Raw genomic sequence first — 288,358 nt, forward strand, 5'->3', positions numbered from 1 at the left:
AAGCTCCTACATCCAAAGCCTCCAAGAAAAATATGAATTGGTCTCAGGACATGGGAGAATTCAAAAAGGATTTTGAAAACCAAGTAAGAGGGAAGAAAAATGAGACTGATGGAAGAAAATCATGAAAAGGGGCAGTTAGGTGGCACAGTGGATAGAGCACCGGCCCTGGAGTCAGGAGTTCAGATCAAACACTAGACACTTATTAGCTGCGTGACCCTGGACAAGTCATTTAACCCCAACTGCCTAAAAAAAAGAAAGAAAATCATGAAAAACAAGTCAAGAGTTTGGTGAAGGAGACACAAAAAAATACTGAAGAAAATAGCACCTTAAAAATAGACTAGGCCAAATGTTAAAAGAGGTATAAAAAGGCAGTGAGGAGAAGGCCTTAAAAAACAGAACTGGCCAAATAGAAAAGGAGGTCCAAAAGCTCATTAAAAAAATAATTCCTGCTCAGATTCCTAAAATCTAGCCACTGCTGGGATTCTCATAATCTAGCCGCTGCTTACCCATGTTCAGACTCCTGAAGAGTCTGCCCAATATGATGGGTGTTCTAATAAACTTGTCTTCGGCTGAAAGAAGGCTTGGGTGGAATTCTTTTGGACAGGACCCGTTTGTTGTGATTTGGGGGTCCCAGGACCCCCTGGACCCTAAACCGCATCATTTTGGTGGCCATATGGGGAAACTGCCCCACCCCAAGTTTTTCTCTAGCCAAGACTGGAAGGTATGTAAGCCTCCCCTCACTCCTTTCTTGCTCTGCAGTTAGGGTTGCTCTCCAAGCACCAAGCTTGAAGGTGCTTTTCAGGCAAACAGTTATGAGGCTGTCTCTAACTCGACCTGACACTCTCAGGCTTTTGGTCCACTGGGTTGGTTCAAGGTCATGGACATCTTCCACAGCATAGAGGACAAGGACAGAAGCCCTATCTGGCAGTGTATGCTCAATTCTGTTAATTCCCTTGGCACTAGGGAATTGGGGAAAACTGCAGTTGCTTTTTGGTTCCCTGTGGCTTACTTACTCCCTTCCCTCTACATCCCTGAATCCTCCTTCATAGAGGTTACAGGGAAAGTTAGAACAGCTAAAAATATCTTGGCAGATTCTGGAGGTTTTGTGATTGATCATTAAAGGAGTTTTGAAATACCTGTACAACCTGGTCACTCCCTTCCCTTGAGTCAAGAGGGTGTCTGTTAACCCCTCTCATAGGAGAAGAGAGTTTCACCCTTTACTCCTCACCTTTGATTTTGCCCTGCCTCACCTGGGAAAGGAAGGAGGGGGGAGGGGCAGCAGCTACACTGTGGGCCCCCCTGGCAATGGCCTTGGGTCCTAGAGCAACCTTTGCCTGGAAGCATCACCCAAGTTCAGCACATCCTGCTCAAGGTAAAGCAGCTAGCCTCCAAACTTGGGTAAGCACGCTCTTCTTAAAGTTTTAGTTTTAACTGTTAGTGATGAGATGTTGATTCTCTGTGTAAAGTAACTTGGAAACGCATTTGACAAAACTGAAGTCACCTGATTGGTAAATGGGTTTGTTTCAAGTTTCAATTTGGTGAACTTTTTGTATCAGTTATGTCAAGCAACTTTTCATAATTTGGTTACTGCTAAAATAATTTAGCTATTGTTGGTTATTGTTTTAATGTGTAAACTAGACAAAAAGTTTGTTTGGGTTATGTATGGCTTGCTGAGAACTTGCAAGTGTATAGAAATCTCTAATGATTGGCTTTTTACACCGGGAAAAATTTAAGTTTGAGATGTAAATCCTGGAAAAGTATACCTAAGCTGTGATTAGTAAAACTTGCCGTTTGAGGTAAAAGCTCATAGGATTTTATTTTGAGTTGTTTGATGGGTCATAATCCATCAAAAATCAATAATCCACCATCTGAGAGAAATGCCACAAGCTACTCAGAGAAGGTGATACTGGTGGGAACTCAGCATTGGGAAAAGCTGAGAGGACAATTTTAGCCTTAGTCTAAGATGGGATCCTCCTGGCTCAGTTTCTCCATTACATTCCTTTGAAAGGGAATGTTACCCACCTGGCTATTCCTGAGTCTGGCTGTGAGGTAGATTTCATACTACGTAGTTGGAAAACTGAATTATCTGAATCCAAACAGAGCTAAGGATGTTTTATCCTCTCAAAGTTGGGCCCTAAATCTATTCCCTGTTTTATATCTGGGCCCTGCAGTCTTTTCTGTCAGATTTGTGTCTTCCAGACTACAGGCCATTCACCTACAGTTGGTAGCAAACAGCAAGTACCAACCAATGTCCTCACATAGTTCCCTGAATGCAGCCTGTGCTAGGTTCCAGTCAACTTCTTTGGGACCCCCTCCAGGCAGGGACAGCTCTACCCCCCTTGCCAGCAGGAAGCAGTTTCAGAAGCCAAGACCTTCACCCCTTACTCCAAAAGAATTTGGGTCCCATTTGTTTGGGGGGGAATGATGGGGTTGGGATCTAGACCCCAAAAAGGGAAAACCCTGCACTTTCCCAGATGGCTAAATCTCTGGTGTTAGCCTGAGGCTATAATCCCATCAACTGGCCTTTCATTGTGGCTACACCCAATCTCCCAATTCTGTTAACCTAGCCTGGCCTTCCTTTGTCTTACCTTCCTATGTAGGGCCCCTGGCCATTTCCCACCCTTAATCCTAGCTAGGCTCCATTCTCCCTTGGCCATGAAGTCCAGGACCCAGGAATTCTGTTCACCCCAGTTTACTGGCCACTCCTAGGTCCCTCCCACAGTCTTTCTGTATATAAGGTCCACTTTGTCTCCATTAAGATGCTGGGATTCTTATAATCTAGCCACTGCTTACCCATGTTCAGACTTCTTAAGAGTCTGCCCAATATGGTGGATGTTCTAATAAACCTTGTCTTTGGCTGAAAAAAAAATTCCTTTAAAATTAGAATGGAAGGGGGCAGCTAGGTGGTGCAGTGGATACAGCACCAGCCCTGGAGTCAGGAGGACCTGAGTCAAATCCAGCTTCAGACACATGATACTCAATAGCTGCGTGACTCTGGGTAAGTCACTTCACCCCTATTGCCTTGCAAAAAAAAATTAAAAGAGAGCAAATGGAAGCTAATGACTTCATGAGAAATCAAGAAACAATAAAACAAAACCAAAAGAATGAATGAAGATAATGTGAAATATCTCTTTGAAAAAACAACTGACCTGGAAAATAGATCCAGGAGAGAGAATTTAAAAATTATTGGACTACTTGAAAGCCATGATCAAAAGAAAAAAAGAGCCTAGATATCATCTTTCAGGAAATTATCAAGGAAAACTGCGATGATATTCTAGAACCCAACGGTAAAATAGAACTTAAAAGAATTCACCAATCAACTCCTAAAAGAGATCCCAAAATGAAAACTGCCAGGAATATTATAGCCAACTTCCAGACTTCTCAAGTCAAGGAGAAAATATTGCAAGTAGCCAGAAAGAAACAATTCAAGTATAGTGGAGCCACAGTCAGAATAACACAAGATTTAGCAACTTCTACATTAAAGCAGGCTTGCAATATGATATTCTGGAGGGCAAAGAAGCTTGGATTATAATGAAGAATCACCTACCCAGCAAAACTGAGTGTAATCCTTCAGGAGAAAAAAAGGATATTCAGTGACATAGAGGACTTTCAAGCAGTCTTTATTAAAAGACCAGAGCTGAATAGAAGATTTGACTTTCAAATACAAGACTCAAGAGAAGCATAAAAAGGTAAACAGGAAAGAAATATCATAAGGGACATTCCTACATGGGAAGATGATATTTGTAACTCATAAGAACTTTCTCATTATTAGGGCAATTAGGAGTATATATAGACAGAAGGCACAGATGTGAGTTGAATATGAAGGGATGATATCTAAAAATGAAATTAAGGGGTGACAGAGGAATGTACTGGGACAAAGAGAAAGGGAGAGGTAGAATGGGGTGAATTATCTCACATAAAAGAGGCAAGAAAAAGCTTTTATAGTGGAGGGGAAAGGGGGAGGAAGTGAGGGGAAGTGAGTGAACCTTACTCTCCTCAGAATTGGCTCAAAGAGTGAATAACATACACACTTAATTGGGTATAGAAATCTATCTTACCCTACAAGAAAGTAGGAGGGGGAAGGGATAAGAGAAGGTGGGGAGGTGATAGAAGGGAGGGCAGATTGGGGGGAGGGGATAGTCAGAAGCAAAACACTTTCAAGGAGGGATAGGGTAAAAGAGGAGAGAAAATAGAATAAATGGGGGGATAGGATAGAGGGAAATACAGTTAGCAATAAACTGTGAAAAAATTTTTGAAACAAGTTTCTCTGATAAAGGCCTCTTTTCTCAAACATACAGAGAACTGAGTCAAATTTACAAAAATAAGAGTCATTCCCCAATTGATAAATAATCAAAAGATATGATCAGTTTTCAGATGAAGTAATCAAAATTATCTATAGCCATATGAAAAAATACTCTAACCCACTATTGATTGGAGAAATGTAAATTAAAACAATTCTGAAGTACTACCTCATACCTATTAGATTGGCTAACAGGTCAAGAAAGGTAAATGACAAATGTTGGAGGGGATGTGGGAAAAATGAGACATTAATCACTGTTGGTAAAGTTGTGAAATGATTCAACCATTCTGTAGAGCAGTTTGGAACTATACCCAAAGAGCTAAAAAACCATGTATACCCTTTGACCTAACAATATCACTGCTATCTCTTTATCCCAAAAGAGATTAAAACCAAATAGGAAAAAGACCTATATGTACCAAAAAACTTTATAGCAGCTTTTTTCTGAGGGTAAAGAACTAGAAATTGAGCAAATGCTCGTCAATTGGGAAATGGCTGAACAAGTTGTGGTATGTGATTATGATGGAATACTATAGTGCTGTAAGAAATGATAAGCAGGATGCTCTCAGAAAAACCTGGAAAGATTTGCATGGGCTGATGCAAAGTGAAATGTACTGTATGCAAAGTAACAGCAATAGTGTAAGATGATCAGCTGTGAACAACTTAGCTATTCTCAGCAATATAACAATCTAAGACAACTCTGAAGGATTTATGATGAAAAATACTGTCCATCCCCAGAGACAGAATTGATGGTATCTGAATACAGATTGAAGCACACTTTTTTTCTTTAACTTTATTTTTCTTGAGTTTTTTTTGTCTATGTTTTCTTTCACAACATGACTATTATGGATATGTTTTGCATGATTACACATGTATAACCTGTATCAAATTGCTTGCCTTCTCAATGGGGTGGGGTGGAGAGGGAGGAAGAGAGGGAATTGGGAGCTCAAAGTTTTAAAAAATGAATGTTAAAAATTATCTTTACATGTAATTGGGGAAAAAATAAAATATTAAATAATTTTTTAAAAAATAAAATAAAATTTACGCTCAAAAACAAACACAAGGATCTCTCTCTCTCTCTCTCTCTCTCTCTCTCTCACACACACACACACACACACACACACACACACACAAAACCCCTAGATTAGCTGGTCTCTGATGTTCCTTCCATCTGAAACTCATTCTATGAAAGCCTTGGCACCAGACATTTACAGTTGACAAAGCCAAATATCATGGCTGAGAGACAGAGAGGAAGCAAGGATACAGGCTAGGTGGACAACAAAAATGTAGGAGTATGCCTGGGACCATATTGTCATTAACTCAGGTCCCAGCTGGACATAGATAGATTGGGTCTATATATTTATCCTTGCCACAGGGATAGTCCACCTTTCTCAGCTTCCTAAAAAATTTTATTGTAGAATAAGAACACTGTGCAATTCCATTGCTAGGACCCTCATTCAGGATTTTCTTTCCTTCCTTCCTTCTTCCTTCCTTCCTTCCTTCCTTCCTTCCTTCCTTCCTTCTTTCCTTCCTTGCTTCCTTCCTTCCCTCCTTCTCTACTTCCTTTTCCCTCTCTTTTCTCTCTCCCTCCCATTTCCCTTACTTCTCTCCCTCCTTCCTCCTTCCTTCTTTCTTTCCTTCCACCCTCTCTTCCTCCTCATTTCCTTTTTTCCTCCCTTCCCTACCCCCTTAATTCCTTCCCTCCTACCTTCCATTCAATTTTTTTTATTCTGAATTCAAACACCAAATAAAATGGGCATTCCCCAAAACACAGTAAAACATATAAAAGGATTATATATGAAATTGTGAGTTTATTGCCCTATAGCTTGCTTTTCTTTTAAAATTTGTACTAAATTCAACTTGCAACTTTCAAGGCTATCCTGCTTGTCTATGACTCTTTCATGACCTTCCTTCTGTTATTTTCTGTGGATTAAAAAAAGATGCTGCAATGACTCCTTTTCTTTCTTTCTTTTTTATCACTTTTCCCTATCTCCTCTTTCCCACACAGTTCCTCAATTAGAAAAAAAAATGGAAGAACAAAGCCCCTGTAATAACTATACTTAGTCAAGAAAAACACTGGCCATGTCTAAAAAATATGTCATTCTGCATCTTAAGTTCATCATCTCTTTTTTTAGAAGGTGAGTTGCATGCTTCATCATTGGTCTTCTAGAGTCTTGGTTGGTAGGACCTTTTTTCTTAACTGACCCTTTTTCCCTCCAGGTATGAAAAATTCACACATATCCTCACCTCAGTACTGGCACAAGGTAATATGTCCTTGTGTTTATGGGAAATTAAAGATAAGCCAGGACAAGGCAGAAATGAAGATATTAGTGTGGGTCTATCTGTGAATGCTAAAAAGAAGTTGATAAACTGGTGTAAAGTGATCAGGTTTTTAGGGATGATGGCCCATAATGAGAATTTCCATCATACTAAGCTAACTAGGCTCTCAATAGATGACATAGAGTCAAGTCTACTTTTGTCTCTACTATTGAGGGAAAACAAACAGGGAAGAATATGGCGCCCTTTCAGCTTCAGGGTCAAGTACAGATTTGACCAGGCTCTATTTAGGTCTTTTCATACATCTTTACCTACACATTCAAAAACTGATCATGTGCTTCCCTTGTCTCTCTGTCAGCCCTGCTGACAGAATCCTCTTTGGGCTGCCACCTGTCAATTCGGATGGATATTATTTTTCCTTTCTTTTCTAAACTAAAGGGTAAGCAATCTACCATATTCACATCATTCTTTTCTCTTTTTTTCACTTTCTTCTTCCTTTCCTCCTTCACTTCTCTTCTTCTACCCATTCTCCTTTATTATTTCTTCTTTAACTCACCTTGCCCCCCTCCCCTTTTTCCCCTTATGCTTCTGTTTTAGGCTTGCCTGTAGGCTTACAAGGCATGATTTAGTTCTTCTAATGAGGTAATGCATCCGTAGCACTTTGCAAAAGCTCAAGTAATTTTTAAGTGACAATTATTATTGTTGTCAATAATAAGTAAGGCAAAAGACATCAGCTGACCTTTCTTCTGGAGCAGAGATTCTTAACTTGGAGTTCATGGATTGATTTCAGGGGTCTGTTGGAGAAAAATACATCTTTATTTTCAATAATCTCTAATTGAATTTTTGCATTTCCTTCAAGGGGTCTATATGCTTGACCAGAATGCCAAAGGGGTCTATGACATAAAAAAAAGGTTAAGGACCTGTGGTCCTTTATAAAATAATTTCTCAAAACAAATCTATACATTTCTGCCTCTAATAGCTAGCTGCTTCTTTTAATGACCAAGTGAAAAAGGTTTTTACTACAGCCCCAGCAAAACTTCAAAGAGCTGGTTAATGGAGAGATCATGGAGAAATGGAGTGAGGAGGAGGTGGTGGCAATATTGACTTTCTATTACCTCAAGGCCTTTTATGTTTTCATGAGTCACAGTGATGTCTGAATATACAGTAAGTAATGTCATATAGATAAGAGGCCCTTTCAGGAAAGAGGACTGACACATAGGGCAATGTCTTCGTTTTTCAAATGACACAAATTAATTTTCAAATGTTCCAAGTCCCATAATACCAAACTGCCTTTTCATGAATGCTTTTATCATCTAGGCTTATTTGTACTTTGGGGGAAACATGATGTTTCTGGATCATTTACACTTAACTCATCAAAATATCATGTTTTCTCAATATTGAAGGAACCCTTGGGGGTTTTGAACAAACCTTTTAAAAAGTTCCACTTCCACACACTTGTAAACAGAAAATCATAACTTGTGAAGAGTACACAAACTTGAGCCTCCCTCAAAGTTGAAATTTGACTTTTTAGTCTAAACACAAACGTGGTTGAAAGTAGTGACTTAACTTGGTAAAGGACATTCTTTCCCCCATAATTCCAAAATGTGTGTCCAGTCCTCAAACATGTTTGGATTTTTTTAATACAAAATTTGCTCTTACTACTTTCATCTCAAGGTCTATGTATTGTAGCATATTAATGTGAGTCCTTAATTCTGCTTATATGCTTTTAGAACAAGGGGTTACCTTGATGGCTAAAAGGATCTCACTTTAAAGGAGACTATCTGAAGCATGAGACCAGAGCATGCATAACCCTATAATAATACTATTTGCTCCCATGCTGCTTCTCCAACATTTTGCCTTTAGTTTCTCACTGTGGTTTAACCTGTGCATCTGCCTGTCCTCATTCTTTCCACCATTTGAATAATACCTCCTGATTGTTTTTATAACCCTTTCAATTATACTAAGATATTTTCATTTGCCAAATACTTTGAGAACACTAATTTGCAAAATGCCAGCAGACTTCTTCAATGTTGTAAATCTAATCATTACTTTTTTTCAGTCTAGTAGGTAGAGTACTATTGTTGGGGTCCAGAAACCCTGGGTTCAAATCCTGTCACTCTCATGTAAAAGTTGAGTGCCTAGGGACAAGTCTAATCATTTTGCTAGGTCTCATTTTACTCATCTATAAAATGAGAATAGTAATACTTATAATACTAACCTCACATGATTGTTTTGAGGCTCAAATAAGGTAAAATAAGTAAAGTATTTGGCAAACGTTAAGGCACTATATAGATGTGCATGCTAGATATGGTTCATCCCTTCAAATTTCATTAGTTCTACTTTTTAAAAATACTTTTATTGATATCTTGGGGTTGTTTTTAACATTACTATAATTTCCCCAGTATCTCTCTTCCCTTCCCTCTCCCAGAGAGGCATTTCATATAACAAATAGTGCTTTTTAAAGACAAAAAGAAAAACTAGAGGAAAAATCAGCATAGCATAAGTACATTGAAAAAGTCTGAAAATATGGGCAATGTACATCTGTGGAACCCTCACTTTGTCAAAGGGGTGGGGTGGGGATGGCTTTTCATGTCTCTTCTTTCAAACCAGACTTGATCTTTATAATTTTGCTGCATTCACTTTTGAATTTGTTTTGTGTATGGTTGTTCTTTCTACTTACATTGCTGTAGTTGTTATGTATAATGTTTTCTTGGCTCTGCTTATTTCACTCTGTATCAGGTCATGTAGATCTTTCCCCGTTTCTCTGTATTTATCACATTTGTCATTCTTTACCATAGAGTAATATTCCATTACATTTATGTATTGTAGTTTGTTTAATCATTCCCCAACTGATGGACATCAATTTTGTTTCCAATGCTTTGCTTCTAACTCTACTTTGAAATGCTGCTCCTACTTAATTCATTACAATTGAATATGATTCAAAAAGTTTAACCAATCACTTGGACAATGTTTTGCACAGAAATATAAAAATCCTCCATTGACATCTTTTCTTCAGCCCTCTTCACCTTCCCCACTGTCTCCCAGGGACATAAAACATAATTAGAAATAGAAAGAGCCCTTACCACATCTGCAAACCTTGAGAAATTTCCCCAATTGTAACAGTCTTTGGCCTTCTGTCTTTGACTCATTTCATCCAATGTGATGTTTAATTTAAGTGGGATTCTTCTGAGCATCTGTATTGAAATAGGGATTGTGATTCTCATCAAGATTTTGAATCCAACTTCCTTTCTTCGTCTGAGCCATTGGTATCCAGTTCTGCTAATTTCCTCTGACCTAAGTAGTGACATATTCAGAAGAGCATCTTCGGTTAGTCCCAGAGTCTTGGAAGAACTTGAGAATTCCTCAGAGTTTAGCCCTTCACCTCACTAGTCAGCTTTTTCTGACAGGTGTGTTTAGTATGGAGAAACAAATTATGAAAGGTTCTTTTTAAGAATCCTGCCTTTTGGTTGGAATTGTTTAAGCTAACCAACATAGGACTTATTTTGCAGTTAATCCCCAATCATCCTTTCTTGTTCCATTTATACACAAACTCCATGGTCTCATTTCCAAGCATCCTAGAGTCTGCTGTGCATATGGCTCTCTATCTGCCCTGACGATTTTCTCTTGGGCTCTGCTGCTCATTAATTACTGCTCCCCACTTCCCCTCCACTGCAGACTTAAAAGTCAAGATTTTCACTCTAGCTACTCCAAGTCATTAGTATGAAAAAAATGTAGTTGTTTACTTGGGGTACAGTGATGGTTTGAACACTGCCATTTTATATTTAGGTTGGGCAACTCATCAAGAACCTTTTCTTATCCTTAACCCTGAAGGCAGCTGGATTCAAATAATCGCTCCGCCACCGGGTGACCTTGGTCAAGTAATTTCATGTCTCTGGGACTCAGTTTCCTCATCTGTAGAATGAGGGGGCTGGACTAGATGACCTTTAAATCAGATCTGGCCTAAAGATACTTGTCTAAGGTGCTACTTTTCGACTGACTTGAAACATTTTGAAATACTCCAATAGTTAGTCCCTTTCTCTAAGTTTCCAAATAAATTATCAACCATCATAAAAGCATTAATCAATTTTTTTAACTGGCCAATGTGGGACTCATTAAAATACAAGTCTATTGATTGAGCTTGGTGTATTTCTCCCCAACCTTCAAAAATGTCAACTAATTAAACACATCCTCCTGGAAAATGCAGCCTGAGATTAGAAACTAACAAACATTTTGATTTAATCCAGGCTTTGCCTCTTATTAGTAATGTGACCACAGACAATTAATTTCCCTACACTAAGCCTCAGTTTCTTTTTCTGCAAAATAGAGATAATAAGACCTGCCACGCCCATCTTGTGGATTTTGCTGTTAGGCTCAAATGAGAAAATGTTTCTAAGAAAGCTTTAAGAACTATAAAACACTAATTAATGCTTTAACATAAGGCATTGCTTTAATTATCATTATTCCATGGTTTAACCATCCATAACAGAAAAACTAGAAAGGCTTATCTCAGAACACGAGATATATCTGAGCCAAGAGCCCATTGTGATCATAGATTAGAACTGGAACAGACTTTAGAGATCATCTGATTCAACCCCGCATTTTACAGATGAGGAAACTGAGGCCTAGAGGGGTACAGTAATTTGATTAAGGTCATATGAGTAATAAAGAACAGAGGTGATATTTTTAATCTAGTTTTTATGACTCTAAATCCAAGATGACTCTCAAAAAGATATATAGATATGTATGATATGTTAATACATACAAGTCTTATGCAGTAGAGATCAACAATTTCTGAGCTTGAATTGCAGCTGAGAAATTGTTTATTACTTTCTATAACCCCAAACTTCTGGCTACAACAAAAGTCCATCTCCTGATACCAGTTTTTTCCCAATTATGCTATTAAACTATGAATCATGGACTACAAGGATCTGGACTTCAGTTTTCTCACCTGGATCATGAAGATTAGTTGACCTCTAAAGTTATTTCCATCTCTAAATTCCATAATCCTGTAAATCAAAATTCTAAGTACAAAGTAATGGAAAGTTACCTGTTACCATTTTGGGAGATGCAAGAAAAAAAATTTAAGAGATAATCATGGACATAAATGTCTAGAAAAGGAAGTGGTCCAGTCACATAGTGACTGACAACAAATGGATATCCCTAGTACTAACTGGTATATCAGAAATCTTAAAATGGTTAGAGGAAAACTTCCAATATGTATCATGGAGCCTCTTTAGAGGATTTGTGGAAAGGCATGGAATTGCACAGGATGATAAGGTGTGGAGGATATTTTGTCCATATCTATGGAGAGAGGGAAGAAATGAAGAAAGGCAATCATATATCCATGAAGTTGTATGTTTAAAAACCCTTTCTGTAGGAAATTAATAAAATCCCTTTAGAAATGAATAAGGGGCTTTTTTTTAACCAATGAAAATAGGATCCTATGATATCCCACAGGGTCTACTAGAGTTCTGTGAGGGTAATAGCAGGCATATTAATAAAGGAGGAAAGCAGAAGATGTAATTTATTTAAAATTGTGTAAGGCCTTTAATAAGCACTACACCAAAAGCTATCTTTTTTTTTTTAATGGAATGAGCATGAGATTGGAGTTATTGTTTATTCATGGAGAGCAAATATATGTCTCCAATAAAATAAATAAAATGGCTAACATTTATATAGCAACTTAAGGTTTGCAGAGTGCTTGACAGACATTTTCTCCACCAATCCTCATAATAACCCTGTGAGGCAGGTACTTCATTATACCCATTTTACAGGTGAGGAAACTGAGACAAATATAATTCAGTCAGTCAGTAAACATTTATTGATCACCTACTATGTTCCAGGTACTATATGAAGGGCTAGGGACATAAAGAAAGGCAAAAGACAGGTTAAGTGACTTGCCCACAAGTCAGATAGCTAGTAAGGTTCTGAAGCCAAATTTGAACACAAGTCTACCTGACTCCAGTTCCAGTATTCTATCCACTGTCACCTAGCTACCTCAGTAAAGTAATATAAGTACTAGAGCTCCTAAAGATTCAGTGTTAATCTTTGACAGGTCTATAAACAATATGGAAGACTTTCCAAGTAACAGTAGCTTTCCTAGGTACTAAAAAGTCAAGTCAGTGGTGACTCGGAAGGGTTTGGTCATTTCTTCCTTTGCTTTGACTTCTTTCCAGTATAACCAGGAATCTCACTACCTTAATATGAGCCTCATATGCTAGTCTGCCTCTTCTTATCTTCAACTCTGTCTCCCAACCCTGTGCCCTGGAGTTTTGGTGTTCTAAATCCCCTTATGCAGACAGATGGTCCCTCCAATTACAGTTTATTGTTGTGTCTACTGTCCTTTGCTCAGGCTGAGGAATGTCCTTGATAAAATAAGTCTTAAACTCCAGGGCTTCATCTTCCACCTGTCTGACTATGGTAACAAAGTTCAGGAATGTCTTTTGAGGCTCTACTCTTGGACAAGAAGAAGGGAGAAAAAATTGAAGATTATCCAAATGAGAAGAAGAGCTGTGGGTCTCTAGCATCCTCCCTTCTCCACCCCTCAAGTGCCTTTTCTTCCACCAGCAAGAGTCAGACTTGGCTTTCTGGCTATAATCCACATTTCTTGTTTATTTTCTCCTCAATGTTAAGTCTCAGTGATAGCTTTTCTGACCTTATAATGGGTTGATAGGTGATAATTGTATCTATGGAGAACTTATATAACCAGCTAAAATTAATTTACATCTCAGAGGGACTTCCAGACTGTTACTTGGAGATAGTGTAGTATGTGGTAGAAAGAGTACAGGGCTCAGAGAAAATATAGCTAGCTGGCTTTGAATCTGACCTTTGAGAGAAACTAGCAGTCAAATCATTAGCAAATCAAATAGATTTAAGTTTCAGTTTCCTCATCTTTACACTGACGATAATGATGGTCATAGGATGAGCCCAACAACAGGGTTGTTTTAAGATTCAGGTTGAATTGGAAAAGGGAAAATGTTTTCTAGTTTAAGTGGGGAGGGGAGAATGGAGTCCACAATGTCTAGACCAGTGAGCTTAAAGTTACTTACCCTCTGTTTAAGTCACTTACCCTCTATTTGCCTGTTTCCTCATCTGTAAAATGGGGATAATAATAGCACCTATCTCCCAGGGTTGTTGTGAGGATCAAATGAGATAATATTTATAAAGTGTTTTATAAACCTTAAAGTACTATATAAATGCTAGCTACTATTATTATTCTATTCCTGGAAAAAATTCTAGAACATATTATTCATGAGTGTCTAGAAAAGGAATTAATGATCACAGAGAAGTGACATGGCTTCATCAAGAATTGATCATGTCAAATTAACCTTATTTTTTTCCCACATGATTTACCTAGAATATTGCAAAGCAATTTATGAAGTATTTCATGCTATTCTTGTGCAAAAGATGGGGGAGATATAGGCTGGATAATGACACAATTAAATAGATCTGTAACCTGTTGAATATCCATGACCAAAGAGCAGTCATCAGTGGTTTACTGTTGGTTTGGAAGATCTCTAGCCTAGTGCTTCAGGGATCTGCACTTGTCGCTGGACAGTTTAACATATTTTTTAATCAGTAATTTGGATAAAAACATAGATGTAATGTTTGCCAAATTTGCAGATAACCCAAAGGGAGGAGAAATAGCCAACTTACTGGATAGCTGAATGGTTGAGTCAGGCTGCAAAAAGATCTTGACAATTTAAACAAAACCTGCACAACTTGACAGTAGGTAGGGGCCAAAATTAAAATAGGCTAAACTTTCTTCTTCTGGACACAGATAGGTTTTTAGCAGCTCACTTTCCAAAGACTAATGATGGTTGGTGGCCATGGGTCACATGACAAACAGGAAAGCGTGCACAGTGGCAGGTTGCCCAAAATCCTTTGGTGGGCTACACAGGTGGACCATATGTTGTGCAGGCCTGGTTTAGCTCCTTGGGTCAAATAGAATATGAAGTTTAGGAAGTGAAGTATGACTTCTGTCTGAAGAAACTCTTGCTTCAGATGATGATGGCTGCTGGTTGTCTCCCCTTACTCTTGACACCCATCTCCTCCCCAGAAGATTAAAGGATCTTTCACACTTCATAAAGAATGTAAAGCATGCAATAGAAAGAGGAGATCCAATATAGTCCTAATGTTGAACTACAAAGAAGTCATTTTAAAAGCTTGCTCTAAGTTTTATGAGAAACACGATGGTGACCTGTAGAAGAAGATGCCAAGATGGCACCTGACCGTCAGTAACCAGTTCATAAGGTATCTATCAGGGGTTTATTTTTGCACATGTTTAAAGGCACTCCAAAGAGTTTATGAAGCCACTGAGTGGTCCTTATAATGGGATCAGCTAGCAGGTATACAAAGCTGGAAGCTGTTTAATTGCTGAGGATGGGGAAGTATGGCAGGGTAGGTATATCCAGAAAAAAAAAAATCAGTCACAGAAGATTGGGTGGAAGGAAAAGAGGTTTCATACTTCCTCATGAGCAGCCTATCTATTTGAAAACATAAGTTAACGTATATATTAATGAATAATCCTTTGTGTCAAATAAAGTTAGACTATAAGCTAGAATCCTGTGGAAATGAAGACAAGTAATTTGATAAACTGTGAGATATTATTGGAAATATCTACAGCCTAAACCGAAAACTAGGGAAGGCAACCAAATAGTACTCTGGTCTGAACATGCTCAGATGGATAGGAATAGGGACCAGACCTGCTATTTCATTTGCATAGGTAACTTCCTAGGTAAGAAAACACCCTCAACAAATGTTGGTTAGCACCTTTTCTGCAACTTATAGTCTAGAGACTCTACAGAGTTGAAAGTGGTTTGCCCAGAGAACCCTGATATTCCAGAGGTGAGATTTGAACGCAGACCTTGCTGGCTTCTAGCCCAGCTTTCTTTCCATTATACCACACTGCCTTTCACTCTCAGTCAGGTGGAAGGAAATTGCTCCAGGATGGAACTTCGGAGCTGTACATGGATACACAGTGGAAGTGAGCTACACGGTTTGATTTATACTGAGGTTGTACACTCCAAGTAGTAATTCCTACCCAGCCTAGGAGGCTCATGAGGCTCTAATTGACCCCTATAAGTTGGTACATTTTCTTTACATGCCTTTGCAATAGGGATAATTATAAGGCCTTATACTTAGCTTCCAAAATTTGGTTTAAAAGGATAATATGAGGGAGACATACCTAGATAGTTATCAGCTCAAACCTCACTTTCTGCAGGAGGTTTTTCTCACTCTCCCTCTTACTTCCTACAGCTAATACCCTCCCTCTGAGAATACTTCCCATTTACTAAATAGACATACATATATTACATATATATAAAATATATATAGATATGTTCATATAATGTATATATAGATATGTTCATATAATGTATATATAGATATGTGCATGTATCACGCATATAATGTATATAGATTATACATATATGTATTACATTATATTATACATATATATACCTATATTACATATATAATATATATACACATATATTACATATGTATTTATCTATGTCTTTTATGTACTTTTTTTTGTATGTTGTCTCTCCCATTAGGATGTGAGATCCTTGAAGGCAGAGGCCTTGTTTTTCCTTTTCTTTAAATCCCTAGCACTTAGCACAATGCCTGGCTTAAGGAATGCTTCTAATAAATACATGTTGACTGACTGATCTGAGAAATATATGAGGCTTTTAGTTGACCATATGATGAAGTGACCACATGTCATGGCAGCCAAGAAAGCTAGTGGACTCAGGCTGCATTAAGGAAGTTGGCATAGTTCCTAGGAATATGGAATAAGTGTTGCTGTGGAGTATTGGGTTGACTTCTGGGTACAAAGTGGGCAGTATTAAGAAAAGGACAACCAGGACAGTGAAGGACTTTTGAATTCCTAGTCTAGGGGACCAGTTGGTGAAACTGGGGATAATTAGATGGCAAAAGAGAAGAACTGAGGGTTACATGAAAATATTTGAAGTGTGCTCATGTGGAAGAAGGAGTAAGTATGCTCTGTTTGGCCTGAGAGGGCAGAAAATGAGCAGTGAGTAGAATTGTTGAGAAGGCCATTTTAGCTCACCATCAGTAGAAAGATCCTACCAATCAGAGCTGTACAGAAGTAGAATGGATTGCCTCAAGAGCTAGTGGATTTCCCTGCATTGGAGATCTTCAAATAAAAGGTTGGATGACCACTTGTCAGGTATGTATCAGAGAGAAGTATTACTTTTTTTCCAAAATCGGTTCACATGGACGCTGATGGCCCTTCCAACTTAGACATTTTGTGAAAGTTCTGTAATGAATAAGATGTTTAGTAAATCTCAAAACCAACATAAACATCAGCTATTATTATTCATCACTAAATAAATTTAAAATGTCCTGCCTCCATTTCTGGTAGGAAAGTCATGTTAGGTTATCTATATACATTCATGCAAGCATAAACATATGGAAACATATTTATGCATATTTAATATGTGACGCATCTGGGATTTCATCTTTGAGGAGAACTTCAAGTATGGGAATTCCTTCCACCTTATGAATAGATAGATGGATAAAAAAATTAAGTGGTTACGATGTGCCTAGTACTGTGTTAGGCTTTGTTATTGTTGTTGTTCAATTGTTTCAATTGGGTCTGACTCTTCGTGAACCCATTTGGAATTTTCTTGGCAGAGATACTGGAGTGGTTTGATATGTCCTCCTCTAGCTCATTTTTACAGCTGAGTAACTGTGGTAAACAGGGTTAAGTGACTTGCCCAAGGTCATATGGCTACTAAGTGTCTGGTTTCACATTTGAACTCGGGTCTTCCTGATTCTAGGCCCAGTGCTCTATTCACTGAGGATGCAATACAAATACAAGCAAGAAACACATTGCCTGCAGTCAGGAAACTTGCATTCTAGTAAAGAAAGACAACATATATAGGAGATATACCTGGCACATACTAAGCATTAAATTGACACTGAAGGTCAAAAATGCTTAATGTAATCATATTCTCATTCAACCACAAGAATGGTTTTTTAAAACTCTGTACATGTAACAATAAAAAGTGGTCTGAAAATGCATTCATTCATTCAGCCACTGAGGGAAGAAGGAAAGGAAATAAGCATTTATAGAGCAGCTACTCTGTGCCAGGCACTGTGCTAAGCACTTTTATAAGTATTTCATTTGATCCTCACAACAACCCTATGAGGTAGCTTCTGTTTTTATCCCCATTTTACAGTTGAGGAAACAGAGGTTAAGTGATTTGTTCTGGGTCACACAGCTATTAAGTGTCTGAAGATGGGTTTGAACTCAGTGCATCCTGATTCTAGACTCAGTACTCTATCCACTGAGCTACCAGCTGTGGAAAGAGCTTTGGATCTTGAGTCAGAAGACCTGCGTTAAAGTCCTAGTGACCTTGGGTAAATCATTTCATTTCTCTGGGTCTCAACTTCTTCACCAATAAAACGCAGAAGTTGGATTAGGTGGTTTTCAATATCCTGTCCCTCTTTAACACTCTGATTCAGTAAACATGTATTTCCTTTTCAAGGCATTGTGCTGCCAGCTGAATTCAGTCAGAGGGCCCAGGTGGGACCAGACGATCTCTGAGATTCTTCCCAGTTCTAAAGCTATGATCCTATGATCAGCACCAGTGCCAACCCCTGGGGCTAATCTAGTTTGCAGAATTTAAGCCTCTTAATTGGCTGTCAGTTATTTACTTCTGTCTTCCATTCTTTCCTGACTTCCTCTTAATCGGCTTTTGATGAGTCACTTTAAGTCATCTCCACCCCCGGGTCTTATCTCTTTTAGCTCTCTTTACCTTTGTAAAATCAAATGATACAAAAAACCAAGCAAACAAACAAATAATTGATACTCCTAAACTACAGTACAGTTTGTCTCATATAAACATAGTTATGACGGAATTCACTATTACCATTTTACCTTTAAAATATCAGGAAGGGTTCTTTCTTTAGTCCATAGTCAGTGAATTTCATTTGTGCTTAATCCATTTGAGACATATTGGAACATGTGTAAAAGCAGCTCAGCTGTTGTCTTGATGACTAATGTTTATTTTCTGGGATCTTGACAAAGGCAGCATTCGCCGTGGAACTGGTAACCCAATCCCTGGCACTGGCTTGTTCAAGTGTTGATAGATAGCTTCTCTGACTAAAGGCAGGAGAGACAGGCAACTTTCCACCCATTTAGCACTATCAATGGAATCTGAGATCGGTGCTTTCGATAGACTATCCTAGCTGGGACTTCAGGCACTGAAACATTTCACAAGTAACAGAGTCAAAGAATTTTAGAGTAGGAAGGGAGATTAGACCCACCCCTCATTTTGTTGACCCCATTTAGGGTTTTTTGGGAAAAGATATGAAGTGGTTTGCCATTTCCTTCTCCAGCTTATTTTACAGACGAGGCAAACTGAGGCAAACAAGGTTAAGTTACTTTCCTAGGGTTAAGTGACACAGCTAGTGAGTGTCTGAGGCCACATTTGAACTCAGGTTTTCTGGATTCTAAGCCCACTGCTCTATCCACTGCACCATCTGAGGTCCATAGAAATGGATTTCAGGGGGAAAAAAAGTGACTGGATTGTCATCCACCTAGTTCCTGGCAATGCCTAGAATCTTTGGTTCGCTGTGCAGAGTACTTGCTTATATACCAAGTAACCTCTCTCACTTCCGTTAGAAATATACAAGTATCTAGCTGGAGTTTCTGCTTTCTGATCTCAAAAAGTCTGGTTTGCAGGTTCCCAGGAGAAAGTGTTAAGTTTCAAGTGATGAAAAAAAACCAAAGGACCTACCTTCACCATTTGATTTTTATGACAGCTACTGGCAAATTTCCTATCGTATCTAAGAAGCTTGTAATCAAGAAGGGTTGGAGAGAGGATAAGATAAGTATAGTGGAAAAAAAAGCAAGAATGTGATAAATGACATGAGACAGGTACATTTGTAATCAGGCTCTCAAGCCCAATTGCTAAGACTCTCCTCACTGGTGGAGACTGATTACTCAGTGCTGAGGGGTAATCAGGCTCTTCCAATGAGGAGAGTCTTAGCACCTGGGTTTTGACCCCCTTGATTGCTCGTGCAAAGTACTTATGAAGGTTCAGAGGAGGAGCTATCACATCACATTGGGGAATGGGATCCCAAAAAGTTTTCTATACAAAGTTTCTTTACAGAATCACAGCATCATAGAGCCATAAGGAACCTCAGGGGTGATCTAGTCCAACCTGTACTTGTTCAAGAATCATCTCTGCAACATATCCGATAAGTGGTCCATCCAACCTCTGCTTAAATTCCCCCAAAAAGGAAAAATCTACTGATTCCTGAGACATCCCTATGTTACTTTTGGATAGCTTTAACCTGTCAGTTATTGTGCAGCAGTACATATGATAGATAGATTTTATCTTCTCCTTTCTTGAAAGGGTGGAAAACAGGAAGTAGAAAAGCATCCATGGTTTTTAGACTCTCTGATCACTGGAATTGATTTTAGTTTGCATTAAGGTCTGTGTTAGACATTCAGATTGATCTGTTCCCTTTTGCAGTGAGACTATTAATAGATTTCTTTGCCTCAAGAATAAGGGAGGAGTCTTATTCACCTTTGCAATTTCCAGTGTATCTTGTGGGACCTTGTACACTGTCTATGCTCAGTAACTATCTGATGAACAAATGAATGAATATGTGGACACTTTCACTATAGTTGCTTTATCACAACTCCACCTCTCCCCCATACATGTACTTCCGCCATGCTGCCTAACTTTCTGTGGTCTTCCACTTCACATTGGTCAAGTAGCCCTTTTACTTAATTGAAGATCAATGCAATTCTCCCCTATTTTATTTTCTGTATTCCCTGATTAAGGAAGGATGAACATACTACCTCTCTGAAGCATGATTGCTATTCCAGCAGTCAGCCATGTTTAAATATGATTGGGTCTCCCTATTTCATCCAAGCTGAAAGTACGGTCCAGGAGTGAGGAACCTGTGGCCTTGAGGCCATAGGTGACCCTCTAGGTCCTCAAGTGCAGCCCTTTGACAGAATCCAAACTTCACAGAACAAATCCTCTGAATAAAAGGATTTGTTCTATAAAAGTTGGACTTGGTTAAAAAGGGAACCCAAGGACCTAGAAGGCCTCGAGGCTGCAGGTTCTGCACCCCTCATCTAGCACTACTCACTGGCCTGATACCACTGCTGTTGAGTGTGGAAAACTCGATCTGCTCCATATCTATCCTTGGACAGTTCTCAACTCTAGCCAGCCTGCTGGCCTCCCACTCCCAGAAGCTCACCATGTTGGTACCAGACTTAGTGCAGACACTCCATCAGCTTTAGTCCTATTCTAACTCAAAACTCCTGAGCTCAAGTGACCAACAAGGGATCTACCCATCAAGGGATCCTTCCCAGTAGCATGAGCTGATCATATGTGATGATAATTTTAAAATAAAAAGGGGAAGATATGTGCTTCAATTACTTTATTATTAAAGACAGAAAGGATAGAGAACAAGTTTTTAAAGTTCATTTCTTGGGGAACTTTGCATATGGTGGATATTCCTGATTTTAAAAATCAGTCCAAGTTAAAAAAAAAAGTTTATTGAGTAACTACTATATGCAAAGCAGTAATACAAAGTTTAGATCCAATGAATAAACCCTAAAATGTTTTAGAAACATAGCCAGTGGAGTTGTTGCAATTACACAACAATAAGTACAATGGGGAGTTGAGGCAATCATTCAAATATATGAGGCCAAGGGCAGCAAGGTGGTGCAGTGGGTAGAGCACTGGCCCTGAAGTCAGGAGGACCTGAGTTCAAATACGGCCTCAGACCAAAAACTTAACATTTACTGCCTGTGTGACCTTGGGCAAGTCACTTAACCCCAATTGCCTACAAATAAAAAAAATTAGAATTAAAAAAAAATGAGACCAGAAAACCCACTGTTGAAGAAGAAAAGTTCCTTGGGCCTAAAAAAGTGTCCATCTCAGTTATTTAAGTTGTCTAGATAATTGTGGAGCTCTCTTTTACTTAGCCTGTTTGGATAGACATAGCTTCTAAGATTCATCCTTCTCACTATGTACTTTTTGATTTAACTAAAGTATTATTTTCTCTTAATTCCCTAAAGTGAATTTGAAGGACTGAAAAGAATGGCATTCATGAGGGGCCCACACTTCTGAAACAACCCTTTTCTGAGACACGAATACATAAATTATCTTTAATTGTGATTTTACATAGTTCTTTGTATGCACGTGTGTTACAATCATATAAAGAGTGGGTACACGTGGAGGGGGTGTGGGTCATTTGGTGAGGTAAGAGACAATATTTGCCTATAATTTTTACGCCAAAGGACTAGGTATTTAGTACATTTCCAAATAGATTTGCTCAATGTCACAGTCATCCAAATTTGTTTTTCAGTGTCTACTTGAAATATTCTGTTTTCACCTTTTGAGGGTTTAGACAACTGGTTGGATACTTACGGCTTTGGAAAAACCAAGGATAGAACTAAGCTTGTCAATCGAGTTGACCCAATTAGATTCCTCTATCAGGGGTGGGGAGCCTACAGCCTCAAGGCCACATGTAGCCTTCTAGGTCCTTGGGTTTGGCCTTTCAACTGAGTCCAAGTTTTACAGAACAAATCTTTTTATTAAGGGGATTGGTTCTGTGAAGTTTGGATTCAGTCAAAGGGCCGCACTTGAGGACCTAGAGGGCCACCTGCACCCTCAACACCACAAGTTCCCCACCCCTGTGTGAGTCTACATTTTCACATACAGATTAAAAGCATGTATTTAAACTGAAATAAAAGCATTGGTCTTTTTACTCTTGTCTCAATTATGGCAGAAGCAAGTAATATTTCTAGAAAGGCAGCTAGAAAGTGAAGGGAATTTATTTTCCCTTTCATCTATGAAAATAAATGAAGGAAAGAAAGGACTTGGGGCAGCTAGGTGGCGCAGTGGATAGAGCACCGGCGCTAAAGTCAGGAGGACCTGAGTTCAAAGACGGCCTCAGACCAAACACTTGACACTTACTAGCTGGGTGGCCTTGGGCAAGTCACTTAACCCCAATTGCCCTTAAAAAAAAAGAAAGAGAGGACTGGTACTTGTTTTTCTTTCCTTATACTCCTCAGTTTCTAGTCTCATAAAGATAAAGTCAGAAGAGCTAATGCTTCAACTAGTTGAGTACTGGGGGAAGGGACTAGCTTGACTGAGTCCATGTGACCCATTGCACAATTTAACAGCCTTTTCTTGGATATTTCTTCCTTTCTTAAAGAAGAAGCTGAATTAGTTTGAATCTTTTGGAGGAGTGGAGAATACCCTGTAGTCCCTCAAAATCCTCCACTATCCTTTAACTGGTGCTTGAAATTTCACTGGTTTGAGATTATCCCCTTTAATTTAAAGCTTTGGTCCATGTTAAGCTCTTTTTAGTCATGTCTTAATGAGAAGGAAGGCAAATATGACTGAGGAAGCTTTGATAGGAAGGTAGGAATACCGAGTATGAAAGGGCTAGGTATAGCAGCACCTGACTACAGTCTCTGCTGCTGCTGGGGAGGCTGGTAGATGGAAGAGGGTAGATTGCTGAAGTTAATCAAATGTCTACACTAAGTTCAGCATTAGTATGGTGAGCCCCTGGGAATGGACGGCCTCTCAGCTTCCTAAATAGCATGAACTGGCCCCAGTAGGAAAAATAGGGCAGGTCAAAGTTTCTGTGGCAATCAGTAGGGGGATAAGGCCAGTGAGTAGCCTTTTCATATCAAGCCTGGGAGACATGAGGAGATCCAGAGGGGAAAAAGAGAGAGACAGAGAGAGACAGAGACAGAGAGACAGAGAGAGAGAGAGAGGGAGAGAGAGAGAGAATTGGGTATCAAAGGACGGGTGAAGAACAGAGATACTCAGTTCAATATGAAAATGAGTTTGAATTTCCTCAGCTTATGAAAGGGAGAAAGAGAAAGGTAACTTGGACTCTGTATGTCTCCCTGCAAAAAGCCAGCATGGACTTCAAAATTTGCCACCAGGAGAATGAGCCACACCTAAGTACCTGAGCAGGGTGCAGGTATTGGAGTGACATAATCATTTTGCTCTCCCACTTTAGAATGGAGCAAACCATCATGGATAAGATTAACCCTGCTTGTTTAGAAAGGGTTGGGGCACACACCCATTTATTGAAGAGTACATTTTGGGGGACTTTGAGGTTCTGAATGTTTTATAGACATCCAAATTCCAGTGGAATAGGATGTGACCAAAGACCAGAGGTAGATGTAGAGGAAGGAGATGGTCACAAGAAAAGGGCTACAGATCTGAAGCTGGGCAGACCTAGATGTTATAAATATCTCAGTTTGGGCAGCCCACAAAAACTGTTAGGAACTGCAAAGAACATGTAGTCACACACCATCCACATAGAAATTTGAAGGTTTTCTCCACAGAAATTTAGAATGCTTAAAGCAGATATGGCCTATATCATTCCTGTGGCCTATCCTAAAGGTCTAAGTTTTATACTTGAGTGGTATACTCTTTAAACTTGGAGAGAGCTGAGATAATAAAGAGTGAAGTGTCTTTTCTGCTATATAGCAAGTTAATGAGAGAGCTAAAAATGGACCCAGTAAAAATTGAGGAGGTAACTCAGGATGAATTTTTTTTTCACCTCATTATCCTGGTAAGGAGGAGAAAGTGATTTTTGGATTGGATTAGATCAGATTAATTTATTCATCAACCATAATTAAGCACCTATTGTATATAGAACCTTATGTTAGGTAAGAAATGTACAAAGAAAGATATGTGTCTCTGCCCAGACACAATTCACAGTTTAATAAAGGATGATAAATACAGACACGAATATATAATAACTAGGATGCATAATAACATATGAGAACCTCAAAACAGAAGCACAAAGTGCAAAGTCCAAGGAAGGAAAAATCATTTATTTTCTACTAGGAAATTTAGGGAAGGCTTTCTGGAAGAAGTTGTATTTCATAGACTCGCAGAATCTCAGAGCTGGAAAGGACTTCAGAAGCCATCCCGTCTAATATGTATCTTAATAAGAATCCTATATACAACTGGTAAGTGGCAATTCAGGCTTTGCCTGATGGGAAAGTGGCTACCTCCCAGTGTCAATATGTTCCATTTCTGGGTAGCTCAAATTGTTTACAATGAAGTCTAAATTTTTTCCTTTGCAATTTCTACCCATTATTTCTGGTTCTGCCTACAGAAGACAAGCAGAACAAGACGAATCCCCCCTCCATGCTCGTCAAATATTTGAAAACAGCTCTCATATAAGGCTTCCCTTCTCTAGGTTAAACATACCCATTTCCTTCAACTTATCCTCATATATCATAATATTGAGGGCCTTCAACCATTCTGATCACTGTCTTCTAAATTTTCAAAGGGATCAATATCCTTGTTAAAACACTGGTCCAAAACTAAACAGTATTACAGATGTGGTCTAACAAAGCAGAGTATAGCAAGATAAATATTACCTCTCTCTCTCTCTTTAAAAAAAATATGCATTTTTAAAATTAACAAGCATTTATTTTATCTCTTTCCCATCCCCTTTTTGTTCACAAAGAAGGTCTTGTAACAAATATTCAGTCAAGCAAAACAAATTCTTACATTGACCACATCTGAAAAAGTAGGTCTGGTTCTGCATATTAAGTCCATAATCTCTCTGTCCCAAAGTAGGTAGCATGCTTCATCCTATAGTCCTCTAAAATTATGGTGGACGTTGCTTTGATCAGAGTTCTCACTGTACCTCTCTTCATTCATTTTAAAATCGCATTAGCTTTTTTTTGGCTGTAGTATCGTACTGCCAACTCGTGTTGAATTCAATTGAACATCGAAAATCCACTGAAAACCAAAATCTTTTTTCAGATGAATAACTGTCTGATCATACCTTATGTTCATGAAGCTGAATAAGATCATAAGAAATGCATTTTAGCCCAAGTGTAAGAACTTATTTGTCTCTATTAATTTTCACCCTATTCAATTCAGCCCAGAGTCTTAGCCTGTGAAGATCTCTTTAGATCCCAGCTCTGTCATATGTCATGCTAGCTAACTGTCCTAGGTTTGCGCCATCTTAATTTGAATTGGATAGCATGAAAATGAAATTCTACTGTTGACTAAGGTCCATTTCCACCCTAAGTCTGCAAGGTAGAGAACTTCTCAGGATACATTTTGACACCCAAAACAGCTAAAGTAAAAGAGATGCCTGGGATCTTTCCCCACATACTTTTTTTTTAAAGGAAACATTTGAAAGGGCTGAAATTTTCCAGAGCTGTTTGTTCATAGAGATGTCATAACCGTTGGCTGTTTATGCAGTTTTTCATTTCTGTTTATCGTTCCGGGAAGTAGAGAAGGACTGTTTATATAGAGGCTATATTACAGGATTGGCCCTGCCATGAAGGAGGGGCTGTTCAGGAAATGAGGAGCTGTTTTACCTCGGACACCAAATGCTATATTTATATTAACAGATTCTGGGAATCTTAATGGAAATTCAATTTGATGGCAACACAGTGCAATGGAAAGAACACTGAATGTGGAGGTCTTGGGTTTGAATCCCAGTTCTGCTGTTATAATGAAAAAAGTACCAAACAGAGAGTCAAAAGACCTTGGTTCAGATACTAGCTCTACCATGACCTACCTGTATAAACTAGTGCATGTCACTATATCTCTCTGGGCTTCAATTTCCTCATCTGTATAGTGAGGAGGGTTGGACTAGATCGCTAAGATTCCTTCCCCCTTTGATTCCACGGCCCTATGACAACTCTCTAGGTATCATTTTCCTTAAATGTAAAAAGAAGAAACTGGATTAGGTCAACTCTAAGGTTTCTCTAAGTTCTATGATCTCATAAAGCTCCCATCACCAATACCACTCACACCTACTGGTTCCCTCCTCCAGAGACATATGGACTCATATTGCTTACTTATAAAGCTGACTGAGTCCTATTGTTTTCAGTCATTCATAGAGTCATAGCATTTTAGAACTAGAAACTGATCTATAGATAGATCATTGAATCCATATGCCTCATTTTACAGAAAAGAAAGGCGAGACCCAGAAAGTGCTCTGCCCTAGGTTCCACTACTAGTTCATGATGAAATCAGAATACAGACCTAGAACACACATCTCCTGATATGCTGTCTTTCTGGTCTATCAACCTGGCTCTCTTGCTTTGAACTCCTCAATAACTCATATTTATATAATAATTTAAGTTTCATAGAGCCCTTTCCCACCAACAACCCTATGAGTTGAGTTATGTAAGTAGAACAGAAAGAAAGCCAGAAAAAATTTTAGACAAGCAGGAGAGCTTTGGAAGTCACATGTTGAATTTATTATATATTTTAAAAGAAAAGCAAATTGTACATAATAGAGTCACCGTTTCATGTATAAGTCTTCATCTGTTCCACTGGGTAAATGGAAGTGATCATTGTACTTGGGGTTTAAGTTCAGAATTTAAAAAAAAATTAACAACAAAATATAAATATATTGTAAGCTTCACGAAGAATCTCACCTTTGTTCTTACCATCACCACCACCAAAAACATTACTTTATTCACGTGCATATATTTTGCATATACTTCTTTGTGTACATGCTGTTTCTCCTTTGATTGAGTGAAAGTTCCTTGAGGACAATGAATGTTTAGTTTTTGTTTTTGCACAATGCCTGGCACATAGCAGGTGCTTAATAAATATTAATTAATATGTATTATAGTCCCAGAACCTAGTACCTAGTCCCAGTACCTATAACATAGTAAATAATAAATATTTGATGGATTGACAACACTGACTGGTCAGTGCTATAAAAATTATTGAACTCATTGTGCAAATGATCATAACCTATCTTTTAGAGGAGTGATATCACACTCATCTCTGCCAGGAAAACCCTCCAGTACTCCCAGAGCCAGATTAGAATGCAACTGGGACATATTTAACAAAATGAATAGAAATACAATCCAACATAATGTTAATTTGTGGTTTTCTAAGTTAAGCTACAGGATTCATTTCTATTTGAGCTTGATACCACTGTTTTAGGATACAATGTCCTCTAACCCAGATAGATATGATTATCTTAACCAGACTTTCGAGCAAACCCTTTTTTCTTCATCACTCCACCAATAAGAGAAGGAAAATTACTTGTGTCTTATGACCACATTAAAAGGAGCACTCCTTAACTCTTAGGTGTATTGTATTAATGAGGCAGTGAATTGTAGTAGAAAGAACTCTGAATTTTAATGAGGGAACTTGGGTTCAAATACCAGATCTGACACTTACTACCTGTGTGACCCTAGACAAGAGGCTTAACCTCTATCTGGCCCCCTTTCCTCATCTTCCAGAATGAAGAGGTTTCTGGGGCGTGGTAAAGAAAATCCAGAGTACAACTTGGAGAGAAATGAGACAGGGCTGGCTTGGGCACCCTCCTTAAATAGAGTTTCTGGGAGGAGCCATCCAATCAGAGAGAGAGGCCAGAGGGATGGAGGGTACTTACAACGTGTGAATTCAAGGCCTGGAATGAGCTTCCAAGATGAAAAGGTTTCTCAGGCATGGCACAAAAAGTCCAGAGTGCAGTCTAGAGAGGAATGAAGGGAAAATTTCCCTGGCAAAAAACCTATTACTTTTGCCCTCCTCCATGAGGGCATGAAATTTTCCACTCCATAACACTGTTGGTTAGCAACAGTGTTAGATGTGGTATGAGTTAATGATAATCCAGGGGACTTAAGGACCAGATCATCTTACTGAACTCAGCCAGTGCCTTAATGTATAATCTTAAAGAAGTCCAAAGTCGTTTAGCCTCCCTTTTTCTCTTATGTTCTTTCAAAAATTGGGGGAAATTATACCTTTGATTGGGTCTAGAAGGTTGGATTGAGAAGTAGAACTCAGCTCCATCACTAATTTATGTGAGTTTTAGAAATGTATTCAAATTTGTCTCTGCATAAAATGGGCAAAAATTACATGCTTTTTGGAAAGGCATGAAAATTCTTGTTAGAAACATGTAAAGTGGTACTATTATAGTAGTTGTGATGCATGTAGTCATAAAGTGACTATTCCACGCCTAGTGTCTTCATCCCATGCTTTCATTCTCCTATCTTCTGAAAGAAGTGTCCTGAAATGCTCTATGTGAATATACTTCTCTAAATTAAATAATCAAGGTTGTTTATGGTTAGCTATTGGGGTCAAATACTTACTTCAGCATTTCCAGGTCCTGAACTAAACTATTTTTTAGATGACAGACTAGCAGTTGGTTCTCTACTGTTCTCAATTCAATTCACCAAGCATTTAAGTTCCTGCTAAGGACAAGGCAATGCGCTACTCCCAATATAAAAGGTGATGTATTGAAGTAGCCTTACAAGAGAAGCCTACTTACATTGACCATCATCTTTCCATTTTTCTTTCAGTCACCTTTAATTTTAATTCTTCTGAAATTATAGCATCCCATGATTCTCAGACATATATTACTGGGAATTTTTTTTTTGTCTAAATCCTTGGAGTCAGAAAGACTTGAGTTTGAATTCTTCCTCAGACATTCATTATCTGTGTTACCCTGGACAAGTCACAACCTCTCTGTGCTTCAGTTTCCTCACCTAGAAAATGAGGGAATTGGGAGCTGATAATCCCTGAGTATCCTCCCAGCTCTAGGGCCATGATTCTATGAAGTTTTTTTAGGACCCTCTAGAGCAGACGTGTCAAACTCAAATAATCCATGCATCAATGTATTGATTCAAAAAGCCACATATTAGTATCAATGTTCTATTGTATTTTTACTTATCTCATTAAATATTTCCCAATTATGTTTTAATTTGGTTCAGGCAGGACTCCCATGTTGCAGGCCATAGTGTGTTTAATACCTTTATTATATAGCATGTTTTCAGTTGCTAAAACTTGAAAGAATCCAGTCTTCCCTCCATAACACCATGAGACATCAAACATGAAACATCAAATGATCACCAGAAGTCCCTCTTTAAATAATATCTGGACTCAGGTAATGTCTTGCAGTAAATTAAATTGTATTGTGCTAAGTCAGGATTAGTCTGGCCCTGAGGTCGATGTAGTAGGCACTTATCTATTGATTGAGAGGCACCCCATAAGCATTTACTGATGGTATTCCACCAGTCCCACCACATGCTCATTTTTGTTTTCTCCTTCCTTTCTCTCTTTCTCCTTCCATTCCTTTCTCTAAAATCCTTTCTCTCTCCCTCTCCTTTCCTTCCTTTTCACGTACATCCATCATAGGTTTAACAGTGATACACAAGATTTGTAGATTGTTTCACTATAGTGTTGGTACTCAGGATCAAGAGCTTTCTGACCCTGGGACTCATTCTTTCCAAGCAATACCAAGTCAAAGCATAACTCCATAGGAAACACTGAACGCTTTCATCTACTATTCATGAATCTTGGTTTTAACGCTATTTCAACATACTTATATAATTGAAGCAGAAAAGTGAGCATGCCTTCCCTTCAATCTCCATTGTCCCAAAGTGTCTACCAGACCACATGTGGCCCGCCAGAAGCAGCTAAGGTCCCACCTATCACTAGAGGTTCTTCTGTTTGCCTCCATTATACTTGCAAACAACTGACTAAGGAGGAATTCTTTTTTAAAAGATCACATATTGTGTAAGTGTTGCAACTTCACAAATTCAGTCCTCTTCATTCTTTAGGCATATCCACAAGATAAGGTTTTTACCTATTAGGTTTTCTCTTACTCAATGCTTGAGAGAAAAATCATTCATGGCTCCAGAAATCACTAGAATTGCTTAGAAACATATTGGCTTGCACACGATGAGCTCAGAAGTTACAAACATGCTTGTTGTTCATTTTTTCTGCCCCTCCCCCTGGGCTATCCAAGGGTATGATGCCAAGATTCTCACGCGGGGAATCTTCCCATGAAGATTAAAGAAAGGCTTGTAGGAGAGTAGTTTCAAGAACGGAACTTGAAAGCTCACCACTAGATGATGGAAGAACCCTCACCTATTCCACAAGTGTTTTATGGTCACTGAGTCAAAGGTACTTCCAGTTCCAAGCTACCTCTAAAGGGTCGACTTCTGAAGCTGTCTTTAGCCCTCCAAACCTGTAATATGTTCCTGACACACTACAGTTGTGGCAATCTAACAGTCTGTCATAGGCTTGATAACGCTGAAATTCCCCCCCCCCAACATCCCCCCACTTTGCTTGCTGAGATATTTACATCGGTCTAGTATGTCCTTGGAGTGAACAGACCAAAAGGGGAGCCTGGCATCCCCCTTTCAATAGAAGGCTTGTGCTGCCTTAATTCGGATGCCTTAAAAGGCTTCCAGAGCAGAGGTGCTTCAGTTCTTATCTCCTGTGGAAGGCTGTTTCTTTGGTGATACTGTATTTATAGCTCTCTCTGGCAAGAGAAGACCTGTCTAATTACTAAAGACATAGTTAGGAGTAATCCAATGAAGCAGTAAACCCCTGCACTGGCCGCTGTCCTCTCATTTCAGGCAAGGGAGCCGACAGAAAGGAGCTGCCACTGGGTTGTAGCCGAGGTAAGGACAAAATGACTCGATCCACAGTAATTCTCTTTCCCCCTCCTTCTTCTCCTGCTCCTGGGCTGCCAGTAAGATAACAAATACTTAATGTAAGAAAGCTTTGCTGTTTGGGGAGGAGAGAGCTTTAAAAACTGTTAGTTTTCCCTCCACCGTTTCTGCTTACATAATTTCTCTTCTTGATGCCAATCTGGGGCTGCCATCCAGGTGTCAAACGGCTGGGCTCATTATGCAGTGTTATCCCTGACACCAGAAAAACCCTGTCCCTCTGCGGATTCTTCCGAAAGAATAGTGCATTTTTCCTTCCGTGTGGACTGTCCTTCTTCCTATTTGGATAGAAAATTGCATGGAAAAGGCCTTGGTTATTTTTTTGCTTCTTATACACTGAATATTTGGAAACTGGAAAATTCCAAAATAATAAACAACAACGGAAAAAACATGGACGAAAATCTCCACATTGCCTTTTAGGCTTTGCTCTGTGGCAGCATTTCCTGATGGCCTGCGGGTGCCTCTGGGTGAAAGGCAAATCACTGATGAGACTGATTACACACTGGGAAAGTATGTTTAAACAAAACGACTTGTTATGGCTTATGGTATGAAAGTACAAATAGCTGTTGTGGGCTTTCCAGAAGAAAATGCAGTCACGCTTTTGCAGTAGACTCTAGCCTGATGTGCCTAGGACTGAGTCATGAATGCTAGAGCCCAGCCAACAGCTTGGCACCCTGCATTGGTTGCTTAGTTACCTCTCCTCAGAAGCCAGGCAAGTGCTATTTCCTACCTCAAGTCTATGAAAGAAAGCTGTTTGTGGAATCCCTTTATGATGCTAGTATTAGGGGCCAAGTCTAATCCCTGCTTTATAAAGCTAGTCATATTTCATAAAGTTTTAAATACTTGTAGTTGTGTTTAAGAAATGTTGAGTGAGGGAGGGTTGACTAGTGGTAGATCCAAGTCCTTGTAATACGTACTTGCTCCATAATGGGTCTCGTGGTCAGATACAATAAACAAGAGCTTATGGTAAATAAGATTTGTTGTTCTTCAGTTGTTCAGTTGTGTTCAACTCTCTGTGACCCCACGGACCATAGTACACCAGGCCCTTCTATCCTCAACTCTCTCTCAAAGTCTGTCCGAGTTCATGTTCACTGTTTCCATGACACTATCCATCCATATCATCTTCTGCCATCCCCTTTTCCTTTGCCTTCAATCTTTCCCAACATCAGAGTCTTTTCCGGTGAATCCCATCTTCTAACTATGTGGCCAAACTATTTAAACTTCAGCTTCAGTATTTGACCTTCCAGTGAATAGCATGAATTAATTTCTTTAAGTACTGACTGATTTGATCTCTTTGATGTCCAAGGGACTGTCAAAAGTCTTCTCCAACAATCACAATTTGAAAGCATAGGTTCTGCGGTTCTCAGATAACTCACAGGCATACATTGCTACTGGAAAAACCATAGCTTTGGCTATATGGACCTTTGTCAGCAAGGTGGTGTCTCTGCTTTTTAGTATGCTGTCCAGATTTGTCATAGCTTTCCTTCCAAGGAGTGTCTTTTAATTTCATGGCTGCAGTTATCCTCTGCAGTGATATTTGAGCCCAAGAATATAAAATCTGGTACTGCTTCTATTTCTTTTCCCTTTATTTGCCAGAAGTGATGGGACCAGTTGCCAATATCTTAGTTTTTTTGATGTTAAGCTTCAAGCCAGCTTTTCCACGCTCCTCTTTCATCCTAATCAAGAGTCTTAATTCCTCTTCACTTTCTGCCATCAGAATGGTATCATTTACATATCTGAGATACCTTGACTCCAGCTTGTGATTCAATCAGGCTGGCATTTAGCACAAACATATATCTATAAAAACATGCATGTAAGTATAATACAGTGTGTTCCAAAAGTCTTCGTGCAGTTTTCAGCTCATCAACACTTAAACTGCACTAAGACTTTTTTAAAGCTTAAACTTAAACTTTTGTAGTTTAAGCATTGATGAGCCGAAAACTGCACTAAAAATTTTGGGACATATAATAAAAATTATTTACAATATACACATATACTACATTATGGTAATATAGTACACTTTATATGTACACATATGCATTATAGTACATGTATATGGCCAGACTAGACCATATGTAATTTATAAATTACATGTATACTTGTGACAAATCTAGCCTATGCATATTTGAATTTCACAAAAATTAAGCATAGAAAGTTAAATTGTATTCAGTGTATTTTAGGGTTACTTCTTACTTCAATGAGTCTGTGATCTTGTCAATATGCATATCATGACCCATCCATGTCCTCCCATCCTGCACAATTATGTCCATATGTTTTGGCCAATCATATACAGAGGATTTCCTTTGGTTCTCTTAATATTTGATGACTACCATCGTAGCACTCACAGTCTCCATCAGTCATTCCTCTTTCTTGTCAGGTAGTATAGTGGGTAAGAGTGCTGGACTAAGAATCCTTGAGGACTAGAGTTCACCTTCCACCTCAGATACTTCCTAGCTTCTTTGGCAAGTAACTTCATCTCAGCCTCAATTTCCTCCTCTATAAAATAAGGATAATAATAGCACCAACTTCATATGGTCATTGTGAGGATCACAATGTAACAGCACTTTTAAGCCTGAAAATGCTATATAAATACTAGCTATTATTATTATTATTATTATTATTATCATCATCATCACCAAATGGCCTGGCCACCCCTTTTTCTGTCATATATATTATTAGTGATATCATTTATGCTACAGTTAATTCTTGAAATATACTGAACTGAGCATTTACAAGTTTACATTGACCATTGTTTTTCCATTGTTCTTTTGGTCACTTTAAATTTTAATTTAATTTCTTTAAATTTAATTTCTTCTGAAATTATAGCATTCCATAATTCTCAGACATACACCATTACTGGGAGATATTGAGGGGTCTGAGTCTGTGATGTGGGAACTCCCAACACAGAAATTCCCTCTACCATCTTTTTCACTCTCTCACCCCACATCAGTCACACAACCTAACCTATAAGTCAAGGAGCAATTGTTTTGATGTGGTTATCTGGCACATAAAGTTGTTCTTTTTAGGTAGACTAAGTCACAGAGTGACAAGAGATGGCACAGGAGCTCAGGAAGCAAGTACACATCTGGTTGGATTGGTGGAAGACAGTGTGCCCTTAAGTACAGAACTAACTCGGTATGAATATGACCTCAATTGTTTTGATAGCACTGAACAGTCATTAGGACAGTCAACTATAATGCAATCATTTATTAAATGCCTATTACATGCCAGGCAGTTGGGAAGGTAGGTGGCACAGTGGAAAGAGCAACAAGCCTGGAGTCAGAAGGACCTGAGTACAAATCCAACCTTAGCCAACTACTAGCTCTGTGACCCTTGGCAAGTCACTTAACTCTGTTTGCCCCAGTTTCCTCATCTGTAAAACGAACTGGAGGAGGAAATGGCAAATCACTCTAGTATCTTTGCCAAGAAAACCCATAATAGAGTCACAAAGAATCAAACACTACTGAACTACAACAAAATGTGTCAGGCACTCATCCAGGCACTGGATACACAAATATAAATGCAGACCAGCAAATGTTGTGCAACTTACCATCTTAGAGAGCTGCCTGGGGCACTGAGAAATTAGATGACTTGTCCAGGTTCACAGAACCAATTACTGTCAGAGGCAAGACTTAGATCCAGGTCTTCTTAACTTTAGAGACTGACTCTCCATCCACTATGGCGGTAATAAAAAGAAGTATTTTTGCACAAGTGAGCAGCCTGGAAACATTGAAAGGGCTGCATAGTTTTCCAACCCAATCTTCCTGACTGCCCTCATTTCACAGCCCAGATCTCTAATTTGCACTGCCTGAGAAAGTTTATTTGTACATATATACTTGTGTGTATACATAATATATGTGTATGTATATGCATACATGCATGTTTGTATATGTATACAGTATGAGTGCATATGTATATATTCTAAGTATGGCTATATATGTATATGTATATACACATGTATGTGTATATATGCATATATACACATATATACTCATAGTAATTCATTGAGCTGCCAGTCCAACTAAGTGTCATAGTATTTTTATTAATTACATACTTTTCATTTTAATTTTTTACAAATTGTTATTCAATAGAATATTAACTGGAGCCCCCCTTTCTCAAACCATTCTGAATGAGAGTTCACTAACCCTGATGTAGAATCTCAAATTCAAAATCAAGTTAGCTCATTGATAACAATAATATTAATTTAGCACTTTCAGATTTTCAAAGCACTTTACACGTTATCTCATTTGATCCTCACTTAATGAGCAAAAATAAAATTGTGCCAGAGTACTTTGAAGCTACTTCTACCCTAGCAAAATTATCAGCTAAAAAATGAAAAATTTAGTTTAGTGATTTTCAGATTACTCTTTATGTCACTAAGCATCTAATTTTATTGATTTTGTTTTCTACCCAGGTTAATTTGGCTTCTTGTTATTGTACTCTCAAAGGTCCTTAAATCATGCTTGGAAAATTAAAAGCAACAATAACATATGCTTTGAAGAATTTGGTATTTAACAGATGTATTTTATAAATGTCATGCTATTTTTTAAAATGCTATCTTGTGAAAACAAATTTTTTTTCTAACACAAAGAGAATTTTTAGAACCTAAGGCTGTTAACTTCTTCTAAACTAGAAAGATCATTTTTAAGTTTGGGGAGTGAAAATGGAGAAAGAACAAAAACTCCTTTTTGTTCATTTTAATAGCAATTTTTTCCTCTGGTTAATAACTGATGCTGAAAAATGGTCAAATGAAATCAGAACAAGTTAATGTCATCATCAAGCCATTTGAATAATTCACATAAACTATGGTTATGTGTTTCTAACATATTTATGTGTATTTAGGAAAATATCTAGGAAAAGGAGAACTAAAATGATATTAAGAATATAGCTAAGGGAAAAATATAAGAATTGCATTTTGGTTTGCAAACATTTTGTTATTAGCATTGTGACATCTAATCAGAATGAGAGAAGGTAGAAATATCTGAACTAGCTATGGGGAGCCATTTGTTTTCACGGGGCTCGGTCCCAGGCTGATATATCTAGAACAATTTCAATAATGTCAATCTGTGGTTTAGTACAAACACAAAATGAAGGATGACAAGATACTGAGTTAGTCTATTTCTTCTAAGAGACCAGCTTCATGTTTCCCAGAGCTCAGTTCTGGAAGAAATGTTGAAATCAGTATTATTGCCGTTAGCTCTGAATCTACCAAAGCAGTTGAAAAATCATAATTCATTATCTTAAAGTAGAGAATGGCTTGTTATAAGATTCACTGGACATGCTTCTTCCAGTCATCCAGCCTGAGTTCAATAATGCTTCTTTTCAAGAAGGAATCAAATAGAAACTACCTTACTTTACTTATCTTAAATAAATGTTCAGTTTGTAAGCAACAGAATGAGAATGATCATTGTCTTAGCTCAGGAAAAGCCATTTTTGTTGTTCATTAATTCAGTTAAATTCAAACATTTATGGAGCACATATTTATTTGCAATTCCTTATGCCAAATACCAGGGATAAAAAAGAAAAACAAGATAAAGTTCTTATCTCCAAAGAAATGATAACCTAATAGAGAGGGTGTAAGACATGTCCAAAACCAACTATAATATAAATTATAACATAAGTGTTGTGTCCATGAAGTTGGTGTATTTATTTTACCTAAATAACATTTAAGTTATATTACATTTTCCAATTTTATTGTTGTTCAGTCGCTTCAGTCATGACTGACTCTTTGTGATCCCATCTGGGATTTTCTTGGCAAAGATACTGGAGTGGCTTGCCGTTTCCTTCTCCAGCTCATTTTACAGATTGGAAACTGAGGCAAACAAGGTTAGATGACTTTCTCAAGGTCACACAGCAATTAAGGCCAGATTTGACTCACAAAGATGAGTCTTCCTGATTCCAGGTCCACCACTCTATCCACTGTGCCACATAACTATAACATAAATTAGATCATAAGTGCTGTGCCTTTGAAGTTGATTTTTTTTTACCTAAATGACATTTAGGTTATGTTACATTTTTCCCTATTAAATTTCCTCAAATTAGAATTGATTTTCATCCTAGCCTATTGACTTGGAATGTAACTCTAATATCTGATCTATCATCTCTGCTTCATGTCATCTGTCAATTTTATAAATATGCCATTCATAAAAAAAAAATTAAACAGCACGGGGCCAACGATATAACCTTGGGGATACTGTTTTAAAGATATCCCTCCAGTTTGACATAGAACCCATTATTAATGCATTAAACCAGTTCCAAATTCACCTAATTATGCAGTATCATCTAGATACATCTTTCCATTTCATCCATAATAATAGCTAGAGAGATTTTGTCAAAAATTTTGCTTATTTTGGATAGTCTATTTCTGTGGCATTCCCACATCTTCTAATCAGTACCCCTGTCAAAAAATGAAATGAGGTAAGGCCGACAAAATTTGCTTTTGTTTATGCCAGGTTGAATGAAATTTTTAAAAGTCTATTAGTGACAACCACTTCCCTTTCTAAGTGCTCAAACACTACTTATCAAAATAAGTGTTCTAGACTTTTGCCAGAAATCAAAGTTCGTCAGACTATAGTGTGCCTACTCCACCCTCTTCCCTTTTCTGAATATCAGGTCCACACTTATTCACCTGTCTCCTGTCCTGTAGCACCCTCTCTAGTTCTCCAGTCTTTGCAAGACACATGAGAACAATTCAGTTATCACATCTGCCAGGTCTTTTGGCACCCTCAGTCATAGTTCAGCTGGCCCTAGTAGCTTAAGCTGTATAGCTAGGTGCTCTCTTATAAATCAATCAAACAATCTTTTATTTAAGTTCCAACTCTGTGCCTGAGAGTGTGCTAGGCACTAGGAATTCAAAGACAAAATTGAAACAATCCCTGCTCTCAAGAAGCTTTATATTCTTTGGATATGATAGACCTCTGGAGAAAACTGAATGGGAATAGAAAGGAGTATACCTCTTTCTCAGCTGTCCATAGCACTTTCACAAAAATTTATCATGTATCAGGGCAAAAAACTTCACAAATAAATGCAGAGAAAAAAAGAACCTTATATTTTAATGGTGGAGACAACATGTATATGGGTACAAACCTACAAATCAAATGCAAGTTAACCTTGGAGAAGAAAACATTAGCAGCTGGGAACCAGGGAAGGACTCTCCTAGAATTGTTTTTTTAAATTTTCATTTATTGGTGTTGTTTTTAAAGACTGAATCTCCCTGTCTCACCCACACTAGGAGTTTAGAGACTACTCATAGGTCTGATATTACTACTGATCCCCACAGAAGCTTTAATCTGCTGTGTTTTTAACCTGGGCCAGTTCACTCTTCTGTCATCAACTTGGTGGCCCACAACTCCCACAGGATCATCATATTGATGCCAAACTTAAATCAGACACCAGATAGGTTTAGCCCACTGAAGCTTAGAAATCCCAAGCACAAGCAATACACCAGCCTCAACATCCCTCCTAGCTGGAATTACAGGTGTTAGCCACCACACATGGCTTGGGAAGCAATTTTTAGCCATGTTTGTTTTATCCTGTTCAATATGAAGATAATTTCCCTTGGCAGAAAAAAAAAACACTCAAACTAGAAGCAAAATTAGAACTTAGTAGTTCTAACTTTTCTTCTTTGTCCATTATCATCATCCCTGATCATTGAGCCTACTCCTTCTTTGTTCATGTTTTTGCCTTTAACAATTGAAAAGTCCTTATTTTTGCTTCATTTTGATTCATCACCTACCTTAGCCATTTTGAACTTCAACTAACTTACCACTGCTCTTAAAGAACCATGCAACCCATTTGTATTTGTCCTGCATTCTTGCCCTTGCTTTCATCTTCTATAAATGTCTTTTAAAATTTCAAGTTAGTTACTAAATTTCCTCTTCATCCAAATTGGTCTTCTTCCCTTCTTCTTCTTCTTTATAATAACACCTTCTTCCATCATAAGGCATCTTCTCTTCTTCCTCATAAAAATAATCTACGATTATAGCATATCTGCGATTACTGGGCATATCAGCTAATAAGAAATAGATATTATTTTATGATTATAATATATGCAATATTAGAATATATTATACAATGTATATATTAGAATATATTATAATATACATATTATAATTTTATATGTACTGTATACACATGATAGAGCTTTTAAAAAATTTAATATTCTGTTTTTCCCTAGTTACATGTAAAAATAAATCTTAACATTTGTTTTTAAAACTTTGAGTTCCAAATTCTCTCCCTTCCTCCTTCCCTCTTCCTCACTGAGAAGTCAAGCAATTCGATGTAGGTTGTACATGTGTAGTCATGCAAAATATATTCATAATAGTCATATTCTGAAAGAGAACATAGACACATAAAAAAACCTCAAGAAAAATAAAGAAAGTAAAAGAAAAAAGTGTGCTTCAATCTGTATTCAGACACCATCAGGTCTTTGTCTGGTGATGGATAGCATTTTTCATCATAAGTCCTTCAGAGTTGTCTTGGATCACTGTATTGCTGAGAAAAACGAAATCATTTGCAGCTGATTACAAGATAGGTCTTCTTGAGAGGAAATGTGGTATCATGCAGTGGTTCCCAAACTTTTTGGTCTCAGGATCCCTTTACACTCTTAAAAATTACTGAGGACCCCCTAAAAGCTTTTGTTTATTTGGGTCTCTTTACCGTTTTAGAAATTAAAACATCTCCACATCCAGAGAAAGAATTATGGAATTTGAATGCAGACCAAAGCATTTGCTCTTTTTTCCCTTCTATTTTGTTTTGTTTCCTCTTTCTTGTGGTTCCTCCTATTGGTTCTAATTCTTCCTTATAACATGACTAATGTGAAAATATGTTTAATAGAAATGTATATGTAGAGCCTGTATCAGATTGAACGCCATCTTGGGGAAGGAGTGGGGAGGGAGTGTGAGGAAAATTTAAAACTCAGAAGCATATGGAAGTGATTGTTGAAAACTAAAAATAAATTAATGAAAAATAAAATAAAATAAATTAAAACATCTTAGTATTATTATAAAAAGCTTTCCTCTTGCAAACCCCCTGAGAGGGTTCCTGGACCACACTTTGAAAGCACTGGCATAGTGGAGAAAGGCAACAAGACATGAGTTCAAGTACTGCCTCTAAGACTAGCTATATGACTCTGGGCATGTCACTTTATTTCTCAATGTCACAGGCAACTCTTTAAAACTATATATTATAGATCAAAACATTCCTCAGACTCATAAAATCACAGGTTCAGGTAAAACAAAGATAAAGAACATCTAGGACGTCTCTTTTCTGTCCTGGGAGATTTCACTCCCACTGCAGAACATTTTTTTAAATTTAAAGACCATTCAACATGAATCTTTTAAATTTCCTTTGAGAGAATCTCTCCTACTGTCCATTGAACCTTTTTAGAATCAGCACTTAGCATGGTGCCTGGCACATAGTAAGCACTTAATAAATGTTTATTGCTTGACTACTTATTCATTTACCAGAAACTGTGAAACAATCTTTCAGTTGGATCCAATTTGGAGAAAGGAAAAACCAGCTCAGAGAATAGTTTTCTTATTTCAAAATCCCAAATGCAATTACATGAAATTGTGGACAACAGCAACCTACTTTTAGCCATCTCCCCCTTCGACTAAAGGACAAAAATATAATAAAACATCTCACATTAGTTATATTCAGTATAAAGTAAAAATAAAATGCCTTGATGTATTGTATTCACAAAAAAAAAAGCTAAGGAATTATTTGGAAAGTTTCAAAAACCGAACTGATAGATGGAGTTCAAACTATTTAATATAGTTTATCTAGGCTCCTAGGAACGACCATTTAAAGCTAATAAGGATGGTGGAGGCCACCCAATGTAATCTTCTCATTTTACAATTCAGAAGACAGATCTGAAGAAACATGCGTAAGTCAAGGTCACACAGGTAGTATGTGGTAGAGTGAAGTTTTGAACCTGGATCCTTTGACTCTAGTATTACTTTCTGTTACACTATCCAGGGGTGGGGAATCCTCAGCCTCAAGGCCACATGTGGCCCTTTAGGTCTCCAAGTGTGGCCCTTTGACTGAATCCAAACTTCACAGAAGAAATCCCCTTAATAAAAGGATTTGTTCTGTAAAACTTGGACTCAGTCGAAAGGCCATATCTGAGGACCTAGAAGGCCACATGTGGCCTGGAAGCTGCAGGTTCCCCACCCCTGAGACTATACCGTCTCTCCCTCTGTATATTCTTTCCTCTCTAGGTTTTCAAGAAACTTTCTCCTAGTTCAATTCATTCATCTCAATAAATGCTTATTACCCACCTAATATGTGCCAGACACTGTGCTAAGTGCTGGATACAAATTTTAAAAAAAGGAAGCCGGTTCCTGCCCTCAAGGAGCTTACAATCTAATGGGGGAATTTTGTTGTTGTTCAATTATTTCAGTCATGTCTGACTCTCTGTGACCCCATTTGGGGTTTTCTTGACAAAGATACTAGAGTAGTTTGCCATTTCCTCCTGTAGCTCATTTTACAGATGAGGAAAACGAGGCAAACAGGGTTAAATGACTTACCCAGGGTCACACAGCTAGTAAGAGATAGCATTTGAACTCACATCTTCCTGACTCCAGGTCTGGAGCTCTATCCATAGTGACACCTAGCTTCCCTTCTAATGGGGGAAGATAATACACAAAAGGAAGTGGAAAAGGATTTCGAAACACCAGGGAGGACCCAGCTTGGGGCATTTTGTTCCATTAAATAGAAACCAATTGGGAAGAGTTTAGTACTCTACCACCCAACCCTCCAATCAGAGGGGAGCTCTCCGCCTACCATCTCACCTTCCCTTCTCTTTGTATATGATTTCCAGCTTCATAAAACCTGATCTAATCTCTGGCTGAGTTCTAGTTCCACATCACCAGTTGCCTTTTAGACATCTCCAAGTAGATGTCCTTTAGATATCTCTAACTCAACATGTCCAAACAGAACTCATCTTTTTCTCCAAACCTCTGTTCCCCGATTTTCTTCCTGGTAAGGAAAAAGAACCAATCCCCCTTTCACCCTGGCTCAAAATTTTAGTGCCTTCCTTGACTCCTCATTCTCACTCATTTCACATACCCAATCTGTTGTGAAATTGTGTCACTTTTATCTTCATAACATCTCTCATATGCATTCCCTTATTTCCATCCACAGTCATCATTCTTATACTGGCTTTCATCACTTCCTGCCAAAATTATTGCGATAACTTCTTAATTGGTCTCTCTGCCTCAGGCCTCTCCCCCAATTTAACTACGAAAGTGATTTTCTTAAAGCATAAAATGACAGTGTTATTCCCTTCAAGGTGAATGTTACCCATACGATAGATTCCATTGGCTCCCTAATATCTTCCGGATCATATACAAATTTCGATGGCATTTAGAGCCCTCATAATCTGGATCCTCTCTGCCTTTCCAGCCAACTTATATTTTACTTTCCCTCTATGTACTCTATAATCCAGCGATATGGACCATTCTTCACGCATGGCACTCTATCTCTTGACTCAGAGCATTTTCTCTAACTCTCCTATGCCTGGAACGTTCTCCCTCTTTGTCTCACTCTTATTTTCCCTGTCTTCCTTCAAAATTCAGCTGGAAGCCTACCACCCCTGTCCTATCCTTCCTCCCATATTACCTTCCATTTAGAGTGCATGTATCTTTTATGTACAGAGTATTTTCCTGTTGACTCCCTCAGTAGAATGTAAGCTCCTTGAGGGCAGGGACTGCTTTTGCTTTTGTATTCTCAGCACTTAGCACTGTGCCTACTTCATTTGCAAGTCATCCCATCACCTTCTTGATGTCAGGACGAAAAACAACAACAGCAACAACAACAGCGTCTGTGAAGGATGGATTGAGAAAACAGTCCCAGAACTACCCAGTGGGAAAATGGTTACAATGATATAGAACGAGTTTCTGAATACTGCCCCTACTTAAAAAAAATCACCATCCTTTTCCGATTTATGGTTAATAAACTGTACTTGAGAGGGCTCTTGGCCAAAGCTCTTTAGGCTTACGTTTGGTAGTTATGTTGGCATTTCATAAGAAGCAATGAGTACCATATATGAAAGTAAAAATAGCTTGAAGCGAATAGCTAGTGATCAGAATGGAGAGTGTGTTAATGATGTTTTAGGAGAGCTTAAATGCATCTTAGTCCTTTTCAAAGCCTTTATTCCAACGACATAGACTTTAACACTCTGAAAGTCCATCACCCCAATTTATTTAATACCATATCTTATTTTTTAAAAAAGGATAATGAAATGGAGTGAGTCAAATGTTAATACAAAGCCTCAGGATGAAAAGGACATCATGGAGGGGAGAAAGGTTAGGGGCAGGGAAGGAAATGAATATTTATTCAGCACCTACTATGTGCCAGGAACTGTGCTAAGTAAGTGCTTTACGATTATCTCATTTTACCCTCACAATAACCCAGTGAAATCAGTGCTATTATTTTCCCCATTTTACAGTTGAGGAAACTGAAGTAGACAGGTTAAGTGACTTGCATAAGGTCATACATCTAGTAAGTGTCTGAAGCTCGATTTGAATTTCAGGTCTTCTTGACTCCAGGATCTATCTACTGCACCACCTTATTGGCTCAAGGGGCTAATTTAACATGTACTTAGCTATTGAATTGTTATTTTGTAACAGCACGTATATTACATTACTGTGATTATAAGTATAAATTAAAATTTTGAGAGGCAATAGGGCCTAATTTGATAGGCCTTAGAGCTGAGCTAGTCTTAGTCAGAAAGACCGTGGATTCAAGTTTTGCCTCTAACATACTATCTGTGTGACCCTGGGCAAGTCACTTAACTTCTCAGGGCCCTCAGACAATTCTCTATGACCACAAGATTCAGAGTAGGTGCCAATCTCGGAGTTCCTTTCATTGATAGAACCACAAGTCTTATAAAAATAAAATTTATCAAAATGTCACTGCTAATTTAATAGAGCTACATTTTTTAGAAAATATATTAATAATTAACAATGGTGATATACTTACATAAGTATACATATATATACACACATATATACATACTTAAATATATACACATACTTAAAATAACATTTCTAAATGTATAAAATCAAATAGAAAAGATTGAAAAGGAAATCAATTATACTGAGATGTAATTGTCAAAACACAGATTTTTTTTAAAAAGTTAACAGACCCCAGGTTAAGAACGCCTGATTTAAAAAAACAGTGTTCTGAGAAAGGGTCCATAAACTTCACCAGACTGCCAAAAGAGGTCCATGACACTGAAAAAGTTAAGAACTCCCATTTTAGAATTTCTTGACAATGAGAACTATTTCTTGCTGTGATTTAGAAATGTGCAATGCGAAGTATAGAGAAGAATTGTGTAAGCGTAAGGAGTTCTTAGACATTTGAGGAAAAAAATGGTAAAATTATTATGTCATTTCTCACTCTTCCCCATCCTCCCCACCACCACATTCCCCTTACAATTCTTGGCTACCAGTTTTAGTTCCTGTTCCCTGCAAATTTAACCCATAGTGTAATACTCACCTGCACCATCATGTGTGTGTGTCTGTGTGTGTGTGTGTGTGTGTGTGTGTGTGTGTCTGTGTATGTCTGTGCCATATGTGTGGGCAGATGTGCGAATATTTCCTTACTATCACACTGATCAGAAGAGCAGGTAAAAAATACTTGAGTAATGGGGCAGCTAGGTGGTGCAGTGGATAGAGCACCAGCCCTGAAGTCAGGAGGACCTGAATTCAAATCTGGCCTCAAACCAAACACTTGACACTTACCAGCTATGTGACCCTGGGCAAGTCACTTAACCCCAATTGCATAAAAATAAAAATAAAAATGAAAATAAATACTTGAGTAAGAAATAGTTGGTAACTTCAGGGGGATTTCTATGAAGAGATGCAGAACAGGAAGTCTGAGGCCTCTGAAACCCCATCAGCCAGACTCTTCCCATAATTTGGAAAAAAGGAAATGATGTGGGGGTGCTGGGAGTAAGAGAAAGGCAGTGGTCTCCCCAACATCAAAGGCTGCTTATTACATATAGCTAGAGGGAAGGAAAGAGAGGTGAAGCTTAGTGGAGATCAGAAAGGAGTAGACCCTGGCAGGATGTCTGGGAGAGGAGATAAAGAAAGCGGTAAAGGAATTTTAATCAATACACATGATGGTTCCCTTTTTTAACCATGCATTTTTCATTCAGTTGGATTACGTTTGAATTGTTATAGCTCTATGTTTCTTGATGAAAATAAATTATGTTTTAATTTATTGGAAATTTCACACACACATACAATACATGCCCCACTTTGGGAGGGAGGGACAGAGTATTGGGGGGAGGTGGAGAAGAAAAGATTTAGTGTGGATCACTAGACTGATGTGGCCTTGCTTTTCCAGAAAAGTTTATTAACTGTATACTGTATAAAGTGCTAGACTGAGAGTCAGGAAGACCTGAGTTCAATTACTGTCTTAGACATCCATAGTAGCTGCATAAAGCTGGGCAAGTCACTTAACTGCTCAGACTCAGTTCCCTCATTAGTAGAATGATGGCAACCTAACTCATAAAGCACTAACTCATGAAGTTGTTCTAAAGATCAAATGCCTTGCAAACTTTCAAGAGCCATAGAAATGTTATCGATTATTATTAGCAGCAGCATCATTGTTATCATCTCCTGGCTAGGAAGCACACAGTATTTTTATAGGGGCCTGGAACATTTTGCAATCTTCAGTTATTATGCCAGTTCAGCTGTCACTGAAAGTTGTTCTCTCCTGAAGTGAAATTTAATGACAGTTTGATGCCTTAGAGGAGAATGTGTGTGCCTTTTACCCTACAGAATTTGCTCCAGATATAAGGACACAAAGATCAACATCCTTCCCATTGTAGAAAGTTCTATGGATTTTTTTTTTCAGTGACTAAATACTAAAAAGGAACAGCATTGTCTGGTTAGTTTCTAAAAATACTGGGCTGCAAGTCAGAACCTTTCCTGACATTGTTGAAGATTTTTCACTGAGATTCAAGAAACTTCCTTTCTTTGTACCTCAGTTTCCCTTCCTAGAAAACAAAGATCATTACATTTGTAAAGAGACATTGTGATGCTTCACATATAATAGCTGACATTTTGATAGACGTGTGCAAATTAAGATTTGATTGTATATATTATTTAATTCGAGCCTCACAACTTGTTGGGGAACTCTTGGTAAAGAAACACTCTACTGATACATTTTTTATTGATAAGTCATTTGTTTCAGGTGTGTCCAGCTCTTTGTGACTCTATACGGGATTTTCTTGGCCAAGATATTGGAATGGTTTGCCATTTCCTCTTCCAGCTCATTTTACAGATAAGGAAACTGAGGCAAACATGGCCAAGTTACTTACCCAGGGTCACACAGCTAGTGTTAGGGCAGATTTGAACTCAGGTCCTTCTGTCTCCAGGTCTGGCACTCTATCCACTGTACCACCTAACTGCCCTCTACCAATACATAAGAGCACCTATGCTACAAACTTATAGTCTAAGAGAGTTGTCTGATGCCCTGAGAGGTTAATTAGAACGTGTAGCCAGAATTGGTCAGAGATAATGTTTGAACCCAGGTCTTCCTGATTCTCAGAGGTTCTTAATCCACTAGAACATGTAATTTCATGAAATGAATATTACAGGAATTATTTTGCTCTTCTCCTGGGTACATTTTCTTCTCTGGGTTTTCATGACATCATTCTCTCTCGGTCCTCCTCCTACCTGCCTGACCGCTCCTTCCCAGTCTCCTTTGCTGACTCATCATTCACATCATATCCTCTAACCGTTCTCTTTCTGTGACCTCATGAGGTCACAGAAATGATCAACTCTATGTAAATTACTCCATGTCTATGTATCCAGCCCATCTCTCTCCTGAGCTTCAATTGCAATACCATGGGGTGTTCAGGCAGAACAAACACCTCTGGTGTGAGGGCTTGCCAAGCCTTTTTCAGGGCTGTTCATCCACCTTTGGTGTCCCCCTATTCCCCAACCTCTTATCTGTGGCTCCAAAAAACTGTGACATGGGCAGCAGCCGCATCCTGGTAAAACCATCTCAGCAGAAGGAGGTTGAGGATAACTGATAGGCCTCAAGCCTGTGAAGACTTTTGGTGGAATGGGTGGATGAGAACAATTCATTCCACTGGCCATGAAGTCAACTGAAGAGGGCATTGTGGAGCACGTAGAGCTTGGTCAGATGTTGAAGATGCCAAGGTCATCCACTGCATCCCAAGCCATTGCCAGTCTTCCTGACTGTTGTCTTGCCACTTGACTTTGATGACTTGGGAAGAGAGAGTGAGGCTGAGGACTTAGTGCAACTCTGCCTCACTTAAATCCAGTTTCTGGGAAGGTCAAGACATCACTCATGATGTCATTGGTCCCCCTTGAAAACAAAGGGCAAACAACAGACATTTCAAATGGGATGTTCCAGACACATCTTAAACTCAACAGTTCCCTGGAAGAACTCAATATCTTCCCCTCTTCAACTCACTCCTTTCTAAACTTCCCTACTTCTGTTGAAGACACCCTCATTCCTCTAGTCTCCCAAGTTTGTAACCTCAACATTATTCTCGACTTCTCAGCTTCACTCTCCCCACATATAAGTTGACAAATCTGATTTCTACCTCCACAGTATCTTTAAAATTTGCATCCTTCACTGCACTTGTATAGCTCACATCTTAATTTAGGCCCTCATCGCACCTCCCCTAGCATAGACTATTACTGCTGACTCCTAATTGATCTCTACCTCATCTTTCCCAGTCAGTTGACTTTGTTAGCCAAAGATCTGACCATGTCATTCCCCTACTGAATAAACTCCAATGGCTCCCTCCTACCTTTAAAATAACATATAAATGCCTCTTTTTGACTTCAAAAGCCCTTTAAAATCTGGCCTGAATCTGCTTTTTCAAACTCATCATATATTACTTCCTTTTCTGTATTCTATGATCACACCAACTGACTTTCTATTTTCTTCGCATACTTGCAAACCATTTCCCATATCTCTACCTTTGAACTGGCCGTACCTCATGCCTAGAAAGCACTGCCTCCTTATCTCTGTCCCATAGAATCCCTCTCTTCCTTCAAGAACAGCATAAGGGTCACCTTTCTTTATTCCCCCCTCCCAACTGCTAAAGTCCTTCTATATTACCTTGTACTTCACTGTCTTGTATTTCTGCATGTATTTCTATATGCCTCCCCAGGTAGAATGTAAGCTCCTTGAGGAGAAGGACGATTTCATGCTTATTAATATAGGGTGTTCTAAAAGTCTTAGTGTAGTTTTACATAACTAAGCATAAAACTGCTGTAAGGCTTTTGGGACCCCCAGCATTTGTATGGCAAGTCCTAAAATAGTGCCTGGCATAGAATAGGAACTTAATAAATTTTTTCGGATTAGTTGACTGATCTTTTTTTTCCCAGTGGAGAAACCAAAGCTTGGGTGATTAAGTGACTAGCCATAGTTATACAGCTGGCTAATAAATGTCTGAAGTTGGATTTCAATCCTGATCTCTTGGCTCTAAATCCCACCTACTATTCTCTTCTCCACATGGTCCTTAAAGTGTTTTGCTAATTTTTTAAAGAAGTTATTGGAAATCCATTAAACTGACTGGCAATTTTTAATCAAAATCACACAAAAACATTTTCTATTCACTAGAGCTAGGTGGTGCAACAGATAGTGCTGAACTTGACTCATCTTTCTGAGTTTAATTCTGGCCTCACACACTACTGTATGACCCTGGGCAAGTCACTTAACCCTGTTTGCCTCAGTTGCCTCTTCTGCAAAATGACCGGGAGAAGAGAATGGCAAACCATTCCAGTATCTTTGATATGAAAATCCCAAATAGGGTCACAATCCCAGAGGGTCAACTGAAAATGACTGAACAACAACAAACATTCACTAGATACCCTATTGTAACTGTGGTATAGTGAAGAGAATTTTAGATTTAAAGGCAGAAGACCAGGGTTTGAATCCCAATTCTAATACCTCCTAACTGACCCTGGAAAAGTCACATAACCTCTTTGAATCTCATTTGTAAATGAAGATAAAAATAATTGCTTTATCTATCTTACAATGCTATTGTGAGACTCAAATGAAGTTATATATATGTAATTTTTTTTTGTGGCTAGGCAATGGGGTTAAGTGACTTGCCAGGGTCACATAGCTAGTAAGTGTTATGTGTCTGAGGCCAGATTTGAACTCAGGTCCTCCTGAATCCAGGGCCAGTGCTCTATCCACTGTGCCACCAGCTGCCCGAGGTAATGTATTTTTTTTAATGTTGTTAAAGCACAAAAAATCCATCAATTTTGATTCTTTGGGTCCCCAATGTCTGTTTATCACATTTTGCTTCCATTCACCATTATCCAGAATTAGCACTCTCCTGCGTCATCACCCCCTTCACCAATTCTTACAGAGCAATAACATTATAATACATTCTCATATAATTTGTTCAGTTATTCTCCACTTTGATGGACATTCACTTTGTTTCCAGTTTTTTGTTATAACAGAAAGTGCTGCTGTGAATATTGTTGTGCATATGGGTCCTTCCCCTCTGTCTTTGATCTCTGGGGTATGTGCCTAGTAGTAACATCTCTGAGTCAAGACCTTTCTCAACCAAGTTAAGACACTTTTTGGGTGTAGCTCCAAATTGCTTTCCAGAATACTTAGAGCAATTCACAACTCCCCCTATAGTGCATTACTCTACCAGTTTCTTCAACAATTTTTATTTTTGTTTTGTCTCATCTTTGCCAAACTGATAGATGTGCCATTATTTTCTTATGGGTGTAAGATAGACTCCCTAAGAGCTATTTTAATTTTCATTCCTCTCATTATTAGTAATGTGGAATATTTTGGTTGTTTTTAAGAATGCTTTCATTTTTCCTTTGGGGAATTGCCTGTTCATATCCTTTGACTATCTATTTGGAGAATGTCTCTTATTTTTACATATTTGTAATATTCCATACCAAGCCTACTTCCCCAACTCCCACTCCAATTGGGACCCCAGAGGGCAGCTGGCTATTTCTCCATCAGAAACCTAAGGAAAACCATAAGGGCCTAGGTTTTCTAGAACCATTTTCACCAGTCCCTACTAATCTGTTGCCCATTGCTTGTCAGCCAGCAGTTTCAATTAGCTTTTAGTAATAGTAATTAACTAAGGTAAGAACGGTCAATATATCTGAGGAATTAGAAGAGGTTAAATGATTATATGCTTAAGTTTTAATAGAGGGTAAAGAGACATGTATCCTTTTAGAACTCCAATGTCTTTGAGAAGTTGCAAATGGAGTTAAATAAGTAAAACAGAGGGCTTAACATGGTTTTGTTCTGTTTTGAAGGTCTTAAGAGAGGAAAGAAAAGGAAGGGGGAAAAGAGTACATATGGGAAGAAATGGAAAAGGGGAGTGATTATCATAATTGGGGTGAGCAAGACAAAAAATATACAAGCATGGGGGGAGAATGAGGGGATCTGGGTATCATACACACCTCACTCTTCTCTGAAACTGACAAAGGAGAGTTGAAACACCCAGAGACAAGAGTTTATTGCTAAAAGAAACAAATGAAACATTAAAATGGAATAGATTAGAGCCAAGATAGGGAAAGGGAAAAGGCACATTTAGTGAAAAGGTAGAATTGGAGAGGGAATAGTCATAAGTAAAACAAACTTCAACTTTGTAGGGGGTCAAAAATGAGAAGGGAAAGAGAGACACAGAGAGAGAAGAAGAAGAAGATGGAGGAGGAGGAGGAGGAGAAGAAAAGGAAGGAAGGAAGGACACTAGTGATTGAGGTCTGGGCAAGAGGAAGAGAGGAGGGCAGTGGTATGAGCACAGATTACTTCAAAATATTAATTGATGACATCCTTACTACCACTTTGTTCTCTGTAAAGAAGGTCTAGGGGGAGGGCTGAGAGAAGAAAAAGTATAAGAAAATGATAAGAGATACATAATTAATAATCATAACCATGAATGTAAATGGAAAAACTAATCAACAAAATAGAAAAGGGTAGTAGAACGGATTAGAAAGAGGAATCCATCAATGTGTTTACATAAGGATTCATATAAGTTAAACATAAGGATTCACAAAGATAAAACAAGGGCCTAGAGCAAAACTTAATATACTTCAGGAAAATTTTAAAAATAAGGGGTAGCACTGCTAGGTCTATAACCCAAAGACATCCAAAAAAAGAGGAAAGGACTTACTTGTACAAAGATATTTATCGCAGCTCTTTTTAGGGTGGCTAAGAATTGGACATCAAAGGGATGCCCATCAATTGGGGAATGGCTGAACAAGCTGTGGTATATGATTGTAATGGCATATTATTATACTATAAGCAAATATGAGCAGACATATTTCAGAAAAACCTGGAAAGACTTTCATGAACTGATGCAAAGTGAAATGAACAGAACCAGGAGTACATTGTACACTGTAACAGCAATATTGTTTGATAAGAATTGTGAATGACTTGTCTATTTTCAGCAATACAATCATCTAAGACAATCCCAAAGGACTAATGATAAAGCATACTATCAGCCTCCAGAGAAAGAACTGATATTGATTGAATTCAGACTGAAGCATGATATTTTTCACTTTCTTTCTTTCTTTTTTTCTTTTATTCAAGTCTTCTTGTACAAAATGATTAATACGGAAATATTTTACGTAACTACGTATGTATAACCTATTTCTGATTGCATACCATCTTAGGGAGGAGGGAGGTGAGGGAGGGGTAGAATTTGGAACTCAAAACTTTAAATAAAAATGTTTAAAAATTGGGGGGGAAATAAATAAAATTATTTTTTTATAAAGGGGTAGCAATCATGATCTCAGACAAGGTAACAATAAAAAATTTATACAGCTAAAGAGATAAAAAGGGAAACTACATAATGTTAAAGACATCATAAACAAATAATATCAGTACATATTTATTTACCAATGGTTTTGCATATAAATATTAAAATGAAAATTTAATCAAATTACAGAGAAAATGAGACAACGCGACTATCATAGGACTTCATTGTATCTTTTTTGGACCTAGACAAATAAAACAATTAAATATTTGAATAGAATTTTAGAAAAGTTAAATATGATAGATCTCTGACAATTACCAAGTTAGAATAGAAAGAAGTTTACTTTTTTTCATCTGTGAATAACACCTTGATAGAAATTGATAGTGTGTGAGGGCATAAAAAATTCATTAACAAATAAGAAAAAGCAGAAATATTACACTAATCTTTTACTGACTACAAGTGGATGACTATTTACAAAAGTATAAAATGCTCAGACTAACAGAATAAGAAATTTAAAAATTTAGTAACCCAATCTCAGAAAGTGAACTTGAACAAGCCATAATTCAACTCCCAAAAAAAAAGATAAAATAGAGAACTAGATGGATTTATAAATGAATTCTATCAAATATTCTAAGAATAATTAATTCTAACATAACATAGGCTTTGCAAAACTAGGAAAAGAAACTATAGGGACTATTTGCTGTTACAGAGAACTTCCGGGTAAGCAAACTCATTCCACCAATTCACTTTTCTGCAGCCTAAAATTTTAGAGAGTTTCCTAGAGAGCTGAGAGGTTAACTAATTTGCTTAAGGTCACATATTAAATCTGTGTGAGATTTGAGACTTGAACCTAGGTCTTCATGGTTCTGAAGCCAGCTCTCTCTCTTTCCAATTTTCTTTGATGCCTCTTAAAAAAGAAGGAATCCCACCACATTCCTTTTATAATACAAATATGGTCTTGATAATTAAACCAGAAAAAAAAGCAAAGAAAAATATAGATCAGCATCCTCAATGAATTTTAATGTAAGAATATTGAATAAAGTGTTAGCAAAGAGAGTACAACAATATATTTAAAATGTTATACGCTATTAATCAGGTTATATGTATACCAGGCATGTAGAGGTGGTCCAAAATTTGGAAAGCTATAAACACAATAGGCCATATTAATAACAAATCCAAAAAAATCACATAATATATCAATAGATACAGAAAAGGGTTTTGATAATATAAAATACCCATTTCTGTCAAAAACACTAAAAAAAACCACAGGACTGAGTCTTTTCTTAATATGGCAAATGGCTTAAAACCAAAAGTCTACATTATCTGTAATACAGAAAGATTTCATTTCAATAAGATCAGGGTAAAGCATGGGTGTTCATTCTCACCACTATTATTTGATATAGTTCTAGAAATGCTAAATATACAAATAAGACAAGAAAAAGAAATTGGGGGAATAAACATAGCAAAAAGGAAACAAATTATCACTTTTTGCAAATGATGTAATGATCTAACTTAAAGATTCCTGGAAAATCAACTAGGATTCATTGAAACAACTAATGATAGCTAGTATTTAGTGTTTCTAGGTTTGCAAAGCATTTGATCTTCACAACAAACCTGAGAGGTAGATGCTATTATTATCCCCATTTTACATTGGAGGAAACTGAGGCATACAGAGGTTAAGTGACTTGCCCAGGGTCACACAGCTAGTAAGTATCTGAAGGAGCATTTGAACTCAGGTCTTCCTGACTCAAGGTCCAGAGCTCTATCCACTGTACCACCTAGCAAACTAACAGAATATAATATAAACTTACACAAATCATCCTCTTTTTTACATATTCAGAACAAAATCTACAAAGAAGAGATAATTCTATTCAAGGAAAGAGAAATTCTATTAAAATAATTAAAGAATGTGTAAAATGTTTGGGATTCCACCTACCAAATGCCCTCAGGATTTATATAAATCCAACTACAAAACAAACAAAAATAAAAACCAAAACCTGTTTGCTGTTCTGTCTTCAGACTATTTACGTCAGGGCCAGGCTTTGTGTGCTTCTGATGGGAATATAGGGTCTGGTCCTGCTGCTGCTTCTTGGGGCATTGAGTGTTGTATTATTCCAGGATCTCTGGGACAGCTCAGGCTGGGCATCTGCAGGCTTTCAGTGATCCCAAAGTGGTCTGATCCAGGGCAAAGTCTAATGGTTGTTTCCCTGGCCTGAACTCTGCTATTTCCTCTCCAGGATTTGGTTCTGAGCAACAAGCCTATGGGCTTGCCCTGTTTAGAGTTTCATTCGACTGGTTTTGGATTGACTGACTCAGCCATGGTCAGCCAAGTGGAATAGTTTGCTGGTTCAGAGTGACAGAACTCTAGGCTTTACTTTGATTGCTAGGATTCCTGCCCTGGTCATTCCTCTATAGATTTCAGACTAGGCTGGAACCTAGAAATGAGAACCTGTTCCACTCCATCAGACAGTAGTAGCCACATAGCAGCTAATTGATTGTGAGCTTGCTTCTTGCCCAGAATACAGCCTAGGGTCCTCAACAGCTTCTCACCCTGGAATGCCATCTCTATATAAATGTCCCCTTCTCAGTCTACCCTGGATCTGACTTGGAACTGGTCTGAGAGCGACAGAACTGCTCTCTGGCATCTGTTTCTTCACCCTACATAAGTAGAGACCCTTCTATGCTGGCCTGATGAACAGTCTCTCCCTTCACTGGAATGCTCTGCTCAGCTATTCTTGGCTGGATTTTACCTGAAGACCTCCCTGTCTGTCTCTCTAAGCTGACCTGGACTGGAAATATGACCCCATGCCTCCCTTTTGTTTACAATGTACATAATGAAAAAAAAAAGAAAAGAAAAAAAAAACAATGTACATAATGTTTCCTCCTAGTAGAATGTAAACTCCTTAAGTGCCTAGCACTGGGCCTTACAAAGTAGGTGTTTAATCTGTGCTTGCTGATCATTGGTTCTTTGAGGAAAGATTATTTTTTTACTTTTTTCCTCATATCCCCAACCTTTAGAAGAGTGCATGATTCATAGTACTCACTTAATGAATCTTTCTTGAATTGAGTTAAATATTCTTTGCATTCCTGTGTGTTCCTTGGGCTCCCTTTAAATCTCATAAGAATTCAATTTAAGACGGGAACATGTTGGGTTTGTAAAAGTAGGAAGGAAAACTAGATCCACAATGAACCCCAGTTGTGTTGAGGGAGAGGGGGACTTTAGAACCTTAAGATGAAGGTGTTTTGTGTACCAGACACATGGCAAATAACTTATTAGGTCATGTTGCCAGTCCGCCCACACAAGCATTTTATAGGGATGCCTTAAAATTTCTTGAAAGGTCAACTTCATGCCAAAATGAACGTTGATGTTGGCAGCAGTCAGAGATGCCAGCAACTTTTGAAGTTGATTTAACATGTACTGTATGACTTCCTAAAATAACTAGGCATGTCTGAAACCCTTTGCTTATATAAATGTTAGAAACCATTGTTCCTCAGTTTCTATGGGTTGGTTTTGAGGCCCTGTTAATCCTTATCTGAAAGGATTAAGCATTTTGGGATCTCACCCTTAATCTGTTAGCTTTTCTCCACCTGTCTGGACCATTCTGGTCCCCAGAATAGTAGAAATACATGCAGATACAAGAAAACTTGCATACCACACACTTCCCACTTGTTTCCCATGCCAAGAAATCCTTCCGGCATGAGTAAGAGAATTTGGAGGGCTGATTTTGGAGGATAGAACCAAACTAAGTTATATAGATGACATCTTTTTGGAAACCAACAATTAAAAGCAGAAACCACAGTTCGTTTTTTTAAACTTTTTTTTAAACATAAATAAAGAGCTCACCAAAATTCAGAATAATTTCTTCTGAGTCCCTATGACTGCATGAGGTGCCAAATGAAAATAAGAGACGGGCCCTGAATTTGGGAAACTCACTTTCTAAAATGGAAGACAGCACAGGAGATATACCCACCCATCTTTACTCTCTCCTATGCTTCTGGGAATGATTAACAATTCATCCACCTACAAATAAGGGAAAGAGATAGATCCCTTGTCCAGAAATGTATATATTGTATGAATCATAATAATAGCTTGCATTTATATAGCATTTAAGGTTTGCAAAACACTTTAAATTTATACCATCTTCCTTTGAGCCTGCTATGAGGTACGTGCTGTTAAAATACCCAATTTATGGATGGGGAAAATGAAGACAAGAAAGCTTACATGAGTTGCCACGGGATCACACCGCCTCGTACATGTCTGAGGCAGGATTTGAATTAATATTTTCCTGGCTTTAAGTCCGGTAGTCTATTCACTATGTCACCTAACTATCATATAACTGAATAATCAGAGTTGATGCTTTATGCTATCGGGAGCCTCATAGGGAAAAAAGTCGACCAAGTATATGTGAGTTAATATTGGATACTAAGCTAAGCAGGCAGCCAGGTGGTACAGTAGCACACTGGCCATGAAATCATGAAGATCTGAGTTCCAATATGGCATCAAACATTTATTAGTTGTCTGACCCTGGGCAAATCGCTAAATCTCTGTCTGCCTTAGTCTCCTTAGCTGTAAAGTGAGGGTCTTAATAGCACCTTAATAGGATTGTTGTGAGGATCAAACGAGACAATTGTAAAGTGTAGGTGCCAATAGCAGGTGTTTAATAAATGTTTATTTCCTCTGGTCCTCTCTCTAAGTGGGGGAGCAATATCATGAGGAACACTGAACACTTAAGGCTGATTCACCCCAGAGCAGGCTTCCAAGGAACTTTACCCTTCCTCATGATGACTCATTACTTTGGTTTGATTATCTTATCGGTGTAAGGGAGACAGTTTGGTCAGTCAATAAATATTTATTAAGAGCCTGCTATATGTCAGGCACAGTGTTAAGCACTGGGGACATAAAAAGAGGCAAAAGACAGTCTCTGTCTTCAAAGAACTCACAGTCTAATGGGGAAGAGAGGCAACATGCAGACAAATATATACAAAGTATATATATACTATATATAGGAGAAATATATACATATGCAAATATATACTATATATAGGAGAAATAGGAAATGATCAATAGAGGCAAGGCACTGGAATTAAGAGGGGTTATGGAAGGTTTTCTGTAGAAGGTGGGATTTTTAGATAGAACTTAAAGAAACCCTGGAAAGGCAGTAGGCAGAGAGATGTGTGTGTGTGTGTGTGTGTGTGTGTGTGTGTGTGTGTGTGTGTGTGTGTGAGAGAGAGAGAGAGAGAGAGAGAGAGAGAGAGAGACAGAGACAGAGAGACAGAGAGAGAGACAGAGAGAGAGAGACAGAGAGAGAGAGACAGAGAGAGACAGAGAGAGAGAGACAGAGAGAGAAATAGAGAGAGAGAGAGAATTCTAGGCACAGGGGTGAGCCAGAGAAAATTCTCAGAGCTGAAGGATGGAGTATGTGGTTCATGGAACTGCACGGAGGCCAGTGTCACTACACTGAAGCATAAAAGATGGAAAATAAGATGTGAGAAAACTGGAAAGATAGGAAGGGTTTATGAAGAAGTTTGAATGCCAAAAAAAGGATTTAGTATTTCATGACACTTAAAATATTTGAGACATAGTTTCTGGGTAATCATTTTATTAATAATGCTAGAATTTTATTAATGAGAGAGATCAGTAGCACTCTCAAATGCCAAAGACCCCTTATGGTGGTGAGCTCACAATTTATATGCCCTTGGAAGAGTGGGTGTTCCTGAGAGTGGCAATCAACTCTAATTGGTTAACAATTAATGAGAAAATAAATATAATGACGTAGTCTCATTAGAGTAAGGGTCTGGGGATGGGGTGGGGGGAGATACCAGACTTGAATTACCCAAGTTTCAGTCAAAGAGGTTTCTCAATAGACATATCAAAGAGGGAATCCACTTCTACCCAAAGAGCCGTCTAATCAAACAGAATAAACAGGAATTCACCAATTCTCTCAGCCTGGTTGGATAAGTTTTCCCCAAAATTTCCTACAATGGTTCATTCCTGGATAAGGAAATGGAAAACCCTTTCATCCTAATTCAATAATTAGTTATTAGTATAAGAAAGACATAATCATTTCTTTTCATTTGATTCTGAAGGCAATAAAGAGCTCCTGTAGTTTATTGAGTAGAGGGTGACATGGTTGAACCTGCATTTTAGGACAACCAGTTTGGTGGCTGAATGGAGTGGGGAGACTTGAGGCAGGTAGACCCACCAGCAGGCTATTGTAATAATCCAGGCTCGAGATGATGACAGCTCGCACTACAATGAAGTGTTAGAGGAGAGAAGGGCATGTGAGACACGTTGCAAAAGCGAAATCAACACACCTTGGCAACAGATTGGGTAAGAGAAATGGATATGAGAGGATGACACTTAGGTTGTAAGCCTGAGCAACTAGGAAGATGGTGCTGCCCTAGACAGTAACAGGGAAGGTAGGAGGCAGGGACAGTTTAGTAAGTGGAGGCTTTACACTTAATATTTGGTATGGAAAGAGACATATCAAAAAATGAAAAAAGGGGAAAATTCAGATAAACTAAAGAATAATAATGTAGATAGAGACTTTTGAAACTTTGTAAGTAGCAACAAACCAACCACTTTCAGGCTGATTTTAGCCAATCATCAAGCAATCAATTAGATGGCCAAACAGCATGAATGATTTGGTGATCAAGACTGAAATGACTGCATTATACTTCTGAGATTTGGCTCATTATTTAATTGTTATAGTGGTTTTTTTAAAAAATCACCCCCCTCCCAAAGTGGGGGAGGCAATGATTTAATGCTCTGTACCAACTGGAAGCAGCTAAGTGGCTCACTGGGTAAACACTGGGCCTAGAGTCAGAAAGACTGAGTTCAAATGTGGCCTCAGACACTTACTGGCTGTGTGACCCTGAGCAAGTCACTTATTTGCCTTAATCTACTGGAGAAGGAACGGCAAATCACTCCAGTTTCTTTGCCGAGAAAACCTTATGGACAGTATTGGTGTGCTATGGTCCATGTTGTCATGAAGAGTCAGAAATGACTGAACAACAACAAAAACCAAGTTCACTTTGAAGAAGGAGCTAAGTAAGTTATTGATTGGAGGAGGAAATGTTTTGGAAGAAGGGAGAGGCAGATGGCATGAAGCAAAATAAAACTAAACAAAAAAGACCAAGCGAAGAATTATTGTCTGGGTGAGAATTGTTTAATTTCAACATCCATTCATAATGAGTAATCGTTTTGTGAATATGGGGATCTTGATTGTGGTCCTTTGAAGGATAGGCGATTTCATTGGTATGGGTACTTTCTCCACTTGCGAGGTTTGAAAACCCTCCATACCTTCTCATCTTGTACAATTCTTTTCTATGTTTACCATAAATTCTCCATAGCTGATGTGGATTGACCTAATACAATGGAATCCATCTTTGTGTCGTTTTGTTATCTCAAAGATACCAGCAAAAACTCAAATTGTGCCTCTGTTGTTTTTCACTTAACGACCTGCTTACTTCTTTTTCAAATTATCTGTATAAAGGCATATGTGTATGTACATATGAATGTATGTATGTATTTATGCTCATTAAAGTCTTCAATAACACTTCTTAAACTTCCATTGTCTTTGCTGCTCACACAACATCCCCACCTTCTTCTTCTGACCTTATACAGCATTTTGCTTTGTAACTGATATACTCATAACAAAATATGATGATGCCCTTAGTCGATTATAAATTCTTTGAGGGCAGAGACCTTGTTTTATTTAAACATTGTATTTTCCCCAGTGCTCTGTGGTTACGTGCTTTGTTGCTATTGATGTTGCTTCCAATGTCCCTTGTTTTCATTTTGCTCTAATTTTAATTCTTTCTGAAATTGAGGTATTCCAGAATCTGCAAGCATCCTAGCATCTCTGTAAGAATATTGATGTTGAAGTAATGGGGTTTTGCAACAGAAAATAGTTTAGGATTAGAGAAAGTACTATGCAATTTCCCTAAAGCAATCTAGCCTAGTCTCCTATCTCTGCTCAGTTCTGGCCCCAGAATGGAGTCATAACTCATGAGATAGAAAATGACAAGAGATGTTCGCTAATGGAAATCACACCTTTTTATCCTGTGTGATTTGCATCTGTATTTTCCAAATGGGGGGTAGGGTGAGATGCGGAATGTGGGGTGGGTAATCCACCAAATGTGCTGAAGACCCAGACTCTAGTAACAATAGAATGAGAGCTACCCTTCTCCTAGTTTACAAGCAATTATTTTATCTTTGCACACATGCAAACCTACCTTATTTAGTTAGTTTTCAGTATTAGGACTGAGTATATGAATCAGTTCCCCCATAAATTCCTTATTCTTGGTGGGTTTTTAAACATATACATGAAATTAATGGCAGTTTACTCAATGGATTTCTCATTTCCTTTGTTACTGTGCAGCTTCCTTGTGACCTCTGGTTTTTCTCCTTTCCTGACTAATTACTGCTCTTTGGTTTTCTTTCCTTTGTCATTTGTGTACGGGTCTATCTGTCACTAGGCTGTTCTTTAGAAAACTCTCTGTAGGTGTTTTCAAAAATGATGAAAGGGAAAAAATGTATTTAATTTCTAAAAAAACAAAATTGTGAGATGAGAAAAATTAATTAAAATTTTATATCAGTAACTTCTTTACCCTTAGCCCCATAGAAGTAAAGGGATATAAGTGTTTAACATTGCATATATTCCCAAACTATTTTGATATATTCGTTTTGCTGAAGTGATTTTCTTTTCTTTTTTTTTTTATTCTTAGCTATGAGAGATTGCTATCTAGGAGGGACACAGAGGGAAATGTAGATGTTGTAAAAATAAGTGTAAGTAATTTTTTAAGTGTAAGTAATAAGTCAGACAAATTGACAAGTACTTATTAAGCATCTACTATGTGCTAGGCACTAGGTATTATGGCTATGAAAGTCATTTAGATAGAAAGAACCCCTGCATAAAATTTAGCCAGATTTGTTTCCTCATAACATATCTAGTTTATGCCTAATCAACAGATGATCTAGATCCAATCTTCCTAATTTGCTAGTAAAATTCCTTGTAACTTTAATTCATCTAGACTAGAGTAATTATATCAGTCTTTGCTAAGTTTCCTGCTAAGACAGGGAATACAAATCAACAGGGATAATTGTTCATAATAATTCTTAAAAGCCTAGAAAAGAAACAAGTCTAAGATGACATTCTGTCACCTATTTGAGAGTTTCTCTTTCATTTTTAAATATTTCACCAGATCTATGATCTCAACAATGGGGGTGAGCTCTACACCAGTGCAAACTGTATCCCCTTCCCTACCTTCTCATCCTGTATGATTCTTGTCCACATTGTTCTCCTGTAAATCCTCCAATAGGAGGGAGAAGTGGCATCTGCCCAATTTCCTAATGTCCTTGGTCCTAGTCCTAAGAAAGATGAGGTTGTCCATCTGTTATCTCCCCACTCCCCACCACCACCATTACATGACTGGCTCATTCCCTTTTCATACATTACTTTAACAGTATTTCTTACACTGCTTTGTCCATGTGATTCTTCATTGGTAATGTGCCATATGCTATTTATGGACATCATGTGTTTCTCCATTGCCCTTTGGGGTAAAATTTTAAATGGAGTTTAAAAATTCATATTAGAGTAAGCTATTTCGAGGTAGCTGTAGACCAAGGGTTCTTAACCTGGGGTCCACAGACACCCCCCAAGTAGTTTGTGGATAGTTTTCAGGAGATTAGTAAACTTGGATGAGGAAAAAAAAAATATCTTTATTTCAATATAATTGGCTTTCTTTGTATTCATATGCATTTTATTTAATGCACTTTAAAACATTATTCTGAGAAGGGATCCATAAGCCTCATCAGACTGCCAAAAGAGTCCATGATACCCACCCCTCCCAGAAAAAAGACTTAGAATTCATGATTTAAATCATCAAAAGGCAAGTCTTATCATTCAAAGCAAACTGACAAGCCCAGGATAGTAATCATCAGGGATGGATTGTTACAACAGCAGCACGAATAGGATACTTCCAGATCTCTGACGCTAACACTAATGGTCAGATTGAGTACAGTGATTTGTAATCACCAGAATCTTCTGGTCAGCCTGGCTCTGTTACTAAACATGTAAATCCATTCTAAGTATCCTAAGCATGGTCCAAGGAGTTAATAATTTGCTGCCATCTTTCTTGATTGGAGAAAAGGCGAGGATAGATTTTTTAAAAAATTATTATTTCTTGCCTCTGTCACTTTCCCCAACAAAATCTACTATGAAACCAGAGGCAAATGTGGGATAGGGATTAGACAGCCTGTTATTTGATTGGTAAATAGAATTCCTCGGTGAGAAAATTCCACATACCAACGCAGGTTGACAATGTCCCTGAAATTTACAGTCTTAGAGACTTGCCTATGAGAGTGAAAAACAATATTAGGGCATATGTCACTTTTAGGTTCAAGTTAAACTCTTTTTTTTTTTTTTGGCTTTTAGGCAATTGGGGTTAAGTGACTTGCCCAAGGTCACACATGTCAAGTGTTTGGTCTGAGGCCAGATTTGAACTCAGGTCCTCCTGACTTCAGGGCTGGTGCTCTATCCACTGCACCACCTAGCTGCCCCAAGTTAAACTCTTAATTTTCTATTTCTTAATGGGAAAGGAGTCACCTAAACTATATATCCAAGGCTTACACCTTCCCAGAAAATACCGGTTACACAAGGAACACACATAACAAATAACAAATAAATCTATTTATCTAAGTCGATAGCAAAACATAAATCAGAGAAAGTATGCAGGAGAGTATATACAAGACAATTCAGGTTGAAAGAGTTCTCCCATTGGTAGTGAGATATATCAATTCAACCAAGACAGAGATAGTGAAGAGAGAGCTCCAGATCTTACCCAAGAGAGGAATCTTCCCAAATCTCTAGTGTAGCATGCTGGAAATAGGGACATGATAGACATTGCCAGTCTTTCTCTCCTTGGAATGGAAAGTCCCTCAACTGATGCCACTCAGCAATTTTTTTTGTAATTTACTGTCTTAAAGACTTAACCTTGGTCCACTGAGAGGCAATGTAGTGTAGTAGATAGTGGTGCTGACCTTGGAGCCAGGAAGACCTGAATTCAAAAGTCCTGCTTGTTTTACCTAGCTTTGTGACCCAGAGTCAGTCATTTAAACTCTCATGAGAAACTAAGCATATATTCACTACACACCACTTAAAGAATGAATATTAGCATCCTTCAGACCTCAAAGCAACTGTCTTTCACTGGATTTTCTTCTTGATTATTGATTATGGCCCAGTTGAGACGTGTTGGATATGAAGTCTCAGAAGTAACTACTCCCAAGCCAAAGAAAGTTGGAGGGTAACTTGTGTGGCCTCAGAGACAAGGCAGAATCATGTTTCCAAGAACTTCCAGATGTTTCGTTACTTTGTCCTCTGAGGGTTGATTGTAAGACACTTTAATTATGGATAATATTATCTGCAAGTTTCAAGATTCACAGCCATATAGTTCACTGGGAGAAAATTTTTGTTAAAAAGATTGGATTTTGCACCTAAAAGCAGCCTAAGACTATGAAAAGAAGACTTCCCAAATTCAATCCAAGCCCTTTTCTTCTATTCAATTCTGGACTCATCTCATTGTGTGGGACAGGCATTGCAGATGTACCAACTCGATGTTTTGGGAGCTAGAATGAACCAGAGAAACTATCTAGTCTAATTCCTTCATTTAATAGATAAGGAAATAGATAAAGACATTAGGTGACTTGCCCATGGTCACACAGTCACTATCAGTGGTAGATGTGGATCCAAATCTTTTAGACTCCACCTGTACTTTATCTACTAAGCCATACTACCTCCAGTTGGACTGGCTAGCCAATTTCATATTGTAGTCTGCACGATGATCATTTCCCATCCATTTAGTTTTTCCTGTGTGGTTTGGTAGGTGATCTCTTTGAGGAATCATGGAGCTCATAAGAAACAGTGTAATTTTTTTTTAAACTAAAACTGTCATTTCTTCAATGTAAGAAGTTCTCAGTCAGGGACTCCTATCAATCAATGTAGATCAACACTTTCTAACTTATAATATTAGAGAGTTAGCTAGTATCCTGGAAGGCTGAATAACTTGTCTAAGATCACATATCCAATAACCAGTATCAGACCTAATCCCCTCATTTTACAGATAAAAAAACTGAAACCTGGTAAAGTTAAATGACTTGCCCATGGTCATCTAGCAATATAGTATCAGAAGCAGGGCTTGAACTCAACGTCTTCCTAACCCTGAGGCCCAGTAATACTGTTGGCTTCGGGAAGTCAAAATAATATATTTGATTTACAATAGGATCAGCTAGAAAATTCACTTACAGGGATACCTTTCCTGTTTGGCCTCGTAGAGGGTAACATCTATATCAGTGGTAAATACCTTTGAACATCATATCTAGATTGATAGATAGATAGATAGATAGATAGATAGATAGATAGATAGATAGATAGAAATATTTAAACACACACACACATATATATGTATATGTATTTTATTCAGTCATTTTTCGGTCATGTACAACTCTTCATGACCCCATTTCTTGGCAAAGATACTAGAATAATTTGCCATTTCCTTCTCCAGCTCATTTTACAGATGAGGAAACTGAGGCAAGCAGTGTTAACTTGCCCAGAGTCACATAGCTAGTAAGTGTCTGAGGGCAGATTTGAACTCAGGTCTTCCTGACTCCAGAGCCAGCATTCTATTCACTATACTACCTAGTTGCCCCTTATATATGTGTGTGGGGGGGTGTGAATGTGGGTATGTATGGGTGTGTGTGTGTGTGTGTGTGTGTGTGTGTGTGTGTGTGTGTGTATAAGAGGGACAGAGAGAGAAAGAGAGATGATAGGTAGATAGATAGAGGACAACTAGGTGGCACAGTGGATGGCGCACCAGGCCTGAAGCCAGGATGCCTCCTCTTCCTGAGTTCGACAAAAGAGAGATCCTTCTTTAGGGTTATCTCTGTGGTTACATTTGTCAAGGTATCTTGAATGATCTTAATACATGTATGAGACTCCCTGTTGAAATATTCTTTAAAGCTGATATTTTACTCATTGAAATGCTTTTTTAAAACAATAATAGCTAACACTTATATAGTCCTTTAAAGTTAGCAAAGCACTTTACATGTATTGTCTCATTTGGTCCGCACAACAATCTTGTTATGTAGATGCTATCATCATCCCCATCTTACAAAAGTGGAAAATGAGGATGGAAATAGTTAAGTGATTTGCCCATTGTCATATAGCTGGTAAATATCTGAGGTAGGATTTTGACTCAGGTCTTCCTAACTCCAATTCCAATAGTTCATCTACTATACCACCCTAGCTATGTCTATCAAAAACCAATAAACATAGCAGAACCTTGTATCTCCCACATTTCTCATATTCCCAGAAACAGTATATACTATAGCCCAACAGAAAGGTTTGTTACTAGCAGGTTAGCAACTGAGTGATGAATTCTTTGACTACAGCAACCTATGAACCAGATTTCTTTTAAATTTTAAGCCTAGGGGGCAGTTAGGTGGCGCAGTGAATAGAGAACCAGCCCTGAGGTAAGGAGGACCTGAGTTCAAATCCTACCTCAGACCAAACACTGGATACTTATTAACTGTGTGACCATGGGCAAGTCACTTAACCCCAATTGCCTATAAATAAATATCATCTCTATCTGATGATTTACCAATCAACATACTCAGTCTCATTAATTGACTATTGGGCATTTCAAATTGGATGTCGTGGAAATATCTCAAATTCAGTATGCCCCAAACTGAACTCATTAGCTGTCCTCCCAAATCTTCCTCTTCCAAATTAATCTAGTTCTGTTGAGAGAGACACCACCCTTCCAAGTTCATAACCTTGGCATTATCCTCAATTCCTTAGCCTTGCTCAGTCCCAAATGTTGTCAAATCTTGCTGATTCTACTTTTAAAATATCTCTTGAATCCAACCCCTTATTTCTGCTTTCACAACTACTACCTTAGTTAAGAACTTCAGCTATTGCCTAGGTTATTGCAACAGCCTTCTAATTTGGTCTTTGTGTCTCTCCCCTCTCTTGTTCATCTTTTTTTTTTTTTGGTGAGGCAACTGGGATTAAGTGACTTGCCTAGGGTCACTCAGCTAGGGACGAGTATCTGAGGCCAGATTTGAACTCAGGTCCTACTGACTCCAGGGCGGGTGCTCTACCCACTGTGCCACCTAACTACCCAGCTCTGCAGTTCATCGTGATCAATGTTACCAGAGCGATTTTCCTTAAATGCATAAGGAATTTAGGTATGACCATTTTGCTCCCGTATTCAATAGACACCAGTGGCTTCCTATCACCTCAAGGATAAAATATAAACTCCTCTGTTTAGCCCTTCACAACCTGGCTACAACCTGTACATTACTTCCCTTCCTATACTCTACAATCTAGAAATATTGGCTTTCTCTGTGCTACATACATGCTGTGTTCCATATTTCATGTCAATGCCTTTGCAATGTCTTAGTTGTCTGCCTAATTTTCTTCATGACCTTGGAACCAGTGGCTTCATCTCTCTGGGATTCAGTGTCTTCTGAAAAATCAAAAGGTTAAACTAGTTCACCTGGAAGGCTCCTTCCACCTCTAGAATTCAGTGAATTTCTGAGTCTCTTTTGTTAGTTCAGTAACGTCTGCATAAGATGACATTTGAAGGTACATTCAGCTCATAATTACACATGATAATAAGAGCAATGATTCATAACTAAAAACAGTAGCAGCTTCAGCAGCTGTGGTGATGTGAGTTGGGGGAAGGGAAGAAAGTGAAGAGCTTTGTTGCTATGTTGTTTTTTAACGAGTTTGTTTTTAGCAGCTGGAGTAGATAGATGCTTCTTTGGATTTCTGTTTTGATTGGGATAACATAATGCCACCTTAACATTTGCATATTTTTGTTTTGTTTTTACTTTCCAAGTATTTCATATCTACCATCTCATTTTGTCCTCGAATACTATAAGGTAGGTAGTGTGTATGGTTTTATTCTCACTTTACAGCTGAAGAGACTGAAGTGCCGAAGGGTTGTGCCTTACAGTTATGCAGCAAGGCAATGTGATATGATGAAAAGACCATCAACTTTAGAGCTGTGAAGGTCAAGGTCCAAGACCAAATTCTACCAACTGTGACTTACTGTATAACTTTGATCAAATAATTTTGCCTCTTAGTTTGTTCATCTATATAATGAGATAAGTTAGTTATAAACATATATACATACCTGTGTGTATGTTTGTGGGTATATATGTATGCTACATATATATACTTATATGTGTATATGCATATGCTACATATGTGCATATATACACACACATACGTGTGTGTCCTAAAAAACAAATAATGAAATATACTTCTCATCTCTCAGCAACAAAGTAGGGGACTATGATGGCAGAAGAGTATTAAATTGTGAGATAGTCACCACATCAACTGTTTTTTCTTAACCCTTTACTACAATGGAGGGTTCAATTCCTGGTGAGAAAGAGTACAGTATATTCAGAAATAAGAATAGCTAGCATTTATATAGAGCTCTAAGTTGGCAAAGCACTTATATCACCTCTTCTGATCTTCATAAGAACTCTCTGAAAAAGGTATCATTTTTATCTCCATTTTATAGTTGAGGAAACTGAAGCAAACAGAGGTTAAGAGACTTGCCCGGGGTCCCACAGCTAGTAAATGTCTGAGGCAAGATTCAAGCTCAGGCCTTCCTGATTCAAGGTCCAATGATCTATCTAATATGTCACTTAGCTGCCTATGGTATAAAAACTGAAGGCAATAATAAAACTTTTTTTTAATGAGGGGGAGAAACTTTAACATTCTATGAATCTAAATTAGTGACCTAATATGGACTAAAACCTTGACTCTTGATCCCATATAGTTTTTGTTTGTTTGCTATATTTTCTACCATATCATTCGGCCTCTATCAAAATTAGCTTGTAATACCTGAACAAAAAAGAAATAGTCCCAAAGACTAGTCATAGCAGAATGAAACCAACCTGGGATTACAAATTTTGCAGCAGTTGTCCTCAAGATAAACAAGTCACTAGCGGATAACTGAAAGTTATGCACTTTGAAATAAACATTCTTAGAAATAGCTGATCCTGGGTGAAACTCTTCAGTTTCAGTGAAGCAATGGAGTGATTGTTAGAGACCATATGTGAAAGCTATTCAAGCATGTTAAGAAAGCAAACAATGTTGAATCAGAATAAGATTTCACCAGGTTTATACCAGTCTTAGGAATTTACTCTGCCCTCCCCATCCCACCCAATGCAACTTTTAAAATGGACTTCAGAATAGATGATAAAAGGAAAAAGAATCCTTTTAATATTGTCTCCACTCAAGCAACTTCCAAGTCAATATGAATGAACAGATTATTGCAAATAAGAGCTGAAATTTGAGGTGCAGTAAAGCATAGAAACAAGAAAGTTTTTAAAAACTGTTTTTTTCCCCTTGACCTCATAGGCAGTCAACTAGTATTTAGTAAGCCCCTATTGTGTGCCAGGTGCTCACTGTGCTTAGTGCTGGGGATTCAAAGAAAGGCAAGAGACAGTGCCTGCTCTCAATATTAGGAAGACAGAATATCTAAAAAATTCCACCAACATGTAATGATAACTAACTGCCATGTGAGCCCTATTGGGCTGAAATGTTGGGTTTGCAAGATTCCATACAATTGGTCATTATCCCCAAATAGCAGCTTTCTTTAACGGCCTATTGAGACTGTCATGGAAACTTGTATTAAGGACAACCAAGTAAGACTGGAATTATTTTGACAATATGATGGCAAACTCTTCAGGACCGTATAGTTATTTGTGGATTTGGCCAGAACACTGGAATGTTTTGAGACTTTAAACATTGACAATTTGTATTCATTTAATCTTTTTTTTTCTTTTTCCTCAGAGAAAGAAATTGGATATGGAAAGTTTGAATCTAAGAAAGAAACCAAATTTTTCTCTTTCCATCTAAAACAAGAAGAGGATAGGAAATATTGGCCTTTTGTTTATTTGAGAGTTATTAAGGCTGGCTTCATGGTGGGCTGAGCATTTCCGCTGAGCAAACAGAGGCAGACTTGCAAACTATGCTTGTTTCAATACAAAGAAAATAACAGGAACAGGCCCTGTTAAAAAATGGCTGAGCTGAGGTGACTCACGTTTCCTGGGTGGTCAGACCTGTGGGTCACACATTTCAATGTGCCATTGCATTCATGTAGGTACCAGGCACTCACACAAACAACCACAAGGTCATTTTAGAATATAAAAGATGAAGTTTCCTATACCCTAATTTTTCTTCTAAAAATAAGGGGTTTTTTCCTCTCCCCAAACTGTATTATTCTGGAGTTTAAATTCTCTAGTAACTCTATGATAATAATCAGGGCATGCAGAGTCTTTGAGTGATCTGCATTCTAATGTGGTACAGTAGAAATAGTAGTAATTCTTTCCTTAGAAAATCTAGGTTCAAATCTTCCCTCTAAAGTTTGCTACCTGTATGAACTTAGGCTAATCACTTAACCTCTCTGGGACTCAGTTTACTCATCTGTAAAATGAGAGGATTGTACTAGATTGCCTCTTAAGGACTCTTCATATCTAGATCTATGATACTGTGCATTTCCATTTCCCTTCTGCCGACCACAGACATGACAATCATACATGCCCAGGGAGAAATCAGAAATAGTAAGCATCAGCAAAGGTACTACTAGTTTACAAACTTCTTAAGGGCAAGAACTATATCTTGCTCATTTTTGTATCTCCCCCAAGCAGTTTACATCTAAGCATAAGTTATGTAGAAAGTTAATGTAGAAAGAATCCATACCATACATACATTCATGTGCCTATAGAAGGAAGAATAGGGACAACAGTGAAAATAAGAGTTAAGCCATAGTTTAAAGAAAGAGTCTCTTTAATCTTGAACTTTGATGCCAAAGACATTCACATAGAACACACTCATCCTAGGCTGCTACTCAGCCCCACTGCTACCCTGAGAAACCTGGAGTTATCTTCCATTCCTTACTCCCATCCTCCACTCCCAGCCACAAGTTCCTGACATTCTCTCTTAGGACCCCTTCTCTCCAGATACATTCTTTGTGCTGAGTAGTACTCACAATGCAGGAGAATTTTAGTGTTGAGTCACTACACAGGACCCTTCACCCGATTCCTTTGGGACTTAAATGATATCCTAAGACCAGACCAGATACAAAGATATTCATAGATTAGATCTTTCCCTGTCCTTCCTATCCTGGCCCATTCATTTGTTCCTCTTATTTCTCTCTTACTTTTTCACTCTTTTTCTCCCCCTTCTTGTTCTTTCATTCCCATTAACCTTTCTAGGTACAACAATAACACCCAGGGAATTAGATGAGTGATTTGTGCTGGTTCTTTCCTGGTGCATAAATGATACATTTAGAGATCAAGACTATAGTAGATACTGAGGGAAAAAATAGAGGAAGGAAAATATCTTTAAATTATTTCTTTCATTTTTCCTTCCTTCCTTTGTTTCTTCTTATCTTCCTCCCTTCTTCTGTGTTTCCTTCTTTCTTTCCTTTCTCTTTCTTTTTCTTTCTTTCTCTTTTCCTTCTCTTTGCCCCTGAAGAGCTTACAGTCAAGTCAGAGGATACTGCAAATTGGGGGAGGCAGTAGGGAGAATCAGGTAGGGTTTCATGTAGAAGATGGTACTTCAGCTAAATAGGATTCTAAGAGGCAGAGGTGAAGAGAAATTGAAATCCAGGTATGGAGGACAGCCAGCATGGGAGCATGGAGATAAGAAATGGAGAGCCACGTATAAGCAACAGGAAGGCCAGTTTTGTTCAACCATAGGGTGTGAAGAGAAGCAATGTGTATTAAGCCTGTCAAGATAGGTTGGGATCAGATTGTAAAATGATTTAAGTACCCAATAGAGAAGTTCATGTTTGATCCTCAAAGGCATAGAGGGCCCATCTTCTTAACATAAATATTCTCCTGGTGATGTTATATGGTTGCAAATCTTAGCACACCACAATCTCCAAGAATCAAAGTTGTGATGCAAAGGGCAAGGGAGAGATGGTTGGCACACACAAGTAGGCTTCGGTGTATTTTCAATGATGGCTTATTCATAATTAGTAACATAAGAGATGTTATTCCAGAAAAGTATAATAGGAATAGAGGATGATGAACCATGTATGTCATGAGCCATAAGGCACACTGTGGGTATAGCCCAAGTAGTGTACTGCTACCAAGAAAATGGAAAAAGATACTGAAAGACCTCCAGCATGCTAGGTAGATTACAGAAGTACAACACTCTCACTTTAAAGATGAGAAAAATAGAGGCCCAGGGAAATGAAGTGACTTGTCCAAAATCACAGAGGTGGTAGGTATCAGAGGCAGTAATTTCTGTGGAACATCTTTTGAACTTTGGTGGATGAGGATAAGCTTAACACAGGCTGTGAAGGTGGAGAAGGTCTATGATCTACATCAATAGAGATAATATTCATATCAATGATGTCACAGATTTGTTGAAATGTAATTCAAATGCTAAAGTGTAAACATTGTTTGATCAGAGTTGGATAAGTCACATGAGCTCTCTGGGCCTCAGCTTCCTTGTCTGTAAAATAGGTATGATATAATACTGGAGATGGAAATGGCAAACCATTCCAGTATCTTTTCCAAGAAAATTCCAAATGGGGTCATGAAGAATCGGACTGAAATGATTGAACAATATCTATACTTCAGAGAGTTGCTGTGAGCAAATTTCTTTGCAAAACTTGAGGCAATACAGAAATGTGAAGGGAGGAGGGACAAGGAGGAAGTCATTGTGTAAAATTGGTATTGATATTTTGTTGACTCATTCTGACTGGTAAATGTGAGATGATCTAGCATCTTTCCTTTTCTCAAAGAAGGTCAGAATTCATCTGCAGGCATACCACTGGATCATAGATTTAACGCTAGAAGGGACCTTAGAGGTTACCAGGGTGAACTACCCCATTTTACAGATGAAAGAACTGAGGCATTGAGAAACTAAGTGATTTGCCCCAGGACCCACAGATAGGAGGTGTCTGAGGCAGGTTTTTCTGACTATATAAGTCCAGTACATTATACCATACTTCCTCTCAAACTATTAACCCCTTTCTGGCTGTGGTCAGTCAAACTGTGGATCTAGTCACACTAGGCGTAGGAGAATGGGTCCATCTGTCTGCGTGGACTACCTATTAAAAAACCACTTGTGTTCTTATGTGCCTTTGTGAAAAAAAAAAGAAGCTATCTTCCCTTTGAGAGAATTCTTTGTGAATTATTTCATTATAGTGTTTTTAAAAAAGACAGCCCATCTGACTTTTCTTTTTATCCCTAAGTTTTGCTAATAGAGGCTTCCCCTCACTTGAGGAAACTGAAAGGCTAATTGCAGTGAGGATTCAGAGTTTCTGATTCCTGTCTATATTTAGTCCATCGCCAACCCTACCCCACTCCCAGGGAATTGTCCACTTCATAATGTGTCACTAGTAAATTATTGAGTCCAGAGTTTGAGTCACTGTGCTGTTTTACTTCAGTAATAGCCTTTCCCATTCTTTTCTCAAAGTCCTTCAATGTGCCCAGATGAGCGTTATGTTGTACACCTGGCTTTGTTGTGGATTTCCGTATGATTTTTAGTTGACTGCCTGTGGGAGGCAACAGGGCATAGTAGAAAGAATGCTGGCTCTGAGGCCTGAGTTCAGATTCCAGCTCCAACACTTAACCTACCTCTGTGACCATACTCAAGTCATGTCACCCCTCTAGCCCTCAAGTTTCTGGTCTATTAAATGGATGTAGTAATCTGTTTGGTATAAAGTACAAATTGATGACCAGCCAGTCAGAATGAAAATGTTACAGTAGAAAGAGCACTGACTGTGGAGTAAGAAGACTCTGAAGGACTATGTGAACTTGGGTAAGTCACTTAATCTCTTCAAGACTTACTTAGCTGACCCGAAAATGAGGGGCTCCATTCTGGGTAATCGCTTGATCGTGTGGAGACACCTTTGGGTGAATTCTGAGCTCAACAGAAAATAGCTGACCATCTCTTTTACAGAATTATAAAATATAAAGATGACCTTAGGGATAATTTAATCAAGTCCCCTCCCCTAGCAGCTAAAGAAACATGGAGGCTCAGAAAGGTCAGGTATTTGCCTAGGCACACATGGGCAGTAACTGGCAGAAGAGGGATTTGAATCTGGTCCTCTGCCTCCAAATTCAGTGTTATCTCCCTTTGTCTACCTCCAGAGCATTTATTGTGATGAACTTAGTCCAGTCTCTGAATGGTACTATTGCCTTACATATTTCACATTAAAAGCACCCAATGCAGGTTATCAGCTAATCTCCTTTGGCCTGGATCCACACAGTTCACAACTTCAACCTTCTTTACACACTGAAGAAGAAACAGTTGCAATCCCAGAGCTCTTTTCAGCAGCTTTCAGTGCGGCCTCCCTTCCACCCACCAACCCTCCAAACTCCTTTCCCTGGGGGTTAGACTATGTTGACTTTTTTCGATTAATGGATCTGAACCAGTAGAGAGTGTAGTCCTTTGTTATCTGCAGGGTTTTCATTTATCATCTCATATTTTGATTTGTTCCAGTGGAAAGGAAACTAAGGGCTGATCTTTTGCTTTCTTTTCTCAGGGAAAAAAAGAGAGACTTTGCATTTTCATTTCGTTTTGGTCCCCATTAGACTCTGAGCTCCTTGAGAACAGGGACCGGCTTTTTGGTTGTTGTTGGAGTTGTTATTGTTTCCGTTTAGCACAGTGCCTGGCACATTGCTTAATGAATGCTAGCTGATTGACTGACAGACCTACTCGTTTCTTTTATTAATTGAAAGGTGTGCTGAAAGGAAGTGCCAAGCATGCAAATGCCTTGCTTTCACTGTTCCTGCTCTTCAAATGCCCAGTCTTTATTCCTCGCTCTCACTGTTATTCCCTCCCTTCCAAAGTCTGTGTGCTTCCCCACCTCATTTGTAAACAGAAGGTGAATGTTTAGCTGACAGAATTATCCGCGTGTGACCAGATTCTGATAACTCCTAGAGCAGCAGGAGCAGCAGCCCTGGCCTTGGCACTCTACCCCAGGTGAGGAGCCCTGAAATGCTGGTGTCAGCCTTACTGTAAAACTCTCCTTCCTGTAAGTTGATACGGCTGGGTTTTTCATCAAGATGTTTTCCATGGAAGACATCACTGGGTTAAAAGGGAAAGAAAACTTGATGAAAAGAGGTAGTTGAAAGGGGGTGGGAGTGGAGGTGGCAGGAGATGAGAGGAGGGAGGATGGAGGAGGAGTGAGAGGCCGGCTGGAGCAAGAGAGCCTGACAAAGAGTGTTTGGGAGGAAAAGAAAACACACACACACGCACGCACACGCACTACAGACTAGAGAAAGTGTTGAATGCCAGCTGCTGGGAGCCTTAAAGAGTGAGTGTCTCCGATGCTTTTGTCTCCTTATATGGTAAAATGATACGGTGGGGGTTTCGCTAGGCTGCAAAGGCAGGCAGCTTGGATCCACACAGCCCTGGCCGCCCAGCCGAAAGCCGCGGAGCCGCCTCCGCTCCCCTTGCGCGGCGGCGGGATCCCGGACGGTGGGCTCCAGCGCGCCCGCTCAGTACGCAGGCCATTGTGCTCCTTCCCAGGCTGCCCATGGATGTGACTCCCCATCCCTGGTCCAGCGAGTCCCACTAACGCGGCAGTGGCTGCTCAGTAAGTAGACCTCGCCTCCCTCCTTCCCTTCCTCCCTCCCTCCCTCCCTGGCTCGCTCCCCCACCCGGCTTCAGTCTGATTCCAGATCTCTCCAAAAGAGAAGCAAAGGTTGGAGGTATGGCTGGAGGTGTGTTGCTTGAATAACAAAGGCTGCGGGGAGAGAAGTCTGTTCTGCAGAGGAAGAACAAAAACGCTGGGAATTTGGAGGGGGATTGTGAGTCTGGGAAGAATCCTGGCTTAGCCCTCTCCTCCGCCTCACCTTACCAAAAGGGTGGTGAGGAAGGGCAGGAGAAAGGGTTCCTTGGGTAGATGAATCCCTTTAGATCCCCACTAGATGACAGAAAGGTACTGTGTCATGTATGTAGTGAACATTTGAACAAAACTCTGTTATGTGTGATAATGATGGTCTAATGCCTTGGCGTCTGGCTTAGGAGAGCCCAAGTTTCAATGTTCCTCTCACATCCCTGTGCATATTTAAAGCTTCCAAACTCAACAAAAGAGTGGCTTATTTTTGTGCTCCAACGGGTAGTGCCTGAGAACGGAGGAGGATATCTAGGTCCATCAGCTTTTGTATATCAGGAGTATTTTATTGTAAATAGAAGAAAAAAAAGACAGTTTAAGATAGAAAAGTTCTCTTTCTTGTGGGGAAAGGAATTGCAAAACCTACAAATCAAGAATCTTTCTTTGTTCTCAATTCAAATTAAAAAAATTCTTAAGCTGTATTCTATTAATAGCTATCTTTGGTTACCCTGTGATCATTGGAAGAAAGGAAAATGAAAATCATTGACTTGCATGCTTTTTCCCTGCTTTTGCTTAATAAGACAAATCTAGTTTGTTTGAATTTACTCCTTACTGCAATAACGTAAAGCACGTGTGTTTTTGTTTAGGTGTCCAATTAAACCACTTATTTGGAAGTAATAGTAATTTGGGATTATATTAAAATGAATATAGTAGTGACAATATGTAGAGAAACATGTCCCAAACCCAGCTGCTGAAGTCTAATTCATCTCAATGTAATGGTGCCAATGCTGCTCGTGTGTATTTCTATCTAGAAACAGAAAAGAGTTGAGTGTTCTGATCAGTGAGCTAAAAATGTATTTTGTTCAGACATTAATCGGATAGAATATACACATGTGACACCTCTGTTTTAACTATTAGTAAAGTGAAAAATGTCCTTGTTTTCCAAATAGAACCTTTACATGAACTTTTTAAAAATGTTGGTAGAGACTTCAGCCAGTTTGGATTTTGCAATATGCATTTCATTCCTATATCAAATTTCAAATGTATATGTTTTGGGTACCTAGAAATGTCAAGGAAGTTTTCTGCATGGCCAAAGACATCCACATATTTTTATCAATCCTTTACACTTTTTTTTTCAAAGCAACTCCATGACTGGAAGTAGTCAAGGGTGATAACACACCTGTTGCTTAGAAATCATTAGAGCAATTTTGTTAAATATGAAGAAGAGCTTCCTGAGAGTGAGGGTCATTCAGAAAAATAAAGTCAATAAAAGAGATGTGGGAAAGAGGTCTTTGTAAATAAGAAAGATGGTTATTTATCTAGGGTAGTGTTAGACCTAAGAGGCAAGAGAATAAATTAAACTGATTTTTTTCTCCTGTGATTCTCAATACTTTTGCTTGAGTCTACCTTGTCTTTTCATCTGTAAATTCCTTGCAGACTGTTACTGTTCTTTGTAATTCCATTATACTAGAGTTTAGACCAGAGTCTAATCTGGATCCTGTGTAGATTAGTTAACCCGATTTTTCTTCCCTCTCTTCATGTCTACTCCATATTGGGAGTTGGAGACGAAAGTTGGTGTTTTTGACTTTTCTTGCCTGGGTCATCCAGCCATGAGAAGCTATGTATATGTTTTCTTTGCCATTTATTAGGCTGCAAGTTCATTGCCTCTAATACTGCATCTTATTCATCTTTGTACACACTCATAGCCCCTAGTGTAGGCCCTCATACATAGTAACCACTCAATAATTATTTGTTTAATAAAATTTTTCCAATAGAATATCCCTCTGTAGTTTTATCAAATAGGAGCCTTTTCAGTGATGCTAAACTTACCATTTAAAAGACAGAACTAAACTTAAAAACAAAAAAAACCCTTATTTTTCTGAGTATATCAACACCACTTGAAAATATATTTTATAAGCGTGATTAAAAAAAATTTGGAATAATCCACACGTATTATGTCTGTAACAGGCTAGTTCAGTTGATGAACATGTAATACAATGGAACACAGACTCCTTAATATCAGGGTTTTTTTTTTCATTTTTCTTCTTTTATCCTGAGGTCCTTGCTTATAGTTGGCACTTAATAAATGTTGAATTTTTTTTAAAGCTACATACAACCCTATACCTTTTAATGCCATGCAGCCACCAAAGAGTATGTCCAGAATTTTGGAAGAGACAGTGACAATTCTCTGACCATTAGCCCACCATGCTCATGTTCAGTGTCCTTACATCATTTCTAGTTTTGTGCCTCAAAACTCATCTTCTTCATTAGTGCAAGTCAGTCCTAACTCACCTGGAAAAATATATTGTGGGGTAGAATTTGGCTACCAAGAGTACCTTGATAGACCTAATAAGTAACATTTGCAAAAAGTTTATAGACAGCAATGGTTTATATGCCTGTAGAGAAGGGAGCACGTAAGACCTGATGGGAATGTAAGCAGAAATAGACTGCAAGAGACAACTAAATAGCAATCGTCTCAATTTTTACTCAAATCATTTAAATAAATGAATGGTGTTGTCACAGTGAAGGATAGAAACAACAGTAGACCTGGGAGAAGGGAAGAGAAAATTTTTGATGGGCTGAAGCAATGAGAAAGAGAACCTAAATTAATAGCATTCATGTGTAAGGTGATCAAGAAAAGTTAAAGAATTTATAGCTAATAGAATACAGAAAAGGATGTTGGGCTAGAGAAGAATGGTGGTGTTAGAGAGTTAGGACAAAATAAGAATACGAAATTAAAGATGAACTTGAGAGATAAGTTTGAAGAAGGGAAAAAAAAATTTAGTCTTCCTTCTCCTGATAGTGGACAGCCCACAATCCATATAGGCAGAAACATTCATTCAACAATTATTTCTTAAGCAACTGTTATATGCTAGGCGGCACAGTAGAGAGAGTGCCGGGCCTGAAGTCAGACTCATCTTCCTAAATTCAAATCTGGCCTCAGACGCTTAACTAGCTGTGTGACTTTGGACAAGTCACTTACCTCTGTTTGCCTGTTTCCTCATCTGTAAAATGAATCAGAGAAGGACCAAGAAAACCCCAAATGGGGTCAAAAAGGGTCAGACACAACTGACACAAATGAACAACAACAATTATATGCTAGGTTTGGAGATTATAAAGATCAGAAAAGAAACAGCCCTGCTTTCAAGGAGCTTATAGTCTAATAGGGGAAAACAGCATATAATAGATAAATATAAAATGTGTTCAAAGTAGGTATGAAGTGATTCAAGGACAGGGAGGAGAGTTGGTGAAAGAAAATACTAGCCATCGGAGGAGGGCGAAGATCATGGTAGGCTTCTGCCAGGGGGAAGGACATGTAACACTGATATAGATGGAAAAGCAAGGTTTTACACACACATACACACACACACACACACACACACACACACACACACACATCAGCCTAAGCCACTGAAATGGATGCCATTCCTCAAAAAAAGAACAAAATGGGGAGAAATATGTGTGTATAGGCATAGATAAATATATACACATAATGTATGTGTGTGTGTATATATGTTATATGTGTTTATAGGCATCTATATATAATTTTGGTGAAATCCTAAATCCTGGTGAAACAAAAAAAAACCCATAGAGCTGAGAGGGATCGCAGAAATCAACTGAACCCAATTCTTCTCTGAAACATGATTGCTTGCTACACCATCACAACTGACAGCTATTTGAGGCAGCTCAGTCTAGTATTGGACATCTTTAACTATTAAGAAGTTTGTCCTTATATTGAGCTAAAATAGCTTCCCCTGTAAATTCCACTAGTTCTGGATGAAAGCAGAAAAAGTCTAGTCCCTCTTCCACATGACCAAATACCAAATATTTTTAGGCAGTGATCACCCTCAAGTCTTGTCCTTTTTTCCATGCTAAATGTCCCCAATTTCTTCAGTGAGTCCTCACATGGCATTATTTTGAGTTCATTTTTAGTTCAGAGGAGCACACAGAGGAAAAACTGTAAATCAAATGAGAACTGAAGATAAGACCTGAAGGTCCTGAAGATCAAGGACCAGGGTTAGGAAAGAGGCCTTTGGTTTTATTATAGACCTTCCTTTGCAAGACTAATGGCTGATGAAGAAACAAAGTATAAATAAATTTCCTGGATGTATCCAAAAATCAGTGGGAAAGCTGGAAAATAGTATCCTGTTTCATGAATCACAGACCCTACCTAAAGAAGTATCTGGTACTGGTGATTCTAGGCACTAGGGTTATAGCCAACCTTCACTTACTGATCTGGGGTGTTTGAGGATGAAGTACTAGCTAGTATTCATCATGGGCTTTCAGTTCTAAAGAGAATGATTCTGCAGCACAAAATAGATACAGAACTATACACAATTGATACAGAATGATTGAATTATTATTCACTTTGTCAGAAATGAATAATTTGGCATTTCTTCTTTTCTCACATCCTTTCATTTCTAAGTCAATATTTGAAGAATATTTAAGAAGTGATCTGTTTTTGTTTAGTTAAGTATTGTTCATATGAAACATTTCTTAGGAATATTTTTTAAAAGTTTTGTACTTAACATTTTTGTTTTGTTTTCTTTTTGGTGAGGCAGTCGGGGTTAAGTGACTTGCACAGGGTCACACAGCTATGTGTCAAGTGTCTGAGGCCGGATTTGAACTCAGATCCTTCTAACTCCAAGGCCTGAGCTTTATCCACTGTGCTACCTAGCTTTCCCCTTACTTAACATTTTTGAAAGCTAACAGTTTACCTAGAAACACTGTTCACTTTTTCCTTGTGTCATTGATAAGGAGGTAATATGATGTAAAAGAAAGAAAGAAAGCTAGATTTGGGGTCAGGAGACCTGTTGTAGTAGACAAGTATGCCGTTTGTCTATCTGTCTTTCCTTCCGATGTGGGGAAAACCTCCAAACTTTCTTTTCTCTCTTCAAAGCTCTAATCTCTTCTCTACATCCTTTCTCACAGCAGATGTCTTCATCTCCTATAAAAAGACGCCAAACATACTGAGCTTCCTCTTTATACTCCATACCTCAGAACCCCATGACATCTTTACTCCTTTCCCTGTGGAAGAAAGAGGTGACTTTTTTTCTCCTTGCCTACAGTACTTGGGGCCTCCTCCTTATCCCTACCTATCTCCTCTAAGCGTCGGTTTCACTGATTATTTTTACTTTCTCTCTTCTCTCTCTCTTCCTGTCTACTGACTGTCTCCAGTGCCTATAAATGTGTTTGGATCTAACACATTCTTAAACAAAATAAGATGAACAAAAACTCACTTGATTCTTGAATTTAATGCTTTTTTTTCTGAATTCATAGATCTTTCCCCCCTCAATATTAAAAAAAAAATGACCAAGTGCTATTCATTCTACTTCCTGCATTTAGTGACAAGTGCTTCTCCAAATAATTTCTTTTGGTGGTAAGAAGGTAATCACACTAGGGAAGAAAAAGGAAATAATTCACTCTAAAAATACTTACCTGTCCAAATGAAATTAATTGAAGGACATTCTTTCCAAATGGCCAGGTCCCTAGGATATCTGGAAATCTCCAAGTGTATCAAATCAACAGGGAAGGGAGGGTTTAAGATGTAGCAGCTTCAGAATGGCTTCCCAGCTTTCTCTTTTGTATATCAGAGTGTTGTCACCTCTGGTCGGTGTTAATTTTCTTCAGATCCTAGGGATTCTAAGGCAGTGGTTGATGGGTAGTAAAAAGTGTTGTTTGAAAGGTCAAAGGAGGGAGAAAAGGAAGGCAGGGAGAGTGTTTGACTCACCTCAACTAACTTTGGGCCTGTTCTTATTGACATGGCAGCTTTGACTCTCGTGGCCTTGGTTGTATTCTTCAAAATATTCCCAGAGACCAGAGGTTTATTCTTTAGCAAAGTGTCCATGGGCTATATGGTAAAAGGCCAAAGATGCCATTACATTTATTTATGGTTTAATTCTCCGATTTAACCTAACTCTCCTGAGACACTGTCCAGACTCTAGTGAATGTTGTCAGTGTGATGAACAGATAAGTATTCACTTAGGCCCTTAAGTTCAGTATTCCATATGCTGAGGTGTTTTGCATTTATAAGATAGACTAGCAGGCAAATATAAAATGTGTATGTATTTCCCATTAAGTGCATACATTTTCTAGTAAGCAGTGTCAATCTATTTATATCCACAAAGAAGGAATGGCACTTGTAATTACAAAAATCTTAAAATAGGAAATATATTTTAGTGGGAAAGGTGACAGCACCAACAAGCCAAGCATATGAAATGAATTGCCGTGATTATAGTTTAATTAGACCTGATGCAACCTTGCTATTTCTTCAAGCTAATTTCTTATATCTCCCCTACTTTTCACTGCCAAAATCCTAGAAAGAGTTGTCTTTACTTCCTTGCCTTCCCTTCCTCACCATCCACTCACTTCTTAATTCATTGCAATCTGGAGTCCTTCCCCCGTTATCTGACCAAGAATGCTTTCTCCAAGATCTACTATTGGACATCTTTAACTGTTAAGAAGTTTGTCTTTATACTGAGCTGTATCTTCCCCTGTAAATTCCGCTAGTTCTGGATGAAAGCAGAAAAAGTCTGGTCCCTCTTCCACATGACCAGATACAAGATATTTGTAGGCAGTGATCACCTTCAAGTCTTGTCTTTTTTTTTTTTTTTGATGCTTTTTTAACTGCTAAATCAATTCTGTCTTCTCAGTTCTCATCTTTTTTTACCTCACGGCAACTGTCAATACTGCTAACCACCCCACTCCTGGACACTCTCTTTGCTTGGCTTCTGTGACCCTATTTTGTGATTCTTCACCTGTCTTAAAAGTGATTCAGCCAAGGAGACAGGAAAAAGAGTAATCATATATCACCTGCTCCTTTAGTGTGGGTATATAACCCACGGCTATAACCCATCGGTATAACCCATCTCTCTGTATACTTTCTATTTGGAAATTTTAGCAGCTTCCATGAGCTCCAGTATCATTTCTAGGTAGGTGACTTACAAATCTTTTACTCAGCCCTAACCTCTCTCATGAACTCTAGTTGTAAATATATTAACAACTATCTCCTAAAGACCTCCTTCAGAGTAATCTCATGCTCAGCGTATCCAAAACATAACTTATCTTCTCCTCTATATACTACTTGAGAGATTGTTCTATTTTTGTCTTTGTATTTCCAGTGCCTAGTGCAGAGTCTTGCACAGAACAGGTGCTTAATCATTGTTTATTAAATTAAATTGGGCTGATATGGAGTTATGCAGGAATTTTATGCTCATGGAAATAGCTATGGGAATATTAACTTCCAGCGCTACCCTGGAAATCCCCAAATGAAGTTTCCCCTACCCAATATCTCTACTATTGTTACTTCCATGGAAGAAAATTCCTTGACCCAAATTTCAGTGTTTTAAAGATAATCTCTGTGTCTTTGAATGTGCTTAGATTGTGTGTCTGTGCAGAAAGCCTGGGCTGTTTGATGTTATCTACAGCTGTAGTGCTTAAAATAAGGGAAGCTGGAGAGTATTCTTCAGGGAATTTCAAAGGAATGTTCTTTCTTTCTTTCTTTCTTTCTTTCTTTCTTTCTTTCTTTCTTTCTTTCTCTCTCTCTCTCTCTCTTTCTCTCTTTCTTTCTTTCTTTCTCAATCAGACCTAAGTGACTTGCCCAGAGTCACACAACTAGTAAGTGTCTGAAGCCAGATTGGCACACAGGTCCTACTGACTCTAGGTCCCATGCTTTATCGACTGTGCCACCTAGCTGCCCTAAAGGAATGTTCTTGATGACAGCCACTTGCCCCAGACTTGTCCTAGACCCCCTCCAGACCGTGCAGCTGGTACGTACCTGGGTGCACCATTTGGAGAGATGTTTTCTTGCCCCTGTGGAAAACCATGAAGCTTCATCAAACTTACTATCACTTAGATGGAGGACAGCAAGGGAAATTAGTCTCAGTATGTTATATTCCATTCTTTAAATTAGGAGTGTTTAATGCCAGCCTTCTTGTCAGGAATACCTGCCTGGGACCACTAAGAGGTTAAATGTCATAAGGCCACATTGCCAGGATATGCCAGAGCTGAAACTTGAACCAAGATGTTCCTGACATCATGTGGTTAGTCTGTGGTGGAAAAAGTGACCTTGGATCCTCAAAGGCCATAATGTTTAGAGTGCACATTATGGAATTCTGGTCTGGAAAGGCCCATGGATGAAGTGAAACTAAATTCCAAGATCGTCTAAGCATTGACAAATGATGAATGATGAGTGATGACTATTTTTGGCCATAGGTACTAAGGAGGGAAAAAGCTATAGTATGCACTGGTAGAAATAGTGCCCACAGGGATAAAATCTCATCCTAAAAGAATTGAAGGAAGTGGCTCATGTAAAACAAATTTACATTTTGGTGATTCATTCAACAACTATTTATTAGATACAAAAGCTCTGTGTGGCACTAAGGGAAATATAAAATAATTTATACCTTCTTGGAATTCCCTGATGATACTTATTTACAAAAAAATATTGCTCATGTCCATTGATTTGCGGGGGAATGGGTGGGGATGAGAGTAAAAATAATAGTCCACTTCTTGACACATAAATAGGAGAGTAGAAGAAGAGAGAAAAGCTTCTTAAAAGAGTCAACATAATTTCCATTAGTGACTCATTTGCTGTATCCAGCTGCACCCATAAATAGGGATATTTAAGTGTTTTCTTAAGGAATGAATCCTGTTACATATAAATTGGTAGGGAACATTCCAAGCTTTGGCAAAGGGGCATTGGGCTCTTAAGAGGCTAGCCTAATATGGATGGCTATGAGGATGCAATGAGGAACTGACAGCGTAAACTAGGTGGTTATGATTGCTTAATGGGGCGTCTACTTACCCTAATGGAGAAGGAAATGGCAAATCACTCCAGTATCTTTGCTAAGAAAACTCCAAATGGGGTCACAAAGAGTCCGACTGACCAATCAAACAAGAACAAACTTACCCTGAATCTCATGCTTGTCTGATCTCCACCAGGCTCCTGGTCATGTAGTGAGTAGCGAGAGTAACATAGTAGGATTCTGGCGCAAGGTAGCCCAAATTTAATAGGAAACAAATCTGATTAGTTCCAATCTGTCAGGGGACTAGCAAATTATAGATAGTTGAGAAACCCCGCTCAGAAAACATCATCATAAATACCTGATTATGACATTCACAAAATAATAGATTTAGAGTTGAAAGTCATTTAGTCTAAGTCCCTCATTTTGTATATGAAGAAACTGAGACCCAATGACGCATGCTACCTAGATGACCTTCCAGCTATAAATTAGTGATCCAGATTGCAAAACTAGTATCGGAACCCAGGGCCTCTGACACACGTTCTGTCCAACCACAAGCTAAAAGCCAGTAAGACACCAATGACCTGAATATGTCTCAGAGATTCTAATCAGAGAAATATCATATCCAGGTGTTAGGCAGGATACCTAGGGCTAAGTTTATAGATCAGGGCCCAAAATCCATAAAGAACCCGTGAAAATATCAGATAGGATTCACTTCACCCAATCAGGATGAGGCGGCCTCATTTTAGGAAACCCAGGGCCCCACTGGCCTTGGCCAGACCTTTATTTGAAATGACAGCAGAGATAAATTACCCAGGAGGCATGCAAGGTTCATGCTTCGGTGCCCTCAATAATAATAGCTAACATTTATATAGCACCTACTACGTGCCTCACATTGGGCAAAGTGCTATACAATTATTATCTCATTTGATCCTCACAGCCCTGAGAGGCAGGTGTTATTATTATCCTCATTTTACAAATTAGGAAACTGAGGCAAGCAGCGATTAAGTGACTTTCCCAGGGTCACACAGCTAGTATGTATACGAGGCTGGATTTGAACTCTGGTCTTTCCTACTCCGGGCCTGGTGGTCTATTCACTGTACCACCTATTTGCCCCAAAGGAGTTTAAACCTTTCATGTCCAGTGCTGTAACATGTGCATCATACCACCGTCACGCAGCTGTTGCTCTCTGTCACTTATTTCCAGTTAGAGCAGAATACAGGTAAGTTTTATGTATTTATATCAAACAGTACTGTATTCAAGCAATAATTCCTCCTTATAGCACACATCATGTTAAATATGTGAGCCAGCCTCAGAGCCAAAAAGACCTCTATTTAAGATCTGCCTCTGACACATACAGACAGACTGTGTGACCCTAGACAATTCATTTAACCTCTGGGTGCTATAGGAGCAAGATGATCAGTCTCTCAGACCGTCAGTGAAGAGAAAGTGCCGAGGTTCCTCACTGTTAGTTCCCTTTTGTTGCTGTTCAGTCATGTCTGACTCTTTGTGGCCTCATTCGGGGTTTTCTTTTCTTTTTTCCCCCTGAGGCAATCAGGGTAAAGTGACTTGCTCAGGGTCACACAGCTAGTAAGTATCCAGATTTGAACTCAGGTCCTCCTGACTCCAGGACTGGCACTCTATCCACTGTGCCACCCCTAGCTGCCCTACCCCTAATTAAATCACAGGTTTAATCCCTCTCCCTATCACTAATATTAAAGAGATTATGAATCTCTTCATGATTAAGTGATCCAAAAAACAAGAAACTATCCATAACATTGTAAGAGGGTTATTGCTTTTGAAATGCACATTTGAGAATACAGGCAGAACTCACATCTAGCTCATGATTCTATAGAATTTGAAATACGTACTGACCATTATTTGGTGATGAGTAAAGTGGGTCAATAATAACAAACATCTGTATTATGATGTTTTATTTCACTTAATTATCAGCTTTTCTCAAATTCATTTGACAGTGGAAAGGGCTGGCCCTCGGTTCAAATTCTATCTCTGATTCTTCCTGCATGTGTGACTTTAGACAAGTCATTTAACCTCTCTAGGCCTCAGTTTCCTCATCTGTAGTGTGAGAATGGACTAGATAATATCTAAGCTGTCTTCTTGCCTAAACTGATTATCTTGTGACTTTATTTTTCGAAGCTTCATTCAATCTATAGTAGTTTTTTTTTAATTTTCTTTTTGTTTCAGACTTTACAAGGCCTTGTTTATGTTCTTAAAACAAATATAGAGCAATAACAATGGTTTATTTTGTGCTTAAATAGAAAATACAAATGAAAATGTTAAAAAATATAACTTGGAAATGAGTTTATGCTGTAGGACTTTTCCCACTTTAAAAATATTATAATATTTCTTCAAAAATGATGTATGATTTGATATGATACCAAACTGTACCAAACATTCAAAGGAAATTCTCTGTAAGACTATGAATTGCAAAAAAAAAGAAGTGACCAATCTGAATTGGTAGTTTTCTTAATGGGAATTCTCTGTAAAGATGAAACCATAAAAAATATTTGTTTATTAAATAATAGATATCTGATATTTATATTGCTCTATATACCATGCTAAGTGTTTTACAATTATTATCTCATTTGATCTCCACAAGAACCCCAAGAAGTAGGTATTATTATCTTGTTTTTATAGATGATGAAACTGAAGCAAACAGGTTAAGTGACTTGACCAGGGTCTGAAGTCAGATTTGAATTCAGGTCTTCCTTACTCTAGGCCTGGCACTGACCTAGCTGCCTGGATATTTGTGTTTTTTAATGTTACAAACCATGAGAAAAGGTGCCCAAAGTCTTGGTGAATTAGATAGGCAGGGATTGTTTCATTTTTGCCTTTGAATTTCCAGCATCTGATGTAATGCCTGGAATATAGTAGATGTTTAATAAATACTTGATAAGGATGACCAAAAGATTTTAATCCAGCATTGAATGAAAATGGGAAGTGTTTCACAGCTCTTCTCCCTCTATAATATCATTTGAAGTGGGTCCCTGGATCCCATTCTAAACAGGAACTACAGGTATGAATTTCCTGTTTTTCTCTCCTTCTTTGCCCTGAAATTCTTGCTCTTCTCTCCCTCTTTTCTCCCTTTTACTTACTTAACTCTCAATCTTTCTTCTTTACTTCCCCTCTCCCTTCTCTTTTCCTTCTCTCCCATAATTTTGTGGTTTTTGAGTCTCCAACATCTTAAGTGTCTTGTTGGCCTGCAGATTATCTAACCCAATACTGAAAGATGTGTGTGTTCAGTAGAATTCCCTGTTCAGAGGACTGTTTACTGGAATAGGAATTGGAGGACCTGAGTTCTTCTAGTCTTGACTGTTGCTAACTAGATTCATTTGTCCAGTTTCATTCAGCCAATGAAAATAAGTTAAATCTACAAATATATTTACGTTTTATTTGGAGAGGTAGAGGGAAAGAAAAGAGAAGCAACTGATTAGCTTCCACATACCCAAGGGTGTTGGTCCATATGGTTGGTAGCTGCCTAAGGTTTGAATTACATGTAGAACAAGTTCTGGAGGCTACACTTAACCCACTTCTTGCTGACTTTCTGGATTTTTTGAGCTGGGTGGGTAGCTGGGACTCTGTATTATTGTTTAGCAACTTCATTGGATGAGTCCCCAATAGAAACAGCGAAACGCAGTCTTGAAGTACAGGATGGAAGGTGAGTAGGATGCCCTGCCCACCCTGGTTGTTCAGAAGTATTCTAACAGCTCTGGGAAATGACATCATGGCATAATTGAATCTGTCCAATCTGGGAATTTGTACCTTGGATCAGAGTCAATGAAATAACATTGCAACAGTCACACCTCAAGCTTGTATGATACCTGTCTCTTTGTAGCTTCAAGTCTTCATTCCTTAATCCTTTTCACATTCCTCTGAGCTAAGTAATAGGCAGTAAAGATGAAAGTGGTTGGCCTTCCATGGTACCACATAGGGTCACTTCAAAACGGGCATGAAAACTTGAGTATCCTATTTAAATGAGAGCAAACTACTCTGAAGTACATTATACTGCAGGGAAAAGGAAGATTCACTGAGACTAGTTTTGTCTCATACATCAATTTCTAAGTCTTATCTTCTAAGATGATCTAAGGGAAATAAGAAGTTGGGGGAGGTGGAAACGGTACAAGGCTCAAAGTAAACAAAAGCCTGTGTAAGACAGGGTTTTTATAACTTAAATCCATGGATCATTAGGGGTGTGGGTAGGGATAAGAAAAATATTTCTCTTCTGTTTAGTATCACTTTGAAAAGAAAAGAATGAGTTTTAAACTGTTGAGAAGTAGAGGAAGGAATTCTTAGGTCTCCTGTTGGTCTGTAGACTATCTAACCCAATACTGGAAAATGTGTGTGTTCAATAGAATTCTGTTAAAATAGAAAACCCTTACTTAAAAAAGAAAACAGAAAACCCTCTTCAAGGGAAAGTTTACTGGAATAGGAATCAGAGGACATGAGTTCTTCTAATTTACTAAGTCTACTACTAACCAGATTTCATCCAACTGACTTTGGGCAGAGAGTGGCATATATAGAGAATAGCAATAAGGCCAATTTGGCTAGAACACAGGCTTGGTGAAAAAGCATACTATACAATAATCAGGAGCTTTAGTAAAAAGGACTTTGGATGCCATGCATCTAAGGTCTCTGTATCTTATCCAAAAGCAACAAGGAGTTACTGGAGTAACCTCCCTTGACTGTTTCCCAAGCCAGATGTATGGTTTTAGCCAAGTCATAACTTCCCTGAGGCCCATAAAAATCTCTGTAAAATTAATGTAAAAGTACATGTCCTGCATATCTCACATGGTCATTGTAAGGATTAAGTGAAATGTAAAGAACACATTATAGTAATGTATAATGGTGATACTATTGTTAAACTACTGAATAATGACTTTAGCAAGTAATACACATCTTAACATGTAGTTCATCAGTGATGGTGACCATTTGCTTCAAAGCCCGATATATTTAATATTTAACTGTGTGGGTGTAGTGGCTAGAGAATTGGCTTTGAAGTCAGGAAAATTTGGGTTAAAGACCTGCCTGTGATATGTACTGGCGATGTAACTTTGAGTGAGACCTTAATCTTTTAATGCTTTGGTAAAGGAAGTTTCCTCATCTGAGAGTCCTCTCTGCTAATGAAATAACAGGTTTAACATTTACCCTTATTTAACTACAAATCCTTAGCGGGCCTCAAGTTACTGTTGCTTCTTAGGGAAGACAGAGCAAAATGGACGATGTATACACACACACATATACACACACATACACATATTTATTGTTGTTCAGTTGTTTTCAGTCATGTCCTATTCTTCATGACCCATTTGGGATTTTCTTGGCAGAGATACTGGAGTGATTTGCCGTTTCCTTCTCCAATTCATTTTACAGAGGAGGTAACTAAGGCAAAGAAGGTTAAGTGACTTGCCCAGGGACACACAACTAGTTAAGTGCGTGAGACCATATTTGATCTAAGGAAGATGAGTCTTCCTGACTCCGGACCAAACTGATGGGAAATAGTGCAGGAGTTTGCAGGTTCACTCTTCTGACCGTACAGGGTATCACATAGACCAGTGTCCTATGGCAGGCATATCAAACTAATGGATCTCACTTATACTTTTACTTCAGTATTTAAATTTATGAGCTCATCACTATGGATACTCCATCCACCTATGTGGATCACAGCCCTTCTATACCTTCTCATCCTATGTGATTTTTGACTATGTCCTTATATAAATCTTCTGTAGTAGGACTGAATGCAATGAAAGCACTCCTCTTGTGCTTAAGTGAAATTTTATGAATGATGCAACAACAATCACACTATCCATTTGTTGTCACTTCCTCCTACAGTGTGATAGACCCATCTTCTCAAATCATATGCAGTATGAAGGAGGTGATCAGGACAGCCCTGATCAACTGATTTCCCTTGGATCTGTTGATGCAGTTAGAAAAACATCAGGGTCGAGGGGCAGCTAGGTGGTGCAGTGGATAGAGCACCGGCCCTGAAATCAGAAGGGCCTGAGTTCAAATGCAGCCTCAGACCAAACACTTGACACTTACTAGATGTGTGTCCCTGGGCAAGTCACTTAACCCCAATTGCCTAAAAAAAAAAAATCAGGATCAGCTAAGAAAGACAACAGGGTGTTCTGGCCCTAAAGTGCAGAAAGGTGTCTACATTGTCTACTCTGTTCCCTGTTTAAGTAGTGTGAAGAAATTCTTTAGTCAAGCTTTATGGAATTAGAGGGATCAGTCAGAGTTCCCAGAGGCCTTTTAAAAAACCGAGACACACTTTCTAAGAAGATGGTTAATGCAGGAGGCAGCTATGAGGAATGTGAACTCTGATGGGTAAGAAGAGGGTCAGTTCTGTGAACCTTAATGAACTTCTTAGAGAAGCCATAGTGGGTGGCAGCATAAGGGAAAGCCATTGAAGCCATCTTGCCAAAGCACAAAGAATAGATGGTTATATCAAATGCTTTGTGGAGGATCAAGATTGAGAAGCCAAAATGGTCTGATGGAGGTCACGTATGACCCAAGGACAGCATGAACACAAGCGTATAAACATGGTAGTTTCAGACTGGTGAGATGCATAAAACCCAAACCACAACATTTTCCTTCTTTCCACAAAAGATATATATATATGGAGGGGGAACCTATTTCTCATTTACTTCCTGACCATTCACTTCCTGTTTCCATCATTCCCTTCTAGGCTCTTCGATCTGTATCTGTGTATGTTTTTCCCCTAAATGTTTACTTTGATTTATAAGCCATTTTAGCAATGATAATTGTGTCTGGCCAGCAAACTCAATCTATTTGCTATAGTTATTGAATAAATTATGAAAGAAAGAAAGGATTCTCAAAAAGAGAGAGAGGAAGAATCAATTATGGAAGAAGCATTTGGCCCTTGAGAGGAAATTATTCTCACCTCTGTGCCACTCATCCAGTAGAAGGAACGGCACCCAGGGGAAGACACAAGAGAAAACCACTAAAAGAGGAAGGACTTTGGGAGCCTGCATGGCCAGAAGTGTGATTTGCCAGGACCACATATGTTCCCTATGTGTATACCTCTGTACTAGTATACTGTATGAGCCAAATCCTTCTCACTACACACACACACACACACACACACACACACACACACGTATTTGTTGTTGTTCAGTTGTTTTCTATCATAGCTGACTCTTCGTGACCCCATTCGGAGTTTTCTTGGCAGAGATACTGGGGTAGTTTGCTATTTCCTTGTCCAGTTCATTTTACAGATGAGGAAACTGAGACAGACAGGGTTAAATTACTTGCTCAGGGTCACACAGCTAGTAAGTATCTGAACTCAGGAAGATGAGTCTTCCGGATTCCAGGCCTGGCACTATATCCACCGAGTCACTTAGCTGTCCCTCCCACGCACATACACATAGGAGGGTACTTACCAGGTTCATGGGGAGAATGTTTTATAGTTTCTGTATTTATGATGTTAATTTGGTAAATAACTTTGCTTTGACCCAACTGTGTCTACTAGTTTACTAAAAAGGTAAGCACATGGTGAGGAGTATAGTTTTAGTACTATGGACCCAAAATGTGCCTTGAACATGGGAATAGTTACCTCCCCTATGGACCTAATCTATGAATTCAAGTTGGGGGTTAGCCTGTTGGAAATGTAGCACATATGGATCCTTAACACCATTACTACTTGTCCTTTTAATGTCTAGAATTAGTGGTAAAGGATAGAGGAAATTGGTATAAAAAGTTAGAGATCTTCCCAGGACGAGTAAGTCAGTCAACATGCATTTTTTTTATGTAGCGAGAGTGGCTTCACCTATACAGGGCAAGGTCCACCTGTGATGAAGGCTCTCGTCATGTGGTTTGAAGGGAGGCAGAACAGACATCTCTAGCCTCTTCCACCTTCTCCCGTCCTTCTCCATGGGAACCAGGAAGGGAAGCAGGAGGTTAGGACAAGAGGCCACTCTGCTCTCCTGAGAGAGAGGGAATAGCAGGCTAGAAGTATAACTCGCCACTCCCTCAAATATTGCTCTTCTAGGGGATATGATTGGGTTTGCTCTATCTTCTGATTGCTTTGTCATTATTATTTGGGGGGCAAGGAGAACCATAAGCTCTACAGCCAAGGCTTGACCTCTTTCCCACCAAATACTAGTTCCACAATGAAGACGAATAGAGAATAGCAAAGAAACCCATTTATCCTAATCTTCACAAAACAGAAATCAGACAAGGTATACCAGAAGGAGAATATATGGCAGATAATACAGCATGAAGGAGCTTTCCCTCTGGGAGCTAGATAACTCAGCTCAAACAATAGAGTCCTTGATCTTTCCCAAGGGGAAACTTCCCAAAGTATCTAGAGTAGCAAGCTCCAGAGTCTATGCCTTCAGCAACCTGAAGTGGGGTTGGTTTCTTCCATCTTCTCTCTCTCAAAGCTGGAAGCCAGTAGCATCTGAAACAACTAAAAGCTTAAAGCTGACCTGAAATTTGGAGAGACTTGAAGGGAACTGGCCTTTGGGGAGTCTCAAAACAGACTGGAAGAGACCAGAGCTCTTCTATTTTCACCAGTTCTACCCCTCTCCTCGTGTAGGGTAAGACATTCATCTCCAGCAATGAAGAGAGAGCCCCATACCAATGGGTTTGGAGACAGGGATAACAATTAAGCACTTACTTTGTGCCAGGCACTGGGCTAACTTCTAGGGATGTGAATAACAGCAAAAAGCATAGCCTCTACCCTCGAGGAGCTCACTTTCTAATGGGAAAATCAACATACCAATGACCATGTACATACAAGATATGTACACTGTAAACTGAAGGTAATCTTGAAGGAAAGATACCAAAAATGGGAGGGATGGAGAAAGGCCTGTAGCAGAAGATAAGGTTTGAGATAAGTTTTGAAGCAGGTCATAGAAACCGGTAGACAGAAGTGATATGTGAGTGTAGCCAATAGAAAGGCAAGAGTTGGGAGATAGAATGGCTTGTGAGATGAACCACAAAAAGACCAGCATTGTTGACTTGTAGAGCGCACATACGTTAAAAAGTAAGGTGTAAGAAGACTGGAAAAATAGGAAAAGGCCAGGTTGTAAAGGGCTTGAAAAGTGAGAGGATTTTATATTTGATCTTGGAGGTAATGAAGAGCCACTGGAGCTTATTGAGGCAGGGGATGGGGTGAGGGGAGCAGGATGGAGACTATAACATGGTCAAACCTGTGTTTCAGAAAAGTCACTTTGTCAGTTGAGTGAAGGATGGATTGGAGTAAGGAGAGACATGAGGCTGGAAGACCATCCAGAAGGCTAATGTAGTAGTCTAGGTGTGAAGTGATGAACTTTTTGAGTAGAGAAGGGTATGCATACGAGAGATATAGCAAAGGTAGGACCAATAAAACAACCAACAGATGGGATATGCGGGGGGTTTAAGTGAGGAGTCAAAAATAACTATAAAAAAGTCTTCCTTGGTTTAACTGTCCCAGATTTCATCTTCTTGGAATTTCTCCCAATTTTTTCTATACAGTGCCTACCATGTGCCAGGTAGAGTGCTAAGAATTTTACAAATACCTCATTTGGTCATCACAACAACCCTGTGTGGTACTACTATTATCTCCATTTTATAGTTGAGGAAACTGAGGCAGAGAGACAGAGGTTAAGTGACTTGCCCAGGGTCACACACTAGTACATGTCTGAGGATTTGAACTTAAATATTCCTGACTCCAGACCCAGCACTCCTAAGTTTCCCAGCTGCTTCAGCTAGGAGAAGAAGACAAGATTAGCAGGATAGTGTAGAACGTAATTTGAGATTTCAGAGCCAGAAGGAATTCTGGGCATCATCTAATGACAACTTTCCCATTTCACAGATGAAAAAATTGAGGCCCAGAGGTGAGGCTCACAGAGCTGGTAAATTACAGAGCTGAGATTTCCCTCCCTATCTTTTGACTCCAAGTCCAATTAAGATTTAACTGTGTGACACTCGTCTGTCATGTGTTCATACCTATATACCCGAGTAGTGAGATACAACAGAAGGACCCTTGATTCAGAGTCAGGAGAGTTGGGATGGGGAGGTTGGGTTCTAATTGCAACTCTGATTCTTAGCTGCGCAACTATGCAACTCTGAACCTTGGTTCATCTGCAAGATGAAGATGATGGGGGGCAGCTAGGTGGCACAGTGGCTAGAGCACTGGCTCTGGAGTCAGGAAGACCTGAGTTTAAATCCAGCCTCAGACACATAATATGTCCTAGCTGTGTGACTCTGGGCAAGTCACTTAACCCCAACTGCCTCACCAAAAAAAAAAAGAAGAAGATGAAGATGATGATACATGTTGTACCTGAACTAAGAAAATGTATGGGAAGCATTTTGTAAAACATAAAGCAGTATGTAATATCAGCTGGGATTTTGTTTTCCAGTGCCTTGTTCATAGCTACATGCTTAGTAAATGTTTGGTTAATTGTGTACTGTGATCACTAGTTTGCCAGAAAAAAAAAATCCTCCTGCTAAAGGAAATAGAAAAGGTACTATGTTAGAGGCTTAATCACCTATATTAATAGCAGACTTTTCAATTCAGTAATTTTGCTGATGTAGAGTATTCATCCCCCTTCTTAGGTGAAGGCACATGATTCATTTCAACCAAAGTTTATTAAACTCTCCTATATCTACGGCAATGTTTTGGGTACAGTTGATACCAAGGCAAAAAAACCAAAACAAACAAACAAAAAATGAAACCCATAGCTACTGCCTTCAAGGAGGTTGCATTTCTGCTGGATACACCAACTACTACTACCACTTTTCACTTATTCTAGTTTGCGCACCATTCTCTTTTCAGGTTCAGTGGATATTTGTGTGAGCTCTATCTACCCTTCTCGTCTCCTTTCGCTGCTTCCATTTCTGAACAAACCACCATCCTCTCATTTAAGCAAGCAAAAAAACCCCATATACCTGTATGTACATATACATATACATATACATATACATATACATATACATATACATATACATATACATATACATATACATATACATATACATATACACATACACATACACATACATACATATACATATGCATTCATATACACATACACATATATGCATACATATATATGTGTGTATATGTTTATGTGTATATGTGTGTGTATATATGCATGTGTGTGTATATATATGTGTGTATGTGTGTGTATGTGTGTGTGTGTGTGTGTGTGTGTGTGTGTGTGTGTGTGTGTATGTATTTGTATCCCTTCTTACCTCCAGTTAATTTGGAGTCTTCCATTGAAAGAAATGCATATTGGAAAAGCTGTTGTTAGCTGTTAGAAAAAAATACCTGATTGGTGTTGACGTTGCCAATAACTGTTGACTTAGAGGAACGTATTAAATCTCTTGCCAGCATAACCACTACAGGGCAAGATGGCAAAGGTACAAAGGATCTTTGCACAATAGGCTTCAGAAGAACAACTTAAATGCTTAAGATTCACATTGATACTATCCCAAGAATGTTCAAAACAATGTTTTCTTTGACTTCAAGACGAAAGATTAAGTGGGGTGGACAGTACCCTATGTGTCTAACTATATGCCTAGATTCCTTCAAAAAACAGTATCCTATAAATTCAAAAATGAATACACAAAAAGAAGATGGCAGTTTCTTTGCTTATAGCTATTCAAGCTTCAAGCACACAATAGCACCAAGTCAGTCCTTCTATTCTATAGGCTGTCACCACAAGCAATGCAGGTATTTTTAAGTTGACTTTAATTGTGTCTTTCTTGTAATTTCAATAACTTTTTAAGTAAAACAAAAGTCAATTATTGGGTATCCTTTAGAACTTTACTCAGCTATATGGAACAAATCAATATACTTATGATGGTTTTTTTGCCTCAAACCCAGAATCAAGGCTTCAGTAATCATAAATAGAAATGTTACCATTTTCCTTTAATGTACCCATTCATGACCATTTTCCATTTACAGAGTGCTGTTCATTCAAGGAATCTTAACATACAGCTGGTCATATGTGCCAATGTCCAACCTATCTAATCTTTCTTCCCTTTTGCTTTTAGTAAATTAACCATTCCTCTTAACTTGTAAAAGAAAAAGAAACACACATGTGCATGTGTACTCCTGAAAAAAGTAAATTGTACCAAGTTTTATTAGTACAATGGAAAAAAATTTCCCTGCCAAGTAGCACCAGTCATGATGCAATAAAATAATTGGAAGGAGCTCCGGACTATGAGTCAGGAAACCTGGGTTCAATTCCTGGTTCTGCCATTTAATTACTTGTGGGAATTTGGGCAAGGTGCAGGGCCTCCATTCCTCATCCATATATGTCAGATTAGATGACCTCTCAATTCCCTTCCAGCTCTAATTCTGTAATTCTATGATTCCCATATCTTCTCCTCAATAGTTGTGCAACTTTATGTAAATTACTTCACGTTTTCATCTCTAAAATAAAATCACCGAACTAGGTAATGTCCTAGGTTCGTTCTAGCTCCAGCAATCCATAAATCTTGACTTAGTACCCATAAATTTATGGAAAAATCCTAACAGGTCTGTATGAGATAGTCTATGAGGAACAGTGAAAAACATTCCCCACCCCTGCTTCCAATCACCCCACCTCCACAGTAGTCAGGCACAGCATACACTCATTCTGGAAAAATTCATCATGACTGTCTTATTGCCAAAGCACGGAGACTCATACTTGCTTCTCTTTGAAATGAGCCCCGTATTGCCCGTCAGTACTACTGCTTGAGGTCACTGCTTTTGAAATTGGACAATCGTCTTAGTGTTTTTGAAGAGAGCCCTTTTCCTTCATCCTGCTCCAGTAATGCCCATGCAGCTGAATTGGGGTTTTTTAAATTGGGGATAAATGAAGCACTTGGGTCATTTCTCTTTTGTTCATATATTTCCCAATGCAACCTCGCAGTCGAGGATACTGTGCCCATTTTCCCTCAGATTGACTGTACCCTGATGCTCTGGCCCACCTCCTACCGCTGCTGTTTCTTAACATTTAAACTTGTGAATCATGAAAAGAAGCTCATGGAAAATCTTTTAATAGAAACGAACATATTGTTTTAAGTTCCTGCCTATCTATTTCAGGGGAAGGGGGAAGGGAAAGAATTGATTTATGATGATATTACATATTTAAAATACATATAAAAAGCAAGAGAGGGGGCAGCTAGGTGGTACAGTGGGATAGAGCTCGTGCTTTGCAGTCAGGAAGACCTGAGTTCAAATCTGCCCTCAGACACTTGACATTTACTAGCTGTGTGATCCTGGCCAAGTCACTTAACCCCGATTGCCTCACAAAAAAAAAAAAAGCAAGAGAGGTTAAAGAACTATGGTCCAGAGTTTCACTTTTCTGCCAAATTGATAAGGTTTTATACAGCATTGAGAAAAAAAATAGAATTTAGATTAGAATTTGTGGAGAAACTCATGCCACTAAGGGAAAAATAAAAAGGTTTTTTCCCCTTGCACATTAATTTAGTAAATAAAAGATTGATGTTACTTCAACTAGCCAATGTGAAATTATTCACCAAGTGGAAATAGAATATCACTTGACTGAACCTGATAGCAGTGTCACTCTGCTTGATTCCTGAGTGTGCCTAGTGACAAAGAAGCATTAATGGAGCTTTGAATTTTTTTCCTTTTCACAGGTTGCTGGAAACAAAGGTGTCAAAATGACCGAGCGTTTTGATTGCCACCACTGCAATGAATCCCTGTTTGGAAAGAAATACATCCTGAGAGAAGAGGATCCCTACTGTGTGAAGTGCTTTGAGAGCCTGTACTCCAACACTTGTGAGGAGTGCAAGAAACCCATTGGCTGTGACTGCAAGGTACCTTAGGCTGATGTCTTATTTTGAATAGCCCCTGTCAGGCTGAATTGAACAAATGAGTTCCTTGGGCCAATCGCTGGGGAATGTTGTTTGCTATTATGTTCTGCGTGTGTCAGAATTGTCTCTCTAGCCAGACTGTAAGATTATGGAGGGCAAGATCACCTCATATTTCTTCTCTGTTCTCCACAGCACCTAACTTGGTGTTGGGTACATAGAAAGCATAGAAATCGTGGAGCTTGAAGAGGCTTTAATGATCGTCCAGCCTAAATCCCTCATTTTACAGATAGGGAAACTGAGGCCCAGAGAGTTGCTCAAGATCATAATGGTAGTAAGCAGCGGGAACATACAAATTTGACCCTGTTCCTTAAAATTCTTCTGACTGGGAATACTTATAATCCAATTTGAACTTTCCAGGGTTATAACCCAAGTAAAACTGGCTCTAACTAAATTTATGGGATTTCGTATGGCTTCTATTAATCCTGCTGCTCTTCTGTATGACTAAAAACTTTAGGGGAGTGCCATCATGTGTCCCCTAAAGTTATAAATAACAGATTTAACGATGGGCAGAGGGAAAGATATCAATAATGAGATAATCCAAATATTTTTCAGCTTTTGTGTTAGCTTCATTTATCAAGTTATCCCTAGGAAAGGCAATTCTAACAGGATTGTCTCATTGCCTTCTGCTGCTAAATGTTAGATGACAAGTGAGCAATAATCCCTCTCTTCCCTCCCCCCTACTCCCATGCACAGGAAGTCTTGTGAAGAAAATGAGATGAAGAATGTGCAACATGGCCTTTTTATGTCTCATGAAACCAAACTACAGCAATGTATTTTTTGGATATAGCACAGGAGTGAGATGCCAAATGTAAAAGAAACAAAACTGAACAGTAGTATTATGTAAACTTTGAAAGGGTCAGAGGTTTAGAGATAGCAAAAATTAGTTGACCTAGCTCATCTAAAAAGTGATTTCTCTTCTGTCAATCAACTGACATCTCTCCCTGAGGCTTAATGAGAGTTATTGTACCCTTTCTCAATAAATCAGTCGACAGGTGGGTTATTAAATGGCTGTTTAGTGCAAGGCACTATGCTAGGCATTGAGAATACAAGTACAAAGAACAGCTGCCCCTGCCCTCAGTGAGCTTACATTCTAATGGAAGACAACCAGTACATCTAAAAATATACACAGCATAAATATATGCTAAATCAATAAAAACATATCCAAAGAAGCCAAATATGGTGGCTTTTGGGGATTAGTACTAGCAGTTGGGGGATCACAAAAGATTTCATGCAGAAGATGGTATCTGAGCAATCTTAAAGGAAGGAGGAAGTGGATTCCTGACATTTAGGACAGCCACTACCAAAGCATGTTCACACTTGTAAAAGTCCAGTGCTCTTCCTTCCTCCCAGCAATGTCACTACTTTTCTGGAGTGTATTTTCTCTGCACATGGCATGGAACCTTTATCCTTCTCTATTGAGTTCACAATGTGGAAATTTCAGGGTTTTTTAAATGTGTATTTGGATTAAAGTAAGGGCTAAAACTCCAGTAAAATTGCCTAAGACAACTCAAATGCATGAGAAGTTCATCAGTTTGAAAGCCCGGCTCTTTAGAGATAAGAATTATATATACTTGAGGGCTACTCTCCCTTGGCCACTGAATACATGAAAAAGCTGAAATAACTTTCCTTTTCTTGGGAATATTATTTAGTTAAAAGTCTCTTTAAACCAGTAATCCTTCAAGAAATGTTTTATGTGTTAATGATCAAAAATCCCACCAAATTGGGCCAAAATCAACAAGCCTTTACCAAAGTCAGGAATTAAGCAGCCTGAACTTTTCAACTTGATTTAGAGCTCTTAGAAATGTGGTATTATTATTCAATGTGATTTTATGTATTTTAAAGCAAAAAAAAAATCAATGGGGCTAGACCACCCATTTTGGGGAATTTTTAATATTGAAGATGTTTGGGGGAGGATATTTTTAGATGTTTAAAAGTGAATAAAATTCATTGGCAGGGAGGGGAGGGGGTGTAGAATGTAGTCTTAGAGAAAAATGATCTGGTTTTTTTCAGGAAGTGAAGCAAAAACTCCTGGCAGGACACCCAGCAGAGCAATTGAACTGATAAATCTGGTTTTCAGTTCTATTTTCTTAAACTAATAAGACAGCCCACAGGTCTCTTTCCATCACCCCTAGCAGCGCATGCATACAATTTTTTTAAAAAATCAATAAGTCTGAGAGAATGAAGCTAATTTTGATGTATGGACTTGAGTATGGGTCAGTTAAGTCTACTAGCACTTATTATGCCCCTACTATTTGTTGGTCATTGTGCTAAGCACTGAGGATACAAAAAGAGGCAAAAGACAGTCCATGGTCGCAAGGAGGTTATATAGTCTAACAGGGGAAACAATACGAAAACTACTATATGTGAACCAGACATATAAAGGATAAATTAGGAGTAGTCTCTGAGGGAGGGCACTAAGATTGAGGAGGATCAGGAAAGATTTATTGCAGAAGAGGGGATTTTAAATGAGGTTTGAAAGAAGCCAGAGAAACTAGGAACATAGATAAGGAGGGAGAGTGTTTCAGGCATGAGGGACAGCCAGGAAAGTACTTGAAATTGAGAGATGGAGTATAGTGGTCAAGGAACAGCGAGGAAGCCAGTGCCACTAGAAGAATAAGTAGGAAGGGGGCAGCTAGGTGGCACAGTGGATAGAGCACTGGTCCTGGAGTTAGGAGGACATGAGTTCAAATCCAGCCTCAGACACATGATACTTACTAGCTGTGTGACCCTGGGCAAGTCACTTAACCCTGATTGCCTTGCCAAAAAAAGAATAAGTAGAAAGAAATAAAGTATAAGAAGATTGGAAAGGTAAGAAAGGGCCAGTTAATACAAAGTTTTAAGGGTCAGAGAGTTCTATTTGATCCTGGAGGTTATGGAGAGCCACTGGAATTTATTGAATGGAGTGGGATGATATGGTCAGACTTGTGTTTTAGGAAGATAAATTTGATAGCTAAGTGAAGGGTAGATTGCAGTGAGGAGAGACTTGACATAGGGAGAGCAGTCAGCAGGCTATTGCAATAATCTGAGCATGCGGTAATGACCACCAGGATGCTGGCAGTGTCAGAGGAGAGATGGAGTGTAGATGAGAGGCGTTATGAAAGCATAAATGACAGGGTTTGTCACCTGATTGGATATGGGAGGGTAAAAGAGAGTGAAGAGTCAAGGATTACATCTAGAATATGAGAAAGGGTGATGGGGAAGATGTTGGCACCCTTTATCGTAATAGGAAAGTTAGGAGGGAGAAGGAGCTTGGGGTAGGGGAAGATAAGTTTAGTGTTGGACACATTGAATTTGAAAGATTAGTTAGAGATGTCTTAGAAGTAATTGGAGATGCAAGACTGGAGCTCAGGAGAGAGGTTAGAGCTGAGAATTACCTGCACTGAGATGATAACTGAATCCGTGGGAGGTGATGATACCACTAAGTTATGAAGATAAAAATGGCAATATTTGACCAATGATTGAACATGGAGGCTGAGAGAAAGGAAGAATGACTTCTAGGCCATGAACCTGGGTGACTTGGAGGCTTCTGATACTCTCTATAGTAATAGGGAAGTTAGGAAGAAGGGAGGCTGGAGGGAAACAATCATAAGTTCAGTTTTAGATATATTGAATTAAGATGTTTGTAGGACATTCAGTTCAATATGTCTGATAGGTAATTGGAGGTGCAGGGCTGGAGAGGGAGAGACTTTAGAACTTGTGTGCCTTATCCTTATTCCTGTATGCTTAACATACATCTCTGTGAGTTCCTTAAGCATCTTCTATATTACCATAATGTACATTATATTACTTTAATTAATTCAAATTAGTATAATTAAGCATTATATTAATTACATATATTAATAGAGAGGTACTGCAGTGTAATGAATAAAGAATAGATCTTGGATTCAGGAAGACCTGTGCTCAAATTCTGCCTCAAATACATGCTGGATGCAAATCATTTTACCTCTCAAGGGCCCAGGCAACTAAGATTTTAAGTTGCAGAGACAGTGCCAGCCTTTGGTGATGGAAGACATTGCCTCCTCAGGAGATCCCTGTAACAATGAAATCACAGGTCTTGCCCTGTGCTCAACTCAGAGAAAATATAGAAATGCTCTTAAAGGAAAGATCTCTTGTTTTTCTGGACTGGGGCAGGCAGTAGTGGTGATAAGGACGTTGTCATTTCCCCCCAGAAATATGCACTCTGTGGGGCTTTGTTGCCACTAGTAACATGGCTCTCATTGACTGGCTGACAGCTAATTTCATTGGATACTTCCACAGGAGAAAAGCTGGGGAATGAAAGAATGGGACTGAAGCAGGCAGTTTACAAACATCTCTTAGAGGGGTGGAAATAAATATTTATGTAGAGCCTATTGTGTGCCAGGTATTGTGCTAAGCACTTTTTTTTACAAATATTTTGCAAATATTCTCTCATTTGATCCTTGGAGGTAGGTACTATTATCATCCCTATTTTACAGTTGGGGAAACTGAGGCAAACAGAGGTTTAAGAGACTTGCCTAGGATCACACAGCTAGTAAGTAGGAGGCCAGATTTGATCTCAAATCCATCCTGACTTCACGTCTAGCACTCTGTCCACTGCATCACCAGCTGGCTATGCTTACCATGGCATTTTTGTGGTTGTGTGGTTTGTCCTTCATTCTCAAAGAGGACCATGACATCAGGTTGATGATGACATGATTTGCAATTGACTTTGATTTGGGTGAGGAAGAGCTGTACAAAGTCATCAGCATGGCATACAAAGAAAGGCAAACACCTTTTTTTAATGAAGAAGCTGACATTTTAATGGAGGAGACACTATGTCAATAACTAGGTGTTATTGTTCAGGCCTGTCCAACTCTTCATGACACCATACGGGATTTTCTAGGCAAAGATACTGGATTGGTTTAACCATTTCCTTCCCCAGTGGATTAAGGCAAACAGAGGTTAAATGACTTACCCAGAGTCACACAGCTAGTGCATGTCTGAGGTCTAATTTGAATTCGGGTCTTCCTGACGCCATGCTCAGCGCTTCATCGAGAATAACTAGGTGTTGTTGTTTGTCCTTCAGTTTCAAAGAGAACCAGTGACATCACGGGTGATGTCTTGACTTGCACCTGAATTGGATTTCAGTGAGGTAAAGTTGAACAGTCATCAGCCTCACTCTGTCTTCCTGAGTCATGGAAGTCCAGTGGCAATACAAAAGTCAGGACAGCTGGCAATGGTCAAGGATACGACAGATGACCGTGGCATCTTTGTGTCTGAGCAAGCTCTAAGTGCTCCACGGTCCCTGTTTCAACTATTTCATGGCCATTGGAACAAATTGTTCTCACCTCCACCAAACAGTCTTCACGTGCTTAGGTAAACATCCCCCTAACTCACCAAAACGTTTGAGACCTGTGGGTTACCTTCAACCCTGGTTTAGCTCATCTGTCAAGGTGCTTTTACCAGAGTGTGGCCGCTGTGCATTCTGATGAGAGCTGAGTGAAGCTGGACGCCAAAGGTGAGTGAGTAGCCCTTGAAAGGCCTTGGCAGCCCTCACAGCCCACATCTGAGGGGCATCTCCATGGAGATTGAGGACATATGTTGGATGGTATCTGGCTAAAAGGGCAGCTAGGTGGTGCAGTAGATACAGCTCTGGGCCTGGAATCGGGAAGATTTATCTTCCCGAGTTGAAATCCAGCCTGACACTTACTAGCTGTGTGACCCTGAACAAGTCACTTAACTCTGCCTCGGTTTCCTCATCTTTCAAGAAAACCTTAAATGGGGTCACGAAGAGTCAGACACAACTGAAACAATTGAACAGCAACATCTGGCTGAAAGGACAAAATTGCTGAATGTATCTTAGAGCTGCTTCTAAGATGACTGGCTGTCTCGTACTGAGGGACAGACACAGAGAGGCCATCTCTCGGTGCTCTACCAGTTTTTTCTGACTCACTTGGACTTCGTCTCACACTCAGAAGACAGATCAGTGAGCAGCAGAGCAGACTTGGTCCTTGAGGGGCTTAGGGGAAGGGGGAAGGAAGCATTCATGCTCAATTAGCTCTACCCAGGAACTATGAAAGGTAGCCCTGGGGCAGAATGTAGGAATTGCCTATGTTTGTCTATGACTCAAGAGAAAAAATTGTGAGTGGGCTTTCCCAGCTCAAGAAATGGTATCAGTCTACAGAAGCAGACATGCATATACTGCATCTGCTGGGGAGTAAGCCCAGGTTTGGGCACTGTCTCGTGGGGGTGACCTCAAAATCAAGAGTTTCAAAGCTTGAGAGCTCAGAGATTGGACCTTCTAGAGAGAAGGGGCTTTCCTGCTGCAGTGTGCTCCTTGGAAAAAGAGAAGGAAAACCCACCTAGTTGTTGGGCATTATCCTGCTTGGAAAGTAAAGGCAGTAGATACTATGATTTTGTTGTTTAGTCATTTTTCAGTCATGTCCATGGGATCTTTGTGACTCTATTTGAGGTTTTCTTAGCAAAGATACTGGAGTGACTTGTCATTTCCTTCTCCAGCTCATTTTATGGATGAAGAAACTGAGACAAAGAGGGTTAAGTGACTTGCTCTGGGTCACACAGCCAGCAAGGGTCTAATGGGTGCGAACTCAGGTCTTCCTGGCTCCAGAGCAGCATTCTATTCACTGTGCCACCTAGCTGCCCTAATGAACTATTCTGATAGGGAACGTCTAATGGCAAAGGCAAACTTCTTGTTTAGCAGCCCCAAACTGTTTTCCTCCTTCTGATTAGAGTCCAAACAGTGTGATGCCAGCCAACTGTGAGGAAATGTGTAAGACCCTGTAGGAAGACTAGGTATCAACCAGAATGTCAACGAATTGCTGTGAAGATAAAGTCTAGTTTAATCCCTTTCTAAGGTGAGCTGACAGGCCGATTGTTTCTTGTGTTTCTGAATCTGATCCTTGGCTCCTATGAGACCTTTGCATCTTCAGCATCTTCTGTAGGATGAGGTTAAGATTCTGGTACCCACGTGCCTTTGAGTGCTTGTATAGGATTGGTTACTCACCAATGGAAAAATCTAGAAATGAGCTCTAGCACAAGTGTAGTAGGAGGTTTTCCTGGTGGGAAGCAATGAGCCAAGGGCAGATCACGACTCTTTTGGAGGCCGGCTCTCAGGATGGAACCTGGTCAATTCAAGCCTGGAATCTTGGGAGAGTCCAGGAACATGGATTTCCATTAGTTTAATGTTTATAAAAGTATTGATGGGTGAATAAAAAAAAAACTTTCAAAGTCCTGTAGCTGAAGACAATCTCAAAACAATGAAAGCACCTGCAGCCTCACAACCAATACACATCTTTCTTTTTAGATTGACTCTTACTTGTCATGAGATAGGGACTAGGCCTGTGATTTTTATTAGCATGGAGAACTCCCAGATGACGAAACTACCTTTTCCAATGCAGGTCACCACCACCTTTTCTGAGAGTTGTGGTCTTAGAGAATTGCCTGGAGGTCTAAGAGGTTAAGTTTAAAAACCATACCTCTTTTCCAGAACAATAGAAATGGGTAAAACTCTCTCTGCATTCTCAACATTGAAGCCGCTATGTGGCACAACACTGGAGAAGGCATTGGACCTAGAATCAGAAACACCTAAGTTTGAATCCTGCCTCGAAAACTTCCTAGTTGTGACCCTGGGAAAGTTATTTAACTTCTATCTGCCTGTTTCCTCATCTATAAAATGGAGATAATAATTGCACCTACCTCTCAGGGTTGCTGTGGGGATCAAATGAGGAAATATGTGTAAAGCATTTTGTAAACTTTAAAGAGCTACATAAAAGCTAGTTATAATAATAGTTATTATTATTACTGTTATCATTGTTAATTTCCCCACTGCTGTTTCCTCTAGGAATACCTTTTTTGCTAACTCCCACTCCCACATTCTTAATTAACAATCTAGCACTTCTGCTAATTTGGTGAAGGTATTTCTACATTCTTTTTTTTTTTTTTTGCTTTTAGGCAACTGGGGTTAAGTGACTTGCCCAGGGTCACACAGCTAGTAAGTGTTAAGTGTTTGGTCTGAGGTTGGATTTGAACTCAGGTCCTCCTGACTCCAGGGCCGGTGCTCTATCCACTGTGCCACCCAGCTGCCCCTTATTTCTACATTCTTAAAAGATAATAATTGGTGGGGGGCAGCAGGTGGTGCAGTGGATAGAACACTGGCCCTGGAGTCAGGAGGACCTGAGTTCAAATTTGGCCTCAGACACTTACTAGAAAAAAAAAAAAGACACTTACTAGCTAGCTGTGTGATCCTGGGCAAGTCACTTAACCCCTATTGCCTCTAAAAAAATTAAAATTAAAAAAAATAAAAGGAAAAGATAAAAATGAGTCTCTTTAAGAATTTACTAGTAACATTTGGATACCCAGGATATAACTAGCACCAGAAATACAGTAAACATATTTGTATCTTTCCTTAAAAAAGAATAAGTTATGAAAAAGAGAAGAAAAATGTTAAAGCAGCATTCAATATTTGGAAACGAAAGAGATTGGGTGGTAGAAGGGAGAGATCTGATCGGAGGCAGAATATTGGGTCTCAAATACTAATCCTATCTCCCTGAGGCTTAAATTTTCTCATCTATGAAATGGGGTTGGGCTAGCTTGGGGGGGGGTGGAGAGGGGAGGTGGACAAATTGAGCTGTTAACAAGTTGATCCTGTTTAACTCTTTTTGTCTAAGTGAAATTATGGCATAAAATCATCTTCAGTTTACACCAGAGTCCAGTTAATCCTAAGTCATTAGCTTTGTTGACTGGATCAGCTATTCTCAGAAACAAGAGTACTGCACATCAAATTCAAGTTAGAAGCATTTCCTATGTCTTGAAATATGTCTGAAATGAAAAATTCTGAAATTTTTTTTGGGGGGAGGATTTGGTCCCAATCTTGTTATATTATTAGCATTCTTCTCTTAATTTAAAAGATTTCTATGGGTACCAGATTTGTCTTAGTATTTTTCTAGTGGGCTAAGAGGTTTTAAAAATATCCTTTTATGGATATATGTCTGTCTATCTATCTGTCTATCTATCTGTCTGTCTATCTACACATACACACATATATAGCATACATACATATATACTTACACACATATATATATACATATATATCTAGGATAGTTTAAGTTCCTTGAAGATAAATAAATGACTATAAAATTCAGAGATATTTAGGTACCTCTGTTGGGGGTAATAATAGCACCAATTTCATGGCATCAATGTCAAGATAAAATATGATAACATATATAAAGCACTTTGCAGACCTGAAAGATCTGTATAAATGCTAAATATTGTTAGTCAGGTGGATAGGTGACATACTGAGTAGGGTGTTAAACTTGGAGTCAGGAAGACCTGAGTTCAAATACTGCCTTCAACATGCAATAGCCATGTGACCCTGGACAAGTCACTTAACCTTTCTCACACTAACTTTCTCATTTGTAAAATAAGGTTAATAATAGCACCTAACCCAGGGGTTTTTTGAGGCTCAGATGAGATAACATCTAAAATGCCCCTAAAGCGTTATACAAATGCTAGCTGTTATAATTGTAAAAGCTTAAAGCTATAAGGATTATATCTTCTGGTAAATTTAGTCTAGTGTGTAGCATGGGAGTGTTTGGTGAATAGAGAAAGGGCCCAGGTAAATGAGGAAACTCTCTCCATGCAGGCTGACACCTTTTCTGCAATTTACAGATTTAGAGGAGGGGCTCTTAACCTTTTTTCTGTCATGGACCCCTTTAGCAATCTAGTGAAGTTAGTGGACCCTCTCAGAATAATGTGTTTAAATTCATAAAATACAAGAAAACCAAGGGTTATTGAGAATGAAATATATTTATGCATACGTACATACATATACTTGTACGCACATATACACATACATATAAATACACACATATAAAACACATGGGCGTATTTTTTACCACTCATGTTCTCTGGCAAAAGATCTTCTAAAATCTATCTGTAGACTCAGGTTAAGAACACCAAATATGGGGCAGCTAGGTGCCCAGTGGATAAAGCACCAGCCCTGGAGTCAGGAGGACCTGAGTTCAAATTTGACCTCTGACACTTACTATCTGGGTGACCCTGGACAAGTAACCCCAATTTCCTCGAAAGAAAAAGAAAAAAAATTACCAATCATACCAAAATACCTAGAACACTGAGAAATTAAATGACTTGCCCAGGTTAACACTGCTAATATATATGTTAGAAGTAAGACTTGAACCCAGGTCTTAATGTCTCTAAGGCCAGCTCTTTATCTTCTGTGCTATGCTGACTCTCTTGTATTAAGTTAATTTAAGTAAAGCAGTAGTGAAATCTCAGGTCAGTTATTGAAAAATCCATACTGTAGGCAGCAGAAAGGGAGTTTGGGAAAGAGTCTTTCACTGATTAATAGTAAGATTATTTTTACCTAGCAAATGCCTGCCTATATATCATTTTAATTTTTAGCTTCTTTAGCTTCATTATTTTTAGATGTACTTGGGGCATCACAGAGGTAACATCTTGCTTCTTATGTTGAAATTATGATCCATCAGTGTCACCAGCTCTAGCTCAATGGTATTCCAGTAGGAAGCAGCTCAGATAGATGTATTACTTTACATAGTCTTTTAGATACAGCTAGGCGGTGCTAGATGTTACAAAGGATCAACCCCTGGGCCTGGAGTCAGGAAATCCTCGGTTCAATCTAAGCCCTTAGACACTTAGTAGCTGTGTGACCCTGGACAAGTTACTTAACTTTGTTTGCCTCAGTTTCCTCATCTATAAAATGGGGATTATACTTTGTATATAACCCTACCTTGTAGGGTTAGTGTGAAGTAATTTGTAAAGCATTTAACAAACTGCACAACGTATAGTAAGTACCATACAAATGTTTATTCTATTCCTTTTCTTCCTTTCTAATGACAGTACAAATTTAGAATCATTTAAGAATAGGAAAATATGGGTTGTTTTGAATAAATAAGATAGGGTTTTTTTCATGTTTAGCTCTGAAAGATGTTTATCATATGTGGACTACCTTAAATTTTATGTAATAAGCCCTCTTTTTTTTTACCAAACTTTCAAAAAAAATATTAAACTCTCCTCCCTACTCCATGTTTCTTATAATGCAATTTATTCATTAATTATCTTAGTTCAAATTTTATTCCATTAAAATTAAGGACTTCATATAATTTTTACAACACAAATTGAAAGGTCATAATAAAAATAACATAACTGATATTTATTAAATTCTTCACTGATCATATTTTTACAGAAGCTTTTTAACTTTAAGATAGGAGTTGAACCCATGACTTAATTAGCATAGGGAAGAACTTCCTCTGTCAATGTAGCTTAGCGTCTTCTCCATAATGTATGTTGCTGTTCAGTTGTTTTCAGTCATGTCTGATTTTTTTTTTTTAATTTAAGGTTACTTTTTATTTACAATTTCTGGGAAAATGTACACTTTTTACATGGGCTACTTGTGCAAAATTACTTGAACAGACTAAGCTGCACAAAAGATGACAATGGACATAAACAGAACATTTATAAGCTGTGTCCCACACTGTCCTAATAAAGGTATCATTTCTCACAAAGTCCAGACAGCCTTAGCCTGAAGGGTTTTTGGACTATGAACCAAAAAGAGGAGGCTGTCGTGAATCTGAAGGGGCTAAAGCATACTTACTGCTTGATACGGAGCTCTGGATTGGGCAAGTGTGAAGAAGCAAGATGCTTTTTGCCAAGAGGTGCTTCATTCTTTGGATAATTTAAACTCAGAAGAGAGAGAGAAAACTGTAGGGACAGCTTCGATCCTCCAAAGTCAGTAATGGATCTCTTGTTCTCACCAATATAAAAACCAGAGTAGGAGTTTCTTTACCTCCCGACCTCAAAACCGACAGATCTTCCCTTCAATGTCATACCTAGTTACTGGACCACAGTTATAGCTCTAGTTAATACCTGAAAATGTGAGTGGGTGGGGTTTTTCTTATTTAAGCAATGCTTCTATTTAACAATATTTTTCCTTCCTGTCATTAACGTACCATCTCCCAGGAATAGCCCAGACCAACTTTATAAATGGATTACTTTACATGGAATCAAGTTTTCCCAAGTGGGAAAACTCTAGGTAGAGTAAATGCTTCAAACTCATGCTCCCAAGACCAGCCTGGACTAATTTTCCATCATTTAATCAATTGAGTTGTTGTTTTTTTTTTAATGTGCATGTGTGCATAGAAATATGTTATGAAGCTACATAAGTAAGTACCCCTGTGTATAACCATTATTTTAAACACTTAGTGGAAAGTACAGTTAATGTACGATACCATCCTAAAATTGGAGATGAAGTACCACAGAAAAGGTATTCAGTATTAGTAATTCTTTTACAAGTAACCCAAGTACAATACATTTGACTTTGTAGTAGGTGTTCTCAGATGTCAGAAGGGGAGGGAGGACAGAAAGCTTCAGCAAGGAAGGGTGGCAACAGCGTAACAGCTGTTTTGTTTTCAACAAAATAAATGTAATGATGCTAATGGGAAAAGAAGGCAAGGGACAAACAGAATTTTTTCCTTATGACCAGACTGTTCGTTTGTATCGTCCTGGATCAACAATCACGCCAGCTCTGTTCTGCTATTGCCGAAACTCGCTTTTCAGATTCTCGCTTGTTCTGCTGGTATAGCTGAGCAGCCTGGCTGTTTGCTGGACTGTTGGGATTAGGCTCATCCAATAAAGACTGTATGGATGTCAAAATGGAGGAAACATCATAGGTTGGACTCCAGCGATTTTGAAGTATATCCAGGCATATACTACCATCTGCATAGACATTTGGATGAAACATTTTAGAGACAAATCTTACTGTAGGTGGTTTGTTTGGATATTCTTCTGTGAATTCTATTGTAAGTTTAAATGTGCCATCTTCAAACGGGGTCCCCCTCGGGCCCGAAAATGACCGCGTTCCACACCATAATGTTGTTCTCCGACCGGTCTCCGCTGACCCCGGCAAGGGGGGTCCTCTTGCAGCCTCTTGAAGTCCCGCATGAGGCGCCGCCGAGCCGGGGCGGACACGTCGCGGACTGCTGCGGGCTCAGGGGTGGGGCATAGACCAGCTGCCGGGCAGCAGCAGGAGGAGGAGGAGGAGGAGGAGGCAGTGGCTAGAGGAGGAGGAGGAGGGGTAGGGGGAGGAGCATGTCTGATTCTTTGTGACCCCATTTGGGGTCTTCTTGGCAAAGACACTGGAGTGGTTTGCCATTTTCTTCTTCAGCTCATTTTACAGATGAGGAAACTGAGGCAAACAGGGTTAAATGACTTGTTCAGGGTCACAGCTAGTAAGTGTCTGAGACCAGATTTGAACTCAAAAAGCTGAGTCTCTCTGAATCCAGGCCCCACTCTATTCACTGTATCACCTAGTTGCCCTTTCGCGCTGTATAATCTTAGACAATTTTGAGAGCACTGACAGGGTAAGTGATTTGCTTAGGGTCACTTAGTAAATTTCAGAGGCAGGATTTGCACCCAAATCTTTTTGGCTCCAGGGCCAGATCTCTATCCAACACCTAGTACTGCCACTTTAACTTTATGTAGTCAAAATTATTTTTATTATTTTATTATCTATTTTTCATCTCTGTTCATCGTTTGGTAAGAATTCTCTCTTTTGCTATAGTTGTGAAAAGTACTTCATCTCATTCTCTTGTAATTTGTTTTTGGTGTGACCCTTTATGATCAGATCATATGCATTTTAGTCATACTGTGGTATATGTTACAAGATATTATTCTAAATCTAACTTTTGCCAAACCCCTTTCCAATTTTCCCAACTGTCCTTGTTAAATCACTTCCCCTAGTAATTTATGTGAGGTTTATTAGATACTGGACTGTGGTTTTAGCTTGCTTCTATTCCTCAATTATCAAGTCTCTTCTCACCTGCTTTTCTGTTTGTATAACCAACACAAAATACTTTTTGATGATTACTGCTTTCCAATTTAGTTTGAAGTTAGGTAAGAGCGGTGGATAGAGCACTAGGCTTAGAATCAGGAAGACTCATCTTTGTGAGTTCAAATCTGGCCTCAGACCCTTATTAGCTATGTGACGCTGGGTAAGTCACTGTTTGCCTCAGTTTCCTCATCTGTAAAATGAACTGGAAAAGGAAATGGTAAACCACTCCAGTATCTTTGCCAAGAAAAAGCAAAAGAGGGTCACAAAGAGTCAGACGTGACTGAACAACAATAATACTTTTGTAAATATATTCACATTCTCTTACGATTCTAGATCTTTTGTTCTTCCAAATTAATTTTGCTAATTTGTATACTCTAAAAAAAAAAGTAACCTATCAGCAATTTGATTGATATATTACTAAATCTGTAAATTGATGTAGGTAGCATTGTTATTTTATTATTAGTAGGCCCCAACCGTGAGTAATGAGGTTTTTTGTTATTTAAGCCTTCCTTTATTCCTCTCAAAGAGTTTTATGGTTATATTTATATAATCTTGTGTGTTTTTCAATTGGGCAACTCCCTACCATTTTTTTCAATTTATAGTTTGGTTTTTTTGAATGGAATTTCTCTTACTTCTCCCTGGGTATTGTTAGTAACTGTGTACAAATGCTGATTTTTTTTATGGCTTTATTTTGTAGCCTATGATCTTACTGCAGTTAATTATCAATAAACCAGCATTTAAGTACCTACTATGTATCAGAAACTGTGCCAGCCTCTGGGGCTACACAGAATTAAATAATCTACTTACTTAGATTAATTTACCTTAGATTCTATTGGGGAGGAAAGGGTGGGACAATATATAAATATAAAATAAATATAAGGTAGTTATGAAGGGAGAGCACAAGGATTGGAGAATGGGAAATCGGATGGGGAGATGGAAGGAGAAAGGCTTGATGTAGAAGGTGATAGATGAACTTTGTCTTGAAGGAAGAAAAGGGTTTTATGAGGCAGAAGTGTGGGGGGAGTGTAGAGGCACTGGGTCAGGGGAGGGGCCCTATGCAAAGACACGAAGGTGGGAAGAGTGTTGCATGTGAAGAACAGAGAAAAGGATTGTTTGGCTGGATCAGAGTGCAGGAGAGAAGTAATGTAAAATGAGGCTGGAAGATAAGATGAGGCCTGGTATCAGGGGGTTCAATATTAGCTATCAGAGGTCTCTGCGGTTCAGCCCTCTAGGCAGGAAGATAGAGAGAATCATTTTTGAGCATCTGCCCTGTGACAAGCTGATTACAAGTCACATCATCTGAAGAAATCTGGCATAGATTACTGGGAAACAACAACAGGAACAGTTTGAATCTTAGAAGAGCTTAATTTCCAGATTTTTTTTAAACAACAGAGAGCATGTTTTGGTAGAAACAACAGTGAAAGGGTTATCAGAGGCTCACAGACTATCAGACCATCACTATTGGAAGTAATTTCAGAGGTTATCTAATTCAACACATTCTTAAACAGGAACCCTGGTCATCCATTCTTTGCATGGAGACCTGCAGGGTGGGCAAACATAATACTTCTCAAGTCAGACCATGCCACTTCTGGATAATTCAAAGTTTGTTGTCGTTGTTCAGTCATTTCCAACTCTTCATGACCCCATTTGGGGTTTTCTTCTTAAAGATACTGGAGCGATTTGCTATTTCCTTCTTCAGCTCATATTACAGATAAGGAAATGAGACAAACAGAGTTAAGTGACTTGCCCAGAGTCACACAGCTAGTGTCTGAGGGTGGATTTGAACTCAGGAAGACTAGACTTCCTGATTCCAGGCCCTGCATTTTATCCTCTGCACCACCTAGCTGTCCTAGGGATTCCTTATATCAAGAGTAAAGCTACGTTTTTGCAATGTCTACCCAATGTTGCAAAGAGCTGAGTAACACAGACCTCCCCTTTCAGATACTCAAAGATGGCCATCATTCTCTCCTCCCCCAAGTCTTCTCTTCTACAGGTTAAATATCCCCAGTTTTATCTCATATGACATACCCCCAAAAAACATGACCCTCGTGGGTGCCTTTTTCTGGATGCTTATCAATATCCTTTTTAAAATGTGATATCCAACAAGTGAACTGAATACAATCCTCTAATTACAGTCTGACCAGGAGAGAGTGTAACATGATGATCTTCTCCCTAGTATGAAGCAGTATAATTCTCTTTAATAAAAATTAAGATCACATTAATGTTTTGGCTGCCATCTTGCATTATTGATTTCTTGGGCTCATAGAGTTCTAATCACCAATCCCCAAAATCTTTTTCAGATGAATTTCTGTCTAGCTACCAGACCTTCATTTTATATTGTGAAATTAACTTTTTGAATACAGATGTAAGATTTAACTCTTACTTTAATATTCTGCTGGATCTGTGACCTTGTACTCTGTCCAAAGAGGTAGATTCAGGGGCAGCTAGGTGGCACAGTGGATAGGGCACTGGCCCTGAGGTCAGGAGGACCTGAGTTCAAATCTGGCCTCAGACCAAACACTTGACACTTACTAGCTGTGTGACCCTGGGCAAGTCACTTAACCCCAATTGGCTAAAAACAAACAAACAAAAAAAAGAGGTAGACACAACCCATCAACACCTTCTCTTCCTGAGCAGGAGCTGTCTGTGACCTCCTGTAAATCCTCCACTGGAAGGTCTGTCTCTCTTGATCTATTCTAAGATCCATTCTAGCTCTTAAAAACTAGGGTACATTGATATTATGAATGTGAGCAGAAGGTCAGTAGCAGACGTGTTTGAGGTTGAAGGTGAAATCAGAGTAGGAACTGATGTCATAGTAGACTATGAGTATGAGTCAAAACGATGGTAGAGCCAGTGCGTTGGTTGTAATTCATCCTCATTCTTTGACTAGCCTATCTCCTTTTCAGTTCATTCATTTTGTCGCATGCCTTACTTGATTTTTAATTATCATCAAAAAATTATCTCGGCTGTTATATCTCTTAAAGGAGTCTTGTGTGACTTTAGGATATGCATGGGAGAAACCTTGTTGGAAGAGGGAAAAGACAGTATTTTGCTCTCCCAAATTAAGTGCTTGGTATTTCAGTTATTTTAAATACCTGTCCCTCACAACTGTGTCTCCTTCATAACACATAACACATAACACTGGTCTACTCTAGTGTTATTTTCATCTTTCTTTTCTTTAGCACCATTTCTCCTTTTTCGAACAACATTTCAGGGACTGTAGTATGGGATCCAAATTCAGTGGTTACACAGTAGATAACCCTATATTTATTTAGCCCTGTTAAATTTCACCTTATTTAATCTAATTGGCCTAGCATTAAGGTCTGTAGTGTTCTTTTGGCTCCTGACCACGTGACCCAAAATGTAAGCTATCACTTCTAGAGTTGTGTCATCTGTAAATTAGATAATTATATCATCTATCATTTATCTATGCCATTGATAAAAATGTTAAACAGCATAAGGCCTGTTCCAGATCTTTGGAAACCCTCCGTTAGAGACTTCCTTTCAAGTTACATCAAACCATTAATAACAAGCCTTTGGATCTGGCCAAATCGTTTTTTAAGCCATTTATCCTATGTCTGTCTTTCTCAGAAGAATGGGAAGTCTCTGTTAAATGCCTTGCTAAGGTTTAAGCAAGTTATAACTACAGCATTTTCTGATTGAATAATCCTTTGAACAAAAGAAGTGAGATTAGTTTAACATGATTTGTTCTTGATGAAGCCCTATTGACTGGAGCTTCGTGATCAATGCTTCCTTTCTTAGAAGTTCCTTAACCATTCCATGCACGCGTTCAGAATTTTTGCCTGGAATTTAAATCATGCTCATTGGTCTTGAATCCTAAGTCTAGATTCAAATCTTGGCCATATTACTTACTAGCTGAGCAGCTTTCATCAAGTTGTTTAAACCCTCTGAGTCTTATTGTTCTTATATGTGCAGTGGAGATGGTGATACTGGTCCAATTTACTCCCATGAGGTTGTTATGGAGATTCAATGTAATGATGTATTTTAAAGCACTCAGTATATTGTTATTATTCAGTTGTTTCAGTTGTGTCCAACTCTCTGTGACTCAATTTGGGGCTTTCTTGGCAAAGATACTGGAGTGGTTTGCCATTTCCTTCTCCAGCTCATTTTGCAGATGAGGAAACTGAGACAAACAGGGTTAAGTGACTTACCCAGGGTCAGATAGCTACTAAGTGTCTGAGGTGGCATTTGAACTAGGTCTTCTTGACTCCAGGCCCGGCACTCTGTCCTCTGTGCCACCTAGCTGCCTGGGAATGATAATACTGCTTCAGGTACTCTGTAAGGTTGTTATGGAGATTCAATTTAATGATGTATCTTAAAGAAGCACTTAGTAGATAGTAAAATTCTATAGAAATGTAAGAACCACGGGGCAGCTAGGGGGCACAGTGGACAGAGCACCAGCTCTGAAGTCAGGAGGACCTGAGCTCAAACCCAGCCTCAGACCAAACACTTGAAGCTTACTAGCTGTGTGACCCTAGGCAAGTCACTTAACCCCAATTGCCTAAAAGCAAAAAAAAAAAGAAAGAAAGAAAGAAAAAAAGAAAAGACAGAAAGAAAGTAAGAAATGTAAGACCCATTAAGTGATTTTTCTTTGGGCACTCAAAACAGGCCTATTCAATTCATCTTCTCCATGTATGTAAGCATTCACCCCAAACTGCTCCTTTAGTGGTTACTGGGTTCAAAATAAGCAAGACAGGATACCATGATGAAGTCCTTATGGTTTTCAGCTTTCATGATGTTTTGCTTGGAGGTTCTTTCTCAAAAATTTTTGAAGTTCAGCCTAAAAAGGCAAAATCCCTTGAACTTCTGTTTGTTTTTCTTTTTTTCCCCATACTAATAACTTGTATCCCAGGTCTCTGCATGAGGTTTACCCTCTGAGCTGAGTAGCTAATATGTATAAACAAACCATCATCAAAAGATGAAAATCATTAACATTTCTTCCCCTTTTCCCCCCTGCTCCTGGGTTTCTCATCTCATGCTAGGAGATGAGTCACTGGATGTGGAAAGCATTTTGCTATTTTTCCACCATGGGGAGGGCAATTCTTTATCAGGTGACATGATGAGCACAGAAGAAACAGTTGACTGACTGAAGAGAAATTTTCCACTTGGTCTACTTTAATCAAGATCTCAAATCCTGTTTTTTGGTCAGAGGAGGCAAGGTGGTACAGTGGAAAGAACCTCTGGACTTGGGACCAGGGGATCTGAGTGGGAATGCCCTTTCTGGCACTGTTACTGCCTGTGTGACTTTGGGCAAGTCACTAATCCTCTCTGGGCTTCAGTTCCTTTCATCTGTCAAATGAAAGGGATGGAGTAGATGACCTTTAAGGTCACTTTAAACTTTTGATCCATTCTTTGAAGATATTTTGTTAGGCTTCTCAAATGACCAAAGAAAGCCAAGAAAGAAAAATGAAACATAGTGGTTTAGTTTTAATGATAGCAGCCATATGCATAAAGCTAAAAGAACTTTAGTATCATCCGATTCAGCACCTCTCCTCTCACTCCACATTTTGCAGCTTGAGGAAATTGGGACCACTAAGCTTCATTGATTAAGTAGCAGAGAATTTGACCTAGGTCTCTACCTCTTAATCCTGTGCTTTTTCCACTAACAGTAATAACAGCTAGGATTTAAATAGCACTTTAAATTTACCAATATTCTTGTGATGACCCTGGGAGGTAGATGCAATTATTATCCTCATTTTACTGAGAAGGAAATTGAGGCAGACAGAGGTTATGTAACTTGCCCAGGGTCACATAGCTAATAAGTGTCTGAGGCAGGATTTGAACTCAAGATCTTCGTGAATTCCAAGTTCACTGCACCATTTAAGTTCCCCATTTGTTGCTGTTGTTCAGTCATTTCAGTTCTTTCTGACACTTCATGACCCAGTTTGGCAAAGATATTGGAGTGGTTTGCCATTTCCTTCTCTAGCTCATTTTACAGATGAGGAAACTGAGGCAAACAGGGTTAAGTAACTTGCCTAGGGTCACACAGCTGTAAATATCTGAGGCCGGATTTGAATTAGGGGCTTCCTGACTCCAAGTCCAGAGTTCTATCCACTGTGCAACCAGGTTCCCCATTACACTGATATTAATGTAATGAAATGAAAGAATAAGGAAAGGCTATCAAGTAAGAATGCCAGACTTGAACTGGCAATTGGGGGAAATTAAATTAGCAATGCAAGCAGCAGAACTATAATTAAGAGCCTTTTTACTTGAGGCAAAAAACAGTTGAGCAGAGCAAGACAGCAGTAGCACAGAGAGAGGGCAGTCCAGTGGTGAAGTGGGGTGGGGTCAGAAGAACAGAGAACAGTCTGCAAAAACCCATTCCTAGGTCCCTAAGGAGTCTGAGGGGTAAAGGCTTCTGACAACCCCCCGGGAAAGTGGGGAAAAGCACATGCCCTAATATTGGTCTCCTGATGTAAAGCCTCTATCACCATGCCATTCTTATGAATCCGGTAGCATATATAATCATGGACTTCATCTATAGACATACTGCCACAGAAAGATGGAAGCTTGGGTCCCTTCTGCATGGCTAGCCCCAGAATGTAGTATTTCACAATTGGCACATAGTAATTAGAAAATAGTACTAGAAGAAAGGAAGAGAACATGGCATGTTCAACTTGAATAAATAACAAATATGACAGCTAGATGGGGGTGCATTAGAAGTACAGCAAGAGTATTGAAGAGCAGAGAGATAAACACAGTTAATTTGCCTGGTATCTAAAAGCTGATTGAACACGTGCTATCAGAGAGGACAGAGAAAAGGAGGGAAGAGTATGTAATTCTACTGTGTCTCTGATCTGTTAACATCTTTTTCTTTTTTTTTAATGGCTTAAGAGAAGGAACTAGAAAAAGCAGAGAGATCAAGAAAGGACCAAATGGGCATGTTCCATTTTATTACACTTTCTTGTTACAATAAACTACAGCTGTTTTGTAGCTCATTTCCCCAAAATTCATTCATACTCAGAAGTCTATACCTACAGAATACATGCCAGTTAGTTTTTGGTTTGTTTTTTTTCCCCTCACATCATGAGTCTGAATCAGATTTTGATTGCTTCCTAAAGAAATCTACCTAGGGAAAGAGTGAATAATTGAACACTATTTGTGTGTATGTGGGAGGGGAAGTGTTGCAACAGAAAACAACCCACATACCAATCTCATCCAGAAATCAAATAGCAAACTTGGAAGGTGAGGAGGATTGTAGGTGAGACCAGGGGAGAAGACAAGGAAAAAATAGCAACAAATATGTATATGTTTTTCATGTCATGGAAGATAATAATAAAGATAGCCTATCATTCCATTTTCCAGAACACCAGTGTCAGAGATTTAAACAAACAAAAACAACTCTTCCCAATTGGGTCTAACTTGCATTTTTCTATTAAAAGATAGGAAAAAAAAAGATTGCTCCCCTGAGACTGATTGTTTTTTTTTCAACTTCCTTTGTTGGGGTGGGGAGATGAATTGAATGAATTGTTGTAAAATGTGATACAGAAAGGTTTAAGATTTGGGTTGCTTCAGAACTTTGAAATAGTACAAAAAAGAGTTCATTATACAAAACCATTATGGAAAAAGAAAAGAGAAATATGAATATCAGGACATGCTGATAATATACAGATAAAGGAAAATACCTGTGAGAGTTTCTTTCTAAACACTTAGGATAGATGAGGACAGGACCCAAGCTACCCGAAACCTCTTCTGAGTAGAGAGATGCCAGTTGATGTGTTATGACCAGTGACTGAAATGCTGAAGGAGTTTGTATTCATCTCCATTTGGTAAAAAACAAATAAACAAAAAAAAAACACATTGCATCATAATGTTCCAAATTTCTAGCCCACCTTGTTCTTTCCCTTCTTTTTTGTTTGTGGTAAAAGGATCAAGGGGCAGGTGCTTCATTGTGTTTTCTTCCTAGTTATCATGGTATGTGGTACTCTTATTGATCTCAGAGAAACCCAGGGCATGCAGGGGATAACTGTGATCTGGACAAGAAGATACATCAAGCAATAAACATTTATTAAATGTTTTTTATTTGCCAGGAATCATGCTAGGTGCTGGACTTGAAAATACAAAACAATCCCTGCCTTCAAGGAGCTTAAATTCTTAGAGGTGGTACACTATGTTCACAGATAAAAAAGATAAAGGATACATACAATATAAAAGCAAAGTGATTTGGAGGTGGGGCATCAACAACTATGGGGATATACCAGAAAGGTCTCCTGAAGGCTGTTGTTCGTCCTTCATTCTGGATGAGGATCAATGACGTCTCTTGCAGGAGGTCACTCTGGAGCTGAGCCTTGAAGGGATTTAGGGGTCCCAAGAGGTGGAGGTGAGAAGGGGCAAGTGTTCCAGGCACAAGGCATAGGCTGTGTGCAAAGGTACAGAGAGACATCGTGAAAACAAGTGCCTACAAAAATGCTCTGGCACAGGTTTATGGTCATGTTATCAAACATCTTCCAGCTATTGGGTAAAAGAGTTTTCCAGCCAAAGTGGGAAGAAGGAAAATGTGAAAATCAAGACCAGAATTAGGTTTATCCTTTCAGATATACATAATTGTTGGGTAATGGATTTATTCCTTTGATTTTTTTTTTGGTACAGACCCATGATTTTGTTGCTTTAATGAATATTTGGCAGGAAAACAATGCAGCCTGATAGGCATCTGTCATTTATAGTAGTAGAATTACTTGGAGGCACTGAAAAGTGATTTGCTAAGGGTCACTAGTATCATAGCTAGTATGTATCAAAGGTAATATTTGAATCCAGGTCTTGATTCCAAGCACACCACACTTCATAGGCATCTAGAAAAGGGATAGAGGTGAAGAGACAGTACCTGTGATTTCACTGGTATAGAGAACTTCTGATTCTCCCTGAAACTTCATCTGTAGATGTGGATTTGTACCTGCTTTTTAATTTGGAGTCTTAGAGAGTTACCTGACAGCACTGAGAGATTTAGTGTCTTGCCCGCAGTAATACAGACTCTGTGTAAGAAACTAGACTTGGTCCAGTGCCTGCCGGATTCAGAGGCCAACTCTTTATCTAGGACCCTACACTGCTACAGCATGTAAATGCATCAATTATTTGCAAAGTGTCAACATTTTTCAAATTGCTTCAACTAAACCAAATTGTAAGTGAAAAACAAGCCAGTTGACTTTAGCTTAGTTTACCTTGATCAAAAGATCTGTCATTTCTTTGGTACGGTGCTCCCAGGACCATGCCTACCTAGACAGAAAGTCTTCATGAGTTTTTAGGACTGAAAAAAAGTCGTAACCTGATGGGCCTCTGATTTGGGCTGTAGGTCAGAAAATTGCATTTATGGATTTGGTTCAGTTTACATCTCAGCAAGATAGTTCTGTTCTGTTTTGGAGTCCATAGCCTCATCCAAATTTGTGTTCTGGTCACCAAGTCAATACAGTTCAACATTTTACACTCTAGCACCCCCCCCCCGCAATTCATAGGTCTAGAGCTGGAAGGGACCTCAGGGACCAACTAATCCATTCCCTTCATTTTACATTTGGGGAAACTGAGGCTGAGGGAAGCTAAGTAGTGTCAGGGGGTAATTTAAGTTCTCTTAATTCAGAGCCAGCCCCCTTTTTCTGCCATATAGACACCTTCCACTTCTGAGAAAGGTAGAGAAAGTGGGTTGCTTTGGAGCATCTTTTTGCACATGGCTGTTTCTCAACATGCTTCCTCTTAACAATTTTCAGTAACAGAAATACCTTGAGAAAGATATTTTTGACAGGCAGCTTTAATTGCATAGTTCTACTGCCTAATAGCCTAGGAAACAAAGCATCATGAGGAGAACTTGTCTCTAATTCATAATTCTGTCTTTTCTTCAATAATAAATAGTTTCTGGTCAGTTGTGAATAAAAACCCAAAGGAAAAATAATGTAAAAATAACAGTCATAAGAAGAAGATAGGACACAATTGGATCTACCTTTTGGGTTTTGCATTAGGTCTTTCGAGACACTGGCATGTAATTTAGTAAATTACCTTGCTTTTTGGCCCCAAAGAGCCTTAATGATCCTCCCAAATATGAAAAATGCATTCTTAATTGTCAGTCAGCGTCGGGGGTGTTATCCAGCATGAAGACTGATGTTTACTGAAAAAATGAGGCTCCTAAGTGAAATGCTGCCTGTTTTTCTACAGCATCACAAAAATCCAACTGAGATGCTTTTTGATTTTTTAATTTTAATTTATTTTTTCAGTTAGCAAGAATTTATTTTCTCTCCTTCCCCACCCATACCCATTTAGAAAAATGAAAAGTAAAGCAAACCCGTTGTAATAAATAAGCATAGTCAAGAAAAACAAATTCCTGTATTGAAGTGTCAAAAAATGTATGTCTCATTCTGCATCTTGAATCTCATTACTTCTCTGTCAGCAGGTGATAAGCATCCTTCATCATTGATCCCCTGGAATGGTGGCTGGTCACTGTATTGGACGGAGTTAAGGTGCTATTTTAAATCGACATAAAAATGAACAATTTTACTCTCTCTTCAGCAGGCAGGCAGGGCAAGATTCAAAACAACATCAGTGTCTGTCCTGATACTGGACATTTGATTGTTTTACATTGCAGGTTTGCATCATAAACCCCGGTTAGGAATTGTGCCCAAATGTCTTTAGGGTTCCTTGACTCTTAATTCTGCTAAATACTCACCATTTTCTTGGTGGTTTGGAATTCTGCAGGATCTTTCCTACAAGGATCGGCACTGGCACGAGAGCTGCTTTCACTGCTTCCAATGCAAGAACTCTCTGGTGGACAAGCCTTTCGCTGCCAAAGATGAGCATCTCCTTTGTACTGAGTGTTACTCCAATGAGTACTCTTCCAAATGCTTGGAGTGCAAGAAGACAATCATGCCAGGTCAGGACATGTTGCTTTCTGTTTCAGAAAAGAGATTAAATATAAAGGGATTAAATGAATGGTTCTACTAATCCTGGCATTTTGCCATTATGTGAAAGTAGCCTTGATCTGCCATTTGCATAGCCTTTGGTCCAGGGCTATGTGCTGATTGACTAGTTACACCCTTTTGCTTACAGTTTTTGATTACAGAGAAGTAGTTAAAACACCCAGAAAACCCAGGTGGGGTTTACTGGATCATGCTTTTTAGGAACAGTACCTTTATTTAATGGATGTATGCTTTTGCATGTATCTAAAGGAATGATCATTCAAGGAACTAACTGTTGAGCACAAGCCATCTCATTGCATCTTCATCATTAACGTGCAAGTTGTTTTCTCTCTTTTATCCTCCACTAACGATTGAATTTTGAAGATGAAATTATGTTTATTGATGGGAAAGAAAATAGCTTGAGAGTAGTCAGGTAAGAAGAGACTGACAGAATGGGATGGAGGTGGGCAGGGGGAGGTAATACTTTTTGCCCCCAAATCATTGCTACTGAGTGAGAACCAGATTCAAAGCCAAGAAGAGTGGTTTCAAGTATTACCCCTGATGCACATACTAGCTTCATGACTGAACAAGGCACTTAACATCTCAGTGCACTAGGCAAGTCTCTAAGACTGTAAATTGGAGAGAGGATGCCAATGTGAATTGGTAGAGGAAGTTTACTCCCCTGGGAGTTTGCCATATAAATGAAATTGCAGTCCCTATCACCACTTCTATATAACTTATACCAAAATAGTCTAGATTTTCAGACTTATATTAAAAATCAGAGCAAATTTTGTAAACCTTAGGGCCATGAGGAGGCTTGAGAAATCATCTCATCTGTCCTCCTGCTTTGGTCAGCAGACGTCAAAATCAAGATAAAAATAGACCAAAAATGATTGGGGAACCCCTGAATTATTAGACCATTAGCTTCCCATGAAGCTGGACTTTGGCTCTTTGCTGAGGATAGCCCAGGGAACTACTGTTTGGGTCCCATTGACTAGGGGGTTGAGCTAAAGATGACTCATAACTGAGCATGGAGGGGTTGGGATCAGAGAAGACAGATGAGTGCTAAAGTAACCTTTCCTCCCCACTTTGCTCTACAAGAACAAGGAGAAAGCCCCTCTATGGGAGAGAAAACTTGCCTAAATGGAGAGGGAGGGCAGAATCATTTCCACATGTCTTGTAGACTCTGTTCAGGGAGAACATTTCTTCAATAAAAGTCTCTGACCCTCTGACACTTGATCACATATTGTTGACCCAACTCCTCATACCCCAAGGCACTGATGAACCCATCAGGAGTTTCCTGTGAATGTCCCTGAGCAAGCAGTCAAGATGAAATCCAGTTCCATGAGAATTCACCAATTCAGAGATTCCCCAATCTCTTCTTATAACAGGCAGTAATCTTCCTATTTCAAACAACCTTGAGAAATTCTGCAACCTCTCTTTAAAACTCAGTCCAAAATTTAACAACTTATTACTGTCATATAATTCTCATTATCCTACTCTGAGACCCTGTTTCAAAAGTTTAAAGCAACTTCCTCTTAATATGAGAAACCAAAGACAGAAAAAATGATTTCTATTACCCATAGTATGAAAAACCTAGGTTTTCTTTTTTGGTAATTGGGGTTAAGTGACTTGCCCAGGGTCATACAGCTAATAAGTGTCAAGTGTTTGGTCTGAGGCCAGATTTGAACTCAGGTCCTCCTGACTTCAGGGCTGGTGCCCTTTCTACTGTGCCACCTAGCTGCCCTGGTTTTCTTTTTTCTAAAGGACAGAGAGGAAGGCAGATCTCTTCCTGGCTTGTACAAACTGTTAAAAGGAGGGAAGTCCTATTTGGAAGCCAATCTCGTAACGGTATTCCCCTATACTAGCATTCATTTGGTTCTAATCTTTTAAAAAATAGTTTTTTCAGACTAAATCAAACAGGTTTCCATGTGGAAGAGATTTGCTTTCAAACACTCATCTAACAAATAAGTGTTTTCCAGTATTTCCCAAATATAGCCAGGTAGAGCCAGAATGTCTGTATCATATTTGTAGAAATATTTGAGGTTTTGCAAGCAGTTATGGTTAGAGTTTAGTATGCTATCAAAATAGAAGTCACAGCATTTATGTATTTTCAGGCTGTTTCCAAAATGAAACCTTTTACTTACAAATTCAGTTCAAGGTTATGTGAATTTTGATTCAGTTTTTCCATTTCCTGACAGCAAAAAGGGGAATTAAAGATTGCTAGGAACCCCTTAATTAAGATTTCTTGGCATATTTACTTTAATTCTAATCCAATATTTCCTGAACTTGATCATCATTATCAGTACCATTAAAAATTGATAAACATTTGAGGAATGCTTACTAGGGCAAGGCACCATGCTGGATGCTAGGAATACAAAGAAGCCTATGAGACAGGAGCCCCTGCCATCAAGGAATATTTAATCATCTAGTTTCCCTTAGTTGTTAGTGCTATCTCCCACCCATTCAAATTTGTGCACGTTATATCCCCATGTTATATCCCCCTCAACCCTCCCTAAAAGAATGTAAAAATCCCTTGGGAGAAAGAAAAGTGGATCAGTCATGGGTTTTTTTTCCCTTCCAGCTATGTCCAACTCTTCATGAACTCATTTGGGGTTTTCTTGGCAGAGATACAGGAGTGGTTTGCCATTTCTCTTCTCCAGTTTATTTTACAGATGAGACAATTGAGGCAAGCAGGGTTAAGTGACTTGCCCAAAGTTATACAGCTGGTATCAGAGGCCAGATTTGAACTCAAGAAGATGAGTCTTCCTGACTTCAGGCCTGGCACTCTAGCCTCTGTGTCACCTAGCAGTTCAAGATAGCCACTAAGGAAAGATGACTCTTTTGCTATTTCTTTTGTCTTTGTAGCCCTAGCACATGGTAGGTACTTTATAAAATGTTTGTTGGGTTAGACTAGACTGAGAGTTGCAGAGCAGGTGCTTTTTTTGCACTGGCAGAAAGAGTTCTTTATCCAGAGCTCCTATACCAATGAAATCATAGGCTTGGTAATAATAATAATAATAATAATAATAATAACAACAACAACACTATGTCATGAGGGATAAAACAATAATTACCTTAGAATCAGGAAGATGTGGCTTAGAGTCTTAAAATCTAGCCAATAGCCAACTAACATTCAGACTCCTTAAATCTGGCCAGTATGACAGACGTTCTAATAAATCTTGTCTTTGGCTGAAAGAAGGCTTGGATGGAATTCTTTTGGAAAGGATCCGCATGTTGTGATATTGGGGTCCCAGCACCCCTAAACCCCTAAGACTCAACATTTTTGGTGGTCCATACAGGAAAACTGCCTAACCCCAAGTTCTTCTCCAGACAAGACTAGAAGGTATATAAGCCTCCCTGCCCCCTCCCGCCTTTCTTGCTCTGCAGTTGGGGTTGCTCTCCAAGCACCAAGGCCTGGAGGTACTTTTCAGGCAGACAGTTAAGAGGCTGTCTTGTACTCAGCCTGACCCTCTCAGGCTCTCGGTCCACTGGGTCAGTTCAAGGCCATGGACCTGGGTACACCTTCCACAGCATAGAGAACAGGCATGGACGCCCTGTCTGGAAGTGTATGCCCAATCCTGTCAGTTCTCTCGGCACTAGGGAATTGGAGAAAACTGCAGTTGCTTTTTGGTTCCCTGAGGCTTACTTACTCCCCTCTACACCTCTGAATACATCATGGAGTTACAGGGGAAAGTTAGAACAGCTAAAAATATTTTGGCAGATTCTGGAGGTTTTATGATTGATCATTAAGGAGTTTTAAAACTCCTCCTTATAACCCTGGTCACTTCCTTCTCTCACTCCCTTCCCTTGAGTCAAGAGGGTATCTGCTAACCTCTCTCATAGGAGAAGAGAGTTTCACCCTTTACCCCTCACCTTTGATTTCACCCTCCCCCATTGGGAAAGGAAGGAGCAGGGAGAGGCAGCAGCTAACCCCCGGCAATGGCCTTGGGCCCTAGGGCAACCTTTGCCTGGAAGCATCACCCCAGTTCAGCACATCTTGCTCAAGGTGAAGAAGCTGGCCTCTGAACTTGGTCCGACTTAGTCTGAGGGAGGGCAGCAAAGGGGGCTGAGATGGCAGGAATGTCTGCTGCCAGCTGGTTCAGCACTTGGAGCACCTGACATTGGAGAAGCTGAAGAAATTCAAGCTGTACCTGGTGGACAAGCTCCCTCAGGGCTCTCTGGAGGGGACCAATTGCACAAAAATGGCTGATCTCTTGGTTCTCTTGGGGAGCAAAAGGCCTGGGAGCTGGCTCTGAATGTCTAGAAGAAGATGGGCCTGAGGGAGCTGTGGGAGCAAGTCTCAAAGGAGGACCTTGGACTAGTTCCTGCTCCAGTTCTCCCAACCTCCTCAGGCCAAGTCTTTTCACTTAGACTATTTTTTTGACATTGGCATTAACCCTGCTTCTGATTCCAATGTTATCATCTGCTCCTGGTCCCCCAGTTACTGTGTTTGTGATGTACCTGATGGTATTTGGCAAGATCTCTTCTCTGTGGTCAACAAGAGTCAGAACCTGAAAGAGCTCAAGCTGTGCTGAGCTCCAGTTGGTGACCCATGCTTGGACAACTTTTGCATGGGACTAAGAAATCCAAACTGGAAACTAGAAAAACCGATTGGTGCTGTGCTGCAGCAGGGGGAAGTCTGCCGCTGTAGGACGTCTGCGTATTCTGGGCTGTGCTTGAACAGGAGATCTGGCTGCTGGAGATGCCTGTCCTTCTGAAGCTACATCAGAGCATGGGGCAGTCTAGCCACTGGAAGACACCTGCCTACCTGAGGCTGCACTGAAGCACAGGATCTGCTGGTTCTCTTGGCTATGCTAAGGAATGGCTGTAGGAGTGGGAGATGAGGAGACATACGTAAAAATGAAAGTGTTGTAAAAACAAGGGCTACCAGTGGAAGTTATTTCAAAATTAAAAAAATCATGTTGGAAAACTTTAAGGTAACTTATACATGTTGTCAGTATCTCTTCTCTATTCCCAGTTTGAAAAGTCTGCATTTTTTTTGTATTTTATTTCATGATGGTGGCAAGAAGCTGCCATGTGAGACCTTGGGAAAAAAGAACTGTCAGCTACAGACACTAAGAATAACTCGGTCTCAAAGAGTTGGTTTTTGTTTTCTGGATTTTTTTCTCTGCTTTCCTTAAGAATAAAGGTCCGAAAAATTTGAACCTAAACTTTACTTGGCTTGAGAAGGGTGAAATGAACCTTCTGTGCAACGTCTTGGCAAAACAGGGTTGTGAACTAGACATTCAGTTTGATGTCTTGTCATTTTACCCTTACGTGTCTCCAGAATCTCTTCTCTGCTCTCAGCAATGACACCCTGAAAAAAAATCTAGATTTGACTGGAAATTCCTTGGAGAAGAATGAATTAAAAGTTCTGTGTGAGGCCTTTGGAAACTGAAACTGCAAGTTAGAGAAACTGAAGCTGTCTGTCTGTAATGTGACTGCAGCATGTCTTCAGGATCTCCTGTCTGCCCTCCGTAGCAATGAGAACCCAAAAACCTTGGACCTGAGTTTCAATTTATTTGGTGATAAAGAAATGAAGCTGCTGTGTGAGGCCTTGGAAAAGCAGGATTGGAAACTACAAATGCTAACCCTCTCACAACATGGCTTAAGTGAAGAATCAGAGACAGCATTGACCAACCTAAAAGCAAGGAAATCTTTTCTCATCATTATAGAAAAATATGAAGATGCTACAGGAATATTCTTTGACTGGGATACTGAAGATACAGTGTAACCCTTGATCTGCCCCCTTACTGGGTGACTTTGAACAAGTCACTTTTCCTTTATAAGCATCAATTTTCTTATCCATTGTGAAGGCAATTATGATTTTTCATATTAATCGATGGGATTTATGTAATGAATATACGAAAAGATTAGATTCTCAAATTGCCTCTTCTGGCTTGAGAGTCAGACTGATAATGCAGCTTGGAATGATCAATCAAAGCCTTGACTACACTCTCACGATCACTGCATTCTTGTTGCCTGTGTGCGGTAAGTGGAGCAAATCAACAGTTGTAGAACTTGTTCCTGTCACAGAACTCTGGTCCTGTGACCTACTAAGTAATGACTCCCAAGGAACTGAAACAATAATGTTCCCACAGGACTCCAGGACCCCTGTATTATGGACTTGTGGGCTTGTAGTGGGAAACCACTCTGGCCCTGGGAAATGAGCTTTTGTAATCCACCTCCCCCCATCCGTCCCCACCTGTGATTTATGTATATAATCTCTGCCTTCACCAGAGAAAGATGGAATTCTGATGAAGAGAATTCTTGATTTGCAAATCTATTCCTTATAATGAAATTAATTAATTAAACTGCTACTTGATTTACTGGCAAAAAAAAAGAATCAGAAAGATGTGAGATCAGATTCTATATCTGACACACATTAGCCATGTGACCATGGGTAAGTCTTTTAAACTTTCAGAGCCTCATTTGGCTTTTTAAGATTAAAGTTATAGAGGAATTGTTGATCTATATTAGTGGAGGGAGTTTCCACACCAAGAGATTCCCCAGACCCCCCCACCAAAAAAAATAAACCCACATCTGGACCAAAAGCAATTAAGACTGCAAAATGGCATATGCTAAACACCAAATAAATGATGTAAGAGTTTAGAGGAGGGAGAAATCACTGTGAACTAGAATGTTCTGAAGGGTGCCAGTAAATATTTAACAAGTTCTTCCCCTGCAAAAAAAAAGTACATACAGTTTTAACTTTAGTCTGAATTGTTAACATTTTCTCCATCACTTTGTTAAATCTGGACAATCAACAAAACAGTTAAGTCAAGCCCTTATTTATGTTGTTTGTCACTTTCTAAGGTATAAATACACTGAAAATTTGACTGTTGGGATTTCATCAGAATCGTTTGAGCTGACTCTGGCTTCCCCTGCATGGAGGTGAAGGATGCCCCAAAGATGACCTCATTTTGAGACTGGATAACTGGGAGAATAAAATATTTCATTCAATGCCTGATACAATGTTTCTTACATAGTAGGCATTTGGCAAATGTTTTGGGGACAGATCAATGAAGAAAAGAACTTTTGTGTAAGGAAATGGTAAAATTTAAGGCAAGAAAGTGAAGTGAGTAGGATCAGGAAAACATTAGACACAATATCAGCAATATTGTACCAACTATAAATGACTTAGCTATTCTCAGCAATACAATGACCCAAGACACGAGGAAAAACTCACAAGGAAAATTGCTACTCGCATCCAGAGGAGAACTAATGGAGTCTGAACGCAGATCAAAGCATACTATTTTCACTTTCTTTGTTTTTTTCACACTTTTTTTTATCTGTTTCTTCTTTCATTACATGACTAATATAGAAATATGTTTTACATGATTGCACATATATAACCTATATCAACTTACTTACCATCTTAGGGTGAGGGGGAAGTGAAAAAAGGAGGGAGAAAATTTGGAACTCAAAATTTTCAAATGAATGTCAAAATTTGTCTTGACATGTAATTAAAATTTAAGGCAAGAGAGGTAAACTGAGGCCAGATTACAGAGGACTACTCTGGGAAGACTGGATTTTATTTTGTAGGTAGTAGGAAGCCACTGAAGGTGTGACTGAAAGACAAGAATGACATCTACAAAAATTATTCTGGTAGTGGTATCTAGAATAGATGAAAGGTTATGATGCTGAAGACAGGGAGCCCTCTTTTGAAACTATCACAGTAGTATAAAATGAGGTAATAATGAGGGCCTGAGTTGAGATAATGGGAGTGGAAATAGGAAAAACATCACCAAACTGAGGAGAAAATGTAAAGGAACTACCTCAAGGTTTGCTAGGTATGGTGATGGAGGATGGGAAAATCAGGGATAATTTCAAGGTATAGGGAAGCCTGGATGTCTAGATGAATGCTGGTATTTGTAACAGAAATAGGAAGTCTGGAGAAGCTGCTGTTTTAAGGGAGAAAGATCGTTTTGTTTTTAGACAAGTTGAGTTTGACATGATGGCAAGATGTCTAAATGGGAATGCACAAGAAGCAAGTTAAAATGTCACACTCAAAGACAAGAAAGATGAAGGCCAAAGATACAATTTTGGGAGTTGTCCATATCTACAGAGGTGATGGCTGCAGCTGTTAGAATGGATAAAATCTCAAGGGAAAAGGATGTAAGTGAGAGTTCTTTGTTTAGTGGTGACAGTATATGGTACCTTCCACAAGATAGAGAGAAAAGATCTTTCCTCCCTGAAGTTATTACTACTCAACTTCATGACTGTTTTCCAAAGGTTTAAAAATGCTTTCCTCAGAACAGTCCTGAGTCAGAAAGTACGAGTGATATCCCTGTTTTACAAATAAGGAAATAGAGGCTGAGAGAGGAGATATAACTTAACTACAGTCACAGAGCTAGCCAATGTCAGAGCTGGGTTTCAAGCCTGAGTCCCTCCTGAGTTAGAGTAGAAGGTTCCTTTCCATTAGACCACACCTCTTCTATAATTCATATTGAGGGAAATAGTTCTTACACAAGCCCAGAATGCATCTGAATGTTTAAATCATAGAACTTGAGAACTGAATAGGTCTTAATTATTATTTTGTCTAATACCTTTATTTTAAGATAAACTGATGCTTTTGACTTGATTTTCACAGAAGAGGAAACTGAGGCCCAGAATGTTGAAGTGATATAGTGGGATAGTGGCAGAACCAGGGCTAGGTCACAGATCCTCTGACTCCCAGTTGATTGCTCTGGAATATGATTTCAGGCCCCTTGAAGTCCTTTGGTGATCCATTAGATTTACAAGGGTGGGGGAACCTGCAGCCTTGAGGCCCCACATGGCCCCCCCTAGGTCCTCAAATGAGACCCTTTGGCTATTTGGATTCAGTCATGTATATAAAATGGAGGCATATACATATAAAAGAGGCAAAATATTCGTTAAGGATCTGGGCAGAAGTGCTGACCTCCCCCCTGTACCATAAATGAGAATCAGCTGCAAAGTCATTATTTACATAGGGTAAATGTATACAACATAAACTCTGCTTCCATCAATTCTTTTGGAATCCAGATGCACTCTCTTTATAGAGGGCATAGCACAATGGATGGAGGGCTCGTCTTTGAGTCAGAAAGGCCTGGATTCAAATCTTTGTTCAGACAACACTAGTTTGTCACCCTGAGCAAGTAAGTGATTTAACCTCTCAATGACTCAGGCAATTTTTTAGAACTGTGAAGTACAGAATAGTTGCTGATCTGCCTTGGTATTGTTTCCACACTGGGACTTCCATATTCTCATGAAAACACGGGTGGACACAAGAAAAAGAGAAACAAAACAAAACTCATTATTTGTATTACAATACCAATAACACAGGAAAGATGTCACTAAATGGCTCTATTATACTAGACAAGTCAGTTCAGTCCCTTCAGTCTCAGATTTCTCATCTGTAAAATGAGACAAGAGGGAAAAACAAGGAAGGGTAGATGGTATGATAACAGGGAGATGATATAGAAGATATATATGTGTGTATCTGTGCGTGTGTATGTATGTATATGTATATATGTATGTGTGTATATATACCCATGCGTGCACACACACACACACACACACATGCACACAAACAATATGATATAGGAGAGACTGTGTAATTACTCACCTCCTAGTTTGTTTCTGTTTTCTCTCTTACCACAGAGAATAATCTTCAGTCTGGGAAGAATAGACGCAAAATTTTTAAGAGGAGTATGAAACAAGATATGTCCTACAATCTCCTTATTTATCAGCTCTCGGTGAATTTATCACCTTAGCTTGAAGGCACAGTGGTATAGAGGATAGAATACTAGACCAGGAGTCAGCAGGACTTGGGTTCAAATACCATTTCTGATACTGTGTGACCATTAGCAAGTCATTTTATCTCTCTGGGCCTCAGTTTCATCATTTGTAAAATGAGAGAGTTGGTCTAGATGGCCTCCAAGATCCCTTCCTGTATCTGTCTAAGATCCTGGGGCCTCTTCCAAAAGATTTGCATCAGATTACTGAAAGACCTTAGAAATGTCCTTAGGAGCCACTGTCAGTGACCTTAGAGGCCAGGGAGAATGGGAAAATGTAGCAGGCCTGGAGACAGACAAATAAAGTGCTAGCTTTCTAAAAGGGAGGAAAGGTAGATCCTTCAAATTATGCCCCAATGAACTTGACTTTGTTTCCTGGCAAAACTCTAGAGTATGTTATTAAAGGTGTATGAGCCCTATTAGGGGAAGCTGAGGCGGAGGCCAGTGGATTGCTTGAATTTGGGAGTTTTGAGTTACAGTATGGCTAAAGCTGAGCAGATGGTTACACTAAGTTTGTTAGCAATATGGTGAGACCCCAAGAGCAGGGAAGCATTAAGCTGGCTAAGGAAGGGCAATCAGGCCCACATTGGAAATGGAGCAGGTCAGAACTTCCATGCAGATTAACAGCAGTCGGGGAAAGCCCATGAATAGTTTCTGAACTTTTAGATTGGGTGAGATTGAGAGACTCCCAAAACAACAAATAAACAAAAAGATTTGTTAACATTAGGAAGAAAGAATAATTTTTATAAAGAACATCCCGTACCAAAATATCTTTATTTTTCTTTTTGGCAGCCTTACTAGACTTGTAGATGAGGGGAATGCCCTCTATATAATATACTTATATTTCAACATGACATTTGACAAAATCTTTCATGATATTCCTGGAGGACAAAGGTAGAAAGAGATGGGCAGGTTACATTTATAGCTAGGTAGATTCAGCACTAGTTAAAAACCGGATGAAAAGAATGTTGATCAATGGATTGATGTCAGCCTGGAGAGTAGCTAGTGGAGTGCCCCCAAGGATTTCTCTTTGGCCCTGTTTTGTTCAGTGTATGTTGTCTGTAACTTGGATAAAGGCATATATGGCCTATTTGTGAGTCACATGAACTGGGAAGGATGGCTAATATATTGGATGAAAGAATTAGAACCAAAAAAAAAAAACCTGAACAAACTAGAATCATCATTCCAAATCTAATAAAACACCATTTAATAGACATAAGTGTAAAGTCCTTGACTTGGGTTCAAAAAAATTAACCACATGAATATTTTATGGGGAAAACATAGCTGTAAAGCAGATCATGGAAAAAACTTTAGGATTTTAGTGAATTTCAAGCTCAAATGAGTTCACAGTGTGGTGTGGCAGCCCTAAAATTAAAAGGGCTCTTGGCCTGGATTAACAGAAGTATAGTTTCAACAATTATAGAAGTAATAGTCTCACCATACTCTATTCTGATCAGATCATATTTTTTATGTTCAATAAGTGTTAGTCTAGTAGTATGGTGTTCAATTTAAGGTCGTTTATTTTATTTTATTTTATTTTATTTTTATTTTCACATTAGGCATGTTGTTAGGAAGAATTAGAACCAATAGGAGGAACCACAAGAAAGAGGAAACAAAACAAAACAGAAGAAAAAAAAAGAGCGAATAGTGTGCCTCAATCTGCATTCTAACTCCATAGTCCTTTCTCTGGATTAGTATTTTCCATCATGAGATTTTTTGAGATGTCTTAGATCATTGCATTGCTGAAAAGAGCTAAATCTGTCAAAGTTTGTCATCACACAACGTGGCTGTTACTGTGTCCTGATTCTCCTCATTTTCTCAGCATCAGTCTGTACAAGTCTTTCCAGGTTTTTCTGAAGTCTGCTTGCTCATCAATTTTTGTAGCACAGGAGTATTTCATTACATTCATATACCACAACTTGTTCAGTCATTCCCCAATTGATGGGCATCCCCTCAATTTCCAATTCTTGGACACCACAAAAAAGAGCTGCTATAAATATTTTTGTGCATGTGGATCCTTTTCCTGTTTTTATGATCTCTTTGGGATATAGCCCTAGAAATTCTATTGCTGGGTCAAAGGCTATGCACATTTTATAGTCCTTTGGGCACAGTTTAAGTCCTTTATTTTAAGAAGGATAATGACAAGCTGGAGCGCAGAAGACAGATGTGTCCTTACCTTTGACTTTTCTGTTATTCTCTAATCGACATTTTGTTTTGTTTACACTTGCCTGGTTGTCTCAGTTATTAGTACACTGAGGAGAAAATGATGGGGTTGTAGAAATGATTTTTTTCCAGTGACTACCTGTAATTGGAGTGGTAAGTGAAGTCATGCCTGCGACCTGAACTCTTAACATGAGTAATGATGTTAAACAAAATTTCAAAATTAGGAGGTTCAGGTTCAGTCATGTCCAACTCTTTGTGACCCCATTTGGGGTTTTCTTGGCAAAGATACTGGAGTGGTTTGCCATTTTCTTCTCCAGCTCATTTTACAGAGGAGGAAATTGAGGCAAACGGTGTTGAATGACTTGCCCAGGGTCAAAGAGCTAGCAAGTGTCTGAGGCCAGATTTGAACTCAGGACAATGAGTCTTCCTGACTCCAGGCCCAGCACTCTAACTGCCCCTCAGAGATAATCAACTTGTTTGATTCCTGTGACTTCTATCTCTGCTCTGACAACCTCCCAAAAGGATGGTCATGCAGATCTCACCATTTCCCAAAACTGTTTTACCTTCATGATGATGAACTCCCACATCTTCTGTGAGCATTCTTACTATGACTTCCAAACCTTCCATCCCTCTGTTTACCCAGTGAGTCATTTCTGTTCTGGGCTTTTCTTCACCACATTGACCCTATAGCTAACTAGTTTAGACTTTGAATCTCTCATGTTTTTGCCCATCATTCATTCCTTCCCTATCAATTCTCACCCCTATCATATCCCTTCTTCTTTCCTACTCCTGAACTGCTCAACACTGATAGTCAAAGTCAGGCACTATGTCTGTTATAAATATATATTACTTAAGCTCAACTGGGCCCTCATTACTGTATGGCAAGCTTTTTACTTACTCTTCACTGATTGTCTATTATGTGTGTTCCCTGCAATACCATGATGACTGAGAAATTTCTCAAAAATTTCTCTCTCCTCAAGTCCCCAGTGCCTGGTATCGTTCCTTGTAAACACTAAATAAATGAAGAATTGAACTGAATGCCACCCCAACCATTTTCTCATAGCAGATGACCTTACCTCCTACTTTACTGAAAAAAATTAGACCACTTATAATGAATTTCCTACTTCTCCCTTGCTCTATATCTTTAAATCATTCTATATCTTCCACTGTCCTTCTTTCTCCAGGATCTAAGAAAAGAGGTGACCTTTCTCCTTTCCAAGACTACATCATCTTCTTGTGCCCAACCTTTTCCAACTTTTCCAAGAGTTCATCTTATGAACATTCTTTCTCCCTTTTATCTTTATTGTTTCCCTTTCAAGTGACTTCTTCTCTATTGATTATATGTATGTTGAGGTCTCTTTGTACTTAGAAAATCTTCATTTGACCCTGCCAATCCCTCAAGCTATCAAGCATTTGTCTCACCTTCCTTTCATGGCCAAATTCTTCTAGTCATTTATATTTATTGACTCTCTTTCTCACCATCCACTTACTTCTCAATCTCTTACCATCTTGCTTCTGACTCCATTACTACTGAAACTACTCTTTCCAAGGTTACCAAAGATCTCTAGATGCTAGACCCAATGGTCTTTTCTCAGCCCTCATCTTCCTTAACTTTTCTGCATCTTCTGACACTGTTAACTATTTTCTCTTCCCTTCCATTCCATGACACTATTCTCTTCCAGTTCTCCTCTTAGCTATCTAACTGTTCATTCCCAGGTTCCATTGCTGGTTAATGATTTATCACCAAACTGATACACAAAAGTGTTCATTAGAGCTCCTTCCATGAACCTTTGCTCTTCTTTCTCTATGTCGTCTCTTCATGATGTCATTGGCTCCCATGGGTTCATTCTTCCTTTCTACACAAATTATTCTCAAAGCTACCTCTAATTTTTCTTGTGAATTCCAGTCCTGCAGCACTAATTACCTGATGATGAAAATATCTTGCATTTATATAGCACCCTCAATTTGTAAAGCATTTTACATTATCTCATTTATTATTTATATTATCTCATTTCATCTTCACAAAAATTCTATGAGGCAGTTGCCATTATTTCCCCCATTTTATTGATAAGAAACCTGAAGCTGAGAGAGTTTAATTGATTTGTCTAGGGTGATATAGCTAGTAAATGTCCAAGACAGGATTTGAACTCAAGTCTTCCTGATGCCAAATCCACTGTGCCACCTAGCTGCCTATGCACATTCCCACCAGAATGTCCAATCAGCATCTTAAACTCTACCTCCACAAAATAGACTCAACATCTGTCCCATTATGTGCTTCTCTCCTAAACCTCCTTATTTCTATTGAGGCTACCACCATCCTTCCAGTCACCCAGGATGACAACGTTGGAGTCAAATGAAATATCTCTAAAGTGCTTTGTAAATCTAAAGAGCTATATAAAATATTAACTGTTGTTTGTTGTTGTTTTTATTCTAAGAGGCTTCGCACTCCCTCACTTTGATATCTTTTGCAAAATCCTGACGGTTGTGTTCTCCTGATGTGTGTTGTATTGTCTCCTCTCCACTCACTGCACCCACCACCCTGATTCATGCCGTTATCATGTCTCCCCTAGACTACTGGCATAGCCCCTTGATTGGTGTCCCTGACTGTGGTTATTCCCCATACAGTTATCAAAATCACATCTTAAGGCACAGGTCTGACTGTGGCACTCCTTTGCTCAAAGCTTCCCTGTTGCCTCTACGAACATACAAACATACAAACCCCTCAGCTTGGCATTTAAGGCTCTCCCCAATCTGGCCCTAACCTACCTTTCCAGTTTTATTTAACATTGCTTCCCTTTATATACCTCCATTCTAGCCACACTTGGTACTCTATCCTTGGTCAATCTCACCAGTTATTCCTTCCCCTTGCCTAGAATGAATGCTGTCTCTCTGTCTCTCTCTATCTCTGTCTTTCTCTGTCTCTGCCTCTCTGTCTCTCTCTCTCTCTCTCTCCATCTCCATCTCTCCCTTCCTCTCTCTCCCTCCCTCCCTTCCTTCCTCTCCTCCTCTCCCCTCCCCCTTCCCTCTTTCCTCTCCCCCTCTCTTTCCTTTTCCCTCCATCCTACTCCCTCCCTCTCCAATCTCCCCCTCCTTCTATCCCTTGTACTCTTACTCTCACTCTCTCATCTTCCTCCCCCCTGCCCTTTAAGTCTCAACTACAGGACCACCTCCTCCATGGAGCCTTCAGTGGTCAGTCCTCACTTCCTCTCCAACTTAGCATATGTGAATATATTTGTGTGCCTGCAATATCAGTGCAGCATAATACAAGTTCCTTTAGGGCAGTAACTGTTTATAATTTTGTCTCTGTATCTCCAGTGCCTCTGTGCTCACCCATAATTGGCACTTAACAAATTTGTTAAATTAAATTCTAAGGGGAAGCAAATTCTAAGGGTTACAGGATTATTATTTTTTTCCTTCTTCACAGAGGAAAGCTCAGTAGGATGAAGGTTTGTAAGGACAGAAGAAACACAAAAGGCAAGACTGAGTATGTCTCACTAATAGATTGAAAAGCCAGGAGACGTTCATGAATTTTTACTGAAGTGTTCATTTTTACGATGAAGTCCGACCTTTAGGATAGTGTTTTTGAAGTCAGGAAATTAACATAACTTGTCATTGTGATCATTTCTATTCAAAAACTGATAAACCATCATCTTCTAAACATAAAGCCTTTCCTGGTTCCACCTAACTTCTAAAGCCCTTCCTCCTTAACTACTTTGCCTTTAGCTACCTTGTATTTGGGGCAGCTAGATGGCACCATAGCGCACAGAGTGCTGGGCCTGGAGTCAGGAAGACTCATCTTGCTGAGTTCAGATCAGGCTGTGTGACCCTGGGCAAGTCACTTAACCCTGTTTGCCTCAGTTTCCTCTCTGTAAAAATGATCTGGAGAAGGAAATGGCAAACCACTCCAGTATCTTTGCCAAGAAAACCCCAAATGGGGTCACAAAGAGTTGGAACATGACTGAACAACAAGAAACTTTGTATACATTATATATACATGTTATAGATGTGTATAGAGTATATGTATGTATGTATAATTTATAGAGAAAGAAAAAAACAACCCACTGCTGGGCCCAGAGGACTAGTGTATTATATCCTGTCTCTCTCCACACAAGGGCTTCTCTCCTCCAAATCCAAATATAAGACAAACCAGCAGACCAGGTTCAGTCCTTGGGGAGACTAGGCTATAAAAGTTAAATATTGGTCTTTCTTGAATTCTCTTAAGTCTTTATACCTCTACCCAGGGGAGGATCACTTACAATTTACATTGGCTCACATCTAGGGTCTCCCCAAAAGGAGAAGTAGAAAGTTATTCAATGCACAATGTAGTGCAAGCATAGGACAGCTATTTATTTTCTCTACAGTAAAAAAAAAAATTCTTAACACACACAAAACCCACTCGTAGGCACTGACAGAAAGGTAAACAATCAGCAGTAATGTATAACTACTGTTACTCTCTCCTGGGAATTTGAGACTTCAGTGTATTTCACATCTCAGCTTTGCACTGTCCAAAAACAATTCCCTCCAATTCCATGTCTTCTAGCAAACCAAACCAGGCATTGAATGGGCTCATTCTTATGGTCATCTGGAAGTTGCCGAGGGAGCTCTAATGCACATTGCATGAAATGACTCCTTTAAGTCCCATACCCATGCATGCTCCCTGAGGTGAAACCCCTACTATGTATGAATATAATGCCGACCCCCAAATAGCATATAAGCTCCTTGAAGGGAAAGGCTGGGGGTTTTTTTTGTCTTTGTGTCTTCATTTCCTAGCATACAGTAGGTATTTAATAAATGTTTGTTGATTGATTGATCCTACTCATTCATGGGTTAAGTTTTTACAAGTGGTACAGTTTTCTCTGCAATTTATAGTCATAGAGAACGGCTAGGGCACTGAGATACTTGTCCAGGGTCACATAGACAGTATGTATCAGAGGTAGATTTGGAATCTGGGTTCTCCTATCTCTGAAGTTAACTCTATCCACTGTACCATATTGCCTGTCTGATATAATTAAGAGAAAATGAGAATGTGGGACTTTTATTAAAACCACACATCTAGAATTTACACAAATCTAAATTTTCACCTACCAAATGGTATGTCCATGTTTCCAGATACCTGTCACAAGAAACATTCAGGACTTCTAACCAGGCTTAAGGAGAAGCTTTGGAAATAATTCTTCATAGAATTTTCTGGAGTTGCTTCCTGATATATTAACTGCTTACTTGTCCCAGCTCTCTTTTTCTGAAAATAGTAACTTCTCACACTTTACGCTAGCAGAGGGAGTGAATAGATTACAAACGTGTTACAGCTTCCTCTGCACAGGTATCAGTATAAGACAGTTATTCTAGAACCTATCAAGAATTCTGTTTTATCATCTTGCTTGGTGCCAATTTAGGATCCTACTCTACATTTGTGTTACTAGGGGGTATTTAATTTTCAAAAAGAAAATGGCAAGGGCATATTGAGAAATGATATGTGTGATGTTTTCACACATTGTACGTGATATGCATGTGATATCTTTACATGTAACATTTATACAGGACTAATGACATATTACATGATTGTATTATGCATATGTCATATCATATATTTATAGCTGGAAGGATCTTAGAGGTCACTCATTCATTTCATAGATAAATTTCAGTTCCAGAAAATATGCCTATATTAAGTACCTACTATGTGCAAGGCACTGTGCTAGGTGCTTGGGACAGAAAAACAAAAATGAAGCCTCCTGGCTTCAAGGAGCTTGTCTAAAAACAGAATTTGAGAGAATTCTACTAAAAACAGAATTTGAGAGAAGCTAAGTGATTTGCCTAAAGTTACACAGGTATTAAGTGGTAGAGTAAAGATTAGAACCCAGATCATGTATTCTTTCTCTTGCATATTTTTAAGTCATATTTTATTGATGTCCTTTTTTAAAAATCACATTTATCTACAAATTTGTGCCTTCCCATTTCCTTGTTCAATGAACCATCTCTTATAATAAAATTTAAAAAAGAAAGAAATGGAAAAACAAAACAATTCAGGAAAACTAATCAACATGTCAACTGTGTCTAGAAGCCTATGTGTTATTCCATACCTGTAGCCCCTTAGTTCTGCAAGCCCCCTGCTTGATGCCTTTTTCTTTTAGAGTAGAGGTTTTTAACCATTTTTATGCCATGGATTGCCTTGGTAGTCTGGTGAAACCTCTAGACCCCATCTCAGCACAATGTTTTTAAATGCATAAAATAAAATACATAAGATTACAAAAGACACAGTTACTAAGAGCTTCTTGTTTTGAAGTATCTGATGCATAGAAATCTAAACTATGAACAGATATCAAAACTTGGATTATATAGCTAATTTTGTAGAGTGATGATATCAAATTCAAATAAAAACAGGCCACTAAAATGTTCGTAAGGATCCCTGCAGTGGCATATTGACTTAAACTTAGAAATCCACAATGTAATGTTAATACATTACATTCTTTTGTGTTTTTATTTTATTAAATATTTTCCAATTACATTTTAATATGGTTGGACTACTCTCTGGAGTGTTGTGGGCAGCAATGCGGCCTATGGCCTGTGTTTGGAACCTATGAGACTAGTTTATCAATATAGCTGTCTTCTCTTTCCTCAGATACACTCATAGAAAACTGCACTCCCTAGAAAGTAGCAGGGATACATTTATTGACAGCTCACGTTGTTACAACAGAACACATAAGTACTGTTGAATATGTGGTCCCTGCATCAGTGAATCTTCCACTGTAAAGACCTCAGTAGTCCAAGCTGATATAACTAAGAGAAAATGAGAATGTGGGTCTTTTATTAAAATCACAGATCTAGAATTTACACAAATCTAAATTTCCACCTACCAAATGGTGTGTCTGTGTTTCCAGATACCTCTTGCAAGAAATGCTTCTCAGTGTTCCAACCTGTGCATTGTGAAAAAAAATAATAATTTTGTCTTTGGTTCTTGTCCTTGGCAGGTACCCGCAAGATGGAGTACAGGGGCAATAGTTGGCATGAGACCTGCTTCATCTGTCATCGCTGCCAGCAACCAATTGGAACCAAGAGCTTCATTCCTAAGGATGATCAAAACTTCTGTGTGCCCTGCTATGAGAAGCAATTTGCTATGCAGTGTGTTCAGTGCAAGAAGGTACCTTTTACTCTCCCAATGACATTTCACAATCTTGTCAGTTTGCTCTTGTGGCTTCTTCCTGGGATTCTGGACTTCCCTGTGTGATTTTGGCCTTTAACACCATATATATAGCATGACTACCATGCCCTGACTTCCTTCTCCATTCCATAATATTGCTACTTCATTAGATTCACCCTCACTTAAAGTTCTTTAGCACTCTGGTGTATCATGAGGTTAAAAATCTTTTATCTCTGCCTCCTTCTAGAAGACTTCCAAATATTTTTTCACATAGGAAAATATTAATTTTTGAACTTTATTTTTGTCATTAGTCTTCTTTGCTGTGCTGCTATGTGTTTTTTTCATATACTGCTCTTCTGCAATATAAAGAAAGGGTGCAGGGGCAGCTAGGTGGCACAGTGAATAGAGCTCCAGCCTTGGAGTCAGGAGGACCTGAGTTCAAATCTAGCCTCAGACACATAACACTTACTAGCTGTGTGACCCTGGGCACTTAACTCTGACAGCCTCACCAAAAAAAAAAAAATGGGGGGCGCTCATGCTATCATTTGCCTTCTTGAGGAGAGTGTACACTATTTACTATCCACCTCCAGTTTCAATTACCTTTTGATATTGGTTAGATCCTTCTTTGGCTCAAATTTCATAGATTTTTAGAGCTGGAAGGAGTCTTAAGAAACATAATGTAATAATGTACGTGATGTAAAGTGTTTTGCAAACCTTAGCACACTAAATAAATGCTAGGTGGTGGTAATAGTGGTAATAGTGGTAGTAGTAGTAGTATTGTCATGATAGCCTTTAAATCAAGAGACTTGGGTTTGAGTTTCACTGCTGGCACTTAAAGTTATGTGATCGTTGGAAAGTCATTTTATCTTAAGTTTCCTTATCTGGAAAATGGGGTTTGTTGTTTTTCAGTCATTTCAGTCATGTCTAATTTTTTGTGACCCCATCTGGGGTTTTCTTGTCAAAAAATACTAAAGTGGTTTGCTATTTCCTCATCCAGATTATTTTGCAGATGAAGAAACTGAGGCAAATAGGGTTAAGTGACCTGCCCAGGGCCACACAGCTAGTAAGTATCTGAGGCCAGATTTGAACTCAGGAAAATGAGTCTTCCTGACTCCAGGCCCAGCATTCTATCTACTGTACCACCTAGAAAATGGTGTACCTGTTAGCTATTATCTAGTCCAAGTTGCATACTTTTGAGAAGAAAAAACTGAGGCCCAATCACATAGCAGCAGAGCCAATGGAAAGAACACTGAATTTGGAGTCTAAAAACCTAGGTTCAATCCTGGTTCTGCCACTTATTGCCTCCCTGTGTGATTTTGGGCACGTTGATTAAACCTTATGGACTTTGGTTTCCTCATCCATAAAAAGTAAAATGAGAGGCTTATACTAGCTGATCTCCAAGGGTCTTCCAAATCTCAATTTCTGGCATTTGAACTTGAGCCTTCTGAGTCCAGATCCAGGGTATATTCAGCACTCTTCTCAGAACCTAATTTAATTTTTTGCAGATAGGTAGATAGATGGATGGATAGATAGACAGACAAAGTTTCTTTTAAGAAAGCAAAAACCCTCATAGACTGTGTCCCTAGACTTCTTGGTCTTATAATTAACAAAATTGACCCCAGGTCCTATGTTCTGGGCACTATTAACTTCATCTTGGTCAATGGCAGCTGCAGAATTTATTTGAAAGCATTACTGCTGCCTGCCTTTATCTTTATCACTAAAATTCCTTCTGTTTCACCATTTGAGGGTTCTTTTTTCCCTTTTTCAGGAAGGCCCGTTGTTTGGGGAAACTACACATTAATCTCTCAATTTATCTCTGTTAACTTTTGGCTAAGTCCCATCCCATGCTTTTCTTCTCTGTCAGTCAACCTTAGCCAAAGTGCTTTCAATGAGAGACTTTCCTGCCCCTTTTGGAAGCATAGAATCTGTGTGCTTATTTTTAATAATGCTCACTTTTGCAGCTGCTTTCTCAGACATTTTTTCCCTTTTCTCTACTTACACTGTTTTTAATTTCATCTCTTCCTTAATCCCTGCCTTCTTTCTTCTTCTTACACTTTTGCTTAATTTATCTTTCCATCCTTAAACAACAATCTCCTTTTGCTTGGAGCTCTTGGTTTGTTTTATCTTGGTAAAACCTAGGCAAAATTCATTGTTACTTGTAGCTTTTGTCCTAGCGGGGAAATTGAAATAAATACCTCTTCCCTCCACTACTAGAAATTTGCCTCTAATATAGAACTTCGATTTTTAAAAATCGGTTTGTATCAGAAACTTGTAAGGGGCAGCTAGTCGGCACAATGGATAGAGTATCAGGCCTAGAGTGAGGAGACTCGTCTTCCTGAGTTCAAATCTGGTCTCAGACACTTACTAGCTATGTGACCCTGGGCAAGTCACCTAACCATGTTGGCCTCAGTTCCTCATCTGTAAAAGGGACTGGAGAAGGAAATGGCAAACCACTCCAGTATCTTTGCCAAGAAAATCCTAAATAGGGTCACAAAGAGTTGGACAAGACTGAAAAATAACTGAATCTTATAACGGACCAGCAAACCCTCTTCTAATTGAAAACCCCCCACAATATTTAAACAATAAAGTTAACAAGTTGTTTTAAAAAGCTATTTACAATGTTTCCATCACATTCATGAGTTTCTTTTTCTAATGAGGGCTTATCTTGGGCTGGCCCTCTTCTTTCTCTATCGTGCTCTAGAAGTTCCAAAATGTTCTGGAGTATCCAGTATTTCTACCCTAAGTCCTGGAATGCAGTGTATCCCTTATGTTTGGTCAGCCCTCGCCAGGCATGGATTGTTTCATTTTTGAATTTGTATCCCTAGCACCTATCATAGGACCCCAACGAAAGTACATAGCTTGATTATGCCCCCAAACTGCAGACTGCTGCAACATCCCTCCCTGGGGACAAATATTTCAATCGCCATTTTAGAGCTGAAGAAACCAGAGGCAAAAGGGATTGGATAAAATTGTGTGATGAGGCTATGAGAAGAAAGAGTGAGGTCTGTAAAGCAATCTATTAGGGAAATTTCCAAAAACTTACCTATTTTGCTTTAGAAGAATCCTGAAAAGAACCAAATACTGGCAGGTGAGAAAGTTCGTTGTTCTGTGAACACACAGGCGATAGTCATTAAGAAGTTGACCCTATAAAAACTGTTGTTTTTCTTATTAGGCCATTACTACCGGGGGAGTCACTTACAGGGAACAACCTTGGCATAAAGAGTGCTTTGTCTGCACTGCGTGCAAGAAGCAGCTGTCTGGACAACGTTTCACTTCTCGGGATGAGGATGCCTACTGCCTCAACTGCTTCTGTAATTTATATGCCAAGAAGTGTGCCGGGTGCACCAACCCCATCAGTGGTAGGTGTTTGCTTTGAATTAAGCAGGAAATGCCCATAAATTCAAAGAGAATCAGTTTTTGCACGTGTTGGCTTAAAGTTTGAAAGTATAGCATTTTATAAAAATGAATCTGATTTTGTTCACTGCCTGAACTTTACTCACCATAGGCCAGGGGTGCATGGACCCCTTGGACAGTCAAGGGCAGCCCAGCACTACCGTGGTTTATAACCTTTATTTGTAATTAAAGGAAAGGTTTCAGCTAGAAAGAGGTGAAAATAAAGATGTAGTTTTTTCCCCATCCAGGTTCGTGGACCCCTTAAAATCTACCCCAGGTTAAAAACCTGCTTTAATCTCCTTGACCTATCTCTTTCCACAGGTTGCTATTTAACTTTAGCTTGTCTGGTCACTTCTAATCTATCAGTTCTTTTGACATGGAGTTTACTATTTCTACTTCAAGTTGGATTATTTCCTGCACTGCTGTTTATTAACACATGACAAGCACATGAGATAAAAGAAAGCAGGTGATTTCAGGCTTGGCAGCTTCACCCTGTTGGTTCTCCTGTTCAAGGTCAAGTTGACTTTTTTTATTATAAGGCCTGGAGTAATGGATATAGAGCAGGCCTTGGAGTCTGAAAGATCTGGGTTCAGGTTTCCCCTCTGACATACATTGGCTGTGTGACCCCATGCAAATCCTTTCATGTCTCAGTGCCCCACGAAACTCTCTGACTTGCAGAGTAGGCACTATCTGAATAGTGGAAGTTTTTCATTGAGGTTCAGATCACAGGTCCAGGACAAAAGAGAAAAAAAAATCCATAGCTCCTTGAGGACAGACATGATGAAGTTTTATTTCTGGTTTTGTTTTTTAATTTCACACCTCTAATCAGGGTTCACTGGTGGCTCAAAAAATATTTGATGGTTAACTAGATGAGGAGTGGGGAACCTGCAGCCTCAAGGCCACCTTCCAGGTCCTTGGGTGCGGCCTTTTGATTGAGTCCTAGTTTTACAGTACAAATCTTTTACAATACAAATCCTCTGTGAAGTTTGAATTCAGTCAAAGGCCATACTTGAGGGCCATATGGGGCCTCGAGCCTGCAGACTCCTCCCACCTGGGCTGGACCGTAATATACACACCAAAGGATCAAATGAGCAATGAGGCATAGTTAGTAGTCAAAGTTAGGAAAAGTGTTATTGTTGTTAAGTTGTGTCAAACTCTCTGTGACCCCATCTGGGGTTTTCTTGGCAAACATACTGGAGTAGTTTGCCATTCCCTTCTCCAGCTCATTTTCAGATGAGGAACTGAGGCAAACAGGGTTAAGTGACTTGCCCAAGGTCACATAGCTGTTGAGTGTCTGAGGCTGGATTTGAACTCAGGAAGGTGTCTTCCTGACTTCAGGCCCAGCACTTCACCCATTGCACCACTAGCTGGCCTAGTTAGAAAAATACAGGTTTACAATCCCGTCTGTGAAACTTAGTGGCTATGTGACCATGGGCCAAACACTTAATTTCTCTGAGTCTCAGTTTCCTAATCTGTAAAATAGAGATAATAATACCCATAGTACCTACCTCACTGGCCTTTTGTAAAGTTTAAAAGAATGTCTGCAAAGAGCTTGACAAATTTTAACACATTACATGTGTAGGTTATTAGTTTTAAAGTATTTTTCAGACTGTAAGCTCTGTGAGGGTAGGGACTGTCTTTTGCCTTTTTTTTTTAATATCCCCAGTGCTTAGCATAGTGCTTGGCACATATTAGGCATTTAATAAATGTGTATTGGTTGATTTTCCTGTGTTACTATGCAAACAATGACTTTGCGTATCTTAGCATTATCCTACAATTATAAAATATTAGAATTGAAAGAGACCTTAGAGGTCATCTAGTCCTTTGGCAGATAAGGAAACTGAGGCCCAGAGAGGTAAGGAGACCTTTTGGAACTAACAAATAAAGAAAAAGGAATGATGGAATTTATTTTTATTTGAAATTCACCTATTCCAATGTTTCTTTTTTAGATTTCTTTCTTAATCATACAACAATTTCATGGTATTGGGCAATAAAATATTTAATTCACTACAACCTCATAGACATTTCTATTGTAGGAATAATAATGATGATAATTCAGCACTTGAAAGTTTGCAACATGCTTTACAATAAGAACAAAGTCTTCTCTAGACAGAAACTATTAGAACAGAAATTCCATGAAAGGAGGGAAATTAATTTTCTGAAAAAGAAAAGTAAAATCTTGAGGCCCATGAGAAAGACTTTTAAAAACATAGTTAAAAGACACTAGTTATCTGGATTTTCACACCAGTGCACGAGGGTCTGGTAGAGTGAATTTCTGACAAACATCAAGACTTTCATCCCGATTGAGAAAAATGTAATTTTAAAAACATGATTTCTTTCTGAAAGGAGATGCTTAATTCACACGTGACTATAGACTTCTTCCATCCCTCATGCCTCCTCTGCTATATTCTTTCCATTGGGCTTAGCAAGACAAACAGTGGTGCTTCTTATACTAGGTTGATTTTTTTTTTCAATTGGGATAGAAGCTATATTCTCTCTTCTCAGGCTTAGCCAACTGACTCCAACCTATAGAACATAGTTAGTAAAATAGCAGCAGGGATAAAAGGGCTTCTCCATAATTTCACAGTTTGGTAGAGTATTGAAAAGTGCATTTCTATCACTTCCTGCCTGCATGATGACCTCTTGGAATTCACTTTTAACTCCCTGGGGTCTCAGTTTCATTAAATATAAAATGAGGGAATGGGACATGGAATAAGTGAGACTCCTTTGCCCCCTTCTTCTTTACAGTTCCACGGTGGAAGGAAAGGCTGGTCTTTTATAGGAAAGATTACCAATGAGAAACCAACCTCACAAAGTATTTTGTTGTGCACCTATCTAGAGCATTTATTTATGGATATTGTATGTTATATGCATATGTGTATGTCTTATTCTCAGTTCCATGAGTGCAGGAAGAACTGCATATTATTCAAACTTTGTATGTCTTTCAATCATTCACAAGCATTTATTAAACTAGACACTGTGCCTCAGAATCTATGTACTACACACAGTAGATACTTAGTGCTTTTTTCATTGAAGTGAACTCTTGGTTTAGGTTTTACATAACTCAAGGCATGGTCTAAATGACTTCAAAGTCTTTCCTACCTGTAATGAGTTAGGTAACTTTAAGGCACTTTATAGCTGTGGTGTTCATGTGTCCTTGATTTTCCAGGATAGCCCCAATTTCAAGGAAAGAAGAGTACATTTAACAAGATTTGCAAAAATAATATTCTTTGACCATGTATTCTTGTTTTAGAATATATGGTCACTCATTGCCTTAAAATACAATATTCTGGTCATTGGGTCTTTGTTGGTCATTCATTACAAATCAATCTGGTTCCTCTTGAGGGATGCCATCTATGAAGGTAGAAGAGATATATGTGGAAATGAAGGTGATGTTTTACTTAATTTTTAAATTAATTTTTATTGATATCTTTTTTATATCATCATTTTCCCAGTATCCTAATATGAGCCATCTCATATAACAAATAGTATTTTTAAAGATTAAAAAAAGGAAAAAGAAAAAGGAAAGAAAAAAATCAGTACAACTGATCGATACTCTGAAAAAGTCTAAAAACATGTGCAATGTGGGATCTCTGTGGATGCCCTACCTCCTCAAAAAGGAGGCTTGGGACAATCCTTTCATATTTCTTCTTTTGAACCATGCTTATTCTTCATAATTTTGCAACATTTACTTCTGCTTTGTGTGTGTGATTTTTCTTTCCATTTATATTGTCGTAATCATTGTCTATATTGTTTTCTTGACTATGTTTTGCATCAATTCATGTGAAATGAAGGTAATACAAAAAAAATCCATTATTTAAAATCCATTAAGAAAGAGTTGTAGGATTAATATGCTTTATCTGTAGTAGATTGTAGGTAATGAATGGTCAAAACTCAGCTTAAGCAGATGATAGTAATAATAGCTAACCCATACAATACATACATACATTGATACATACATACATACATACATGCATACCAGCTAGGTGGCACAGTGGATAGAGTATTGGGTCTAGAATCAGTTAAGACTCATCTTTTTTAATTCAAATCTGGCCTTGGACACTTACTAGCTATGTGACCCTGGGCAAGTCACTTAACCCTATTTGCCTCAGTTTCCTCATCTGTAAAATGAGCTGGATAAGGAAATGGCAAACCACTACAGTATCTTTGCCAAGAAAACTCCAAATGGGGTCACAAAGAGTTGGATATGACTAAAACAATTGAACAACAACCACAATTCTGTGTGTGTGTGTGTGTAACCCCATTTTAAGGCATGCAAAGCAAATTACATACATTATCTCATTTGATCCACATAACAACTCTTGAAAGTCAGTATTAGCATTGTTCCCATTTTACAAATAGGGAAGGGCCATCACCAGTTGGCTTGACATCACTTGTTGCCACCACACTCAGATGACCCTGGTAGAGAGAGTGAGGCTGATGATTTTGCATAGCTCTGCCTCACCTAAATCCAATTCACTTGCAAGTCAAGACATCACCTTCATGATGTCATCAGTCCTCTTCAGGAACAGAAAGACGAACAACAAATAGTGAAACTGAAGCAAAGAGCAGTTAACTAACTTGCTCAGGGTCATGCAGCTACTTGGTGTCTTGAGTCTTCCTCACTCCAGGTCCAGTGCTCTATTCATTGTGCCACCTAACTGCCTAAGTTACTCAGCACTAAGGATTCTAGGAACCATAGATATTATTCAGCAGTGGTTTGTTTGTTTTTTTCTTAATGTAAATATGATAGGGACATTTTGCTCTAAACTGCAACCATTTTTCCCCATAAGGAACTCCTCTCTGTAATTTAAATCCACATACAAAATTTCCCTAGAATTTGTTTTAATAATCACAGAAGGCATGCCCATTTGAAAATTATAGCAGACTGCATTTTATTTCCAGATGACATACTGAATTTCAGAGCTAAAGGTATCCTTGCAGAGTACCTTTGTCCTCATCCCCCCTCTCCTTTTCAGCTTCCTCTTTCTGGGTTAGAAACGTCAGCCCTGTGAGGGCAGGGATGTTCTTTCTTTCTACTTATATTTATATTCTTGGTGCTTAGCACACGGCAAGTACTTAATAAATATTTGTTGACTAAATTACTGAATTTCATATACCTCTTAATACCCTTTTCCAAGTCTCCTGTTTTTTTTCTAATGGACGGATATATTTAGTCCCAGTCAGTCAGTTTCCTTAAAGATCTTTGCATAAAAGAGACAAATAGGAAAGACCAAGCAGTCAAGCTTAGAGGGACTTCATTTCCTTTGAGTAAAAACTAGCCCCCGCTTCCATAGGCCTCTTATAAAGCCTTAGCAATGGATGACCATTCCTTCTGCTTCACTCTTCTCCTCAGCCCAAGAAGCCCTAAGTCAATATGCCTCTACTCCTTTATCTGATGCACATCTTCCTTTCACCAGGACTTGGAGGAACAAAGTACATCTCTTTTGAAGAACGCCAGTGGCACAATGACTGCTTCAACTGCAAGAAGTGTTCTCTGTCCTTAGTTGGACGTGGCTTCCTCACCGAGAGGGATGATATCCTTTGCCCAGAGTGTGGAAAAGATATTTGAAGCTCAAAAACAAGGGGAAAGCTGTGCTTGCCAAATACATGCATACATATATTTTTTTTTCCTGAAATATGCCTATGTTGTGTACTAGCTTTAATGAGCCACATGCAGACTTTCTTTGTGGGTTTTGCAGTGGGTCTCACATCTATAAAGCATTTTTTCCCCTGGGTTGGACGCGTCCAGAGGAAATGGCAAATACTTTTTCTTCTAGCTATAGCAGGGGAAGTGGTTCTGAATTTCTGTAACTGAGACAGGTCCAAGAGTGAATAGATAATCGATCAATATGAGCTAATTTTCTTTCTTTGATTGAATGATTGATGCAAAGAGATAATGTGGTCAATGTAGGATTTGAAAATCTTCCAAAACACGTGAGGGAATGGCCTAGCTGAAGGTGGTGGTGTTCATTGACTTTGTAACCACATGTGATACAAGGTGTAGAGCAGATTCTCGTGGCTTAGAATGTGTATATGTCAGAACAAAACTTTGTGCCACTCACAGCGTGAAATGATCATTAATCACGGAAGGCAGAAGTGTTGTGTAACAAGTACCTACTGCGTTGCATGATTAGGTGATTGACTATGTCAGTGTTAACTGAAATTGCATCACGCCTTATCTTTTTCAAAATAATAAAAATTATGTCAGCCAACAACGTCACATTTCCCTTTTAATTGTCTGTTTCTCCTTCAAAATATTTTTGCTTGAAATTTGTGGCTTTGTCAACAGGCATTTATTGAGTGCTTAACTATGGCGCCAGGCACTGAGCTCAGTGCTGGGGCCACGAAGGGAGGCAAAAAACAATCTTGCCCTCAAAGAATGCACATTCTAATGGGATGGGCAATAGCATGCAAATAACCAGGTACACAAAATATATATACAAATTAAATTGGAGGGACTAGCATTAAGTGGGAAAAAACTTGTAGAAGGTGGAAATGCAAGGAAAATACATTGGGTAGAGAGATGGAGTGTGAGGAACAGCAAAGACAATGTCACTGAATCATAAGGCTAGGTGGAGGGTAGAAAGGTGTAAGAAGACCAGAAAAGTAGGTGGGGGTCAAGGTGTGAAGGGCTTTAAAAGCCAAAAAGAGGATCCTGGAATTAATAGGGTAACAGGGAGCTGAGTAGAAGAGGGGCTGGAACTGGGAAAGACTTCAGGCCGTGACACTGTCCAGGAGGCTATTGTAGTACTCCAAGTGTGAGGGATGAGGGTCTGTTCCAGGGTGTCAGAGAGGAGGAGAATAAGGCATATAGGAGAGCTGTTGTGATAGGATTTGGCAACAGATTAGATATGTGGGGTGAATGAAAGTGACAATGATACTTGGGTTGGTAGCTTGGGTAATTGGGAGGATGGTGTTACCTTCAACAGTAATAGAGAAGTTCAGAAGAGGGGAGGATTTACAAGAAGAAATGATGAGTTCATTTTTGGATAGCCGAGTCTAAGATGTCTATGGGACATCTAGTGCAAGATGCCCAAAAGATAATTGAAGATATGAAACTAGAGATCAGAAAAGGAGTTTAGAACTGAGTAAATAAATCTGAGAAGCATCTGAATAAAGATGGCCATTGAACTCTTGGAGCCAATCTCACAAAATGAGTTAGTAGTGGGAGAGAAGAGAAATGGGCTTAGGACAAAGCCTTGGGGTACCCAAGGTTAGTAGGCATCACTTAGATGATTGAGAAGGACTTAGAAACCAGTGATTGAAGAGCCAGATGGGTAGGAAGAGAGCTAGGAGATAACAGGGTCCCAAAATTTGAGAAAGAAGAGAGTATTAAGGAATAGAGAGTGACTGACAGTATTAAAGGCTGCATAGGGGTCAAGAAAGATGAAGGCTGAAAAAAGGCGATTTAGAGATCACCAGAAACTTTGGAGAGAGAGGTCAAAAGCCAGAGTGCAGAGAGTTTAGAAGACAGTGAGAGGACAAAAAGCACCATTTGTAGATAGCTTTTTTAAGGATTTTAACCTCAAAAAGGAGAGATACAGAAGATAGCTCTCAGGGATGGATGGCTCAAGTGAGGGTTTTTAAAGGATGGGAGAAACATGGGTGTTTATGTAAACAGTAGCCATGCAGAGATTGAAGATTATTAGTGAAAGATTCGCAGTGATGGAGAGGGCAGTCTGCTAGAGAGAACACAATGAAATGGAATCAAGGTGCATATAGAAGGATTAGCCTTGGCAAGGACGACTACCTCTTCATGTGAAACAAGTAAAAGAGGAGAGAGGGAGGGAAGAAATATGAATGATATGCAATGATCACACAATGTCTAAGGTAAACAAGTACAAATCTGCAGTTAGCTGGAGCTAATGATAAAAGAGATCACCATCACATGCTTACTCTTTGCTTGAATATTATTTCATGGTAAAAGACAATACACCTAGCATTCATGGCTAAATGTTACAGTGTGCTATTACGTTGGCTATAATTTTTTTTTCTAAAAAACACACCTTTGTGTTACAAATACTAAAATTTTAAATTGCTCAAAAATTCAATAGGAATACCACAAGCTCACACGTAAGCCCAAACTACTGTTGACGCCAAATGCTAAATTAGTAGTTATAATGATGTTACAACACTTAGCTTAAGAGAACCAATTAGAAGGAAACCAAACATCATGGAAAGGGTACTTGAATATCACTATTACTGTTGAGAGCACTACCATTTCGCCAGGCACTCAGACTCACAAATAAGGGGTCATTGTCAACTACTATTCACTCACCTCACATATCCAAATGGCATTTCTACCTTCACAACATCTGAACCCTTCTGTCCACTTACACAGCCATCACCCAGGTTCAAGTCCTCATTATGTCTTACCTAGAGTATTGCAACAGCCCCTTTAAAAAATTCAATTTTATTTTATTTTCAGTTGCAAATTCTGTTCCATTCCGCCCTCCCTCACCAATTGAGAAAGCACCCATTACTATATATAAAAAAAGGTTTCAATCTATTCTTTGAGTCTATCACCTGTCTGGAGGTAGATAGCATATTTCATCATGAGTCCTCTGGAACTATAATTGGTTCCCCTGTATTGATCAGAGTTCAAAGCTGTCTTATAGTATTGTTATTGTATAAATTGTTTTCTGATTTTGCTCACATCATTTTGCATGTATGTTTATACAAGTATTCCCAGGAGTTTCTAAAAGCACCCCCTTCATCATTTCTTACATCACAGTAACATTCTATCATAATCACATATCATAACTTATTCAGTCATTCCTCAATTGATGGGCATCCCTTCAGTTTCCAATTCTTTGCCACTGTGAAAAGAGCTGCTATAAATATTTTTGTATAAATATCCTTTTCCTCTTTCTTTGATCTCTTTGGAATATAGACCTAGTAGTTGTTGCTGTGGCAAAGGATTTGCAAAGTTTATTAGCTTTTGGGGCATAGTCCTAAATTGTTTAACAGAACGGCAGGACCAGTTCACAACTCCACCAACAATGCAATAATGTACTTGTTTTTCAACAGTCCCTCTAATATTGTTATTTTCTTTTTTTTTTTAACTTCGCCAAGCTGATGCATATGAAGTGGTATCTTGGAGTTGTTTTAATTTGTATTTCTCTAATTATTAATGATTTAGATTTTTTTTTTTGCATATGGCTATTGATAGCTTGGATTTCTACTTCCAAAAACTTCCTTTTCATGTCCTTTGACCTTCAGGAGTCTTCTAATTGATTTCCCTGCCTCAAGACTCTTTCTACTCCCAATCTATCTTCCACTCAGCTCCTAAGGTCATCTTTCTAAGGTATAGGTATGACAATGGGTCTCTGTTACCTACAGAATCAAACAGAAATTCCTCTGGCTTTCCCCCCTCTCATATTTTCAAACATGTTGTTTGTACCTAGTTATTACATTTTGTCTGTAAACTTGAGGGCAGGGACCATTTTTCCTTTTCTCTGTATCCTCAAAGCTGGCCCAGTGCCTGGTTTATAGTAAGCATATTGTTAACTGAGACAGAAGACTCAAGTTATGCTACCAGCCTTATCACTAACTGGCCATATGACCTCAGGCAACTTGTTTAATATCCTTGGGATTCAGTTTTCTCCTGTGTAAATAAGGGGAATGAGCTAAACCATTAAGTTCCCTTCCAGTTCTAAAATTCTAAGATTGTATGACATCTGTTGCTACATATTTTAAAAGTGACCACCACTTAGAACTTTAACCAATGCCCAGAACAAGATTAATTTTCATTATATTCCCTGAACTAAGGTTATAATCTGTCATTCTGCCACATCTTATGTCATGGAATCATAACTAGATCTGAGAGAAAAGTTAGAGCCCATCCAGTCCACTCATTTTACAGGTAAACAAACAGGTTCAGAAAGGTTATAAACTTGGGAATTATAAACTTGGGAAACTAAACAGGATGATAGAAGTGGTGTGTTATGATGGAAAGAGATTTGGAGTCAAACCTGGATTCAAATCCCGGGTTTCTTACCATCTATGCGGCCCTGGACTACAACATCATCCTGTTAAGGTTCCCAAGTTTGTAATTTCTTTTCAACTTAAAAACACACAAACATCTGGAAAACAGGAAACTACGTTTAGATCTTGCTATCCTGTACTTCTTAGAGTAGCATGTGACTTTACCAAAAAACCTATTTTTAAGCTCTAGACAGATCATCTAAGCATTTAATTTTTAACAACATTTTATGTTCCCCCAGTTATGTGTAAAGACAATTTTTAACATTCATGTTTTAGAAATTTTGAGTTCCAAATTTTCTTTCTCCCTCCCTCACATACCCCCCTCCCTGAGACAGGAAGCAATTTGATATAGTTATACATGTTCAATCATGTAGCATCTAATTTTTTTAAATGTACAAAGTGCTTACTATTTAAAAAGCACTGTGCTGGGTACTGGGGATACATAGATAAAAAAATTACCAAGTCCCAAGGCAGCTAGATGGCGCAGTGGATAGAGGACTGGCCTTGGAATGAGGAGGACCTGAGTTCAAATGTGGCCTCAGACCAGACACTTAACACTTACTGTGTGACCCTGGGCAAGTCACTTAACCCCAACTGCCTTGCCCTGCCCCCCCAAAAAAATTACCAAGTCCCAAACTGCAATGAGCTTTTATAATCTAAGGTGGGGAAGGGGGATAAGTCTAGAAAAAACTATTATAAAAGTCTTTTAATTGATCTCCCTAGTTCCATTCCCTTCCCCTTTCCAATCCATCCTTCACATGGCTGCCCAAATAATCTGCCTAATGCACAAGCTTAATGTGGTACAGTGAAAAGAGCCCTGACCCTAGAGTCAGGAGACTTGGGTTAAAATCCCACCTGATGCTTTTTATTTGGGTGACTTTGTGCAAGCAATCTAAGATCTCAGTTTCCCAGTCTACAAAATACAGGGGGATGGTCAGAGGTGTTTAACATGCTGCCCTCAGGCCACATGCTGACCACAATACTCCCTAGTTCACTCCAACCAAATTAAAATGTAATCAATAAACATTTAACAACAACAAATGTACATGAAATAGCACGTAATGTTAATATGTCATTTTCTAAGTTAATATGTGACCCTCAGGGATTCTTAGGTACAGTTTGATGGCCCCAGTTTTATTTTAGTTTGATACCACTGGTCTTGTTCAGTCATTCAGCCACGTCCGGCTCTTTGTGACTCCCTCAATCAAAGGTAGTTTGCCATTTCCTTTTCCAGTGGATTAAGGCAAATAGAGGTCAAGTGACTGGCCCAGGGTCACACAGCTAGTAAGTGTCTGAGACTGGATTTCTACCCAGGTCTTCCTGACTCCAGGCCCATCTAGACATCTAGTCTAGATGACTCCTAAGGGCCCATTCAGCTCTAAATCTATAATGCTATAGTCTTCCTAAGCATGTCATGCTCCTACTCAAAAAACCTTCAGTGGCACTTCCAGTGGTCATTAGGAAAAAATCCATAATAAATTCTTTGGTATAGCATTTAAGACTCTTCACAATCAGGCTCCTAACTTCCTTTTTGGCCCTATTTCACTTGACTCCTATTCATATACTCCACCTTCTAGTCAAACTGGACTAATAGCTTTTCTCCATTCTCTTCCTACAGTCTCCTTCTCTTCCTCCTCCTCCTCTGCTTTATCCTGAGGCCCCACTCTCCTAACTGATGACTTCCTACATGGACCACTATTCCAGTCATGCCCTACCTCCACCTCCTAGCTTTTTAGCTCCTATCTATGAGCTGTCTTTCCCTATTAGAATATAAGCTCCTTAATGGTAGAGACTGTCTTGGTTGCTTGTATTTGTATTCTCAGCACTTTAGCATAGTGCCTGATACACAAAATGCTTAATAAATGCTAATTTGTGCCTAATTTCCCACAGGCCATTCCTGGAACAGACCAATCAATTAATAATTACCAAGCACTTGATGATTAGAATGCTGCACTGGGTCTGAATTCAGGAAGAGCTGAGTTCAAATCCAGCCTCAGACACTTACTAACTCTATGACCCTGGGCAAGTCACTTAACCCTGTTTGCCTCAGTTTCTTCATCTGTAAAATGAGCTGGAGAAGGAAATGGCAAACCGCTTTAGTATCCTTGCCAAGAAAATCACAAATTGGTGGCAAAGAGTCAGACACAATTAAACAACAAGCATATACTATATGCCAGGCACAGTGCTATGTACTAAGAATAAAATTACAAAGAATAAAACAATTCCTAAAAATAATAAGCTTGCAATCTAAGAGGGGAGACAAATATATATGTATATATACACACACATATACATTTACATCATTAATGTATTATGTGCAAATATATAATTTATATATATGATTTCCATGTATTCCATGGGATCTTGTGCATGTGTATGTATATATACATGCATATATAGGTATATAGTATATACAAAGTATATTAATACAAGGTAACTTAACAGTCGGGAGAATCAGGAAAGGCTCGATGTAGAAGCTGGGGCTTGTGCCATGTCTTAAACATTAAGAGGTGGAGTTAAAGACAGTGCATTCCAGAAACAGGGGATGGCCAGACATAAATAGGCAGTGCAAAGATACAAAGACAGGAGATAGGGTGTTGGGTACAGAAGAGAAAGATAGTTTGGCTAAGTCTCTGAGTGCAAGAAGGGGAGTTGGAAATATTTTGTTGTTTGGTCATTTGAGTTGTGTGCAACTCTGTAACCCCATTTGGGATTTTCTTGGCAAAGATACTGGAGTGGTTCGCCATTTCCTTCTCCAGCTCATTTTACAAATAAGGAACTGAGGCAAACAGGGCTAAGTAAAACAGTGAACAGGCCCAGGGTCACCCAGTTGGTAAGTGCCTGAGGCTGGATTTGAACTCAGGAAGATGAATCTTCCTGACTTCAGGCCTGGCACGCTATCCATTATGCCACCTAGCTGTTGAAACATAGATTGGGGCTAAATTGTGTAGGGATTTAAAACAGAGGAGTTTATATTTTATTCTGCAGGCAATAGGAAGACATTGGAGTTGGTGGAATCTGGGATCACATGGTCAGATTTGCAGTTGTGTAGAATGGCCTAGAGTGAACGGAGACTTAAGGCTTGGATACCAATAAGGAAACTGTTGAAATAATCTAGGGGAGAGGTGACGAGGGTCTGAACTAAATTAGTAGCTGTGAGTAAAGAGAACAGTTTGGATATGAGAGATTTTGTGAACATAGAAATCACAAGATTTAGCAACTAATTCAATACATGAGGTAAAGAAGGATTCCAGAATAAGGCAATAATAATCTCTTTAACCTGGGAGACTAAAAGAATGGTGGTGCCTTCAACAGGAATAGGGAAGTTTTAAAAAGGAGAGGATTTGGGGGGAAAAATAACACGTTCAGTTCTAGAATGTTGAGTTTAAGATGTCTCTGGCACATCTAGTTTAAAATGTTCAAAAAGCATAGGGTTGAAGGTCAGGGGAGGTAATGAGAAATGGACATATAGATCTGAGAATCACCTGCATAGAGAGGATAGTTAAATCCACAGGATCTCATGAGATTACCACAAGAGTATGGAGGAAGAAGAGAAAAGGGCCTAGGAAAGAACCTTGGAAAATAGTTAAAGGGCATGATGTGGACAATGAGCTAGCAAAGGAGACTGAGGAGTGGTATGACAGCCAGGAGAAACTATCACCATTAAAACCGAGAAAAGAGACAGTATCCAAGAAGAAGGAATGGTCAACAGTGTCAAAAGCAGCAGATGGGTCAAGAAGGATCAGTCTGACAAAAGGCCACGAGATTTGGCAATTAAGTGTTCACTGACAGCTTTGGAGAGAGTAGTTTCAGATTGCAAAGGGTAAAGAAGAGAAAAGGAAGTGGAGGCAAATGGAGCAAATGTAGACTTCTTTTTCAATTTGGATGAGAAAGGGAGGAAAGATATAGGACAAAGACTTGAGGGGATAGTGGGGTGAAGGGCTTTTTGTAGTTTTTTCACATATAATTTATTTTTTTTTCAATTATTAAGCAATTATTTTCTCTATCTCTCACCCCTCTCGCTGTAACTGAACAAAAGCTAAAATAAATATGCATAGTTGGGACAAATTCCAACATTGCCCATGTCCAAAACTGTTCAATTCATTCTGTATCTTCAGTCCAATGTGGTTTGTCACTTCAAGTCTTTCACATTTATTTTTCTTTAAGCTGTTATTGTAAAAGTCTTTCTCAACGTATTTGCTTTACTCTGCATCAGTTAATACAGATCTTCCAAGGTTTCTCTGAAACCATCAAGTTTGTTATTTAAGGCACAATATTCTACTACCTTCATATACCATAATTTGTTAAGCCATTCCTCGATAGGTGAGCACCCCTTCAGTTTCTAATTTGGGGTTGCTACAAAAAACAGCTTCTATAAATGTTTTCATGCATATGGGCCCTTTTTCTTTTGTTAATCTCTAACCAGTTCAAAAAATATGAAGAGTTTGATGACTTTTTGGGTATAGTTCCAAATTCCTTTTCAGAATGGCTTTACTAATTCAAAGCTCCACATTAGTGTGGCTGTTTTTCCCACACAGCCCTTCCATATCTTTTTGTAACTTAACACTCATTGCTGCTGGTCCTGTCCTTACTAATTAGAGTTGTCCAAAAGTGAAATGGGTGGCCTCCAAATGTAGTACCCTTGATGACGATCTTCAAGCAGATCCTCAAGGAGTTTCTTTACGGTACGAGTTAGACAAGATGGCTATTGAGGTAACTTCCACTCAAATTCAGTAATTCTATAAAATCCATCTTCCTTCAGGTCCAACTCAGGTGCCTTAATATTCATAAGATCTTCTCTGACCCATCCAGTTTTAGTTGATTTCTGGCTCCTCAAATGTTTTGTGGCACTTTGTCTGGATCCTTCTTTTGCCCCTATGTTATCATGCTTTGTTAGGCACATGACAAGTCCTTATTCCTATTCAACTTCAGTCTACGTTAGGAAAAGGCAAGGACCATGCCAATTTTCATCTACATATCTGTTGCCTAGCATATCTTTCACATGCCAAGTATTTAATAAATGTTTGATGTTCCAAGGTCAAAAAAGAGCAGTGTGAGAAATTCTAGTGAGAAGGGAATACTTCTAGTTGGGGGTACCAGCACTCTTGGAATATGTAACATCTAAGTTGGGCTTTAAGAGGATGGGGAACTGCCATGAAGTGGAAAACAGGTTCGAGGAGGACAGTAGGGAAGAGTCCCTTCCAGGCATGGTAGTCAGCATAAAGCAATATCCAGGGGAGAAGGCAGGATCAAAATCAGGCAATAGTAAGAAGTTGAATTTGGCTAGAATGTACAGTGCAAATAGAAAATTTAGAAAAATAAGTTGGGGTGAGATTTTGGAAGTCCTTGGTCCCTCCTCCTCCCCTCCCACCCGGCTCAGGATAGAGTGTGAATTATATCCTGTACACAATGAAAAGCCTCTGAAAGTGTTTGAAAAAGAGAGTAATGAGATTATCTTCTGAATTAGGAAGATTACTTTGGCAGCAGTGTGAAAGATGGATTGTCACGGAGAAGAGACTGCAGGCATGGAAAAGCTGGAACAATAACCAAGCAAGTATAACATGACCCCAAGTGGTCACAGTGTGAGTGAAGAAGGTAATGGATGATATTTTGAAGGTAGAATTTATAGGATTTAGCAACTGACTGATGTACCGAATGAGAAAAGGACATCAAAGATGTATCCAGTGTTTCAAATACGGGTGATTCCTCAGTGCCATCAACAAAATGAGTGAGGTTGTGAGGATTAGCTTTGGAGGAGATGAAGAGAAGTTCGCTTTTAGATACACTGAGTTTGAAATGTTAGCAGAACCTCCTGATGATGTTAAGCGGGTAGTTCAAGGACTGAGGATGTGAGTTCAGAGGAACAGGTTGGAGACAGATGTAGAGATTTGGGAGTTATTCTTACACTCTGAATTGACTTTAATTCACCATACTGCTTTGTAAGCTTAAAATCCACTATTAACTGTCATCTTTCATAACTTACCTATGAAGACTAAAATCTGCTGTCATTCATTATCCAGCTTTTAAGGGTATACAGTAGATTAAAGAGTGAAGGTTGGGCACAAGGTAGGTTATCTCTGAATGTAACTGCAAAGTCATAGAATCTTCTTGTATTTTATTATCCTCATATCTTCTACTCCATTAACTTAGGTAATTCCACTTATAACCAGTCATATTAGAATGGTATCAGTGGAGTTAGTTACAAAGTTAACAAAATACCCACATTACATGAGGTTACCTGTGAAGCAGTCTAATTCCATTCAGCTCAACAAATTTAAGTTGGGTTTTTGTAGTTTTTTTAATGTCTACTATGAGCAAGTCACTTGCTGAGTTTAAACTACATGTTATTGAGAGGCACTACAGAATAGTTGCAAAAATACTGGCCTTAGAGCCATACGACCTAAATTAAAGTGGCACTTCAGCCACTAATCTGGTGTGCACCTCTCTGGGTCTAGGTTTCCTCATATGTAAAATGAGGGAGATGGACTAAGGTTCCTTTAAACACTTAACTTCTTGTTGTTCAGCCATTTTTTCAGTTGTGTCTGACTCTTTGAGACCCTACTGGGGTTTTCTTGGCAAAGATACTAGAGTGGTTTACCATTTCCTTCACTAACTCATTTTACAGATGAGGAAGCTGAGGCAAACAAGGTTAAGTGACTTGTCCAGGGTCACACAGCTAGTAAATGTCCAAGGCTGGATTTGAATTCAGGTAGATGAGTCTTCCTGACTGCAGACCTGGCACTCTATCCACTGTGCCACCTAGCTGCCCTTAAGCACTAACATTTTTTTCTACATGATGGCTGGAAAGCATATACTTCAAGGGCTTATTTTTCTCTCCATATAATTATTGATGTAGACACATCTGAAAGTAATCATTAGTTAAATGGTGTTTAACGGTTTGAGTAAGACTGAAACTACTTATAAATGAAGTTTTAAAATTAGATTATTACCCATCTTACCATGATGCCACATTTTGGTATTTACTTATTTGATATGCTTTGAAGGAAAAGAATTAAAAATTAAAATAATATAAAAATTCTTACACATTACAAAAGATGACCAAGAAAATGAATATTCATAATTTTTTGATGTTATGGACATTTGGGAGTAAAGTGTCTGTCTAGAAACTATATATTTGAAACAGTGTATGAATTAAGGAACTGACATTTTAAGACCTCCTGGAAATTTTTCTTTAAAAATGTCAATAGTAAAATTTCAGTCACATCATGTTTATAATGCTAAGTATCTAGGAAGGAATTGGAATTGGAAATAAGGGGAAAAATCACTCAGGTTTTATAGAATCAAAGGATTAAAGCTTTAGAGATCTCAAGAGAAGCCAAAAGGCCAACTTCCTCAATTTTATAGATAAGGAAAATGAGATCCAGAGAACTCAGATATTTGCCCAAGGTCACAGAGGTGGTAAGCACCAGAGTCAAGATTTGAACCCAAGTCTTCTGAATCCAGAGGCAGTGCACAAATTGTCTTTGTAGTCTCACCCATTAATAACCTGACCATTAATTTAAGGTATTAAGAAATAACACCAAGAGAAAGTAGCCATTGAATAAAACATTATGCAATGTCTTGTCTACTCCCAGACCCTCAAATTTGTTGGCTTCCATTCTGATTGTGTAGTCAAAATTCAAATGAGACTCAAACTGAGATAAAGCTATTATGTCTCCCATCATTACGACTCTAACAACACTAGTGTTAATTTCATTTTGTAGAAGTGTAAAGTATTTAGAATAGGCTTACATAAATGACAGTTATGTTTTATATAGTATATATTTCTCTAACAGTACAACTGGTGACATTTTCCTAAATTTCAGGAAGATAGGAATTACCAACACAGAAATACATGTTAATGGAAAAATATTTTGTCTAAAGACTAATTTTATTTGAAAAATTTCAGATTATTAACTTCTGTCATTATACTCATTTTACATTAAAATGGAAGGGTTTTATTTTGCACATCTGGAGGGAATAGGCCATATTACTGAAATTATGGATCTAGGTGCATCAAAAAACTAATAATTTAGAATACACTGAAGCAGCTTGTAATTTTATATAAACTTAAAAAAGGACCTTCACAAAAATCTTTGCAACAAGGTCTCTGATAAAAATCTCATTTCCAAGATAATATGGAACTGATTCAAATTTATAATGAATCATTCTCTAACTGATAAATGATCAAAGGATATGAACAAGCAGTTGTGCAAAGGAAGAAATCTAACCTAGATCTATAGCTATATGAAAAAATACGACATATCACTAATAATCAGAGAATTACAGATGTGAAGTTCCACCTCACACCCATTAGATTGACAAAGCTGACAAATCAAGAAAATGACAAACATTGGAGGGGTTACAGGAAAACAGGCACATTTAACACCCTGTTGGCATAACTGTGAATTGGTCCATCCATCCTGGAAAGCAATTTGGAACTAGCTAAAACTTGGTAAAGTGTGCATGTTTTTAACACAGCAATACCAATAATGAGGCCTATACCCCAAAAGAGAGAGGAAAAGGATATATATGTGCAAAAGTATTTACAGTAATCTTTAATAGAGGCAAAGAACTAAGGGGGAAGGAATTAACTGTGAAAGGCAGAAGAAATTAAGTAATATAAATGTAATATAGTTGTGACACATTTAAATAGATAAGGATTCTTGCTTCAGCACACTGACTTAGAAAACCACAAATTAAATAATTTTTGTTACATTGTATTTTTATTTATTTTGTTAAACATTTCCCAACCTTAATTTTGCATTTTAATTTGGTTCGGGCTGCACTATGGAATTGTGCTGACCTTGAGTTTGAAACAACTGTAATATAATGGAACATCACTTCACCATAAGAAATGATGATAGAGATAGTTTCATTCAACTGATGCAGAGTGAGGTGAACAGAATCAAATTTATAAAATAACACTGTAAAGGTAAGCAATTTAGAAAGACTGAAGAATTATGATCAATGCAATGACCAACCACAATTCCATAAGATAATGAAAAATGTTATCCACCTCCTGACAGGGGTTTAGTCTCAAGATGTAGAATGAGATATTCATGGCTAATGTGGGAATTTTTTTTGCTCAGTTATGTATACTTCTTTCAAGGTTCCCTACTCACTCAAGGGGGAAGTGAAGAGATGCGAGGAAAACATAAATGCTTATTAAATTAACTAAAAATATAAATAAAAGGACCTTTATAATACTTAAAATTCTGGGATAGAAATTAAAATGCAGAGCAAACCAATTTATCCTGTCCCCCTCCCCCCATCTATGTATCCCTGATTTATTTTTTATCTTCTTGAATGAGCTAGTTCACACAAAGGCATTTTTCCAGCCCATCCCTCTGGAATTGTAAAGAGGCTGAACAAGTTCCCATGTGACAATTTCTATAGCAGAATGCATCTCTATTCCCAGCCCTTTATAGTTCTTCTCCCACTGGGAGCTGAGGACTGGGACCTGAGACATGTCAAGATTATCGGCATTTCAGGAAATCTGGACCATATTCCAATTAAGATATGGAAATCTGTGCTATAAAAATCTAAACATTTCTTCTTTTAGGATAGTTGATTAAAATAAAAAGGATTGTCACCTTATATTCACATGTTAGTAGAACATGCTTTAGAAATAACAGACTTTTTCGGGTCAGCTAGGTGGCACAGTGGATAGAGTACTGGTTCTGGAGTCAGGAGGACCTGAGTTCAAATCCAGCCTTAGACACATAACATTCACTTAGCTGTGTGACTCTGGGCAAGTTACTTAACCCCAATTGCCTCACCAAAAAAAAAAAAGTGACAAATAACAGATTTCTTCAAAAGTAGAGTTGAATTAATTTTATTTATTTAAATAAGGATAAGGCTACTTAAAAGAATCTTTACATACAAAAAAATGTACATTACAATATTAAACTTTCTTGTACTGAAGTACAAAATCTGCACAAATGTTTAGTAAAAGAGCACACTTTTTAAAAAAGAACATTTTGACCATTTTACAGCATCTAAATGTAATTGAAAATCCACAATAGTGAAGAAGGGAAGCTAACACCTATTTATGACAATCTATTGGTATTTTTACTTAATGTAAACTTAAAAAAAGTAATTGCTACTTCATGAGCTTTCAGATCACTTTTAGGACCCTCTTCCACAGCTTAAGTAAAGAAGCACATTGTGAGAGCTTCAATAAAGACATACAGATCATGGTCATAATATTAGTTGAGCCAGCTTCTCCTAGTGCCTAGTAACTTTCTAGGTTTTAATATGAGATTTTTAAATGGCACATTACTTTTTAGACCAGTGATGCTATTTAGTATATCTGTATAATGCTATCTGTAGTTAACAGGAACTGAGTGGCTCAAAAGTGAAAGAATACCCAGGGCTTAGAGAGAAGGCAGGAGCAAGTAATCCCTTCTGCCCTCAATGTCATCAACAGACCAAATGCCCATAAGGGCAACTGGCAAGACTCAAGCTTAGGCAGTGGAGAAGGGGAAAAAAATGGATGAAAATAAAGGAAAACTCAAGAAGAAGGAAAAAGGAATAAAAAAAATTAAAGAAAAAGGTATATATGATGGGAGAAAAGTGACACAATGCCACTAAAATTTCATCAGGCCACACAGTGACACCAATACCACATTGCCTACCCCTACACTAAGAGAATCTGGCTCTTGTGGATGGAGAATTAGAAACTACAACTTAGACTTGAAAAATGTTAGTGAATAAAGGATGATCCAAAAAGTTCTTCTAAGTTCAAACCAAGTTCTTCCAAAGCCCTTTAAAACCATCATAAAGAGAGACATAAACACACTACACAAAAATTTAAAACGTTGAGCTTCCAACACTTTTATACCCCAACACCTGTCCTTTAATGTACATTATTATGTGGAGAAAGGTTTTTCCTGGATTGAGGAAGTGCATCTATACCTTGAGAAGATGCTCATATTTCATACGTACGTGGCATGGCACTCTTCTATTCTGACTTCTCCACAATGTTTCAAACAGAAAAAAACAGCTTAATAATGTGCTGCCATATGTGCATTTACTCTGAATGACCATAATATAAACTTCAATTTGAAGAAATGGTGTTACACAGTTCAGCTGTTATTACCAACTTAACCTGTATGTTAAACACACAAATAAGAAATTAATTTCATTGAGTAATAAAAGCAATTACAATGTTTCCATTGACTAAGAATTGCCAATAGAATAATTTTCACTCAACTGAGAAATGGAAATAAAAGCTAAGTGTGACTACAGAATGCAAAATATAATCTTTCATATTACTCCAAATTTGTAATTGTGTAAATACTCAAACACATACATTTATGACTGTAGTTGTCCTTCAAGATCATATAAATCAGCCCTGCAGATTACCACATATCCAAAAATCATCAACACCTAGGCTTTATCTAGTTTACTATACGTAGTACAAGTTATACAGCTTGAGCTGAAGGGGGTATGTTTAAAAAAAGAAATCATGGGTTGGAATTTTAAAAAGTATTATCCACAAAGGTAAATTACAGTTTGTAAGGCTAGTCAAGAACTAAACTAAAATAAATAAGCTCAGCATCAAAAAGTAAAGGTACTACTCTACAAAATATTAGAAAAATTCTACCCCAAGTTGAAGGTCAACCATACAAGTACTTTACATAAGCAATGTTTTCACGAAAAGTTAGATGTAAAGCATATTAATGTAAAGTGAATCCTTCTTTACCACTGGCTTTCACTGAAAAATCAGAGCTGCGTGCCCACTGAAACAAATTATCCAATAAATTAAAATGGTTGGTGATTAAAGAGTTAAGACAAAGGCCACTCACATGGCAGGCCATTCAAATATACTAGCAGTGTTATACCTAGTTAAGAGTTCAATCAGACAATTCATATTTCCTTTGTAGCAAATTTCTAGCTCCAGAATCTTTTCTTCTGCTCATCCCAGACCATTTCTCCTTGCCTTTACATATACACCTAATACAATTCTTTCTTACTTAGGAGTACTGACAGTATCTAATAGGGTTGCCTACAGTAGCACACACTGTCAACAGCTGCTACTATTTTAATAGGCCTTTAAGTTAAATAGGAGTTGATCATTTCTGTATGTTCAAAATTTCTTTAACCTCAAATTCAATTGCAGTGAGTGATATCTATATTCTCAAGTGCAAGATCATAACATATCAAAAAGGTGACATGTAAATTCCCACAGGTGGGTAAACTTTAAATTAAACATCATTATAGCTAATAAATTCATAACAAAACCAGTCTGTCATTATTACTAGTTCCATCAATGAAAGTAGCAGCAGCTTACTGGTAAATTCTGATTATGCTGAAGTGCCATGTTATAAATTCATTTTACTTGATGATCTCTTAGGAATTAGTTTAGTAATATTTGCTGACACACCTATATGACAAACATTCTTCCACTGAGCACACAGAGATGGAGGAAACCCACTAAACTGGCTATAACAAAGAGTGGGAGATGAACAAAAACTTAGAAAATTGTCACATACTCTGAAGTTGTCTGGTGAAAATTATTTCTGTACTGAATCAGAAAGCTTATTATCAAACTTGCAAACAGCCATTGGCCAAGGTGATTAATGACATATAGCAGGCCTTTAGTAAAAAATACTGATTTTTAACGATTTGACCACTACTGTATGAGAGGGAAGGATTAAAAAGAAAAGAATGTTTAAGGGGAAGGTAAATTTTTGGAACTTATCTGCAAGGCTTTCTTAAACCTTTTAAGAAAATTCCACAGAAATCAGAATCCCTGTAAATATAGTACTTAAAGTGGTCAACAAATATGACCTTTTTGTTCTGAAATCTATGGTTATAGGATATATTTACATTTTGGGGAACCCCATTCATTCATGGCCATGTAACATGCTGGATCTTCCTCTTTGCTTCTGTGGGCTTTAATTCACTCTGAAAAAAAAAGATGGTTAAATAAATTATTATATATATTTCGATGAAAAACAAACAATATGTACAACCACAGGTTTATGGAGATGGTGCTACACGGTGGATCTCTGCTGCCATCTGGTGGAAATACATTTTATTTCATGCTCAGCAAAATAAATGCCACAGATGCTGGAAAAATGGAACATAGTTAACTATCCAAAAAACTGAAAATTTAACGGCAAATTCTAATTTAAGGAGAGACAGCATGGTATAGTGGCTAGAGAGCCAGCCTCAAAGTCAGGAAGACCTGGTTCCAAGTCCCACCTCTGATATATTGGCTCTGTGACCCTACGTAAGTCACATAACTTCTCTGTGACCCACACAACATTCTAAAACAAAGCCATAACCAATATGCTTTGGTGGAGGGGCTTTTTTCACCAGAAGCTCCCTATACCAATAAAATCACAGGTCTAAAACCCTCTCCATGTTTCCAAAAAGAATAAACCTCATGGTGGATGCAAAGATATTATTTATACAAGTGCTACTTAAATTGCCAAGTACCATAATATTTGTAGTGGGTTTCTTCTTGCCCATCTTTAAGTTGTACAGGTCTTATTTATTAACAAGACTTATTCTATTTTATCTGTACTATTTGGAGTTACGCTTTCCCGGGTGATCCCTCCCCCAAAAAAAACCCTATCATAAAAGTGATTTCTAGACCTCTTCCTTGTCTGTAAAATGAGGGTGGTGTTTGAATAAATCATCAGTAAGACACCACCCTCATAAATCTTAAAACTAAAAACACTACCCAACAGTTAGTTGTGAAGAATGTCAGAGTACCTCCACAAGCACAATGAGAAACAAATTAGGGAAATGAGCTAACCTAAATTCTCCTTTGTTAAAAAGTGAATTCTTTGTAAGAATAGTGAATATATATATGTATATGTGTATGCTTATATATATGTGTGTATATAAGTATGTGTATACACACACAAGGATCACAAAATAAACTCTTGAAGAGGAACTACCTAGGTAGCCAACCCATCTCGAAATATTCACCTAACAGATTAAAACATCTACCAGATACATTCACTAAGTATATTACACTACTGTGGCAATTTTATTAATTTAAGATAATTCCAAGCATCCAAATGTTAAATTATATTAACTGAATACAACATAACAATGACTTCTCTAAACAGTCCTCAAAAAAGGAGAGTGCATATAGCAACTCTCTACCAGTTAGAAGTAAGAGTAGAATGTGTTTTTCTGACCTAAAAATAGTTCATGTAAAGACATTATAAATGGATACAAAAGTGAATGAGACAGAGATTGAAACCATGGTTATTTTTTAGTTTTCCAAGCCTCAAAGTAGTCAAAAATGAAAAAGAAAAACAACCATTAATAGATCCAAGATGAACAAGTGACATCTTAGCCTCACCACTCACTTTTCAGGCCATTTATTTAGTATGAAAACCACCATATACCTACCACTGATTCTGCTTCTTCTTTTGGAACAGTTCTCTTTAATTTCACAACGGTAGTTCCACCAACAGGAGATAAAGGTGATGATTTTACATTGGCCAATGTACTCCTACTAGTTATTAGCACATGGTTCTGTTTAGTGTCATTATTGGTTTCCACTTTAATGTCTGTAGGCAAGGTAGAAGGCAGAACAAGGGAGGAAGCATTTGAATTTGGTAACTTCCTAAAGGTATTGTTAGTAATGCCTACTGATGGAGGAGGCTTCAGATGACCATTAGCTCCATTTTCAGTCTTTCTCACTTTTATGCTTGTACTTGTTGAATTTCCATCAAAGACAATGAGGGGTCTTTTCCGTAAACCTTCCACACTTATATCCCTGAAAAATAAAGAAACCTTTTAACTCCTGAAAAATAGCATCTGCACTAGTAAACCAGCTAAATGAAATTCAAATGCAAAATAAGCTATTTTGTTTTTTTAAAGGGGGGAAAGGAGGTATGAAGCACTGTGTGTGTGAGGGGAATTTGTAAAACTATGCCTAAGTACTAGTAACCAGGTTTACAGTTGCAAAACAGAGGAAAATGATTATCAGTAATTTATCCCAATATTTTATATATACATGAGTGACACACTGAAATTCAAGCTTTAATGTGCATACAAGGTATACAGAGGTTGTTTTAAAAATGGAAATCTACACTAAGAACCAAACTTTCTCCAAAAACTTAGGTCAGTGACACTCTCCTAGTTCTTTAGAAATAGCTGTCTTTGCCTTAAGCAATAGTCTAGATTAGATATTGAATTGTAAGCTTGCATTAAATCTTTGAAATGTTAGCAAAATCTATGGTCAATGTGGCATAGCAATTCCATTTCCTGAAATAAAAGATATACAAAGAAAGGGTACCTTGGATATTTGCCGTAAAGTCTTATTAGTGGCATCACATCCAGTATCTGGAATACTTTAATCCCTAGTAGCTAATCTATACATTCAATCATAAATGGTGATCACGAGATTCATTTGTGAATCCAACAGAATAAAGGGCCTAAATTTATGGAATAGATCTGTTTCTGAAAAAGTGGTCAGCTAGCTCATCCTAATAAATCAAATAATTTTAAATGCATGAAAGGGTGCTTGATGGAGGAAATTGTACTGTGATGCCTTTCATAAATAAACCAAAATCACCCTCTGTTTATTTTTTGAGCAAATCAGGACTTTCACACGCCAGATTTTAAGCATTGCTATGTTATCATTAAATCTTTGCTCAAAAAACACTGAGTCAATCATGTGAGAACTGTCACGTTATAAATCAAAACAGGCAACTACAGCAAAGTATGTGTAAAAAGTCTTTTCACTGACAACTCTAAAGAAGACTGCCACAGTATATATTGTTACAAATTACTGGAAACCAATAGCAACACATAAACTGCTTTATCACATAACCTTTAAGACAAACGGTGACATAAATGGCACGTTCACCATCAAGCAAACAAAAAGCTTTACATTCAGAGGCCCAACTATCTAATGTAGTTAGGTTTTATGCAATAGTAGTTTTCAACCAGTCTAACACAAGATAATGATAACAGAATGTTCAATATTAATACATTAACAATTTGATGGATTCTGTATATAAAGATGACTCTGGTAACGAACAGTAAATGAGGCAAGGACTTTGAGCTGTTTTCCAATAGCAGTAACGGATTTCTTAATGATCAATCTACCTTTCCCTCCTAGTCTTGTTACCTTGTGATCAATGGCATATATTTGTGAGATGTCTAGGTAGGATTTCTTGTGCAGTCTGTAGCTAAGGAACAGAGCAAAACTTTCTGAATCACACTAGGATGGAACCAACAATGATGGTGTCTTAAGCAGGATGCTCTAATTAAATGAACTAATGGCACTATCCTTGGAACATCAAAGTACTGTAACTGAAGCAGAATGTTATGCCTTGTTTCCTGAATTAGGCACCACCTACATAAGAACAGGTACCAAAAAATGATAAGCCTCTGTCAGCCCCTATAAAAAGACACAGAGCAGAGAGAGAGGTGGAAGGGCTTCCATGGTTTGCAACTGCCTCTGAGATAATCTCTACCAATCTGGAAGTGATTCAGATGAAAATGCACAGAACCAAGGACAGAAAGCCAGTAAAATGGAAAGATGAACCTAATCCTAAAGCCTATTTTTCCAATGCCCAGCTCTGTCAGCACACAGGCCCTGACAATCTCAGAACCATAGAATCTTAGAGGAAGACAGGACTAGTCCAAGTTGTACCTAAACTGGAACAGTCTCTCTAAAACATCCTTGACAAATGGCCATCCAAATCTTCACCTAAAGACCTCTGATGAAAGGAAAACCTAATATTACATTTTAAGGCAGCCCTAAGTTGTTAGAAGTTTTCCCTTACATTGAGCCTATGGCTGTTTCTCCACAACTTCTACCCACTGCTCCTAGTTCTGTCCTCTGGAGTTAAGTAAAATAGGTCCATTATCTCTTTTCCACATGACAGCCCTTCAAATCCTTACACAGCTCCACTGCACCAAGTTTCCTCTTCTGAAGGCTGAACATCTGGAGTTCCTTCAAGCGGGTTGTCTATGAAAGTTTCCAGACCCCTAAACAGCCTGCTCACCCTCCTCTGGGCATGATTCAGCCTACAAATATCCTTCCTAAAATGTGGTACACCAAACTGAAAACAATATTCTAGATAGGATCTGACCAGGGCAGGCATTGTGGACACTGTACTTCTCTTAATGAAGTCCAAGATTCTACTAGCTTTTAGCTTCCATGTCACACTATCAACTCATACTGAGCTTGCAATCACTGAATCCCCCAGATATTTTTAACACTAACTAGTTTTGAACCATACTTCTTCCATTTTATAGAATTTCAAACCTCCATTCCTGAAAGAAGGCATTTGACTGGGTACTGCTACCTTTATATCATACATTTTTTTAGTACCTTAAATATTTTCAAAGGTGCAAACCATATGAAATGAAATTAAAACCAGAAGCACTACAAAAGTACCTTTTATGCTCATTTTTCAATTCATTTTGCCCTCTTCTCTTTTCCATCATTTTCCCCCATCTACTTTTTGGTAATTCCCTTTGAGGCAATGGTATGGCATGTTGAACATAGAGATCAGTAAGGTCATCTTTGTTGATCTTTATTTCCTCTTCAACAATTATATTCTTCTGTGGAAAAGAGAACAAGGAAATTTTCAAAAAGTTAACATGATAATGAAATAAGCTTTTTAGACCATTCCTTCTCTGCTCACCTAAAAAAGTCTAACAACAACTATAAAAGACCCAGATACACATAGTAAAAAAACATAAGAAGCACTGCAGCAGTATCAAGTTTGAGAAAAGCAGTTATAGCTAAAACCTGGACTACTTTTACAAGCAAAAAGACTGCTTAGCACCACACCTTAGTCACTTTAGCCACACAAAACAAAAAGAATGATAATGTTCCATAGCATAAATTTTACCAAGTATAACAATGACTATCTACTACATCCTCCCTCAAAACTTTTATTTACTGCCACTAAGCCTCCATTCTGTGTTGGACAACCTGATCTAGTACATCGTTTATGCCGGCATTTAAAAGCATTATTCCTTATATCCCTTAGATCAACGATAGCTGCAGGAGGTATAAGAATCAAACTACTATTTCTGAGGCTGGCAGTAGTATATCATTAGAGCAATCTGCTCTGTATACACTATCAAGTACTGCTTTTTGGTTTGACTTGGTTTTGTTTTTCCTACCCATCATCCAAACATCCTAACTATACCTCTCTCTGTCACCTCATTTCCCTTCTGCTCGTAACTATTCTGGAAAACAAGAGGCAAGATATAACCATAACTTTTTTCTTGTATCAACAGAATGGCAATCTTGTCTTACCTCTACCCAACTCCCAATCCATTTACAGGGCTCAAGGGGTATATGGGATGAAAAAGTTCAAAGAATCAATCAACAAGCATTTATTAAGTGCCTACTAGGCACCAGGCATTGCGCTAGGAACTGGGGGATGAAGACACAAAGAATGAAACAAGCCCTTCCCTCAAGCGATCCCTGTGTTCTAGAATAATATATAGCTTCACATGACACTGGAATTTCAAATTTTAACAACATTCAATTAAGAGGGTGATATGCTTATTTCTTCAGAGCTGATTCAAGAATACAGGCTGAAGTGGGAATGGGAAATTAAGTGACACTACCCCTAATTCTTTCCAGAAAGACCTAAAAGTGCAGTGATATCTTTTAGCATAACTGTTCAAAAGTGTCACCCACTTCTAAACTTGCCATTTCTCCAAATGAACACAAACTGCTCTGATCTATTTTTTCCCTCTATGATGAACCATAACTTTCTTACAAATTTAAATCCTTTACCAACTTAAAAACAGTTGGAAGAAAAAAAAACACCTTGGGATTTCAGATCTTCATTAGAAAATATATCATTAGATAATATAAACATAAGTGCACAATATGTAAAACCTTCATAGTTACAAAGTGTTTTACAGACACTGTTTCATTTGATTAACAAGCCTATCAAGCAGGTAGGTAATACAAATATTACCACCTTACCTATGATGAAACTGATGCATAGAGAAGTGAAATGACTTACCTAGTTTTACAGCTAGTTAACTGGTATAAACGAACCCAATTTTTCTGACTCTAAATCCAGTATTTCCCCCCTTACAACACTCTACTTATTTTAACATAACCGTCTATATGATTGAGTAGGGAAAAAAAGAAACATGGGAAATTAACTCAAGTGTCAGACCCTCAATTTATTAAGTGCCTAACATATGTCAGGCACTGTGCTAAGTGCTGGGGATACAAAGAAAAGTAAAAGACAGTCCCCTCTCAAGGAGCTCACAATCGACTAGGGGAGAAATGATGCAAACAACTATGTACAAAGAAGCTATCTAGGGGATAAATTGGAAACAATCAACAGAGGGAAGGCCCTAGAATTAAGAGGGATAAACAAGGCAATGGCAAGGTAGGTTACCCAAAGACAGAGACATTTTTGGTAGTTACTTTTATATCCTCAGTTTTTCTTCTTTTTCACTTCCTCCCTCTGTCCTGGCTCCTATTCTCCCTTTCTCCTCCTTTCCTTCCGCGAAGCAACATGTTGCAGTAAAATACGTGCTGGAGTTAAAGTCAGAATACAGGACTTAGTCTACTACTTACCAGCCCTCCGCAAATCCCTTAAGACCCTGAGTCTCAGTTTCTTCACCAGGATAATGGGATATAAGACTTGCATCAACTACGTCCTGGGCTTGGTCTGAGGCAGTGCCATGGATAGATGGGCTCTTATCATTATGGTAATGCCCCACCTCCATCCTCACCTACCGGGCCTCTTTCCACAGGCCTGCCCGGGCCTCTGCAGTAGGCACCTAGAAGCTCAGGTGGAATGAATGAAAGAGAGGCGGCCCGCACGCCCTCGCCGTCCAGAAAACCATCAGACGCCGAGGGGTGTGGCAAGCGGTCGCCAGGCAAGCCTCGGGCGAGGACACGAGGGCCTCCCTCCTTCGCCCGCCGGGGCTCCCGGGAGCGGCTGCGATCGCCACCACGACCCGTTCCGAGGGCCAGCGTCGCGGCGGCGGACCCCACTCCCTGGCCTGGCCGGGGGGCGCCTCACCTGCTCCAGCGTGAGCAGCAGGAACTCCTGGGACAGCAACTCCGGGTGCAGGAGCATCTCCGACCCTGGGCAACCGCGACCTCCCGCATCCCCGGCCATGGTCGTCTCCAGGAGACCCCGGCCGGCCACCCACAATGCCTGGCGAGGGAGCCTGGCAGGAAGTGACGTAACGGGGCGGGGATAGGCAGGGTCGGTTCCGTGCGCGAGTCTGGCCCCGCCCACTCCCCTTCAGACTGGGTGACCCCTGCTAAGGAGGAGGTCTTATCTCTGCGCAGGCGGGCTAGCGGCCTTGCAGCCGCTCCCCGGGGTCCGCTTGTGCACGAGAGGGTTTTGTGTTTTATGTGGAACCTTGCAACATTAGTCTTACGTAATATACACATAGCTCATGGTGCCTTAATGGGATTAAAAAGAAAATGCAGAAGCAAAAGCACTAACGAAAAGACCACAGGAATGGAGGAAAGAATGAAAAGAACGGAACGCGAGATAATTGGCTGCGTTTTGTGTGACGTCAGCATAGTCTCAGGAAACCAAAGGTTCCTAGGGCACGTAGCAGGCGCTTAATGTATACTTAGTTATTGAATAAATGTCTGTACGTTCTGTCAAGACGTTCAACTTCCCAGTTGGGAAACAGAGCCAAAGTATTTCTGCGTAATCGTAGATCATCGATTTGGAGCTAGAAGGGTGTTTGAAGTCTTCTAGGTCTATCTTCTCATTTTACAAATGAGGAAACTGAGTCCCGAGAAGTTAAGTGACTTAGGCAAAGCCACTCAGTAATAAGTAAGAGAACTGGGATTTGACCCTAAATCCCTGATGCCAGATCCTCTTTTCATTGCCTCAATGCCTTAATGATGGTTGTAGTTAGGAGATCTGAGTTTCAATTTAACAATACAATGACAAGCTAGATTGTTAGAGGAAATCTATACAGCTTAGAAGAGATACTCATTTCCCTATATGCGCAAACTCGAAGAAACGCCCAGAAAGCACAATCACAGCCTTCCTTAATTCAGCATGGAATTGTTGTGAATATCAAATGAGATAACTTTCTTAAATTACAAAGTTGCAATAGACCAGCAAGCTGTTGTTATCATAATGTGAATTTCCAGCATATGCACAACATTGAAGATAAAGGGTTGAAATGAATTCTAAAAAAACAAAGACCTGCTAATATAGTCTTTCTTTAAAGTGAAAATAGTCACAGTGTACTACTACCACCTCTTAGAGTGGAGTTAATATGAATCAGGCTTAGAATATTAAGAGTTTTACAAACTTTACAAAGTTTCAGTCATCTACAAATTCATTTATTCTTTCCAGATTTCCAGTCTCATAGCTCCAAAAGTATGCTTGATATCATCACCTAGATGTCTCATGGGCACCTCAAAACCCAACATACATAAAACAATTCATTTTAAAAAATTTAAAAAAAAACAGAATTCATTATCTTTTCCCCAAAACCCTCTCCTCTTTTCATTGCCTCCCTATTTCTGTTGAAGGAACCCCCATCTTTCCAACCACTCTGGTTCACAATCTTAAAAATCATACTCCACTCTTCCCTCTTCCTTATCCCTCATTCAATCAGTAGCCAATCTTGTTGATTCTCCATCTCAAATATATCTCATGTCAGTCACTTCTCTCTATTTATATAGTTACTGCTCTAAACCAGCCTCAAACCATCAATTTTTGCTTGGACTACTACAATAGCCTCCCCTCCATGTGTCTTCCTTTCCAAACAATGCTCCACACGGCTTCCAAATTGACATTTCTACAGCAGAGGTCTGACCAAGTCACTGCTCTGCTTAAGAAGCGTCAGTAGCTCCTGTGGTCTGGAGGATAACATACAAATTCTTTTTTGGCATTTAAAGCCCTTCACAAAAATAATAATAATAATAATAATAATAATAATAATAATAATAATAATAAAGCCCCTCACAATATAGCTGCAATCTCTATTTTCAAGCTGATTACACATTACTGTGACTCATGCATTCTATGCTCCAGTCAGACTGGGCCATTTGCTTTTCCACATGCCTGGCATTTCTTCCGTGCCAGTCTTTGCAGAAACTGTCCTCCACGCCTGGAATAGCCTCCATTCCTGCCTCCTGGAGCCTATAGCTCTCTTCCAGGTACATCTTCCAGCTATCACAAGAGGCCTTTCTTGTAGCAGTGTATCACAAAGATCAAACACTCTGAGTAGGCTAGATTTATGCCAGAAATTCAGGTTTGGTTTGATATTAGGAAAACTATAAGCATAATTTGCTATATTGATAACAAAATCAAAAAAATCATGATTTTTTCAATAGATGCAGAAAAAGCTTCTGACAAAATACAACACCCCATTCTTGTTTAAAAAAAAAAACTAGAAAACATAAGAATAAATGAAGTTTTCCTTAAAACAAGTAGTATCTATCTAAAATCAAGAGCCAGAATTATCCGTAATTTGGATAAGCTTAAAAGCTTTTCCAGCAATATCATGAGTGAAGCAAGGTTGTCCATTATCAGTATTGTACTTGAAATGCTAACTATAGCAACGAGAAAAGAAAAAGAAATCAAAGGAATAAGCATAGGCAAAGAAGAAACAAAGTTTATTATTTTTTGTAGATGATATGATGGTTTACTTAGAGAACTCTGGAGCATCAACAAAAAAATTAATTAACAATTAACTTCAGCAAAGTTGCAGGATATAAAATAAACCACACAAATCATCAACATTTCTATAAATAACAATAAAATCCAGCAGGAAGAAATAGAAAGAGAAATTCTACTTAAGATAATCAAGGACAGTATAAAATACTTGTAAGTCTACCTGACAATACACATACAAGAACTATATGAACATAATTATAAAACAATCTTTACACAAATAGAGATCTAAATAATTGGAGAAATGTTAATTGCTCAGGCCTGTGGGAAAGCAGAACTTTTCTCCTTTCTGGTGCTTGTGAACCTGGAACCAGCTAAGGAAAGGGAGGTTGTGATGGAGAACCAGAACTGGATCTATGGGACTGTGTAGATGAGGTGGGAGTGGCAGAGAGAGGGTTCTTCCCCAGACACACTCCTGACATGGATGATGGGGTTTGGTTAAGTGAAAACTGGGCCTCCTTTCCTTGCCCTCATCGGAAGGACTCCCAGAGCCCTTGCTGTCTCGAGTTTTGCTTGGTAAACTTTTGCTCTAGAATGTAGGGACATTGTTGGAGATGCTGCTCTGAACTCTCAGGCCTTCTTCAGATACAGAGGCCAGGTCTAGAACCTGCTGGTGAGTCCAGACCTCCATGTTCCACTCCCCAAAGTAGGACAAGACCTAGGCCTCCCAGGGCTAGGCTGTTGAGATGGTCAGTCTGTACCAAACTTGCTCTCAAATGCTAGCCTCCCCTAGGACCAGATAAGGTGAGCCAGATGCAGTTGGGACATGGGGTGGCAAACAATAGGACCCTCTTCCCACCTGTGGGCAGCAGGTGCCCCTACAGAACCACTACGATGGCCCTTGGAGACCTTGGAACCCCTTCCTCTACAGAGGGGGAATGCAGCTGCAGAAAGGTTGGGTGACTTCCCCACCAGAGGCCTCAACCTTACCCAAGATAAACCTAAGGCTCTCTGTAGATGTGGGTGCCCCTAGCACCCTATTTCTAGTCGATCCCGCTCTCCATCTTGATCCCCTGGACCTTCTCCATCTGATGCTTCTCTCATTGACTGAGCCAGGCCCGGTTAAGTGAGGGAACTTGATTTGGAGCTGCCAAGAGACTCCCTTTTCCCACTCCTATGCCATCTTCTCCTATCTGCTTTGGTGGCCAGTGTGGGTTTGGTGGGGAACAAAAGGATGCACACTTGCCTCTAGCCCAGGATGGTCTAGAAAGACCCAAAATCTTGGAGCTGGGCCCTTTCTTTGAGAGACAAGGGCAATTCATACCCTAGATATCCTGGGTCCCTGGCCTAGGCCCAGGTGTGGGAGCTGGGCTCTTTGTGAGCCCCTCCCTCAGGAGTAGCCTGGCCCACATTCATCTCCTTGCTGAACTGAGGCCAGCTGTCACTGGGCTTGCTTCTAGGTCCGTGTTTGGTCTATGAAGGCCAATTTTGGCTGGCCTGTGGTCATTCCTTTAGTCGACCAAGGAGTTTGGGGACAAATACTCCCTTCTCACCCCTGTGATTGCTCAAGTTACCACTGTCAGGAAGAGTACTTCTTTCACACCCATGATCCCATGGTTCAGCAGTTCCCAATTTTGTGAATTCTGAAAGCTACAGACTAATGAGCTACATGCTAGTACCCAGGAAAATTGTATTCTAGGGAGTTTGGAAGTATTTAGAAAGGGAAGTAAATGGTGATCACCAGGAGTCAACATGAGTCCTCTAAGATGAAGTCCTGCCAGCCTCTCCTTCCCTTTTTTGACAGGGTTGTTGGACTGGTAGGTCACGTAAGATTAGAGGCCATCCTTAACCACACTGGTTTTGGCAGTCCTGACTGGTGTCCCATGTGGTATGAATAAGCGTAACACAAGGATTTTAATGGTAGTGATATTTTTCTCTCCAAAATATTAAATATGAAATTATATACATACCCAGGATACTTGTATATCAGTTTTTCAGTATGAAAATAGATATGATTTCCTCTTATTTTGATCTAACATTTTCCTGACTGCTGCTACCCTCCCTCTAATTCTGGATATATATGCTAGTCCCTACCCCCAACTGCTTGGAGCCATCTCTTTAAGCCAAAGTTGTCCGCGGTAATGATTTTGGGTGACCTCTTCACACACGTACGATGTATACACATAAATGCACATATGCACACACTCTCCAGTCCCCAAATCTACAGTTGGCTTTGAATTCTCAAGACCTCTCCCTGCCCCCAGATCAGTGCCATGAGCCAGGGACCCCATGGGCCATGTCTTAAAACAGGCCCCTGGAGACCAGTGGAGAAGGGCTCCCTCCAGGTCAGCTTGTCCAGGTAGGTCCCTGCCCTACCCCCTGGTATTGAAGGGAGACAGTAGCCTCACAATGCCTTTCTACTACTCCATCTTGGCCCACAGATCTACTACTCCATCTTGGCCCACAGAACTACTACTCCATCTTAGGCACCTTCACATCTCCCTCCTTTGCCTATTTGTCATTCGAGCCGATTCTCCTTTGTGCCTCCCATAAGTGTCCTTCCTTCTCTCTGCCCTCTTTCAGTGAAAAGGCCTTTACAAGTTCCATTCACTGTTTGTAAAGACAAAACCACCCCACAAAATTCTCTCTTCCCTTCCTCCCTCTCCTCCCTTCTGGAGACGCAAATAAACAGTGTGAACAGCTTGCTAAAAAATATTAATTGCTCGTAGGTAAGCCAAAACAATTAACAAAGATGACAATACTACCTAAATTGATATACTTATTCAGTGCCATATCAATCAAACTATCAAAGAATTATTTTATAGAACTAAAAAAAAAGATAACAAAATTCATCCAGAGAAACAAATGGTCATGAACATCTAGGGAATCAATGAAAAAAAAATGGGAAGGAAGTAGTACTAAATCTGAAACTCTATTACAAATCTGTAATCACAAAACAATTTGGTACTGGGTAAGAAACTGGGAGGTTGTGAAACAGATTAGGCATGCAATTTACAGAAGCAAATGAACATTTTTGTAGTTGTTCAATTGCTTTGGTCCTGTCCAAACCCTTGTGATGCCCCACCCCCCTCCACAAAAAAAAGTAGTAATATATTATTTGATCCACCCAAAGATCCCAGCTATTTGGGGCAAAAACTCAGTATTCAGCAAAAGTGTTGGGAAAACAGAAAAAAAGTCTGGTAGGAACTAAGTAGAGACCAACATCTCACACTATATACCAAGATAAGCTCAAAACGGGTACATGATTTAAATATAAAGAGTAACATCAAAAGCAAATTAGTAGAAAATGGAAGAAATTACTTGTAGGATCTATAGATAAGAGAAGAGGTTATACCCAAAAAAGAGATAGAGAGAGTCACAGGAAGTAAAATGGATAATTTTGACTACATAAAACTAAAAAGTTTTTGCACAAACAAAACCAATGCAGCTAAAATTAGAAGAAAAGCAGAAAACTGGGGGGAAGTCTTTGCAGCAAGTTTGTCTGATAAAAGTTTCATTTCTAAGATATATAGGGAAGTTAGTTAACTTTATAAGAATAACAGCCATTCCCCAATTGATAAATGGTCAAGAGATATGAATAGGCAGTTTTCAAAGGAAGATATCCAAGGTTTCAATACGTCACATGAAAAAAATCCTCTCACTAATAATTAGGGAAATGCAAACTAAAACAACTCTGAGGTACCACCTCACGCCCATCAGATTGGCTAGGATGACAAAACAGTAAAATGACAGGAGCTAAAGGGAATGTGCACTAAGCACACTAATGCATTGTTGTAGACTAATTCAAAAATTATGGGAAGCAATTTGGAACTATGCCTAAAAAGCTACTCAATTGTTTATTCCCTTTGACCCAGCAATACTGCTAATAGGTCTAAATTCCAAAGAAATCACACAAAGAGGAAAAGGATCCATATGTACAAAAATATTTACAGCAACTCTTTTTGTGGAGGCAAAGAAGTAGAAACTGAGCAGATACTCATCAGCTGTGGAATGGCTGAACAAATTATGATATATTAATATGATTGAATATTATTTTGCTATAAAAGATGAAGGGGATGGTGTCAGAAAAACCTGGAAAGGCACATATAAACTGAGGCAAAGTGACATGAGCAGAACTAATAACAGTATTGTAAAAAGAATGAACTTTGAAATACTTAGGAACTCTGATCAACGCAACTCCAAAAATCTCATGATGAAATATGCTGTGCACCACCAGATACAGAACTAATGGATTCCAAATACAAATTGAAGCATATTTTCTTCTCCTTTAAAAAAGATTCCTTTTGGACATGACTAATGTGAGAATTTGTTTTGCATGCACTTTGTAATGATTTTTGCTTGTCTTACATTTTCAATGTGTAGAGGAGGAAGAAAAAGGGAAAGAATTTGGGACTGAAAATAAAATTAAATTAAATTTTTAAATTGAATTTTAGTAGTTAGTGCCCCCCCGAAACTACTTTGTATATATTTTGCATAGGTTTTTTTCTTTTTTACCTAAGTGTGTGTATAATTACTGTTCTCTCCATATAAACAACTTGACCACAAGGACTTTTCAATGTTGTCTTTGCATCCCTAACATAACAGCACCTGGCACATAGTAGGCACTTAATAATTGCTTACTGATTAATAAAATGCTTATAGAACTGAATACAGTTCAGCAGTTAGCTATTCAGTATCAAAGTTGGGTTTTGAAACAGCATGCAGACCTGACAACTATTAATTCAGTTTATATATTTGCATCTATTTAATAGCCTAAAATTTATGTTTAATCATCTGTCCTTTACTTCACATCTCTTTCTTGCTCCATAAATCTCAAACAAGTCTAGTGCAAACCATCACCTAATGGTCACCTGGATGTCTTATTCAGGACTCATTTCTAATCCTAAATGAATTGATATATAAATTTGGTTGACATGTGTCATATTGTAGACCTTGGTAAGGGCAGTTTCAGTGAAGGGGTAGAGAGGAAGCCAGGTTTCTGGGGACTGAGAAATGAGTGGGTGGTAAAGAAGTGGAGAGAGACAAATATAAACTACTCTTTTTGGAAGTTTAGCAGTGACTGGGTAGGAACATATATGATAATAACTTAAGGAAGTGGCAGGGTCAATGTTAGGGTGGTTTGTATTTTTTTTTCAGATAAAGAATACCTAAGCATAGCACTAACAGCATTGTAGACTATATAAAGCAATTACACAGGCACTGCCTGTGCCCTCTAATAGCACATAAATGAAAATACATATTCAAAAACATTTGTATGTACAGGCAGGATAGCTATACAGTTATTCTAAACTAGTCCCCTACTATATCCCAGGTCATTGCCAGTAGTCTGGACTAGTAGTCTTACCACTGGACTTCAGTGACTCTGGGGGAGAGAGTGAGGCTGATTTTGCATGGCTCTGCCTCACTTAAATCCAATTCACTTGCAAGTCAAGTCATCGTCCCCATGATGTCCTTGGTCCTCCTCGAGAACAAAAGATGAACAACAATTCCAATGGATCTGTGATCTCATTCATGTGGACGTCTTTTCAATAACATAGATTAGAACCTATCCATACCTGCCAATTCTATATGACTATTGTCCGTATCTTTCAATAAATTCAATATATTAAGTTCTAACTTGCTGAGGCCCTTCCTTGAATTCAAGAAATTACCAGTTGTAAGTGTTAGCCATCAGGTATCCCTCCTAGTGTTTTTCCCCCCAGTCATGTATTTGAGAACATCTCTTGCATAATTTGTCACATATAACAGTTTGCAGCCTATTCAAACCCACCATATGACTTTCCATTGCCATTTGGGTGATCAACTTCAGTTCTTTGGAGACTATAGTATTCCAGGACTCATAGTCATACATCAGTGGAAGACTATTGGCATCATAAAGTTAAGCCTTTCTTTCAGGTAAACCTTGGGATAATTAGAAGAACTGTGGAAAGAAAATCTAGCTTGCTTTCTTCCTCCTATTCAACCTAAGATAAAAAGTTATTTACAATTGTGTATTTTAGATCATACAGTGGTTTTTTTTAAAACTGTAACACTGAGGTCAGAACATCTACTACCAAACACTACAAAAATAATGGGGATGGAATTGAAAGACTGCTTTGCTTAAATTTGAGCTTTGACTATGATGGAAGAACCCAAAGAAGACCATTAGGTAGATATAGATAAAAAGAGGAACAAAAATATTTAAATGGAAAATATGAATCCTTGGAAAAAGTATGTTGGTGAAGGTGTTATATTTTCCTTCCTTCTTTTTGGTGAGGCAATTGGGGTTAAGTGACTTGCCCACAGTCACCCAGCTAGTGAGTGTTATGTGTCTGAGGTCACATTTGAACTCAGGTCCTCCTGACACCAGGGCTGGTGCTCCATCCCCTGCACCACGTAGCTGCCCCAGGGTTTTTTATTTTCAACGTGTGAACTAGTGGAAGTGTATGTGTTATGGAGGGGAGTTTTGGGGTGGATGTGTGGAATGTCATTTCACCTCCATTTAGGGAAGAATTCCTCAAACAACGTGAGGTTTTAGGAGTATGAGAAAGGGACAATGGAACAAAGTAGGCTCACTTGGCTATCAGGCATGTAGGACCTTTCCACTCTAATGTCATAGATTGTAATACCTTTGCTTTACTGATAAGAGAGATAAAGGACAGATAAAGTGATTAGTGTTTTGCCTCCTGGAGTGGAGGTTGCTTTTGCTGGGAGAATGTCTTCTGATTATGATGACCAAGGTTGGCTTGGAAAAGAGATATACCTCTCTCCCTTCTTTAAAGAAGTGAGAGACTAAAGGTATGGAACACTACATACACTGTCAGATTCCACTCTGAAGTATTGGTTAGTTTTACCAAACTATTTTTCCCTTTTGCTTTTTTTATTGTTATATCGGATGGCTCCTTGAGTGATGGTGGGGGAGATATATTTGGAAATGAAGGTTTTACTAAACTGTTTTTCCCCCTTTCTTTTTTATTTTTATAAGGAATGGCTCCCTGAGTGGACGTGAGGGGTGGGGGCAGATATATTTGGAAATTAAGGTAATGAAAAAACAAAATATAGCTATATTTTTTTAAAATTAAGAGTACACTCTTTTGACCATACTGAATTTCTTTCAGGTATATATCCTTGTTCCTCCAAGTTAAACTACTCCAGCTCTGCTTCCCTACACAGAAATCTAGCATTTGTGGGGATAGAGTTGACTAGGGAGGGGGCCAAAGAAATGACCTGCAGCCAAGACCAGCTTTGTGTCTTGGTACCAGAACTAGCCCTAAGTAAAATAGCCTTAGGCAAAAATCTGTCTCCTGGGCTTTCTTCACCTCCATTCCTTTCTGCTCCAAGCCTAGCATTCTTATTCAACATTGCTCTGGGGTCCTGATTGTTAGGAGGAAAGGTGTGGTGGTTGTTGTTTTTAAGTTGTATTTTTGCTGATATCTTTCCTTTTTGCATCATCTTCACCAGTATACATTTCCTAAAAAATCCATTGTCCCCTCCCAACCAGAGAGCAATTTCCTGTAATTAAGAGGAGGGGAAGAAAAAGGGGAAATAAAGCAATTCAACCTAACCAACCAACACTTCTACAAAGGCAACACCCATAGTCCCCTGCCTCTGCAAAGAGAGGTTTGCATTTTATTAGGATTTCTAAGAGAAGCTCCTTCATAATCAGAATTTCAGCCAAAGACCAAGCTTTTTGCTAATCAGAATTGCATAATTCTCTTTCAGCAAAAGGCGAAGCTTGATCTTTATAATACAGTTTAACACTAATGCATTCCAACCAACAATTTCTACAAGCAAAACACTAAAGGCATGAAATATTTAAATGATTATTACTCCCCAACAATAGAACCTGAGTTTGAAAAGACTAACCAGAAAGGACAATGCTTGACCTAGAGAAATAAGTCTCTAATGGCATAATTTCTGCCACTGGGAAGAAAAAGATTTGGGATCAAGGGGTACCTTCCTAGACCTCAACTTTCAACAGTATCTTGAAGGTTCTTCCAGATATTAGGAACCTTCTCCTACCTCTCAACCCGAAGATCCACCCTCCTTTTTGCCCTGGGTCAAAGTGGATGTGGGTGGGAAGAAAGGGAGATGGGGAGGGGGGAAGAGGAAGAGAGAAAGAGGGAAGAGGCAGAGAAAGAGAGGAAGAAGGAAAGAGAGAGGGAGGAAAGAGGAGAGAAAGGAGAGGAGAGAAAAAGATGGAAAAAAGGGGGGAAAGGAAGGGAGAGGACGGAGGTGAGAGGGGAGAGAAAGGGGGGAGGGGGGATAGATAACGAGAGAAAAAGAGGGGGAAAAAGAGAGCGAGAGAGAAAAAGAGACAGAGAGAGAGAACTCGGAGGAAGGAAAGAAGGGAAAAGGAGAGGAGGCAGGACAGAGAGGGAGGGGAAGGGGAGAAAGGGGAGAGGAGAAGGTAAAGGGGAGAGGAGGGAGGCGAAGGAGGTGTAGGCGGAGCTAATGTCACTATTATCCCAGCTACTATGAAAACACCTGCCCAGCTGCGCCGGGGGCGCCCACACGGCCCAGGCCTGGAGCTCCAGGCCCAGCACTCACGGCTCCGCACACCCCAAGGACCAGGGAGCGCTGCGCCCTCACACCCACTCCCCTGGGAAAGAGCGCAGTGTCCGTAAGGCCGTGAAGCTCAGGCCCTGGCCCAGCCCCGGGCCCAGCCCCCTCCCTCCGCACCCCTCCTCCTCGGCCGCGGGCCGGGAGGAGGGGGTCGGGAGCGCGGCTCCGAGGATCAGGTGCCGGGTTCCCCTCTCCGCTCCTGTCAATCAGAGGCCGAGGCAGTAGTCCTGTCGTACACCGGGGCGGGCCTCCACGTGACGGGAAGCGGCGGCGGGGCCCGGACGGAGCCCCTGGGGGAGCTGCGGAGCCAACCCGGAGCCGGGGCCGGGCGGGGCCCAGCAGTCCCGGGCCTTGGCAGCTGCCAGAGCGTGCGGGAGGCTGGGCGGGCGGCGGAACGCGGCTCGGTGCGGCGCGGACCGAGGAGGCCTAGGGTGGGCGAGCGCCGGTGAGGAGGGGGCGGCGGCGGGGGCTCCGGGCTGTCACAGCCAGCTGAGGCGGGGGCGGCCGGGCTGCAGCTCCGGAGCCCAGGAGGACGCGGGCTCTCGCGTGCTTGCGTGTGTGTGGGGTTGGGGACAATGGGACTGTGTGTGATATCCTGGTGTGTGCGGATGTGTTTGTGCTTTAGGAGGATGGGGCGCAGTGTGTGTGTGTGTGTGTGTGTGTGTGTGTGTGTGTGTGTGTGTGTGAGATTCAGGAGGCTGGGATTCAGTGTCTGTGATATCGGGGTGTGTGTGTGCATGCGTGTGTGTGTTGGGGGTTGTATGTGGTTTAAAAGGATGGGACTCTGTGTGTGGTTTAGGAGGATGACACGTGTGTGTATGTATGTGACCTGGGGCGTGTATGTTTTAGGTGGGGAACATATATGGTTTAGGAGGATAGGACTCTGTGTGGGTGTGAGCGTGTTTTAGGTTAGGGGTGTGTGTTTGTGTGTGTTGTGTGTGTGTGTGTGTGGCTTAAGTTATGAGTTAATCGTGTGTGTAGGTTAGAAGGATGCAGCCTTGGCTATCTGTGTGTTGGGGGATAGGGGAGAGATCCTGGAGACTCATTGTTTGCTTTGGAAGTCGAGGTTGAATACCCTAAAGACTAGGAAAGAGAATGAAGAGAACACCCCGTGGTCTTTCCCCCTGTACCTAGGACTGTTTGGGGGCAAGGTGCAAGTGTGTATGAATCATAAGTTCCTAGGGATCTTGAAGTTTAAGAATATTGAAGGTTTATCTTTGCCCCAGGGCAAGAGAACCTCATGGATGAAAAGGTATTGGGGTCCAGTGTTGAATGCAAATGGATGGCTCTGTAGGACAGATAGAATTGCTCAGACACAGAATCCTGGGAGGTTTTCTCTTGTGAGGTGCAGGTAGTGAATTAGTTTTCGCTTGTAGCTGATAACTATCTCCTCTTGATTACAGGGAGCTTTCCAGAAACATGGACAGAAGGCTTAGTTTTCAGGCACCTGTACTTATCAACATTGCAGCCAGAACTTAGACTCACCTGTATGAAATCTCCTTTCGCTGCACTTGTCCACAAAGTTGACCAGGGCCTGTGGATTACCTGCAGCCCACAAGGATTCCATGTAGTCATTATTAATGTTAGTTTTGTAGGTTGAAATTTAACTGAGTGCAGGGTTGATCACTTTTGAAATTACTGCACTGTGACAGATTTCATCTGTTTGTTTCTGGGGAAGTCATGATGTTAGCATTATTGTATCTGGCAGATTAAAGCACTGATAAATCGTGTGTGAGCATAGTAGTACTATAATGTGAGATGTTTTATTTGTAGGTCAGAATTGATGTCTGAGAACTGGCCCTGAGCCCAAATGAAGCCTAAAGTTGGTGCCCATTACTCTTTTGTAGTTTTTGTGCTTCCTCTTTCATAGTTAGACCAAAGTATGAAGACATCAGAGTTTTACTACAAAACAAGGGGGAAAAAACATTTGGACAGTTTTTGTCCTTTTCTGCTTGCTGAGTCTACTTCCTTTGCCTCTTCTCTCCAAAACACCCATTGAAGCCAGTCCTTTTTGGCTCAGCATTTTTTTTTTTTAAGCAGCTGCAGTGGTGTGGAAAGATCATTGGTTTAGGAAGTCAGAGACTTGGGTTTTAACACTGATTCTTAGACTAAAACAGTGACCTTGGAAAAACAATCAGTTTATCTTTGGGCCTCTTTTAATTATCTTTAAAGTTAGGAAATTGAGCTGGAAGACCTCTAGGTTTTCTTCCAGTACAAGACTTCTTCATTTCTGTGTGCTTTGAGTGCTATCTTTGACAGTACGTGATCTATATTTCTGAATAAGTTCGCTTGTGGATCCTCTCACCTAATTTCTGTTTAGGCAATGGTAAGTTTGAATAGAAATCATAACAACATGCTTAGCTTTCATTCATTCTTCTGTGTCATTTTCAGTCATGGATTTATTTCTAAGATAGTTTTAATCCAACTTTAAGATAATGTGATGATCAGAGATCATCTAATTCAACCTCTCATTCTAGGCTCAAATCCTTTCTAAAGGATCCTTGATATATAATGGTTCAGTCTCTGCTTAAATATGTCCAGTCAGAGCATACTCAATACTTTATAATGTGATTTGTTTCATTATTGGATGGCTTTAGTCACTGAAATCTTTGAAAATGAACAGCAACTATTACTCTCTTAAAATGCTACAAATTCCAATCCCAATGTTCTGCTGGCCCTTTTATTGAAGGAAAATGAAGTCCAAATATATTTAAAAGGTTTTTTAATAGACCCCCTCCTGTTTGTATTAAGAATTTGAGATTCTCTTAAAGAAAACTCTTAGGCATTTTACTTAATGAGTTTAAGCCTTTTCATCTTGGTTAGAATCCAGTCCTCATTAGAAATACATTAAAGTGATTATTTTCTGGAGCCAGGTGTTTGAAGGATATTCAGTAATTAGGCCCATACTTAGAACCCATTTCCTCTGTGGCAAGCCTGACCGGTTTTTCTGTATTAAAACAAACAAACCAACCCACTCAAATACTCCCTCCCCGCCAAAGAACTGCAGAGTGAATGTAGAATAACTTCTCATATTGGCTCAGGTTCTCTAATATTAAATATTAATAGAAAAATCACTATCTCTTATATAAGAAAAAGCTAAACACTGGTTTCAAAATATACAAGTTAACATGAAACTAAGATGCTTCTTTAATAGCACAATCTAAAGTAGTTAATTTGTTAACTGTTAAAAATGTAGCTAAAAAAAGCAAATACAATATTTTGGAAATCTGACACTGAGGAAAGTACTGTTTATTAAATATTCTATTCTGAAGATCTTTACTCCACCCTTACAAACTGATCTTTCTTGGACTGGTATTAACAGATAGATCAGTAAGAATGTCATGCCAAACTAACTTCATTTTCCTTTTCGATAAGGTTACTAAATTAAAAGACCATGGGAATGCCCAAGATCTAGTATTTTATTTTTATTTTTTTGATTATATTTTAAGTTCCGAACTATCTCTCCCCCCTCCTCGTGTGTGTGTGTGTTGTGTGTGTGTGTGTGTGTGTAAGTAAAACCATACTATGCATACTTCTGTTGGTTCTTTTTCTGGAGGCAGATAGCATCTTTCTTCATAGGTCCTTTGTAGTTGATTTGAGTAATTATAATACTCAGAACAACTTAGTCATTCACATTTATTCTTCAAATAATATTTCTGTTACTGCATACAATATTCTTTTGGTTCTGCTCATTTCACTTTTCTTTATTTCATGCAAGTCTTTCCAGTACAAAACTTCTTCATTTCTGTGTGCTTTGAGTGCTATCTTTGACAGTACGTGATCTATATTTCTGAATAAGTTCGCTTGTGGATCCTCTCACCTAATTTCTGTTTAGGCAATGGTAAGTTTGAATAGAAATCATAACAACATGCTTAGCTTTCATTCATTCTTCTGTGTCATTTTCAGTCATGGATTTATTTCTAAGATAGTTTTAATCCAACTTTAAGATAATATGATTATCAGAGACCATCTAATTCAACCTCTCATTCTAGGCTCATCATTTTTTTAATGTTCTTTTAAAAAAATTTATTTTTAGTTTTCAACATTCACTTCTGTAAGATTTTGAGTTTTAAATTTTCTCCCCATCCCTTCCTTCCCCTCTCCCCGAGATGGTGTGCAAGCTGATATAGTCTTTACTTATGTGTTCATGCTAAACATATTTTCACATTGGTCATGATGTAAAGAAGAATTAGAATTAATGGAACCATGAGAAAGAAGAAACAAAACAACAAAAGAAAAGGAGAGCAAATAGTATGCTTCCGTCTGCATTCAGACTCCAGAGTTCTTTCTCTAGATGTGGATAGCGTTTTCTATGGATAGCGTTTTCCATAGTAAGTCTTTTGGAGTTGTCTTAGATCCTTGCATTGCTAAGAAGAGCAAAGTCTATCAAAGTCAGTCATCACACAGTGTGGCTGTTACTGTGTACAGTGTTCTGGGTCTCCTCATTTCACTCAGCATCAGTTCATATAAGTCTTTCCAGGTTTTTCTGAAGTCCACCTGCTCATCATTTCCTATAGCACAATAGTATTCCATAACTTTCACATACCAAAGCTTGTTCAGCCATTCTCCAATTGATGGGCATCCCCTCAATTTCCAATTCTTAGCCACCACAAAAAGAGCTGCTATAAACATTTGTGTACATGTGGGTTTTTCCCCCATTTTTATGATCTCTTCGGAATACAGACCTAGAAGTGGCATTACTGGGTCAAAGTGTATGCACAGTTTTATAGCCCTTTGGGCATAGTTCCAAATTGTTCTCCAAAATGGTTGGATCAGTTCACAACTCCATCAACAATGCATTAATGTTCCAATTTTCCCACATCTTCTCCAGCATCAATCATTTTCCTGTTTTGTCATGTTAGCCAATATGATAGGTGTTCATCATTTCTTACAGTACAATTGTATTCCATCACAATCATGTACCACAACTTGTTTAGTTATTTCTCAGTTGATGGACATCCCCTCAATTTCCAGTTCTTTGCCACCACAAAGAGAGCTGCTATAAATATTTTAGAACGTATAGGTTATTTTCCTTTTTCCCTGATCATCTTGGGAAACAGACCTAATAATGGTATTGCTGGGTCAAGATCTGGTATTTTCTAAAACATTTCACAAAATCACTATATCTTTGTAGACAGCATTGAGAAATGTGATTTGGCTTTCAGTAAGGTAGATTTGTAGCTGGTTAAGTGTAACCATATCCCAAAAGTGTTGATTAGTAGACTGCTATCAATTTGTAGAGGGATTTCTAGTTTGGTTCCATAAGACCCTATCCCAGGGGTGAGGAACCTGTGGCCTTGAGGCCACATGTGGCCCTCTAGGTCCTCAAGTGCAGCCCTTTCACTGAATCCAGACTTCACAGAACAAATCCCCTTAATAAAAGGATTTGTTCTATAAAACTTGGACCTGATCAAAGGCTGTACTTGAGGTCACATGTGGCCTCAAAGCTGCGGATTCCACACCCCTGCACTATCCTGTTCATTTTTAGCACTTAGGTGAAGTTATAGACAACATAGAGGTATAGAAAATTTGTTTATCAAAATTGTGGGTGGAATAAAGCTAAGAAGGATAGCCAATGTCAGGTTAGCTATGTTCTCTGGGTTTTTATGATACTATTCCTGTCTCCTGACTCTACATGTCCAACTACTCCATCTTACTGTCTTTTGGTTCTTCACACCTCTTAAGTATGGGTGTACCCTGTTGGCCCCGTTGTGGGCCCTCCCCTGTCTCTACACTTTCTCACTTGGAAAGTTCATCAGCTCCTGTGGGTTTAATTATATCTCTATGCAGCCTCACAGATGTATATATTCATTCCCAGGATGAGGTCCTGTTCTGTATCACTAGCTGCCTATTGGACATTTCAAACTAGATAACTTGTAGGCATCTAAAACTATGTCCAAAACAGAACTCATCTTCCCCTCTAAATCCACCTTCTTCCAAATTTCCCTGTTTGGGGCACCACCATCCATCATTTCCAGTTTGAAATTTTGGCTTTATCCTGGACTCATCACTCTTTTTTATCCTTAATATCCAGTCAGTCACTAAATCTTGCCAATTCTACTTCCACAACATCTATCACATCCCTTTCTCATTACTTATATAGCCACCACTTTAATCCAGGCCCTTATAACCTCTCCCCTGAGCTACTGCAGTGGCCTCCCAATTGGTCTTCCTTCTCAGGTGCCTCTTCCAATCCATGCTTCACAGATCTACCAAAGTGATTTCCTTACACACAAGTTTAAATACCTCATTCTTCAATGAATAAACTTCATGAACTCCCTGTTGCCTCTAGGATCAAATATAAAGTACTATTTGGTTTTAAAGCCCCTTACAACCTGGGCCCAACCTACCTTTCAAGCTTTACTGTATATCACTCCAGTTCCCACTCTTGACAGTCTAGCCATACTAATTTTCTTTTTTTTTTTTTAATTAATTTATTTTGAATTATCAACAATCACTTCCATAAGCTTTTGAGTTTTAAATTTTTCTCCCCCTCCGTCCACACCTCCCTCCCCAACATAGTGTGCAATCTGATATAGGCTATACATATATATTCCTATTAAACATATTTTCACATTAGTGATGTTGTTGGTAAGAATTAGAACCAACAGGAGGAACCATCAGAAAGAGGAAACAAAACACAACAGAAGAAAAAAATAGCAAATAGTATGCTTCAATCTGCATTCAAACTCCATAGTTCTTTCTTTGGATGTGGATAGCATTTTCCATCATGAGGCCTTTGGAGATGTCCTAGATCCTTGTATTGCTGAGAAGGGTTAAGTATGTCAATATTAGTCATTGTACAATGTGGCTGTTACTGTGTACAATGTTCTCCTGGTTCTGCCACTTCAGTCAGTGTCAGACCATACAAGTCTTTCCAGGTTTTTCTGAAGTCAGCATGTTCATCATTTCTTATAGCACAATAGTATTCCATTACATTCACATACCACAACTTGCTTAGCCATTCCCTGATTGATGGTCATCCTCTCAATTTCCAATTCTTTGCCACTACAAAAAGAGCTGGTATAAATATTTTTGTACATGTAGATCCTTTTCCCATTTATTGATTTCTCTGGGATATAGCCCTGGAAGTGCTATTGCTGGGTCAAAGGGTATGCACATTTTAAGCCCTTTGGCATAGTTCCAAATTGTTCTCTAAAATGGTTGGATCATTTCACAACTCCACCAACAATGTATTAGTGTTCCAATTTTCCCACATCTTCTCCAACATTTATCATTTTCCTGTTTTGTCATGTTGGCCAGTCTGATAGGTGTGATGTGGTACCTCAGAGTTGTTTTGATTTGCATTTCTCTAATCAATAGTGATTTAGAGCATTTTTTCATATGACTATAGATGGCTTTAATTTCTTCATCTGAGAACTGCCTGTTCATATCCTTTGACCATTTATCAATTGGGAATGGCTTGTTTCTTATAAATTTGTCTTAATTCTCTATATATTTTAGAAATGAGGCCTTATCAGAGAGACTGGTTGTAAAAATTTTTCCCAATTTTCTACCCCTTCTAATCTTAGTTGCACTGGCTTTGTTTGTGCAAAAACTTTTCAATTTAATGTAATCAAAATTATCCATTTTGCTTTTCATAATGTTCTCTATCTCCTGTTTGGTCATGAATTCTTCTGTTCTCCATAGATCTGATAGGTAAACTATTCCTTGTTCTCCCAGTTTACTTAGTATCAGCCTTTATATCTAAGTCCTGAACCCATTTTGACTTTATTTTGGTATATGGTGTGAGATTTGGGTCTATGCCTAGTTTCTGCCATACTCTTTTCCAGTTTTCCCAGCAGTTTTTTTCAAAGAGTGGGTTCTTATCCCAGAAGCTGGGGTCTTTGGGTTTATCAAATAATAGATTACTATAGTCATTGACTACTGTGTCTTGCATATTTAACCTATTCCACTGATCCACCTCTATTTCTTAGCCAGTACCAAGCAGTTTTGATGATTGCTGCTTTATAATACAATTTAAGATCTGGAATTGCTAGGCCACCTTCCCCTGCATTTCTTTTCATTAGTTCCTTTGATATTCTGGACCTTTTGTTTTCCTAAATGAATCTTGTTATTATTTTTTCTAACTCTATAAAATAATTTCTTGGTAGTTTGATTGGTATGGCACTGAATAAGTAAATTAGCTTAGGTAGGATTGTCATTTTTTATATTAGCTCAGCCTACCCATGAGCAACTGATGTTTTTCCAATTATTTAGATCTGATTTTATTTGTGTGAAAAGTGTTTTGTAATTGTGTTCATAGAGTTCCTGGGTTTGTTTTGGGAGGTAGACTCCTAAATATTTTATGTCTACAGTAAGTTTAAATGGGATTTCTCTTTCTATCTCTTGCTGTTGGGCTTTGTTGGTAATATATAGAAATGATGATTTATGTGGGTTTATTTTATAGCCTGCAACTTTGCTAAAGTTGTTTATTATTTCAAGTAGTTTTTTACTTGATTCTCTAGGATTCTCTAAGTATATCATCATGTCATCTGCAAAGAGTGATAGCTTTGTTTCTTCTTTGCCTATTCTAATGCCTTCAATTTCTTTTTCTTCTCTTATTGCTAAAGCTAATTTCCAGTACAATATTGAATAACAGTGGTGATAATGGACATCCTTGTTTCACCCCTGATCTTATTGGAAATGCTTCTAGTTGTCCCCATTACATATAATGCTTGCTGAAGGTTTTAGATAGATGCTATTTATTATTTTAAGGAAGACTCCATTTATACCTATGCTTTCTAGTGTTTTTAATAGGAATGGGTGTTGTATTTTATCAAAAGCTTTTTCTGCATCTATTGAGATGATCATGTGGTTTCTGTTGGTTTTGTTGTTGATATGCTCAATGCTGATAGTTTTCCTAATATTGAACCAGCCCTGCATTCCTGGTATAAATCCTACCTGGTCATAGTGTATTATTCTTGTGATAAGTTGCTGTAATCTATTGCTAATTTTGTTTAAAATTTTTGCATCTATATTCATTAGAGAAATTGGTCTATAATTTTCTTTCTCTATTTTGACTCTTCCTGGTTTAGGTATCAACACCATATTTGTATCATAAAAAGAATTTGGTAAGACTCCTTCTTCACCTATTTTCCCAAATAGTCTATATAGTATTGGAATTAATTGTTCTTTAAATGTTTGATAGAATTCACATGTAAATCCATCTGGCCCTGGAGATTTTTTCCTAGGGAGTTCATCAATGGCTTGTTCAATTTCTTTTTCTGAGATGGGGTTATTTAAGTATTTTACTTCCTCTTCGTTAATCTGGGCAATTTATATTTTTGTAAATATGTATCCATTTCACTAAGATTGTCAAATTTGTTGGCATATAGTTGGGCAAAATAATTCCTAATTATTGTTTTAATTTCCTCTTCTTGGTGGTAGCTTCACCCTTTTCATTCTTGATACTAGTAATTTGGTTTTCTTCTTTCTTTTTTTAATTAAATTAACCAAAGGTTATCTATTTTATTGTTTTTTTATAAAACCAGCTCTTAGTTTTATTTATTAGTTCAATAGTTTTCTTAATTTCAATTTTTAATTTTTCCTTTGGTTTTCAATATTTCTAATTTGGTGTTTAGTTGAGGATTTTTAATTTGTTCTTTTTCTAGTTTTTTTAGTTGTATGCCCAATTCATTAATCTCCTTTTTTCTATTTTATTTATGTAAGCATTTAGAGATATAAAACTTCCCCTAAGAACTGCTTTCGCTGCATCCCATAGTTTTGGTATGTTGTCTCATTATTGTCATTCTCTTGAATGAAATTATTGATTGTTTCTATGATTTGTTGTTTGACCCAATCACTTTTTAGGATTAGATTATTTAGTTTCTAATTATTTTTAGTCTATCTTTCCATGGCCTTTTATTACACATGATTTTTATTGATCATGATATGAAAAGGATGCATTTAATATTTCTGCCTTTCTGCATTGGATTGTGAGGTTTTTATGCCCTAGTACATGGTCAATTTTTGTGTATGTGCCATGTACTGCACAGAAAAAAGTATATTCCTTTCTATCCCCATTCAGTTTTCTCCAGAGGTCTATCATACCTAACTTTTCTAATGTTCTATTCACCTCCTTAACTTCTTTCTTGTTTATTTTGTGGTTAGATTATCTAGTGCAGAGAGGGGGAGGTTCAGGTCCCCCACTAGTATAGTTTTGCTGTCTATTTCTTCCTGTAACTCCTGAACTTCTCCTGTAAGAATTTGGATGCTATACCATTTGGTGCATATATTTAGTAATGATATTACTTCATTGTCTATGGTGCCTTTTAGCAGGATGTAGTTTCCTTCCTTATCTCTTTTGATTAGATCTATTTTTGCTTTTGCTTTGTCTGAGATCAGGATTGCTACCCCTGCTTTTTTTACTTCAGCTGAAGCATATATATTCTGCTCCAGCCTTTTACCTTTACCCTGTATATGTCATTCTTTTTCAAATGTGTTTCCTGTAAACAGTGTATTGTAGGATTATGATTTTTAATTTTTAATCCGTGAGAGAGTTCATCCCATTCACATTCACAGTTATGATTACTGTCTGGGTCTTTTCTCCATCCTTTCCCCCTTTTTATGCTTTTCTTTCTCCTTTCCCCCCTGTGTTTTGCTTTTGACCACGCCTCCTTCAGTCCCTCCTCCCTTTATTATCCCTTTCCCTTTGCTTCCCCTTTACCCTTACTACTTCTTCCCTCCCTTCTGTCCCCCTCCTTTTTCTTTCCCCTTTTCCCTCCTACTGCCTGTAGGACTAGTTAGATTTCTATACCTAACTGATTATGTTATTCCCTTCTTGAGCCAAATCTGATGAGAGTAAAGTTCAAACAATGCTCATCTTCCTCCCTTCTTTCCCTCTGCTTTAATAGGTTTTTGTGCCTTTTCCTGTAATGTAGTTTACCCTTGTCTTTCATCTCCTTTCTTTTTCTCTCAGTACATTTTTAGTTAAATCATATTAATCCACTTACTTGAATCCATTTAATCCACTTGATTAAATTTTTTTTATCATTACATGAAACTCAATTTATACCCACCCCCTTTATGTGTACCCCTTTAACATGATGTAATAACAATATAGCTTTTAAGAGTTACAAGTGTCATCTTCCCTTGTAGGGATGTAAATTATGTTTATTATTGTTATTAATGTTGTTAGTGTTATTAACAACATGTATTTTTCTCTCCTGTTTACCTTTTTATGTCTCTCTTGAGTCTTGTATTTGAAGATCAAATTTTCTGTTGAGTTCTGGTCTTTTTATTGGAAAGATTTGGAAGTCCCCCATTTCGTTGAATATCCATCTCTTCCCCTGAAAGATCGTGCTCATTTTCTCTGGGTAGTTGATCCTTGGTTGTAATCCAAGCTCCTTTGCCGTAAGGAATATTATATTCCATGCCCTATGGTCTTTTAATGTAGAAGCTGCAAGGTCCTGTGTCATCCTGACTGTGGTTCCATGATATTTAAATTGTTTCTGTCTGGCTACTTGCAGTATTTTCTCTTTGACCTGGTAATTTTGGAACTTGGCTGCTATATTCCTTGGCGTTTTCAGTTTGGGATCTCTTTCAGGAGGTGTTCGGTGGATTCTTTCTATGGCTATTTTCTCCTCTGGTCCTAGGACCTCAGAGCAGTTTTCCTTTATGATTTCCTGAAAGATACTGTCCAGGCTCTTTTTTTCATCATGATTTTCAGGTAGACCAATAATTTTTAAATTGTCTCTCCTGAATCAATTTTCTAGGTCAGTTCTTTTATCAATGAGGTGTTTTATGTTTTCATCTATTTTTTCATTCTTTTGTTTCTGTTTGACTGATTCTTGCTCTCTTATAGAGTCATTAGCTTCCATTGGCTCAATTCTAATTTTTTAACGAATTGTTTTCTTCTATTAGATTTTGTACCTCCTTCCCCATTTGTCCAATTGTATTTTTTAGGGACTTGTTTTCTTTGGTGTACTTTTTTTCCAGTTGGCCAATTGTATTTTTTTAGGGACTTGTTTTCTTTGGTGTACTTTTTTTCCAGTTGGCCAATTGTAATTTTTAAGGACTTGTTTTCTACAGTTAATTTTTGTCCTTCTTTTTCTAGGCTGTTGACTTTCTCTTGCATACCTCTCATTTTTTCTTCTGCCTCTCTTACTTGACTTTTAAAATCCTTCTTGAGCTCTTCTAAGAAGGCTTTTTGGGCTTCAGACCAGATCATATTACCTTTTGTGGTTCCAGATGTGGGTTTGTTGACAATGTTGTCCTCTTCAGAATTTCTGCCTTGTTCTTCGTTGTTCTCATAATATGAATCTGTGGTACGTTTCTTTTTGCTCATAGTGTTTGCTTATTTCCTGGCATTTAAAGAGATTGAACTCTCCTGCTGGGGAGCAGAGGGCAGTGACCCAAGCTTCTTGTGTTGGGAGCCTAGGGTCTGGTCCCTGGCTTTGTGTGCTGGGGCCTCCGCTGTTGGCAGTTGGAGACTATAGAGTTCTGTCAGCTTACCTGGTGTTGGGCTGGAATCAGCAAGGCTGGAACTCTAGGGCAACTCTAGGTTGCCTGCTTTTTCTTTCCTTTTGCTTTCTTCAGCTCCTTTCAGGTAAATGTTGTAGGGTCTTTATCCACCTGGGGCCCATTATAGTGCTGCTTCCCTTATTTTTGCTGTGGCACTGGGAGATTTGGCTGCTGCAGAATGCTGAGGCACCTGGTGTTTTTCTGAGCTGGTTTCTACTGGTTCCCCAGCTTTCACTGAGGCATTTGGGGGCCCAAGTGTTGGTGTTTACCTGCTCCACCACCTGGGTTTCAGGATCTCATCCTGGTATGCTAAGGTGGGGCTTTCTACTAGTTTGCTGGGACATCTCCAGTTCTGTATTGCTTCCCTTCCCGCAGGGCAAGAGGGGCCTTTCCCATTAATCCCTCAAGCTACCTGGGCTACAGGACTGCTGCACCCCATCTTTATTCTGGTCCAGCTGTTCCAGGGTTTTTCCTTGGGTGATATTTTCTGGGTTTTCAGAGGTTAATGTGGGAGGGTAAGAGCAACTTAACCTCTTACTCCACCATCTTGGCTCCAGGAAGCAGAACTCCCATAGTGTTCTTAGATACTGACTTTCTTGACCTACTTCACATACAGCCTTCATTTTCAGTATCCAGGTCTTTGCTGTAGCTGTCTTCATTCCTGGAACACTCTCCCTCCTCATCTCAGTCTTGGAGAATCCCTTACTTTCTTCATGACTTAGCTCAAATGCTGTCTTCTTCATAAAGCCTTTTCTGATCCCCCTGACGATGGCTAGGCTCTAAACTGGTGTGTGTATGTGTGTGTATGTGTGTGTATACTGGCTTTTTATTTGTTCTGTGTGTGTATGCATACACATAAATGCACACATATACATATGTACGTGTTGTCTCCCCTAATAGAATGTAAGCTGTTTGAGAGCAAGAATTATTTAATTTTTGTCTTTCTATCACCTGGGGTTTGGCATATGATGGATGCTTAATAAATGTGTATTGATTGCTAGAATCAGGATTCAACAGGATATTAATAAATTAGAAGAATTGGTCAAACCAAAAAGTGAAATATAACATGTATAGTCTAATGTTAGGTTTAAATAATGTTCATAGATATATGGTGGGGGAAACTTGGCTTAATAGGAGTTTTTCTGGAAAAGACGAAAGTTTTAATAGACTAAAATTTCCCTATGAGCTATTGGTATGCCTCTGTTACTTAAAAAAAAGAAAGCTAGTGTCCTACTTGGTCTGCTTTAATAGTACATTAAATAGTATATTAAAGGAGGTCAACGTTCTACACATTAGTCAGATCACTGGAATATAGTGTGCACTTGTGGTTGTCACATTTTAAGAGGGACATTGTATGTCCAGAAGAAGGCTCCCAGAGTGGTAAGAGGATTTGGAAAATGTTATTTGAAGACAGGTGAGGAAACTAGGGATGGTTAGATAAGGAGAAAAGAAGAGTAAGGAGTGACGTGATAGCTGTCTTTAGGTATTTGAGAGTGGCAAAAAAATTAGGTTTATTTTTTATTCTCACATTCCATGAAGAGAACACTGATTTTAGATGTCAGAAAACCTGACATCTGGCTACATTTTGCTATATTAAAAAGAAAAATCAAATATTATAATGAAACAGAAACTCCTTGAGGGTTTTTGTCATTGTATTCCCATTGCATAGTGCAGTAATTGGCATATAATAAATGCTGATTGAATTGAATAGTATTGAAGGATTTCCTGTTCTCTGTACCTCTCAGTCAGTTGTGTAAGTGTGAAAATGTGGTCTGCTGGAGAAAACCTTGGAAAGCTTATGTATTTCTGTCTCATAGTAATATGAAAACTGTAAGGAATGTCTGTGTCATTCATATAAGGATTTAATAAAGATGACTAAGGCTTCAGTAGTTACTTATGTGCTTTCAGTCAGTTTTAAAAATGTGAAATGCCCCCCCACACTCCCCATTGTAGAATTGTAGTCCACCTAGTTCCTTCATCTTATTTTATACATGAGAAAACAGGCTTGCCCAAAGTCACACAGGTGGTAAGTGTCTAAGACTGGATTTGAACTTAGGTCCTCATATTTCAAAGCCTTAGCTTTTTCTACTGTATCATGCCATCTCTGTAATGATTTGGTATCCTCTTTTAGATATCACAAAAATTGATCTCTCATTGCTTTCAAAATCATTACCTTCAGTTGAGATTTCTTGTCTTTCTATCCACTCTTTCCATCTTTTCATTTAGTGCTCTTTCCAATGCCTATTTCTGATGCAAACCAGGCACTGATATTGTTCAGTTGTAACCAGTGATGATGGTTTTGTTATGTAAAAGCTGACAAGTCTGTAACATTTTTTATCTATTTGTTGTTTTCCTTCCAGTTTCATCTATGAATGCTCTTGAAATGAGCTGGCCTACTTGGTTCTTAAATCAAGGTTTCTGAAGATTGATTTCCCTTTCCATTGCTGTTTGCTGTTTTATGAGGTAAAAACCCCATGAAACAAAGTAGGAAAACACTTATTTTGCCATTAGAATAATATAATTTTAGAAATGTAAAAGACTTTGAAGTCATCTATTGTAACCCTCTCATCTAAGACCACACTAAGACTCAAAGAAGTCAAATTATTTGCCCCAGATCCCACTTCTATTTTGTAACAGGATAGTTAAAGTGATTTTTTTTTTAGTTACTTTCTCACTTCCTCAGCCCGTGGCTATGAAAGGGATCAATGATAATCAAAATATAAGACTAGAGAAGAATAGAAAGCAAGAAATCAAGGTTACATATGGCACTGGCTAGAGCATCAGTTTCTGAATATCTACCACTGACTTTTTTTTTGCCTTTTAGTAAAATGTTTTATTTGTCTGAAGGAAAACAAACAAGCCACATTTAGAGGACTATCAGAGGAGTAGTAAAGAAAGAGGAAACCACTTTTTTGGCTACTTCAGCATCAGACAATTTTTTTGTTGTTGTCATCTCAAAGGGCAAAGAAAGTTCATTTGTGGAATTTGTGGTGAAATTCTCATAGAAATAATCCTCCATATATAGCAGAAGCTTCAGGCAGTTATTTCCAAATGTGGTTCCTATAGTAAGCCCTAGGTCTTTTTGTTTTGATTGCGTGTGGAGAGTAGGAAACAAATGCCCCCAATATGGGGAAAAGATGTAGCTGCTATGTCTACAGAAACTCAGGCTGTACTCATGCTACCTTGCGGAATTCTTTAATGTGTGTCCCAGAGCCCTGCATCTTGTACCAACTGATGGTTACCATCTAGACACCTGTTGATTCATTGTGGGCCACCCCTACTCCCAGCTCTTTTTCTGCAGCGGTCACCAGGTTGTTGGACTGTGCGCCATCTAAGGGAAATCACTTTAGCCCACACTATGTCACTTGGGCAGAAACTCATATATTTCAACCTTGTCTTTTTTCAGCAGCCTGACATCTTCCTTCCTGATAGTTCCACTAAAGTAGTTGTTGAGTGATGTGTATCTTGTATATGAGATAGATTCTTTGTAAAGGTGAGAACTAAAGTTGGAGACCTTATAGGTTAAGATCGTTCCCACATCTGGCAGCAGCTGGGCCTTGGTCTCTTTTGTCACTGGAAGCTTGCCATTGTTGCTCAGCTAAACCAGGAAGCCAGAGAGCAAGGAGAAGATGTAGTCGTGCCAGGTGTAGGTGTCGCTGCAGGGGTTGGCCTCCTTCAGGTTACACAGTTGCTTGGCTTGGGCGCCCTCATTGGCTTTTTAAAATTAGTTTTTATTTCTACCTTTTGTTTAACCTACATTTTCCAGTGTATCCTTTCTTCCCCATCCTAGAGAGCCTTCTCTTATAACAAGAATAAAGAAGAAAGGGGACAAAAACAGTTCAGCAAAAGTAACCAACATATCCAAAAAAGTCTTTTATGTTTTCTCATGCTTCTTCATAGTCTTCATTTCTTATAGCACAGTAATAACCCATTACATCTTTGGCTTTTAAGCCTTGCCTTTTTCGCTGTGGAACTTGATCATTATACTTAAGAGTAGTACAGCATAGTTTATATGGAATATTTGTTTTCTTTAAAATTAAGTAAAGCCTTTTGGCCCATGAGGATTAAATATATTATTATTATTCTGAAGACAACTGATTCAAAAAATAACTTTGAACTCATTTTTTTCCCCAGACCAATGATTTCACTGGTATAGGGAACTACCTCTACTAATATAGATCAATTATTACTTTTCAACTTATATTCTGAGAGTTGTTTGGGATACTGAATCATTAAGTGACTTGTCCTGAGTCACATGGCTAGTATGTGTCACACATTGGATTTGAACCCAGGTCTTCCTGACTTTGAGACTAAATATTTATCTATTCCTATACCTACTTCATTTACCTATGGACTCCATATCTTATTTAAAATGCTGTTATTAACCATTGGGAAAATAAAGTACAGTTTTACAGATAACATAATAGTTAGTTGGTATCTCATGTCACTAAGTACTTCCCATTGTGTTCCTAGGGACTTGTAAGTTAATTTACGTTCATTCTTGGTATGCAATCTAAGCACTCATTTGGGCAAATATGCAGAAGTAACACAATAGAATAGAGACACTGAATGAAGATTAAATATAGAGTAGTGGAGTTGTGTTCTGAAGACAGAACCAAGCTAGGTAAGTACATGGGGGGGGTGGGCAGAGGACATGTTCTTAGAAAGAAAGTGTTGTATATTATTAACAAAGCCCAATAGCAAAAGATAGAAAGAAAAATTTGATTTAAAGTTACTGTGGATATTATAAAATATTTGGGATTCTACCTGCCAAAACAAACCCAGGAACTATATGAACACAATTACAAAACACTTTTCACACAAAGTCAGATCTCAATAATTGGAAAAATATCAGTTGCTCATGGGTAGGCCAAGCCAATACAATAAAAATGACAATTCTACCTAAATTAATTTACTTACTCAGTGCCATACCAATCAAACTACCAAAAATTATTTTGTAGAGCTAGAAAAAACAATAACAATTCATCTGGAAGAACAAAAGGTCCAAAATATCAAAGGAATTAATGAAAAGAAATGCAAGGGAAGGTGGCCTTGCTGTACCTGATCTTAAATTGTACTGTAAAATGGCAATCATCAAAACTGCTTGGTACTGGCTAAGAAATAGAGTGGTGGAATAGGTTAGGTACACAAGACACAGTAGTCAATGACTATAGTAATCTACTGTTTGATAAATACAAAGACCCCAGCTTCTGGGATAAGAACTTACTATTTAACAAAAGCAGCTGGGAAAACTGGAAAACAGTATGGCAGAAGCTAGGCATAGACCACCTACTTTACACCCTACACTAAGATAAAGTCAAAATGGGTACATGATTTAGATATAAAAGCTGATAACTATAAGCAGACTAGGAGAGCAAGGAATGATGAACCTGTCAGATCTATAGTGAGCAGAAGACTTTATGACCAAACAAGAGATAGAGAACATTATGAAATGCAAAATGATTACATTAAATTGAAAAGTTTTTGCACAAACAGAGCCAATGCAACTAAGATTAGAAGGAAAGCAGAAAGCTGGGAAACAGTTTTTATAGCCAGTGTCTCTGAGGACTGATTTCTAAAATACATAGAGAAATTTATAGGATTACAAGTCATTCCCCAGTTGATAGATGATCAAATAATATGAACAGGCAGTTTCATATGAAGAAATTAAAGCCATCTATAGTCATATGAAAAAATGCTCTAAATCACTATTGATTAGAGAAATGCAAATCAAAACAGCGCTGAGGTGCCACATCTCACCTAACGGATTGGCTAACATGACAAAACAGGAAAATGATCAGTGTTGGAAAAGATATGGGAAAACTGGAACACTAATGCGTTATTGGTGGGGTTATGAACTGATCCAGCCATTCTGGAGAGCAACTTGGAACTATGCCCAAAGGGTTATAAAACTGTACATACCCTTTGACCCAGCAATACCATTTTTAGGTCTATATCCCAAAGGGATCATAAAAAAGGGAAAAGGACCCACATGTACAAAAGTACTTATAGCAGTTCTTTTTGTGGTGGCCAAGAATTGGAAATTGAGGGGATGCCTATCAGTTGGGGAATGGCTGAACGAGTTGTTGTGTATGAATGTAATGGAATACTATTGTGCTATAAGAAATGATGAGTAGGTGGACTTCAGAAAAACCTGGAAAGACCATCAGTATGGACTGATGCTGAGTGAAATGAGCAGAACTAGGAGAATATTGTACACAGTACACATTGTGCAATGACTAGTTTTCATAGACTGGCTCTTCTCAGCAGTGCAAGGATCTAAGACGACTCCAAAAAACTCCATGATGGAAAATGCTGTCCAAATCCAGAGAAAGAACTATGGAGTCTGAATGCAGATTGAAGCATACTATTTGCTCTCTTTTGTTTTTGTTGTTGTTGTTTTGTTTCTCTTTCTTGTGGTTCCTCAAATGGGTCCTAATTCTTCTTTACAACATGACTAATGTGAAAATATTTTTAATATGAATGTAGATGTAGAGCCTATATCAGACTGCATGCTTTCTTGGGGAGAGGGAAGGGATGGGGAGAAAATTTAAAACTCAAAATCTTTTGAAAGTGAATGCTGAAAACTAAAAATTAATTAATTTTTGAAAAGTGCTGGAGAAGCAGAAATCTTCTAGTTTCTTTATGGCAGGTTTCCTTGTTAGGTGACACTACTTGATGATAGAAATACAATTGGCAGGGACCAAGTAATGTATGTGATTGGGGAGGAGGGGAGTTGCTGAACCAAAATGATAAGTAACTTGCTTCCCAGCAAAGACTTATTTTTAGAATTTCATTATATGTCTTTTTGAAGTACTGAAAAACTGAGGAGGCAGGTATTAAGGAGGCAGTCTGCTGTCCTTGCTAGAAGACTGCTCGAAGATTTAACAATCTAGTTTCAAGTCCCACCTCTGACACATACTGGCTTGATAACCCTAAGCAGGTCACTTAGCTTCTTTGTGTCCCTAGACATTTTCTAAAATTATAAGTTACAGAGAAGGTACTGATCTGCATTGTAGAGGGAGTTTTCTCATCAAGAGTTCTCTACACTGAGGACAAAAAAAAAATTCTGAGATAACACTTGTACTTGTTACAGGTTTTTTTTGTACTATTTTAATTTCTTTCCTTTTTTCTCTTTTTCTTTCATTCTTTAATTTCTTCCTTCCTTTTTTTTTCTTTGAAGAAGGAAGTGGTATATTGCAGAAGGTCATATATTGGCCAGCAGGAACCATGAAATTTTGAATTTTCAAGATGAATGAGATCTTAGAGATGATCCAGTATAGCCTAATACCCTCATTTTGCAGAAAAGGAAACTGAAATCCAAAGAGGTTGAATTACCTAGTCAAACACCTGGTTTCTGGCAGCACCAAGACGAGAAGCCAGGTCTCCAAACTCCTAGCCAGGTATTCTTTCTACTACATTCACTGCTGTCCATGGTCCACCTCAAATCAGTGGTAATGCTCAAGTTAAGTAGTTGGTTTTCCAGTGTAGGGCTTGACATACTGTCTTCTGTAAGCCCTCAACCCATCCTTCTTTTGGCTAAGACAAGATTTTATCTTTAGATAAAACAAGTTTTAGAATTAAGTTCCTAGCCTGGGGCCCCTTAAAATGAGTCTTCAGGAGACTTCATAGCTCCTTTTTCACTGTCCTATGATAAAAGTCATAAGAACTTTCTAATCTGCTTTCTGGCTTTCTATGTTCTCATAAGGGCCCATGGCAGGCCACTAAGTAGCCAATGAGAATAAGCCCACTTTCAGCTTAGATAAATCTAAACCCCTTTCAGGGAATCATTTCAAATGGGGAGCTATCTCCAGTACTTCATTCCATAGCCTAAGCCATAAGGTAATTTTGCTAATTACAGGGCTTCTCTAGCCAGACTAGTCAGGACCATAGCAGATCTAAGACACTTCCCTGTGAGAATTTCTCTATTTAGGCTTAGGTGAATATAAGTATGTATTAGGTTTTGTGAAGCACAGAGAAAGTTGCTACTTAAAAGAATCACCAATGCTGGAATTCACATGCTCTTAGAACTTGAGGGATATAGGAGCAGATGCTTTGGTAAGCTCTCTTACATCTCTAAGAATTTGTGAATGTAGGACCTTACTGATTACTTAATACCCTCATTTTACCTAATCCTTTCTCCCCCACCATACCTAGTATAGAAGTAAAATTCTGCATCAGCAATTTGTTCTCCAGGCTATTGGCATTTAGCCTTCTTTTAAAATGCAGGTATTCCTGGAAAGAGAAATACAGTAAGTCTTTATTACCTCAGTGTGAATTAATTTGTTACTTGACTTCTTTGATAAGAAAAACAAGGGCAACATGAGAACATTGGAAAGCCTGGTTGGAAATTGGGATGCAGAGTGCTGAAAGGAAGGGGCAGGTCAGAAATGGTAGAGTGTGGGCACAGCCCTGCTAGATAGACTTCATTCATCAAACATTTTATTAAGTGGTAAGCCACTGCTTGATATAGTCTGTGAGACCCTGTGCTAAGTGCTGAGAATACAAAAATGGGTCTCGTGCCATGTTCTCAAGCAGTTTATAATCTATTGGGAATATAAGAACAAGTACATATATAACTAAGATGTTACGTAAAAATTGAAGGTTAAGTGCAAAGAAGAGGTCCAGACAGAATGTTATGTGAAAGATGAGCAAAAAATACCATTTATTTTTTTCTGGGGAGCTAATGAATACTAACAGCTGATAGTGCTTTTGGTTTTACAAAGCATTTCACATAAATTATCTCACTGGCACCTCATAACTGCCTTATGAGGTAGGTACTATAGGTATTATTGTAGCAAATGGGGGAACAGGCTCAGAGAGGTTAAGTGACTTGCCTACAGTCACACAGCTAGTAAGTGACAGGTGGAGTTCAAATCCAGGGCTTTCTGATTCCTGATCTAGCACCGCCTCAAGGCTTCATGGAGAAAGTAGCATCTGACATCAGTCTTCATCTACTTCATGGATTTGCCTAGAGCTGATCCCATACTGGCTGATCAGGTTGGCTCAAATTATAGAAGAACAGTCACAGAATATTTTAGCTTCAAAAGAAAAATTGGAGGTTATCCAATCCTAGTGCAAGTCCCTTAATTTACTACTGAGGAAACTGAGACTCGGTGAGGTGACTTGTCTAAGTTCACACAGCTAGTAAGTGACGTGACGTCACTAGGAATCTAGGTCTTTTGATTCCTAGTTCAGTGTTGTTGGGGTCCATGACACTCTCTGCTTATTCTCAGAGAAGACGTTTCTGAAGCAGCAGAAGCAGCACTGATGATATTCACCAGTGGCTCTGGGAGCTTTGTGGTGGAAATAATTTGGGGTAGGGGGAAAATAATTGAAGGACATCTCCCTTCTTAAGTGACTTTTAGTTCAGGAGAGTATGTTGAGTTTAGCTCCCTAGTGTGAAATTCATAGTTCATTCATTCAGTCATCATTTATAAACTAAGCTTTGCTGCCTAACATGGTGTTTGAAATGCTGTATTATATTTATTTGCACATGTGACATATCTCCCTTACTAGATTTTTAAGTGAAGGACCTGCCTTATTTATGTATTTCTCAGAGTGCCTTGCACATAGGCAGTCCATAAGTAATTGTCGAATGAATGATTGAAATTAAGATAGAAAACCTTACTTAAACAATTTGATTTAAGAATAGACAGTTAATATGCCTAAAGGGTTATAAAAGTGTGCCTGCCCTTTGACCCAGCAATACAACTGCTAGGTCTGTAACCCAAACACATCCAAAAAAGGGGGAAAGGACCTATTTATAGTAAAATATTTATAGCAGCTCTTTTTGTGATGGCTAAGAATTGGAAATCAAAGATGCCCATCAACTGGGGAAGGGCTAAACAAGCTGTGGTATATGATTGTAATGGAATTGTGCTGTAAGAAATGACAAGCAGGATGGTTTCAGAAGAACCTGGAAAGACTTATGTGAACTGATGCATAGTGAAATGAACAGAACCATAAGAACATTGTACACAGTAATAGCAATATTGTTCGGTGAAGAACTGTGAATGGTTTAGCTAGTCTCAGCAATACAGTGATCTAAGACAATCCCAAAGGACTAAGGATGAAGCATCTTCCTCCAGAGAAATAACTGATGTTGTTTGAATACAGACTGAAGCTATTTTTGCTATTTTTCATTTTATTTCATTTTTTTCTTTTGCTTGACGCTTCTTTACAAAATTAAATGTTTTACATAATTGCACACGTATAACCTTTATCATATTGATTGCCATGGGGAGGGGTGGAGATAGAATTTGGAACTCAAAACTTTAAATAAAAATGTTTAAAAAATTTTTAAAAAAAAGAATAGACATTTCATAGATCTAGAACTAGAAGGATTCTCAGAGGCCTTTAGCCCAACCCTTTCATTTTACAGATGAAGAAACTCAGGAACAAAGATGTTGAGTGATTCGCCCATGGGCAAACACAGGATTTGAATCCAGGTCTTCTTCCTTTGGTGGCAATGTTTTTTTCACAGTACTACATTATCATACTTAAGACTAGTAGCCATGGTGTATCATATACGTGTGTGGGCGTGGGTGTATGTTTAGTTAGAAGATTAGATGCCTAAGAATTGTTATTTTTTTCCCTACAAATTACACTTGAGTGGTATCTCTCCAGAAGACCAGCTTTTTACTACCAGGGTGTTGTACTAATAAGTGTTTGTATTGAATTGAACTGGAGTAGAGAGCACCCTGGGCTTAGTCATAAAACTTGGGTTCAAACTCTTCCCCTGCCTGCCCCCTTACTAGCCATGTGGCCTTGGGCAAACATCTTAACCTTTCTTCATTTATTTCCTCATCTGTAAGATGGGGCTATTAATACTTACACTATCTACTTCACAAGATTATTGTGAGGATCAAATGAAAGTAATTAGGAAATGCTCTGTATTTGTTGAGCTGTTGTTGATTGTATATTGATATGTGTTATACATTTAAGTAACTGCTGAAGGGAGAAGAAGTAAGGTAAGTGGACTAATGAAAGTTCTTAATATCTGGCCTGATTGTACTTAGAGATTTTTGCTAGACGTTCTCAAAGGCCACTGAAGCCTTTGGACCTTTGAGAGCTAAGAAGAACTTTAGAGATCATCCAGGCCAGTGCTTCTTAACCTGGGCTTCATGATCCGTTATTGTTTTTAATTTTTTTGATAGGCATCTTTCAAAATAATTGATTTCCTTTGTGGCAAACCTATATATTTTATGCTTTTAAAAACACTATTCTGGGTGTCCATAGACTTAAAAAAAAAAAGGTTCAGAATTCCTAATCTAAGAATTCCTGATCGCTTCATTTTATAGAAAAGGAAACAAAGGCTTTGAGAAATTAAGTGACTTCTCCAAGGCCACATGGATGGTGAGTAGCAGAACTGTAATTTGAACCCAGGGCGTCTGACTACAAATCCTGCGCTGTTTCGACTAGAACACATTATCCTTGAGATTCTCTGTCCCTATCAGTTCCTCCATGTTAGAAAAGGAACTTTTTAGCTGTTTTTTTCAGATTCCATGCCAAGATTTCATTCTGATTGATTATTGTTGAGGTTCATCACTGTTTCTCCACTTGCCCTTTCTCTGGGGTTGGTTCAGACTTGTTTCTGGAGCAACAGGAGCAGCATTAATGAAATTCATTTCAGTTCTAAACTGTTTTTTGCTACACTCAAGAAAGTTTTTGATGGTAGCAGAGGCACCATCATGTTATTCTCCTTCCCTGTGCTCCTGGTAAGCTTCAATGATATCAATATTTTCATGTTTCCCATTTCCCATTACATTTTTCTATTATTTCCGCATACTTCAGCCCCTAATTGCCACGTTGTATTACCTTGAGGACTTCAGTTAGATTTTTCTGATGAGCCAGGTGCATGTTTAAAAAAAATCCCAGGACTTTTTTTCCATAGTCTAAACCTTTATACTTTTCATTAAAAACCCAAAGCAGTAACTGCTGAACTTTTAAGAAATATTAAACTTTAGCTCATGTTTAGAGTGGTCACCGGGAAAAATCACATTTCTTTTTTTCATGGCCTTGAGACCACATGGGTGCAGCTAAAATTAATCAGTCAAGTCATCCCTCCCCCCTTTAAAATTACGAATACAAATGCTGGGGATACAAAAACAGGCAAAAGACAGTCTCTGGTTTCAAGGAGTTCACAATATAATGGAGGCGAAAACAAGCAAACAAATATGTACAAACAAGCTAAATTCAGAATAAGTAGACAATAATTAAGAGAGGGAAAGGCACTAAAATTGAGAGATTTGGAAAAGTTTACTGTAAGAAGGTGAGATTTGGTTGGGATTTAAAGGAAACTTGGGAAGGCAGTAGGCAGAGATGAGGAGGAAGAACATTGCAGACATAGGAGACAGCCAGAGAAAATGCCCAGAGTTGGAAGTATCTTGTTTGTGGAACAGCAGGGCAGCTAGTATCACTGGATTGAAGAGTACATGATGGAGAGTAAGATGTAAGAAGACTGGAAAGGTAAGAGGGGGCTAGGTTATGAAGGACTTTGAACACCAAATAGAGGATTTTGGATTTGATCTTGGAGGCTATAGGGAGCCACTGGAATTTAATGACTAGAGGGGTGACGTGGTTGAACCTTCACTTGAGGAAAATCACTTTTGTGACTGAAAGGAGTATGGATTGGAGTGGGGAGAGACTTGAGGCAGGGAGACCCACCAATAGGCTGTTAGAGTAATCCAGATATAAGGTAATGAGGAGCTACACCAGGGTGGTGACATTGTTAGAGGAGAGAAGATAGACATTTTAAAGGTGAAATGGACAGGTCTTGGCAACAGAATGGATATGAGGATGAGAAATAATGAGGAGTCAGCAGTGACACTCAGGTTTTGAGCCTGAGGGAGTGGAAGAATGGTATTGCCCTCTACATATTGCCCCTCTGCTGTAATAGGTAAGATAGGGGATAGGGGATAGCCTAGGGTTTTTGTTCATCGTGGCTGTTTGATACCTCTTTGGTGTTATAAGGTCTGCTTTTGAATCTCAGCTATGCCATTAACTACCTATGTGATCTTAGGCAAGTCACTTAAACTTTTTGGGCCTCAGTTTCTTCATCTGTAAAAGAAGGTACAGTACTAGATGACCTCTGAAATCCTTTCTGGCTCCAGATCTTCTGTGCCTAGATTACCTGTGAGGTCTCAGCCAGCTCCATTTCTCTGATTTTGTAATTATTAATGTAACACATGGTCTCATGCTTTCTGGCAATGAAACAGCCTCCTAGATTCTGTCCTTGGCCCACTTTACCTTCCTTTCTACATTTTCTCCCTTGATAATCTTATCTATTCCTGTAGTTTCAGTTATCACCTTTATTCAAGTGTCTTCTGCATCTTTATTCGCACCTGTAATATCCTCCAAGAGTTCCAGTTCCTTATTTCAGTCTCTCAGACATCTCCACTTTCCCACACAAACCTCAAACTCAACATGTCCCAAATTGAATTTATCATCCCCTAAGCCTTTTCCTCCACAAAAGCACTTGATCCTCACTATAATTTCTTTGCTCCTCTTTTAAGTCTCACAAGCTCAAAAGTAGTGAGAAAAACATGGGATTTGGAGTCAGGACCTGGATTAAAATTCCAGCTTTGCTACTTAGTGTGTGTGACCTTGGGCAAGTCACTTAAGTTCTCAGGTAGAATTTAAATGATAACTAAGGTCTCTTCCAGCTCAAAATCCCATGGCCTCAGAATCTTCTTTGATTCTTCTTTCTCCTTCACTCCCCATGTCTATTCATTTGTCAGGTCTTGTTGCTTCTATCTTGGATAATATTGGTAATTCCTTCCCTGTTCACATTGCAACCACCCTTAATGGCTGCTTCCCTATATTATGGTAATAATCTCTCTCCTAAGTCATGCCCGTGAGAGGTATCTAAACTGTTTCCCTTCTAGTGTTTTTTTTCAAACCTTGTAGCCTCTAATAATCCAAATTTTGAGCTCGTTATGGCATATTGTGTAAGATGTTATTCTAAACCTAACTTCTGCCAAATTGTTTCCAATCACTTTTCTAATCAACTTCTTGTCAGATGAAGAATTGTCTGCAAAGTAATTTGTACTCAGATTTATTCAACGTTAAGTTGAATTCAGTTTTTTCTGCTGCTTTTTTATATTTAGTCTGTTCCACTGATCTATGAGACTATATTTATTTATAGTTTGAGCTAAAATATTTTTGTTTGACTCTTTGCCACTGCAGATTAAAATGCCTGTCTTCATTCTTTTCCAGTAGATCATTTGAGAGAAATGATGAACATCAAGGCTTTCAGACTGGTCTCTGCCATCGAGCGGGAGCTCCTGATGGGCGACAAAGATCACATCAATATTGAATGCATTGAGTGCTGTGGAAAGAACCTTTATGTTGGTACCAATGAATGTTTCATCTACCACTTCCTGTTGGAGGAAAATATGTCACCAAATGGAAAGGTCACTTTCTCTGCCACAAAGCAGCGGCACAAATATCTGGGTTTCAAGAAGCCAGTGAATGAATTGAAAGCAGCATCAGCCCTCAATAGGCTCCTGGTGCTTTGTGACAATACCATTGCATTGGTTAACATGATGAATCTCGAACCCATCCCTTCAGGTGCTCGAATAAAAGGGGCAGTGACTTTTGCTTTAAATGAGAACCCTGTAAGTGGGGACCCCTTTTGTGTAGAGGTTTGCATCATTTCTGTCAAACGTAGGACCATTCAGATGTTTATGGTCTATGAAGACCGAGTCCAAATTGTAAAGGAAGTGTCAACCCCAGAGCAACCATTTGCTGTGGCTGTGGATGGCCACTTTTTATGCTTGGCACTCACTACACAGTACATCATATTGAATTATAACACAGGGGCCTCCCAGGATCTGTTCCCATATTGCAGTGAAGAGAGACAGCCAATCGTGAAGAGGATAGGGAGGCAAGAATTTCTACTGGCTGGGCCTGGAGGACTAGGTAAGAAAAATGTGATGGTATTTTCAGTAACCCTCACTTCCTATACCTACTTGTTTTGTATTTTGTTAGTTTTATTAACCATTGCTGAAATGTAGGGACGATGTCTGTAGTTTCTTTTGAAAAGAAAGTGTCAGAATTCTGTCCACAAAAGTGGCAATTTCTTTTCTTTTTGTTAAGGAGGGTTGTAACACTTGACAGTGGGATTGGTTTTAGTAAAATTAGTTTTACTTTTTGCTAATATATACCTTAAAAATTTGTATCTTTAAGGAAATCCATTCATTATCAAAATGGCAATAAAAGCCTATGTTTCGCCTTAAAGCCTTCTGTAGAAAACTGAAACCTCAATTCCAGGTCCATACTTCTTGTTTCTTTTCTAGCAACTTTTCTCTAAGTTTTTAGTAGTTAGTTTATTTTCAAAAAGGGAGGAGGTATGTTTGTGTGTGTTTTCCCCTTCTTACATATCCTCGCCATGTCCCTAAAGATAGAACAGAAGTTCTTGAGTTTTTTGGTCTCATTGACCTGTTTGGCAGTCTGGTGAAGCCTGTGGGCTCCTCACAATAATGTTTATAAATGCATAAAATAAAATACAAAGGATTTCAAAGGAAATCAATGATTTTGAATTGAGTTATCAAAATATTTTTAAATAAGTTTGGTTTGGTTTTTTTTTTGGCTAGGCAATGGGGTTAAGTGACTTGTCCAGGGTCACACAGCTAGTAAGTGTTATGTGTGAGGCTGGATTTGAACTCAGGTCCTCCTGAATCCAGGGCCAGTGCTCTATCCACTGCGCCACGTAGCTGCCCCTAAAATAAGTTTTAAAATAAGTTTTTTAAATAAGCTAAAAACCTCTGCTATAAAACTAATTTAATAGTGAAAATGAGTTTGATGTGAGTGTTGATAGCAGTTAATGTTGATGGGTTTATTTGAATAGCAAGATCAGCCAGTACTGAACTTCATGCTCTTTTTTATTTTTAACAGCCAGACTGTCCATTGGCTTTTTTCTTTTTCTTCTTCTTTTTTTAAAGGGGCTCCTGGGGTGCATTTGAGTAGGGGACTGACATAGCCAGACCTGCATTTAAGAAAAATGATTGAGGTTAGAATCAATGCCTACATTAGGCATTCTAAAAATAATTCTTAATATTTAATTAATTTTAATTGAATAAAATTGAATAAGATTAAAACTTTTTTTTAATTTTAATTTTTTTATTTTTAGGCAGTTGAGGTTAAGTGACTTGCTCAGGCACACAGCTAGTAAGCGTCAAGTGTTTGGTCGGAGACTGGATTTGAACTCAGGTCCTCTTGATTTCAGGGCTGGTGTTCTATCCACTGTGCCACTTAGCTGCCTCAAAAATAATTCTTAAACTTTCAAGCTTGGCACTGTCTCCTGCCTCTTTGCCTTTTCTCAGGCTCTCCCATGTCTTGGCATACACATCTTCCCCACCTCTGCCTCCCAGTGACTTGAGCTTCATTGAAGGCTCAGTTCAGGTGCTGTCTCCTATTTATTAGAAATCTTCTCTGATTCTCTCAGTTGTTAGTGTACACTCTGTCCTCAAATTATATTGCATTTTATTAATCTATTAAATTTGTAAAGCCCAACCCCAAGCAGAATGTCAACTCCTTGAGAGCAGTACCTCTTTTAAAATTTGTCCTTGTGCCCTAAGCATCTTGCACAGAACCTCCTTGCCTCCTCATACAGTGCCTTGCACAAATACTGGTTGAATTGAAATTAGAATGTTTGCATTAAGGGAAATAATAGTGATAGAGAGAATTGTGAATAGGGACATCCAAAGCCTGTTTCACCATTCCAGGGTTTTTGAGCAGCAACTTGGTGTCAGGCCAATGGGACAAAGACATTTTTCACAAGATGAAAAATGCAGAACATGAAACAGTGTATCTTCCTTCATTGCTTTTAAAATTTTTTTTAAATTTGTGCAATAAAACAAACATTTCCATAACATAGTACAATAAAAGAAGATGAAACTTCAAATCTGCTATGCATAACTTGCTATTCCTTTCAATTACACAACAAAATTATCATGTAATTTATTTATTTTATTTTATTTTAATTTTTTTTCCATATGCTTTTGAGTTGAAAATTTTTTCTCCCTTTTTCTCCCCCCCACCCTCCCCAAGATGGCGCACAATCTGTCATAGGCTTTATATTTACATACCCATTAAACATATTTTCACATTAGTGAAGTTGTAAGTAAAAATTAAAACCAATAGGAGGAACCATCAGAAAGATGAAACAAAACTCAACAGAAGGTAAAAATAAGTGAGAGCAATTCGGCTTCCATAGTTCTTTCTTTGGATGTGGACAGCATGTTCCACCCCGAGGCCTCTGGAGATGTCTTAGATCCTCATAATGCTGAGAAGGGTTCAGTTTAACATTCTTAGTCATTGCATGACGTGGCTGCTATTGTATACAAAGTCCTCTTGGTTCTGCTCACTTCACTCAGCATCAGACCATATAAGTCTTCCCAGGTTTTTCTGAAGTCAGCCTGTTCATCATTTCTTATAGAACAATAGTATTCCATTACATTCATATACCACAACTTGCTCGGCCTTGTGTAATTTTTTTTACTCCCCTCTCCCCCCACTTCCCTAAAGATGGCTACTGTTAGACATAAATAGGTATATGTATGTAAAATTATACTATATGTCTATTTATCAGTTCTTTCTCTGGATGCAGATAGCATCTTTCTTCATATGTCCTTTGTAGTTAATTTGGGTATTTACAATATTCAAAATCACTTATTCGCTCAAAGTTGTTCTTAAAAAAATTTTGCTGTTGCTGTATACAATATTCTTTTGTTCTGCTCATTTCGCTCTTTATTTCATGTAAGTCCTTCCATGTTTTTGTAAAATCGTTGAGTTCATTTCTTATAGCACAGTAGTGCTCCATCACAGCTGTCTATACCACAACTTGTTCAGCCATTTTCCAATTGATGGGTAGTTCTTTACTACCACAAAGAGAGCTGCTATAAACATGTTAGAACATATAGGTTCTTCTCCTTTTTCCCTAATTATCTTTGGAAATAAACCAGGTAGTTGTATTGCTGGGTCAAAGGGTATACCTTTAGTTTAATAACTTTGGGCATATTTCCAGATTGTTTTCCAAAATGGTTGGATCATTTCACAATTCCACCAACAATGAATTAGTGTCCCAATTTTTCCACATCCACTCCAACATTTGTCACTTTCCCCTTCTATCATTTTAAGCAATCTGGTAGGTGTAAAATACTATCTCAAAGTTGTTTTAATTTGTATTTCTCTAATCAGTGATTTAGAGCATTTTTTCATATGACTATAAATTGTTTTGATTTCTTCATCAGAAAACTGCCTGTTTATATCTTTTGAGTATTTATCAATTGGGGAATGACTTGTTTTCTTATAGATTTAACAAAGTTCTTTATATATTTTCAATATGAGACTTTTGTCTGTTAAACTGTCTATAACATCCTCCACCCCCAATTTTCTGCTTTCCTTCTGATCTTGGCTACATTTGTTTTATTTGTTCAAAACCTTTATAATTTCATATAATTGAAATTATCTATTTTACATCTAACTTTGCTCTCTATTTCTTGTTTATCCATAAATTGTTCACCTGTCTCTAAGTATAAGTAATATGTTCCATATTCTTCTAATTTTCTTGTAAAATCTCTCTTTATATCTAGGTCACGTATCCATTTTAACCTTATATTAGTAAATAATCAAAGATATGGGTCTATGCCCAGTTATTTCTTCTTGCTGTTTTCCTTCTCAGCCTCTCCTTTCACCCTGTCCCTGTTACCATGTCTTCTCCCCCTTACCCTCTTATTCCGTCCCTTATCTATTATTGTCTTATCTATTCACCCACTCTCCTAATCTTAATGTATGTACCCTTCTAAAAGTTCCTCCCTTATCCTGTCACCTAATTTTCTCACCTCTCTAGAAGTTTAGAAGACTTCTAAACCTCTTCAGATGTATACTTTGTTTCCTCTTCAACTCAGATGAGAGTAAGGTTCCAATATTGGGACATAATATAATTAAGTTTCTTTCTTTGTTTTTAAGCAAATTAATCAACAAAACTTTAGCCCAGTCTCCAGCTCTGCCATTAGGAATCCTCTGCCTTAATTTTAGTAATTGTATATATACACATATAATTAAAGAATTTAATTTTTCTTTAAAAAGAATTAAATAATTTTTTCAAGTGAATTTGCAAATTGTTATACTCATTTATTCTCCCTCAAACTGTATAGCCTATACTTCTGCCTGGGCAAGAAAATCAACCAAGGTTCTTTATACTATTGTGGGTATGTTTGGAAGTGACTGGGTTGAGATCCTTTTATATTTGCAGAGGTGCAGATCTTATCAAAATACAGCATTGTCACCATGTAGCTTCTCTTTTCATAAACTAATTGTTCAAATTTGTGAGAGGCAATGCAGTGTATGTACATGAACTGGCCTTGCAGTCAAGAAGACCAGGGTTCAGGTCCCATCTCTGATACTTAACTAGTTGTGTGATCACGGACAGAGCGCTGAACCTTCCAGCATTCCGCACCTCTCTAAGACTAAATTACAGAGTTAGAATGAATTTCCACCATCAGGTATTTGTTACACATGTGAAATCATAGGTCACACAGTCACTACCTTCCCTCATTGCTTCCCCCTAGCAATAAATCAATTCCTAATATGCCCATGAAAACATTTTGAAAAGTATCATTTACTCTGTATCTTTGTTCTGTTACTTACTGTTTGTGGGACCCTGAGCAAGCCAAATAATTGCTGAGTTATGTATAAAATAGGGTAATAACATTAACTTACAGGATTTTGTGAGGGAAATGCTTCACAAACTCCAGATCATTATGCCAATGGGAGCAATTTATTATCACTATATTTTGTTGTCACTGCCTCTCCATTTCATCACTTGTTTTGGCTTCCTGTCTGTCTCAAGCAAAACTTTTCTTAACCCTTTTCCCAAGTCACAAAACTTTACTTTTTGCTCCGTACTGTTCTGGATCTAACATTACTCTTTTTTTTTTCTTAGCTGTATCACATTGGTACTTTCTCAACCTGACCTCTTCTTTATTAATGTTTGAGGAGGCAGTCTTGCTTTTCTTTCCCATAGTCAACCTCTGTGATTCTCAAACAAGCAGCTAGGTCAGCAGTCTCCTCTCAGTACAGACAGTAAAGTGCTTCTCTTAGTCTGGCAAAAGCTCGGTGCACTTTTCATTTTGTCTTTCTGCAAGCTTTGCTTTTGACCTCTGACTTCCACCCTTCCTCTCATTCTCTGTATAGAAACACTATAATACGACTGGTATCAGCTGAGAAGGATTACTGTACTATCAGCTTTCTGTGTTTGTCATGAGAATGTGCTCTGCATAACATCCTGATTGTCTTGGGGGGCAGATGTAGCTGACTTGAAGTAGAACCAAATCCAGATTTGACTCTGTCTGTTTCTTCACCATTTTCCTCTTAGCCTGACATTTGGGTGAAAGTTTTGCTCCTGAATTGTCTTTGTTTCCTGCTTTCCCCATTTGGCTGTTTCATTAACTCAGAATTTAGTTCTATATTTATTAAGCTTTTGTGTACAGAGCACTATTGGGGAGTTTAGGTCAAATGTAGTTTTGAAGTTTCTAGAATGGTAGGCCCAGCAGGCGGATACCCAGATAATTATCATGCAAAATAGAAGGTGGTAGCTGGAAAACAAAGTGTTAAGGGAAGTCTGAAAGGGGTCACATGAATTACAAGCTGAAGAGGTCTAGGAAGTTTGCTGAAAGTGGCAACATTTGAGTTGGACTATAAAGGGTGGGTTAAATAACAAAGAGGAGAAGGGACGTGCCAAGTACAAGAAATTACCTGAGTCAGAGACATTTAGGTTGGAAAGTCCAAGAAATGTTCAGGGCACACAGTTCTTTGATTGGATCCTAGAGTATAACTAAGGGAGTTAATGAAGTAGCACCTGAAAAGGCAGAGTAGCAACAGATTGTAGAAGGCTTTGTATGGCCAGCTGTCCTCAGGAGAGAGAAAGGATGAGTGAAGCAACATGGATACCTGACCAGATCTGTGAAGAAGGAAGCCAATTTTTGGCTGTAATGTGAAGGGTAATGTGGAGTACAGAAGAGAAGGGAAGAATCAAAGACTAGTTAAGATACTATTGCAGAAGACCAGGAAGGTGGTAATGAAGGTCTGTACTAGAGTAGTGGTATAAAAAGGTATGAAAAGGAAGTGATGGATGGAGAGAGATCATAGAAGTGGGACTGACACAAAGTGGTCATCCAGTCAGTTAGGGTGGGGGAAGACTGTGATAGTGTGCAACGTGGAGCATTGAGTGAACAGTGGCACCACTGACAAATCAGAAAGAGGAGCAAGTTTGGAGAGTATAATAATCTCAGTTTTGGACAATATGTGATAAAGAAATTAATTATAGGATGCACACAATGCTGAAAAAGAACAGTTGAGAGAGAATAATATGTAGGGTCAATAAAATCTTAGTCCATAGGAGCAAACTATATGCATTAATTAAAAATATTTGGGACAAAGTCTTTAAAATGTGAAAGATTAATCTACTTAAATTGGACGAGAGCACCTTCCCTGCTCTTAGTCACAATCACTACCTCTCAGAAGTGAATATAGAATGTAGATCCTGGGGAAAAGATATACGTAATCCCTTCACAAAATTAAGCTTTATAATTCTTTGGACTGTTTGCCTTCTCTCCTTTCTTTCAGTCTAGCCCCAGTTTCCAAAAACCGAACAATAAATGTATTGTGTAGTCAAACATATCTGTGTAAAAACAGTACTAACAGTATTAATCTTTGTTCCAGTTAATTTTATCTCTCTTTTTTTTATAGGCATGTTTGCCACAGTAGATGGGATATCCCAGCGCGCCCCTGTGCATTGGTCAGAGAATGTGATTGGTGCAGCCATTTGCTTTCCATATGTAATAGCTCTAGATGATGAATTCATTACAGTGCATAGCATGTTGGATCAACAACAAAAACAGACTTTGCCTTTTAAAGAAGGTCATATTTTACAGGACTTTGAAGGTACTGGCAAATAATTAGCAACTGCTATTAAAAAAAAATCTAATCTTTTTGAATGGTATAAATTATCTTTCAGTTAGCAATGCAGGCTTTATATTTCTTTAGTCAACAGAGTATGTTTGGAAGCTCTCGGTAGTAGCAGCTAGAACTAGATTGTGATCCTGCCTGTACCACTTACAGTAAGTAGGTAAAGCCTTAGGCCTCTCCGTGTTTCAATTTCCCCATCAGTAATGTGAGAAGGATTTTGCTTACCTGGCTAATTGGCTCAAGATTTTTGAAAAAGATAACAGTGTAAAGATTTTATAGCTTTTCAGAAAGAAGGCTGTGTATAAAATGCTTTGTACAATATTGTGGTTCTGAATGTTGTACTCTAGTTTTTGGAGGAGTCGGTTCAGAAAAACATGTTCTGAATCTCAAAAGGTCCTTTTTGTTTCTTTTTAATTTAAGAAAAGAATCAATTCTAAATGATGGACCATTTTTGTTTTACCAATAGCACTTTTTAATTGACTTCCAAAGTAAGAGCCCTTGCTCTAGTTCATGTATTTACTCTAAATTTAGAGGCAACTTCTGGTTAAAAAGAGGGGAGGGGGAGAAAAGCATTTTAAATTTCAGTGTCTAAGGATTATATCCTCCACTAAAGTCTTGAGTATGATGCCTCCTTAGGTTATGGTTAACCTTTGGTATTGGAATACTGTGTCACAGGAGCACAAGCTTTGGCAGTTCCTGCCCAGCTGGCCCTTAGGCCCAGCACGAAAAGGTTTGTCACCAGATAAATGACTTGGTATTTTTGAGGGCAGCAATTTATGAAACCGTGAACTAAAACATGGAGGAGTTTCATTGTAGGTCAGGGAAGAGAGTGCCTACATTAGTGAAATCGTGAATCTTTTGAAAGATTGAATTAATAATTATACCTAGCAAACAATGTATTAAGCTTGATGGGAGGTGGAGGTTGGGGAGGGGGTGGAGGAGTAGTGTTATTAATGTCATTGAGATAATGGGGAAAATTATTATAAAAATTTTTTTGTGCAAGGCATCATGCTAGGTGCTTTTGAGAATACAAAGCTTTTGAGGCTACAAAGAAATATGACACAAGGGTTTAGGATCTAGATGGAAAGAGAAACTAGCATATAGGAATTGTACATGGCCAGGTAGTGGCATGTTGTACTAGAAAGAGCAGAGAGCTTGACCTGGCGTCATAGAGAACTGAGATAAAATCCTGCCTCTGATACTGTGGCAATAAGCAACTCAACTTCTGGAACATTTTTCTCACTTGTGTAATATATAGACCATAAAACTCATACCTATGGCTATTGAAGGCCAAATGAGATAATGTAGGTAAATTGCTTTGCAAACGATAATGACATAATGTGAGGTATTATTGTCTTGGTAAGTGATACAGGCAGTACATAAACACTGTAGTGGTCCAGAGTAGGGAGAAATCATATTGGACTAGGGTAATTATTCATTAATTATATTATCAAAAGTATCAAATTATCAAAGTCAGATTATCAAATTTAAATTGAATGGAGTGTTTGACAGAATGGAGTGTTTTTAGGTATTTTAAAATTACACATTTAAATTAGACAAATCATATCCCAGCATGAGGAGGACGGGATCATCATGTCTTTTTCTCTCTCTTTCCTGGATGCTCTCTCTCAGTGCTTTGCACAAAGTATAAGTTTAGTAAGTATTTGGATTGAATTAAAAGTTGTTTGAAATGCATCATGTATCAAAAACCTGGTTTATAAAATATGATATTTGTGATCTTATACAACCACCTTATATTTCTGCACAGGAAGAGTGATTGTAGCTACCAGTAAAGGAGTATATATCTTGGTTCCATTACCCCTTGAAAGACAAATTCAAGATCTCCTTGCAAGTCGAAGAGTGGAAGAAGCTTTAGTTTTAGCAAAAGGAGCACGAAGGAACATTCCAAAAGAAAAATTTCAGGTCTGTAGTTTCTGATCATGTCAGAAATTGATCTTCCAAATAATAATGAAACCGAGTTGAAAAGCATTCCAATCATTCTTATTCATGGGACGCACAGAACTGAATCAAGGGCACAATTCATATTTGTGATCATTGGAACCAAGTTGGGCTGAAGTTACCTTTGAAAGTCTATAGGAAAAAAGTTTACTAAGCAAATGAATAAGCTAAATGGGCTGAGTTAGTTATTTTTAAAGGGCCGGTGGAATCTCCAATCTGTTTAAGAGAACAGACGTTTTAAAGCCTTAAGGACACACTCGAATATGATAGCTAATATGTTCATTAGGAATCGTTTTTCTCTCTTTGTTAAATTAGACCCTTAAGAACTACATCTTGCTAGTACTTTGTTAGCTTAGAACAAATTATTCTGTGTTTGACAGTAACAAAACTACATGCAAAGATACATCTATATATCATTATATATTTATGTGTATATAATATATTTATATAATATAGTTATATAAAAAGATAAATATGTTACATTAATATATTAATAGACCGTCCACGTATATTTGTGTATGCATACACACACACACACACACAGCCTTGTTGGGGGAGTGCAAGGGCAGTGTTATGAATGCCATTGATGATGATGGGGAAAATGATGAAATCCATCAATAAATATTATTTTTGTGTAAGGCATCATGCCACGTGCTTTTGAGTATGCAAAGAAGTATAAGACCCAAGGGCTTAGGATCTAGATGGAGAGAGAAAGTATATATATGCCTGAAAAGAAATCTAGCATGTAGGAGTTATCCATGGCCAAGTAGTAGCATGCTATACTAGAAAGAGCAGAGAGAGCTTGACCTGATGTCATAGAGAACTGAGGTGGAATTATGTATATGTATATTGTGTGTGTGTGTATGATTATATATTATTATGTATATAAAATATAATTACATATATTTTATATATGTGTATAAAATAACTAAGATTTCCTGCTACTGTTTAATGGGCATAATAAATAAGGAGTCATTGATGTGGAATCGGGGAGAAATAAAGCACATGGGGTTGTGTACCAGACAGTATGGAGAATTAAAGTGAAGGAAAAATAAAAGAAGAGAAAAATAAGTAAAAGAAATTGTTTGTTTTTTTTTAAGGTTGAAAAACTCTACTTTTCTCATTCTCATTCTAAGATATGGGAAAGTAGAAGAAAAGGAATTATTTTCCATTTTAAAGTAATGATTTTTCTATTTCAGATTTAGATTTAAAGCACTAGAATCTGTTTAAGCTGTCTTAAGCAAGACTCATGTTAAAATTGTTCAAAAGCCTCTTCTTTGCCCAAACTTTAAGTGCGTAACATTTTTTCAAGGCTACAATTAGGTTTTTTTCCATGCACTTTTTCTGTGTATCCTCTCCTGCTGATATTTAGAGATAGAGCTGTAATGAGAGTGTGGCAGACTAGGCTTTATCCCATGGTGCCTAATTTTTAAGTTCCCAGATAATCCCGTAGGCCTTGAGGAATGCCTTGGGGTGGGGGTAGGGAGGCAGCAGCAGTAGGAAAGAACTACATGTGTCTGACAATGCACCCTTCTGCTATCATCTCCCAACTCACCCTACTACATGTGGTGGAGGTAAAACTATTCATTCAGCATGCATCCCTATTTATGTTTACAGGTAAGCTGCCGTCCTTCCACCTTCAACAGTTGGTAAAGGGTTCTGGACTTTTGCCACCACCCTCTTAATGAAGAAAGGAAGATGAGTGGCCAGGACCATGCCTGCCTGAAACAGGAATAGTAGTGATCTAGGGAAGAGGAAAGTAGTTGGACAAGGGTATCCACTCAAACACCCCTTTAGTGGCACCTATTTTGATGTCTAGATGACTATCCCTTAGAGACCAAGAGTTCAAACAAATGGTCCTTTTACTAAAATCGTTATTATTATCTCTTCAGATTACTTCCAGATCTAGGTATCCAGCCATAATTTCTCTCCTGTGTTCTCATTTACTGCCTCTGTATGTCATCTCCACCTCAGTATACCATAGCATCTCAGATTCAGCATGTTCAAAATTGAACTCCTTATCTTCCAGCCTAAACCTGCTCCTCTAACAAAGTTCCATCTCTCTATTGAGGGTACCACCATCTCTGTGGTAACTTAAGTCCATGAGCTCAGCATCATCTTCCACTTTTCCCTTTTTCCACATCTTCCAAATCGGTTGCCATATCTTGTTGATTCTGCTTCCTAATTGGAGGCAAAATCTCTTCTTCCAAACTCTCCCTCTCAAATCCATCTTCCACACAGCTGCCAAAATAATATTCCTAAACTATATCTTGCCTTTAATTCCCCTGCCTGAGAAGCTTCAGTGATTTCCTGTTACCTATATAATAAAATACAAACTCTTTAGCATAACCCTTCAAGGCCTTTATGATTGCACTCTGGTTTACATTTCTAGGTTTATTAGATGTTACTTGTCTTCACAAACTTTCTACATGCCCTAAACCAGCCTATTACTGTTCTCTGAACTTGGCATTCCAGCTGTTTCCTGTGCCTGGAATGCACTCCCCTCTTAACCTCTGCCCCCTTAGAATCCCTAGTTTCCTTTAAGGCTCAACTTATGTTTCACCTTCTACAGGAAGCCTTTCTTGATTTTTAGTGTTATCTTCCTCTTAAAATATTGATACACTTATCTGTTTGTGTATGTCTCTCTGTAGTAGAATTCGAGCTCCTTAAGGGAAGAGATGATTTTGGCTAGCTCAGTGCCTTACACACATTGTGCGTCTAATAAATGCTTGCTGCATTGTATTGGAAGATACAAGATCCCTAGGGGTTGAGCTCCTCCCCAGATCTTTTTGCCAGTGGCTTGAGGTCTCTCTCTACACTCCACCACATTTTTAAAAAAGTGATTATTGTGGCCCAAGTGCAAAAATTCCTAGTTACAGCTCTCATTTAAGGCTTTCAGTAACACTGGTGGTTTGATTCTGATACCTTAAACTATTATACTTTTTTTGATGTGATAACCAAGTTCAACTTAAATCTATGAATGGATATTTTGAACAAAACAGTAAAAGACCAGATTAGGTAGAAATAAAAGGCTTGCTGGGATCAATTCAATTCATCCAACATTTGTTAAAGTGTCTGCTTTGTCAGAGCATAAAGATGATGAGGTGATACCAAATTTAGCTGAGAGACAGCCCCTTCCCCCATTGAATTTACTGAGGAGGGATAAAATACAAATATAGTAATCAGCAAGCATTTATTGAGTGCTTACTGTGTTCGTTCCAAGTGTTGTGTCAGGCACTGTGATTACAGAGACAGACGTGATGTTACTGCCCTCAAAAAGTTTACATTCTGTCAGGAAAGACAACATGTACATCTACAGGTCTAGGGAAAACATACAAAATATTAGAGAAAAGCAAAACAAAGTGCTGCTTGAAGGAGCAGAATGCTAGAATAAGATGTGTGTGTGCATAAATATATGAAGTACAAAAAAAGAGAAAAAATAGCAACAAATTAGAAGGTAAAATTAAACTTCCCTTAGTCATTTGTGCATTCCTTTATTCTAAAGTATTATTTAACTTGACTTTTGAGATGTTCGTAACAATACTTAAAAGGAGGATGAATGTCAATGATAATGTGTTGTTAGGAATGTTGACACTAATGGAGCGCATCCTCGGGGTAGGTAAATATTGTTACTTTACTCATAAAGTGGCAATTTGTGATTCTTAAAAATAACAGTGTATCTCAGGCAAATCTTAGGAAAAACTTTTATGAATACTTAATGGCACAATTTTGTTACAAATCACTTCTGTGTGCCTCACCTACCAAATGAGCGGGAAGGACCAAATCTTAAAAGGTCCTTTCAAGCTTAGAAACTCTCTGAATAAGAACTTCCTCTCTTTCTTTAATATCAGGAAGAGTGAGAAGAGGGAAAGATAGGCCAGAGAAAACAGGAAGCAGTCAAGGAGGTTAATAGACTGGTGTCCACTACTACCTGTTTTCCCTTTCCTTTCTCATCAGCTTTTTCCTGTCTTTGCTTTGTTCACTACAGAAATAGGGGTGGTACAGCAAGAAATCAGAACATGAAACCATGGTCTCAGAGTGTTTAGTAGAGGCTTAGAGGGTTGCTTAGAGCTCCTAAGAAGCCAAAACAGAAGGAAAAACCCAAGATGTTGGGGAAAAGAGCAGGGTCTGTTCCCCATTAAGTGTAACACAAAATTTTAAAATAAAGTATTATTATATCAAGCTTCAGGAGTCAGAGGATCTAAAGTTTAAAAGTTTAAAAACCCATTCTGTCCTTTAGTGCCTTTGTAAACTGTGGGTAGTCCCTTCATCTCCCTGGGCCTTAAAGTGAGGGTTTTGAACTAGATGGCTCAAAGGTCCCTTCTAGCTCTAACTCTGTGAATCTGTGATTTTCATTTTGGCTCTTGAAATGTTTTTGTTTCTGTGTCCATTTGTTCTGAAGGAATTTGACTAGGAGTTTCTGTTTTTCTCCTTTTAAAAATTGTCCATTCTTTCTGTTCAGCGAGCTCTACATATCTATATATATGTCTGTTATAAGGACAAACAATTCTGTGTAGTAACTGAGCTGCAGAAGGTTTTTAAAAATAAAATAAGAAAAACTTTTCTGATACAGAAAGTAAGTTGAAAGGTCATGGGACTCAATGCCAGAAGGAACCTTAGAGATCATCTTGCCTAATCTCATTTTAGGAAATAAAGCAAAACTACCCTCCCCTCTCCCCCCCCCCCCTTAAAGTCACATTGTAGAGCAGGAGTTCATAGGATCAGGGACCTCAGAAGTCACCTTGTCACTAGATCATAGCTCTAGAACCGAAAGGGATCTCAGAGGCCAGGCCTAGGCCAAATGAGGAAACTGAGGCCCAGCAAAGTGAAGTCATTTGCCCAGAATCACACAGGCAGTAAGTACCAGAGGTAGGGTTTGATTCAAAATCCAGTGTTCTTTATATGATGCCAGATCATTTCAAAACAACATACACAGAATCAGAATTGGGAGGGCTCTCAGGGACCATCTTTCAACCTGAACAAGAGTGTCTTGATATGATGGTAACCAGCCTTTGTTGTGACACAAACAGGAGATGTTGGATCTCTCTTATCATTTGGAATTTTTTTTCTTAATTCAGTTCTTGCAGTCATGCCAATTGATATTTAGATTCTTGTCCACATTTGACTTTAAACAATTTATTTTAAAAACAGCATGATATAGTAGAAATAGCAGTAGTTCTGGAGTCAGAGGATATAAATTCAAATTTTACCTCTGGTCCTTACAACACAACCTGTGTGACCTTGAGCCTACTAAATTAACCTTCCTGGGACACAGTTGGTTCATCTTAAAATGAGGGGTTTGGACTAAATGTCCTCTTTTGAAATTCTTTCTACAAGCATGATGATCCTACAGTTTTGTCTCCAAAACAGAAGAGAATATTTTAATCAAGGAATGGTCATATAGTAGATGAGCCTCATTTGGCCTGTGTCTGCATGTGGTTTCTGTAATGATGTGGTAAATTTCTGTTTCCTTACTTTAATATTAATGTTGGTGGCATAATTCAGTTATGCTTCTCATCTCTACCATTTCATGTATGGGGTGACAGAAAATGGCCCCCAACTCCTTTTAGCAACTGTGATTGCAGGATGAATTGACTTTGGTGGAAATTTGTAAAGTTTTGGACAGCTCAGGAATCCTTTAGTCTAGATCAGGGATTTCTTAACCTGGGATTCCTGAACTTTTTTTTTTTTAATTTTGATAACTGCATTTTAATATGATTAGTTTCCTTTATAATAATTTATTTTAATCTGAGGTGTCCATAGGCTTCATTGGCCTGCTAAAGGGATCTGTGTTACAAAAAAACGTCCATGACTCCTGGTCTAGAACCTGATTGCCCCCACACACACACCTCAGATATAATATGCATATCATTATAGACGCATACTTAGAAGAAATTGTGGGTTTGGTTCTAGACCACTGCAATGAAGCAAATATCACAACAGAGTCACACAAAGTTTTTGATTCTCCTGTGCATATAAAAGTTATGTTTATCCGAGAATAAAGTCTATTAAGTGTGCAATAGTATTATGTCTAAAAAATGTACATACCTTAATTTAAAAATACTTTATTGCAAAAAAAAAATGCTAACCAACATCTGAGCCTTCAGTGAGTCATAATCTTTTTGCTGGTGGAGGGTCTTGCCTCGATATTGATGGTAGCTGACTAATCAGGGTCATAGTTTGTGAAGGTTGGGTTGGCTGTGACAATTTCTTAAAGTAAGACAATGATGAAGTTTGCCACCTCAGTTGACTGTTTTTTTCACAGGAATACTTAGAGGCCATTATAGGGTTATTCATTGGCCTACTTTCAATATTGTTGTATCTCAGGGAATAGGAAGGCTGGAGGAGAGGGAAGAAAGACAGGGGTACAGCAGGTCAGTAGAACAGTCAGAACACACACAACATTTACCAATTAAATTTACCCCCTCCAAAAAAAACCCAGTTATAATAGTAATATCAAAAATTACTGATCACAGATCACCGTAACAGATCAAATAAGATTTAAAAAATTTGAAATATTTTAAGAATTACCAAAATGTGACAAAGAGGCGTGATTGTGAGCACATGCTGTTGGGAAAAATGGTGGCAATTGACTTGGCTTGCTCATCACAAACCTTCAATTTGTAAAAAAAGAAAAAACAAAATGAAAAAACAAAACCAGCTATATCTGTTGTACCTAAGTCCCTAGCTGTGCCCCTGGGCTGGTCTTGTTAGTCATTTTTTCTTTCTAAACAGTCTCCTTTAAAAATGCAAATGCCTCTGGAAAGGATTGATATTCTAACACTTTATCAGTTAACACCTTAACTGAGATTAAATGACTTGCCAGTCTGAGCCAGCCGATGGATGATAGGGAAACAAGGGGCTTCAAACAAATTTTACCTGAAAAACTTCTGTTTAGGATTTAATTTACTGACGGTATTTTCATTGGACCATAACTTGCTCACTGTAATTGCCTTCTGGCCATCCTTCTACTTGAAAGTTCATGTCTTTAAAATAAGATCAATGTACTAGGCTCAATGCATTGCATTTTCAAGAAAGTTTTTCTTACTTGTAAAGTTCCCAAAAGAGGGATAGAATTGATCCCAAGCACAAGGGATGGGTTTAGTTTTGGCAAGGAGAAGGACCACTCCTCCTCCTGAGCTTGCAGCAAAGAGGGGAGGATACTCAGGATGGCCTTTTGTTTCTAATTTCTGTTTATATCCAACTTCTCAGAAACCTTTTGATTATGTAAAGTAACAACTACCCTTACTTATTTTCTTATTCTTTGCTGCCATCGTGTGGTTGTTGGCCGCCTTTCTAAAGCTATACTGTATTTGGTTCTTAATGTCTTAATTCCTGAGCTGTCCAAAACCTTAAAAATTCCCACCAAAGTCAATTCATCCTTAGACTTCCTTAATGTTTAAGATTAATCATTAAGCTAGTGTTTTTAAAATTTTCTCTCTTGATTTATTCTGACACCTTGGTTGGAAAAAGATGTCTTTTCTCTGAAAATGAAGTAGAATCAAGCAGGAAATAGCAGTTCGGTACCTAATATACACACCTAGATGTGTGTATCTAATATCCAAATATTGGATTACAATATCCAAAAGTTTTCATAAAGGTTAAAACTTCACAGGGGCAGCTAGGTGGTACAGTGGATAGAGCACTAGCCCTGGAGTCAGGAGGACCTGAGTTCAAAGGCAGCCTCAGACACATAACACTTACTAGCTGTGTGACTCTGGGCAAATTACTAATTGCCTCGCCAAAAACAAACAAAAAACCCCTTCACTAAGAGTTTTGAGATGCCCTGTATAATACACACATATACATGTGCGTTTGTGTGTATACACATATGTCGCATATGTGTATATACACAAACATACATATGTTCTCTCACAAAAGGGCTTAAAAGAGTAGTGAAAGCAGTTAAATAAACCGATGATGGCATAAATAGATTCAGAAATCTTCAGGTTATGATTGTCTCTCTTTTACCATAAAATTTTTACTTTTCAATATCAGATTCATATTTTTAGATCTGAAAAGAATATTAGACTATGAGACTTAGGTACCAGTCCTACCTCTTCCAAGAACATGTGGTTCTTCTGGGCCTCACTTTTCTCATCTATCAAGATAAAGGGCTATTTTAGACGATCACTAACATCCCTTTGAGGGCAATCATTCTGTGATTTTTATATAATCTTTTGTTGTGGATAAGGGATTCCAAAAGGGAGTAGTGACAGAGTGGAAAGAACATTGAATTTTGAGTCAGAACACCTGGGTTTAAATCTGCTTACTATTAACTATGTGACTTGAGGGAAATTTCTGGACTTTGTTTTTCTTTTCTATAAAATAAGGAGGTTGACACTTCTCCACTAAGACCCCTTCCCAACTCTAAATTTTTGAGTTTATGAAATACTGCAACTAGAGTAAGACATGGATTTCTGAACGTGGCCAGTGTAGGAATTTGTTTTGCTTCCCTACATTTGTTATAAGGGCTTTGTTTTTCTTTTTTACTCTGTATTGGAGGTTTGAAGTGGGGAGATGGAGAAGGAGAAGTAGGAAGGAAAGAAAATAAATGCTAATTAGTTGAAAAAAATTATTTCAAAAAAGAAATACTGTATCTAATGTCAGAAATAAACAAGCACTATGGGTTATAGCTTCAATTTCTGTTTTCCCTAGCAGTAATACAGTTACCTTTAAGCTTCACTCGAGGTGTTTGGCCTCTGAGGCTGTGTTCAAACCAAATGATATAGTTGTATTAAGATTAATCATTAAGCTAGGGGTAGTGACTGGCTCATACCTATATCCCCTGAAATTAAGGAGGCTGAGGTTGGTGGTTTGCTTGAGCTGAGGAGTTGTGAGATTGAGTGGGTTAAAGCTGATAAGATATTTGCATTAAGTCTGCACCAATATGGAGAGCCCCTGGAAACAGGGGACGGAGGACAAGGGGACGCCTCGGGAGGGATTATAGGGGGAAGGAAGGAAGGAAAGAATAGTCGTTAAATATGATTACTTAAAATCTCTTGATAATTTTGATTATATCTATGTCCTTATATAGATAATAACTGAATTATATTTTACTTCTAGCAATGAAGTACTAACTGGTTATAAATGAGAAAATGGTTGAAAATCCCTTTGTAGATTAGGGGCCATTCAAATTTCCTAAGCCTGTAGACTCTGTGCCCATTGCAGCCGGATATGCAGAAGGAGGAGGTGGTTCCTACTTTCAGAGGGCTTACAGTCTAATTGGACAGACAAGAAATGTATGTGTGTGGGGCAGCTAGGTGGTGCGGTGGATAGAGCACCAGCCCTGGAGTCAGGAGGACCTGAGTTCATATGTGGCCTCAGACCCATAACATTCAGTAGCTTTGTGACTCTGGGCAAGTCACTGAACCCCAATGGCCTCACCAAAACAAAAACAACAACAACAACAAAAAGGGGTGTGTGTGTGTGTGTGTGTGTGTGTGTGTGTGTGTGTTATGTCTGTATACCCATATATGTTATGTATGTATATATACACACAAAGAGACACATACATATGTACACACAACCACATGTACATTATGTATATGCATATATGCAAAACAATTAGAGAATAATTCAAGACAGCAGATACACCAGTTCAAGATATTCTGTTAAAGTCTATGTACATACATAGAATTCACAGAATTAAGAGAAGGAGAAAGATTATTGTGAATAGAAGATAGGTAGCCTGGTTCCTTTCAGCACTTGAAGGAGGTGGGTTTTGAGCTGGGCTTTGAAAAAAGTGTAAAATTTGGATTTGGCATGGAATGAGCATGGCACACATGAGGATGACAAGGAGGCTGGCCTGCTGGGAGTAGTGGGAGAGAAGTCTAGACAAATGACAAGTGTATGTGCTGTTGGGGAAGGTACTTAAATACCAAACTGAAGAGTAAAATCTTGATTTGATAAGCAATAAGGAGCTGTTATAGGCTCTCAAATGAGGAAATGATGTGGTAAAAGTGATCCTTTAGGAAAATTAATCTGGAAGGATTGGAAGGAAGGACTAAGATCAAAGCACCCATTTAAGAAATTATCATAGTAATGATCTTAGCCCAAAGGCACTGAAGTCCAAATACCAATGCCTCTTCACATTGTGGCAGTAGCCTTGGGTCCTTGACTGCAGTGTTGGCAGTAGAGCAGAAATTCCAGCAGGCCTTACCACCGAAGAAAAAGCTTTGAATGTGGTCCTAGCAATACGCTGTGTGTTTGTCCATTTGAAGACTAGCCTGTCTAACTCTGGGGAGGCTTATCACCCAAGGGTTTGCCACTGGGGATGACTTTTTTTTTTTAACTGTAGCAACTCATAAGATTATCTACCAAAGTACAGAGGAATTTCTGATGTATACTGGTAGAGGGAATTTCTGACCCTGATGAAATCCTGTATCTTTTGAGGTATTGAAGAAGTGATGATTTGTTCTCTCTTAGAAATGCAAATTGTCTCTTTCCTTGCAGGTAATGTACAGAAGAATCCTGCAGCAGGCGGGGTTTATACAGTTTGCACAGCTTCAGTTCCTAGAAGCTAAAGAACTCTTCAGGTAAATTGGAATGTTGGTGTTAAAGCTATCATCACCTTGATCCTCCTGAAAAAAAAAAGTAGGTTATGCTCTTCAAGGTCAAAAGATCTTTCTAGAATATAATGCTGTAAGACAAATAATAACCAGAGTTATCAGTAGGAATTCTAGCCTCTAGGGCAAATTCATTTGAGGGGAAATCAAGATGCTGAAGCCTCTGCTGGGGAGGTCACCACATGCCTGCCGTCACTGCTATCCCTGGCTGTATGTGGCATAGGTCCCCAGGCCTAGCACTTTACAACAGGCAAGTCCAGCCAGGAAAGGTGAGGGAGAGTATAGAACATGACTGGGAAAGGGCCACAAGGCCCAGAACTGCCAGAGGGAACAGCATATCCTCCCCTCATTGAGGTGCAGCTCCCTCGGGCAAAATTCCACTGACCCTGGGCTAGTTGTGGCTCTCATGATACCATTATATTATGTACATCAAATAGAAATGTCAGTTATTGCTTCTGAATTAGTGCTGATCATTTGACTTACATCTCCTCACTCTCCAACTTTAATTAGAGTGAAATTCGAGGAGCAAGCTCTGGCAATTTCTGTGAAGGGAAGGGTTTTGAGGTTGTTTAACCTGTCAAAAAAAAAATCAAAAGGATGACCTTCATAATTCTTAATAATAGATGAAAGGTTCCTGGGAGGACACTGACCACATGCTCTCTGAAGTGGAGAATGTTCTGAATTTGGAATCAGGGGTCCTGCTTTCTGATCCTGACTCTATTACTTAATTATCCATGTTGTCACTTATGTTGTCACTGAATCTCCCTATATATTAGTTTCCCTGTCTGTAAAATGAATCTGAGATCTCTTCTAGCTCTAAATCTATGATGCTATGCACTTACACTTCTATAGCGCTTTACATTTAGCCAAGTTCATGCCTCACAGTGACCCTCTGAATAGGTAATACAAGGATTATTATAATAATCCCCATTCAACAGGTGAGGAAAAAGCTCAAGAGGCAGAAGTGGAGCTTGAACCTGGGTCTTCCAAATCCAGAGCACTTTCTCTTAATGCTACTTTTATTCTTTCTGTAGAAAATTGAACAAGAAGAGGTTAGTTGGTTAAACATAAGTACTAGAACAGGCCATTAAGGAGGATTTGGGAATTGATTTCTATAAAGTGACTTTATAGGATCATGGGATCATAGTTTTAGAATTGAAAAGGACCTTAGGAGTCTGAGTTCAATCCCCTTTTTTTTTTTTACAGACAGGGAAACTGAGTCACAGAAAAGTTAAGTGATTTGCCCAAGGCAACATAGCTAGTAATTATCTGAGGTAGAATTCAAACCCAGAGTTTTCTGACTCTCACATCTGTGCTCTCTCTACCATGCTGCCGTTCCTGTCCCATTAAAAAAAAAATGAGGAAAGACTGCTTGTCTTAAATTCTTGTCCTGTTCTCTCAGAGATACAGTCCATCTTTATAATTAATCCCTCTTCAAAGGTATAAATTCTTTCCTCCTGCCCTCCCTCCCTCTTCTTCCTTTCTTCCTCCTTTTCTTCTTTTTCTTCTTTCCTGGGAAGGGGGACTACATGTGCATCACTTCCTCATAGCCGGCACTTTTCACTTTCCCTGTCCTGTGAGCTCAATGGGATAGCAGCAGCTTTGCATACTTTCTTTTCACCCAGGTTACAAAGAGACAAAAAAGGAGACCTACTACATTTTTTAAAGTGTTAAAAGACAGTCGCCTATAGAATAGATTTGTGGTTTTCCTTCTAATACTGGTATGTGATATGGCTGCTGCTGCTGCTATTAACAATAACTGACAGCATTGTAAAGTTTGCAAAGGTTTCTATGTTTGACCCTTACAGTGCTGTAATGTGAGCACTACAATATCATTATCTCCATTTTTCAGATAAGGAAATTAAGGCTCAGAGAAATTCAGCAACTTCTGCACGTTCCCATAGTAGGTGTCAGTCAGCATTCAAACCTAACTCTTTCTCTGAGTCCTGCACTCTCTCCATTACCCCATCAGAAGTGAATCTTACTCATTCCTGCTTGAGATTCTGCATTATTGTATGGCCAAAAAGAAAGTTGGTTATGAAATGTTGACAGGATTAATTTCAATTCACCATTCATTAAATGCCTACTGTGTTCAGTGTGCTATCCTAGAACCTGGATATACTAAGGTGAGATAAGACATAGTTCTTGCCCACAGTCTGACAGGAGAGATAAGACAAATACATAGCTAACCATCATACAAGTTGTTATATAGATGCCTAGAAGTACAAAGAAAGTAGTCTGAGAAATTCAAGGAGGAAGACATGACTTTCCACCTGGGGGAATCAAGTACAGAATAGCTTCATGGGACAAAAATAGCACCTAAGCTGCTCATAAAAGAGGGGAGATGTTTTACAGGTAAGGCACACAAGCAGTAAAAGCATGCATGACAAAAGCAGTGAATGGTCAATATTCCAATTAGTCTGGACTGTTGATGTGTGAAGGAAAATTGTTTGGAGTAAGATTGAAAAGGTGTTGTGGAGGGCCTTGAATGCCAGGTTAAAGTGTTTATGTTTTATTTGGTTAGTGGTTACAAACCAAAATATGAAGTAGAAGTCATGCTGCTTCATAATCTGTGCCCACATTCCCATAATTCCTTTTATATAAAGTGTAGATTATAATTAAGGTTGCACTCTCCTCTTGTATTTACTTGCTGTCTTAAAAAAAAAAAAGGGTCCAGATAAAGTATCTGGCCTTTTGAAAAAATACCTGTGAAAATTTTGATAGATTGAATGAGATGTATGTAAAAAATGTGTTGTAAACCTTAAAGTCCTATGTAAATGCTAGCTATTAGCTATTCTAGAAGTTTTCATTTAGTTAGATTAAGGGTTGAAATAAATACCCTTTGAAAGCCGCTGCCTTTGTGAATACCCTATATTACTATCAGATGTTGTAAAGATTGTGTCTTCTGGCTTAAACAAGTTGCTCATCCTCACGTTGATTTAACCTTTTTTTTTTCCCCTGGGAAACCTTTATCCTTACAAAGTTTCCCAGCTTCCTTACTCAGGAAGTATATGACTCATCATCCTTTTCTTTCTTCTTACATTAGTTTTAAGTTCTGGATATATAAATATGTGTATAGAAACAAGCCTAAATAGATTTTGGTCTGTGCCAAGTTATGCTTACTGATAAATGGTTCTTTTTTTTTTTTTAAAAGAATGTCCCCAAGACCAGAAATGTGTGTATGTCTGCACACAACCTCAATGTTGTTTTTGTGTGCCTATGTGTACTCTTTCTTTCTTTTTTGCTTCATTTAGTTTGACACTGTAATTGCAGAAGCGGCCAGCTTGATGTCCGGGAGCTGATATCTCTGTATCCCTTCCTGTTGCCTACTACTTCTTCATTCACACGGTCTCACCCCCCTCTGCATGAGTATGCAGACCTGAACCAGCTGACTCAAGGAGACCAGGAGAAGATGGCCAAGTGCAAAAGATTCCTCATGAGCTACTTAAATGAGGTCCGTAGCACTGAAGTGGCAAATGGCTACAAAGAAGACATTGACACTGCTTTGCTCAAGTTGTATGCAGAAGCAGATCATGAAAGCTTGCTGGACCTTTTGGTCACAGAGAACTCCTGCCTTTTAACAGACAGTGTGGCGTGGCTTGAGAAACACAAAAAGTGAGTCGTTCTTTCCAAGATGAGATAGCGGTGATGCATGTGCTAGACACCCTCCATTGAGAACAGAATCCCAAATCCTTCATTCCTGAAAGATGTGGTTGGTAAGGGCTACTGTCTGGAACATTGGTTTGTAACTTGGGGTCCATGAACTTTTTTAATAGATATTTTGGTAGCTGTATTTCAATCTCATTAGTTTCTTTTTCATCCTATGTATTTTAAAAAACATTCTGAAAAGGGGTCCGTGATCTTCTTCATCAGATTGCCAAATGGGTTCATGTCACACAAAAATAATTAAGAACCACTGGTCTAGAAATTAAGCCTGAATGGCATAATCCTAAAATTGGAGATTTCCAAGAGATATACATCAAAGTGAATAAGTCTTCTAAATCAGGGTAGGGGCAGAAATATACATAATCATTCAAAGCCTAGGTCAGATTTTTATACTGTGGTCTTGGTTTTCAGATTCAGTTCTATCATCAAGGGTAGTACAATCAGTATTATCAGTCTGTTACAGTTAGTTAACATCAGTTACCATTAAACAGCTTTTTCCTCGAGTTAAAGTAATTCTTACATTTCTCCTTTACTTTGGAAGGGTCTCATGCTTAAATCTACAAATTTAATTTAACTAGAGGTGAAAGAAACTATATCGGCATTTTATTAAAAGCTAATGATGTGCTGCAATGAATGATAACTAGGCTTAGAGCTGGCAGGAAAAGGAAAAGCTTCTAAAAATCTTAATACAGGTCCAGTTCTTACTGGTTGAGATTTTCAGCCTTGGAAGAAGTTGCCTTCTTCATCTCTGTAAGAAACTACTGAATAATAACAGGATTAAGGTAGTACTATTAATTTCTCCCATTTTCCCTGGAACCAGTTTTAACACATTCTGCTATATAGAGTGGGCACTTAAGAAGAGCATCAGAATTTTTAGTGTCTAACTTATTAATGAAATGTTCCATTCAAGTGGTTCTTAAAGTATTATTGAAGGGGTAGTTAGGTGGCGCAGTGGATAGCACACTGGCCCTGAAGTCAGGAGGACCTGAGTTCAAATCCATCCCCAGACCAAATGCTTGACTAGCTGTGAGACCTTGGGCAAGTCACTTAACCCCAATTGCCTTAAAAAAAAAAAGAAAGAAAGAAATAAGACAGGGGCAGCTAGGTGGTGCAGTGGATAGAGCTCTGGCCCTGGATTCAGGAGCACCTGAGTTCAAATCCGGCCTCAGACACATAGCACTTGCTGTGTGACCCTGGGCAAGTCACTTAACCCCATTGCCTAGCCAAAAAAAAAAAGTATTATTAATAGCATAATTATGTTAAGAAAATACACTGGAACCTAGATAATTATATTAAGAAAATACATGTTAGTGCTTTATAGAACCAGGAACTCAGAATACTTTTGAAAGATGCCTAGGGAGTTTCTCCCTCCAGGAAAAGAGCCAGACATTACCTTTGTATATCATGGCTTCCTCAGGGGAAGAGTGGCACAAGATTGGGACCTTTCCCTGGCCATTAATAATGAATGTTTGAATAGGAGACTGCCTAACTCTATTCATTTGGATGCATAGCACATTACTGGGTTCCATGCTTATCATTAGTATTTTAAAGAAATGCTTGGAGCCTCAGATCAGAATGACAGACATTATAATATTTGGAAGGAACCTTAGGCTTCCATTCCATTAGGCTTCCGTTCTAAAGCCACACAGCTGGCAGAGCTGGGACTGGAACCCAGGTTTCTGACCGCTTTGCTCTTGTCCAGGGTCACAGAGCCAGAATGTGTCCAAAGTGGGACTTAAACTTGGGTCTCCTTGGCTTTTCTATCCACTATGCTGCATTGCGTCTCATGTCATGGCTAGTTACAACTAGAAGTTGTAAAGAAGAGAGACTGTTTATGAAGTGGTGAGTGATATATATGTGTATTCTTAAAATTATTTGAAACACTGCGCTTCAGGGCCAGCAGTAACACATTTTACGCTGAAAGAGAGTTTGTATTTAAGATAAAAATTTCATCAGTTTTCACTTTCCAGCATCTCAGATTTGATGTTAATATATAATGTTAATATGTTATTAATCCCCCTTACCTTTTCTTATTGGCCATCCTGGGCTATATATACATTTTCTGTAGAAAACCAAAGCATATCCATCCACATAAGCTCTGTGTATGTGTGTGTGTGTGTGTGTGTGTGTGTGTGTGTGTGTGTGTGTGTGTGTGTGTGAGACTGTGTGATTTCAGTGCTCCATGAGCAAGATGGAGAAAGCCATACAGTGACCATTTTATTTTTCCTTTCAGATATTTTGCACTTGGACTTCTTTATCATTATAATGGCCAGGATGCTACTGCAGTGCAGGTTTGTTTGGCCTCTCTAGAGTAGCAATGTAATTACTGCTTTATTCACATGTATTTTTTAAAATCATACCAGCTTGATGGGTCTTAACACTGATTCGTCATCTTAGCTTGATTTACAACACTTTTCTAGGATCAAAAAAGATGCAGTTTTTGTGATGTTTAAAAAGGTTCAAGAGACATAATTTCTGGGTAATTTAATCATTTTATTAATAATGCCAGCATTTTAATAAAAGGATGGTCATTTGGCTGAGTCTTAGACCAAAGACGTTCATGACAGGCTGACAGCTTATACGCCATTTTGGAGGAGGAGTATTCCTGAGGGTGGCAATCAACTCTTGTTGGTTAACGATTAATGAGAGGTGGATCTTACAAAGAGAAGTAAGCTCACTCCAATGAGAGCCTAAGAGTGACATCATGTCATTCTTGGAGAGGGAGACTATCCCTATATGCAGACCATCCCCAGTCTGGGCAGTCTAGACAAAAAGATCTCTCTCCACCCAAGTTTGACTGAATGGAATTCACCTTAGACTAGAGATTCCTTGTAAGGTTGGGAGGGTTGGGTGGAGTCAGGTAGAAGAGGAGGTTAGCTCAATCTTCAGAGACTGATAATCTTAAAATGAAGATAATAGAAAAAGGGGGAAAATCTGAATTTCCCCAAATCATTAGTTATTAATAATCATTTTTCTCATTTTTTTGGTAGGAATACCATTCCTAAGGAAATGTTACCAAAAGTTTTCTTCTTATCCTCACACATCTACACACATTTCATAGTAATTGGGCTAATGAACATTGAAATAGAAAACAAAATCATTCTATGGTTCGATATGTGGTAGCATTACCTCAGCAAAAAGTGGTGAAGGCAATGATTGTCACTTAAAACTGTGGGTTCTCTGGAACTGACTTTATGTTAACTCTTTTTGAGAGGAGCCTTCAGCCCCTTGGTTTGTTTTTTTTGTTTTTCACAAGCTACATACATAGTGCTGTTCATAGAATGATGTCAAGATAAAAAGAATAGGCAATCCCTGCTTCCTGTAGAGGAGTAGTGGATTTGGGGTGCAGAATATGGCATATGCTGCTGTGTTTTACTTAATTGTATTACTTTGTTACATTGAATAGTTTTATTGTGGAGGGCAGGAATTGCTGGGGAAATGACAGTGATGTCACAAAAATTGATAAAATTCAAAAAGAAAAATAAAATACGAAGTGCCTCAATCTTATTTAAGCTAATTCTGGGAGATGTATAGTTAATTAACCTATTTCTTTTCCTTTTTCCAGTTATGGGTGAACATTGTGAATGGAGAAATCCATGACTCTACTCGTTCAGACCTTTATGAATATATTGTTGATTTCCTAACCTACTGCTTAGACCAAGAACTAGTGTGGAAATATGCTGAGTGGGTATTGCAGAAAAGTGAGGAGGTTTGTCCTTCATACATGTCCTCTTTCTTTGGTTGAGGAAAAAAATGTTATTTTTAGAGAAGAAAATATTGAGCTACTTTGTGACTTGTATTTTACTTGTTTTATTCCCCCTTAACACCTGTCTTAACTTGAACATGTAGGTAAGTGCCCTGTTTCCGAGCCACTGTGGCAGGCTTTTCTGATTTGTCTCATGAGGCAAGTCATTTCTTGCCAAGTCATGTTTTGTAGCTTTCCCTATAAAGTGTCCTCTTTTTTTTGAAACTTCACCTAACAGGTTAAAGTCTGCATTTCCCTTCCTGTGGGCTAAAGCAAAGTTGGAATGAACAGTAGTGTTCCATTGCTTGGCTCCCTGAAGGAGAGGATTAGACAGAATCTGGAAATGCAGAAATGTGTCAGCCCTGCATACTAGGTACACTGCCACATGAGAATCCATTGTCCGTGCTGCCTGCCATTCCCATTGCTGTTGCTGATCTGCCCATCTGAGCCCAGGGCTGGTCTGTGCTAGGTAGGAGCATGAAGGCAGAAATTGTGGACTAGAGTGGGTGTAAAGAAGCTATCATGTCTTGGGAAAGGAGAGAAAAGAAGGCAGGAATGAAGTATGGTCATGCCAGGTGGTAGGAATGGGGGTTGCATTGGGGATGGGTAGGGTTGCTGCTGCCATATAAAATCCTCACCAGTCAGTCCGCATTTATTGAGCTCTTGTGTGTACTAAGCATTGTAAGAAGGGCTGCCTCAAAAGGAGGTACTTACATTCTAATGAAGGAGACAGCATGTAAATAACAGTGGAAGAGAGTGGAAGGAAGGCAATCTCAGGGCAGACACAGCAGCAAGGAGGACAGGAGAAGGCCTCCTGCAGAAGGTTTGATTGGAGCAACATCATGAAAGCCCAGGATTCTAGTAGGTAGAGGTGAGTGAGCAGAGCATTTCCAGTGGGGCCAATGGCCACTGCAAAGGCACAGTCAGAAGATGGAGTTTATGTTCAAGGAAAGCAAGTAGTCTGATGAAGTAGTCATAGAGTTCATAGCAGAGAGTAAAGGGTAAAGGGATGGAAAAGGTAAAAAGGGACCAGGTTGTAAAGGGTATTATGTGACCAATAGAGACCTGCTGGAGATTAACGAGTAATGGGTTGACATGGTGAGCCCTACACTTGAGGAAAATTATTCTGACAGCCGAGAGGATAGAGCATAGATCAGACTGGGGAGAACAATAGAAGGCTTTTTATACACTTCATAAGTAGAACAGATGCAGATCCAAAGAAGTAGGAGTAATGTTTGTTGCCTCCATGTAAAGCACTGAACTGCCTGAGTTCACCTCGGACAGTGGGAATGAAGCATGCAGTCCAGTGGGCCACCTTTGGCTAAACCAGCATTTTATTGGGGACAAGTTGTCCTGGATTTTAATACCCTTACTGGGTTCAGTACAGAATTTGCAACAGGTGTGTCACGTGCCTTTAGAGTGCTGCCTCTATTCTCCATACAACTGTTTTCAAAGAGGACACAGAAATTGCTGATGGCCACTGATAGCTTTGGGAACATTGTACATCATGCTCTGTGAACAGTTTTAAAATATCAGTCTTGGTTGTGTGATACGAAAGAGGTTTAGTTAGTGGGTGAGGAAGCTTGAAGAGTACTTGTACAGTGAATGAATTCTCTCTCCCAGAAACTTGTGGATTTTGCTTTCAGCAATATCCGCACATTTCTTGGGGTATTTTCCTGTGTTTAAATATTGTTTTCTCACATCCAAAATGTGATTTCCTCATCTCTCCATAGTGTTGTATAAGTCACCTAAATCTGTTATATTGGAAACACTTATAGGTATTATGAAGATGAATAACAGTTCTAGATAGGTAGTCAACTCTCAGTTATCTAGTAGAGGAAGGTAGTGACGTAAAAAAATTCCAAAATAGTGAATGATACAAAAATCATTTCTGTGAGATTTTCCATTTTTTGGTGATTTTTTTCCCCTCCCCCTTTTCTGCATGTTTCCTTTGTTGTTAAATTTCCCTTGAAATAACTTTTCTGTTGTACACATCAAGTTACAGGAACATGTAAGGTGGCGGGCAGCAGCCAAACTATTTAAGTATTTGCCACTTAAAACAGTTCACTGATCTATATGGACAATCTATATGCAAATAATGGAGAGTTAAATCTATTGAATCAACTATTGAATGGTCATTTTAAAAAAAATTTAATTATTTTTGGTTCATTTTAAGTTCCAAGCTCTCTCCCTTCCCCCTCTCCTCCCACCCACACACTATATAGAAGGCCACCATTTGACATAGATAGATAGATAGATATAGATATAGATATATAGATGTAGGTACATATGTATATATATATGTATATATATATATATGTATATATATATATATACACACACACACACACACACACACACACATATGTGATGTGTATGTGTATGTATATAAAGCTATACTATGCCTGGTTCTGTTTGTCAGTTCTTTCTCTGGAGATGGGTAGAATCCTCATAGAATCCTTTGTAGTTGATTTGAGTATTTATAATACTCAGAATAACTTAATCATTCACAGTTGTTCTTTGAACAATATTTTTGTTACTATAGACAACATTTCTGCTCATTTCATTATTCATTATTTCATGGAAGTCTTTCCATGTTTTCCTAAAATCAACCTGCTCATCTACCAGGTCAGTTTTTTTTTTTCCTGATGATTTTTCAGTTGTTCTTCAGCAAGAGGACATTATTCTTCTTAGGTGATCTGTGGATTGCTCCAAGTTGTTACTCTTCATATTGTCAAAACCCATGATAAAGTAAACCCTTCCTTTTCTCTGTCCATCGTTTACTGTGTAATGAGACAGTTCAGTGGATAGAGCACTGGACCAGGAATCAAGAAGTCTGGAACTCAAATGCAGCCTCAGGCACTTATCAGCTATGTGACCCTAAGTAAGTTATCTAACCGATGGAGATATTAATAGCACCTACCTCCCAGGGTTATTGTGAGGATCAAATGAGATGATGTTCGTAAGAAGTGATTAGCATGGTGCCTGGCACCATGGTGTAATGTGTGTGTATACATACACACATGTGTGCTTCTCCCCTTCTTTTCCCAGCAATATCTTTCCATCTGAACTTTAACAAAGTTTCAACATTTAATTTGACCATAGTTGTGCCTCTGATCCCATGTTGTTTAATCTTTGCCAGCGTAAACGTTGCATTACTTTGTGCTTGCATGTTTTCTGTTGTTCATCATTATTAATGATTAATTCCTCACCTAAAGTATGAAATGGGCAGTAACTAGAACAGGAAAAGAAGAAGGTGACTTTGAAAAGCCTGTTATCTAAAATGTCACTTTTTTTCAGGTTGGAGTTCAGATTTTTACCAAAAGACCTTTGGAAGAGCACCAGAAAGATATCTTCAACCCAGATGACATCATCAACTGCCTTAAAAAATACCCTAAGTCTATTATTAAGTACCTGGAACATCTAGTTGTGGACAGGAAAGTACAAGTAAGTGCTTCAAAAATTTTTAGTCTTCTCTGTACAAATGCTATTGACGTACTGGGTAAGAATTTAGATTGGGTGACCTCAGGCATCCCTTTCAAGTCCAAGATTCCATGAAAAAAGTACAAGCTATACTTTCACAGTAATTGTGGGAAGAGGCTGAGTTACATTACAGAGCACTTTGAGTAAAATTGTACCAAACTACCAAAGTACCATATGGGTACTCAATAAATACTTAATGGACTGTCTAGATGATTTCAAGAGGCCTACGGACATGAAGACCTTGAGACATATGTTCTGTTGGTCTCATAGCTTCTCCTCTCCCCTACTGTGCCCCATTCCCACATTCAGCTTTTTTTTTTCTCCCCCATCTTCCTCTTGTATCTTCTTTGAAAGGAATGAGGGAAGTTGTAGGTCTGGATAATTTGGCTTCCTTATTTTCCCATAACAGTGTCTATAATGATGACTTTATTTAAATCTTGCTACCTTCCTTCTGCAGAGTCTAAGATCAGGGGCAGGGAATCTGCGGTTGGCCTAGAGGCCATGTGTGGCCCTCTAGGTCCCCAAGTGCAGCCCTTTGACTGAATCCAGCTTCACAGAACAAATCCCCTTAATAAAAAGGATTTGTTCTGTAAAACTTGGACTCAGTCAAAGGACCACTTGAGGACCTAGGGGGCCACATGTGGCCTCAAGGCCACAGGTTCCCCACCCCTGGAAGTGAATCCCTATTAAAAAATGTTCCATTCTCCTAAGATTTACAATTCACCTTATTTATGTTGTAGTTTTTAGAACAGGTTTGAATTTCTAAAGGAGCTTTGAAATCACAAGTTTATCCTGTGTCTTATCTTTTTTTTTTTTTGCTTAGGTCTTGCTCTAATGGCAAGAACCCCAATCCTCAGTCTTTTTTTGTTTTTATTTTTTAAAATTTTACTTTATTTTAGACTCAAACACCAGAACAAAAATATAGAATAGAGAAAAGGAAAAAAATATATCATAAATTTAAATATTGGAACTTAAATACAAAGCAGAAAAAGAAAGAAAAGCCATGTCATGTGCATAGCAGAACATGAGAGGATTCAAAATATGTAATGATAAATTTTCATTTCAAGAAATCTCATGTGATAAATACTACACATTGTATTGAGAGGGGTCCATCTTTTCTTTGCTTCCTTGTAAGTTTTCTTTTGTTCTGTGCTGTACACTTTTTATAAACTTTGTTCTTTTTTTGCCCTTCTTCCCCCTTCCCCCAAAGTAAGTGTGGATATATTTCTATATAGATATAGATATGTACGTATACATATAAAACATGTGTACATACATATGTAGACTTATGCTTTCCCTAACAAATTCTACTCCTCATCTTTGTTTTTATGTTTGTGTGTATCTTGTTTCCTATCCCTCCTGACTCCTCTACTTTACTTCTACCCCCTACCTTGCCCTCCTATTACTTAGCCTACCCACCTCCAAGAATCTCTTCCCCTGTCCTCCCATTCCCATAAACCCAAGTGCCCTTCTGTAGTCCCCTATAACCTATTCCCTCACTCTCCCCTCTAGAGATCCTCCCTTGTCCTCTCCCCAACTCCAGTTCCTTAACGTTTTATGTCTTCTGAGTTCAGAAGACTTTTATGCTCTTCTAGATATGTGTGTATTGTTCCCTCTTAAACCCATTCCCACTGAAAGTAGGTTACCAGAACTACCAGCCCTCCTTGCCCATCTAATTCCTCTGTCAATTCTTCCTCCTGCACCTCATTTAAGGGGCAGCTAGGTCTTTCAGTGTATAGAGTACCAGCCCTGAAGTCAGGAGGACCTGAATCCAGATCTGGCCTCAGACCAAACGCTTGACACTTACTAGCTGTGTGACCCTGGGCAAGTCACTTAACCCTAATTGCCTTTAAAAAAAAAAGTGTGTCCACCTCATTTATATAAAATAATTACTCTTTATAGCTGTTCCTAAATGGTTTTACTTTTTAAAGTCATGTCATACTCAGGTCTACCCTAATCTTTCTTATAAATACCCAGTTACTAATGACAATCTTAAACATGCATTTTACATATGTAAAAAGTAAATGGTTGTCCTTATTGAATCCCTTGTAAATCAGTCTTTGATATGTACCTTATGTTTCTCTTGGCTCTTGCATGTTAAGTCTTCTATTAAGTTCAGTTTTGTTTTTTTTAACAAAGTCTTGAAAGTCTGACAGTTGATCAAATGTCCTTTTTTTTTTCCATTCAGAATTATACTTAACCTTGCTGGGTATGATATTGTTGGCTGGAGCCCCAGTTCTTTTGCTCTTTGATATATAGTGCTCCAAGACCTGTGGTCCTTTAGTGTCTCTGCTGCAAATCCTTATATGATTTTAATTGTGGCACCATCATATTTAAATTGATTTTTACTTCTTGCTTTTAATATTTTATCCTTGAGCTGGGAGTTACAGAATTTGACTACAATATTCCTATGAGTTTTCCTCATAGGATCTCTTCCAAGTGGTGATAGATGGCTTTTTTTTTTCTATTTCTACTTTCCCCCCTTGTTCAAATGCTTCAGGACAATTTTCTTTTATTTCATATATTATTGTATCGAGATTCTTTTTTTGATCAGGTAGCCCAGTTATTCTTATGTTTTCTCTTCTTGATCTGTTCTCCAGATCAGTTATTTTTTTTATAAGATATTTCATTCTCTTCTATTTTTTCATTCTTTGTATTTTGTTTAATTATTTCCTGATCTCTTATAACTTTGCTTGCTTTGCCTTGCCCAATTCTAATTTTCAAAGTGTCATTTTCTTCCTTAAGATTCTGGGTCTCCTTTTCTAATTGATTGGCTTTTTTTTTCCATAATCTTCTTGTTTTGCTTGGATTATTCTTAGTTTTTTGATTTTTTAAAAAAGTTTTTCCTCCATTTCTCTCATTTGATTTTTAAGTCTTTTTAAAGTTCTTCTATGAATTCTTTTTTGGGCAGGTGGCCATTTGATGTTACTCTTTGGGGTAGAAAAGGGTTTCTTGCTTCAATATCTTCCTCTGAAGATGAACCCCAGTCTTCTCTATTCCCATAATAACTTTCTGTGGTTGGATTCTTCTTTCTTTGCCTATGCATTTTTTGTAGTAGTAGCTTAATTTTTGTAATCACCTCTAGTCCTGGGGTATGGGAGATGGTGCCTCTGGCCTTACATCTTCAGTTCTCCCCTCTAGCCTGGAACCAAAGCCAAGCCTCCAGACTCCTGTAAGTGCCCACAGCCAGGGGCATCCCTGCCCCCTGTGTCTGTACCCACCTGTGCTGGTTCCTTCTCACCCCTGCCCCTCTCTGCAGTACAGCTGAGTCCAGCATTCCTTGTCACCAGAGGTTTCCTTGACCTTCCTGGGCTCAGGCACCCAACTCCCCTCACTGTCCCAGGGTAAAAGTTCCTGTGGCTGAGCAGAGGCAGACTCCCAAACCAGCTAACCCAGGGCTTGCTACTTGTTAAAGGTGACCCTAACCTGGAAGTGCTAAGAGTAAAGACCTCCAGGTGCTATTTTATCTTTTTTGTGAGGGAAAATCTTGGGCACTTGCTTGGAATTTTCTGACCTACTTCACCATCTCCCCAGAATCCTCTCCCTTGTGTCTTATCCTTTATGATTTTCATAAAGAGGCTGGAGGTGGGGGAAATGCTTTGTAAACCTCAAAATGCTGTGGCAGTGTTTATTAATTGGTGTTAGTAATTTCAATTAAAAGGGAGTTGTTTTGGTTCCTGTGGCAAGGTATTTTTTACCATTCATATGTGCAGTAACATATATGTATTTATTATTTACTCTTTTTCTGCAGAAGGAAGAGTATCACACTCACTTAGCCATCCTGTATCTAGAGAAAGTGCTTCAGCAGAAGCCCAGTGCAAATGGTAACTGTGCAGAAGTGACTGAAACTCAGGCAAAGCTACGGAGTCTGCTTCAAAAATCTGATCTGTACAGAGTCCACTGCCTGATAGGTAAGATCCACTTCATCTCAAGAGCATTCAGCACTCTGTGTACTTAGAGATAATAGCTCACATCCGCAGGGGCCTTTCCATTCACAAATCACTCTCTCCCTAGCTGCCCTTTGAGGCAGGTCATGAGGGTTCTTTTTTACAAATGAGGAAACTGGTACTTAGAGAGGTTAAAAGATCAGGGTCACACAGCTACTTAAGTCTCAGAGCCCAGGCTTGAACCAAGGTCTTCAGAGTCCAGCATTCTTCCCACCATTTCAGAGCATCCTCTGCCCCCCTCCCCCCCTCCCCACAGAGCTGCCTCTTTGAAGTTTCCAACTGTAGTTGTGTCTTACTTTGCACAAGGTCTTGCCCTTCACTCAGTGAATGCTGAATTGATTTGGATTTACAAGAAACAGAGGTATGAATATCCTAAGGCTCTGCTCTACTCGACATCTGTTTTCCTGGTTAAAGAGTTGGCATGACCAGTACTTTCATGAATCTTAGCATAAGATTCTGGATTGAATGTGTTTGAACTTCTTTGATGCTTGCCATGCTTTTTCCTTCTGAATCTGACATGGGAAGATGGATTATAATATTCTTCCCCTCTGACCCAGAAAAAGAAAGATCATGGGGAAGTGGGGGCCTAACTCTTTAACAGTACCCTGGCACTAATAATTCTAGTTTTACATTTAAAGGCACCAGTAAATCACACACACACCTAGTGACACCAGCCATTTCCCAAGCTGCTGAGTGCACTGACTGGGCATGCTACAAATTCATGCCAACTTCAGCTTTGACTTTTCATAAATCCTTTAATTAATCTCAGATTAACTTAATTGTGTTTTCCATAGCAGCTGTTCCAAGCCTTCTCAAGCCACCAACTCCATCCCCATTCCCTTCTCCTTGAACCAATGGTTTGACTTCTGCTTTTTTGGAAGTACAGTTTAAAAATCTCTAGTTAATTTTTTTAACAAGTAACTTTACCATGTAGCTCAGCCCAATAGTAGCATGCTCCCCTAGGATACTAAATGGTAATAGTCTAGGGCTGCAAACCGGTGGGCAGATAACAGTGTATAGTTTGATGGTAATAATTCCATTTGATGAATACTGCATATTGAATTCTGTGACTTCTTGTTTCATTGAGTTATAAGATTTGTATTTGTTGATAAGTAAGTTAGTATGAATAATAGTTTTATAGTGATTTTTCTTTGAAGGCCCTCAAAACGCGCCTCATATATGTTAAAATTTGTCCTAAAACTCCTTGTTATACATCGATGTGTTTATATGGAGGATGACCACATCATAGTAGAAAAATGACCTGGACTTCAGTTTAGAAGACCTGAGTTGTAGTTTCAGCTTCCTTACTTACTGTGTTAACCCTAGGAGAATCACTCAACCTTTCTGAGTTTTAGTTTCCTCATCTATAAAATGAGGAGAATAGTAATTAACCTTGCCTTTCTCACAGACATATTGTAAGGATCCAGTGAGATATGTTTGAGAGTGTTTTGTAAACTGTAAGGCTCCATGCCAATGTAAATTGTAATGTTATTGGTTAATGTCATTAAAATTAATGAAGAGGCAGCATGTCATAATGGATAGAGGATTGGTCTCAGGTTCAGGAAATCATGAGTTCAGGCTCTGCTTCTGACCCTAGGCAAGTCACTTACTTTCTGGGCCCTAGGAGGTTTTCCAAGACTGTAAGTTGTAGCAAAGGTGCCAGTTTGCATAGGTGAAGGGAGTTTCCTCCTCTTGGAGTTCCCTATACCACAGAAATCACAGGTCTGATCCAAAAGAAAATTGAACATAACTACATGTTAATTAGACTTTTTTTTTTTAAAAAAAATCCTTTTAGGTAAGTAAAATAAAAATAAATATTCAGTGGAATATTTTGCAGAAGACAGATTATTAAAAAATTTGTTTCTAAAATGTGCAGGAAAGTTTCAGACTCTCTCTTGATAATCAAGACCTTCCACATTATTGGTGGCCCCAAGATAGCTTTCTAGTTTGATTTCACACTGCTCTTCCATTTGATGAATTCAATACTACAGCAGTCAAACTGGACCAGGGACATCTACCCCATTCTTCTTCAATTTAAATGCCTCTCTTCCTTCCAGCTCCAGGTCAGACAATACATCTTCTGTAAGCCTTCCCTGCCTCTCACCAGCTGTGATAGTGCTCTCTTCCAACTTAATATAACACTTTGGATCTTTTCTTTGTATTTTCTTAGCATATTTAGCCATGTTGTAGTTATTGTAGGTGCCATATTCCTCTAGTATAATGTAAGGTTTTTGAGAGTAGTGACTGTGCCCTTTTTCATCTTTCTATCCCTAGAGTCAGAGTGGGGTAGTGGAAAGAGTGCCAGGTTTGGTTTCAGGAGACCACGGTCTTCTAACTGCCTGCCTACCAAGTAGTAGGTCTTCTACCTACTGCTTCTATATCTTGGATAAGTCACTGATTCTTCCTCTGCCTCAGTTTCCTTATCTGTAAAATGAGGAGGTTGGGCTAAATGTCTTCTTAGGTCCCTTTCAGCTCCTCTTGCCTTAGGTAGAGTAGACATGTACTCAGTTCTTATTGAATTGAATCATCATTAGGCTATGGATCATATGGACATATGTAATGTTGTAGATACTCTCCAAAATTAGAAATTCAAAGCAAACATTTATTAAGCACCCACTGTCCACCTCGGTGGCCTGTTCCAGCACTTAAGAAGATGATTTTGGCAGCTGTAGGGAGGAGGAATTGGGAAGGAGAAAATGTAAAAGAAAGGAGCCTAGAAGCCACTAGGATGCCATTGCAAGTTCAGTCAAGAAATAAGATGGAAGAGGATGGATATAAGATGCCAAGGTTCAGCTGACAAGACTTGGCAGCCAATTGGATTTGGAAGGTGAAGGAGAGGAGGAGTTAATTCTTAAGGTAGAGAACCTTGGTGACTAGAAACATGAGAATACTTTCAGTAGAAATAGAGAAGTTGGAATCTGAGTGTATTTAGTAGGGAAGAGAACAGGTTCCATTTTGGATATGTTGAGTTTGAGGTGCCAGCGGGCAAACTAGGTGGACGTGTCTAGCAGACAGTCGACAGAATGGGACTAGAGTTCAGGGATGAGATTAGGGTTGAATATAAAAATTTGTGTATCATTGCAGTAGAGATCATAATTAGATAATAGCTAACATTCATATGGGTCTTTAAAGACTGAGCTTCAAAATGACCCTGTTGGGTAAGTACTACAGATATTGTTATCCCCATTTTACTGATGAGGAAACTGAGCTTCCACATAGGTTAAGTGAATTACTAGTGATCACAGAGGTAGTAGGAAGTGTCTGAGGTGTGGGGGAGAGATTGAGAGAGACAGAGACAGTGAGAATGCGGGAGATTGAGCAGAAACAGACATGTAGAAGAGACCAGGAAACAATATCTCCATATGGAGAGGTTTGTTAAGAGTGTCATAAATCAGGTCAGTTAGGTTGAAGGCTGACAAAACACCATGGACTCTTCATTGGGAGGACAGTTTCAATCCATAGTATGATCAGAAGCCATATTACAAAGGGTTTAGAAGTGTGTAGAAGTTCTTTGTCTGTATTTTTAGTTGAGGGATTGCCTCCTCTCCCCCCACAAAGAAAAGAGAGCCATTGAGACATTGTTGGAAATGTGCTAAAGAGAAGAGGAAAGGGTTTGGAGAGAGGCATAGGCAAGCAGGGGTGGCTTGTGGAATTCATCATATACTTTTTAATAAAGTAAGTGGTATGAAATGAGAGTTAAGATTTTGTTTATGTAAATGTTTTTTTTGTATTTAAGTTCAGAATAAAAATATTTTCTTAGAAGAGTTCAAGATGTGGCAGTAGAAACAATGAGTATAGGCTTCCCCCCCCCCCACTAAGAATTTGATTGTAAAAAGGAGAAGAAATATCGAATGTAGCTTAAGGGTCTGGTGGAGTCAAAGGGTTTTTTTTGTTTTGTTTTGTTTTTGATGATAGGAAGACCTGGGCTTGTTTGTAGGCAGAAGGGAAGAAACCAGTATATAAAGAGTACTTGAAGAAGAACAAGGAAATGATTGAAGGGAAAGTTTATGGAAAGGAGGGATCAAGTAGAGGGGTTGAGCTTGTCAAGGAAAAGGGCCACCTCTACTCCAGATAGTGAAGCAAATGACAGAGCAGAGGATAAAGGACTAGAGTTTTGAATTGTGAAATAGAAAGAAGAGAGAGATCATGGCTGATAGCCTTGATTTCCTCAGTAAATTAAGCAGTGAAGTCCTCTACCAATAAAGAATGGGGAAAGGGTCTTAGGAGGCTTGAGACCAGCTGGGGAGAGCTCTCAGTGTCCTTTTGAGATTATATCACATAAATTTGTTGTGGACACAATCAGCAAAGTTCTGCAGCTTCCTCAGATTCCCTGTCTCAGTCATGATAGCATCTTTTCCAGATCTTTCTCCTTCCTTCCTCAAATCTGCCATGGTCCCCCCTCCCTCTGCTCTCTCAGCTGCCTCCTATTTCACTGAAAAAGTTGAGGCCATTCCTCTCTCCTAACATCATTTAGCTGCCTCTACCACTATTTCCTCTCCAACCCCTGTTTCACATGAAAGGCTCTTCTCCTTGCCATACCCCTCCACATGCACAAATGATCCCATTCCTTCCTCTCTTCTCCAAAAGATTGTCTCCTCTGTTATACCCATTCTCATTAATCTTCAGTCTCTGCCTGTGTGTTGGAAGTGTCTGTGCTGCCTACAAACACATGCATATCTCTGTCATACTTAAAAAAACCATTCTAATTTGATCCAGCCCCTCTGTCTATTGTCCTATATTTCTCCTCCCTTTCATGGCTAAACTTGTTAAGAAGATCATCCATGCTGCCACTTCCTTCTGCTTCTCACTTTTTTTTGGACTCACTGCAGTCTGACTCCTGACATCATTCAGTTGAAACTGCTTTCTTTAAAATTATCAATGACCTCTTAATTGCCAAAAGTGATGGTCTTTTCTTAATTCTTATCCTTCTAGCTTTTGCCATTTTTTTTCTTCCTTTTTTTTCTGTGAGGCAGTCGGGGTTAAGTGAGTTGCCCAGGGTCACACAGCTAGTGAGTATCATGTGCCTGAAGCTGGATTTGAACTCGAGACCTCCTGACTCCTGGGCCAGTACTCTATCCACTGTGCCACCTAGCTGCACCAATAAATTTCCTTTTTTTTTTTTTTTTGGTGAGGCAATGGGGGTTAAGTAATTTGCCCCTGGTCACAATGCTAGTAAGCATTACTTGTCTGAGGCCAGATTTGAACCCAGGTCCTCCTGACTCCAAGGCCATAGCTTTTGCTTTTGTCAAGCCCCTCCTACTTCTCTTCTCTAAATTTTCATGATTTTCTGTCTTGGTTCTCCTCTTACCTGCATACTCAGTCCAGTTTTGTGGATCTTCATCTAGGTCACACCCACTAACCATGGGTCCTTCAAGGGTCTGTCCTGGGTCCTCCTATCCTATGCTATTTCACTTGGTGATCTCATCGGCTCCCATGGATTCAGTTATCATCTCTGCGCAGATTATTCTCAGCTCCATTTATCCAGCCCTAACCATTCTCCTGACCTCTAGTCATGCATCTCTAACTGCCTGTGAGATATTTCAAACTGGGGTGTCTCTTAGATGCCTCAAATTAACTGTGCCCAAAACTGAACTCATCGTCTTCTCCTCTGAGCTGTTCCCTCTTCCTTTTATTCCTTCGCTGTCTTTCCCGTCACCCAGGTTTATAACCTTGACTCTTCACATTCTCTCACACTCCTATGTTTAATCAGCTGACAAGTCCTGTCATTCATACCTTCAGGACCAGCTCTCCTCTACAGCCCCTTGTCTTCTGTGGCAGTGCCACTGTCCCGCTGTGAGCTCTTGTCATTTCACATCTGTACTACAGCAGTAGCCTTCTGATCAGTCCTCCTGCCTCAGATCTCCCCCTGTCCCAGTCTGTCGTCCACTCATTTCTCAAATTAATCTTCTTCAAGCATAGGTCTAACTGGGTCAACCCCCTAGTCAATAAACTCTGGTGGCTCCCTTGAAGCAGAAGGATCAACTATACAATTCTCTGTTTGGCTTTTAAAGCCCTTCATGGCCCCCTTCTACCTTTACCTCACTCCGACTTCTTGTACTTTCCTCCTTTCCAAATAACTCTGTGATCCAGTGACACTGGCCTCCTTGCTGTTCTTCATACAAGGTAGGTTGTCTTCAACAACGTGGATTCTCATGGCTGCCCCCCATGGCTGGAATTCTCCACTTCCTGGCTTGTCTGGCTTCCCTCAAGTCTAAGCTAAAATCCCACCTTCTGCAGGAAGCCTTTCCCAAATCTCTAGTAATGCTGGTGCCTTTCCTTTAAGATTATCTCAGTTTATCCTGTGCGTGTGATACACACAGAATATATGCATGTATGTATATATACACATGCACACATGTACATATACGCCTATAAGTATGTATGAGAAATATAAAATTTCATATTCATATATAAATATAATGGGAAAGGGACAACATACACAACTGTGTACAAACAAGATAGATGCGACACACAGTATATATACATGTACATAATTGTAGATATATGTGACACCCAGATGAGATATATGTAACACATGATATGTAATATGTCTAATATATGTTCTGTGTGTGTGTCCCTATCCAATTAGACTGAGCTTCTTGAAAGCAGGGACTATCTGTACCTATCTTTGTATCTCTGTGGCTTAACATAGTGCCTGGCATGTAGTAGGCACTTAATAAATATTGGCTTGACTTAAACAGAGAAGGGCAGATAGTGGGAGATAAGTGAAGGGAATAACAGGTTTGGAATTTAGCCAGGTATGTTCACTGAAAGGGCAAGGGGGATAGAGGGTCAGGATTAGAGGGCATCATAAGAGTTGAACTGGTAAAGTCTCTAAAGGGAAGAAGGTGAGGCCAGAGTAGCTGTGATAGACTGGGAAAATAGGGAAGGCTAGAGGGACGCAACGAAAACAGGGAATGCATTAGAAAGATCTTAAACGTGTCCCACTCGAGCCAGAGTTTCACAAAACTGTACATAACACAGTTCTGCTCTGTTTCCCCATCTGTCCTCAGAATATCCTTTGTGACAGGAAGGGCCTCTTTATTACTGTTCCCATTTTACACCTGTGGAGTTGGAGGCACAGAAATGAAGTAATTTAATTTACACAGCTTACGTGGGGTAGAAATGATATTAGAACTCAAGTTTTTCTTTTTCCATCAGATTATGTCGTCTCTTCTAATTTGAAAAATTAGATTGCAGAAATATTAGAACATCTTTAGAAATAATTTAAATATGTAGATTCACTCACTTAACTCATGTGACTTTCTGTCACGGCAACTATAAATTGGCATAGTATTAGGAGTCATTAACTGGATACTGTGGGCCTACTATTCTTTAATATATGCTAAAGATGGGGAATGTGGTAGGGAATAAACACTTCTATGTTCCTGGCACTGTGCTAGGTGCCTTGCAAATATCTCCTCTGAGATGGCTTTTGTATGTGGCAGTGGGCAGTACCCAAGTGAAGTAAATGAGAGACTTTTTAAAAAATTTCTTTTTTTAAAAAATAATTAGTTTATTTTTGGTTTTCAATATTCACTTCCATAAGATTTTGAATTTTAAATTTTCTCCCCTTTCCTCTCCTCCCCCCATGGCAAGATGGCATGCAATCTGATATAGGTTCTATTTATCCATTCATTTTAAGCATATTTTCACAGTAGTCATGATGTATAGAAGAATTAGAACTAATGGAAGGAACCACGAGAAAAAAGAAATCAACAGAAGAAAGGGACAGCAAATAGTATGCTTTGATCTGCATTCAGACTCCATAGTTCTTTCTCTGGATGTGGATAACATTTTCCATCTTGAGTCTTTTGAAGTTGTCTTAGATCCTTGCATTTCCAAGAAGAGCTAAGTCTATCAAAGTCAGTCATCGAACAATGTGACTGTTACTATGTAAAATGTTCTGATTCTGCTCATTTCAGCCAGCATCAGTTCATATATGTCTTTCCAGGTTTTTCTGAAGTCCATCTGCGCATCATTTCTTATAGTATAATAGTGTTCCATTACATTCTTATACCTCAACTTGTTCAGCCATTCCCCAATTGATGGGCATCCCATCAATTTCCAATTCTTGGTCACCACAAAAAGAGCTGCTATAAATATTTTTGTACATGTGGGTCCTTTTCCCATTTTTATAGTCTCTTTGGGATACAGTCCTAAAAGTAGTATTGCTGGGTCAAAGGGTATGCACAATTTTATAGCCTTTGGGCATAGTTCCAAATTGCTCTCCAGAATGGTTGGATCAGTTCACAACTCCACCAACAATACATTAATGTTCCAGTTTTCCCACATCACCAGCATTTATCATTTTCCTGTTTTGTATGATGTGGCATCTCAGTGTCGTTTTGATTTGTATTTCTCTAATCCATGGTGATTTAGAGCATTTTTTCATGACTATAGATGGTTTTAATTTCTTTCTTTCTTTTCTTTCTTTCTTTCTTTCTTTCTTTCTTTCTTTCTTTCTTTCTTTCTTAGGCAGTTGGGGTTAAGTGACTTGCCCAGGGTCACACAGCTAGCAAGCGTCAAGTATTTGGTCAGAGGCCAGATTTGAACTCAGGTGCTCCTGATTTCAGGGCCGGTGCTCTATCCACTGAGCCACCTCGCTGCCCCAGTAGCTTTAATTTCTTCCTCTGAAAACTGCCTATTCATATCCTTTGACCATTTATCTGTTGGGGAAGGAGAGACTTTCTTTTAGAATTAGAGGTTATTGGTGAACCTGTAAACCTGAGCTCTCACCAGGGCCTTCTTTCTACTGAAACATTTGGTGCCTTTCCTTCTGAAATTTAAAAAAAAAATCCATTCCAAAATCATTTATAATTGTAATAAAGAGAGTCTATGTTATGCTTGATTTTTCAGGGCCTAAATACTAAGCATGAATGTGCATGAAAATGTTGACTTAGTCATCTAGATGGCAGCATTTAGCAACATCTGTCGTCTCCCCAGCTAGGTGTGTTTTGCATAATGAATTTTACTTTCATATGTTCTTAAAGTAAAAGGCAAATTGAGTGGGATTGGAACTTAGGGAGAAGTGATATATTGCCCAAGTGCTCCTTTGGGTTATGTTTCCATCTGATTTTTAAACAGCTTGTTCCCTTTGACAGATAAAATCCAGGGGACCAGCCTTCACATGGAAAGTGCAATATTACATGGAAAGCTGGAGGAGCACGACAGGGCCCTGCACATCCTGGTACATGAGCTAAAGGACTTCTCTGCGGCTAAGGATTACTGCCTGTGGAATTCTCAGAGTAAAGACCCTCTGTATCGGCAGCGGCTCTTCCACATGCTGCTCTCTGTTTACCTAAAGCCAGGACCCTCTGATTGTGACCTGGTTCCGGCTGCCGTGGACCTCTTGAACCACCACGCCACCGAGTTCGATGCAGCTCAGGTTTTACAGCTGGTGCCTGACACCTGGTCGGTTCAACTTCTGGCACCTTTCCTTACCAGGGCTGTGAGGGAAAGCCTTCACACCAAGAGGATGACTCAAGCTGCATTGGGTTTGGCCAAAGCAGAAAACTTACTCTACAAACATGATAAGGTGAGGGGGGATGTTTTTGGCAGGTCATGTTTGACCTGGGGGGTGGTGGTGGTAGTCATGGAGTTGTTTTTCTTTTTCTTTTTGTTTTATTCCTCATTCATAGGATCATGATTTTAGAGCTGGAAGGGGCCTTAGAAATAATCAAATCCAGTCTTCTCATTTTACAGACGAGGAAACTGAGAGACAGAGAGGTGAAAGAGACAGTCACACATTTGGCAGCGAAGTGGTGCAGTGGATGGTACACTGGGCTTGAGTCAGGAAGACTCATGAGTTCAAATCTGGCCTCAGACATTTACTAGCTGGGGTACCCTGGGCAAGTCACTTAACCTTGTTTGCCTTAGTTCCCCCTCTATAAAGTGAGCTGGAGAAGAAAACCACTTCAGTAACTTTGCCAAGAAAATCCCAAGTGGGGTCACAAAGAGACAGACACAATTGAAATGATTGAAAAAGGGTCACGCAGGTAGTCGGACCCAGGTCTTCATGACATCAGGTTCAGCATGATGATCCCATATACCACACAGTTTGTTGTTGTTAACTTTATTAATGTTAATGTTTATTAACCAGTGACTCCCTTTATTATTTTTCCTCTCTGTAGTCATGATCATTCAAAAGTAAGTCCCTATTCAAACGTGGCGTTAATGGCGTGTGCAAGTAGAAACTAGGGAGGGAAGCAGCAGCATAATGCAGCTGGCTTCTGGGAATGATCAGAAAGAGAAGTGTTAGGGAAGGATGCTTCATTGCTGGAGAATTCCTTGTGTTCTCCCTACAGAGTGACATGGGCTTCCTTGCTGTTCCTAGTATGAGACTTTCCAATTCCCAGTTCCAGGCTTTTCCCTGGCTGTCTCCTATGACTGCAGTGCTTTCCCTCATCTCTGCCTCCTGACTTTGCCAGTTTTCTTTAAAACCCAACTAAAATCCCATCTTCTATAGGAAGATTTCCAGTCCTCTTTAACTCTAGTGCCTTCCCTCTGAGGTTATCTCCAGTTTATCCTGTATATACAGTTGGTTTGTATGCAGTTCTTTGCATGTTGTCTTCCCTATTAGATGGTGAGCATCTTGGAACCAGAAGCCATCTTTTACTTTTCTTTGTATCCCCAGTGCTTTGCATGGTGTCTGGCACGTAGAAGGCACTTAAGAAGTGTTTAATGACTGACTGGCTGACAGCTGACATTAGATGTACAGTGTCAGTCCACTAGACTGTGCTTACATAAGTAGTTTGTACAGTAACTTTGCATTTTAGGAAACACAAGGCTCAGAAAGGGAATGAGTGAGACAGAAATGTCTCAAAATCTTTTCTGATTTTTGTGCCTCTGTGCCACTAATTAGTTGTGTGACTATGAGGCAGTTATTTCACCTTTTTGGGCCTTAGTTTCTTTACCTTGAAAATGAAAGAATCCAACAAGATGACCCCTATGGCCCATTGCAGCTCTAGCTTTGGTTAAAATAACAGAAGCTTCAGAGTGGGATTAAGATGCTTTGGCTAACTGGAGCTATAAACTTGGCTGGTACTTGGCTTGGTTTTATAAAATTAAAGTTATTTCAGTAACTAATACCTAGCATTTATTCAGCACCTGCTATGTGCCAGGCACTGTGCTGAGTACTTTACAAAATATTATCTGTAGTTATAGTAAGTGGTTTTATTTATGTAGTGTTTTGTACCAAGGTCCCACTTTATCTTAACCTGTTCAAGAAACTAATGATAAATCACTCGTAGTAACCAATGGATTGATGTATCTCTCCAGAAAACTGAAAAGGCAGTATTTTGAAATGTTATTAGAAGACACAATTCATGATCTTTATTTCCTTTTTGCAGATAAAATTAAAAGGAAGCCCAGTTCGGCTGTCAGACAAAAAGCTTTGCCAGATGTGCCAAAGTCCCTTTTGTGAGCCTGTGTTTGTTAGGTATCCGAATGGTGGTGTTGTCCACACTCATTGTGCTGCAAATAGACACACGAACCTTAACTCATCTAGCCCTGGCAATCGGACTTGAAAAAGACACATTTGTACTTGCAAACACTTATTCCTTTGTAAAATGTGCTGGATAAAAAGACCAGAGTACAGCTGCTCTTGACATCAAAATGAAAGAATCATACCCTGGGTGCTGGGAAGGTGTCAGTCGATGTGAAACATGAACATTTAATTGCTGATCTTTTTTATGAATGTAAATGAAAAATACCTTATCATAAATAGAATCATTCAAGAGTGAACTTCTCCTTGTAAATAGTAATCGAAAACAAACGTCTGCTTTCTTCTGAAAGAAAAATGAGCCTTTCCTTTTTCATCAAGGCAAATCGTGGGGGAAACCAGGACTGACAAATTCCTTTCTTTCTTTTAAGGAACATAAATTTGCACTGAAAATATTTGCTATAATGTGACATGATGATGAGGGTGTCTTTTTTTTTTTTTTTGTAAATCCAAGGAAGTGGTCAGTGTTTAGAGATCTTGTTAAATAGAGGGGCTCACACTGTGCCACTCTTTCCAAGATCCTGCATTAATCACGGTCAATATAGCACATCCATGTTTGGGGTCTACATCCACTTTTTCAGGAATAGATCATGAACTATACTTTTGCTTTGAAATTGCTGGCTTTGGGGGGCCACCTCTGTGTTGTTACTGTTCTCTGTTTCCCAACCCATTATTTTGGTTGGCCAGATTTCCACTAAGCACTAACCCTTGGGTTATTTATTTGTTTTTCTGCTCAATGCAATGTGTTCATATCCATTGGAAATGGATAGTCTCTCATAGCTTAAAAAACAAAAAAAAACCTACCTTCAGGACTTAAAAGACAGTGGCAACAATCAAGTCAGTCTACCTGCTTAGTGGCCACGTTTCCATTCCTATGTCCTATAAAAATGTTTCCTCACCCACCAGTATGAAATTCTACAACTAACACGTTGGACTAGGAGATTTTATTTTTAACTTAAATCATATTCACATTGACTTTTTTTGTTTGTTCCTAAATCCTTTTACTTTACTTGGGGTTATTTTTTCTTCATTAACAATTTACCTCTTATCCAGAACTTGGATCATTAAAAGGGAATCACTCAGTGGGGACAAATAGAATGTTGTCTTCATGAGACACCTGTTTTGACCTCATGTATTTGGACAAGTGGTTCAGGAAAGCTGCCTTTGCACAGATGATGGAGAAATACTTTCCCTGATGAGTGCTTTGTCTACTACCACAAGGAAAAAAAAATCCCATAAGGCAGTCCTGCCTCCTGATACGTGCATACTTTTTTAACGTTTATTAATAAAGCGTGAAAATGCTTCTCATTCTCAAAAGATTTGGAATTCATGTTGTGTTTTTGGTATAACATTATTGATCATTTAAAGCCACTATGGTTTCATTGTCCTATTTTAGATTTGTGCTAGGACACAAATTTGTAGTTATAGTTTCTAGTCAGAACTGGCATTCAGGAAAACCAGCCATGCAGCTGTTACTTTCCAAATTCAAGCACTATTTTGCTACCTGTGATAACTTAATGATGCTAAACAGTGCCCTCTATTACTGTTCATCCACTACCGACTTGTGAAGGTTTGCTGTTCAGCCGATTCCCAGTTCCATTACAAATGTTTCCTGTCCTAATTGTAATCTGCTCTTCCTTTCCCCTTTCCCAATTCCAAGTGGGTCAAAAATTAAGTATCACTACATTATTTGGGGGCAAGGGGAATGGTATCATTCTCTCAACTCATTGTGGCTCTGTTATCTGAAGAATAAATTATTAAGAAATTATGCTCTGTAGCTGGACTATATCGGATGTAAATTGATTTGTGATTAATTCAGAACCCGCTCATGAATTTTGCACAGCTGATGACTCTACTGCTTACAGAATGATTATATTATTGCCCATGTTGTAATTACAACTTGTGAGTTTGAATTTATACTCCTTGGAGAATGGACACAAAGATGTGGAACACTGCACCTTTTAAAGTACTCCCTCCACAGGATGAACAGAAGTTTGGATAAGTCTTGGTGATGCTGTCATCCTCCCTTTTCACTGAATGAGCAATAGTCCTGTGAAACTTTAAGCATGCATGAGACAGATAGGAACCAGATTTGGACAATTCTCCATTTCTACCCTATTGGGGTTTTGGCACAAACAGTGGTCTGCCTTGTTGGGCAGAATTATCTTATACGTTGGAAGTAAACCCCTTCCTCTGTCTCCTGGAAGTCCTTTTTCATATTTAATAACTTTTTTAAAAAATGAGGTCCCTCCCAGTAGGGCATCTACTGTTTTGTAATCATGCTACTGTGTAGAACAATTAAAATGTTCATTCAGTCACTCTTGCCACTAGATTTTGCATAACTTTTTGGTTCATTCAGCATTATCTAAACTGTTTACATTAATACTTCGTGGGCAATAATGTGCTATTTTAATGAACTACTTATCTTCCATTGCCTATAAAGTATTAATGTGTATTAAAGGTGTTATGTTTGCAGTAGAGAGAACTTCAAGCTAAAAAGTTGACGTCCATGAGAATAATTAAACATGCTGCTACTTGAAAAGGGGGTGGGGGGCAGGCACAGTTTGTTAGCTGTGGTTTGCGATCACGTTCATGCCTGTATTCTGACAAAGAGAACCCCTGCTTTCTGCTTGTGCTCTGCAGGAAACTTTTATCCTTGCTACTCTGTTTTTTGACTTCTGATTATGTCAGTGCACAGGGCCAGAAATACACAGAATGTACAAATGTAAACATATGGATTTTATTAAAATTCTTCTAATTCTTGGGTTTTTCTCTTAAGTTTTTTTCTTTTTAGTCTTAAAGTAATATTTTTTCCCTGTTATTTGATGTATTCCAAGGAATTTTTCTTGTTTTCATTGTTTTTAAAGCTTTCAATAGTTCTTCCCAGCATTTGTAAAACAGGTAGACCTTTTTAAAAATTATACTACAGACTTATAACTCTTTCTTAAATTCAGATAGATCCTTATACTACTCACTGCCATTAACTGCCTTCAGGTTAGTTCCTCAGTGAAAGGGTCACTTTAAGAAAGGATGTTTGATCTCTCTTATAGTGACCTTTTCTGCCTTTCAACTCTTAACTCTGCCCAGTTAAGCAAGTAAGTTAATGCAGTTCTTGGGTTTCAATAGTGAGCATTTTTCAAAGAGCACAATAATATTCTCTCACTTATAGTAGGGTTCTTTTCTTTAATAAGACCTTAAATCAAAACATAGCACAATGTCTTGAATGAATTTTTACAACTCTTAAAAATGCTTTCAGGTACATTGATCCTCAAAACAATCATGGGACACATGATGAGTCAAATGATGCTTCAGTTGACAAATGAAGAGCTTTTTCTCAGCAAATTTTTATAACAGGCAAGTATCCTGGTTTGACAGATGAGGAAACTGATCCTGACTATCTCTTTATGCTGTATTGTCCCCATTTTGCAGGTGGAGAAACTATAAGCCCTCCACTAAATTCCTCCTATGCTGTTTATGTATGGAGGTGGTCTTGGTAACTTTAAAGCAAGGCTAGCAGCCTGCAGTCTTCAGCAAAGTCTAAAGCTACAAATGCTTTGAATGTGCCAGGCAAGGGAAATCGACTATCATTTTTGTAGCTGCAAGGTGTTGAAATTTTTGGCAATAGCAATCCTCAAAAAGCATTTTCTAAGTCTTAAAGGGGTGATATCTGTGGAAGTGAGGGCTGATAGGTGGTGCAGTAGATGAAACGCTGGACATGTAGGCAAGAAGCCTCATCTTCATGAGGTCAAATCTGGCTTCAGGCACTAGCTGTGTGGCCCAGGGCAAGTCACTTAGCCCTGTTTGCCTCAGTTTCCTCATCTGTAAACCGAACTGGAAAAGGAAATGGCAACCACTCCGGTATCTTTGCCAAGAAAACCCCAAATGGAGTTGAGGAGAATTAGACATAACTGAAACAACTGAACAACAATCTGTGAAAGTAGTTCCTACACCAACACCATCACAGATAACATTAATTTTCATATACGTATATAAACTTTTGAAAAGGCATTTCTGTGTCACTAATGTCCAGAAGTTCAATAACATACGGTTAGTGATATTAATGTTAATGACATTAGTGATCAAAAAGATGTCACAAAAAGAACATCAGAAGACCTGGGTTCGAATCCTTGTTCTTTAGTTTGTTCCTGTGTGACTTGAAACTTTGCCAAGGACTGACTACCTTGGGGGAAGACCAGAAGATAGAAGATCCTGTGAACTTTCAAAAATAGCTTTTGGAGGAGGAAGATAGCAATGTTAGAGGGCTAGTTCAACTTAGTCATTTTATAGATGAGGATGAGCAAGACCCAGAGATATTAAGTTATTTGGCCAAGGATATACAGAGAATAAGTGTCAGAAGACAGATTCCAACCCAGCACCCTTCCTACCTCCTCCCCCTTCCACTTCAAAGTACACAGGCTGATGAGATGCTGTGAATTTTCAGGACAGCACGGAAATCCAAAGTGATGAGAGCAAGAATGTCAATTGAAGTTTTAAATGTGTCTGGTGGTAGAGGCAAGGGTTGGTATCTGAATCAGTTAAATGGGCTGTGACTGGTGTATAAAGTAATTAGATATTAACTAACACCTCATTTACTCTGAGCAAATCTGTCAACCTTAGCATTTAAAATGAAAATGTATGTCAGTAGAGACCATATGGACCAGGAGTCCTTTCACCTTTTTAAAAAAGTTAAATGGCTTCAGTACCATCTAAAAGCTTGTTAACACATTGTTGGGAGACAGGCCACTTGAATTAATGAAGCCCGGTTTTCTATAGATCGCATTCTGAGAAGTGAAATAAACAGCTGTTATTTAGTGCACAGAGTAGGAAATGCCTAAGATGAGTTTCTGTAGCAGTGAGGCTGTACCCTGCACAGCCTGATTTAATAAGCTTCCTGGTCACAGGAGATCAGGCTAGCAAGCCAAAAGGTATTCTGCCTGGATCTCATTCTATGATCTTTAAGACAGTTACGCAAAATTTCTAGGCATCAGGTGCTAATATTTCCCTAGAGTGTGGGCTTTCTGGAAGGACAAAGAACCTTCTCTTCTTTTTGAAACAACTGTCAAGTATTGCCATTAAGGAAACATTTTATTGTCATTTAGATTAATAGTGACTCACACGGCTAACTTGGTCTTTGAGGTGGTAAGTAGAAAGGAACAAAACCAGAAAGAAAAAAAAATATCTACAGCAATCTACAGTAGAAATATATTGAGGCAGTCACATAAGCAACAAGATGACAGACTAGACATTTTCTCTGATCTCTACATTCTCAAACCTCTCTAAAACAGAAATTGCATACCATAGATAAAGCAACTTCAGCTATTTCCATGGTCTTGAGCACCCAGAATCCAAAAGAAGGAAAAAAAACCAAAACACCCAAACCCAGGAACTGATGTTTACGGACCCTGAGTTCACTCAGCAACCCACCCCCTCATCACATGCTACCGGTAACAAAGCAGACCCAAGGACACAAGACTGGCTGGCATTGAACCCCTCCCTTTACCCCATTCCCTCCTCCCTCTTTTCAGTGCAGTGGAGACCCTGGCTCCAGATTGTGGAAATTTGCTCAGGCCTTGACAGCCAGCCTGGCCACAGCCCTTCAGGAGCAAAAGCCTAGCAGGGGCTGAAACCCAGAAGCACTAACACTGCAAAACTCTGAATTGCTGGTAACAGGGAAAGCAAGCTCTGAACTGCTGGTGCTGGTCCAGAGAGCAAAGGGAGTGGGACACGACAGGACTCTGTGCGTGTGGGTAGCTGTGCGGCAGTCCTCTAAGGCAGAGGGAAGGCACACAGCAGCCAGCTGGGACCAGTTTTAACCACCCAAAAGTCAACTGGGGCAGAGACCTAGACTGGTGATCTGTGAATTGCCTAGTATGAGAGGAAGCTGAGATGCTTTGAGATCCAGCCCCAAGGAAACCACGATCAGAGGAAAGGGGAAGGAGCAAGGAAATGAGTGATAAGAAAAATAAGGGAGGAAAATTTATATATATATATATATATATATATATATATATATATATGTGTGTGTGTGTGTGTGTGTGTGTGTGTGTGTGTATTATATATATATATATACACACACACATATACACACACACACACACACACACACACACACATATATATGCAGGTACTAACCTCCTTTCTGTCTCACTGCCTCTTAACCCCCATTTTTTACTATTGTCCTTTTAACTTCAAACAAATCCCACCTTTTAAAAGAAGTCTTTTCTTTTCTCCTTAGCTTGCCTCCATTATTAGTGCCTTTCCTCTGAGATTTCCTTTCATCTACACTATATATATCTCATATATACAATTTTTTTTCCATGTTGTCTCCCCCATTAGAATGTGAGCCCCTTGAGGGCAGGAAGTATTTTTTGTTTTTTGGGGTTTTTGTTTTGCCTGTGTGTGTATGTGTGTGTGTGTGTGTGTGTGTGTGTGTGTGTGTGTCTGACATTTCACACTAGTAACTAGTGTGCTTGGTAATTCATAAATGTTTAATAGATGCTTCTTTTTTTTATTCTTTTTGAAAATCTTATTTAATATTTTGTTTTTTCCCAATTACATGTAAAAATAATTTTAGCATTCTTTTTTTTTTCAAATTTTGAGTTCCAAATTCTCTCCCTCCTCGTTGAGAAGGCAAGCAATTTGACATGGGTTATACATGTGTAGTCATGCAAAACACATTTCCATGTAAGTCATTCTGTGAAAAAAAAAACAGACAAACCCCCCCCCCCAAGAAAAATAAAGAAAGTAAAGAAAAAGTATCATTGATCTGCATTCAGGCTCTACCAGTTCTTTCCCTGGAGAAGGACGGCACCTTTCGTTATAAGTCCTACAAAAATTGTCTTGAATCATTGTATTGCCAAGAACAGCTAAGTTATTTATGGAAGATCATCATACAAAATTGCTATTACTGTGTACAGTGTTCTCCTGGTTCTGCTCACTTCACTTTACATCAGTTCATGTAAGTCTTTCCATAGTTTTTTTCTGAAAGCATCCTGCTCATTTCTGAAATCACAGTAGTATTCCATCACAATTATATACAACAACTTGTTCAGCCATTCCCAAATTGATGGACGTCACTTCAATTTCCAATTCTTTGCTACCATTAAAAGAGCTGCTATAAATACTTTTGTACACATATGTCCTTTTCCTTTTTGCTTTTCATCTCTTTGGGATACAGCCCTAGTAGTGGCATTACTTGGTGAAAATATGTGCATGGTTTTTATAGCCCTTTGAGTATAGTTCCAAATTGCTTTCCAGAATGATTCAATCAGTATACAACTTCACCAGTAGTATATTAGTGTTTTCATTTTCCCACATTGCCTCCAACATTTGTCATTTTCTTTTTCTGTCATATTAGCCAATCTGACAGTTCAGAGTTGTTTTAATTTGCATTTCTCTTGTCAATAGTGATTTAGAGCATTTTTTCCATATGACTATAGATAGTTATGATTACTTTGTCTGAAAACTGCCTGTTTATATCCCTTGACCATTTATCAATTGAGGAATTACTCATTTCTGTAAATTTGATTCAGTTTTCTATATGTTTGAGAAATGAAGTTTTATTACAGAAATACACTATAAAATTTTTTTCACAGTAATGATTACCAACTATGAATTTCTCTCCATCCTATTTCCCCCTGTTTATCCTACTCCCTCTCTCCTTTTATCCTGTCCATTTTCAAAAGTGTTTTGCTTCTGACTTATATCTCCCCCAAACTTCCCTCCCTTCTGTCAGCTCCCCCCACCTTTTCTTAACTCCTTACCTTTCTATTTTTCTGTTTGTTAAGATAGATTTCTACACCCAACTGAATGTATATATTATTCCCTCTTTGAGCCAATTCTGATGAGAGTAAGGTTCATGTGCTCCCCTCTCTACTTCCCCCATTTTATCCTCCACTGTAAAATCTCTTTTAGGCCTCTTTTTTTTGTCAGATAATTTATCACATTCTATCTCTCCCTTTCCCCTTCTCTCAGTGCATTCTTCTTTCTCATCCCTTATTTTTTTTTAGATAATCATACCATCACATTCAACTCACACCTTTGCTTTCTGTTTATGTATACTCCTTGTAACTACCCTAATAATGAGAAAGTTTTTAGGCATTATAAATATCATTTTCCCATGTAGGGATATGAACACTTTAACCTTATCAAATCCCTTATGATTTTGCTTTCCAGTTTATGCCTCTTTTGCAACTTGTATTTGAAAGTCAGATTTTCTATTCAGCTCTGGTCTTTTCATCAGGAATGCATGAACGTCCTCTATTTCATTGAATGTGCATTTTTCCCCTTAAGAATTATACTCAGTTTTGCTGGGTAGGTGATTCTTGGTTGTAAGCTCTTTTGCCTTCTGGAATAGCCATTCAATCCTTTAATGTAGAAGCTGCTAAATCTTGTGTTATCTTGACTGTGGCTCCATGATACTTGAATTGTTTATTTTTGGCTGCTTGTAGTATTTTCTCCTTGATATTGGAGGCCTGGAATTTGGCTTTAATATTCCTGGGAGTTTTCATTTTGGGATCTCTTTCAGAGGTGATTGGTGGATTCTTTCAATTTCTCTTTTACTCTATGGTTCTAAAACATCAGGGCAATTTTCCTTGATAATTTCTTGAAAGATGATGTTTAGGCTCTTTTTTTTCATCATGACTTTCAGGTAGTCCAATAATTCTTAAATTATCTCTTCTGGATCTCTTTTACAGATCAGTTGTTTTTCCAGCGAGATATTTCACATTGTCTTCTATTTTTTCATTCTTTTGATTTTATTTGTTTGTTGATGTCTTATAAAGTCATTAGCTTCCACTTGCCCAACTTTTAACTTTTAAGGAATTATTTTCTTCAGTGAGCTTTTGTACTTCCTTTTCCATTTGACTAATTCTACTTTTTAGGGAGTTCTTCTCTTCAGTGAATTTTTGTATATCTTTTTCTATTTGACCAATTCTGCTTTTCAAGGCATTCTTCTCTTCTTTGGATTTTTGTGCCTCGTTTACCATTTGGTCTGTTCTGTTTTTAAGGTGTTATTTTCTTCAGTATTTTTTGTGCCTCCTTTACCAATCCTTACCTCATAATTTTCTTGCATCACTCTCATTTCTCTTTCCAATTTTTCCTCTACTTCTCTTACTTGATTTTCAAAATCCTTTTTGAGTTCTACCATGGCCCAAGACCAATTTATATTTTTCTTTGAGGCTTTGGATGCAGGAATTTTGACTTTGTTGTCTTCTTCAGAGTGTGTGTTTTGATCTTTCTTGTTACCAAGGTAATTTTCTATGGTCAGAACTTTTTTCTGTTGTTTGCTCATTTCCCAGTCTATTTCTTAACTTTTAACTCTATGCTAAAGTGGAGCTCTGCTTCCCAAGTGCAGGGGGCACTGTCCCAAGCTTCAGGTTTTTTATGCAGTTGTTTTCAGAGGTAATTCTGGGGGACCTGTAAGTTTTTGGCTCTTCCAAGGTGGTATGATCTGGGGAGAGGTGTGTTTACTACTCTCCTGTACTGTGCACTGGTTTGTGAGCGACCACAAGCACTCTTTTTGACTCTGGAACTGTGATCAGGGTCCCTGCTCCCCTGCAGTGGCAAGCACTGCTATGCTAGTGCTCCTCCACACACTAGGACCAAGACCTAGGACTGTGACCCAAATCCAATTATAGGCAAATACAACAGAGTCCTGCCCCTGGTGCCAGCAAAGGGACCCCTGTAAATCTTCTGATGCCCTTACTGTCTGTGGGCTGAGAGGTCTGGAAACCACTACTGTTGCCACTGATTCAGTCACTCCAAGGTCCTCTACCGGTTTGCTGGTGTCTGGTTTACAGTGGCACAGTTCTGAATTGTGTTTCTTTCTCACCCTGGTGCAACCTTCTAAGCCAACCTTCCTGCCAACCTTCTAAGTTGTCTTGGGCTGGAAAATTGTTTCACTCTGTCTTTTTGTGGGTTCTGCCACTCTAGAATTTGTTTAGAATTGTGTCCCACTCTTTGTGACCACATTTGGGGTTTTCTTGGCAAAGATACCAGAGTGGTTTGCCATTTCCTTCTCCAGCTCATTTAAAAGATGAAGAAATTGAGGCAAACAGGGTTAAGTGACTTTCCCAAGGACACGCAGCTAGTAACTATTTGAGGCCAGATTTGAACTTGGGAAAATGAGTCTTCTTGACTCCAGGCCTGGCACTCTACCCACTGCACAACCTGGCTGCCCCTCCTTAAAGCCTTATTAAATTCAAAAAAGTGCAATGTTTTATGTGAGAGGAAAGTGACACACCCAGAAGTCCAGGAGTCCCTGCGGACTTATTGTACCTCTTCCCTCTTGCATTCCATACATATTTACATGGAACAACTGAGCATACAAAATAAAACTTTCAAATTCATCTTGCACTTGTTTGCTTCTACAGGAAGCACATTATGGGAAGAACCAAAGGGGTAATTCCCAATCATTGTATGATATATGTTACTGGCTTCCTTTAAGTCCCAACTAAAATATCTTCTGCAGGAAGCTTTCCAGTGTTCTCCCTCTTTTAATTGTTTCCCATTTATCCTATATGTAGCTTGCTTTATATACACTGTTTGAATGTTGTCTCCCCCATTAGAATTGTAAGGGCCAGGACTATCTTTTTGCCTCTTTTTGTATCCCCAGAACTTAGCACAAAGTAAGCACTTATTAATGTTGATGGGTTGATTGACTGATGCACTAGCCATTAGCTAATATCAAATAACTCCAGGGCAGCTTTTCCTAAACATTAACCAATAACAATCAATCAAAATTGTCCCAGTACTTTTCTCCTGCTATGAATACAAATATAAAAGTGAGATCGTTCTTATTCTCAAGAACCTTATATTCCACTATTTCCAGTGATCTTGTGGTTTTTAAACATTCTAATTTTGGGCTGAAACCTGTATGCAAAGTACTAGAAAAATGGATGTGTATGTGTATGTTTTGTTTATTTCAGTTTCTCCATTGGGAAAATAGAGGAAGTATATTTGTGCCCACTTAAGAATCAGCCTATTTTAAATCCATCCGTTCACTTCCTTGAACTTAAAACAAGAAAAGACCAAACTTTATTCTCCATTGTAAATAATATGATAATGGATCACATTTATATAGGGCTTTTTTTTTGGGGGGGGGCCTAGGCAATGGGGTTAAGTGACTTGCCCAGGGTCATGCTACTAGTAAATGTTATGTGTCTGAGGATGGATTTGAACTCAGGTCCTCCTGAATTCAGGACCAGTGCTTTATCCACTGCGCCACCTAGCTGCCCCTATATAGGGCTTTCAGATTTACAAATTGAAACATCTCCTTTGATCCTCACCACAGCCCTGTGAGGTAGGAAATACTATTATCCCTGTTTTACAGAGGTAGAAACTGAGTCTCAGAAAGGTTAAGTGATTTGCCCAGGGTCACACAGCTAATAAAGAATCTTAGGCAGAACTTCCTGTCTCCAAGTCCAACTGACACTATGCATCATTTCAAGTTCTGCATAGCTTCAGCAATAGCCACTTGTGACCCACAGCCCCAGTCCTTGCTTTCAGAGAGCTTAGAAGGTGAATAGTCCCCAAAGAGAGTGTCTTGAGTGAGAATGGAAAGGAAATACACAAAGCCCATGAAAGAGCTTTTCTTCCTCATTGTTTCTGCTCCATGTTCCCCTCTTGGACACAAGCAAGTGTCTTAAGAAGCAGAGAAGACCCTTAGGATCATAGAATGCTAAAACTGGAAAGGATCTCAGAAATCATCTATCCTGAGAGTCTCAACCTTTTCAGTCTCCCTAATCTTCTTGTAAAGTCCTATTCAATATGAAAGAAAATATGTTCTAGAGTTTGCCATGCAATTGCAGAGAAGAAATTAAAAAGATTAATTTTAATAGGACAATATAATTATTTACTGTTGGGATAAAGTGCCCAGTGCCCAGTGAAGTCAGGAAGACTCATCTTCATGAGTAAAAATCCAGTCTCAGATACTGACTAGCTGTGTGACCCTAGGCAAGTCACTTAACCCTGTTTTCCTCAGTTTCCTCATCTGCAAAATGACCTGGAGAAGGAAATGGCAAACCACTCCAGTATCTCTGCCAAGAAAACCCCAAATGGGGTCATGAAGAGTCAGACATGATTGACAAGACTGAGTAACGACAAACTCTAGACAATCTCCCATCCCTTAGTGGTATGCATATCCTAAATTGAAAACTCCTTATCTAGGCAGCCCTTTAGTTCTCTATCTGGGGAAACTGAGCTTCACACATATGCTTAAACTCACAATTAGTTAATGGCAGAGGTAGTCCTAGAACCCAGATTTTCTCACTCCCCCTTTCCATGAAGCCACCCTGTGTTGCTTTCTGCAGGTGGTGGAAGCACTGCTGAAGAGAAGAAAAGACATTTCTCAGTTCACCCAGGGACGAACAATGTTTCATCAAATTATGAGGGTCCCAAGTCTTCCACAGAATGCACCTGCTTACATTGCTGTGGAACAACCTTGCTGCTGGTGAGTTGACTAATGCATTTCTGCACCTGCACAGCAGGGCTGTGTCCTTGAGTAATCTCGCCTGGAGCAGACAACATTAAAGGGTTCTCTACTTATACTTGGAGGTGTTGATATACCAACATGGTACATAAGATGTGGCAAACGTGTTGTAAACCCATTATCATATCTGACATCATAACTGTAATTTCATGCAATTTGATACTGGAGATGAGTGGGGACAGTGCCAATTTTCCATTCATGTTCAGTACTTCCCTAATGTTGCAATTTTCAGATATTTTGTGTTCATATAAATACTAGAAAAAAAAACTGCTTGCTCTGAAGCAGCTGACACTGAGTAGAGACCCTTTCAAAACTGAAATAAGAGTGTCCAGAATGTGTCTAATGGGCTAGAATCTACTGCAACCCGGGGATGGTGAAAGGTTCTTTCTGCCAGTAAGTTATTTGCCTTAAAGAAGCAAATTCACTCTTCTCAGGATGCAGAAAATTAGAAAATTACCCAATTGGTAAATTACTCTGGTTCATCTCGAGTACTGCTCAAAATGGTTAGTGATTTACTTAAAATTTACTACCCCAGATTCACCATTGATTAAAAATATCGCCTTGAGCTAAAAAATGGATCTGAAATTGCCTTCAGCCCATGTCAGCCACATTAGGGACATTCACTGGGACAATCACATTTAGGGTTAATGCGGCAACTTTCTTCCCGTCCTGAAACTCGGAGTGCTCTGGGGTCAGATTTCAGAGATATTTTATAACTATCAGCTTTCAGGTAAAGAAACAGGGAGAGAGAGAGAGAGAAAGAGAGATTTTGTCAGAGATTCTCAGGAAGTTGGTAACAGGTTTGGAAAGAAAAGGAACAATTCTATTCTCTTTCATTAGGGTTAAGTTTAAAAACAGATAAGCAAATTTAGAGCAAAGTAGATGGGTATGTGGCTATTCAGTGAGGACAATCAGAACTTCAATTTACTAGCAGTTCCACCCTTAGCATTCTACTTTTAGAAGACTAGGAATAGGAAATGATTGTGATTTCATTGGTATTGAAAACTCTCAGGTAAGGAGCCTCCCTCCACCAATGCTGGTCCTTTCCAACTTAGAGACCTAGAGTACATTAGAATACTGAGGGGTTAAGTGACTTGCTCAGCAGTTATACAAACCAGGTGGGACTAGAACCAAGTCCTTTTGATTTGAAGGCCTGCTCTCTCTGTCTCTGTCTCTCTGTCTCCCCTCCCTCCTTTCTCTCTTTCTGTCTTTGTCTCTGTCTGCCCCTCTTCTCTAAATTTGGGAAGAAATCAAAAGACAACAAGTTCACATTAGAGATTTATTAACATTTTCCAAATCGTAAATATGAAGGAGTTGGGCTCTTTCAGGAGTGGGGAACCTGTGGCCTCCTGGCCACGTGTGGCTCTCTAGGTCTTCAAGTGTGGCCCTTTGAAGTTTGGATTCAGTCAAAGGTCCTGGGGTTGAGGACCTGGAGGCAACACTGAATGGTTTAGAGCTCTCCCGGCTCTAAATTATACGGTCTTATAATAGATAGATCCTGGTCTTAGAAGGCATCGCCCCCAAACTGATACAACTTTTATATCTACACCTACATTATACAAAATGATGATCAGAGTATTGACTAAGAAATATTGTAAAATTCTTCTCATAAAGAAGATAGAATTGCGTACTTCCTCATCTCTCTACTATTCTCTCTTGCTTCCTTCAAATCCCAGCTGAAATCCCAACTTCTACAAGAAGTCTTTCCTGATCCCCCTTAATGTTAGTGCCTTCCCTCCCTGATTAGCTCTAACTCATCCTGTATATAGCATGTTTATACATACTTGCTTACGTGTTGTCTTCCCCATTAGACTATGAGCCCTTGGAAAGCAAAGACTGTCTTTTGCCTTTCTTTGTATCACCAGGCTTAGCACAGTGCCTGGCATACAGCAGATGCTCAATAAATGCTTATTAATTGACTAATAGCAGGAAAGCAGCTTAGAATCATTTAGATTAAACTATGCTCATCCCATTATACTTTCTAGAGAAAAAATAGACTAATATATTTTTGAAGATTTTCAATGGCAAAGAATAGAGCGAGTCAGAAAAGACTAATCAGAGCCTAGGTTCTAGTCCAAATTTTACCTCCAATTATCTGTATAACTGTGGGCATTTCACTTAATTTATTGAGGCCTCAGGGATGTAAAATGAGGGGATTCAACTAAATTAGGAATTCTTAGTCTTTTTTTTTGTCATGGACCCCTTTAGCAATCTGATACCCCTTCTCAAAATAGTGTCTAAAATTTTAAATATTTAAATAATTAATAAATGTAATATATTATATTACATAATTATATTATATATTATATGAAATCCATTGTATGTAAATATGTGAGAATAATTTAATAATAATAATTAAAAATGGATTTTAAATGTATTAAATAAAATAGAATTACAGAAAGTCATCAATTATATTGAAATATAATAATTAAAAATATATTTTAAAATTCATGGGCCCCAGGTTTGCTGGACTAAATGATTTCTAAGATTTCTTCCAGCCTCCAAATTCTGTGATTCTATAAAAAGTACATTTCTGCTTAATCCATAAACAAAATTTTGATTTAACCAGAATACCTCATACTCTAAACATTCTATTTAATCAAGGTTTTACTATTCTATTAGAAGCCTTTTGGCATGGTAGATAGAGAACTGACTTTAGTGTCAGGGAAATCTGAGGTCAAAGACTTTCTTTGCCACATTCTGCCTATGTAACCATCGGTGAGTTACTTAACCTCAGTGCCTCCCAGTCAACTTTCCAAGTCTATAAGTTACATATATATTGTTGACCTGCATCTACGAAGGAGTTTCTGCACTGGGAATTCCCCATATTGATTAAGTAACAACAACAAACCCACTCTCTCTATTATTAATGAAATATGGTCAGAGGGGAATGAACACTGGGCTGAAAGTCAGAAGACCTGAGTTTTCCTAGCTCTGATATTTACTAGCTTATTTACTAGTTTTGTGACCTTGGGCAAGTCACTTAACTTATGTGAGCCTCAGTTTCTTTTTTTATAATTTATTTATTTATTTGTTTTTAGTTTCCAACATTCACTTTCATAAAATTTTGAGTGTTAAAATTTTTCCCTCTCCTTCTCCTCCCCCCTCCCCAAGACAGCATGCAATCTGATGTAAGCTGTATTTATACATTCATATTAAACATATTTTCACATTAGTCATGATGTAAAGAAGAATTAGAATTAATGGGAGGAACCACAAGAAAGCCTCAGTTTCTTCATTTGTAAAAAGGGGATAATAATGCTTACACTAGTCACCTCACACAATCATCATGAGGAAAGTGCACTGTGAACCTCTAAGTGCCATAGAAATGAATTGTGATTAGTATCATGTCACTCCTCTACTTAAAACAAAAACAAAAATAAACCTTCAGTGGCTTCCCATTGCCATTAAAGTATAAGTTCTTAATCTTTTCATTCAAGGTCCTCTAGACTGTGGCTCGAACCTACCTTGCCAGTCTTATCTCTTATCATTCCCCTTAAGGCAGTCCACACTCCAGCCACACTAGGCTGTTTTCTACCCTCCATTCTTGTCCTGCCCTTTACTCTCTCTCTGCTGTTGCTTATTCCACCATCCTGGAAGGGACTTTCTTTAATCTCCATCTATTGAAATCTTTGCCTTCCTTCAAGAAGCCGCTTCAGGTACTATGAGATAGTAAGATCTTCTGTGAGATCTTCTGTGAGGTCTTCCCTCCCCCTTCACCCCAGCTGAAAATTCTTATAGCCTTTCACCTGGACTGCTCCTTTACACTTATGTCATTTAGTTATTTGTGCATGTAACTAGGGTCAGTTTTCACGTGTCATCAGTGGCCTGGATACATTTGGGGGATTTCTCCTATCTTTGGCTCATGGTCCAAACCCAGAAACCATGGGGTCTTCATTATGTCACAGCACACATTTTGTCACCAACTCCCCTTGTGAATAATATATGATTCACAAAGCTCCGAGAAGAAGTTGAAGAAACTAAATATAGCTTTTATCAGAGCTGAAGAATAATACTGACCTTGGTCAATAAGCACCCTTTTCCCAGAGGCACCCAGGAGTCACTGCCTCCTGCAGCCTCTCAGCACCCAGGGCTCACTGCTCACTGCAGTTCTCCATGTTCCCAGTAGATGGCATTACTAGTCCCTCTTTCCCCACCATAGAAAAGGCCAGTCTTGCATTATCCTATCTCAGGACAACTGATGCAGGTATTTCAGAGTTTCCTTGGCACCTTGACTTGTCGGTATTGCAGCTCAAACACTGGATCAGCCTGAGATGTCGTCACACCAAAGTCTCTTCATTGCACACCTTTCCCACTGATCTCTGACTTCATGCAGTGAATAACCCAGATTCATCTTTGAGGTGGGCTCCTCCAGGGAATTGAGATGAGGAGGAGGTGAAATCAAAATCTAATGTTCTCTTCTCCTCAGTACTCAGGCAGTGTGTTTCCTGTCCACATCAGCACTTTCTATAGTCTAGAAACTTGGCAAAACAACCCAATTGTCCTCAAAGTTATTCCACCAGCTCCATGAGTGCCTCTGGGGTGAACTCATCAGAGTTATTGAAATTATCTTATTTTTTTAATTTTAATTTTATTTTTTTGTTTATTTATTTTTTTGGCTAAGCAATGGGGTTAAGTGACTTACCCGGGGTCACACAGCTAGTAAGTGTTATGTGTCTGAGACCAGATTTGAACTCAATTCCTCCTGAATCCAGGGCCAGTGCTCTATCCACTGTGCCACCTAGCTGCCCCCTTGAAATTATCCAAGGCTGTTTTCCATGACATTTAGTCCAGGAGGAGCCAAACACTTTTCAACATCATCACATGATAAGGGTAGAGGGGAAAATAAATGCTCCTTTCTACATGTATTTGTCCCTCTCCTTACTGGATTACAAATATCTTGAGGGGAGGGTCTATGTCATATCCATCTTTACATCACCAGTGGCTAACACCATTCCTGGAACACTGTTGTTAAAATGCAAATAAAAATGGTTGGTGTGGTTCTTTTGTGTGGCTTCTGGAAAGTATTTTCATTCTTTCATAATCAAGAAATGTCTGTCTCTGGCCATCTGTAACGAGATGAATGAATGAATCAAAGAAGGGGAAAAGCACTTATTAAGCACATACTATATGCCAAACACTGGGCTAAGCACTTTTTAAAAAAAATATTTATTTAGTTTTAGTTTTCAACACTCGCTTTTATAAGATTTTGAGTTTTAAAATTTCCCCTTTCCCTCTCCCCCTCCTCAGACTAGCTGTGTGACCCATGCCAAAATGGCATGCAATCTGATATAGGTTGTATATGTATGATCATATTAAATATATTTCCACATTAGTCATGTTGTGAAAGAAGAATCAGAACAAAAGGGGAAAACCATGAGAAAGAAAAAAAAAACAACAACAAAAGAAAGAGAAATTGTTATGTTTCGATCTGCATTCAGACTCCACAGAGAAAGCTCTGGATGTGGATACTATTTTCCATCATGAGTCTTTTATAATTGTCTTAGATTGTTGTATTGCTCAGAAGAGCTCCATCTAACAAAGTCAGTCATTACACAATGCTGCTGTTACTATGTACAGTGTTCTCCTGGTTCTGTTCACGTCACTCAGCATTAGCTCATGCAAGTCTTTCCAGGTTTATCTAACCTGCTCACCATTTCTTATGGAATAGTAGTATTCCATTGCATTCTTATGCCACAATTTGTTCAGCCATTCCCCAATTGATGGGCATCCCCTCAATTTCCAATTCTTGGCCAACACAAAAAGAACTGCTGTAAATATTTTTATACTTATGAGGACTTTACTCATTTTTATGATCTCTTTGGAATACAGACCTAGAAGTGATATTGCTGGATCAAAGGGTATGCACAGTTTTATAGCCCTTTGGGCATAGTTCCAAATTGCTCTCCAGAATGGTTGGATCGGTTCACAACTCTACCAACAATGCATTAGTGTTCCAGTTTTCCAATTGCTTCTCTAGGATTCTCTCAATATACCACCATATCATCTGCGAAGAGTGATAGCTTTGTTTCTTCTTTGCCTATTCTAATTCCTTCGATTTCTTTTTCTTCCCTTATTGCTGAAGCCAACATTTCTAGTACAATATTGAGTAACAGTGGTGATAATGGACATCCTTGTTTCACTGCCGATCTTATTGGAAATGTTTCTAGATTATCCCTGTTACATATTATATTTGCTGATGGTTTTAGATAGATGCTACTTATCATTTTAAGGAAAACTCCATTGATTCCCATGCTCTTCAATGTTTTTAATAGGAATGGGTGTGCTAAGCACTTTTACAAATATTATTTCATTTGATTCTCACAAGAACCCTGGAAGGTGTTATTATGATCCTCATTTTTACAGTGAAGGAAAATGAGGCAGACAGAGTTTAAGTTACTTGCTCAGGGTTACACATTTAATAAGTGCTTGAGATTTTGGACTCATGGACTGGATTTCAAACTCATGTCTTTCTGACTATAGATCCAGCATTCTATCCATTGCATCACCTAGCTGCCCAGCATGAATGAACCAATGAATGAATGAAAAAATATTTATTAAACATTTACTGTGTGTAAAGTCCTGAAGCTACAATGAGAAAAGTAAGACAGTCCCTGTTCTCAAGAAGCTCACATGCTGATGGGGGAGATGCAAAGGTCTGGTACATAGGATGCAGAGGTAAAGCAGATGAGAATGATGTATGTTGTGGGAAGGGTGGTGCTTGTGCTTCTAATTTGTACTTTTACTAGTCACTCTTAAGCTGGAAAATAAGGGCAATGGCTTAAATAACCTCCCAGTTCTAAGATTGCACAGTTTCCATTGGTCAAGCCAATTTGATTAGAATAAAAACAACGTCTCTGGCTTCTTTTGAAACTCAATAGTGTTTCTTCAATGCCATATTTAAGGAGGTGTTAAATAAATAGTTTAATAAATACTTGTCTGATTTAAGTAAATTAATAAATAGCCATATACTGTCTTGTGTTGCTTGGGGGAAGGGAGGAGAAAAGCAATAGAATAACACAGAAAAGGGTAGAAAGGAAGAGGAAGAATTTGTGAATCATTGAGAAGCAGCTTGATAAAGAGTTGGTCATGGATTCAAAAAGGCCTGGGTTCCCACACTGCCTGTGACAGATTGGCTGTGTTACCCCTCAGTGGCCCAGGTGATGGTGCCTCTCCTAGTTTCCTTCCAACTACTCTATGTATCTTCTGTACACCTAATTATTCCCATGTTGTCTCCTCCATTATAATATAATCTCCCTGAGGACAAGGACTACTTTTGCCTTTCTTTGTATCTCTAGCATTTAGTACAATTCTTGGCACACAGTAAATTCTTAACAAATATTTGTTGACTAACTGAGAGGCAGTGCTCTAAAAGTATTATTGGTAGAACACTGGCAAAGCAGCATTGGCAGAGGGTTGATGAGGTTCTTGCCTACAGGTCACATGTCCTAATGAAGTTACAGGTCCAGAGAAGGAAAAAATTACATGAGTAAAGGATGGTCTAGATGGGGGTGTTTGAACAACATCATCCTCCAAGATCATGGGAGCACCAAGGTAGATTTAACTGAACTGGAAAAGGGAGGAAACCTGTAACAGGTTTCCAGTGATACAGCTTAGGTCACTCCCTCCCTGGTATTTCAGGGCAAGTTCATTCTTTCAGACTCAGGGCATAGGGCCTGGAGTCAGGAAGACATCTTCATGAATTCAGATCTGGCCTCAGAAATCTACTATCTCCGTTGCCCTGGGCAAATGACTTAACCTTGTTTGCCTCAGTTTCCTCATCTGTAACATGAATTGGAGAAGGAATGGCAAACCACTCCAGTATCTCTGCCAAGAAAACCTCAAATGGGGTCACAGAGAGTTGGGTATAACATGACTGAACAAAAACAAAAGGTACTTTCCAGACACTCTTCCACAGATAGCCTCCTTTCAAGATGAAAACACTTTAATGACATCATTGTATTTAGAGCTGAGAGAGGACTTAGAGAGTATATAGCCTACTGGATATTCTTCAGAACTCGTTTCATTTTTATCTATATCCTCCCAGGGCTCCTGAATAAAGTGCCTGGAACATAGTAGGCTCTTAATAAATGTTCATTGTTTGAGCATAGCTGTGCAGGGAAGGGAGGAGGAGTTCTACTGAGGCAAATGTATTATGCCTCAATATAACTGCTTAACAGTTAGTTGTCTCAAAAGTAGAATAGGGGGCAGCTAGGTGGCGCAGTGGATAGAGCACCAGACCTGGATTCAGGAGGACCTGAGTTCAAATGTGGCCTCAGACACATAACACTAGCTGTGTGACCCTGGGCAAGTCACTTAACCCCACTACCTAGCCAAAAAAAAAAAAGTAGAATAGGCAACCTCAAGAGGCTGGAGGTTCCCTTCAGATCACACAGATTGTCCACTTGCTAGGAACATTCTAGAGAATTCCTGTTTGTGTACAGTTGGACTAGGTCACCTCAAAGGTCCCTTCCAGTTCTGAGATTCTGGGATGCTATAAGCCTCACTCTTACTACTACAAACCACCCTACCTGATCGAGAGACCCAGTCTGAAATGGGCACTGTACCTCACCAGATGCTTAACTTACTGGCCACAACTCACTTAAGTACTGGGGAAGTGAAAGTTGTTCCTACATTTGTGTGTATTGGAATGGGGTGGGTGGAGAGGGAGAGAAATGAAAACAAGAACCTTTTCTTAGCTGCCCACTTTACTTTTTTAAAATGTCCATTGGTTTGCCTTTTTTTTTTTTAATCTTGGGCAGTGACCCAGTGATCCAGAACTGAATCTTTTCATTGTTCAATAAAGGATTTTTAAAAAAATATATTTTATCTCAGCAAAATGCAGCAGCAAGGAGCATGGCATGGAAGTGTCACCGAGACAGAGAAGGTGAGAAAGGAATGCAAGGGGGAGGGGAATGAGCAAACAAAACATCCTTAGTAACAATTGTGCAGCCTGCTGTTTTGGTAAGGCTTAACACACACACACACACACACACACACACACACAACCACACACACACACACACAGACACACACAGACACACACACACACACACACACACACACACACACACACACACACGGCATCTATTACATTTTTTTCTCTCCCAGAAATAACTATCAGAGAGGAGGAGGAAGGAGGAAAAGAAGAAGCAGTGTCCCAACAGTAAGGGGGAGTTTGGGAGTAGGAACAGACCCCTCAGCCTCTTGCTCACTCGTGCCGTTTACCGTCTGTTGACATTGCCCAAAGCACCTTAGAGAAAGGAGCCTGGCAGCAGGATTACCTATCAGTTTGGAAAACACAGAATGCAAGATTCCCAGGCACCTCTGAAGTGCTGTTCATGCGGATAAGTTAGTTCTTCCTGTTCCTAACAGGCTAATTAGGAAAAATCTCACTGTGCCCTGGTCACATCTGGCTCCTTCTGAGCAACTGGCATCGTCTGGTGTCACTGTTGTTCTCAGGAACATCTCGTTCTCTTCGGTCCTGCAAAGGGAAGAGGTAGGAAGGCAGGAGGAAAGAAGGATTGCTCAGCTGAGGCAATTATGGATACTGATAAGCATGAAATGTGTTTTTCCTTCAGAACTCGCTTTTCTTGAGAAAATCCACATCCATTTTCAGGCTACAGGTTTCCTTCTGCAAAGGGACCTGGGCTTTGTTGATAGGAGAAATGGACTGGGGGTGCAGTTAGTATGGGGAGCAGGTTATGGAGAACCCCAAGTACTTGAATATGGCTATTTTGTTTCATTTTCCCAGAAAGAAATAAAAGTATGTTTTACAACTGAGGGACCTGGTGCCCAGGGAGTGACTTATCCAAGGTCACACCAGTATGATTAGTTGCAGAGTTAATATCTGAACTCAGATTCTGACTGGAAATCTTTCCACTTTACCACTACATTGCCACTATGGTGAACCCACAGGAATCTAATCTATATTTAACAGAATCACAAAATTTGAGAGTTAGAAGAAACCTCTCCCCAGACAGCCATCGAGTCGAACCCATACACAAAAGGAACCCTCTCTGTAATCACCTGACAGATGCTGTTATTCCTTGGTACGTTGATCTAACCTCCCAGTAAGCATCTTATGGGGGTTGGGAGATGGCACAGGAAGGGAACAAGCATTTATTAGGCACCTACGATATGCCAAGTGCCGTGTTAAACAATTTACAAATATTATCTCATTTGATCAAAATCCTGGGAAGTAGATGCTATTATGAGCTCCACTTTACAGTTGAATAAGTTGAGGCAGACAGAGTAAGTGTTTGATATTGCATTTGAACTCAGTCCTTCTTCATTCCAGGCCCAGGGCTCTATGTGTTGTGCTATCTACCTGCCTCATATTATTATCATAGAATCAGTTTTAGACCATAGGGGCCATCTAATGCACGCTTTTTATTTTACTCATGAGTGAACTATGAAGCAACTTGTCCAAGGTCGCACAGATAGTCAGTAGTAAATCAAGATTCGAACCCAGGTCCTCTGACTCCAAATTCAGTGTTTTCCCACTCTTCATTCCCTCCCATTTTTCCAGCTTTTCTGTAATCTATTGCTTATCTTGTTGTTTTGGGGGAAATGTATTGTTGTTCAGTTGTTTCAGTCACGTCTGTGTGACCTATTTGGGATTTTCTTGGCAAAGATACTGGAGTGGTTTGCCATTTCCTTCTGCCCCCCCCATTTTACAGATGAGGAAACCAAGGCATGACTTGCCCAGGGTTACTCAGCTAGTAAGAGTCTAAGGCCAGATCTAACCTGAGGAAGATGAGTCTTCCTGATTCCAAGCCCAATGCTCTATCCACTGTGCCATCTAGCTGTCCCATGGGTAATGTTAGGCATCTGATATAATGTGCAGCATCATTTGGATTGGACCTGCATACCAACATTAAGTTGGGGGAATGGTTTGATTTGTGTGTTTAATTGGAGCCAACAATATAGTCTTAGACATGGCTGTAGGACCGTAACACTTTATTTAAGACATGTACAATATTATACTTTTGAGACATACACATTACACTTAATAATATTTAACCGCAAACCACACAATGCTGTTGGATATAAACTGGGGAAACTAAACCTTCTTTCCAAACATACATATTTCATCTGGGGCTTCCACCAAATGCACTCCTTTAAGGACGTGAAGAAGAAGAGGAGGGCTTCACTTTTGTGTCCCAGGTGCTATGTGTTACATACTGTCATCTAGTTCTTGGGGACAGACAAGGGCTCAAATGTACACCCACTCCGTCTTCTGTCACTTTTTCTGAACAACTAGACTGAATTCTTAAGTCCCCATCACAAGGAAGCCACAAGGAAAAACTGGTAAATACTATGTTGGCGTTCAGGACAGAAATAGAGTTGAATTGATTTGAATACTTCATAAAGCAATGCTCCAAAGCAAAGGCAATCAACCTTTTATTTTTCTGCATATGGACATTACTGCAATTGGTGAAAAAAGGTCTCAGCTCATTTTCATGACGAATCTTATTTAAATGCATGAGACTAAATTAAATACCCCACCACCTCTTTATGGGAAATAATAATGTGTAGAATGCTTATCTGCCGGCTTTTCTTTATTTACAGAAGGGTGATAAAAAGGGTTAACCTATGTTCCTTGGCAAGACTTGAGGATGGAAACTGAAACGTAAGCCCAACTTTAGCTTTCTTTAGTTGTAGGGCTAAATCTGGGCTATGATTATTCTGAGACCTATCTAAATCACAAATCATATATGCAAGATTTTGACCCATTGAATCATGGAATTTTGGCACTTGAAGAGATCATCTAGTTCATTTAACAAATGAGAAAGCCAATGTGGTTATATGACTGCCCCAAGGTCACAAAGCAAGTTAGTGCCATAACTGATATGGAACCCTGTTCTGAAGTTTTATCTTTAATGCTCTTTAAGCTAAACTTGAATCTGGAACTATAAACAAAACGAAAGAGCTTATATCCCTATAAACCCAAACAAAGAAAAGTCCAGCCAAATGCCTCCTGGCAAAACTGGAGTGGGCAAGGTCCGCCATATGTTAGACAGGGACAGTATGAAGGACAAATAGACAAAAGCTAGGCAACTTACCAGAGCCTCAAAACATGCTTGGGTTTCTGAGAAGAGGGCTACCCAGGTGAAGGGCAAGATGGAAGGAAGGAATGCTCATTGTGGGGGTTCGGAGGAGCATACAAGTGAACAGGCTACCCTGAGAAGGTGGCATTTTGTTTCTCCCCTTAGAAGCAGCAATTCCTCCACTGAAGTGGACCTTGAGCTGATCAAAGACATTGCCCTGGACACCGACAGCCTTGTAAACAGAAGAGAGAGAATGGAGCTTAAGGAAGCAACTTGTAGACAGTTATCACCTTCCACTCCTAAAAGGCAGAAGAAATCAATGACAGCAAAGAAATAGGATTTCTTTCTGTTGAATGAATTAAAGGGTACTTTTGAGTAATCAAAAAGAGAAGGAAAATACAAAGTAGAAAAAGGAGAGGATAGAAAAATGGGAGCTGAGAAGGAAGCAGGAAAATAGAAAGGAGAGCAGAGGTAAAGAAGGTAAATTGGGTTTAGCCACTGCTCCATGAGGGTAAGAATTCCATGATAAGAAGGCATTGTGGTAAGCAAAACCAGTGCAGCCAAGATCAGAAGAAAAGCAGAAAACTGGGTTGGGGTGGGGGAAGGAATTTATAGCAAGTTCCTCTGATAAAGGCCTCATTTCTCAAATATATAGAGAACTGAGTCAAATTTATAAGAATACAAGCCATTCCTCAGTTAACAAATGGTCAAAGGATATGTACAGGCAGTTTTCAGATGGAGAAATCAAAGCTATCGACAGTCATATGAAAAATGCTCTGAATCACTATTGATTAGAGAAATGCAAATTAAAACAACTCTGAGGCACCACCTCACACCTATCAGATGGGTTAATATGACAGAAAAGGAAAATGACAAATTTTGGAGGGGATGTGGCAAAATTGGGACACTAATACACTGTTGGTGGAGTTGAAAACTGATCCAACCATTCTGAAGAGCAATTTGGAACTATGCCAAAAGTCATACCCTTTGACCCAGCAATAGTAGTACTACCATATCTGTATCCCAAAGAGATTTAAAAAAAAAAAGGAGCGATATGTACAAAAATATTTACAGCAGCTCCTGTTGTGGTGGCAAAGAATAGGAAATTGAGGGGATGGCTGAACAAGTTGTGGTATATGATTTTGATGGAAAACTACTGTGCTATAAAAACAATGAGCAGTGGTCAAAGGATATGAATAGGCAATTTTCAGAAGAAATTAAAGCTATCTATAGTAAATTAAAACAACTCTGAGGTACCACATCACACCTATCAGATTGGCTATTGGAATATATTATATGTGGAATACTGTTGTTCCATAAGAAATAATGAGCAGGCAGATTTCAGAAAAACCTAGAAAGACTTACATGAACTGATGCTGAGTGAAGTGAGCAGAACCAGAAGGATATTGTACACAGTAACAGCAACATTATCTGACGACCAATTTTGATAGACTTAGCTCTTCTCAGCAAAGCAATGATCTACGTCACAATTCCAAAAGACTCATGATGGGAAATGCTATCCTCATCCAGAGAAAGAACCATGGAGTCTGAATGCAGATGGAAGCATACTATTTCCTCTCTTTTTTTTTTCTCATGGTTTTTCTCTTTGGTTCTGATTCTTCTTTACAACATGACTAATGTGGAGATATGTTTAATGTGATTGTACATGTATAGCGTATTTCAGGTTGCATGCTGTCTTGAGGAGGTGGAAAGGGAGGGGGGGGAAATTTAGAACTCAAAATCTTATAAAAGTGAATGTTGAAAACTAAAAATAAATTAATTAAATAAATAAAAAATTATGAACAGGATCTTTAAAAAAAACCTGGGAAGACTTATATGAACTAGTGCAAAGAGAAATGAGCAGAATCAGGAGAACATTGTACACAGTAACAGCAATATTGTATGATGATCAATTGTAAATGGCTTAGCTATTCTCAGCAACACAATGATCTAAGACAATTCCAAAGGACTCATGATAAAAAGCGCTTACACTTCTAGAGAAAGAACTGGTGGAGTCAAAATACTGATTGAAGCATGCTTTTTTTACTTTATTTTTCATGGTTTTTTTTCTTTGTGGGGGGAGGTCTATGTTTTCTTCTACAACATGACTGGTATGGAAAAATATATTTTATATGACTCCACATTTATAACCTATATAAAATTACTCCCCTTCTCAATGAGGGGATGAGGGGAGGAAGGAAGGAAGAGAATTCAGAACTCAAACATTAAAAAAAAAAGTTAAACTTTTTTTATATGTAATTAGAAAAAAAACTAAAATATTTGAAAGAAAAACAAAATCAGAAGAAAAAAGTCATGGTGCTATCCACACGTTCCATACAATCAAGTGGAGAGAAAGGCATCATGGTATGTGCATGTGTATTCAGATAAGGCAAGTCACAAGCTAAACTTAGTTCACTGTTCCTTACTAAGATAGAATCTTTGCCTTAAAGACAACTTATGTATCAGGAACTGCGTACAGATTATTCCATTATTTCTACTTATATCCCCAGTACCTAATACAGTGCCTGGCCACAGTAATAACAAATGTTTGTTGACTGATTGAAGTAAAAAGGCTAAATTTGCTACTCATCTAGGTATTGGTTTGCCAGTGTATACAATATGGCAACTCTTGGAAACAGATACTACATCTATGATTAACACTTGGGTACATTTTGTTCTTAGTATCTATTGAATACAAATCTAAAGAGCGCTTGGTCCTCTTCCAAAATGAAGAATAAACAATAACAAAGACTGCTGCAAAGGAGAGAAATTACAATTAAAAAGAAAAGTAATACTATGACATCATACTGACCAGATTGGTTGTCTTGGGCATTTGTATATTATTACAATATGGCACCACGGGTTTCTCTGGACAATGGTATTAGGAAGGGGGCTAACGTGACAAAACGAAATCATCTTAACACAATCTATCTCCTCCTTCACACATATACAAACACAATATTTTCTTAAAATTACTTGGCAGTTTTCATCAGATCATATTACTTGTAATGAATGAGTATCCCAATCTGGCTTTTTACCAGATTAAAAACTCCTTGAGAGCAAGGACTGTTTAATTAATCAAAGTGTAGATTTAGAACTGGAAGGGACCTTGAAGGTCATCTAGTCCAACCTCTTAATTTCACAGATGAGGAAACTGAGGCCCAGAGAGTTAAATGACTTCAAGGTCATACTGGTTGGCCAGTATTTGAACCTAGATCTTCTTTCTTCAGATCCAGGACTCTTTCCATGATACTGAAAAATGATCTGTATCCCTCCTCCAGAGTCTCCTGCAATTTCTTGCACACAGCAGGTGCTCAACGTAGGTTTATTGAATTGAATTCATTGAATAGTTTCCTCCCCCAATTTTGGGCAGTGGGTCATTTAGCTGAATAATTAATGAAGACTTAGTACATAACACTAACCACGGAAGGCAGCCAACCTGTTATCACTGTTAGACGCTGAGAGCAAAAGCTGAATTCCTTCCTGTGTCCATTTGCTAGGTCTCTTCTGCCTGCTTCTTCCCTAAACTGCTGACTGACGCTCATTGCAAATATAGATGGTGCTTGGATGGACCTTCCTCTTTGTCCGTCCAGGCACTTTGGGGAAGATCTTGAATGTTTTGGGTAGAAACTCTATGCAAGCTTCGCGGAATTTCTTGATTCTCCAGCAGTAGATGACAGGGTTAAAGACAGACTTGAGGTAACTAAGCCACAGAACATAGGTACTGGTGATATAGAAGGAAGAGCCGTAGTAAAACTTCCGGCTAAACACAGACAGAAGGCTGAATATGGTATGAGGCAGCCAACAGAAGGAGAAGCCAATGAAGAGGATCAAGATGGTAGAGAAGGCCCTCGTTTTGAAGCTCATGTCGATATTCAGTGGGTATGGCCGCTGGAGACCCATCAGCCCTAGCTTGCTCCCCTGGCCTAAGCAGAGGCTCTCAGTGTGGTTATGGACCCTGATGGCATTCCTGCGCACAGTGTTGAGGATGCATAGATAGGAATAGAGCATGATGCTGAATGGTACAAAGAAAACCATCACCACCAGTATCACGGCATAAGCCCTGTCTGCTGGAAACTCTGTGTAACCCAGTACACATTGAGGGGCCCGGGTAGGCACTTCCACAAAAGTCCAGCCCATGAGGGAGGGAAATGAAATACAGAATGACAGAGCCCAGGAGACTGCAATCATCACCTTGGCCCTTCGGGGATTCAGTTTGTCTTGGCGCTGGACAATGATGAGGAAGCGGTCTACACTGATGATTAAGAGGATGGCAACACCTTCCAAGACAAAAAACCAATAGAGCATGGCTGAAAAACGGCAGAAGTAGGCACCAAAGTGCCAGTTCACAGTGATCATGGTGACTGCCGTGAAAGGCATACAACACAAGGACAGCATGATATCAGAAAAGGCCAAGGTTGCCAGGAGCAGATTGATGGCTGAGCGCATGGCGGGCTTCTGGTATACAATGAGACAGACAATGGCATTGCCAAGGAATCCAACAGCAATCATCAGCATCATGACCAGTGCCAACAAAATCCGGAGTGGGGCAGACAAAACCACAGATGTGGATGCTGGGGACAGGCTGCTCATATTCAGCAAGAGGGAATCACAAGTCTCAAAGGGAGTACTGTTGCAAGCCATCACTGAGAAAATGTTTTAGGCATGCTAACAATGGAGCAAAGGGTTGCCACTAACACAATGGTAGCTGCCATTTTTGATCCTTTGGATACATTATCTGGTGGCACACCTATAGCCCTCTGTTAGGCCTTAACAGATGAAAGAAACATCTTTGGGGAGGTTCTATTTCATACATAAAAGGCTAATTGGGAAATGATATTCATAAATCATTGACTCGCAAGATTCTTTTTGCTGACAACTGACTGTAGCCTCCAT

At 38.8% G+C, this 288,358-nt stretch overlaps 4 protein-coding genes and 2 pseudogenes across 13 annotated transcripts in view; 2 read left to right on the forward strand and 4 right to left on the reverse strand.

Moving 5' to 3' along the window:
* Nucleotides 1–30,873: 30,873 nt before the first annotated feature.
* Nucleotides 30,874–150,693, forward strand: FHL2 (four and a half LIM domains 2). Of its 6 annotated transcripts, none has more exons than XM_020987920.2 (6): nucleotides 30,874–31,010; nucleotides 97,044–97,223; nucleotides 121,819–121,993; nucleotides 140,908–141,077; nucleotides 144,250–144,436; nucleotides 149,827–150,013. In XM_020987920.2, exons 2-6 carry the CDS (start codon nucleotides 97,068–97,070, stop codon nucleotides 149,919–149,921), a joined length of 783 nt encoding a protein of 260 aa, XP_020843579.1. In that variant the 5' UTR covers nucleotides 30,874–31,010; nucleotides 97,044–97,067; the 3' UTR covers nucleotides 149,922–150,013. The 6 variants fall into 6 exon arrangements, with proteins under 6 accessions (XP_020843579.1, XP_020843575.1, XP_020843578.1 ...); XM_020987916.2 differs by having other exon boundaries at nucleotides 30,879–31,010; nucleotides 149,891–150,693; XM_020987919.1 differs by lacking the exon at nucleotides 30,874–31,010 and adding an exon at nucleotides 73,803–73,826 and having other exon boundaries at nucleotides 149,891–150,693.
* Nucleotides 109,561–110,328, reverse strand: LOC110209418 (ubiquitin-conjugating enzyme E2 A pseudogene; annotated as a pseudogene).
* Nucleotides 150,694–164,282: 13,589 nt separating the features above from the next.
* Nucleotides 164,283–174,622, reverse strand: CUNH2orf49 (chromosome unknown C2orf49 homolog). Of its 2 annotated transcripts, XM_020987915.2 has the most exons (5): nucleotides 174,467–174,622; nucleotides 171,850–172,016; nucleotides 168,843–169,212; nucleotides 167,298–167,375; nucleotides 164,283–165,573 (listed from the first exon to the last, which is right to left on the reverse strand). In XM_020987915.2, the coding sequence occupies exons 1-4, from the start codon at nucleotides 174,563–174,565 to the stop codon at nucleotides 167,319–167,321; spliced, it is 693 nt and encodes a 230-aa protein (XP_020843574.1). In that variant the 5' UTR covers nucleotides 174,566–174,622; the 3' UTR covers nucleotides 164,283–165,573; nucleotides 167,298–167,318. The 2 variants fall into 2 exon arrangements, with proteins under 2 accessions (XP_020843574.1, XP_020843573.1); XM_020987914.2 differs by having other exon boundaries at nucleotides 164,283–167,375.
* A 10,890-nt stretch (nucleotides 174,623–185,512) lies between these two features.
* On the forward strand, nucleotides 185,513–261,684 carry TGFBRAP1 (transforming growth factor beta receptor associated protein 1). Of its 4 annotated transcripts, XM_020987909.2 has the most exons (13): nucleotides 185,513–186,053; nucleotides 200,434–200,536; nucleotides 212,294–212,998; nucleotides 219,830–220,024; nucleotides 221,817–221,971; nucleotides 232,463–232,545; nucleotides 235,849–236,190; nucleotides 238,475–238,532; nucleotides 239,807–239,950; nucleotides 243,287–243,433; nucleotides 247,221–247,380; nucleotides 256,521–256,954; nucleotides 258,768–261,684. In XM_020987909.2, exons 3-13 carry the CDS (start codon nucleotides 212,311–212,313, stop codon nucleotides 258,942–258,944), a joined length of 2,583 nt encoding a protein of 860 aa, XP_020843568.1. In that variant the 5' UTR covers nucleotides 185,513–186,053; nucleotides 200,434–200,536; nucleotides 212,294–212,310; the 3' UTR covers nucleotides 258,945–261,684. The 4 variants fall into 4 exon arrangements, with proteins under 4 accessions (XP_020843568.1, XP_020843570.1, XP_020843572.1 ...); XM_020987911.2 differs by lacking the exon at nucleotides 200,434–200,536; XM_020987913.2 differs by lacking the exon at nucleotides 200,434–200,536 and having other exon boundaries at nucleotides 212,297–212,998.
* LOC110209234 (exosome complex component CSL4 pseudogene) lies at nucleotides 201,226–205,508 on the reverse strand (annotated as a pseudogene).
* Nucleotides 261,685–282,367: 20,683 nt separating the features above from the next.
* GPR45 (G protein-coupled receptor 45) overlaps nucleotides 282,368–288,358 on the reverse strand; it is a 6,044-nt gene continuing 53 nt past the window's right edge. Inside the window, exon 1 of the mRNA XM_078147372.1 lies at nucleotides 282,368–288,358. This exon is cut by the window's right edge and continues 53 nt beyond it. Within this exon, the coding sequence (XP_078003498.1) occupies nucleotides 286,985–288,106 (1,122 nt within the window). The 5' untranslated portion in view covers nucleotides 288,107–288,358 and the 3' untranslated portion in view covers nucleotides 282,368–286,984.

Source organism: Phascolarctos cinereus, unplaced genomic scaffold (genome assembly GCF_003287225.1).
Source record: "Phascolarctos cinereus isolate Bilbo 61053 unplaced genomic scaffold, phaCin_HiC Scaffold_7;HRSCAF=346, whole genome shotgun sequence".
NCBI classification, from domain to species: Eukaryota; Metazoa; Chordata; class Mammalia; order Diprotodontia; family Phascolarctidae; genus Phascolarctos; species Phascolarctos cinereus.

Coding starts and splice junctions, on each gene's coding strand:
- FHL2 (XM_020987916.2), top strand. CDS start 97,068: ATGACCGAGCGTTTTGATTGCCACCACTGCAATGAATCCCTGTTTGGA. Junction 121,994..140,907: donor CAAGAAGACAATCATGCCAG/GTCAGGACATGT, acceptor TGTCCTTGGCAG/GTACCCGCAAGATGGAGTAC. Junction 141,078..144,249: donor AGTGTGTTCAGTGCAAGAAG/GTACCTTTTACT, acceptor TTTTCTTATTAG/GCCATTACTACCGGGGGAGT.
- TGFBRAP1 (XM_020987909.2), top strand. CDS start 212,311: ATGATGAACATCAAGGCTTTCAGACTGGTCTCTGCCATCGAGCGGGAG. Junction 221,972..232,462: donor TTCCAAAAGAAAAATTTCAG/GTCTGTAGTTTC, acceptor CTTTCCTTGCAG/GTAATGTACAGAAGAATCCT. Junction 247,381..256,520: donor CAGAGTCCACTGCCTGATAG/GTAAGATCCACT, acceptor TCCCTTTGACAG/ATAAAATCCAGGGGACCAGC.
- CUNH2orf49 (XM_020987915.2), bottom strand. CDS start 174,565: ATGGCCGGGGATGCGGGAGGTCGCGGTTGCCCAGGGTCGGAGATGCTC. Junction 172,017..174,466: donor TGCTGCTCACGCTGGAGCAG/GTGAGGCGCCCC, acceptor TCTTTTCCACAG/AAGAATATAATTGTTGAAGA. Junction 169,213..171,849: donor TTGAAAAATGAGCATAAAAG/GTACTTTTGTAG, acceptor TTTATTTTTCAG/GGATATAAGTGTGGAAGGTT.